The following is a 257755-nucleotide window of genomic DNA, read 5'->3' on the forward strand; positions in this document are numbered from 1 at the left end:
CGTGCCTTGGAACATCTTCTTCGATCCCCATGCGATAGATGTTAACCAAGATTCTCTCACCTCGTGTGGGGCAAATGAAGCCACGTCGGGACTAATAATCCAAATGTTAGTTTGTTACCACCATCTGTCACGTAGAACTTAATCCCAGCAAAGCGCCTTCCCCCATACTTTTGGGGAGACCCTGCGGTGGGTGTCCTACCCCCAGGCGCCAGGCATGCCCTTCCCTGCCCTGCCGTCTCACCCACGCAAAGCGTCCTCCTCTCCCCTATGCTCACTGGGGGGGGTCCCAGCACAGCGACCCTGTACCGCAGCATCTTATAGAGTATTCAGCAAACACTTCTTTTAGCTCTTAGTGACGGCCCTGCCCAGGAATCAGACAAGGACTCCACATGAGGGAGGGCCAAGGATAGATTCAGCCACCGTCACCACAGTGTGCCCAAGGCTGCTCCTTTCTCCCACACGGACACTTGGCCACTTGGTGAGCTCACGTGCTTGGCTCCTCGCAGCTCGTCAAGAGAGGCAGGCTCCCCGACCCCTGGGGGTCCCCGCAGCTCCCCAGACACGGCCAAATCCTAGTGCAGGCTCCAGCTTGCACCCTCCCGCTCTACAGATACGCAGGCTCAGAGGGTCAAATAACTTATCCTACGTCATGAGACCAGCAGGCGGCAGAGAGGAGAGCCAAACCAGAGCAAAGTCCAAATCCTGTGTTCTTTCTGATCCAAATCCCAGATCAAAGTGGCAGTGACACGTTGTTCTGACCCTGGCTCCATTCGGGAGGGCACGCTGTGCTGCTCACTGTTTGCTCTACAAGCTGTTCTCCTCCCCAGGGGCTTCAGGCTCTTTCTGCTTGTTTCTATTGGGAGTTACGGTTTAGGCATAAAAAATTGGGAATTTCAAGCCATTTCACCTTCCTTCCCATCCCCAGCTGCCCTCCCAACAGACCTACAATTTATCTAGCGATATTTGGCTCATGGTTAAAAGCACCATGGTGCTTATACAGATGACAGAACAAGCAAGTCTTGGCCACAGCTAAGGGCCACCTTAGCCAGTGTTAGTAGATCTGAGACAAACACAAATGCCTTGCCTCGGTTCCCAAAGCCCTAGAACCGGCCGCCCTACCCCTGCCCTCTGCTCCAGCCTAAAGGCCCTCACCCTGAGTTCTCTTCATTCTGTCCCCAGCTGTAGGCTGCTGTCCAGTGGGATGGGGTCTGTGCCCCCATGTACTCACCCCAACATAGCTGTCTGTCCCAGTCCATTCCAGTGACCTGACGTCTGCCCCTCTTCCTCATCAACTCTCCAGTTTCCAGTGGGGGCTCCCCAGCCTGGCCCCAGCCCTCTTGGCAGGGCCTTGACCTTCCATCTGGCCAAGCTCTCGTTAGGGAGCTAGATGCCCTCCTCCCCCTGCTGCTGCCAGGGGGCCTGCCAACACCTAACAAACCTTCTCCTCACCTCCAAAGTAAACGTCCCCAAGACTCTGGCTGGACCAGCTCCACTCTCCAGATGACAAAACTCTCTGGGGAGGAAGGGGATGCACACCAGCCAGTCTTGGCCTGAGCTGGCCACTTCCCAGGAACTCTGGAGTCAGGTGGCTGGCCACTGTCTTTTGTGGGCTCCTCATGCACCACCAGCCACGGTTCTCAGGTGCTCAGGTAACTGGGATGGTTTGGAGGAGCTGAGTCTGCAGCCTGGATTTCCTTAAAGTCCCTCTTTTATACCACATACCCCCACCTCACACTCCCTGTCCTTTCTTTCTTTTTCTCCATCGCACTTATCACCATTTTGACATAGTATGTGTCCCCATCCCCTCCTCTAGAAGTAAGCACCCTAAGATTTTGGTCTGATTTGCCTGAGCAGCATCTGGCCCACAGTTGGTGCTCAATAGCTACCTGTGAATGGATGACTGGAATGCGCCTGGCCTTGGCAGGCACCGCCAGAGCACACATACAGAGGTGCTGGGAAGACCAGGACCTCTCATTTCTCAGCTCTCAGAGCCCAGCTGCCTCAGGGCTGCCACAGAGGATTTCCAAACCTCCTCCATCTTAGCCAGGGCCCTTAAATGCCTACAAGTGCTTCCCATACTGCACTGGCACTGTGGGAGATGCAAAGCCTGCAGGTGACTTTACTTCCGTGAGCTCTGAGCCATCCACCCTGCTGATGAACAGACTGTTCCCTCCCGAGCTGCAGCCCGCCCACACTCCATAGCGAACTCTGTGTTACCTGCTCCCTCCTTGCCAGACACAGGCCTGTCTCACTACCTTCACATCCCCACTGCCCAGCACAGTGCAGAGAAGCCACAAAGGGTGTGACAAATGCCTGACGAATAAATGAATGTCTGCACTCTGCATGAGAAAGGCAGCCCCTACTGAGTTAATCATGTGACTCAAACGCCAGGGCATGATGAGTTTATTTCTCCTGATTGTGATTAATGATTTTTTTCCGAAGGGTTTTTCAATTCTGAGAGCTGTTTTATATATCATAAATTTTAAGTTATCCCTTATGGATTAATACTTTTTCAAAAAGACACAGCATAAATTTTGGAGTAAAATTGATGATTATGTTTCCTTTCCCTAGACTTAAATATCTCCTTTTACTTAGAGTTTATTTTTTAAAAACATTTTGTGGAGTATTTTATGATATTAAAAATAAAAGTCTGTGGAGAAAAGCTGAGGCTGCCTTTACTATCTCTCCTGGGATAATTAAACTTTTTATTTATTACAAAAAGCTTTTTTTTTTACAGGTAATAACTAATTCAGGTTCTCTTGGATTTAGGAGATGTGGATGTACTTTAAAAAGAGGAAATAATAAATAATACGTGGAGAAAAAGTAACACACATCCACAAGAGGAGAGACCAAACATTTTCTAAATGGAACTATTTATGGATTGCACTACGCTTTAAACCAGACTGTACATTTAGTTGATTATATTCCTCAAATTCAATAATTAAAATTAATGTAATCAGTGTGGTAGGAAAATCTAGGAGGAGAAAAATTCTGTTTTGATTTATGATTTTCAAATTAGTTATCTACACTAATGAATTTGCAGGTAAGTGCTGTGGTGCCAGTTCATTTCACACTATGGAGACACTCCACTCACCCCTGAGAGAGGTGGGACGGTGACCCCAGAAGGCAGCAGTGTGTCCTTCTGTCATGCCTGCCTGCCCAGCAACCACTACCCCACTTTCTGCTAACAGCATCCTGATTTTCCTCGGGGACCCCACTGTTTCCTCCCCACTCTCAGTTCATGAGGTTAGAAATAGTCATGTGCCCCAGGCTTGGCTTCTCAGGGACTGGTTCAGAGATGGATCCGTGAGTAAGCCTGGGCCCCTGACAACTAGACCTGGGACTGTTGCTGGCACTATTGAGAAAGACATGCGTTGCCCTTTGGGATTACTCATCTCGGAGCTGCTGCCCGAGAGTGAAGCCAACAGAGAGGAAAGCAGACGGGTGGCAAATGCAACTCACACTGCAACTTGGATGTATCAATAAAGTGTAATTTCTCTAGTTTACCCATAATCAATCTGACCCTCCACTGGTTAGTAGCGGGGGAAACTACTTTAAATCTTGGTGCAATCCAATAATTCCATTACCCACTTTGAGAGCATGCTCAGTTTCTCAGATGGCATCCCCCTTCTCTCGCTCCACCAATAAAGATGATGGTGTCTGGCTCACATTCACCAGTACACACCACAGTGACTGATCTGGTTGATAAAATACTCAAATATGCCTAAAGTCATTGGTAAATAGGTGCTACCCTGTGTTCCCTGAGCATCTCCCACTGACCCTTCCCTGAGACTTTTCCCCAAGCTCCCCACAATCCATCAACAAAAGGGTTAATGCTGAACACAGCAGGGATCTCCTCTCAGAGGCCAGTGCCTGGGCCTGTAAGGACTTTTAAATGTTGTGATCATCATCCCTGAGGGGTGTAACATGTGGAGGTAGAAAGGTGGCATGTGGCTTCTGTGTCCTCATGGTGTTGAGAGAAGGGGAACTCCTGCTTGTACTGGTCCTTGGGGATAGCTGCCGGGTGTCTGCCCATGTCAGGGCAATGTCCACTTTTTGCCTGTACAGCGTGTACTGCCAGCCTGTGATGTGGCAGTCTGCAGATGGCGAGCTTGTGGTCCATCCTCTAGTGTGAGGCAATGCTCCCACAGGTGCTCCCTGGCTGACGTAGGCTTTTCTCTGCTCTTCCAGGTACTTTTGACTGCTGGCCATGCCTTCCTATCTTTCCTGGTCTCGGGGGTCTACCAGGCACCCAGCCCCACTGAGTCATCTCACTACAGTGATCACAGACTTGCTGCTACATCTGGGTGGGGTCTAGGCTACATGGGGACCTCGCACAGCTCCGAAGGCCCACAGTGGCCTCCTCCCATCTGACCAACCCTAGGGTACCCAGGTTTGTCCTCTCGTAATTTTGGAGGGGCGGCAGAGGATAAGTTCCTCTCAAGCCTGTGGGTCATTATCACTTTTCCAACACAACAGTTCCTCATGGGCCTCTTGTCTTGTTCTGCAACTTTGGTCCTCCCACAATCTCCCCTTTCTCCCTGTCCAGACCTCCCATACATAAAACCCAAAGTTTCGTCTATAAAACCCAGTCCTCGATCTTCTAAAGAGGAAGGTGATGGAATGTAGAGGACCTGTTCTCAAGGCGAGAGCCGGGATTATATGGCTATTAATCTAACTCTACTTCAGAACGTTAGAGCTGAATGCTGCTTTTCCTTTCTCTCTGCATATCTTCTGGAAAGAATCTTCCTCTCTCCTGGGGCAGATGAATGGCTTGAATAGACTGAGTTCAAAAGAGAAACAAACTCAAGCAAAAGAGAAAAGTATATTGATAATTTCAAAACATTTTCCCTGTTATTCCTGACAACATCTTTTAAGCACCTGAAACCTAACCATGTCTAAAGCCAGCCTACCCAGTTTAGCAAACGGGAGGATTCCATTTTCAGTTTAGCTGGTTACAGCTGGGTTTCAGTCACTTGGTACCTGCAGTCCAGACTGACATGGTAATAACAGCATCTATGTCACATTATTTGTGTGGCATGGGGCACAGCTCCACACGCAGATGGGGCTGACTAAACGCATTTGACAGATTGCTGCCGCGGCTAGATCCTCACACGGATGACGCTCGTTTTGAAGGGCTCCCCAAGTCTATTCCTAAGCCTTGCAAGTGCATTCCTTCCTCTCACGTGGGAGAAGGAAAAGAACGAAGGAAGAGGAAACCTTCCTTTGGGTTATCTGGGGTCCGAATCCTCTCTCCCCCAATTCAGCCCTGTGGAGGAGGCACTGAGACCCCAGCCTGTTCCTCCCTGTCGATCCTTCCTGCTTCTCCTCACCCTGCAGGCAGGTTTCAGTTTCCCACAGTAAAGCAACAATGACGAAAGGCTCACACAGCCTCCCCAGCTGTGACTTCCCCTTCTCTGCCCCGCCAGCTGTCCTGAAGCCGTGGGCTGTGCCCATGGCCCCTGCCGCTCCTCTTCCGGGACCCGCTTCATTTGCTTCTAAGCCATTGTGACTTAGTTTCTGCTCTCATGACCCCACCGAAACTGGGGTCACACAAGTCATCAATGACTTCCTTAGGGTCAAATTCAAGGGGCACATTCCAGCACTCATGTGCTGGACATCTCTGTGACATTTCCCACTCCTGACCACTTCCTCACCCTCGAGAATCTCTTCATTTGGACGGCTTGATGCCACTTTTTTTTCTGGTTTTCTACCCAGTTTTCTGCCCCCTCCCCAGGATCCCTATTTGATCCTTAGACGCTGGTATCTGCCAGATTTCCGTTCTCCTCTGTCGCTTGCTCTTCTCATTCTGCCCAGTCTCTCTGAGCCATCTCAGCCCGCCCAGCTTCAGTGACCACCTCCACACTGACCATTCCCAATGGGCACCTTCAGGCCTCTCTCCTGCACTCGGCACCCATGTTCCAAGCCTCCTGGTCGTCTTCCCTGGAAGTCCCACGGGCACATACAAAATATGTTCAAACACACTATCTTCCTCTCAGACCAGTTGCTATTCTTCTACTCACTATCATAGTAAATGGTCTCACATCTGTGAAGCCGCACAAAGAAACTGGGAGTCCTCCTGGATCCTCTCTCCTTTCCCCTCTCCATGTGTACTGAGACAGAACCTTGCACCCGGCAGTATATAATCTATCCCCCAAAGCAGTATGTGTGAATGGATGAGTGAATCACGGGGACACAGAAAACCAGGGCTCTAAGGGAGTCTGAAACTTGATGTCATTTCACCTTTTATGGTTTTCACTGCTTCTTCATTAACATGAGGGAGTTGTCCCAAACGATCTTCAACTCTGATGATCTGTGATTCCAGACGACTCCAGTCTGATACCTTAGGCGCATACCCATCATGCCTTCTGAGCCACTTAACCTCGATGCTGCTCCGTCTTGCGCCTGTCCTGCCTAGGAAAAGAGGACAGCCGCCCGTGTGATAAACGGGACCTCAAACATAAATTACACCACCTTGCAGAACACATTTCACCCTGATAAAACGTCCTGAGGTACTCTGCAGCCACCGTGAGATGGGAGGGGAGGAAGCCGGGGGGTGAGGAGCTGCCAGAGGAAAGATAAACAGAGGCCATTTCCTCCTTTCCCTGTCGTGCCAGGCCATGTCACCCTGCATGAGTGTCCCGAGTGCTGCACACGGGAAAGTACCTTCCCTCTCCTTCTGCACGACTTGTGTCTGAAAATGAGTTCTGTGACTGTCTCACGAACGCCCACGCGCCTAGTACTTTCTATTTCTCAAAACAGCGCACGCGTGTTTCCTTGAGTGGCTTCCCCGCGCAGGCACTCTGCTGAGCAGCGTGCACCTTATCTCATTTAAGCCCCCACCCTGGCAGGCAGGTTCTATTTTTGTCTCATTTTGCAGACCAGGAAACTAGAGCTCAGAGAGGTTAACTGCCTCCCTGAGGCCATCTAGCTGGTAGTGTAGTCCTGCAAATCATCAAATCCACCCCAGCCAGGTCTGCCTCATTCTCTGCCCTAGTCAGGGTGGCCATGGTTACACTGCTTCTGATGCATTCGTGGTTATTCTTCGTACCACACATACATTTAGTACATAGTATCCAGGAGCTTGATAAGTGCTCACCAAAAGAGTGCCTAAACCATGCCAATAAGAGCTGGATCTGGTCCCAGCTGCCAGAATCCAGAAATGCAGCTTTGGGCATTTCCCATCGCTTCTTGGGACCTCAATTTCCTCCTCTGTAAATGGAGGCATGAAGCAGTGCCCTCCGAGGAGCCTATGCCTTGAGCATTCTGTGGCTCTCTTCCGATGGTTCAGCGTGCCCAGCGTGCTACCAGGAAAAGGCAAGGAGGGCCAGACCAACCCAACCCGGCTCGGTTCTCAAGGGGCAGTCCCTGGCCTCGCGGCTGACGCATGCGCCGTCGCCGGCCACCCCGCGCCCGAGCCCGGAGCAGACGCCCCCTCCGCGCATGCGCGTGCCCCGGGGCCGAAGGGCGGCAGCGGGTGCCCCCGCGACTTCCTGACCTGGCGGCGGGGACATCAGGGTCCCCCGCGGGGATGGGTGGTGCTCTCGGGAACGAGCGGTGCCCACGGGGGCGCCTGGCCCTCGTTGGGAACGGTCGGAGCCTCTCCCAAGGCCCCGGGAAAGCTGTGCCCGTGCGGGAGCGCGCTGGCCTTGCTGGGCGCCGAGGGTCGCCCCCCGGGGTCGGGGCCGCCGGCTCGGGAAGCCGGAGGATTTTCCTCTGTGGATCGGGGCGCCGATTCAGACAGACACTTCCGAGGGCGCCGAGGACGTTCATCCGACGCGGGGTGGGGACGGGAGGTGTGCGGCGCCGCCTGACAGTGTAAGCTGCTGGGGCAGCGGGCCCTGCGGGGAGGCCCTCCTTACTGCTCGGGGTCAAGCGCGGAACCCGGGCAGCTGTTCCCACTGGGGGTGGAACACCGAGTGCGCGCGCGCGGGAGGGGGTGACAGGAGAGGACGTGGGGACAGAGCACGTATAGCCTTTTCTCTGCTCATCCCGGGATTTTATTCCTCTTTCTGCTACGGAGTCCCTTCTCAGAACTTAAGAATGTTTTATTTTTTGGAAATCAGGGAAGGAAAAAGGATGCCTGTCAAGAAGTTTCCTAAATGGTGAAAATAGATGTGTCAGCATTCTGAATTTGTCCCTGTTGACCCCCTCAGTCCGTCCTCCCCTTGCATGCCATCGTTTGAATGTCCAAGTGAGAGGTTATGGATATGAGTTTTCTTTTCCCTCTTCGAGGAATATGGAATGGCCTCTAGGAGGTTGGATCAATGGGCTGGGGGAGACGGAAAGAGGAACCCTTATACCGACTGCCATTCAGATTGTCATTGTTAAGCGTATGACTTCATCCTGTTAGGACTTAAAGTCCCGCTTCTTCAAACAGTCATTTTTCAGCCCACAGTAAGTGCTGGGAAGGCAGAAAGTTGTCCAGAAAGGGTGATTGCTCTGAATTTTTAGCTGATCTGGGCCAGTCAGAGTCTGTTCCTGCTGTCCTCTGTCAGAATAAATGTGATGCCAAGGCCACCACTCCTAGGTGGTGTGATGTCGTAGACAGTGGCAAGCTGCTCGCGGGACCATTGCTGACATCACTCCATTTCAGATCACTCAGTTTACCTTGACTTCCTTTAACTTCATTTCATTTTCTTCCGTAGCCCTAAGAAGTCTGCAAAAGGATACTTGATAATAAGTGAAACAAAGCATGAAACGACCCCTAAAATTAAAGTGAGATTGTAGAGATTCATCATTTTAAAGGTTTACTTAGATGACTTTTTTGCAGTTTTTCGTTTGAAAATTATGGAGACAAAAAACAAAAACAAAACATACCCTTTACCAAGAGGAGAGGTTACCTGGAAAGGTCTTTGTTTAATCTGTCACTGATTCACCAGATCACAATATGGACATAAGGAGGGGATGTGTGGGGTGGGTGAGAAGGGGGAGCGTTTTGAATGTGCTTCATTCATAACTAAATGTCTGCAACAATGAGAAGAAAGTAATCTTTGCCTTCTGCAAAGGGAAGGTGGAGTTCAAAGTTTTGGAGAAGCATCCTACCCCAGAAGCCAGCACAGCCGCCTAGGTTCCAGCACAGCCGGGCTCTTAGACATTCCTCCACTCCTTCCATAGGCGAGTCAAAGTCTTATCAAGGAGACAATACAGTTTAGAGGCCCTTTCATAGCAGAAAGCCCCCAACCATTATCTGTATGCCAGTTCCTTCTTAGCCAAGTTTGAGGGGAGGCCCCAAAATTATCATTATTATTGTTTGTTTTCATGTATGTTTCTTTATTCTGTATTACTTTTTTGTTTGTTTGGTTTTTTGCTGGGAAAGATTCACCCTGAGCTAACATCTATTGCCAGTCTTCCTCGCTCTCTCATTTTTCTCCCCAAAGCCCCAGTACATAGTTGTACATTTTAGTTGTAAGTTCTTCTATTCTTCTATGTGAGCTGCTGCCACAGCATGGCAACTGACAGACAAGCGGTGTGGTTCTGCGCCCAGGAACCAGGCCCGGGCCGCTGAAACAGAGCTCACCAAACTTTAACCACGAGGCCATCAGGGCTGGCTCTATTCTGTTTTCCTTTTACAAGCATAGCAGAACTTTAAGTCCAAATGGATGCAGACCCTGAGAGCTTTCAAACCACCAAAAATACTGGGAGCAGAGCCATCCACACACATCCGAGGGGACAATTCTAGGTTAGTCCCCTCTCCTCCACTCCGACAGGTTTAATGCCCGTGCCACATGGTATACTTCAAATGTGGGCAGCTCACTCCTCTTGGCCACCTTTAGCAGCCTGTCACTCTGCGTCCATAGCAACTAAACCCACGTCTGAAAATCAGAAAACCAGGCTGCTGAAGATATTAGATCTCACAAGAGATCAGTATCAACAATCTGCCTTTGTGGATATTTTATCAGATATCACATTTATTTTTAAGAAAAGACACAAAATCTAAACCATCAAAGTAAAAAAATCAGTTTCTGTTTTGTAATACATATAGTACAGGAGAAAGGGTTCCCGGAAGTAGCAACTTAATTTGTATCTACTTTCAGCTAAATAATTACAGACTGCTTCCAGCCTGAATGAGCAGCGAGGCAGAGCCCCAGTCCTTGCTTCTTTTAGCAGCCTTCCCTCAGGACGAATGCTAGCTATTTTCAGTTGCATGTGGGAAAACCAAGGGTGCTGCCAAGCTGTGGCAAGTTGGCATTGCGTATGTGAGCTGTCAGCCGTCACACTTAGTTCCACTCAGATTCATTTCCAATTTTCAGTTGGCGTGTGACCTTTTCTTTGTTCAATTTGGGGTCCTGATCACTTCCTTTCTCTGCCTCCCTACCTTCCCACCTATCTCTACCCACACAGGCAGCTTTTGGCTGAATCCATCTAATAATAACAGCATGAGTGCCAAGTGGGTTGTATAAAATCCTTACGGAGAGACGTGAGATGAAGCACATTGTTCTTCCGGGCTCCGAGGGACCGGAGTGTACCCATCAACAAAAACAAACTAATATGCAGTGAAATTATACATCTCTGTCTATAATTTATCTAGAATGGGGTAATGTGCGATCGTTCCTTAAATAGCTCTGGTATATATGGTAGGCAGCCTCTAAAGCAGCCCCGATGATCACGCCCTGCTAGGATGTACAGCCTGTGTAAACCCCCTTTGCATGTGGGCTGGACCTAGTGACTCTCCTTAAACAAAGAGAACAGGACAACAGTGATGCGATGTCACTTCCGAGAATAAGTTACAAAAAGACTGTATCTTTCTCTCTTTCATTCTCTCTCTCTCTCTCTCATACTCTCTGTCTCCCAACTGCCACGTTGGTTGTGAGCTGCCCTATGGGGAGGCCTATGTGGAAAGAAACTGAGGTCTCCAGCCAGGAGCCAGTGAGGGCCGGAGACCAGCCATTAGCCACGTGAGCGAGCCTGGGGTGATCCTCCCTGAGTTGAACCTGGAGGTGACTGCACACCAGGCTGACACACTGATTGCAGCCTGTGAGACCCTGAGTCAGAGGACCACTAAGCTATGTCTGGATTACTGACCCACAAAAACCATGAGAGAATACATGTTTGTTGTTTTAAGCCCCTAAGTTTTGGGGTAATTTGTTATGCAGCAGTAGAAAGAATACTATACTAACAGGGAGTGACAAGCCTCCAGTGAGCCCCACCAGAGCCCTGTCTCCAGCCTCACCTCCTGCCACATGCACCCCATCACCCCTGGGGCCACATTTTGGCCACTCCTTACTCTTAGATATCTTTGTATGAGCTGTTTCTTCCGCCTGAAATGCCCAGCCTCCTCCTCTTCTCCAGATAAATTCCTGCTCACCCCTCAACACGCAGCTCAAATGTGCCCTCTGGGAGACCTTCCTAGCCCAGCCAGGCAGAGCTCCTGGCCCGGGCTTGGGGTCTCCCCAGCAGAGCGCTCTGCCTCTGCTCCACATCATGCCACGCGGCCTGATCACAGACCTGCTAGGCTGCAGCTCCTGCAAGGCAGGAGACCCTTCCTCGTCTTCCAGCCCCTGGTGCCCAGCACAGCACTGTGCTAAAACACCGTTCCTGGAATGGATCGGCGCAGTTTTGCAGAAGCAAGGATCTAGGCAGAAGAGGGCATCTGGTAGCTAGTTCCATTCCCAGCTGATGCAGGAGTCTGACGACAGCATCCCCCAAGCGTGTGATAGAGAAGTACTTGGAGTAATTGGACAGTGTTCGCCTGTTGAACTCTCAGTCAGCAGATCCAGCGCTATAGCCGCCTGCAGTGTTGTGAAGTGTCTTGATCTGGCTCCAGCCCCTCGCCCCTCAGGTAAGGTCATGGGAGCTTGGAAGTTGACAGTCCCGTAACCTGAGCTGTTATGATCATTTCAACCTGTGACCTCTGAGTTGAGATGTTCCAGGCATCACGGACATTCCTTCCCTGCATTTTCAGAGAAAGTTAGAAAGAAACCATGAAGGCATCTGTCGGGTCAAATGTGAAAGAGGGGAAGGCCATGTTCGCTTCTCAGGTGTGATCTGCCGTGAAGAGAGCTGCTCGCTGCCCCAGGCCGGTTCTTAGGAGATCATACAGTGTCGAGGACACGCAGGCCCCTCTGCTCCACACCAGGTCCTGACATTGGTCCCTCCTAAATAGAATCTTCCTCTTGCTCTCCTTCTTACTCTTCTCCTGGTCTTGAACTCATCTGTAACAGCTTCCTAACTGGTCTCATGGCATCCACAAGCCTTCCCAAGCTCTTCTCCACGGAGGGGCTGGAGCCTTCTTTCTGAAACGCACGCTCATTTGATCACGTTGCCTGTCCATTGGAACACTTCCTGGCTGCCTGTGCATGGTCTGTCCCGAGTCCAGCCTTGTTGTGCATGATATCCCCTCGCTGTCTCTGCTCTGGTCACCCTTGTGTCTTTCACAGCCTTGAAGACACCGGCACCGTCCCACTGCAGAGATGCACAGGACCCACTGGGCCTAGTTAGTCCTGTCATTCCTTCAGATTGCATTCCACTCGTCGTTTGCTCAGAGATGTCCCTGACATCCATCATTAAATCAGTCCCCTTCTTATATACTCAGGGTACCACATGTGGCAGTGTTATGTTAATCTGTGTGGGTATTTAATCAAGGTCGTCTCCTTCACTATTGTGTAAGTTCCATGTGGGCAGGACCATGTCTGTTTTTGCTGACATTGTATTCTTGGTACCCAGTATGACCCAGCAAAGAGTGGGCATTCAGTTAATATTTGTTGAGTGAATGAATGAATTCTAGGCACTATGGAAGGTACATGGAGGAAAAACAGAAATTCAGGAAGAGTGAGGGTTTAATGGAACTCAAAGCTGGGGCACTGGAAGATCATTTGAATGTACACCATCCTAAAGTAGGCTGTTGGAGTCTCCTTAGACTAATTACAGAATTTGCAGAGTGCACACCATTTATAGTTATCTGTAACTGCCGATCCCCCAGGCCACTGCAGCCTCAGGGAAAACCGAGGGCTCGAGTCAATTTGCGGAGGTCTTTCCTTCTGCCTTCCCACCGGTTCTACCCCATCCAGCCACAGCAGCTCTGCCTCCCTGGGGACTGCTGCCAGCTCTCCTCTGCAGAGGGGGGAGGGCTGAGTTGACTGCGGAGACCTCCCTGGCCCCCTTTCTCAGAGGGTCCCCATGTCTGCCTCCCTGCCACCCCAGCCCAGCCCTGCAGCCCTTTCCCGGGCACTATCAGCCAGTGACCCCCGCTTTCTGCTTAGGGGACCTGACGGCTCCTGGCTCTGGCTGCAGTCAGCCCTGCTGGGGCTTCAGTCCCCACGGGGGGGACTGGCTTTCCTCCCAGTGTGGACGCCTTATCAGCCAGCCTAGATGGAGCGATAATCCATTCCCTCCCCTCTCCCTTAGGTGATTCCCAGCCTTTCTTGATTGTCATCTCTCTCAGCAGTTTTGTGGCAGACAAGTCATTTTCTCTTGTTTGTTCAAGAACTTTACATCAAGGGGTCTAGGGCCTGCCAGTTGGTTTCATTCCCAATCCCTGTTTCTTCTAGGGCCCAGGGGGCCTGACAGGACTCATCCCACAGGCACTTACTGCAACAGAGAGAGACAGCAGGGTGCTCCTGACCGGGAGCTCGTCCCCTTGGGGTCTCCAGGGACCTTCGCCTCCCGGGGAGGTGTTTTGCTGTCAGGCCAGGGCTGAGAATCCATCTCCCTGCACTCATTTTTGCCAAGAGCCTGGAGTTTAGAACATTAGTCTGTTTTTCTTCCAGCTTTTGCTACACAGATGACAATATTATTACCCTCGGCTTTTAAAGTGCAAGTCTGTACACAGATGACAGAGTCCGGGAGGGCTCCTGAGTCATTTGAGATAATTACCTTTTTTTCTTTCTGGGTCTTCCGCATCTGTGAATCAGCCATGTGGAAGACGGAGTTTCGGAAAACTCCAGGGAGGCCTGAAGGGAGCAGAGCAGAGCGGGTGTCGGCGCGGCGGAAAGTCACGCGGCGCCCTGTGAGGGGCGCGTGGCGAGGTCCACAGGGCTGGGACCCTGGTCACCGCCGCCCGGGCGGGGAGGAACACGGCAGCACAGCCAGGGCGTTCGGGAGGCGGGTGGCGTCCAGGCACCCCGCGCCAGCCTCGTTGGTTTTCCCGAGTTAGGTGACCGAGGCCCTGCCGGGCCAGCCGAGTGGGGACAGGCCCCGCGCGCCCACGGCCCCACCGCGCGGCAGCTGCCGGCGGAGCTGCCCCTTCCCGGGCCCGCGAGCCCCTCCAGGCTCGGTCTCCTCTGCGTCTCGGGGCCCGGCCGGGGTAGGGCGCGGCAGGCTTCTGAGGAGGAAGGAACGGCTGTCGGGACGCAGGTACCATGGCACACTGGAGGCGCCTAGAGTGGGAACAGCTCAACAGTGCAGGCTCTGTTGGTTCCTTACAGTTTGCAGGACCCAAAGAAGGAGTGATTTGTCCTTTCTAGAAAAAGGTGTCTTGTGTGGGGCCTGCACAAGGGAAGGTGCTGTAAGTTGGGGATAAGCGCAGGCAGAGGTGGACCAAGGCCCTGGGAAAATGACGCAGGAAGTGGAGGTGTTCATCCTACGGCGACTCCAGAGCGTCCCAGGCAGAGCCCTGACTCTCCAGGAAATCGACAGACAGGGCCGGGGAGCGGGCCGGGGAGCCGGCGCTCAGGGAGCTGCAGAGCCCCCGGCGGACGGCCACGCGTCCCCACGACTGTCCGCTAGGGGGCAGGCGGCGGCAGGAGGAGAGCGCGGCGGCGGCACGTCGGTCCCCCGGCTCACATCAGCACCCTGGGCTGTTTGTATTACTCAGACAGCAAGGCCAGGCCTCTCTTCCTGCCTGTCCTGGCCTCTGTGGTTTTATATGGTGTGGCGTGTGACACCAGATACCGCGCGGCCATGGTAACCGAAGTACACAGCTTGGTGTGAATGTTAATAAAGTGGGAAAAAGGTGATCCCCGGTTTTCTTACTTGGCTCACCATTTGTGGTTTTCCTGTCCATGCCTCATATATCCTTATTGTCCCAAACAATCAAGATGTACCTGAATCCAGCGACTTTTTAAAATGACAAGATATATGGGGAAAATGTGCGCTGGTCTCGTGTTCACCCAGCCTTGAAAACAGCAGCTCATTTCCTCATGTGCGAGTTACCACTTCCCCTCCATGTCCCACCCAGTGCTCGCTGGTGTACCATCATTTCAGGGGAAAATTATTTTCCTGACAATTCCCACATGCCTTGAAAAGTCATTTCCTTCTGAGAAACTCCAGGTGATGGGAATTCTTAATTGGTTTAAATTTTTCCTAATCTTCAAGGATTGAATAAAAACAGCATGACTCCCTTCCTATACAGATGATCCTCCTATACAAATCATCGGGCCCATGGACACGGGCCTAAAATGAACTAGACTGAGCCTAAAGGAATAAACATTTTACCAGGCCAGACCACAGAAGTGAAACTCTTTGAGTAGAAATGAGAGTTGCTTCATACAAACTCTGACGGTTTGAAAGTAGAGTGCTCCTGTCTGCTGAGAAGGCCGGATTAGAAGCCCGTGGAGGCTTGATAACATTAACAGAAAGCTTAGTGTTCATGAAGTTAAAGACTCTTTAATGAATTGCATCTTTAATTGTAATGAGAACAAACCAACCATATTACGTGATTACAATGGGGAATGGTAAAACTGTCCTAAAAGAAATGGTTTTCCAGTGGAATCAGAATTCTTATGCAAACCTTTTCATGCTGCAGATTCTTTTGAATGCCACCCCTGATATCATCCCAATAGTAATCACAGCTGAGAAATATCTTTTAAAGCTACAGCATGATGTCCAGTTACTTTAATGGTTTGCAAAATGCTCTCAAGTGTTACCTAAAAATATGCATTTTCAATGATACCATAAATTAGATCACCTAAAATTATTAGATTTTCAATTAAAAACATAAACAGGTTTGGATGTATTTGGACACGGATGTTTCTGGAGTTTCCTGATTTCATTGTTTAAAGGTAGCCCATAAATAAGACAAAAAGTGCTGTGAAGGCATCTATCTGATTGAGTATTCAGGCTCACAAAGGAGGCAGTTACCTGGCCAGAGACCGGGAGTCAGCCCTTATTCATCTGAATTCCCCTTTGCATATTAACATAGCTTGACCTTGATTTTTTAGATGCAATGAAAGACATCGATGTAATCCGAATAAACCAGCCTTTCAAATACCCTGAGGAGTCTGGAATCAGAAACGACAGACTTGACAGGCGGACATAAGCTTGAAGGAGTAATCAACTCTCAAATAATTACAGTGGTTTTAAAATGGTGTCTTCCTTTCTTATTGAGCTACATTTTTGTCGTCTCTCTAGGGAACGTCTGTTTGCCCGATCCTTTGGAAAATGCCCACAGGCCAGCTCCTCCCTGCCCCCATGCCCCCAGCCCTTCAGCTTGTGAGTCTCCCCACTGACACCCCCACCAGGCCCTTGGTGCCTCCACGATGGCCTGTGTGGCCAGCGGCCGTCTCTGTTGCTAAAGTGACCTCCAACCTTTCTCTGAGGGCAGGGGCCTCTCTCCTCTTCCTGACAAAGCACTTTCAGTCAACTCTTGGATTTTTTCATGGTTGATTAAACTGTCTGTGTTTATCCAGGACCCTTCTCCTATTTCTGTGTCCGGCTGCTGACCTTTCTGTGGGTTCACTGTAGAGGAGAAAGTCACAGGGCAGTCCAGCTGACTGCTTGTTAGCAGCTCTGGTAAAGATTTGGAAGACCCTGGAAAATGGTGAGGCCGATGAAATGTTAGTATATCTTCAAAGCATGTGACTTTTCGCCTGGGTAGTTTTCTGAGTTGCTGTTACTGAGTGAGGCCAGAAGCACATGACAGAGAACACCACCAGACAGCTTGTGAGTTGTAACCGCTGGCAACCCCCTTGAACCTCACTGATGTTGATCGTCTCACCATTAAGCTCCACAGGGCTTCACACGGTCCGTGGTTCTCAGTAAGAGTAGGTGTGATCTTCCTGCTTGGGAATGGGAAGGAGATAGAAAATGAAGCACAGAGGGTTTTGTTGAGTGACCAAAAGACAAGCCAGGACAAATGTCTTAGCCACAACCCCCTTTACGGAGCTTCTTGTTAGCATAACAACTCACCACCCCCCAACCCTGGTCTGGGCCCTCAGGCAAGCTCAGCTCCCCACAGCGGCACCACATTCCAAGGCCCAGGTCAAATGCATCACTCCTTTCTCTGAACACTATAACATGTACTTGCTGTACTCTCAAAATGACATTTGTGTATTTTGCTTATCTGACTTGACTGCAGGCGCTGGGAGCCCGGGGACTGTGCCTTCTGCTTCTTTGCACGTCTGGAGGCACACAGTGCGTATTTTAGTGACAGTGTGGATATGTGGAGGTGCAGAGGGACGCCCTCCTCTCCTCAGGCCTTCTCTCACATTCCTTTAATGCCACCTTACTCACCTATGGTGACTTCATCCTCCCTCACTATTGCTCAGAATATACTCAGCTCCTGGCTTGTACCACTGGTATGGCGTTATAGTTCAGCTTTGTTATTTGTCCATCTCACCTTTATATCACTGCCTCGTCGTTGCTGTCTCTCTCTTAGTGTAAACCCTTAGGGGACTGAGGTTCCAATGAACTCCCCTTGCCTATCACTTGACAGTAACTCACAGAGCGGGTGGACACTTCCCAGACTTCAGATGACGATGCTCACGGTCAGAGAAGTGAATCATCAGAGCTGATCAGTGGTCCTCTTGAAACTGTTTCGTGGCCCGGGACTCTGTGTGTGTTCTTAGTCCCTGTCGTGCCCTCCTTCATCGTGACTCCTCCGAATATGTTGCGTTGGGTTTAGCTGTGAGTGACCTGGTGGGCGATCGGAGAATCCTTTTCTGAAGGCCAGGGCTCCCAACAGCAGCACTTGAACATTTGGGGCCGGAAAATTCTTTGCTGTGGGGCCTGTCATGTGTGTTGCAGGATGTTTGGCAGCATCCCTCATCCCTACCCCACCAGATACTGGTAGCATCCCCTGGTTGCAGCAACTGATGATGTCTCCAGACATTGTCACATGTCCCCTTTGGGAGGGGGGCAAACACGCTGGTTGGGAGACACTGCCCAAAGGGAAAATGGCCCAGCCAGAGGGAAGGGGATGGTAACCAGGGGGTTTGGTTTTTGTTTTTTTATTTATTTTTATTGTATTTATTTATTTTTGGTGAGTTAGACTGGCTCTGAGCTAACATCTGTTGCCAGTCCTCCTCTATGTTTTTTGTATGTGGGATGCCACCACAGCACGGCTTGATGGGCAGTGGAAAGGTCCATGCCCAGGGCTGGAACCACCAACCCTGCCACCCAAGCAGAGGGAGCCAACTTGCCCACTTGGCCACAGGCAGCCCTCTTTTTTTTAATGTAGCCAGCAGGATGTTCTGCCCTAGCTGGTTTGCAGAGAGGCTCCCAAAGGCATTTAAATTACACAGCACTTGACCTCCACTTTGCCCTTTTTTCCCCCTTAGGGCCATTTTTTTCACCATTGCCACTTGGCGGGGCTCTGCTTTCTGTGGCTTGGTCCCATCATGTTTTGGTAATCCCACTGGCTTTCAGAAAACTCCGAGGGGCACACGATGAACAGCTAGGAGAGGCAGCCGACTGGAGGCGCTGGTGAGGGCCTCCTCTTGTCCCGGGGCCGCGTGAGGACACTGGGCTTAGGGATCTGCTCTGCACTTTGCCCATCCAGGAACCAAATTTTTCTCTCTTCCCTGGGAAGTAATAAACCGTTGGGACAATAATTCACACAAACCGAACGCACCAGAAACTAGGCTACAAACCAGACTGTGGCAGGATTCTTCAAACTGCGCGGCTGCCGAGCTCCCGCCGGTTTCGGGCCGCAGGGCGGGCAGCACGAAACGTGGTCCAGCGAGCAGCAGGGCCCCGGCCCGCGGCTGCCTCCTCTCGGCCTCCGCGGCCAAGGGGATGACCCTGTGGGCTGCCGGGGAGTGGCCGAGGCTGGGGCCTGAGAGCAGGGTGAGAGCGGGAGGGGCCGCACAGTCTCTAGAAGCATCCGCAGCTGCCGCTTCATTTCAGAGGCGGTGTCGTGGGGCCGAGTGCCAGTCGCCCCTCCCGGGTGGACGCTTTTCCCGGGTCGCTCCGACTATCAGGGTGCTGGGCGACTGCAACAGCTGTGGCAGACGTGGGGTCAGGACGGAGGGCGTCGGACGAGCTCGAGAATCCCCTGCCGGCCGGGCGCATCCCCCGGGGACGGAGACGGCCCCGCAAAAGGCCATCCTTCCCGGAGGAGCGCCTTCTCGGTCGTCACGTGCTTACTCCGGGGCGCTCGCCGCGTGGGCTGACCCGAGTCTCCAGGGGGTGACCTGCGGCTTTCTGCGCATGGCTCTAGAAGCAGGTTTCTCCTGAGTGCACCTACAGCCTCAGGCGCCCTGAGCAGCACTCGGGCTTGTCACTTGGCCTCACCCTGTGAGACACTCCTTTGGAGCTGTCTTCTCCTCGACTGTAGTAGTTGAATGCTGATAGACATTTCTGCCACGTGGCCGGGGAATGGTTTTGTGAAGTTGGTATTTCTCCTAAAAGAGAGGCAGGGAAAAGAAAGGCACACTGTGGTCTCGTGTTTGCAACATGAAGGCAGAAAGCCGTGTCCTCCCCGGGCCGCCCCATCCTCGGGTGGAAAAGCAGCAGCTCAACCCGCTTTCCTGTCGGGAACCAAGTGGGGCAATAAGCTGACCACACTGCATTCTCATTCCCGTTGCCGGGCCTTTGTCAGAGTCCTGTGTCACTCTTGAGAATGTCATTTCTTAGGAAATAAAAGAACAGTGTGGCCATGGTTAGTGTTGCTGGTAAGTTCTATTACTTGAGGTACATTTACTGTAATAGGAAAATATATATCTGATAGGTGTGTTACAAAGCCTGTTCCTGCCACAACCGTCATCTTCAAACATCATGGCACTTGCACTTCAGAAGCCACCATGCCGGGGAAACGGGATGGACAGGGCTTGTATGATGCTGATCTCCTTTAAAAGGAGAGGATGAGAAAGCCGCGCGGTCCCACAAGGCTCTCTGCAGGGCTGCCTGCGTGCTGGCCTGTTTCGTTAGCTGATTTTGGTCAGAGCTGTTCCGTCTTTTTTCTGTGTGTTTAGTTTGCATGACTTCTTCTTCAGCCCTGTCTCAGGCTGGATTGGTCGCACTGACGTAGTTCAAATGTGCCTTTTCCTCCACAGGTGTCCCTGCATCTTGGGGCTGTCACACTTGGTGTGAACATCTTCTAAGGCCATGAAAAGATGTAGGGCAGGCGCGTGGCAGTGGGGTCTCAGATCCCTGGGATCAACATGGAGTGGCTGTCTGGATCACTAATTTTACACATAGATTTTGGGGAAATGTTGTTTTATATTAAATAGTGATGTAACAATGGACTTGAGTGCTCAATTTCCATGAATTTTAAAGATAATACACAATGCTTCAAAACATTTTATGCTAAGCAGATGCCATAAGCCACCTTCTCAGACTCCTGAAATGGGTAGTATTGTGGGTTGAATTGTGTTTCCCCAAATATGTTGAAGTCCTGACCCCTAGTACCTCAGAATGGGAACTTACTTGGAACTAGGGTCATTGCAGATGTAATTAGTTAAGTTTAGATGAGGTCATACGGGAGTAGGGTGGCCCCTAATCTGATATGACTGGTGTCCTTATAAAAAGGGGAAGTGTGGACACAGACACACACAGGGGAACATCATGTGAAGATGGAGGCAGGGATGGAGGCTACATGTCTACAAGCTTAGGAAAGTCCAAGATTGCCAGCAAACCACCGGAAGCTGGGGGCAAGGCCTCGTACAGATTCTTCCGCACAGCCTCGGAGGGAACCAGCCCTGCCGACGCATTGGTTTCAGACTTCTGGTTCCAGAGCTGTGAGACAACCCACTTCTGTTGTTGACACCACTCAGTTTGTGGTACTTTGTTACAGGAGCTTTGAGCAAACCTTATACCTTATTGGTCCCTTAAAAGAAAGCTAAGTGCTGGGTTAGAGGGGCGTTTATGACCCAGCGATCAGTGTTTCCTCTTGCTGGGGCGCTTCTCTGGCAGAGTTTGAGAAGCACTGCACTGTGTCATGGAAAGAGCTCAATTTTAGGGCCTGACAGACCCAGCTTTGGATTCTGGCAGGGTCACCTCCAAGCACTGTGGCCTTAGGCATAGATCCAAATGTTCCCTTATGAGGATTAAACGAGAGGCTGTGTGTAATAAGCCAAGCGTGGGACCTGGCGACCTGGGGGCTTCTCAGTAGATGCGACTCTTGATTCCTCTCTCCCTTCTGACCTTTCTGTTCTGAGAGGTCATTTTGTCTGAGGGAGGAGCTCAGGCCTGGAGAGGTAAGATGACTTGTCTTCAGTCACTCATGAACTGGTGCGAGGCTGGCTGTCAAACCCAGGCCACTCGACTCCACACCTGCACTGTGTTCCCCTCCATGTAGTCTTCCGGGGGCTCCCCCTCGTTATAGAAACTCTCTGCATATTCCACCAACTGTCGTAAAGGCGATGAGAGAGGTGAGCCTCCAGGCTCTGGATACTGTTTATGCCATCTAGCGAGACGCCCCTGCTGTGGAGGGTTCTTGCATTACCCAGAAAGCCTTCTTATCAGAAGAAATGCCTGTTTATTTATCGTTTGCTTTCCTCTTCTTTTTACATATTCTTAACATGTAATTGTTAGCATGAAGTAATTATTGCCACATGAAAAGGCTGTATTTTGTTCAAAAGTGTTTTGCAATGTTCATCACAGGAGGAAAGGTCTTGGGCCTTTTAAGAAGGAACCAATCAGAGTCCGAGGGCTGATCAAGGTTGCGACAACTACGGGGGCCTGGCCTGGTAAGAAGGCGTCGATAAGCAGGGGTTAGAGCAAATTAGTTGCTGGTGAGTAATTCCAGATGCAAAGTGGCCTGAGTTACCTCTTCCAGATAGAAGGAGGGTACCCGGGGGACATCAGCCTACAGATGGAGGAAGGCTGCCTAAGTTCTGATTCCGTGCTGATAAAGATCAAGGGCTGGAGCCAAGCCTGCCCAGGTCTTGCCCATCCCAGGAGGTCGGACAGCTGCAGGGCCCGCCCCCACCAGACCCCAGTGCACCTCTCTGCAGTGTTGCAAACAACTGCAGGGGGTTCAGGTTCCCCCTTCCACTCACTCTGAGGTCCCCCACCCCAGGTTAAGAGCCGTTACCTTCTACCTTATTGGCCCCTTAAAGAAAAGCCAAGAGCTAGGTTGAAAGGGCGTTTATGACTGACTTCTTTTCTGTTTAAGACTAGAGCTGACTTGAAAAAGAGCATATGTCCTGGCATGAAGAATAGTTCTTGGTATGGTAGGATTGGTGGGAGAAACCAAACAACAGGGTCTCCTGAATGAAAAGAACAGAGAGTCGGGAAGCCCTGGCAGGGTTCTCGGCTGCCTGCGGGTGGCGTGGGGCCCCTCGGCTCGGTGTCGGGTGAGCCCCGGGGAACCGGCGGTGCTGCCTGGAGAGCAGCAAGTGGGGGACGCCTCCATCTCAGCGCACCGTGTAAACTGGCAGAGAGCAGAGTGACAGTGATACACAAAAGAACCCCAGTGACAAAAACACCCAAACATTTATATTGTTTCGAATTTTGTTCTGAATTTTGAAATTTTAATACATTCTAATAAAAAATATTTCGTGAAAAAAGTGGGTCCTGCTCTATCCTATGTTTGAATTTTTATATCTAGCGGAAAGCCTAACCCAGAAGTTGCAAACCAGCCCACAAACATGTTATTTCGCTTGTTGGGTGTTAAGTTTTGTTTTGTTTGTTTTTTAATCAATTACCGGCATTTAAAACTAGACTTCCTACTAAAAAAAATTTAGCTTTCAGCTTCTCTTGGGGAAATAGAAACTGAATTACTGGCACAACTGGTTGGGATTTCCTGTTGCCCCCTGCTCCCACCCCTCGGCTGTCTGCTACCCCAGGCCAGCCACACCCAAGGCACCCCCATTTCCCTGGTGCCCCTTTCGCAGTACGAGGCCTGGAATTCCAAGTGCAATGCCTTGAAAGATCAGACCCATCAGGAAGGAGACAGCAAGTGCTTGATGGATGCTCAAACAGGGGCATCTGGTCTCCAGCCTTAGCTGGGTCTATGTGGACCAGACGTGGGTGCATCTGGTCTCCAGCCTTAGCTGGGTCTATGTGGACCAGACGTGGGTGCATGTAGCCCAGGTGGACAGGTTTCTTTCTTGTAAAATGAGCACAGGATTCTTTCGAGGATTAAATTAGATCGCATATTTAAACACCTCACAGGAGTCAACGCTTGGTAAATGGTAGCTCTGAGCCGGGGCATCCCAGACCGCTCAGGGCATCACAAAGATTCTGACAAATAATCTGTGGTTCAGACTTCAGAATTGATGGCCACAGTTGGACGTGCGGTTGCTCTAGCAGCCAAGTACCTTAGAAATCAGGCTGAGGAAGGTAGTGCCCCGTGAGACCACAGGTTCTGAGGACAAGGACGCAGGCCCCCTGCACTCGCACAAGAAGACCTGGAACCCAAGGTGCATACAGACCCTCGGCATAACACAGATGTCCTTTGCCTTCCATGCATCACTCCTCTGCCACCAGGAGTGTTAGAAAGCTCTGGGAAATGTGATGGGCCAGGAGATGTTTCTTTGTTTTAATAAGGCCACGCTAGCAGATCTGATGTGTACCTGGGCCTGCTCCAAAGAAACGTTAATCCGCATCGCGACAGCCCAGGGCTTTTGACCAAGTGCTCACTTCCAGTGCAAACACAAAATCAACCTGCTGCAGACAGCCAGTGGCGAGGAGCCTGAAAACTGCAAGGGGCCTGTGCTTCTCTAGGGTGGAAAGGAGTGGCAGCACGCACTGCTGTGACCCTGGTTAGCTTTATCTCTGAAGATATCGCCCATCCCTAGGAGCCAAGCCCGGGAATGATTGCACTGCTTTCTCTCCCTGCCAAGTGTTCCACCCTAGCCCTTTTTATAGGAAGTTGCCTTTCTTCTGAGCAGAAAAGGATTATCCCTGGGTCAAGCAAAAGATGAGTAAATGATTACTGGCTGCCATGAAAGGATCCCATAAAGCATTCATGTTGTCCCACAAAACGGATCTGGTTTTTACACGTCTGTCTTTTTCGTTCATTTCCTGCAGGTAGAAGGCTGCCAAAGTCCCTTAATGATGCCAGGGGTAAGGCTCACATTAGGAAATGGGTGGCCAAGGGTTTGGGATTTCCCCACACTGTTTCCTCCTCCATCTCATGACCTGACAGAAGCAGCTCTCTGAGTCACATATCGAATGGACTCGGGTGGAGGAAATATCCATTTACTATGATAAACTAGGGAGGTCCCTCAGAAAGAAAACCAGGGCTTTTTCCCGGGTGAGCCCTGCGTGGAGTGGGGCAAATGATGTGGCAATGAGTCCCACACTGGGGATTTTGAAATTGACAGGGAAATGCTGGGTCATCTAGGTTCAAGCTGTAACCAAGGTGGGGATTCTAAATCCTGCTTTTTAAGTGGAAGAGTTCTCAGGGAGCCTGGATTCAGGGAAGTCTCAGCTGGAGTTCTTGGTGGCCACAGGCAGTCAGGACCCCTGGGGAGGTCCCCTACTGCCCCCAACCAAGGGAAGTTGTCTGCTCCGCCGAGAGCCTGAATTTCCTAAAACGGCTCCAGTAGCCAAGGAATCCCCAGACAGACACCCTCTCCAGATGGACTTTGGCCTCTGACTGTTAACAGTCTCAACTCTTCCCCATGTCCGCTTCTAGATCTCACCGGCTTTGCTACCTTAACCAGTAGAGATGAGGATGCCCCACCCCCATAAGTCTTGAGCGTGGTTTCCTATTGCCCTTTAGCCTGCTTACACACACACACACACACACACACAGAAACACACACACCAAGATTATCCCCTTGATCTCTGGGCAGAAACTCTTGGACAATGGTTACTCTCCCCTCCCCAAATCTGGAGAACTGCACCCCTCGGCAAATGTGTCAATCAAAACCCTGCCATTTAATATAGGCTAGTCTCTGTCTGAAATGTGCAGAAATGTCATTGTCTCAAGTGAAATGGTGATCACCAGAGTTTATCTGTCCAGACTGGACAAAACTGAACCTGAGCGTTTTTTGACGTCTCTCCCATCCCTAGAATCTGTGAGTCTGGGATCCTTCCAAATATACACACTAAACATGAATTCTTCTAAAAAAAATTGTGGCTCGTGCAAAATTACTAATGACTGAACCAAGTATAGAATCTTAGTTCTGGCCCCAGGAGGAATTTTATAATTTACGTTTTAGGTGAAAACTCTTTTTTCCCATTAAATACTACATAAAAATGGCAGGATTCTCTACTGAATATTAATGTTACTACAGCAAACACAGGGGACACTGAAAATCTGAAACAAAAATACGTGGCCCATTATTTGAAATGTTGACGAAAATAATCCATAACCAATCTATAAATGAAAATTTGGATGAGTTTATTCTGAGCTAAAATGTGAGACCCATGGCCACAGGGCCTTTCTTCCCAAAGGAAGAAAGGGCACCAAAGAAGTGGGGTGCACAGAGTGGTTATATACCCCAAAGAGGATGCTTCACATAGGATTGAATTGTCCTTTTTACAATAGTTGCGGGACTGCTCTGTTGGCACAGTGATTGATGGACACAGCAGGTAGGTCTGCTGTCTCAGTGAACACAGTAGGGTGGCAGTTCTGTTGTCTCGAACTGGGTGGTCACAGGTGAGCTGGGTGGTCAAAGGTGAGCACAGTAGTCAGTTCCTAGCCTAAGGAAAGATGCTTATCCTTAAGGAAATGCCAATGTCGTGTGCCTTTATCTTAAGGCCATTTGTTCTTGCCATAGTAAATGTTTAAAGCAGATGTACAATGCATGCTCAATGGTCACGTCAGGCCCTTTTGGAAAAACAAAGTCAGGTCGAATTAGTTTTACACCAAATGGCTTCCTCATATACTCCAATATATACTATTGCTTGCCATTTCTATTTGTCACAAAGAATGCAACAAAAAGAAGAAAGTCTGCCTCCCGCTCCATGGGGACGCAGCCTGAAGCCTGGGGCCACCAGGAGCACAGCCCTCAGCTCCTCTCCCCCAACGGGGACCCCATCTCTGCTCAGCCTTCCCTGGGCCCTCAGGGCCTCCCCGCCCACTCTGCCTTCTGAATTTTCCTTGTCAAAGCCGCCCGCAGCGCAAATCGCCCCTTCAGCAGACTCCTCCCAGATGCCTGCCCTCCGTCTTGCCAGCAGAGTCGTCTTTCCCTCTCGGTCCCCAGGCCTCTGTAGGCTGGCACACTCTCGCCACCCTCTGACTTAGATTCCATTGTGTAGTTTGAATATGCATCGTCTTCACCACTGCATTTAAGCTCCAGAAGGCAGAGACGCCATTCTATCCATCGTCATTCCCCCATGGACACTTACACAGGTTAGACACATCTGATCCACTTTTATGAAGTTTAAGTGAATTGAAGATGGATGACAATGCCCGACTCCAGCTGTGTGTATATACCACAGGATACTTGGAATGTCGGATGAGCGTGGGAGAGACTTGGCTGATGTCATCAGGGTTTCTCAGCCTTGGCACTATTGACATTTAGGCTGGATCATTTTTTCTTGGGGGGAGGGCTGTCCTGCATATTGTAGGATGTTTAGCAGCATCCCTGGCCTCTATCCTCTAGTTGCCAGTAGCATTCACCCTTCTCCCAAGTTGTGACAAGCAAAAATATCTCCATACATTGTCAATGTCCCCTGGGGCAGAATTGGCCTCAGTTGAGAACCACAGATGTAGGTGCCTCCCGAGGGCGACCGAGAGGAAGCACAGATCCTACAGAGACTTACTCCTTACTTCCATGATCATCATTGTTTTATCACATCAGCATAAGGCTACTGATACCTTCTGGCCAAACGTTCTATCTGACGGGCTCTCACAGTGTTAGTCAAACACTGGAATTTTCTTAAACGGGGTGGGGAAAGAAAGAACTGGGTAAGGCCCATTCCCTGTGAAATACAAACATCTTTTTTTGAGGAGGCTGTAGTCTTGGAGATGGCACAAAAGCCACTAGGAGGAGCCTGGGGTCATTCCAGGAAGACCGAAAAGGGAAAAAACAACAACAACAAAAGCTGAAATGAAAGACATATTTTTCCTCAGCAGGTTGTGGGGGGCCATCATTGCTTAATGAATTAACACATACAAACCCAAGGAAGGTGTACACCTATTTTTGGCACAAGTCCTGGAGCTGTGGTGTGGATGGTTCAAACATTTCGTATGTGCAGGGAGCTGGCCCCCACGCATCCGTGCCCTGGCCCCGGGGCTGGGCCATCCATCAGCTCCGAGCAGCAGCCGTAGGCAGGCGGGTCCAGATGAAGCGAATTTGCTCAAACACGGCCAATGCATTGAAACGAACTCCCACTCTTGCTTTTCTTTGAAGCTGTTGCATTCCGTCATGTCAGGCAGCTGAGTCGGGCAATGCCCAAGTGGCCATAACAGACTCACGGACTCACTCACAGCTCACCTAGGGGAGCTGTGGGACTGTTTTTTTCCCTCATTGAGGCAGTAAAGATGGATTTTGAGGTGGCGAGTGAGGCATTACGCGTTCATGACTGCACAGCAACTCTCAGCTCACACACTGTGCACTGACGGTGGAAGCGGGACCCGTTATGTAAGGCGCTGGCTCAAGGCCCTTCCCTGCATGGCTCCTTTCTCATCACGTCATTCACCTGCCGAGAGGCTGAGGCCTGTGGCGTCGGGGGACTGCTGAGTAAAGGCCTGTGGTTTGGTGCAGAGCATCTCAGGCCGAGATCTGAGAAGGCCTGACCAGCTACTGAGATGTGGGAGCCTGCCTGCAATGGCAACAGCCACCTGGCCGCCCTCACATTTGATGTTCTGTGGGCTGCATTCAGATCTGCAGAGCCAGCTGGGAGCCTCTGATGAGAAAATTGAAGACTTAGGCAGCCAGCAGTTTGGTTATAGCCCACTCTCCTCTCTGACACCGGGAGAGAAACTCGCTCAAGTGCTGGCAAGAGATGAAATTGGACTCGCTAAGGCACTGTCTCATGAGAAGCCAAACATCATGACGGGGCAGTCTCTGCTCTGATGCACAGGCACTGACAGAAGAGGTAGTTCCCGTGCTGAGGTTGTACTTCAGAGGGCAAACCTGCGAAATTGGCATCAAAGGAGACATGGGACCTGGGCGACGAGACACAGCAACGCCCGCTCGGAGCAGCCTGGAGGGGTCTCTCTCTCTTCCACCCTCAGTTTTCCCACCTACAAGAAAATCACAACCCCTGTGGCAGCTGCAGTGCAGCGTGGGTGGAAGAACCAGCTTGGAGTCAATGGCTGGGCAGGTTTCAGGGGGACTGGGAGACCCTGAAACTGGCATGAGCATGCTGTCTCCATGTGTGGGTGTGCATCTTCCTGGGGGGGGAGGGTGGTAGCTTTACTGTATTCTCAAACAATATAGTTATTCTCAAAAGATTAAGAAGCATTGGTTTAGATGATATACAGGGTAAGCATCCCAAATTAAGATCTCGTCAGCAAAGATTTCTGAGGAGAAAGAGCTCGGAGGGGCACCTCCTATGTGTCAGGGCTGTGCCGGCACTGAGGAGGAGGCAAACAAGGTCCTTGGCCTCCTGGAGCGTATGACAGACTTGTGAACAGGAGACCGAAACAGTCCTAAGTTGAAAAGCAAAGGTAGCTGCAGGCCACGTGGACTGGAGGTCGTAAGTGTTTTAAGAGCCCTCAAAATTCGGAAGCAAAAATGGACTTGGGTGGCCAGGGTAGAGGACAAGATCAGACTGGGGAAGGCAGAGCAGGGCCTCAGCGGGGATGCCCCAGGGGGCCCGTGCGGCAGAGCCTGTAGGCCAGTGTAGACACTGTGAGGCGGGGACTGCTGAGCTGGACACGAGCCAGTTCCGGTGTGACAGTCCATCCCGGATGCCCCTCGGACGCTTGGCCTGCTCTGGTCTTGCAGCCTTTGCCCCCAGGTGGGCTGAGGGGCTCCCCTGGGAAGCCAGAGGGGAGGACAGAGCCGGCCAGGCCAGACAGACGCGTCCTCGGACCGGACCGGTGGCTCGCGGGTCCCGCAGGGAGCACTCGCGTCCAAACCTAACTCTCGATGGGCTGCGCAGGCGGGCGGCTCCCCACGGTCGGCTCCGCAAGTGCGCCTGGCGGGGCCCCCGGTGCCACAGCCAGCACTTAGTTACCCCAAAGCACACCGAGCGGACAGAGCGCTGGAAAAGGGGGGAGCTGGAAATAACGATATTTCACAAAAAAATACGTGAGTGTTCATCATGGTAAAATCAGAAGGTTGCTAATGCCTTTGCACTTAGCGTCTGGCGTGGCAGTTTCTCAATTCCGTGTGCGGCGGGGCCACTGTCCCCTTCCTGTGCCGCTGGCTTCCTCGGTCCTGCTCTGACCCGGGCCCACTCACTGGCCAGGCCCCCTCCACATTCAGCAAGCGTCCTCCGGCAAAAGGTGTCTCCCCTCCCCTCCAGGGCACTGGAAAGGCTTCCTAGGGAAATTTTGGGATCCTGCCATGGCCCTGTGGAAGTACGGATACAATAGTTTTTTCTAGAATGTGCTCTCGAAGGCAGAAGCGGACTCTGGTGACCAATGCAGGACGCTCACCCACACTGGGGCCCAACACCCACTTCCCAAGGAAGCAGTTGTTCACCTGCGGTCCCCATCACTGGGAGGGACTATTTCAACCAGCTGGATCTGCAGCTCCCTTGGATGCTACTCCCAGTGAAGTGAGCGAGATCCGGGCCAGGGCTGCCCATTTCTTTCCAGAAAGAGCGGGCCTGCTCTTCCCTGACCTGTTCTCCAGGCACTTCTTCTCCTTGATGACCCTCTCCCATCCTGTGACTTTTCAGGTCCCTCAAGGGCTAAGAGGCTTGTGTCACCTTTCTTCTGTCTCTGAAGTTTACCGGTCCCCTTTCTCGGCCATCACTGGCCTGGCTGAATGATGTGGGTATCTGAGGGGGATCCCAAGTACCAGCTGTACCTTCAGGGTCAATGGCCTTGTTGGTCCACCGGGTTGGGATGAGGAGTGACTGCTATCAGCTGATGGGAAAGACCAGGCTGGACGACACTGCCCTAAGGGAGCACCTCGCCTCCTAAAGTGACCCCACATCCTGGTGGAATTCAGCCTCCCCCTCAAACAAAGCTGGCAATGATACCTTTCGGCTTCTCTTTCCTCCCGCTCCCCCAGCACAGGCGGGGTCTCCAGCACAGCAGATGGCTGCGTGGGGCCTGGCTCTGGCCCACTGTCAAGACTCCTCAGGTCCACTTACTTGCTCCCTAGTCGCTTTTAGTCAGTCAAAGACCAGAGTTCCAGATGAAAAAGAAAGGTGGAGGGGAAGAGGCTAAAACTCAGTTCAAATTAAAGCAGCATTATTTATTTCAATTCGTTATTCATACTGACTTTCAGCATGGCGACTCGTACATTGTGGCTCATGTTAAGAGTTTCTCGTTCACTCTCATCAAACCCTCACAGTCTCTGGGCCTCTTTTCATTTCCAGAGAATCCTGCTTTGGTGAGGTGTGGCAGGATGGGGAGGCAGGGGCTCCGTGTAGTAAGTGAATTTGGGCTCAGGGATGAGCAAAGGTTAAGTGTTAGTATGCCTCCCCTGCCAGGTCACATGGTACAGAGAGAACTATTGGTCTGGGCCGGCTGTGGCCTGCCTGTCCCTGGCCAGAGGGCAGACTCCCAACCCTGGTAGCCAGTCAGATCCGCCTCCTGGGAATCTGAAATTTGAGCAAAGTCATCAAAAGACAGAAACAATTGCAGCTCATTGGTTATTCACAGCTGTGTGCCCAGGGGCCCTGGTGAGGGGCCTGTGTCTTAGACTCTTGACTCCATGTGCTTCCTGCCCTTGGAGTTCCCCAGTTCCTGTCCATTCATTCCCAGTTTCTGAGGCTGGTTTCTCAGCCATTAAGGAATCAGTGTTTTCCCAGTAAATTCCCCTTTGGTTTGGATTAGTCAGAGTCCGTTTCTGTTGCTTACCCCCCAGAGCCCTAGTCACAGCCACAGTGCAGCTGGGCTTCTGAGGGTCCCTTAAGTCACACTTGGCTTCGGAATGTTGCCCCACAGCTGTGCTAGAAGCCAGCGAAGTCTTTCCATCGCCCCTTACGGCAGCCATCCTTTCCTAGAATCCATCTCATCCGTGGCCAGGCCCATGCTGGACATTAGTTGATTATGGTTTATAACTTGCCTTTTGGTTTCTTTCAGTGTTTTAAAATTTAATTTCCGTTCCGACTGAGCCAAATCTCTCCACCCCTTACCTGGGGAACAGACTTGCTTCCCATATGGTAGCTGCTTGATGCTCCTCAGACACATTCTAGGAAATGCAGCCCGGGAGAGCATTTTTACAAACCAAACTGGAAAACTACAATCAAGGGCTTCTAAAATGTTCTTTCTTTCTGAACTAGTAATTCAACGAATTCAGGAATCTATTCTAAGAAGATTGTCAGAGAAGCATAAGGATGAGTAAGCATATTTATTACAATATTCTTCTTGAAGACATCCTAAATGTACAACAGCCAGGAAATGGGTAAGTAAACAATGGTCTGTCCATATGATGATATATGATACATCCATTCAGAAATCACAGTTTTGTAAAATGTGTAATACTGTGAGGTAAATTCTCACACCTTCTTGTGTACCAGGGGGAAACAAATAAAGCAGGACACAAAACTGTATGTGCAGGATAATCTCACTTTGTTTTATTCACATTGGGAAGGATGGCACCCACATGTTAGTGATGGGTCCCTTGATGGGGTGCTCTTGGGTGGGTTGGTAGGCTGTGAGCCCTCTGGGGCCAGGAACTATGTCGTACTTAAGGTTATAGCTCTAATTCCTAGCTCAGGTGCAGGCACGTGGCTTGTCGGGGAAATAATGAGGGAGTTTCTTTATATTTCTCCATAGTTTTCTTTTCTTTTAAATAATGAATGTACATTTCATGTAAAATCAGAAAAAAATATTTTAGGCAATAAAGCTTCAGTGCATGAGGTTTATTGAAATCCTATTCATGCTTCAGGGTCCTTGTAGCAGTTTTAAAACATAGCAACAAATATTTGATTTCTTCTTCCCTGGAGGGGGAGTCTGTGTCCCCTCCTTTTCAGTGAGACTGCTTCAACCCAGTGAGCACGGTGGAAATGGTGCTGTGTGACTTCTGAGGTTCGGTCATAAAAGGCTCTGCAGTTTCAGCCTCCTTTGCTAGGAGCATTTGCTATTGATGCCCTGGGCCATATCATAACAGGTTCACCACCCCGAGGCTGTCATGTTGGAGAGGCCACCTGGGGGCGCTCTGGTCGACGTTCCAGCTGAACCTGTCCTTCCTCCCAGGCGCCAGGCACATGAGTAAAGCAGCCATCTTGGAAAGGGATGCTTCCAGCCTCCTGTGGTTTGAGTCACTCCCAGCCAACTGGGGTCCAGACAGCGTGGAGCAGAGACAAGCTGCCCACATTGTGTCCCATCCAAATTCCTGACCCATAGATAACTTGAGCAGTATAAAGTGTTGATTGTTCTATGCCACTAAGTTTGGGGTGATTTGTTAGACAGTAGTAGATACCAAAACAGTCCTCCTGAAACTTCTCCCTCTTTTTTTTTTGAGGAAGATTAGCCAACATCTGCTGCCAATCCGCCTCTTGTTGCTGAGGAAAACTAGCCCTGAGCTAACATCCATGCCCATGTGCCTCTACTTTATATGTGGGATGCCTGCAACAGCATGGCTTGCCAAGTGGTGCCATGTCTGCACCCAGGATCCAAATCGGTGAACCCTGGGCTGCCGAAGCGGAATGTGCTAACTTACTGCTACGCTACCAGGCTGGCCCCTTTGCCCTCTTTTTGAAACCTTCCCTGATCCTTCCTGTCCTTCCCACAGCCCCAAACCCAAAATTTGAATTAGTCATTCTTGTCTCTAAAAGCCTTTTTATACCTATATCAGACTACTGACTCATCTTGTCTTTCTCCGGGGCATGATGAATTCCTTACCGGAAGCAACTCTGTGAGTCATTTTTGTGTTCTCAGAGCACCCAGCACAGTGTCCAGCACACTGAGTCTAACTGATGGTCCTTCTATTCCTTTTGCTATTAGTATAATGCACAGGAGAGATGGAAATTGACAGAGAAGCCAATTTGGTGTGGATGTCAGGCTTTCATGTAACTCTGGCTATCTGCATGCTTCTGGGCTGTAACTTATCACAGTGGGATGGCATTATACCTGTAAACCATCCCAGTGTCATGGTTTGCTTGGGCTGCCACAATAAAATACGATAGACTGTGGGGCTTACACAACAGAAATTTATTTTCTCAAAGTTCTGGAGGCTAGAAGTCCAAGATCAGGGTGTCAGCAGGTCTGGTTTCTCCTGAGGCCTCTCTCCTTCGTTTGCACACGGCAAGGCTTCTCATATACTCACATGGTCCTTCCTCTGTGTGAGCACATTGGTGGAGTCACCTCTTCATTTTACAAGGATATAAATCCTATTGGATTAGGGTCCCACCCTTATGGCCTCTTTAACGGCCCTGTCTCCAAATACTGTCACACGAGGGGTTCAACAAATGAGCTGGCGGTGGGTGTGTGGCCCAATTCAATCCGTAACACCGCAGAACACAGTGGATTCTCCGTTGTTGCTTATATTCTCTGTGTTGTAGATGTCAGTGAAGAGAAATCATGAACTCAGTGATGCAAATTCTCCCCATCAACACTCTCCTGGCTGTGAGTTCCAGGCATATGCTGCTCTTGCTCTCGTACCCCTTTAAGTAATGGCCTGCTTAGGTGACGGGTCTGTGACAACTTGCCCTTCTCCACCACCAATGACAGGATCTGACTTCATGTAGGTTTTGTTTGTTTGCTTGTTTTATGTTTGGTGCCCAAGGAACCCTCACACAAATCTTCTTCAGTATCCTTGTCAGCCACAAAACAGTGCTGATTGCAAAGTGATGCAGGACGACTTGCTGTGTGCAGTGGGCGTTCTGCCATCACAGCACCATCAATTTGCCGAAGCTGAAGAAAGAGCATCAATAAAAGGGCTTGGGAAGGGAGCTGCCAGAAACAATAAGAGGGTGCTCTCAGGATACTCAGGAAACACCAGGGGCTGGGGGACCAGCAATTCCTCTTTAGAATCTTTCTTCTCAAATTAGTTCCTAGCAATTTCCCTTTCTGTTAATCTCTGTTTTTATTGTTTTATATCATATTCCAAAAATGAGGAAGAGAGAAAGAAAGAAAGAGGGAGAGAGAGAGAACACAGTCCCCCACGGAGCGGCGTTGGATTTGAGACTCTTTTATGCCATATCTGTGAGCTGCAGGTGCTAGATAAGGCATGGAGCAAATGTTCGAGGTCACACAGTTGCCCTTTGCAACTCAAGTTATAGTGCACCTATCTTGCAATGCTTGCCCCTTGTTTTCAGCTGGTCTTTGTCACACTACCTTATTGTCAAACCAGCCCTCTCCTAGCCGTCCTTCTGCCTCACTTTCACCCCTTGAGGCAGGAGAAGGCTTCTCGCTCTGAGTCATGCTGTCACCCACGCTCCACGGGAATCTGCGGGCTCTCATTTTCACCTAATGTCGCATATTTGCACTGTTACCACCCTGCCTGCATGGACTGTTCTAATATTGAAAAGTTCTGTATGTGAAAATCAGTTCTGAAATAGATTTTATCTGCCAGTTGAAACTGGTAAGAATTTTGCTCCAATCTGTAAAACAGGCTTTATCCCTGATCAACACTATAAAGCCCTCAAGATTTTACCTTTCTTGAATTGTCTAAAGGTAGAAAGAGATTCAGTTTGCTAAGAGCCCTTGTTTTTGACACAAAGACAGATATCCACTCCTGTGCTGTGCTGCACAAAGCAACGATTCATTTTAAAAACCTCTCAGGACCATGAATTCTCCCGGTACGAAAAATGAGCCCAAGTCTTGCTTTCTTCATTAATTTTAGTATGTTCTTTCTCTGCTGCTTCACTTCAGAAAAGAGATATAATTACTATCTTTATGAGTCAGACGCATGGCCCAGCACCTGTTAGAAAGTTAAAAAATATTTTCCCCGCATCACGTTACCCACTGAGGCCCATTGTTTTCATGCAGTCGCTGGAGTTCACTCATTCGACAAAATGACTATGTTGGAGGTTTTAAAAGTCATAGTGAGAATGAAAAACAATGACTAGAGGCATTTCCAAATGCCAGTACCTTAAAGATAGCAACATGAACTTGCTAAACTCTGATTTCCATTCTTTTTAAATTGTTCATAGATGAATAAAGGAGAGTCTGTTTCTCCAGGCGACAAAGTTCCAGATGCAGGCAGCTCAGGGTTGTTTTCTTAAGACATACCCCAGGTAGTTACTTAGGCATTAGGTGTGGAATTCAGTCAGAGCTAACTGCGAAAGGAGATTCAATATGTTTGAATAGATTATTGACATAAAGATTAAAGAATAATTGTAAGTAAGTAAAACTGATGTCATGACATATAAACTATCCAGCTCAAGAAGGGGCAGGATGTGATTTAAAAATCTTTACACAGTCGATTTCTTGCCTAAATGCTGTATGAAGAGACAGAGGTCAAAACACTATTGTTCTGCAGGCGGCAGACGTAGCATTTGATCCCAAAGCCAGACACAAGACTGGGAGAGTGTCAGCCTCTCAGCTCTGCCTGGCTCTCCTGGCGGCTCCAGAGCTGTTTCTGTACAAGACTGACTTGACTTTGCCTTGAGTGAGCGCTGCCTGCTGCCCAGTCCCACGTCGTTTGGGTTCAGCGGGGAGAGTTGGTCTCACACGCACACCCAGCCCCCGTGCAGGTACCATCTCTAGGCTTTGCCTGCTCATGGGAGGGAGATCGCGGAGTGGAGAGGCAGACATGCCCTTGGCCAGTGGGGAGAGTAAGTGAAATGCAAAGAGTTTGGAAATGCCTCAGAAGTGAGGGATACTGACAGAAGTTTTTGTCCTTTTAATCTAGGCTGTCTTGATTAAAAGCTATTTTTTATATTCTTTTCCTTTTCCTGAAGCAATGAGTCAATACTGAATGAATTAGTGAAGAATTGGTTGAACAGGGAATATGTTATTTATCTCAATGAAATTTCTTATTTCATCAATTTCTTTGAAAATAATTATGAGTTCAATATTTTATTAATGACACAATCACTGGAGCTCCTGGGGTTCATTCAAATACGTCTTAGAGAACTCTTTAGGAGCAATCTTTAAGCCAACCCATGCTTTGTAGTCAAGCCCTGAGTTGTTATCCGCAGAAAAGCAAGGTTTTGGTCTTCCTCTCTAAAAATTTATACAGTAGTTAATACAAGAAATTAATTGGGCAAAGATATCCCTTAATTCAGTACCTCAGCCAAATGGTTGGCACAAAGAATTTAATAAATGTTTGTTGAATGAATAAATGAATAATGACACAAAGTGAAAAGGTGTGGACAATCATTTTACTTAAAAAATCAGCATTACTTTTCGAGGTTCATTTTAGATAGCAATGTTTGTTCTAATTTGCTAAGGACTAAAAATAACCAAAGAATCAAAATAAACAAAACAGATATCCTGGGGTTTTTCCAAACAGAACAATATATTCTACATTAAGCACTGCATTGATTGCTTCTCTCAGAAACAGATGACAAAGGGAATTTTCTAGCTTTGACTTCTTATATTAGAAAAAAAAGAGGAAGGTTTAAAATAATTATGCTAAGTTTGCCCTTTCATAAGCAGGAAAGGAAAGAAGAATTAAAAGGAAGGTTATAATAAAGTTAAAATTCAGGCGATCTGAGAAGTAGATACCAGCCTGATTTAGAAGCGTATGTGATTTATTGGGGGAATTTCCGATAAAAGGGAAAGGGAAGAGGGAGAGCGAGCAGGCAGAGGAAACCTTCAGACCACAGGGCAGGGCTGGCCCCTGTGACAGGAGCGGCAGCAGTAAGGAGCACTGAGTCATAGGACCTGCAGACTGTGGTACAGGTCTGAGCAGGTCTCAGCCAGCCCAACGAGAGTGCCCACTGAGAAGTCCTGCCCCGGCCAGAAATTACAACCACGCTAGGGCATTGCCTGGGGCCTTCCTGGAAGCACATGGCTTCAGCTTGGAAACCCAGGCAGCCCCTGCAGGCTCCCACAGCTGGAGGCTGTTGGTGAACCACACCCCTGGGGGCAGGTGCTTATGGAGATTTGCGTTGATGCCACGGTTTACTCCTCGTGCCACACGGATTTCTTCCTTTATACCTTTGGGGCATAGATCCACTATGGTTCCTGTGTTAGTTATCTATTGCCATGTAACAAATTACCCCCAAATTTAGCAGCTTAAAGAACATACATTATTATCTCCCACAGTTTCTAAAACCCAGGAACCCAGCAGTAGCTTAGCTGCCTGGTTCTGGCTCAGGGTCTCTCAGAGGTTGTAGTCAAGCTATTGGCCAGAGCTGGTGTCATCACAAGAACTACGGGGCTGAAGAATCTGCTTCCAGCCTCACATATGTGGTTGCTGGCTGGATGGCCTCAGTTTCTTGCTGACTGTTGGCCAAAGGCCTCTGTTCTTCACGCAGGCCTCTCTGAAAGCTGCCTACATGTACGCATGACAGTGGCAGCTGGCAAGTTGACAAGCGATGTGAGAAAGAGCAAGCAAGCAAGAGAGAGAGAGAGAGAGACTAAAACAGGAGACATAGTTTTTTATAACCTAATCTTGGAGGTTACACACCATCCCTTCCATCATATTCTATTGGTTGGTCACACAAGGTTGGTTACACAGACCAACCTTGATACACTGTGGGAGGGCCCCACACAAGGGTGTGACTATCAAGAGGCAGCGATTACTGGGGGATGTCTTGGAAGCTGGCTACCATAGTTCCCATGGACTTCGCTTCCTGATGGCAAACTTGGTACAGGGAATCCCAAGTGGCCTGGTGGCATCTCCAGCTTGTAATTCAATGAGACTGTTGACATGTCTTCAGTGAAAGCACATCCTCTATGGGGACGGGGATGTCTGACTCAGCAGAGCCCAGAGTTGTAGAAGCAGGAATGGTAAACTTAAGCCAGTGGGTCACCGGGGTGATGGTAATTGGGGTCCCTCCTGTTTCCATCCTTTGGCTCCCAGCCCTCTGTATTCTTCTGACACAGGGCTTTATAGAGGTCTTCAATTCAGTGCGTATACAGCATCCTGGAGGATGGCACCCCATCTCCAGAGAGGATTGCCTTTAGTCTGTTGAATCTAGAGTTGCTAAAAGATTTACTCAATGAAAACAACCAAAATATTAGAAAATATAACAAAGAAAACAGTTTTTTTTCCAATTATTTTATTGAAGTCATAATGGTTTATACCATTGTTTAATTTCAGGTGTATATTATTATTTATCAGTTTCTGTATAGACTGCATTGTGCTCACCACCAATAGTCTAATTTTTATCTGTCACCATACATATGTGCCTCTTTACCCCTTATGCCCACCCCCAACCCCCTTCCCCTCTGGTAACCACTGATCTGTTCTCTTTGTCTATGTATTTGTTTATCTTCCACATATGAGTAAAATCATACAGTGTTTGTTTGTCTCTGGCTTATTTCATTTAACATAATACCCTCAAGGTCCATCCATGTTGTTGTGAATGGCACGATTTTGTCTTTCTTATGGCTGAGTAGTATTCCATTGTATATATACTACCTCTTCTTTATCCAATCATCAGTCAGTGGGCACATGGGTTGCTTCCACATCTTGGCTATTGTGAATAATGCTGCAGTGAACATAGGGGTGCATAAGTCTCTTTGAATTGCTGATTTCAAGTTCTTTGGATAATAGCCAGTAGTGGGGTAGGTGGGTTGTATGGTACTTCTACTTTTAATATTTTGAGAAATTCCCATACTGTTTTCCATAGTAGCTGCATCAGTTTGCATTCTCACCTGCAGTGTATGAGGGTTCCTTTTTCTCCACATCCACTGCAAAATTTCTATTTTTTGTCTTGGTGATTATAGCTATTCTAACCAGTGTAAGGTGAGATCTCATTGTAGTTTTGATCTGCATTTCCCTGATAATTAGTGATGCTGAACATCTTTTCATGTGCCTGTTGACCATCTGTATATCTTCTTTGGAAAAATCTCTGTCTGTATCCTCTGCTCATTTTTTTTTATCAGGTTGTTTGCTTTTTTGTTGTTGAGTTGTGTGAGTTCTTTATATATTTTGGAGATTAACCCCTTGTCAGATATATGATTTGCAAATATTTTCTCTCAGTTGATGGATTGTCTTTTTGTTTTGTTCCTGGTTTCCTTTGCCTTGCAGAAGCTCCTTAGTCTGAGGAAGTCCCATTTGTTTATTTTTTCTTTTGTTTCCCTTGTCTGAGTAGACATGGTATTCAAAAAGATGCTGCTAAGACTGATGTCAAAGAGTGTCCCACCTATTATTTTCTTCTAGGAGTTTCTTCTAGCAGTCAGGTCTTTAATCCATTTTGAGTTAATTTTTGTGTATGGTGTAAGATAACGGTCTACTCTCCTTCTTTTGCATGTGGCTGTCCCATTTTCCCAACACCCTTATCGAAGAGACTTTCCTTCTCCACTGTATGTTCTTGGCTCCTTTGTCGAAGATTAGCTGTCCATAGATGTGTGGTTTTATTTCTAGGCTTTGAATTCTGTTCTATTGATCCGTGTGTCTGTTTTTGAGCTAGTACCATGCTGTTTTGATTATTATAGCTTTGTAGTATAATTTGAAGTCAGGGATTGTGATGCCTCCAGCTTTGTTATTTTATCTCAGGATTGCTTTGGCTATTTGGGGTCTTTTGTCCCATATAAATTCTAGGATTCTTTGTTCTATTTCCATGATGAATGTCATTGGGATTCTGATTGGGATTGCACTGAATCCGTAGATTGCTTTAGGTAATATGGATGTTTTAACTTTATTCTTCCAATCCATGAGCATCTTTCCATTTCTTTGTATCTTCTTCAATTTCTTTCAATAACGTCTTCTACCAAACATTCAAAGAAGATTTAATACCTATCCTTCTCAAACTATTCCAAAAAATTGAAGAAGACAGAACACTTCCTAACTCATTCTATGAGGCCAACATCACCCTGATATCAAAACCAGACAAGGACAACACAAAGAAGGAAAATTACAGGCCAGTATTGCTGATGAACCTAGATGCGAAAATCCTTAACAAAATACTGGCAAACCGAATACAGCAATACATCAAAAAGATCATACACCATGATCAAGTGGGATTTATTCCAGGGATACAGGGATGGTTCAACATCTGCAAATCATTGACTGACTACATTAACAAAATGAGGAATAAAAATCACATGATCATCTCAATAGATGCAGAGAAAGCATTTGACAAGATCCAACATCCATATATGATAAAAACTCTCAATCAAATGGGTATAGAAGGAAAGTACCACAAGATAATAAAGACCATATATGACAAACTCACAGCTAATATCATACTCAATGAGGAAAAACTGAATGCCATCCCTCTGAGAACAGGAACAAGACATGGTGCCCACTATCACCACTCTTATTCAACATAGTACTGGAGGTTTTGGCCAGAGCAATTAGGCAAGAAAAAGAAATAAAAGGTATCCAAATTGGAAAAGAAGAAGTGAAACTCTCTGTTTGCAGATGACATGATTCTCTATGTAGCAAACTCTAAAGAATCCATCAGATAACTATTAGAAATAATCAACAACTACAGCAAAGTTTCAGGGTACAAAATCAACATACAAAAACCAGTTACATTTCTATACTCTAATAATGAACTAACAGAAAGAAAACTCAGGACTACAATCCCATTTGCAATTGCAACAAAAAGAATAAAATATCTACGAATAAATTTAACCAAGGAGGTGAAAGACCGATACACTGAAAACGAGAAAACACTTTTAAAAGGGACCACCAAGAGGGCACAGAAGTAAGGCGTCTACAGAGATCAAAACAAGACAAAAGGAGCGGGCCCGACCTGGTGGCGCAGCAGTTAGATGCGCACTTTCCACTTCCGCAGCCCAGGGTTTGCCCGCCCAGATCCCGGGTGCGGACATGGCACCACTTGGCAAGCCATGCTGTGTTAGGCGTCCTACATATAAAGTAGAGGAAGATGGGCACGGATGTCAGCTCAGGGCCAGTCTTCCTGAGCAAAAAAAGGAGGATTGGCAGCAGATGTTAGCTCAAGGCTAATCTTCCTCAAAAAAAAAAAGGACAAAAGGATCAACTTAGGGAGAGGGAACCAAAGCCAGCTGTCTTAATGTTTCTTCCCAAACCTGGAAACCTTGAACTTTTTGATGGTAAAAGACAGGATATAAAGCCACGGGCCCAAACAAAAATGGAAATCTTATAGGAGACTCCCACATAAAGCTAGAATCTGAAAGGGCTTTACTTTTAATTAAGGGTAAGTAAAAAATAAACCGCAGAAGAGGACAGCAACAAATCTGATTCCATTCTATGCTGGGGAGAGTGGGAGGAAATCTCACTTGAGAATTTGTAACTACAGCCTGGCCTTCATGTGGCTTTTTGTATGAAATTACATCAGTTGTATCTGAAAAACTGAAAGAGGAGAAATTTAATTAAAGTGCTCCCAGAATGTTTGTATAATCAACGGACAGGAGCAAATGCAAATCTTCTCTGGAAGAATGCAATCTCAACCCAGGTCTCAAAGAATCCCTGCAAAGTTCCAAGGGACGCAAGCTCACATTAGAACACGCGCCGGCAAGCTCCGCCCTCCCCACCCGCGAGGACCAAAGCTCCTTGAGTGAGAACCAGCAGAAACAAAAGGCAGCAAAATCAGACCTGTAAAGACTACCAGACAGAAATAAAATAAGCATGTTTGATACAGTGAAGAAATAAAAGTTCGTGAGCAAGGAATAAGAGAGAGTTTTTTAAAAAACAAGAAAATTGAAGGAAAATTGAATAAAACTTTTAGAAATGAAAAACTGCTTTATGCAGAAATATTATGAAGGTCTGAGATGCAAGAAGAAATGGCGAGTAAAGAAATGGATAAATATGTTGGGTGAATCTAAATAAACATTGTCTACATAAAACAACAATAATGATGATGTCTAATTTGTAAGGTTAAACAAGATAGAATTCAAATACTGGTCAAAATATAATATAAATTGGAATGGGGTGAAAAACTGTAGTTAAAATATTCTAAGGTTCTTGCATTGTTTGGATGGAGCATCAGGAAATTAAGTAAGCATGTTAAAATGTCTAAGGTAACTCCTGAACATAAACATAGAGATAATTACTTCCAAGGGAGCAGAAGTACGGAGTGGGGAAGGAATAAGCAAAAGAAGAAAAGAAAAAAGAAAATCTATTCAGAAGGTGGCAAGAAAGGACAAAAAAAAAAAAAAAGAAAGAAAGAAAGAAAAGATAGAGAAATGGAAAGCACATAAGATGTAGAAATAAATCAAAGGAAGAAGAGCGAAGACAGAGCCTTAAGACCCTCTGCCGCCAAATGAAACATTGGGAGTTTGCACACACTCTGAAATGATGGGCATTAATTTCATACTGTTATTAACAAGGAAAACTGAGCATAAACGACCTTTGAGAATAGAAGGCTTTATTCCACAAAAGAAACTTTAACTTTTGAAGACTGTTTCTCAAAATTAGACTTTCATAGACCATTTTTAGGAGCACTCTCATGATTACTAAATTTAGAATGTGTTTTTATTCTTGTAAATTTTGGCCTTTGACTTCATCTGGAGAGTTTTTCGTGTGAACAGCTGTATCATTTGTTATTTTCTCTCCTTTTGTACCAGTCTTAATACTCCTTTTCCCCTTTGTATTTGGAAGGACCTGCTTTTTTAAGACTACAGCTAGGACACCATATTCTAGAAATAAATCAGAAAGCACAAGACCTAAAGACTTAATATAGAAAATGACACATTTTTAAAAAGGAATGCAAGGCCTCTAATATTCTGCTTCTGCAGGATCCTCAGTAGCTCCCTAGAGGGTACTTGTAAGATTCTATAGTAGATCTTTTCCGAGGTCTGTTTTTTGTTGCTTTTTCCTACATGCTACTTTCTTCCCTTTGTTCTATAATGCTTTCCCCACAGCTCTAAGCTGATTTCTTTCTTTCTTTTTTTTCTTGATTCCTCATCCTCAAATGAGGCTACTTCTTTATGTCAACAGACAGTACAGGTAGAGTTTGCTTGGGGTGAGGGTCATATCCTTCTCAGAAACACAACGGAGGGCAAGGTGGTGCGCCTGGTCCGCAGTCCAGTTTTCAGCTTACAGCGCCTGCTCCCAGCCCAGGCTTTGCCACTTATTAGCTGTGTGGCTTTGGACGAGTTGCTTAACCTCTTTATGCCTCAGTTTTCTCATCTGTAAAAGGAAGCTAAAAAATCTATCAACTTTCTGGGGTTCTTGGGAGGATTAAATGAAATGCTTTCAAAGCTCTTAGCATTGTGCGTTGCCCACGTAAACGACAGATGTCAACTGTCATCCTCCTTGTTACCACCAGTGTGCAGGCACGCGTCTCTGTCCCAGCCGCTCAGTCCCTCACACGCCTAGAGTAGATGCTCAGTATTATGAGTTGAATTATGTCCCTTAAGAGATAATGTGGAAGCCCTAAACCATGGTATCTGTGAATGTGATAATACTTGGAAATAGGGTCTTTGCAAATGTAACCAATTTAGGATGATATCATTAGGGTGAGCCCTAATCCAATATGACTGGTGTCCTTATAAGAAGTGAAGACCCAGACATGGATACACAGGAAATACCTTGTGATGATGGAGGCAGAGATGGGAGTGATGCATCTACAAGCTAAGGAACAGCAAGGATTGCTGGCAACACCAGAAGCTAAGAGAAAGGCATGGAAGAGATTCTTTCCTAGAGACTTCAGTGAGAGAATGGCCCTGCCAACCCCTTGATTTTGGACTACTAGCCTCCAGAAATGAAAGAGAATAAATATCTATTGTTATAAGCAATCTAGTTTGTGGTACTTTGTTAAGGCAGCCGTAAGAAACTAACATGCTCAGTGAGTAATTGCTGAATAACTAATGGATTGTTTCTACATGACCCCAGGGATAAATTCAGATGCAGTAGATGGAGCTTAGAGGGAGAAGATTCTTACTCTACATTAGGAAACACTTTTTTAGAGCCAAAGTAGTTCATAGGTGGGAGGATCACCTCAGAAGGTACTGAGTTCCCCTTTATGGCAAGGAATATAAACTTCTGCTGAATAAACACCTGATGGGGTTGTAGAAAGAAAATTCAAGCCATGGATAGTTGTTTAGACACTGTTCTAAAGCCGAACCGCTGCTGCGCTCGAGAGAATCCCACCCGCCAGGACCGAGCGGGCCGCCGCCCGCCGCCTCCCCCCCCCTCCCTCCCTCCTCCCCCCCCTCCTCCCCCCCTCCTCCCCCTCCCCCCTCCCTTCTCCCCCCGCCCCGCGCTCCCACCAGCTTCTTCCTTAGCCTGTTTGAGGTGCCGCCATCTCAGGATGTCGCATCAAAGCGGCCCGGGTGCCTGGAGCGCGCGGCCCCGGCGGCGCAGCGGCGGCCCAGGCTCTGGCTGTGACTTTGCAGCCTGTGTGCCCAGTGCATGATCTTTTCTTTCCGTCGCAGAGCTTTTCATGGGAAGTTGGAGGCGGCTTCCTCAGGCCTGTTAGCCAGATGCCCCCCCAGGTTACACCAGTCTCATTCCTGCTTTTAAACTGGGACGCAAGGTGAGGGCCTAGCTGGCGCCCGGGACACCGCCTTTCAGCGGCGAGCAGGGCTCCAGGCCTTTGGTGTGCGCGCCCTTTGGGCACCAAAGAAAGTCCCTCAGCGGAGACCCTGATCCTGACCTGAGCTGGCTGAGAGAGTGTGACAGCCCCAGTTTTACACACATCGAGATAAATCAGAAAATCTGAGGCTCAGCTGTCCTCCCAGGAGTGCTAAGACTAAATCCAAAGATGGCGGAGGAAAACTGCTAGACAGCAGCCTTCTGCTTCCACCGAACTTCCCCGCCTTTGTGAGGGAGCTGTGTACCGACAGCCCCGGCGCGACACGCGGAACGAGGTTTCTAGGGAACCTTAATGACTGAGTTTCAACAGCGTGTGAATACAGTTTCTTCATTAAAAGTTTAGCTACTTTTACACTAAGGAAGGCCGGATGGGACGTAAATAATAAAAATAAATGCACAGTTCATAAAGATCCTGTGGCCGAAATACGGTCAGGATGACACCCTCAGTCAGGTCACATGCCCTCAGACCCAGCTGGACGCGTACCTTCCTGCCTTTCCAACAGCCCTCCTTTTCCTGGACCGTGATGGGGGCGACGACACAACGATGTCGCGGGAACTCTGGGTATCGGGGTCCATTAAGGATTAAGTGCGCTATGAAGGTAGCATTAGAAACATTTAGGACATCAGTAACTCCAGTAAAAACGGGAATATAGACGCTACACACATATGCTGCTGAAATGCAGCATGACACTATGAAAGCAATAAATGTTCCACAAACATTTTCAAGGACCTTTAATACATAAGCCAAAGAGACTCTAAACTTGGTTGTGTATATAGAGACTATATCTGAGTCATGAACAATGACATCAAAATACGGAAAAATATCTCTTTCCATCTCTCCCTACCAATGTACTATGTCCAGGGCACGAATGGTAAAAAAAGTATAATCTGTTTTTCCCCAAGTTAATGAGTGATGTCCATGTCAAGAATTTGATGGCATTAACAATTATTGAGTCAGAGTTCCAACCATGCTAGTTACAAAGAATTTAAGCCCTCCCTGACCCCAGACTTGATCTTTATGGCTCACATTCCTCCTCTCCCCGTCTACTGCTGCCAGGGGCTGGAAATTGAAGGAGCACTTGCTTCTTGGTGACTGCCCCTCAGCCTCAGACTGCATAAGGTGGATGGGCGTGGTCCATTCTGGGACTCTGGGTAAGCGTGTTATAAAGAGTTCCATGGGGACATGGTCGCAGAGAACCACAAGGACACCACCAGTGCTGCACTCAGAAATATCCCTCTTCTGTCCTCTGGGGCCCAAGGCCAGAAGAAGGATGAGTGGCTCTCCCTGACACCCCGTCCCTCTGGTGGAGGCAGGCTGAGGGAGGGGAGCACAGCCTCTGTCTTGGATCTGAGGTCTGAGAGGCCAACTATCTGACCTGAGGTACCCTGCCTATAAATATGCCTGTTACAGTGTCATGCTAGAAATGTGATATTTTAGCTCACATTGGGGTTTTCTGAGTTCACATTCAAGGTAGACTGTAGTGATGGGAGTTAGACAATTTTGGACTAATGGTTCTCTTCCTCTAGGCTCTGGATTTGTCAAAGGACGCATCTGAGGGACAGCTTCGTGAAAGCAAGGCAAAGGAACATTAGTAGGGAGTGTTGACTGTTGAAAATGCCCCCTCCGGCAGGGCATTTAAATCCAGGCAGCCCTGTTCAGCTCTTCTTGGTATTCATCCCTAGGACTCATCATTAGCTGGAAAGAAAAGAAATTTTAAATAGCAAAGCCATACAGGTTAGTGTCACTAATTCTCTTAAATGTAATTAGAATGTTTTCTTAAACTACTGAAATTTTCAAGCTATACTAGATAAAAGTTCTAGGAGATCTTTCCATTTGGCACTTATTATTCAATGAAGTAGTTAAAACAATTCTTATCAGATACTGTTTGCAATGTTTGTTACAATACAGTAAAATCCTCATCTTATTTCATCTTAAAATGTTTAATATTTTCTATTTCCTATTAATAAAAGTAAATAAGACCCTACATACAGACGAATTATTTTTGACTGCATCTACCTTCTTTTTCATTAAACATAAAAGAAAACATTAGATAGGTTCATCTCATCAAGAAATGCAGTCAATAAAATTTCACTTTTATGCTTAATAATTATTTACCAAAATTTGTAATGTATTTATGTTGTTTTAAATGTCTACTAATCATAATTAATAATAACGGAGAATAGCTTTATAAAATTATGTATGTGTTTTTGTAGTAATTTAATATGATAGGAGTTCAATAAAAGGTTTACAGTCATAAAATATGTTAAAGTAACAGTTTTATCTTCAGGGGACATCGGCAACAGCATTGACTTACAGACTGGAGGGGGCACGTGGGCGGAGCCCTGGCCCAATCCCGCTCCCGAAGAGGCGGTGGACTCCGCCCCTGACCTCTGCTTTTCTCACCAAGCCCGGTGCTACCCTGAGCGCTGTGTACTCCTCGGAGCAACAAGAACATTCTAGTTTTGAGATCCTATGAGATCTCAGCTTCAACCTCAAACATTTTAAAAGTCTAATAATAGAGTATGGAAACGCGGCTGCCCTGGGTTTTAAGATATTCTGCTGTAAGTCAGTGTAAAGAAGCAGTTGCTTGAATCCTGGCAGTAACTTAAAATCCCTAGAAATTTAAGGTTCCAGATAGAAAATTACAACTATAGAACTCATTCACTTTAATTAATTTATTTATTTTTGGTGAGGAAGACTGTCCCTGAGCTAACATTTGTGCCAATTTTCTTCTACTTTATGTGAGATGCGGCCACAACGTGGCTTGATGAGTGGGGCTAGGATCTGAGCCCTCAAACCCTGGGCCGCCTAAGCGGAGCTGAACTTAACCACTACACCACAGGCCGGCCCCTCACTCACTTTAAGAAGACAGAATTCAGTAGGCATATCTTTGGATTAATGTGTTAGAGGCCATATTGAGCTCACCTGGGAGAAAGGTGGGTATATCTCACAGTGCAGCACAATGCAAAGCCAGACGCTCATATTTTTCAGAAAAAAATATATTCCCAGTGTTAGGTCTTATGAAAGCCTCCGTGTAAAAATGCTTCAATATTATAAATTACGTCTGTCTAATTCTTGGACTTGAATCATTATTATTTATGGGAATTATTAATAGTGATAACAAATAACCATACAAGCTAAATATCAGCACTAAGTATGTTAATAAAAGATACTCAAAACCTTTTTAACGGCAAATGAAATCAATCCTTTTCATTATTTTCTGAATTCAAAAATTGTAAAACGTGTGGCCACCCAGATGAGCCAGCCAGCCATGCTCACAGGCCAGTGAGCATCCTGCCTTGTTGTTAAATATAGATTCTGAAATTGAGAATCAGAATCAAATTCTCTTTCAATTAGTTAGTTCTACCTTTAAAATAAATTGATCGAGGTGTAATCCTGCAAGTAACAGTTTTATATTTAAGTGATTAAGAACTACTTTCAGGAAGAATAATGGTCTCTATTTCCTTCATAATTCTAATAAGTTATCTAAATAGTCTATGTTTCACAAGCCCCAAAAGACAACCAGCATTAGCAAACTTTCTTTGGTAATCAGATGTTCAAATATATACTGTTATGAAACTAAAATTTAAGATTATTGAGTGAGTCGCCAATAAGAAAAATGAAAGCATTTCTACTGGACTTTTTAAAAAATAATAAATCTCTAGTTCTTTGCGGGCTCAGAAACTTGGGTGAGGATTTATTTGTGAATATTGATTGACTATTGATTTCTTTAATTCGCCGGTTTTCTTGGAGAGTTACAGATTCACAATCAGCAGGTGAAGAAACAGGATTTGAGTGCATCTGGAGCCGAGGTGTTGAATGGGTCAGCGGCGTGGGGTCTCCGGGCACCACTGGTCTCAGCTGGGCCTAAGAGAACTGAGCACAGCAAGGCTGTTTCTGCTCAGCGCTAACGCAGAGCTGTCGGAGGTGGAAGACTCCAGGGCCAATGGCACCACTGAGAGCACTGATTCCCATACTTTAAGGTGTCCAAGAGTCACCTGAGAATCTCATGAAATTGGATTTCATTCGGTGGCTTTGGGTGTGAGGCCTGATATTCTGCATGTCTAACAAGCTCCCAGGAGACATTGATCCTGCTGGACCACTTGGAGTAGCACAAATTTAGAGCGCTGACACTGTTCTTCCGGTTTAGAGATGAGATGTGTGGCCAGGAGTTGGAGGCCCAGGCGCTCTCATCCAGTTGGCTGCTAAGCAGCTGTAAGAATGAAAAATTACGTAACCTCTAAGGGACCTATTATCTCCTTCCGTAAAATTACAGGGCTTGACCAGGCGATGTGTCAGTCTCTTCAGAACCATCACATTTAAGGATTTTAAGATAACTCTTATTTTTATTCTGGCTGCTGTCTTCTATATTTTCCCTCATAAACAGTTAGCAAAATTAGAAAGTTTTATTGCACTGTATTACTCCCAAAGTCACCATTGAGTTGTGCTTTGTGTTCTTTGCTTTCTATTTTTTTAACGGCAATTTCCACATTCTTCCCCCATAATACTTAGAACTATATATAAGATTTGTATTTTCCTTTAATTTTAAGGAGAATTCTTATGAATATTGAGTCTGTGGGGTTAGTTATCTGTTGCCCAAATGAGAATGTAGTTCCTATTATTTCACATATTTTAGAGAAGCGTAGTATTCTTAAATACAGGGCGACCCCCTAATTGGAGCCAATCTCATACACTGCACCTCTGCTAAGTGGCAATGGCTGGAAATGGTTTCAAAGTGCATTTAACAGGGAACGAATTCTTTCCCTTCTCTGAATAGCATCTGAGTCAGCTCCTTCCTGTTTATTCCCATGATCAACACTTTTATTCAGAACTTCATTAACTCTTATCTGGACTGCTGTACTAAACTACCCACTGATGTCCCACCTGCAGCCTTTCTACTCCATAATTATTCCAATACAGTCCTGCCAGAGCAATGGTCACAAATTTCAGCAAAGTACATGCCCTTTCCAGTCAAAGTCCTGCAATGGGCCCGTCTTCAACACCTTGCCATGGGGTCAGGTTTCCACTACTTGCCTTTACCATGGATTTTCCACACCTTTCATATCTGTGCCTCTGTTTATCCATCTCCTCTAACTTCTTCTATCTACCTTCTATAAAACCTTACTCATCCTTCAAGACCTATTGTAAATGCCAATTCTTACTTAAAGTGTAAGATTCTCCCAGCAAGAGGTTGAACTCATATAACACTTTGCTTTCGATCCTCTTCTCTACTCAGCACCTCCTGCCCTATGTTATAATTTCTGCACGTGCTTCCCCCTACCCTCTGCTCTACAGTTCTTGGCCGTTTGTGGTATGTCTGAATTATCTTTGGAGCTCTTCCAGTGCTTTTCCAGTATCTGTATCTGTATCTGTTAAAGAAATGAGCGGATGTATAATATAGCTTCAGAATTGTTCTGTGGATCAAGATGCTCAGAAACTGCGGAAGTTTAAAAATTATTTGGCTTCTCTATTAGTTATTTTTGGCAAATTACTTAATCTCTGTGATCCCGTATTCTCTCGTATATTTTGGGGGAGGGGATAAGGGATGTCTAGTAATTCTTTTTACTCAATGAATATATTTATAAAGCACTATGCTATATAAATGCTGGAGAAGAGGGGAATCTTGTCTTTCTGGATCAAGGTAAATCTTGTCATAGGATAAGTCTGTTTCAGATTCAATACTGTGTTAAGAAAATTTTATGTATGAATTTAGAATATACAAAGATGATATAATTTATATTTAAGACTCTAAAGATGCAATGCAATTACATTGGCTTCACAATTCATGACTACACAGGGTTAACATTTTCAAAAGGAAAAGTAGAATTTCTTCCTTAAGATACCATATACCCATTTTAGGAATTCTCCCACTATTGTCTGTCATGGTTTGGGGACCTTTAATGGTGTCCTGTGCAAGATACAGTGTACATTAATTATTTTCTTAAAAAATGAAAGTGAAAAGTAAAAATATCCATAATCATTATAGAATTTGTGAACTTTGGGCACATACCAAATTGATTTTCTGTGCTTCCTAAGATTCAACATGCTGGTTAGGAGTTTTCAGCTGCAGGGCATCAGCCTTTTAGGACGCTAGGTTGCTGTATCAACACAGTATTATAATAACCATAAGAACTTTAAAAGATGGAGTTTGAGAAAACTTGTTCCATAATAAAAAAAAAATTAGCTTTAATTGACCTGTCATATTACAAAAAATTTTTAGACTAATAGAACATTAAAATACCTTAGTCTTACGTAATTTTAAATATTAATTGAATTTCAGTTCCAGTCAATTCCACTACCAGAAAATATAACATTTAAGCAATTATGACTAAGCACAAATATAATAACTTAATTCAATAAGACTTTAAAAATTGCTTGAGAAATCTGTTAACTTTAGAGGAATTCTCCCATCTTTGTCCACCAATCCTAATTTAAGAAAAACAGGGTTATAATTCTCCAAAGAATGTTTCCTATAATATTCTTTTCTTTTGGCACCTATATATCCCTCCACTGAGTAATGGAAAGCACATGTCTATAGAGAAATTAAAACTAGTAGATACTACCCATTATACTCATTTGAGAGCCTTATTTTGTCATAATATTCACCACTTGCTTAACATTCGTGAGACTGTTTCATGCCAGGACTTAGTTCATCAGTGAGAAAATCAATGGAAGTTTGAACGTGTTCTTAACTCCCAGGTTACATACTCTCGCGATATTCTCTTTAAGTGTCTTTCTTCAAAGGATAGAAGCATATAGCTTAGACGGCACCATTCAGATGGTCTCGGTTGAAATGAATGTAAAGGTTGTCTCTCTGTTTATTCATGGAATTACCTCTTTGATTTACTGAGGAATATAACCCAGCCTTACTGCAGATCGTGATTCTGTTCTCAGAGTGATTATTTACAGAATGACTCAGTGCAAAGCAAGAGAGTAACAACAAACCGAAAAACCAGGTTTTGTGCTGACAGTCTTTACATCATGTTAGAAAAGCCTATGTGGGACTTTCTTCACAAATTTAAATATCTTCATAATTTAGGAAAATTATCCCCTTGGCTCCTGAAGAGAGAGCTGAAGCTGCAAGCCTGTGGAAAAGCATGTATAATCTGATAACACAGGCTATTGCCCAAAACATCCTCCTACGCTTTTACTAAAGCTCTCACTAGCTTTTGCCGTGTACCTTACGGCACGGGGACCTATCATTTAAACAGGCAGACTCCATGCGGTGGCCTCCAGAGTAGGGCGGGAGTGCTGCTGGCATTCCATGAGATGGTTTCAGGGGGTACACCAACTAACATTTTGTATTTTAATAAACACGTATTTATTTTAAAGTGTATTAGAAAAAAACACAACTAGCAAATTGAACTCACTCTATGGTTATTCTTCCTTGGGTCAAATTTTCTTTTTACATAAATTTAAGATTAAAAAGTGTGTGCAGGGGCCGGCTCCGTGGCCGAGTAGTTAAGTTTGCACGCTCCGCTATAGCAGCCCAGGGTTCGGATCCTGGGTGTGGACTTGGCACCCCTCGTCAGGCCACTTTGAGGCAGCGTCCCACATTCCACAACTAGAAGGATCTGCAACTAAGATATACAACTGTGTACAGGGTGGGTTTGGGGAGATAAAGCAGAAAAAAAAAAATGTGTGCATTTAAAGAAAATATTGCATATTTACAGTGTAAGTGCTTCTGACAAAAGTCATGACGGAAGCTGGGAAATCTTGAAGTGGAGAAGTGAGGTGGAAAGATTGGGATCAGGTCACAGTGGTCCTGGCTCTGGGTCTGTCACTAACTAGCTGTACCACCTTAACCAAGTCAGACCTCTTTGGGCATCTGTATGACTTATTCGTAAAGAGATTGTTGGGGTGACCGCTGAGGTCCACCCAGCACCATCACTCTGTGATGTCTGTTCTCTGGTCAAATGCTGTTGTAAGAAACACCAAGCTCTGTAACACAAAAGTAAGCATTCTCAGCCTTAACACAAGATGTGCTCACTTAAAACTTGCCAGGGAAATCAGAGGCCCTACTGTGGAACTCTTTGGAGATTAAAACACTCTATTGGTAGGTTAGACCAATCCTTTGAAAAACTGGAGAAAAGCTTGATTTTTCACTTTTTTTGCACATGGGAGGGATTCCAAGTGCCTTTGGATTCTCTCACCAACATGACAACTAACAGCAGAGAGCTGTACGTGCCGTATTTCTCACATGCTACTGTCATTCTCTCTGGGAGTGAGAAGCCTGATGTCCGCTATGCAGTCAGGTGAAGGACTTCAGCAGTCAGTCATGGAAGGGGGAAAAGAAAGCGAACACCAGCTTAAGATAAAGAATTGTGTTTTAAGAAACGGGAGGAGCATGAAGCTTAAGATAACCTAAAATAGCTGGTCCGGTCTCTGGTTTTAATTTTTCCCTCTGAAAGTAGAAAACACGTTATCCGGTTACCCATTTTCAGGGGTGATGGAATTTGCACCCCAAGTTAGCACTGTGTGCCCCTACTAAACGGTCTTGAATTCCTTCTTTGCCCAATGGCTTGGGAACACAAGTTCAAGTCAGAGTTCAAAACTGAGCACCAAAAAAGCATTTAATGCACAAAATCTCTACCAAGTAATATTTTCACAGCCAGGCTCTTTGTTGTCTAAAATAATCTCTGTAGTTGGAGAAGAGAAACACCCCTCCCTTGAAGTGGAGTTGCTGCCCCTTTTTCTAGATGGTCTCCGGCCTCGCAGGGAAGACCGGCTTCCTGAAGGTTAACCATCGTGGCTTCTGACCTAGGCTAAAAAGAAGGCAGATTAGCCAATCAGATTGTGAGTGAAAAAGAGAGGCTTTTGATGATGATGATGATGAACTCTGTGAATATCTGAACTAAGCATTTTGGAAATTATCAAATTAAAGACTAAAGTGCTTTTATTTTCTATTTGACATACTAATTACATCTATTTAAACTATTCAGCTCAACAAACAAATGAACAAACACCAACAAAACCAATACAATCTATTTTTTGTGGAAATACATCTGCTTGTACTGGTGCAAAAAAATGGGAAAGATGCTATGGGCGAAAATTTTTACCTGTGATCTCTAAAAGGGCGTTTTCACAGAGCACAGCTAAACACACAACACATAAATAGAGAAATCAGCCGTCCGGAGTACCAACAACTTCATTATCTGTTGTAATTTCAAAGTAGCTTTTCCTATTCTCTTGTTAAAACTATAGACATGCATTCTTGATGTGTGATAATATTTTGATCCTTGTCATCCTCAGTTGCAGTGAGCCTCCGGCACTCGGGGAAAGACCAGGCAGGCTGGTGGAGTTGCTGCTGACTTTGGATCAGTCACTACTGATTCAGTCTCCTCTGCAGAACAGCAGCCAGTCTTTGTCTGGTCTCGTTTACTGAAGATGCTCGGCCCCTGGGAGGATGTGGTTGGGGCAGAGTGGACAAACCTGAGCTACTGCCCCTCCGGGGCTGAGCTGAGGGTGGGGATGTGGTGGGTTTTGGCACTCCATGCAGGCTGGGGATTTTGACTCTTTTTTCAGAGTTCAGTCTTGCCAGGCTCCTCTCTCCGCAATTACTGCCCACCGCAGCAGAGGAGGTTAGGCTGCCCCGGCTGAGGGAACACGGTGACAACGGCAAGCTTCCACTGAGCTTCCTGAGCTCCAGCAGCTGTTCTCTGGCTTGACTCAAAGCCTCCGTCAGTTCAAAGCGTTCTTCACACTCTCTACGCACTGTTTCCTGAAGAAAAGTGTTCTGAAATGAGAAAAATGGGAAGAGGCATCCCTCGCTTTAAACAGTGTCCATGTGGATGGTTACTGGCACTATAACCTGAGAGCTGAGCCAGTAATCAGAGGTCTGTGCTCTCTGACGGTCGCGGTGGGTACTCTACCACATGGCACAGACAAGGCAAAAACGCAAAATCACTTGTGAAGCTGGAAAGAACTTTAAGAGGACGTTTGATTGAACCTTGCCGTTGGCAGAAGAGGAAACAAGAGCCAGCGTGACTCAGATGGTAGTGGTGGGCCTGGGGCTGGCTAACCCAGAGCATCTAGAGCCCACTTAGGGTTTCAGCTTCTCTGTGCCTTGTGTCTCTGACAGTATGTGCCACACGTGTAATATCTGATAGTTAATATCTGGAGTGTCATGAAGCATGTTATTTTATAATAAAGGTAAACTGCAATACGTATGACAAACAGATAAAACTGCCTGAGTTATAAAATTGAAAGAATAAAACATATACGTTATAGAATTTAAACAATAAAATCAGTCTGATGCTTCCTCAGGAGAGCTTATACTGATCATTTGCTGTCCCGTAAGATATATAAGAACAGCATCTTCTGCTTTCAGCTCCAGTCAGCAATCATTTATCAAGTTAGTGGAAGCTGTGGTGGATACAGTTCCTGCTCTGAAGAAGTTTGCAGCCTCATAAGTTTGAGCAGAGCCACTTTTTATGTCCCAAACAGAATTTGGAGCCAAGGGTGGAAGCTAAGGGATTTAAAAGAAGGGAGAATGTTTTAATAGCCAGAGCTGTCCAGAGGATACTCTGAGGTTGAATCTCACTTGACTGGGATATACTGGAGCAAATTTAAGCTTTAAATATATGACTGGACTGGAGATCATTAAGGCCCCTTCAAATTCTGAGACTCTAGATTTCTAGTTGAAGAGTTACCCATCTGTGGAACTCAGGAAAACATTTCAAGGCCCATGGTAAGAATTAGGTCTTGGAACTCGCCAACATCCTGACATTCATGTCTGCAGGATGTCAAAAAAGAGGTTGAAAAGTAAACAATTCATGGGGCCAGCCCGGTGACATAGTGGTTAAGTTCACGTACTCCACTTTGGTGGCCCAGGTTCACAGGTTTGGATCCTAGGCACAGGCTTACACCACTCATCAAGCCATGCTGTGGCAGAAACCCATATACAAAATAGAGGAAAATTGGCACAGATCTTAGGTCAGGGCCACTCTTCTTCAAGCAAAAAGAGGAACATCGGCAACAGATGTTAGCTCAGGGCCAACTTCCTCCCCCCACTCCCAAAAAGAAAAATAAACAATTCAAAATGGTATCCAAATAAGTGAACACAATTAAAATGATTGTGCTATAGGATTCTTCAACTAAAAATGAATTTCGATCAGGTTAGCTTATTTGTAAAAACAGCCAAGGCATTCCTAAGTGTGATTCTCAGTGGAAGGCAACCTCCGAACAGTTTACTGACTAATTGCTGTCAGTGGAACCAAATAACAAAGCATCAGGGAAAGGAGCATCTTCCTGTATCTGAGTTTCTTGTGATTATGTCAGAACTCTATTCAATTCCAAATTTGGTAATCAACAAGGAAGAATATGGAGCAATTCCAGATCAACAGTTGCACAGTAATTTTCCATAAAATCAGCAGCATGTCTGTGTCAGACAAAGCCTCATCATTTACATAGATTATTAATATACATACATGACCCATATAGCCACATATTTTTTTAAATCATGGGGGTTAGTTATTTGCTTCCAGTTATTTATTTATTTATTTATTTATTTGAGAAACAGGGGACCAAGGACAGTGTTTGTGGCTTTATTATCTGGTTCTCAAGCACCCTACCTGAAATACTTGTTGAAAGAGCAGGGGAGGGGGGCTAGAGAAGAAGAGTGACAAGGGGCTACGTTAGGTGTCATCTCAGCTCCATCTCCCAACAGCTATATTGGAAAGAAAGACGCTGAAGCTCAGCCCGGTTGTGTAACTTGCTGAGAGTAGCCCAGCTCCAAGGTGGTGGGGCCGGGCCTGCCTGCAGAGCCCTGCTTTGACCACCTCTGCAGCAAGCGTCTAATAATGACATCAAGCATGCAGCGGCCACTTCGGTCCAGGACACTGAAGCAATAAAAAACAGCAAGACATTTCCTCTAGTTTTGCCCAAGTTCTCTTAACTTAATCATCTAAACTTTCTTTTAAAAGGAAAAAACATCAATGCATTATGCTTCCTATCTACTAGTAGAATAAGCTGACAAATGTGTTGAAGTGATTAGATTTAAGAGGCTTTCAATAAATTAGTATAAAAATTCCCTTGATAATAAAGCTATGAGAAAGAGTTAATTTTATTTGAATATATAAAAGAAAAAATGGATAGCAGTTAACAATGAGGTCAATAAATTGGTGACATAAATAACAGGTGCACGAATATGGAAGGATAAAGTGATGGGTGATTTGATAAGAGCTCTCATTAAAAGAAAAATAAAATTCAATCCATTTACTAAAATTAAATTCAATTCTCAAAGGAAAGGAGTAGTACTCCACGGAAAACATCCATAAAGCAAGTCACTTAAAAGCTATTTCAACCAGGTGACACCCTACTAAAGGAGGACATGAGAAGGTGGAGTGAACCCAAAGATGTCCCTATACCAGTACAATGGAGCAAAGTGCTGCCAGCTCCAGACTGCACCTTGAAAGGGCCGCTCACCATCTTGGTGTGGGCCCACTGCTCTGGAACTCATCCCTCTTCAAGGCTATTAGCTTCCAGAGCAAAGGACTAATTCTCTTTCTTCTATTATTTCCCAAACCATGAGGACCTCTGAACTGAAGACAGGACCCAAAGTTGGGACTTCTATTTTTGTCTGTGCCACAAACACTCAAATGTCAGGTGAAGCTCTCAGTATCTGCATATCCTCTGCCACCATGACCTCCTCCTTTAAAATCGAGATTATAACTCAGTTTTGTACAGGCAGTTCAAACGTTATAATTTATTCAATCATGGAGTAAAAAAACAGAAATGGAAGACATCAAGTTTAGGGGTTGCTATTTCAGGATGGAGTGTGTGTGACAGGGCATGACAGGAACACATGTGGATGTGACTAGAGTCAGGAAGGCACATTAGCGGAAAATTCCATGGAATTTCCGTGGAAAAGAATCATTCACTCGTGGTTAGATTGTTTTCAGCAATTTAGGCAAAATGTTCGTTTTTTTGGAAGTTTGTGTTGTTGCAGAATTTTAATAGATGTTTTTATCGAACAACATGGAAAATGTGTACGATGGAATATGTTCAGTAAGATTGAAAATCATGGGCAAATGTGAGAATAATGAGTGAAGCCACAGCATTCTAAACGTTTTAGCCCTATGTCATCGCTGGCCCTGTTTTAGCATGGTAAAACAACGTCACTGGACTGCAGCTAAAGTGGAAGTCAAAATGGAAAGGGAGGTGGAGACGGGCAGTGGGGTTTGCCAGGCAAGGAGGGCAGTGAGAGAGGGTGGGGCACATCTTGGGATGACACATGGCTTTGGATGACTCAAGGGCAGACTGCACAAGGGGAGGAGAGACCAGGACCGAGGCAAGGAGGGGTGAGCAGTGTCAGATCAAGGACAACTTTGGTAACAGGCTAATACCAGAATTTTAACTTAATTCTGAGGGCCATATGGAGTCATTGAAAGGTTTATTTCAAGCAGGGGGCTGGCATGGTCAAATTTGCATTAAAGAAAGATTCCTTTGCCAACTGTGGAAAATGGCCCCGAGTAGGGCAAGATGGGAAGCAGGAAGGCCAGGAGGAGGCCAGAGTGTTCCCAGAGGAGACTCCTCCCCCGAGTGCCCTCTGGTTAGGGGCATCTAGGGAGGGAGAACCAGTGTTCCTTGAGCTCTACAGATTGGTGAAGAGTATATAGATGTGTCTGCAACATTTTCAGATGAAGGCCACTTTGAATGGGCTTAAAATATGGCTTAACTGCACTCCCACTGGGTAAGCAAATGTCAAAATGAAAATATAAATCAGTTCACCATCTGCTTGAAGCTTCTAATATTAAAAAATGGCCAATTTGCCCCACTCTTTGCAATGTAAGAGTGGCTTATTTTTATGTTTGTTTTCGTTTTTATCCTGAGAGACAGCTGGATTGCTTTCAATCCCAAAAACAGTGGAAGAAGCAAGAGAAGGGTTTGCTGGGTAGCTTGATCATCCCATTTGTGATGGCCATCAGCTGCATTTGGCATAAGTCGGGGGAGCGTGCCAGGAAAGCGGTCCTGAGTGAGGAATCAGCACAGGTGGCTGTATTTGTCCACGCTTTATACCCAGCGAGGTAGGAGCCGGGCATGGCACCATCGGATTACAGCTTCCACCCACCCAGACTAGGTGTGTCCCAGGGTGAAAGGGTGGCTGGCCAACTGGGTGGGGAGCTGAGGTGAAAGGAAACTGTGGAAGAGGTGTGGAAACCAGAAAGAGGAGTACGAGTGAGCAAAGGACATGCCCAAACTTCCGTTTAAGGCTCCTGTTCAACTGATCTGATCAGCTCAAAACACCGCAGGAAAACGGTGGAAAGGCAGGGATGAGAATCTGAATAAATTTCCGGGAAAGAAGTTAAGATGGATGTCAGGCAGGTTGTTCTTAAAATTGTATTTCTGTGCTTTCAAACATAATGGACCCCATGAGGTGACGGCGGCAGACACCCCAGAGCGGAAGAGGAGACAGGGCGACAGCCCTCCGACCTCTAGGCTTCAAAGGCTGGTTTGCAGATGGTGGAGGAAGAGCCCACAAAGACACAGTGTTCGGGAATTACTTTTCTAAGTCAATAATCTAACTTTAAGATTTAATTCATATTCATAAACACAACAAAAGCAATTTCTTCATATTTTTTCTCATTCTGTAGATTTTCTGGCAACTATACTCTGCGTCTCCAACATGTCAGACCACCCAGGCTGGATCTCCCTCTCCGCGGCCGGAGACTCTCCGTCTGAGCCCCCATTTGCCCCAAGCCCCAAGGCGAAGGTTCTTGGGTTGTCAGTTCAGCCATCCTCCCTGCCAGCCAGCCCTCGGAGTAGCCGCTGCCACTAAGAGCTTCTCTGAGCCCCTGCTCCCCGTGCAGACAGAGGTTAGAGAACTTCCACTGACCCCTTTCCTCTTTGAAAGAGACTCAGATAGTCTAATTTTATTCCGTCTCAAAGTTGAGAACCACTCCTTTGTTAATTTGGTTTCTCACAAAGGGAATCACCAGAGAAATGTATGCCATTTTCTATCAATTAAATATGCAAGTATAATAAATGCATAACCTAAAACTAAGCAAATTCTTGCAAAAAAGCTACTTGTGTTTGCAAACACCACATATTCCCAAAATTTAATCTTAGAGTTTACATAAATCCATCCTTGCCAGATTTATTAGTAATCTTTCCTAAATAAATTTTTTTCTTTTTTTAAAAAAATAGATTTTATATTTGGAAAATACTCAAAAACACCAAAAAGTTTTAAAGTCATCCACAATCCTAAAATTTTTAAAAAGTATGTAAGAAGTGAAGCCCCTGCCCTTCTCTTCCTCCCCTGAAATGATAATCACTGTAAATAGTTTGGGGAAAATTCTTCCTTTCTCCATATCATGTCTGTGTCTGTAACCCTACAAAGAAACATATGTACTCTCCTATTTTGTTTTTTAAACAAAAGCAGATCCAAGAAGCCAAGAGATGGTCAGGTGAACCAACAGAAACAGCTGCTGTAAAGAAAGTGAGTACATATCTACAATCCATTAGCCACAATTTTGACATCCCAAAAGCTCTGAAAAGAAACATCTGTGTAACTTACAGCCTTTGGTAATGAAACCTAGCTGGACTGATAATCCCATGTATTTCGCTCAGAAGGGCCATTCCTACGTTTCACTGCAGAAATATGAATGTCATTGCAGGGAGGGGCTGCCCTAGATATCCAGGGAGATACGCACTGTACTAACTTTCTAAAATTCAAAATAATTTGAATTCCAGAACCCATCCGAAACCAAAGTTTTTGTATAAGGGATTGCGGACCTGTGTAAGTTGCATGCTCCCCTCTTTGAATACGTTCTTTCCTTGCTGGCCTTCTCCTCTGGTTTTCCTCCTACCTCACTACATGTTCCTTCTCCGGCAGTATGGCTGGGTTGTTCTCCTCCCAGCCTCTGAAAGCCAGAGTGCCTGTTCTCAGCCCCCTTCTCTCTCACCTCCTCCCCTGGGTGGTCTCATTCAGTCCCAAGGCTTTAGTATCAGCTGCATGTGGATGTCTCCAAAATCAACGTCTCTAGTCAGTCTTCCCCATGAACATATGCTCGTCCAACACCTCTGTCTGGCTATCTGATAGACATATGAAGAGTAACATGTCCCAAATCAACTCTCCACCTTCCGCCCCAGTTGTATTCCTTTATAAGTGTTTCCCATCTTGGTAAATGGCACCTTGACTCACTCAGTTACTGAGATTCCAAACTTTGGAGTTTGGAGTTATCCTTGACCCCTCTTATGCTTTTACATTATCCAAGCCACCAGCGACTTCTGTGGCCTCCACCTGGAAAATATATGCCAAATCTGGGCACTTCTTACTTCCTTTACCACTATGACCTTCAAAGCTTTTCTAGGTCTTTTCAAGAGCCTTGTAATAGGTCTCCCCTCTTTTCTTCTCCCCAACTTCAACCTATTTTCCATACAGCATCTGAGTTATCCTCTAAAAATAAATCAGATCATGTCACTTCCTTGTTCAGAATTCCCATGTGGCTTTCCATCACACTTGGAAAACCATCCAAAGACCCTGCAGAGACTCCGCAACCTCCAACCTTGCTTTCGACCGCTGCTCTCCTTGCCCACTTGGCTCCAGCAAAGCTTGCTGACTTCCTTACGGTTTCTTGAAGGCTCCTTGCTACAGGGCCTTCACACTTCCCTCTGCCTGCAATGTTCTTTTCCTCACTTCGGGTCTGCTTGAATGTTGCCTCCTCAGAGAGGCCTCTGACCACCCCATCTAACACAGTATTTCTCCTTCAGAAAGTATCCCTTTACTCTACTTTACCTTTCTTCTTAGCATCTATTTAAAAAAATGCGTTTACATGTTAAATGAATGCGTCAACCACTGTAATGGGTGCACAGAGGTGCCTAAGCTGGCTCTGGGGTTTTGTGGGTTAATGGAGGAGCTCTCCTTTTATTCAGACTTGGAGAATAAATAGAAGTGTGTCAGGCACTTGTTACTAAAGTTTAAGCTAGAATCTACTTTGTCTTCATTCTTTCATTTCTCATAATCTTAAAAAGATCTCATTAAGGTTCACGTTCAGTTGCTTGTTTTACTTACAGCTTTCCTGGTTTTTCTTGTATAACCTTGTCCTTTATCCTTTCCTCTGTCACCTATCAGGTCCTTTTATGCTTTACTTTTTCCCATTATTTTGAATTATTTTTAAAAATTAAAGTAATATATTATACTTAGTTAAAAACTAAAATAATACTATTAAATTATAGTGAAAAAAGGCACCCCTTCACACTTTCAAGTCCTGCCTCCCAAGAACAACCATTTTCAGGTTTTAAAGCTGTTTCTCGTGATACTTCTCTGGATATTTCTAAATAATATCACCACACAGCTATCTCATGGTTTTCCTGCTTCGAAATCATTATCTACTGATTTCAGAGAACAGAATTAGCTTTCTATTGCAACTCCTAACAGGTGTTTCTCCTCTCCCCATGGGGAGATGTTTCTCCTCCCCTGGGAGAAGTTTCTATCACAATTTTCTTGGGAAATCTTCCCAATTTCTGTCACAATTTTTAGTCAAATCTATATTCTGCTGTATGGGATTATAGCATATAAACATTATGCACGCCTGAGCCATGCAGTGTGCTATGATTGCATTTCCTTCTTTGCACAGCGTCCTTCCAGAGGTAATTATTGTCCCATTATTTATCTGCTTAGGTACTTAGGTGTTGATTACTAATCTTTCACCAAAGCCAACTTACAGAAATGTCAATATCCTCTCCACATGTGATCTCTCAGTTTCTCTTTGTTCTTGGAGACATACTTCTAAAAACCCTCCAGTGTTTTCCTTAGCCCCGCCTGGTTGTTCTCTAAACCTGCTGTTCTGTGAGTTCCTGCTGTAATTGTTGGACTTCTTCCCGCCATCATCCTGGGGATTCCCTCCATCTCTCCCCCATGTTGGAACTCTTACTCCCTGATTCCTGTAGCTTTTCGTTTCTTAGTTTACTCCCTCATATATCCTCTAACAGCTTTCTGAGAAAGGCTGCAAGGGAAATATCATTTTTGAGAACTCTAATGTCTGAAAATATCCTTTTTTGACAGGATATGGAATTCTAGGTTGAAAATAATTTTCTTCCAGAATTTGGAAGCCATCGTCTTCTACTTTCTGCTGTTGCTGTTAAGAATTCTGATGCCATTTTGATTCCTGATTCTTTTTAAGTGACCTTTTTTCCCTGGAAACTTTTAAGTACTTATCTATATCCTTAAGGTATTGCCATTTCATAATAAAGTGCTTTGGTGAGGTCCCTTTGCCATCCATTATGCTGGGTGGACCCGTTCAATATAGCAATGGATGTCCTTCAGTTCTTGAAAATATTCTTGATTAGCTCCTGGATGGTTTCCTCCCTTCTCTGTTCTTTGTTCTCCGTTTCTGGAACTCCTATTAGTAGAGCATTAGATATCCTAGCTTGATCCTCTAATTTTCTTTTCTTCTCTCTCTCTCTTTGCTTTTTTCTTCTACTTTCTGAGAGATGTCTTCTTCTCTGTTATCTAACCCAAATATTGAGTATTTTACTTCAGCTTTCATATTTTAATATTCATTCTTGTTCTTTCTTCATAGCCTCCTGTTCAAGTTTCATGGATGCAATATCTTCTCTTTTTTCTCTGAAGATATTAATTATGCTCTTTCTTGAAGCTCACTTTTGCTGCCTGCATTGTTTTGTATCTTTTTCTTCTGAGTTCTTTTGTGCTTATCTGTTTGATCCTGGTTTCTGTCTTTCATATTAGAGGTCTTCCTAAAATGTTTGGTGATGTTTGGCTGTTAGTGTGTAAAAATGAGTCTCCAAGATGTTACTGGAAGCTCTGTGTGTCTAGGTGGGGGCTTATTGACTGGTATACTTCTCAGTGGGTAGACTGAACACGGATATTGCCATTTCATGGGGAGACCTCAATTGTTAGTATCCACACGTCTTTTCTTCTCCAAAGAGAGCTCTTCCAGTTTTCTGGCTATTCACATATAAGCATGGTTGTCTGTCTTCTGAGAAGTGAGCAGGTGATTTGGACTAGGACGTCTCATCCCTTTAATATATGGACTTCTGCTCTAGCCTCATCTCATTACTTTGCTGTCTCGTATCCTCAGGATCAAAGCCTCTCATGCTCAGTTTCTCTAGAGTGTAAACCTTTGGTATCATGCACGGATGGTGGATAGGGGCTGCTTGGGTGTTAGTGAGGGCATCTGAGGATCTACACGCTCCTTTTACAATCATTCAAACAGTGCTGTTTTCTCACGTGGAACAGCACTCTTCTCTCCCTCTTCAGAGGTACCTGGTGTCTCCAAATCCTGAGCTTTTCCCGTGTTGTGTCACACCGTTGGGTTTGCTCCTTTTAGGATTCCACCCCAGTCCTACAGGCATTAGACTTCAATAGCCTGTAGTCTACTAATTACCTCTCATCCATACTGTGCTTTCCATTTTCCAAAATTTGGTCCACATCTTTTTCATTTCACCCTTCCTCTCCTGTTCTCTTTTCCTTGTGAATTTATTCACTTTTTATTAATTTCCTTTCATTTTAGTGGTGTTTTGGGATGAAGCAGAGATAAACATATGTATTCAATTCTCCAGGTTTAACCAAGAGCATTCCTTTCTATTTTTAAACATCTTTCGTCTTCATCAGATGGCTACAGGAATTAGTAGAATTTAAAACGTCTGCTCCTTGTTTCCCTTATCTGTAGTCTTAAGACAACTAAAATCCTGAACTCTTTGTACTGGTTTTTCTTTGGTAGTTGTATGTGAATTTTTTTTCTTTTTTTAACTTACCACATTTTTCCTCTGGATCACAAGACCCCACACTGTCTTGAAAGGACTTACATGGAGCCAGGAGGAAGGAAAACTGGCAGCAAGAATCAGGTGATGTATTTTAACCTGGTTTTAAATGATAATACCTATTCTCTAACGTATTCTGTTTATTTTCTGAAGTCCTTTTTTTTCTTTAAATATTCCAGTTTTTTATGTGTGAGTCTTCGCTGTATGAAGAATTTTCAGGGGCCCCGTTTCGTATTTACATTTACCATACAGATTCGCTTTCCGTCCCTCTCTTCTTATCGCCCTGCACCTTTGTGCTCCACCTTCCTCAGCCCTGTGCGTCCGCAGACGCTCTCTAGCAGTCCTGCCGCGCAGGGTGCCTGTTTTGCCCTGTAGAGGCTATGGCTTCCCTCCCATCCTTAAGAACTTTCTTCATACAATTAAATACAAAGTCCCTCCATTCTCTGGCCTCCTGAAAGAGAGCAGGGCTTCCTACCCTTAATTAGCTTCCTTATTAGACCATTAATTTATTTTCATTCTAATGGGAATTTGTTCCCCATTTAAATGCAGCTTTATTTCTCCAGAACCTGAGAAATTTCAAGTGTCCGGAATGCACGATCAGAATAATAGAGCTTTTCACTTTACATGCTACAATCTCTATTCTTTCTGGCTCATAACTCCTCTCACTTTTATTGGCTCATTTCGTATTCTTGTAAGAATATTGTGGACTTCGGCGTGCTCAACCAGAGAAGCAGCCTTAATTATTTACTCCCACAGTTCAATTGTAATTATTTAACATCCAGTGGAGAATTCAGTCGTGTTCCCGCGCCAGCGGCTCCCCCCGCCCCCAACAGCTGAAGAAAGTCTGCCCTTTGTGTGTCCTGAGGTAACTGTGCTTCTGGAAGGATCCCTTTCTACTCCCTAGGAATGATCTGTGATCATTTATATACCAACCCAGTGTCTTGTATCTTTGAAAAGTCAGCATTTTTTAAAAAAATAAAACTTCATCTCTAAGTGGTTTCCTTTTACAACTAATGAGCAGGAAGAGCTCCAAATGCAGCTCCTTTAGTCTGATAAATACATTCATTCTTCACTTTTCATCTAGCTCCTTTTGCCAAAATTACCTCCAGAGGCCCTGAGGTTGGCAGTTCTAAAATGGCTGCCAGCGATTCCTTGTGCAATCCCGTTGCTTTGACTGGACTGGACTTACTGACTCATTTATAACGAATAGAATACAGTGGAAGCAGTGGGATGTCACTTCCAAGGTTCAGTTACAAAGACTGGCTTCTATCCCGTGCAGCTTCTCTTGCACTCTCTCATTCTCGCTCACTTGCTTGTTCTGCAGGAAGCCAGCTGCCAAGTCATACGGTGAGATCCCCATTGCAAGGAACTGAGGGAGGCCTCTCACCAATAGCCAGCAAGGTGCTGAGGCTCTTGTCCCAACAGCCTGTGAGGAGATCAATCCTGCTAACAACCAGAAAGTGAGCCTGGAAGCCAGTCCTCCTCCAGTGGTGCCTTTAGATGAAACTGCAGCCCCTACAGCCTGACACCCAGCTCATGAGAGGCCTGGAGCTGGAGGCACAGAGCCAAACCACCTTCAGACCTCTGACCCACAGAAACTGTGGGATCATAAATGTTTGTTGTTTGAAGCCACTGAATTTGAGGAGAATTTATTGTGTAGTAATGGATAACAATATAGGCCCTTAGGCCAATTTTTTAGCTTTTAGTCTATGCTTTTTATATGATAAATTTCTGTTTAGGTCATTTTCCTCTGATGTCAATTTAATTACTCAGATAAGATTTTCTTTCAATTCCTCTTTGAGAGTAGGGAATGGCCATCGTCAGTCTTGTTCATAATTGCATATCTAGTTCCTGGCACAGTGCCTGGTACCTGGACAGATGCTCAATACACAGATACTGGATTTGACTCTTCTGTCTTTTTCTACTTGTTCTAGTTTCTAAGTTACTCCTCACCTTCCACATTGCCATTTCTTTTGGGATTTAAGAGTGAGAAAACCTGCTGGTCTAGTTGTCTTGAGCTTTCTCTCCTTTAACTTGCGGTCCCTTCTCTAGAACGCCAACACTGCTGTCTCGTTTGAAGCAAATTTGCATCACCTTTCGCCTTCTCAGGGTTTCTCCAGTGGGGCCGAGTCTCCTGGCTGGGGAAGCAGCTCCCTTTATCAGGGAGGTTTTGCTTCTGTGTTCCATCATGAGACACTCAATCGTCTGACCCCCTGACCATCTGACGGACTGTGTAGTGTGTTTATTGTTATTTTAAGAGTAAAAAAAAATGAGGCTGGAGATATTGAGTGCTAAGCCTGAGGGTCGCTTTGAAATTTAGAAGCAGAATCGCTAGAACTCAGGTTTCCTGAACGAGGAAACACCGTACCATGTAGATTCCAATATGAATCTGGGCTCCACCATGTTGCGTGACCTTATGGAAGTTATTCAACCTTCTGGAGTCAGTTCCTCATTTGTCACATGGGAATAATTTCTACTTCATAGGGTTGTTTTAGGCAATATTCTTGATCCAGTATTCTGTCCATGCCCCATTTTAACTTCAATGTGTAACTTGTTTGCAACAGGTTCACTTCATAATTATAATGATGGCATAAACTTTTAATTTTGATTGATAGTTTAAGTATAGCAAGAATATGGTATATTTAATTGTTAATAATCAATATTGTTATCAGCACTTTCCTTTTATTCTTTTTTAAGATGCCAATGAAACCAACAAAAATATTACTTATTAACATTCAGAATCTTCCTTCATTTGCCTTTATTTGCTATACTGATATAAGCAGGATCAAATATTCTAATGTGACATAATGTTGGGGATTAGAGAAGGGATTCATTGCTCTACTGTCTGATATAACAAAGTACCATAGACCAGGTGGCTCAAACACTCAAACAAAATTTATTTCTCACCATTCTGGAGGCTGGGAAGTCCCAGATCAAGGTGCCAGCAGATTCAGTGTCTGGTGAGAGCTCTCTTCCTGATTCACAGACAACCATCTTTTTGTTGGGTCCTCACAGGGCAGAAGGCAGGAGGGAGCTCTCTGGGACCTCTTTCATAAAAGCACTAATCCTGTTCATGAGGGCTCCACCTTCAAGAACTAATCACCTACCAAAGGTCCCAGCTTCAAACTGAGGATTAGGTTTCAACACATGAATTTTGGAGGGGCACTAACATTCAGTCTATAGCATCCACTATTTCTAAACTTCTTAGCAGTTCAGAAATAAGACTTCATTAGAAAAAAAATTCAAATCAAAATAAGTCTACTTCACAGGAAACAACAAGTGTTGGAGAGAATGTGGAGAAAAGGGAACCCTCATACACTGCTGGTGGGAATGCAAATTGGTGCAGCCACTATGGAAAACAGTATGGAGATTCCTCAAAGAATTAAAAATAGAAACACCATATGATCCAGCTATTCCACTACTGGGTATTTATCCAAAGAACATGAAATCACTAATTCAAAAAGATACAGGCACCCCTGTGTTCGTCACAGCATTATTCACAATAGCCAAGACTTGGAAGCAACTAGAGTGCCCATCAATGGATGAATGGATAAAGAAGATGTGGTATATATATGCAATGGAATACTACTCAGTTGTAAAAAAGACAAAATCATGCCATTTGTGGCAACATGGATGGACACTGAGAGTGTTACACCAAGTGAAATAAGTCAGTCAGAGAAAGACAAAATACCGTATGATTTCATTCATATGTGGAAGATAAACAAACAAACAAACATATGGACAAGGAGAACAGATTAGTGGTTACCAGAGGGGAAGGGGGTGGGGGGAAGACAAAAGCAGTAAAGGGGCACAAATGTATGGTGATGGATAAAAACGAGACTATTGGTGGTGAATACAACACAGTCTATACAGAAGCTGAAATATAATGAAATACACCTGAAATTTACACAATGTTATAAGCCATTATGACCTCAACAAAAAAAATAAAATAAGTCTACTCCACTTTAAATAAAAACATTGCTGAAATAATCATGCATACATAAGAAAGAAGACCAACACATGTAAACTACCTTATAAGTTGAGGTTTACAGAAAGAGGAAGCCCTAAAGAAAAATTACATTTAAAGTATATTGTCCAAATATTTTTTGAACTTAAGCAGCAAGTGCTCTAAAAGTTTCTTTGGCAAAGATTTAATATTAAAAAAGTTAAGACATAAATATATAATGATTCCTAGTCTTAGAGGTTTTAAATGGTTATTTGCAACACAGTAGAACTGAGTGCACAGGAAACGTTAGAGATTATGAAGTTCAGTGTATTCATTTTACAGAAGAGGAGGCCAGGTCCAGAGAAGTTACATCACTGCCTAGTTAAGGACAGAGCCAGGCTGTGACCCCAGATCCCTGACTAACAGTCAAGCTGCCTTTCATGTTTTTGTTTGTTTGTTTATGTTTTGAAAGAACAGGCGCCCTCACACTGACTACAATGGTACCATCATCAGCTTCCTACCTCTTCCCGGGACTGGTTAAATTGCTGTATCAGTTGTGTTTGTGCCAGCATTACTCTTTCCAGTTCATCTGACTTCTGTTTCATTTCTTTCCTCAGGTCCTCTGAAACTGAATCATTACTGTCAATTTCCTTCTTCAAGCGAGATTCAAATTCTGCAACCAAATTTTTAAGGTTTTTGATTTCTTTCTCCTTTGACTCAGATTCTTCAGTGTATCGGATATGAGATTCATGGAGTTTTTCTTCAAGAGTGGCCACTTCCAGCCTTAGATCTCTAGTAGCACCTGCGATTAAGTCAGATATCTGTAAGAAAAATCTTATGTTAGTTTGTAGGCAATAGTCTCTAGGTAACCACAGAGTTCTTATGGTTTTAAGAGGCTTATTCTAAATAATCAGTGTACTCTTCTGATCAGATGAAAACAAATCCTATGACACATGTAGGCCTTAAGATATTCTTTTTAAAAATTAAGACTAAAACTTTTACTTTTACCACCTAAAATGAAATTGCACTAACCTCTTGGGCACCCTTGGAAATGTACAAATCTCTGTGACTGGACTGAGCTACCAAGGACAGCGCGCGTCTTCATCCAGTGCCTGTCTGGACTCTCTCTAAGATGGCTTTGGGACCTTGAAATAACTGATGTTTGGGGATGCAGGTGGGGAAGTAGCGTAGCCGTATTCTACTCAGACCATACCAGTAAGTCTTCTTTTGATGTATTTTTCTTCTTTCTTGAATATAATGACTGGCAGTACCTCAGATACTACGTTGTCTCTAGAGCAGCACTGTCCAGAACCTTCTGTGATGTCCAATATGGACATATTGAATATTGAAATATTCTGCGCTGCCCAATATAGTAGCCACTAGCCACATGTGGCTATTGACCGTGGTGTGTTGGTAAATGTTTACCAGTGGACTCACACACACAAAAAGCCAGGTTTGCATCTAATTTCCATGGTGTAAATTCTCTCACCATGGCCGATTCCAAGCTACAAAGGTGACCTCACCATGGCTAAGTTGGAAGAGATGTGCACAGTTGGCTCTCGCTTGCCAGTACTGGCTATTGAGCACTTGAAATGTGGCTAATGTGACTGAGGAATTGCAATTTTCATTTTACTTAGTTTTAATTAATGGAAATTTAAGTAGCCACATGTGGCTACCATATTAGTGCCTTTCTAGAGGATACCAGAATACTTTGAACATGTACTGCTTTTCCAGGTGGTACCTCTGGATAAACAGAGGAGAGAATAACTTGGAGAAGCTTCTCCTTATAGTCACGAAAGTCCTTAGAAGGAAGCAGAAAAGACTGCTTGTTTTCTTTCTCCTTGAAAAAACAAAACAACGAGCAGAAAACAACCAGGAATAGCAAAGCTGTTTCTGATGAAACATATCCTTATTATTTATGCTACAAATATTGTCATAGCATAAATGTTAGTACAAGGAGGAACCAGTCCACGAGAAATCTGGGAAACATTCATACACCAAAGTTCCAAGAATTCTGTGAACTATTACTTCAGAGTTACATATCCAAAATTTGTTTCAAATGTTAAATTTACATTAAGAACAACTTGTGTAAGAAATCTATTCACCATACTTAGTAATTTTATAAATTAAATTAATATTCTAGTATCTTCGATTAATTTGGGAAGGAAGAGAGCCACAGCTAGGTCTGAACGGTAATCTCTGTCCTAGAGGAGAGCTGACACTGAAACAGAGTGGGTTATCCTTGAGAGAGGAGGCCTACAGAACCGCAAATATGGTTTGAAGAAGATTAGCCCTGAGCTAACATCTACCGCCAATCCTCCTCTTTTTGCTGAGGAAGACTGGCCCTGAGCTACATCTGTGCCCATCTTCCCCTACTTCATATGTGGGATGCCTGCCACAGCATGGCTTGCCAAGCAGTATGTAGGTCTGCACCTGGGAGCCAAACTGGCAAACCTCGGGCTGCCGAAGCAGAATGTGTGAACTTAACCGCGGCACCACCAGGCCGGCCCCTATGTTTTGAATTTTTAAAAAGGGAATCAACATTTAAAAATCAGGAGAATTTACTTACAAAACCTGGACTTATGACTTCTCTTGAAAAAACGTAACCCCTAGCAAGTTCGGGGCTGCCTTTCAGCATCCCCCCTGCTAACGGGCCCTGAGCCGCTTGGGACTGCAACACCAATCACATAGTTGGCGGGGGCAGGAGGGGTAGCAGGAGCCAGGAAGCAAGAGGTCTGTCTGGGACAGAACCTGTCTAGGAAAGGAGGGACCTCGGGTGAGCCGAGGCCCCAAGCTCCCAGCACATTCTCCCTTGTCTCAACAGAACTTCACTTACAAAACGCAAAGTCAAAGACAAAATTATTAAGAATTTCAAGACAATATCTAAAGAGCATTAAACCTGAAGCGTGAGGCCTTTCTGAGTGTGGGGCCCTGTGATACTGCGCTTGTCATACACTCAGGGAGCTGGCCCTGCCTCTTGTTCACGGTGAACTACTGAAAAAGCTCTGCCATGTGCCCCGTACACCAAAGGAGAGCCCGTTACATCTCACCAGGCGCTTAATGTACACAGACTCTTAATGAGTTTATTCAAAATAGGCTGCCCCACTGTGGTTTTGGTTAATAGACATACATACGCACACACACGTATATATTCTTTGCTTAGGTCTTATAAAAACAGGGGAACCTTAACAAAACCTTAAGTTATGTTTAGGATACACTGTTTAAGAAATTCTGGAGGTGTGATTACGTTTAAAAAATATTTTATTCATTCAAAGATATTTAGAAATGAAAATATTTCCAACTGAAGGGGATAGGTTTTAGTTGGTAAAATTTTAATTATGTAAAACAACTCATTATCTTTTGATGGTGGATATTTGAAGTGTTGGAATATCTAACCACATTAATTATTAGTTATATAATTTATGGTATTTTAAAAATAAGTTGATTTTCATAGAAAAAAAAATCCATACATAGCTAGATTGTATGCTTGTATAATTTATCACAGTTACTCCTTCCGGAGAACAGCCAAACCATTCTACCCATGTGGTTACAACTAAGGCACAACGACCATGAGGAAAGCTACAGAGTAATCAATACATAGAGTTCTCAGCAGGAAATAACCAACATCTGTAGTTTCAGACGCATTAAGTAATGGCGCCCGCCATAACGACACACCTTTTTTTGCACTTCCTCTTGTTCTTTCTTATACTTTTGGACTATTTCTTGGTGTTTTTCCTTCTCAATATCAAGTTCCAGTTTAGCTTCTTCCTTAAAGAGAAGGGCTTGCTCCTCAAATTCAACTAAATGTCGGGCCCTTTCCTTGGCGAGTTCAGCTTCAATCTAGAAAACAGCGTTTAACACACACATAAAGCCATTTTACCTTAAAATAGGTAAATTAAGCTTATATTGAGACTCTAATATTTTTTAAAAATTCTAATTCCAATATTAGTTTTTTTAATTCCAATATTTAAAAAAATCTAACTTAAAACCTGGGCCAGAAAAATTGGCCTTGGGTCAAATATTTCTAGATGTTCTAAGATCTAAGACCTGTAAAATGAGTAGAAAAGTTAGGACAATATATTATGATAGTTTTCAGAAATACTAAAAGTTTAGGCTTCTGTACATTTATACTGTAAACTCAGTCCTTGCCAGCAACTCTATAAGAAAAAAAATTATTTTGAGGCCCTTGGACTAAGTTCTGCTGAAAACTCAGAGGGGATACAAAGTACAAATGTTCATTTTTTAAATGGTCCTTTCTCGATGGAGTCACAGATTATCATTTTAATGTGACTGAGGCCAGAAGTGACTGGAGGGAAACAGTCAGTGCTGCCTGCATCCATGTTTTGACTCGGATAGAATCATGGCGCTGGAAGGCGCCTTAGAAATCCCCTATTTAATTTCTCAAGCCTCCGTGAACTGCGGGAGGAATAAACGAGGGCTTTGCATTCAGAGTTGAGTTAAATCTTGGCTTGAATCCTGGCCCTGCCACTGTCTAGTTGTGTGATCTTAAGTTGTGACTGTCACCTCTCCTGGTGGGATTGTAACTATTCCCTTGGGGGTCATTATGAGGATTAAATGAGACGAAACGTCTGTGGAAACTCCAGCACGAGCAGGGATTCAACAGTCAGTGGAGATCACGTCTACACCTCGACCCTTCGGCTCCACCATGGAATCTGCCTCAAACGGTTGTCTTCTCTGTGCCTCACCACCACCGGGAACCTTAACTCACTCCTTCCCCAGCAGACGTTTCCAGTTTCAGACAGCGCTAAGCGTTAGGCAGTTTTTCCTTTAGTTGAGCCAACATCTCTGTCCATGTGGTTTTTAACCATTGATTTTGGCTCTGCCTGCTGGAGCGAGAGAGAGAAGGAATCTGTTTGTACTGGAGTCACTCAGGCCTGGCAGTCGTCTAGTGAGGTGAGAGAAGCCACCCCAGGGACAGGCTGGCCCTAGATTTACACCGTGCTGCGATTATAAATTTTAAGAGGGAGCAAATGCCGGATAACTCTGGAGAAGTGAAGTCAAACCTGACTTACTGCGACTCTGTGATCCAGGCCTCTAAGGGGAGAAGGAGAGAGGTCAACCTGAATTTCTCAGGGGAACACTGAAACAAGGGTACCAGGAAACAGAACGTTTGCAGGAAGCCCTTTAAATTAAATAAAATGCAGATAGAAGACTAGGCCTAGTGTAGGGTCAGCCGGGTTTATTGCCATGGGTGTAGGACTGAGCATCTGCCTCAAGGCAAAACAATTATGTTTATACTCACTGCAAGGAGTTATTTTGGCTCTCTCAAAATAAATTTCCGGATTGCTTGGGGAAAAGGGTACTAATGATCATTTAGGAGCATGACAGAATTGTTCAGATGTGGTGTCCTCGGGCTGCTAAAGACAAGGAAAGCCTCTGGGGCACTCAGAAAAAAGAACAGATGTTCTTCTGAATTTCAGGTACTTCTATCCACCTGCCTCCTGGTAGTCATCTAGTTGCTTCACAGGTGTCTGAAAAAACCATCTGAACCAGAAATCTTGATACAACCCCCTCTCCACCTGTTCTTCCCCAACCCCCCCCATCTCAGGACACAGCACCACCATCCATCTAGTTATCCAAGTCAGTAATTGGGGCATCATTTTCCACATCTCTCTCTTCCTTACCCTCCACCCCTAATCTAGCACCAAGTCCTGCTTGTTTGCCTCCAAAAGATGCCTTGAATCCATCCATTTCTCTACATCTCCACTTCCACCACCCTAGTTCTGGCTACCACCACCTCCTGACTGGCCTCCTTACTTTCCACTCCTGCCTCTCTCCAATCTGTGATCTGCACAGTAGTTTTCTTTACAAAACATAAATTGGATTCTTTTATTCTTTCTTAGTGGTTTCTCAATGAATTACTATAAAATTGAAATTCCAATACATGATCTTCTACTGGGCACCAGCAGCCCCCGTGGCACCTCTGTGTCAATCAACCAAGCAGCCCTTCCTTAGATGAACACAGCCGCGTGCCGAGCCCGGGCTTGGGGAGCAGAGCACAGGCTGGAGTCCAGCTCCCGTCTCTCCCTCGGCTTGTGCCATGATGCAGGGCAACCCGAGCACCGTCTGCGGCAGCCCTCGACTCCTCCCAGCTGACTTCCACCGCTTTCTCCATGTGGTCACTGTGCCCCAGCCACAGCGGAATGAAGTCAAGAATACACGAAATTAGGAAAACAAATGTAAACATTTGGGAAAACTGCAAAGAATAACCTTAAGAGTTAACAGCCCACAAGATACTTTGACACTATTTTTACAAAAACAACTAAACAAACATTTTTTGAGAAGCTCAAGAAAAATGTGCACCGAAGTACGATATCAAGTGTTTAAAAAAATTCCTCGTGTGGTCAATTGGTAGAGCCAAATAGTTATTTTAGGACAAGAAGACATCTTTCAAAATATGGACTGATTGCTCAAATTAAGAGAACAAGAATGTACACAAACTGGGTGGGACAGGACAAACTGTGAATTAGATGACAGAAGGACTCTAGAGGGACTTTTAAAGATTGAAGTTGTTTAATGAAGAGTGCCTGGATGAAGATGAAACAAAGGAAGCATTCAGGGAAGAGAAGCGGTGGCTGCCTGCTTGAAAGAGTAGAATGTTCTGTGCTACCTCCGTCAGGAAGCAGGAGATCTTCTTGCGCCTGGACTGGTCCTTGGAATGATCCATTGTAGGTAAAGAGAGAAAAAAAGGAAGGAATAGACGGAAGGTGGGCAAGAAAAGGCCTACAGATAGGAGGGAGGAGGGTACGGATTTGATTTTTAATTTGCACAACCTGAGAAAAAGAGGCAACGTGACGAACTTCAGGTGGGATTTCTAAACATTTAAGGAGTCGCATGGGCTGCCAAGAGCCACCTGAATGTGTTTGCAGCACAGAGATGACACTACTGGTTCCTTCATGATCTGAATAGTTTAAACAAAATGATGGGCCCACAAGCACAATGATTTGCTTAAGCCAGTATAGTATTTGTCATTGAGAAGATGAATTCATGCCAAATTGTCATGCTTATGTTTTTTACATGTTGATAGGAGCTGTTTGTTTAAAATGTCTTAGATGGCAGGACTTATGTTTATGCAAAATAAAGAATTTGGTGATGGTGCATATATAAAATATGAACTTCCTTATATAATAACCAATAACAGTTTTTATAATAAATGGGGAAATTCTGATTTCTACAAAAGAAAGCATGAATAATATATGAACTCAAGAGTTGCACAAAGTAAAATTAATTATCTGTGTACATATTCCAAGTTTTAATTCCCTTTGCTTCTTATTTATCACGTCCTGCTCTAGCTCACGCTTTCCCTCCTGGGTGAAGGCCTGCTGGTGAGTCCAGAGCATCCTGAGTATGTCCGTTTTAAATTCCTTTTGTATTTGTTGTTGAAATGCATAATTAGTGTTTTATAACATCTGTGTCTAATACTGATGTGCAAAATGCTATCATTTCACTAATTATTTTCCAAGTGAGGTGTTTTTTGTTAATTTTGATATCATTTTATAACTGTCTATGGAGCCAAACACCACGTTATAACATAATCACTTATTAGTTGGCAATCTCTTTAAAGCCAAGGGAATTTCAGATGACAAAGTAGAAATCAGATTATTTGTTTATATTTGATGTACATATATCATTTTTCAAACCATAGCTCCTAAAATTAAATTGTTATATTATTTTCCAAAAGTTAAAAGCAAATATTGGTTGAAAATTAATACTTCAGATTATTTCTGAGTTAACTACTGAATAAATATATTATAGAAATAGATGATTAAGTACACAGACTTTGTAATTAAAAAAAACAAACAATGCTAAGGAATCAGAATATGTATTGAAGTCCTGCCAAGAACCGTGTAAACTTACGACGGAAGGAAGGAATGTTCCCAGAGAACCTCATACCAGCCAGGATGGTATGTACAGGACACTTTCCATATATTCACTCACTTAATTCTTACAATAACCCTGGGAGAACATATCATTATTATTATTCCCACTGCCTCAATTACGAAGCAGGCTCAGAGAGGTTAAGCACCTTCACCAAGATCATAGAGCTCCGAGGTGGAGAAGGTGTGCACACTCGAGGTTTCTCGTGGGCGCCGTGGCTCGGTGCACAGCTGTCTCCCCACACATCTGCACAAACAGTGGTTAAGAGCAGGGACTTGGTATTTATTTAGTTTCAAACTATTTGGAGAGTTTGCCCGATAACTTCCTGTTAATGAATTCTAATTTAATTCCCTTGTGGTTACAGAAAATACTTCATATGACTTAAATCCTTTTAAATTTATTGAGACTTATTTATGCCCCAGAATATAATCTATTTTAGTAAATGTCCCATGTGCACTTGAGAAGAGTGGGTATTCTGCTGTTAAATGGAGATTTCTATAAATATCAATTGTCATGTTTGCTAATAGTGCCGTTCAACATATCTCTTAAAAATAAATTATATAGTATTTTCCATAGTATATATCCTTACTGATTTTCTGGACATTTTTCTACCAATTATTAAGAGAGAGCTCTTGATACCTCTGACTCTAATTATGGATTTGTCTATTTCTCCTTGCAGTTCTAGCAGTTTTTGCTTAATTTTTAACCTTTGTTATTAGGTGAATACATTGAGGGTCATTGCGTCCTCTCGGTGAACTGATCCCTTTAGTACTATCTGCTAGTAATATAGCTATTTTAACTTTCTTTTGATTAGTGTTGGCATATCTTTTCCACCCTTTACTTTTTAACCTTTTTGTTAAAATATTTCTTTATATTAAATTGCATTTCTTGTAGGCCACATATAGTAGAGTCTTGCATTTTTATCCAACACAACAATCTCCGTCTTTTAATGAGGACATTTAGACCAGGGCTTGGAAAACTTTGGCCCACAGACTAAATTCAGCCACGCCCACCCATTTACATATTGTCTATGGCTGCTTTTAAGCTACAGTGACAGAGAGTGGCTGCGACTCTTGTTGTCCCTCGACCCACAACTTTTGCTATGTCCCACAAACCAAAAATATTTACTGATTCTTTATATAAAAAGTTTGCTGACTTCTGGTTTAGACCACTTACACTTAATTTGATTACTGATATGATTAGCTTTAAATATATCTTGCTATGTGTTTTCTATTTGGCCTATCTCACCTTTTTCCTCTTTTTCTGTCTTCTTTTGGATTGAGTATTTTTTAACTTCAATTTTATCTCCTTTGCTGGCTTCTTAGCTCCCACTCTTTGTTTTTCTATTGTTTTGGTTGCTTTAGGGTTTATGGAATACATCTGTAACTCAATGCAGTCTATCCTCTAGTGATGTATCACTTCATGTATTGTATAAGAATCGCACAATAATATACCTCCATGTCTCCCATTATGCTATTGTTGTCATATCTTTTGTTACCACATGTTATAAATCTCATATTAGATTGTTAATTTTTTGTTTAAATAGTCAATTATTTTAAAGAAATTTAAATGATAAAAAACTCATATATTTATCCACATTATCATTTCTAGTGTTCTATATTCCTTTGTATAGATCCATATTTCCACCTGGTATAATTTTCCTTCCGACTAAAGGACTTCTTTGAACATTTCTTATAGTGTGAGTGTGCTGGTGATACATGTTTTCAGCTTTTTCATTTCTGAAAAATTCTTCATTTCACCCTCATATTTGACATTTTCACTTTGTATAGAATTCTAGGTAGGCAGCTCGCCCCGCTGCACCCAGCAGCTCCTCTCCCCCCACCATCATTCTTTCAGTATTTTCAGTTCCACTGTCTTCTTGCTTACGTTGTTCATGATGAAAAATCTGCTGTCATCTTTATCTTTATTCCTCTCTATATAACACGTCTTTTATTCTCTGGTTGCTTTTAAGATTTTCTTTTTATCACTATTTTTGAGCAATTGAATTACAATGTCTCTTCTTTGGTGTGTTTGAGGTTTGGTGAGCTCTTTGAATCTGTGGGTTTATAGTTTCCATTAAATTTTAAATTTTTTCAGCCATTATTCTTCAAATATTTTTTCCATCCCCTCTTCTCTCTCCTGTGCTTTGGGGATTCCAATTATACACATATTAGGCCACTCAAATTTGTCTCACAGCTCACTGATGCTCTTTGTTTCCTGTTTTGTTTCATTTGAATAGTTTCTATTGCTGTGTCTTCAAGTTCACTAAACTTTTCTTCTGGAATGTCTGATTTGCCATTAATCTCATCCAGTGTACTTTTCGCCTCAGACATTGTAGTTTTCATTTCTAGAAGTTCAGTTTAGATCTTTTTTACATTTTCCATATTTCTACTTAACATGGTCAATTTTTCCTCTAGTTTTTTTGACATACAGAATACAGTTATCATAACTGTTTTAATGTTCTTGTCTGCTAATTCTAACACCTGTGCCTTTCTGAGTCACTTTTTATTCATTGATTTTTCTTCTCATTATGAGTCCTATTTTCCTTTTTCTTTCCATGCATGGAAATTTTTGATTGGCTGCCAATTATTGTGATACCTTGTTAGATGCTGGATATTTTTGTATTCCTCTGAGTATTCTTAAACTCTGTTCTGGGATGCAGTTAAGTTTCTTGGAATCATCTTGATTGTTTTAGGTCTTTCTTTTCAAATGTCTAATACATTTTAAAATGTAGGAACTAATGCAGGTGTAATGCAGGACCAGATCAGCATTACGTTCAGGGCTAATTATTCCCTACTACTGATGCAAGACCTTTCTGAAAACACTGCCTAGTGCCCTGTGAATTGTAGATTTTCTAGTCTGGCTGGCAGGAAGAAGCATTATTACTGGCCTTGCATGAGTATTTGGTACTCTTCTCTCTAATCCTTTCAGGTGGATCTTTCCCTAGCTTTGGGTAGTTTCCCCACACATATGCACTGACGAAACATATACTTAATGAGGGCTCTTTGTAGATCTCCAGCGTTCTTTCTCTGTGCAGCTCTCTTTTGGGGACACTACCTTGTGAATTACAGCATCCTTGATCTCCCTGGACTCTCAGCAAGGTCTCCTCAGCTCAGAGAACCTGCCGACTCCACCTGGATTCCCACTCCCTGCTCCATGGCCTTAAATTTCTTTCAAAGCACTAAGTTACGGCAATCATAGGGCTCACCTTGTTTGTCTCCTATCTCTAAGAATCACTGTCCTTCAATTGCCTGATGTCCAGTGTCTTGAAACAATCATTTTCTATCTTTTCTCCAGTGTTTTAGTTGTTTCAGGAAGAAAAGTAAATCTAGTTCCTGTTAGTCCATCTGGGACAAATGTAGAAGTTTGGGACTTTGTATTTAGCTCCCATTTGTTTTTTCAGGTTTGTATCAGTTCTCATTTCCTGGCCATATAACTTTGGCAAATTACCTAACTTCTCTGAGCTTTATTTTTTTCCACGTGCAAATGGTAATAATAATGTTACAATGACTGACATTACATTTATGGAAAACATTCAGCACAGGGCCTGACATATAGTAAACACTCTAATAATGGAGACTATTTTTATTATCTAGATTAAGGGTTTAAATCAGTTGATATTTGCAGGCTATTCAATATCTAAAATTTTGTGATTTTATTAATTCAATTTTGAAAATTGCATGGCATAATTTAAAAAATTAGGGGCTGGGCCCGTGGCCGAGTGGTTAAGTTCATGCACTCATCTTTGGTGGCCCAGGGTTTCGCCAGTTCAAATCCTGGGCACAGACATGGCACTGCTCATCAAGCTATGCTGAGGTGGTGTCCCACATGCCACAACTAGAAGGACCCACAACTAAAAATACACAACTAGGGGGCTACTAAAAATACATGTACCAGGGAGCTTTGGGGAGAAAAAGGAAAAAATAAAATCTTTAAAAAAAAATTAAATCCTATCCTCAATATCCTTTTTAGCCATACACTTAGTATGCATAAATGAAAATTGGTATTTTGTAAATGACAGCTTTATTCCTGTCAAATTTTATTTTACAAGTTATCATTTTTTATTTCATTAATACATTACATTAAAGTACATTAGGAATTATTAGGCCATTTGGATCTTCCATTTTGAAGAAGAATTTGAGATTTCTTTTTTTTTTTTTTTGCCTCCCTTTAATGCTGGAATTGACTATTTCTTAAATTAAACTTTTCCCCCTGCATTTTCACTATCAATCCAGTTGCTCAGCTAGGAACTAAGGCTTTGTTTGTTTAATTATTGGTTTTTAAAGGCTCTATGTACTAATTAAAATGAGAACAATAGTACAATTCTAAAATGTTCCTAAATGTGATATCTTAGTAATAATCTAAGAAAATATTTGGTTGGAATTTTTTTATGGCACTACAAAGTGATAGCCAATAAATGACTATCACTTACTGTAAGCAGTCTGTCTATAGAAGATTTTTAATTACAAAATTTTAACTGAAAAGTAACAACACTGTGCATTTGGAATCAATTTTAAATGGTCAGCATGCACATTAATTTGCCTTCTTCACATCAAAGCAATACCTGAAATAAACAAAAATTCATGTCAATTAGTAAATATGCGGTTATTTTAAAATGTGCCATCCTTGTTGCATAGCAACTTTTAATTCTATTATGTGCTTTTTACATACTCTAAGATAATTAAGCAAGGCACAAATTGCCATCTACTTTTTTTGAATGTTAAAAGCATTTAGGTTATAAAGTTTATTCTAATATGTGTATTATATTTGTAAAGGGAACATTTCATTCCTACGCAAAGGCACAGTGACCCAAGAAACAGATGACAATGTCATATTAGTGATTCTCCTTTCTCATGAGAGGACTTTTAGGGAACTTTTTATTCATAGTCTCAATAACTAACACAGCCAAGACATAATTATCATTCCCTGGCTTTACTGGTCTGAATCCGTATTTACTGCTAAGCTAAATGATAAGATTTATTAACAAGAAGTCACGTCCTCTCAATAAAATGAAATGCCCATTTATATTATAGAAAATTATACACACCAAAATACATCTGTGATATAATTAATTTATTAGAAAGATAGCACAGTCTTAGTAAGAATTTAGAGAATTTTGCATAGGTTTATTTTCATCATCGACCTAACTTAACCACATAAAGCAAGAACATAACTGACTTTTATATGGTCAGATGCTAACGCTAACTTGTTCCACTTGCTGTGTTAGCACCTTTGGGACCGGGTACAGTGAGCAGCAGTACTAGAGAGGATCACGAATGCAGAGACGACTTCTCCAGTAGCTTGTGTCCGAAAGTCCTTCATGGGGTGTGACCGTGGAAATGAGGAACTTCTCTGCACAAGCTAAGGCAGAAAAGCCCACTCTGTCGGTCTATGAGGAGTTCAGAAGTTTGAGGGAACGAAAGGATCTGTGAATCTCTATCCACATTAATTCCATCAGTGAAATGTCTGAGTCGAAAGATGGGACATTTACAATATCTCTTCATATGTGTTGCCAAGCTGCTTTCCAAAAGGTTGCTGTAATTTCTAGTCGCTTAAAGAATAAGAATGAAAGACCGTCTCACCAGACTGTCACCACAGTGAAAGACCCACTATCAACTGGAGGAGCGAAAAATAATTTCTCATTGGTTGAAGTCACCTTTTGAATTGCTAGTTAGGTTGCTCATCTTCTTGTATTTTTAAACATGGATTGGTAAAGATGGGGGAAGTGAACAGGAGTAGACTAGCCAACTGAGTACCTGAGGCTAATAAAAATTAGAAAGAATTAAAGACATGTGGGCTTTCGAGAAGAAAGAAAAGAAAAAGCCCATGCTACAAAATGAAGCAAAATAAGAATGAGACACCTAGGGCAACTTCAGCCCACGTTCGCAAATTTTAATTGTTGGCCATATGGAACTGTTGTTACAGCAATCGTTTTTGTTCTAGCCTGAATGTGCTGTCACTGAGGAGCAAGGCAAGGAGGACCGATTCTTAGAGCGCCGGTACTGGCTGAGTATGGCCAACTGTGAGAAGATTGGAAATGAAAGCGACAAATTTAGAATTGACCTGAGCCAGCAACAATACTTCAAGGGTCTCAGTCTTGTGGATAGCAGAGTAGGGGTTCCAGGGGGAGATGTTAGTTTGAAGGTGGCCACCGCTTGTTGCTTGAGGTTACAAGCTATAGCGTCTGGTCACCAAGGAGAAGAATCTGATAACAACCAACAGGTCGTCAGCACTCTGTCAAGCAGTCTGAATTTCAGCAGCCAACTCTAGTTCTAGAGGCTAATTTACGACGTAAGCAGCAAACCAAGGCAGAAGGCTAGTGCTAGGGAGAGGTACCAGCTGGGGAAGAGGAAGAGTTGAGAAGGCTTCAGCTCAGTGTGCAGGATGAGGCCAGGGCTCCATCAGGGAGTAGCAGAAGTTTATGATAGAGAGACGATGTCTGCAGCCTCAGCGACTAGAGCTGTGAACAGCCTGAAGAGGCAGGGGCTAACGATTTCAGAAATATTACTTGTATTCTTTAAAATTAAGAAAGTAATACATATTCATTGTTGAAACTTTGAAAACTATGGAAAAGTCCAAAGACAAAAATCAATGCAATTTTTTTCATACTCTAAGAGAAAATATTTTCTTGTAAATAGTGAGCTAAATACTTATTCATTTTACTTTGCCAAAGTTCATAACTGAATGATTTTAAGTCACTTTTCATTCTCTTATATTATCTTCTTAAAAGCAGAGAAATTGTAAGAATGAATTCATATTCTCCTGTTTTTAAGGATGTGGTCAAATGTAGATTCTGTCACTTTATGGAAAAAGGTAAATATTTGAAAGTAAAAATTATACTTTTACATGAGAACTAAAGGTTATCTTAATCTTACAAGATTTCAAATTCTATCTTTTTATGTCCCATTATATTGTCTAATATTTTGGAAAAGACACACTTCATAAGCATATTTGGTCTAGGAAACTCCAGAAGGAATCAGAACTGTGCATAGAAGCAAACAAATATATCTGGAATAGTCCGGTAAATGGACAGAATTTTAAAAAAGCAAATAAGACACATGCTGATGAAACCCACATTATCGTTACCTTCTCCCTCCAGTTGTCATCATTCAGCAGCTTCTGTCTAAGAGTTTCCTGCAGCTGCTCGATGCTTTTCTGATGTGAAATCAGCATCAATTCCCTGAAAACCATAAATCAAACAAATGAGTCAAGACTCACCCCTGTTACTCTTCCTAAGTTGCAGTTCCTGGCTCAGAGAGTATACACTACTAGATACCTTTTTAACTGCTAACAGGAATTTACACACACTACACACAAGGTCAATATTTTCTCAGGCTTACATTTTGCTTAACAAATAATATTATTTTTGCATGAAATAGTAACAACATTTGTGGTGTCACAAATATGATAAAATGCTATTCATTGTGGTTCCAAAATTTATGACTAAATCCTAACGGTAGACAATATTTTGTTTCTTAAAAAGAAGAAAACATGTTGAGATACGCCATAAAATCAACGAGTGTTTGTGGTTCCTGCCAGATTTATTTTCCTTTTACTTATCTCAAATACTGATAGGAACAAACCAAATTAAGTGGAGGGTAATGTCTGAGATGTGATATAGTACAAAACATATTAGAACATTGAAAAGAAAACACAAAGAACATTTTAATCCACATCAATGGATCTTAAAGGTTAGTTTGTGACCCTCCGGGTAGAGGTATGTGAGGGAGACTTGAGAGAAATTTTCGCAGGGGCACTGAAATTAAGCCTTTTAATATCACAAGTAGTGGCAAAAGCACACTTGGTGATCAGGCTTCTTCTCCCTTCTATAATCCCCATGATCCTTCTTATCATCTATGTAGATGATTCTTCTCCATTGATTATCCCGCTGTCTAGTCTCTTTGTTTTACATCATTACCGTCTTTCTTTTAGCTCTGACCCCTTTTCTCAAACTTGCGACTTTCATTTATAACTGCCTGTTGGCCATCTCCATCCTAATGATTCATTAACACCAAAGATTCCACACCTGAAAAAACAAATTCACCATCAGCTTCTGCAATCTCGCCTTTCATTTTGACTTCTGAAAACCTTCAACAGTCAAAATCTTTGGGTCGAAATCCCGGAGTCATCTCTGACTCTCCCTTCTCTTTGTTCAACTACACTCATTCCGTAACAAGTTCTATATGTTCTGCTTCTTCCATGCACCTCAAACTATTGCCTCCCTTCGTTTCGCACTACCAACAACCTTGTTAAGGTTCTTGACTTTATCTCCCACCTACAGTATTGTAATAGACTCTTAACCTATCTCTTGATCTTTATTCTAGTCTCACTTATATAATATTATTAAACATTTTCTTTACCATAATAAAAACATTGCCTACATCTCTAGGCTAGAAATTTTTTTTTCTTTTGGTGAGGAAGATTAACCCTGAGCCAACACCCGTGCCAATCTTCCTCTGTTTTGTATGTGGGATGCCTCCACAGCGTGGCTGATGAGTGGAGCAGGTCCACACCAGGATCTGAACCAGCAAACCCAGGCCTTGGAAGCGGAGTGTGCGGAACTTTAACCATTTGGCCACAGGCTGACCTCTCTAGGCTAGAAAAATTTAAGGACACAAACATAAGGAGACACGTTTGACTTGGTAACCAGGATTATAAATATCATTTGAGGGAAATTGATTGAAAAAAACAAAACTCCTAGACTTCTCTTTCCAGAAGTGTGTGGGACTAGGTACCTTGACAATTTGCCTACTGAAAATAAGTAAAATTGTTTGTTTTACTTATTAAAAAAAATCTTAAAATTCACCAGTGAGCTGGCCAAAAAGTGAGGAAGATGCAGACAGCAAAACTGAAGTGAAAGGATAGAGAAAGAATGTCGGTGGAAAACTAGTGAAATCTAAACAAAGCCTGTAGGTTAGTTAATTGTATTATACCAATGTTAATTTCTCGGTTTTTACAGATGTGACATGGCTACGAAAAATGGGCCAAAGGGAAATACAGACTCTCTGTACTGTCTTTGTAACTTTTCTGTAAATATAAAATTATTCCAAACTAAAGGTTAAAAAAAATGAAGTGACAGGAAGAACCCCAATAATAAGTAGAACATTGAAGCCGACTCTCTCCTTGAAGGTACTTTCCAAATTGGATAAACTTGAGCTTTAACTTTCACAGCCATGAAGGGCCCAGGAGTCAGGAGGGAAAGGGAGAGTCCAAGAGGACACTCCCCTCATAGGGCTGCATCTCAAAGAGCTACACAGGCAGCATATGTGTGAAATTCACATCAGCAAGTGTAAAACACAAATGACATCTCCTCTCAAGGAATAAAAAGGAAACTGCCAGCTCTGGATTTCGTTGCCAAGTAGCGGGGGAAATGCAAATCTCCCACAAGAATTTGTAAACACAAACCAACCTTAACGCAGATTTGTATCCTGAATTCACACTACCTGGTGGTCCAAAAAGCTTCACGTTAAGAAGATATCTTCAAGCGGTGCTGGGGTAACCTGGCCTCCTGAGGCCTGACAGGAAAACACCAATATCTGGGGGAGAACCCTGTCTTCACCCTGAGACTCAAAGAATTCTCATGGATAAAGATTCAAGTCCTATGAGATGATAACTTAAAAAAATCACAAAACTATTTAAAAAAAAAAAAAGCACTAAGAGGAAGAATGAGCAGACACAGATGACAGGATAATCAAACTCACAAATTCTACAGTATTGAATTTTTAGTTATGGAATATAAAATAAGGCTGTTCACTGTGTTAGAAGAAATAAAATATTGATTTAAATGACTAATGAAATTTGAAAAAGAACCAAATCAAACTTGTAGAAATGAAAAATATAATAATTGAAATGAAAAAACTCAGCAAATTATTCACAGCTGAAAAATGAAGTAAGAAACTGAAAGGGAGATTCAAAGAAATTATACAGAGTGCAGTACAGGGAGTCAAAAATAAAGAAAATATAGAAGTTGATATATGGAGGACAGAGTGAAAATATCTAATATATATCTATTCATCCTTTCAGAAGCAAAGGAGAGAGAAAAGGGGAGGAAGCAATATTTGAGGAGAATATTCCAGATTGATGAGAAATACCAACTCACAAATCCAGGAAGCCCAATGGATTCCCAGCAAGATAAACAAAAGTAAATCTCACATCTGGGCACCTGGTAGTGAAAAGGAAGAACGTCAAAGTTAAAGAGATCTTAAAAGAAGCTGGAGGGAAAAAAACCAGATTATCTTTAAAGGAACCCAAACATATGGAAAGCTTATTCTCCAACAGAAACAAAGGAAGCCAAAGACAGCAAAGTAATATGTTCACAGTCCTATGAGAAAATAACCGTCAACCTAAAGTTGGGTATCCAGCAAATCTGTCTTTCAGAATGAGGCTGAAATAAAATATACTCAGATAAATAAAATCTGAGTGTTTACCACCAGCTGAAGGACCTTCACTAAAGGAGCCTCTAAAGAGTATGCTTTGCAGGAAGGAATATATTATCAGGAGGAAGGCCAGGCACGCAAGGAGGACTGGTGAGCAAAGCGGATGGCAAATGCACAGGCATGGAGGGCTTCTGGGGCGTGTGGTCAGGGCGGTGGTGTAGGGCTCCCTGTTCAGAAGGGGCCCTGTGCTTCCGGTTTAATGCTCTGCGATCACCCATCAAGAAATTCGTAATAATTTTGTCTTTGAATTTGTGTGTTTTTAACTGAGGTCTGATGGGACAATTGAGCATATGCAGGGGCTTGGAGCCTCAGCTCACACACAGTCCTACCTCCTGCCACCTTCCTGCCTCCCCATGCTGGTTCTCAAACCCGTGCTCCCTTGCCCTTGCCCAGCATCTGCTGCCGTCTTCTGCTTTGGGCAGGGGCCCAGGCCTGGGCACACGCTGAGTCGTGGGGTCCTGGGTGCCCATGAGAGCTTACACCCACCCGGTGAAATCCCCAAGCCCAAGGGAGTGTGACATCAAATAGCAAACATAAAGACGTCGTGACAAGTTGCGAGAGAGATACTGTGAAGGAAAGGAAAAATCCTCTTTCCAGTTTTTTCAACAAGGGGCCTCACATTTTCATTTTGCACTGGATCCTGAAAATTATGTAGCCAGCCTTACATGTAGGTAATAAACAAATTCATCTCTATAAAATAATAGTTTTGACTATGTGTAATAGTGGGGCTAACGAAAGGATAGAACTGGAACACTAGACAAAAATGTAGAATGTATGTTGGGATGGCAACTATTAGAGCTCAAGCATTCTTTGGTCCCTGCATTATTCAAAAGGAGTTTGAGGTATTACTTTTAGACTTCATCAAGTACGCATGGTAAAATTTAAAAGTAACAAACTAAAAGAATAGAAATAGAATATACCATTAGCGGAAAAATGCACTAAGAAAATAAATGAAACTCCAACAACCTCCTACTTCCAAAAAGCCCAAAAGGAGAATTTAGTGCAGAAAAAGAGGGAGAAATAGAAAGCTTAAAATAACAATCACAATAATGGTAAATAAACTAAAATCATGAGTTAAAAGAAAGAAACAGACGATAAAAGCAAACAAGCAAACCCTAGCTGTATGCTTTATAAGAGACATTCCTAAAACGTAAGGACATGGAAAGATTTCCTTTTTCTGGAAAAGATGTAACTGGGAAATATTAAAGAAAAGGAAATGTGTAACTATATTAATATTGGACAAAGTAGTCTTTAAGACAGAAATCATTATTCTGAGCTGATAATAATAGGTTAATTCACCATGAATATTCTAAATTTATATGCACCTATTAAAATAGCCTCAAAATATATAGAGCAAAACTTTATACAACTGTAAGAAGGTATTGTCAAATCCCCACTCCACATAGCTCCCTGAGTTACAGATAAGTCACCCTGACACCACCATACAAGGCCATGGAAGTGTACACTGCACAACTCCAGGTGTTACATGAATGGCCCTCCTGTAATGTGTAATGTAGCAACCTAGGGTCAAGCAGACAAATAACTCAGTAAATATATAGAGGATTCAACCAAAGTAAACAGTAAGTTTGATGTAAGGTACCCATATAGAATCCTGTAGCCAATTAGTGGAAAAATACACAATTATTTTCCAGCTCACGTGGAAATGACCACATACTAGACCGTAAAGTAAATTTCAAACAACTATTATACTATAAACCTGTATAGTCCAATATGGCAGCTACTAACCACATGTGGCTACTGAGCACTTCAAGTCTGACTAGCCCACACTAAGATGTGCTGTAAATGTGAAAAACATACCAGATTTGAAAACTTAGTACAAAAAAAATCTAAAATGACTGTGACGGTTACATATTTATATGATAATTTAGAAATACTGAGTTAAATAAAATACATTATTAAGATAGATGGTACCTGTTTATTTTTACTCTTCTAATGTAGCACTTAAAAAATTTAAAATTACACATGTGGCTTACATTATACTTCTACTGAACAGCACTATTATAGTCCGTATTTTCTGAAAACAAAGTGTCAGAGACAAAAGATATATAAAATATCTCCACATATTTGGAAATTTTAAAAATGTATTTTTGAATAACTCATGGGCCAAATAAAAATCGTAATTGATATTTTAAAATACTTAGAATTGAACAATAATGAAATTGCTACATATCAAAATTTATGGAAGATAGCTAAAGCAGAAAAGATAAATAAATTGTGGTATGCTTCAGAATAGAACACAGATGAAGCAATGAATGGTTCTCAGCTCCATGTAACATCGTGGACAAATCCCAGGGACATGATCTTGAGCACAAAGAACAAATCACAGAGTAGTACATATACTATAATTTTATTTCTATGAAGATAAAATATATGCAAAATCTAATATATTTTTTAGGAATACAAACGTACTTGGTAAAATTATAGAGAGAAGCAAAGGAACAACAGATGTTATCTGTAGGTTTCATAGATGCTCTTTATCATCTATGGAAGTTTCCTTCTATTCCTACTCTGCTGAGAAGCACAAAAGGCGGGCTGTCCATTCCCTTAGGGAAGGAGGCAATGCAGTGGAGTTGGGGAGAAGCACAAAGGGACTTCAAAGCTAATGGTAAGGTTCTTTTTCTAAACTGAGTGGTTGACACACAGATGTTCATTGCATTGTACTTTATACTTTACCCCTGTATGTCTACTCAATACTTATAAAAACCGTGAATGATACAGCCTAAGCACAGAATAGAATAGGTCTGTGGTAGAAAGAGAATCAAAGCGAAAGACCAAGGTGAAGGAACGGGCAGGGGAGTAGTAAGTCTCTCCTGAGAGGTGGGGCTCATTGCCCACTATGCACACTACAGACAAGGTGTGTCACTGAGCCCTGGAGACACAAAGGTGAATTAGGAAGGCAGAGCCCCTGTCCAAATGGTGCTTAAAACCCAGCAATATAAAAGGAAGATTTATCTTTTAAAGTGTGAGGTAGACCCAGCAGGTTCTGATGCTTGCTCAGCAGTCCGTAGGCTGGAGAAGAGGAGGTGAGGCAGAAGGAACAAAGAATGAGGACAGCAAACGTGGGGTTATATTAATAACCTCATTTGTGACTTTCCTCCAAATATTTGGCCATTCCTTTCTCCTTTGCAGATTCATCTTCCTCTACGTGTCAATCAAATGCTCGTGTTTCTCAGCACTCTGTTCTGGCATCTCTTTTTTTTTTTCTCTTTCTCTAGGTGATCCTTTCTACTCCTATGGTTAAAATGCAATCTAGATGCTGACAGCCCCCAAATGTTATCTCCAGCTCAGATCTGTTCTCTGAGTGTCTGACTCAAGTACCCAACCATCCACCTGGCTGTTCCATTTTTATATTTCAGAGACATCTTAAATTTAACATGTCTGTAATCTCAGATGATATCACAGTTTAGTTTTTGCCCATGTTATGTGTCATCTACTGCTCTGTTCCACATGTTTTTCTTTTTTTCCCAGGGGATAGCCCGAGGAACAACTCTTACCTGGAAATGCTGTTTTCGTGGCAGGTGGAAAAGAACAATCACCAAAGCATGGGCTCTGTTAAATCTGCTCAGAATTGATGCGCATCCCTTCACTCACATTTCAGTGGCAAGAACAAATCAAATGGCCAAGATTGATGTCAGTCAGGCGTGGAGAATATCGTCGTCTCCCTGGGAGGTGCACAGTAAGTTGCCTGGCACCAGGCAGAGTCCGTCACAACTCTGCAACCCCGCTGGAAGCCACTGGAAGGACCCCACCCTGGCGGTGGGGAACGCTCTTTCCTTAGACTGTGGTTCTTTCACCTGGGAGCAGTTTCTCAGACCAGTTTTCTCCAGAGCTCCTAGCTTTCCTCTCTGAGATGTACTTTCTTTTCCGTTGTCCAGCTTGGCCACATCAGAAGAGGGCATTAGAGATTTTGCCCTGTTGGGAGACAAACAGTTTCCTAAGCTTCTTTCCCATCCATAGAAGGTTTTGGAAGGGGAGACGGTTTCAAGAGGATTTTTTTAAAAAACAGATTTGGTAGGATATAATTTGACAAACAATAAACTGCATGTTTAAAGTATGTACTTGGATGAGTTTTGACATATGTATAAACCTGTGAAACCATCACTGCAATCAGAATAGTCAATGCATCTAACATCCCCCAAAGTTTCCTCATCCTTCTTTGTATCCTTCCCTCCTACCTGCTCAGCCCCAGGCAATTAATGGTTTGCTTTCTGTCACTATAGATTAGTTTGCATTTTCAGACTTCTATATAAAATTCTCTATATGTCATACAGTATACTCTTTTTTCATGTCTGGCATCTTTCAATCAGCATAATTCCTTTTAGATTCATCCACATTGTACTATCTATCAATAGTTCACTCATTTTATTCACTGAGTAGTATTTTATTTGTTTATCCCTTTATCCACAATTTGTTTATCCATTCAACTGTTGGTGGACATTGAGGTTCTTTCACAGGTTTTGGCTATTACAGATAAAGCTGCTCCAATATCTGTGTACAAGTTTTTGTATGGCTAGTCCCATTCACTTCTCTTGGGTAAATACCTATGAGTGAAACGGAGGGGTAACAAGGTAAGGGTATGTTTAACTTTTTAAGAAACTTCCAAACTGTTTTCCAAAGAAGTCGTAGTGTTTTCCATTCCAACCAGCAGAGTATGAGAGTTCCAGTTTCTCCACATCTTCACCAACGCTTGGTATGTCAGGCTTTTTAATTTTAGACATTCTAAAAGTGTGTAGTAGTTTCTCATTGTGGTTTTAATTTGCATTTCCCTAATGACCAAAGATCTTGCGCATCTTGTTAACATGCTTATCGGCTATTTGTCGATCTTCTTTGGTGAAGTATCTGTTCAAATCTTTTGCTCATTTGTTATTAGGGTGTTTATGGTCATATGACTGAGTTTCTAAAGTTCTTTATATATTCTGGAAACAATCTTTTATGAGATATGTATTTTGCAAATATATTATCCCAGTCTATGGCCTGTCTTTTCATTCTCTAAACAGTGTCTTTTAAAGAATGGAAGTTTTAATTTTGATGAAGTCCAATATACCAGGTTTTTTTACTTTTATGGATTGTACTTTTGGTGTTGAAGCTAAAAAATCTTTGCCTAACCCAAGGTCATAAAGATTTTTCTCCTAGAAGTTTTATAATTTTAGGTTTTATATTTAGATCTATGACCTATTTTAAATTAATTTATATATACATTTCACAGTATGAATCAAAGCCCATTTCTGCATATGGTTATACAATTGTTCCAGCATCAATGGTTACAAAAAACTATCTGTTCTCCAACAAACTACTTTGGCACTCATGTAGAAAATCAATTAACCATATATGTGTGCCTATTTTTGGATTCTCTGTTCTGTTCCATTGACCTATTTATCTTGAGACCCATATGACATTGTCTTGATTATTTGTAGCTTTACAATAAATCTTGAAATCAGGTAGTGACTGTGATTTTTTGACTACTCAAAGTTTTTTTCAAAGTTATTTTGGTTATTCTTGGTCCTTTGCATTTCTATACAACTTTTAAAATTAGCTTGTTAATTTCTACAAAAAAGACTGCTGGAGTTTTGCTTGTGATTGTATGGAATCTATAAATCAATTGGGGGAAAATTGTAATCTTAACAATGTTGAGTCTTCTGTTCCATGAACATTGTATATCTCTTCATTTATTTAGGTCCTCTTTAATTTCTCTCAGCAATGTTTTGTAGTTTTCAGTGTACAGGTCTTGCACATCCTTTGTCAGATTCATCCCTAAGTATTTCACGTGTTTGAAAATCTTTTTGTAAATATTACTTTTTAATTTCAATTGTTCTTTGCTAATACATAGAAATTAACCTGACTTTTGGATGTTGATCTTTTTTTCTGAAATCTTGCTAAACTCACTTATTAGTTCTAGTAACTTCTTTTGTAGATTCCATAGGGTTCTCTATATTAGTGAGCATGTTGTCTGTGAATAAAGAGTTTTATTTCTTCCTTTCCACTCTGATGCCTCTTATTTCCTTTTCTTGCCTGATTGCACTGACTAGAACCTCCAGCACAATGTTGAATTGAACTGTCGGCAGTGAATATTTTGTTCTTGATCCTGATCTTAGGAGGGGAGAATTACTCTTTCACTATTAAGTATGATGTTAACTGCTTTTTGCTTCTGTTGACATAGTCATATAGTTTTTCTTTTTTAGTTTAATATATTGAATAACATTGATTTATTTTTGAATGCTAAACCAACTTTGCACTCCTGAGGTAAATGCCACATATTCATGATTTATTTCCTTTTTATATGTTGCTGGATTCAATTTGTTAAAATTTTGTTTAGAATTTTGCATCCATGCTGATGAGTGATGTTGGTTTGTTAGTCTTCTTGTAATACTTTTGTCAGCTTTTGGTGTCCAGATAATACTAGCCTCATAAAACAAGTTAAGAACTATTCTTTCTTCTACAATTTTCTGGAGGAGTTGAAGTAGAATCAATATTATTTCTTCCTTAAACACGTGGTAAAATTCACCAATGAAAATTCTGGGCCTGAAGTTTCCTTTGTGGGAAAGTTTTCAGGTTATCTATGTCTCCTTTAGTGAACTTTGTTTGGTAGATAACGTTTCAAAAAATTTATCCATTTCATCAGTTGTCAAAATTAATGGTATAAAGTCATTCATAATATTCCTCTATTATTATATTGATATCTGTGGAATGTATAGTAATGTCAATTCTCTCATTTCTGATATTGGTGAATTCTGTCTTCTCTCTTTTTTTCCTGGTCAATCTGGCTTGAGGTTTATTAATTTTATTGATCCCCTCAAAGAAACCGATTTTTGTTTAGTTGATATTCTATATTGTTTTTCTGTTTTCTATGCCATTTATTTCTGCTCTGATCTTTATTATTTACTTTCTTCTGCTTATCTTGGGTTTCGTTTGTCTTCTTTTTCCAGTTTCTTAAGGTGGGAGACCTTTTCTCTTTGTCCACACAGACATTTATTGCTATAAATTTGTCCCCCCTCCTGAAGTTTTGCTTTAGTGACATCCCACAAATTTTGATGTTTTCATTTCCATTTAGTTCAAAATACTTTGTAATTTCCCTTTTGATGTTTTCTTTGACTCGTATCTCATTTAGAATTGTGTTATAGAGTTAACAAATATTGGAGGTATTTTCCAGATACTTTTCTGTTATTTATTTCTAAGTTAATTACATTGTGACCAGAGAACACACTTTGCATGATTTGAGTCCTTTTAAATTTCTTTGGTTTTGTTTCATAGCCTAATTATATGGTCTGTCTTGGTGAGCACCCTGTATGCCTTTGGGGAAAAAAATGTATATTCTGCTGTTGTTGGCTGCAATGTTGTATCAATGTCAATTAAGTTAAGTTAATTGGTTGTGAAGTTCAAGTCTTCTACAGCCTTACTAATTTTTCCATCTACTTGTTTTATCAATTATTGAGAGAGGGCTATTGAAGTCTCTAACAATAATTGTGAATTTGGCTACTTCTTCTTATAGTTCTATCAGTTTTTGTTTCCTGTATTTTTAAGCTGTTATAGATGCACAAACATTTAGGATTGTTATGTCCTTCTAGTGAATTGATCCATTTTTCTTTACGAAATGAATTTCTTTATTCTTGGTAATATTCTTTGTTCTAAAATCTACTTTGTCTGATATTAATAGACACATTCCGGCTTTCTTTTGATTGCTGTCAACATGGTTTATCTTTTTCCATTTTTTTACTTTTAACCTATTTGTGTCGTTACATTTAAAATACATTTCCTATAGGCAGTACATAGCTGAATCTTACTTTTTTATACCATCTGATAATCTCCACCTTTTAATTGGAATGTTTGGAAATTTACATTTAATTGAATTGTTGATGTGGTTAGGCTTAAATCGATTATCTTGCTATTTGTGTTCTACTTCTCTTATCTCTTATTTCCTTTTCCTTCTTTCTCTGCCTTCTTTTGGATTTTGCATATGTCTTATGATTCAACTTTATCTGCTTTATTGACTTATTAGCTGTGTCTCTTTGTTTAGTTTTATTTTAGTAGTTGCTATAGGGTTGATAATAATCATCTTTAACTTATTGCAATTGTGGTAGGCTGAATAATTGCCTTCAGAGATATCCATGTCCTAATCTTGAGTCTATAAATATGTTACCTTATATGGCAAAAGGGATTTTTGCAGATGTGATTAAGTTACGGATCTTGAGATGGGAGATTGCCTGCAACATCTGGATATGCCCTAGAGTAATTACCTCAGTCTTTATAAGAGAGAAGCAAGAGAGTTACTATGGGGACAGGTGATGACGTGACAACTGAAACAGAGATTAGATTCATGCTGCCAGGGCCCGAGCAATGCCAGCAGCCTCTGAAGGTTGGAAGAGGCAAGGAATGGGTTGTCCCCTGGAGCCTCCAGAAAGAACCAACTCTATTGGCAGCTTGATTTTAGTCCCTTAACATTCATCTGTACTTCTGACCTCCAGAGCTGTGAGATAATAAATTTTGTGTTGTTTTAAGCCACTAAGTTTGCAGTAACTTGTTATAGCAGCAATAGGAAACTAGTACAATGGTCTTCCTCCAAGTAATGTTACACAACTTCAGGTATAATATTAGAATCTTATAATAGCAAACCTGATCAAATAAGGGGCAGCAGTCAATGGAAATAAAGTAGCACTTAACCTGGTTTTCAAAAGGCCAGAATCATAAAATGGATGTGGCTGGCCACGTGCTTGTTAGACATGGCCAGACATCAGAGTCCTGGCAATGTGATCCATTTTATTTCTTAAGCCAAATTTCCTATTTGAAAAAAGGTCTTAAATTCCAATGAGCATTTCCAGATGTGTGCCTATACGTTAGAAGTTACCTTGACTATAAAATGGAAGGTACTGAAAATCTGAGATGCTCAAATTTCATTCTCCTTGGAGACAGTAATAATTTTGATACCATTAAAAATAGAATCCATTTCATATACATTCCTCTGATGGACCCAGTGCAAAACACCACTGTTACGTATCTTTTTAGAACAAAAACTATGAAAGTCTAGTAGATTATAGAAGCCAAAATATAGGAGGCCAAGGTTCAAACAATGTTAATGAAATGATAATTATTCACTGAATTTGCAAAGAATTATGACATTCCTTATGATACTTCCACGAAGTATAAGGTGTTTTGAGTGAAGTTAGAAAAATTATGGACTTGCATCTGTGATGGTAAATTTGCTTGATATTTACAGCTACAGAAATGAGAAGGACTTTCATATCTCTTCGATTCCTGCTGAGTCTCTGTTCCTGACTGTAAGAACTCTTAAATGCGATTCTTTCATGGGAGAAGGCAGAAAGAATCATTATACTCGATGTTACAAACGCTTACTATCCTTGATTAGCATGGAATGGGCATTGAGTGACGTATACAGAGATGATTAATACGTGTGAAAAAGACAGTCCTGATTCCAAAAATGAAAACCACAGTTATATATTACACCCACGGAAGAGCCTGCACATTGTTCAGAAATGCAAAACTGTCTGAAGACGTTGATACAGAAAAAACAATCTTGTGCTGAAAGAAACTGTGAAGCATCAACTTTGACTTAGTGAGCCTTTTTTGCTAGAAATGTAGAGGAATGACAAAAAATAAAACATTAACTGTTAGAGGTATAGTCCATATTTTTCCATGTTATAAAAAGCTGAAAATGTGTAGCCGTTTTTGAATATCATACAGACATCCAATTGCCTCTTCAGAACCAGTCTAGAGATATTCATTTAGAATTATAGGAAGCAATATGGATTTAGGTCCTAAATTTGGATTTTACTAAGAATCCAATAAAGAAGATTATCACTAGAATCCAGGAGTTTGAATTGTACTCCCAGCTCTGATTTTTGGCATGTCAGAAGTTCTCTGGGCCTGAGAGAAACACTTGGGAGCTTCTGAGTTTAAATCCTGTGATCAATGGTTTGACTGGGATTAAATTCATTCCCATCCATCCATCCATCCATCCAGCAAGTATTTATTGAGCCCTGCTCTGTGTCGGGCACTGTTTTAGTCTCTGCGGGTATAACGTTTTTTTCTTGCCATTCCTTGGAAATACACCAGTGCAGTTCCCTAAGTTTTGGAAGAAACAAATATCCTGCGTGGTAAATGACTATCTGAAGTGCCTTGACACATGAGAAGCAAAGCGGGTTGAAGCCCGTGCCCGCCTCGGGCTCCCTGCTGTGTGCCTGCTGCCTCCTTTTCTGACGTGCGAGGGAGGTGTGGCTGTCCGTGGGACTCTGCCCTGCAATTTCACCAGAGAGTTTGCAAAGAGAACGTTTTGGAGTTGGCATAATAGGCAAATTAGGATCTACTTGCAATCAAGAGTATTTATTTTTAAAACGTTAACTTTTAAATTCTTCTGCCAAAAAGAAAATGAGAATCTAATTTCTCATATACATGCAAAAATCTAGATTCCCTTAATTGTAGTTAAAACCGTAACTGCGAACAAATGTCAAACCATAATGCCAAACGACAGCTTTAAAGTCGGTTTCACGAGTCGTTCTTTTACAGGTGTCTTCACACTGTCAGTCAAAGAGATGGAGTAGATTTTGCCACCACTCCTGCCTCCACAAAAGCTGTAAGTCTGGGATATCAAAAGATGTTTGGCAAGCCTCTTGTTCTGACAGCTGTAGATGGGTAGGAAGTCAGAGAAAGAGCTGAGTCTTGGGAAAAAAAGCCTAACAAGGTTTGTTATTTTAGAATGATATTACTTAGACCATTTCATAATGCTTTAAGCGAACAAGAGAGCATCCAAATGGAATCACTCCACAGGCTAATCTACAAGTTTAAGAGTAAAGCAGATAATGTTGAATTCAACAGACACTTACCGAATATCCACATCACCAGCGCAGGGTATAAAAATTAATAAGATACGATGCTGTAAGAGGTTAGCAACCTAAGGAAAACTGAAAGAGAAGGAACTAATACTTTCTGAGCACCTACGACCTACCAGGCACAATACCAGACGCTTTACCATTCACAAGAAGATGGCGATTATTAACATGCCCCTTTTACAGACAAGGAAAATGACCCTGTAAGTGGTCAAGTAAGTTGTCCAAACTCGACCCTGGTCGCGCTGGGATTTGAACCTGTGTTTGCCTAACCCCAAAGTCCGCTTTTATATCCTGAGCCACATCACCACAAGGTGACAGAACCCTGAAAACACTGCTTCTGAATCCCTGTTTATATTCTACACTTCTCATTGCTTTTAGCCTGCATGAAAATATGACGAGCCTCATTAAAATAACTAAACACGAAGCTTCTCTTCTTCTAGAGTGTGTTGTGAAATGTTTTTACTCTATTTTCATTCTAAAGATACAGCTCCGCTTCTGCTTTTGCCAAGGCACCGGAGAGTAGAAAACAAAGTCAACATCTTATATCCATTGAGTGACTAGAAGAATCCGGAAAGAGTGGAGGGGTGGCTAAGAAAGGGAAGAGATGGGGACACAAAGAGGGCACTCTGGGTTTTTCTGCTCTTTGCAGGGCTAGGAGTCCCCTGAAGACTCAGTGTTACAACATGGTAGAGAAAGAGAAGTCACACTGAGAGAAGCTGACAAAACTGGGCCCTTCAAGACAAACGCTGAGGGAATTGTGCAAACTGTAGTGGAGGGAACATGGGTTATAAGGTTAGACACAATGGAGCTTGATTTCTGTCTTTGCCAATTATGTGACCCTGAGCAAGACATTTAGCGTCACTTGACCTATTTCCTCATGTGGAAAATGTGGAAAATGACACCTGCTTCCCAGGTGAGGGCCACAGCTCTGCGAGCCAATGGCTTTGGGCAAATTTGATATGGCTTTCTCTCTGGGTTTGCGAATTAAAAAAAGTGCTTCATCTGGGTGGGAGCTGACCTGGGAACACAGGGCTCGGTGAGGGGGCAGGGGGAATGACATATTTATGCAAGAGAAACGAGCCCCTTCCTCTGTGGCGAGTGGCAAGTGGCAGAGTCCAGGCCGGTTTTCAGGCCCCTCATACCTTCCACTGAGCACCACACAACGGCGCCCGCATCTTGCTCAGGGCAGCGTGAAGACAAGATCAGATCGTGTCCACAGAAGCGCTCAGAGGGCTCCCCAAGACTGAAACCCGTGGGCTGTGTGTGAGAGAGCTTGAGAGGGAGACAGGGGGAGAGATGAGAAAAGGAGGGAGGGGGAGAGAGCGCGCACGAGGAAGCAGGTGTGTTTAAGCGTGGGGTCATGTCATATACAGAAAACGGGAAACTCCATGGACCTCCTGAAATAATTTGCTAGACGTTGTGTATATTTTTCTGGGACGAGGCTTTAGAGCTTTCAAGCAAAAAAAAAAAAAAAAAAAAAAGAGCAGGAGGAGAGGACCAGGGAATTGACAACGCAGTTCGTTACGGGTGCGTGGGAGGGGGAATAAGACCCTTCTCTATAACCTAAAAGATGTGCTTCTGCGGAGACAGGGAGCAATTACATCAACCTCATTTAAGATAGATAATACGTACACAGTTACAGACATATAATATTTATTTCACAGAATAATTCAAACATAAGCAACTCGCACCTAACTTTCGTTACAACTAAACTTTTCCTCCCATGACGCGCTTCACTGATCTCATCATGTTATTGGCAGGTAAATCACTAAAACTATGTTTCTGTATTTTTCCTTGGAATTTACCAAGATGGGGCTAACACAGCTCTGAGGGTATGAGAGCGGTCTAAGCAGCTGAGGGTTTCGACAGGATTAGTGAAACTACATAGCGCGTGTGAATTTCGCCAAGCGTTAATGTGGGCAGTCTCCACGCCTAAACACATATGTCCTTATTAGGTGTATCTGTAAGGTGGTCATGGGGAATTCCAAACACATTTTACCGTAGAAATAATCTTTCATGGAAATGGCCTCAGGCCCGCAGACGAGCGCACAGAACCCCGGTAATCCACAGTCCGCCTGCAGCGCTGTTGCAAACACGCGGTTCTGGGAGTTCAGCCCTGGACAAAGACCTGGCAGCCCAGACGGGAGAGCGGAGGGCTCCCTTTACACAGAATTTAAATAACAGCCATACTTCGCTCTGGCGCTGTCCCCTGTGCCTCGGGCATTCCTCCCCATCCACAAAGGAGACCCCTCTCTCAGCCGCGGTGTGTCTGTGACCGAGCAGGCCAGAACTGCTCCGCCCCAGCAGCTGTGCCCCTCAAGGGTCTACTTTCTTCCTTGCGGAGGAGTCTCTTCTTCAAATGGAGCTTCCTCCATTGAGTGTGGGGCAGTCATGCATTACTAAATAGAGTTCTACTAAGGTATGAATTATTTCTTAGTTATTAACGCTTTTCCTGCTCCAAATTCAGAAGTTTTATTTTTTTTCTAGGATCAGTCAGTTCTGGCTTTTTTTTTTTTTTTTTGTGGAAGATTAGCCCTGAGCTAACATCTGCTGCTGCCAATCCTCCTCTTTTCGCTGAGGAAGACTGGCCCTGAGGTAACACCTGTGCCCATCTTCCTCTACTTTTATATGTGGGACGCCTGCCACAGCATGGCTTGAGAAGCCGTGCATAGGTCCACACCCGGGATCCGAACCAGTGAACTGGGGCTGCTGAAGCAGAGCTTGGGAACTTAACCACTGTGCCACCAGGCTGGCCCCCAGTTCTGGCTCTTTACATGTTCTTTTTCTCCTCTTCTGAAACTACATAGCTTCTAAATTGCATGTTTTTCATAACGGTCCCAATGGCAACTTCAGCAGGGGCTCTGGGTCGGAAAGGGCTAGGGAGCAGGGGCGGTGGATTTACAAAGCTCTCACTGTCACTGTGAGCACATGTGGTGGCCTGGTTGGTGGATCATTCTATGGCGGTGGTTTGAGATCTTGCTGTGTATCAAATTCCCGGAACCGCCCAGTCCTACTGAACAAGAATCTCTGCGGGTGACATCAAGGGTCTCTATTTTAGAACTTTCTCCTGAGCCCAGCTTCTTCTTTTGGAGGGGCTTTCACATCTCTAACTGCTTAGGGACACCTCTATGTAGAGGTCCCACTGGGGCTCTGAATCAAAGCTCAAGAGCAAACTTGCCCAACAGAGAGACAGTTAAGGAGGGAGACAAAGCAGAGTGAGGAAAGCCAGGTTCCGGCGTGAGCCTTAAAGAATGGCTGCTGCCAGGCCATCGTCGGGGGGAGGGTGGAAAACTGAAACAGAGAGGGAAGGGGCAGGATAGCAGGTTGCCCCTGCGGCCAAGGGAAGACAAGTGTCAGTGTCACCGAACAGTTAGCCCAGGAACACAAGGGTGGGTTTGGATATTTTGATTGTTTTTCCAAATTGTCCTGTTCCCTTCTGTTATGTTAAGGAGATGCCATCACCAGCCACCCTGAACCAGACCCAGCCTCACAAGAGCCACGCCTGTGACCTCTGCCTTGTTTTTAATGCGAAGATCTCTCCGGGAGGAGCTTGTTACTTTACTACCATCGCCTGCAGTGTGTGTGGAAGCATGTTTTCCACCTGAGCCTGCACAAGAGGATACTCATCTCTTCCTTTTGAATATTCATCCCCCATGCAAAATAAATGTCCCTGCTGCCCTTTGTCCAGGGAGCCGTGACTCTGGAAGTGATCCCTCATGGGCTCCTATTTGCTGCAAATACACTTTACTTTGTGAGACAACTACTTCTGGTGGAGAGTCTGACTTAACTCACCAGGAGGGAACCCACTTCAGTTTCGGTAACAGAAGTTTTAAGGCAGGTTTTGACGGTGATGTCAAAAGCTTCTGGAAGGTCATTATTCTTCAGGATGTCTTTTTAACTCGGCTTTCACATATCCCCTTGGGCTCAACATAGACTAAACCCTGGCTATTTTGCTGCCATCCACTTGGTACAGACGCTTAAATAACCCAGCAGAAACTGGCAGGTGGTAGGAGCTGAAGATTTTCATTTTTCTCTGTCTCTTAGGCTTAACTATATGTAAAATCCTTTGATTAATATCAAAACTGTAAATGACCTGACTTGCCACACTGCCCGTTGCCCCTTCTCCACCCAGCCGCAGAGTGGTCTTTCTGCAGTGTCACTCCTCTGCTTAAATCCTTTCAATGGTGTCTTTTCATTGCACTGAAAATAATACCCAAACCCTAAAGGCCTGTGAGGCTCTGTGTGAGTTGCCCTCACTCGTCTCCCTCACGCTTGCTCCTCGGGTCACTGCCATTTCCGAGAACTCACCAAGCTCCTTCTTTGCTTGTGAAGCTCTTCCCTGGCTCTTGGCCCGGTGACTTCTACTTGTCTCCCTTTATGCTTCATCTCGGAAGTCACTTTTATGACCACCCTTCCCTAATCAGGCATCCCTTCTGCAGTGTCTACCACACACCCCTCATCACAGTCTTTAACTATTCTAGTAAGTTCTCTACTCTGTGTCCCCAGGTACCTAGAAGCTGGCATGTAGAAAATGCTCAAAAAATAATTTGTTACCCAAAACAAATCACTCATTCACTCAACAAATATTTATTGAGTGGATACATGTGCCAGACTCTGAGGATACAACAGAGGACAAGTGGCCTAGGACAAAGAAAAAGGACAGTGCTGATGCCTAGGAGTAATCCTATGATAACATGATAACTTACTGGTCCATAAGCACATTTTTATTTTTATCATGTGAGAAACATCACGTCAGTAAATTTAGCGCCGCCAAAGGACTAAGAAACACCATGCCACTTGGACGGACTAATGTACAGAGAGCAAAAAAGGAACACGGGCAAGGACGCACGAGGAGAAGAGGGGAGAAGAGGAGGAAGAGGCGGTTCAGGGATCTGTGTATTCTCTGAAAACTGGAAATTCTCCTTCTCAGTCCACACTTAGAACAGAAGGTGAGATTAGACTCACTGCATTTCTAAAACACATCCATATCCAGGTGAGTATGCTACTTCAAAGCAATGCCCCAAGAAAGCTCTGTATTTATTCTAATGATGCTATTAATCCTCAAAACATTCACAAAACTGCCTTCTTCAAATTGAAGCTAAGATAATTTACTAAGCACAGAAAAAAAAAAGAAAACATTTTACTTTATTTTTGAGCCTAAATGGTATTTACCAGATTGATTTCCCATCATGTGCACTGGAACCTACTGAGATCGTTGTAAAAATCAAATTCATTCCTAAAGGACAAGCATTCATTATACTGAGGATATTCTAAAACATGTGCACTTAAGCCAATCCTCAGAAAAGAGTTCCAGAAACATTTGAACAGGAGGATCATTTCAATACCCATGAAAGAGATAGTGTTCATCTGGATAAACAAGTAAACCCACTTAATCTGACTTCATTGGAAATGGGTATTCTAGGTAACATAGGAATATAAGAATATTGCTCAGATAACCAAAGTTCTAAACAGAAGACTTTTAAAATTTTTATTTATTTCATAGTGCCCTAACACATATGATTCTGCACCTCTTGTATAGAGTATATAGCTGGTTTTAATCTTTCTGACTCAGGGACATCCCCATGGCCGTCAGTTATTAGCCCGTGTTATAAATATAAGGTTATTGACGTGTGTAGGGTTATTTGCCTCTATTACACATTGGGCTAAATTGCAATGCTTTTAAAGTTTTTGTTTGTATTTATAGTTTTTCCTCTCTTCTTCCACATGGTCAATCTTTCAGCTTCTTATTAGTAAGCCTTGCTCTTGCAAATTTCCTGCTTATAAAATTGCTGCTTCTAACATGCTGCAAGCTGAGCAACTGTATCACTGTGAAATGTCAGAGGTGGTGGCATGGAGTGAAGGGTCATGTAAGTACAAGGTCTTTGTGAGAAGCAGGTTATTGGTGTGGCAGAGCAAGGAAGAAATGGAGGGCGGCAGTCAGCCCTACAGCTGTTCATCTTAGTCAACCGAAGAGAAGTAAACATATATCACCCAGGATGGACCCGAGACAAGACTTGTTTCCCTGTGAACTAGACAGACTTCCTGTTAGCCTCGTGTAGACAGATATGGCCCAGGGCAGAGTGTTGATGAGAAGGCCTGAGACAGTGAACCTAACTGTAAGCTGCCTGCTACCCACTCCCATGGCCCCACTCCCAGACTCCTCCTCTGGGAGCAAATAGCTGCCCTTATAAAGAACTAAAAAAAGACGATAAATCTTCTAAATTAGGAGCATTCAAATGCTTATAAAATGAAAAGAATGAAATAAAAAATAAACTAAAAAATATATAAGAAGAATGAAAAACAAATAGCCCATTGCGCCTTCTGTGCACAGAGAATAATATACGACAAAAATTCTTGCCCTTATGGAACTTGTGTTCTTCTGGAATACAATAGTTATACCAATAAATGTAAATGGGATAATATCTTCTATTAAAGACTCCCACATATGATAAAAACCAATAAAAGAAAGACCCCAAATTTATGCTATATATCAGACATGCATTTAAAACAAAAGGACTCAGAAAGAATGAGTAAAGACATACTAGGCAAATGAAAACAAAAAGAAAGAAAGCAGGGATGAGATGTTAAGTATAGATACAGTTAAAGACAAATTAATGGAGCAAAAATATGCAGGAAGCCTAGACGAATATGCTTCTGAGTAGCCTGGACACCACCTCAATCCCAGAGGTATTGCTTTGGTGACAATCTTTGCTGGTGGTAAACCTTCAATAAGAGGTGTTAAATAACAAAGACAGAGGAAAAATAGAAGCCAATAAAGGGAAAAAGTGATATAAAAAGATGTTTTTCCATTGGAAAATGCTAGAATCTACCAATTATTGATCCAGGTGATATTGAGAGTCTAAGTACCACATACGGTCTTTTTGATTCTTTTCAATAAAAATCTAACGCCAAATGCACGTGAGCCCCATCTCTGGTTTCACTAACGCTGGAACTTTAAGCCAGTCATTTAGCCAATGTGGGCTTCAGTTTAATCACCTGTAACATGAGGTGCTGGGAGGCGATAACCTTTCAAGTGAAATATATCTTTAGTCCTGTGATTTCACTGTTATTAAAATATGTAGGACCTTGATATTTCAAATATATATTGCATATTGATTTAAACATAAAATATTGTTGGAAGAAATCATTCTTGCCTGCACCTTTCGCTTTTCAGTGTTGCCACCTGTTCCTTTGTCCGACTCAGAAGAGTTTTGGTTATCTCTAGTTCACTCTCTGCAAGGTTAATTCTTCTTTTCATGTCTTCTTCTTGCCTTTCTTTTGAAGTCAGTTCCTCCTGTAAAGTTTTGTATATTTGTTGACAAGCCACTAAAGAATCTTCTTTTTCTTTAAGCAATCTGGTGTGCCTAAAATGGAATAGAGAAAAAAACCCCACCAATATGCATTAGATACTATATTTTTATGTCTATCAAAGATATGTGAAAATCTCATTTGAAACCAAAGACTATAACCTTAACTTAAAAAAATTAAGAATGCTGAGAAAACGAATACTTCTATGATATTGAAATTTTTCCATCCAGAGAGAAGCAAAATTAATGAACAGCTTTAAGATATTATAAACTCAAATTAGTTATAGCATATGTAAATAATACAATAAGGAAAGCTAAGTACATTTTAAATAAAATGTTATTTAAAATATGGTATCAAATTCAATTACTAAAAATATTAATTAAAAAATTTGCAGTGTATACCGTGACTCAGAAATAACGGATTGAAACTTCAATTTTCTAAGTTCTCTTTGACTGTCATCAGCTTCATTAGATTTATTCCTAAAATGATACAAGAGGTTCAAATATTTTATTCCAAAATAAAGCATAACTGTTTTCCTTTTTGTAAAACATGTTTTCCCCTTATTACTTTTCTTATCTTTATATTCTGTTTGTGATTATATATGCAGATTTCCTTGAAATTATATGTAGCCAAAGGGTTTTTCTTTGCCAAAAAATAACCTAATCTGTTAGTACAACTATATGTGTTTTTCTATATCATTATTTTATTCATCCATAGAAAAGATTTCTTAGCATCTTCATATTATTATTTCTCTAAAGAAATAAACATTCAGACCACCTCTATAATAGCCAAGTAACCTCCTATCAGACTGATCTGCACTTAAGTAAAAAGCCTAAACTTGGGTAACATTTAAAAAAGAAAGAAAAGAAAAGAAAAACCGTTATGTGATGGCATTGGAAAGTGACCCAAGGCAGGAAGATTCTAGACGGAAGTTGACACTTGGAATGAGGTGACAGTATGGGGTCAGGTGTTTTGTTTGTTTGTTCTTAATTAATTTTAAACCTGAGAGCAGGCCTCAGTCTGCACTGCGCAGGGGAACTAAAAATCTGATAGAAAACTGGTAGAAAGCTCAAGTCGTTCTGGCCTGAAGAACGAGAGGACAGCATTTGGGGCAGCCTTGGCTGATGGAAAGCAAAGAGTGAACCCTGAATTGGAGAGAGCCAGAGAGGGAGGGAGCCCCAGATACTGCAGATAAACTCTGCCCACATGGCTGGCTGACCCCTGAACTGCATGTGCGCAGGCCAGACTCCATGCAGCCTGGTTACAGATAAAAGAACTGAACTGAAATTTGAGCTGTTGCCCTAGAGACAGTTTGCAGTTTGAAATCAATCAAATTAATTGCCTCCTTAAAGCAACACCACCACCATTGCCACCACCACCAGCATTTGGAGAAATATAACAGAATCCAGAATTTCTACAACATAACATTCACGATGTCCAGAATATAATAAAAATTATTTGACACAGGAAGCAATAGAAAAGCATGACCTATTCTCGAGAGAAAAGACAGTTAATGGGGACTGATTCTGAGATGACCCAGATATTGAAATTAAGCAGACAAGGATTGTTGAAGAAGCAGTTATACTTCTGCTCAAAGACATAAAAGAAAATCTACTCTAATTCGTGAAAAGATAATAAATCTCAGCAGAGAAATAGAAACCAATAAAAAGAACCAAATGAAAATTCTAAAAGTGAAATAAACATTTGTCTTCATCTTATATGATTGGGTTTTGTAACGATACTCAAAAAGTTAACATATTAAGGAAGATTAATATTCCAGTTTAAGTTGGTATAGATTGCTCATTAAAAAGTCATTATCTGAATGTACTTTAAAATAGCTTATAAGCTGTACAATGAAATATATTAGATTATCAGTGGATTTGCCTTACTTGCAGAATGACTTTAATTTCTAATAAATAATAATTTATTTGCATCATGAACATGAACAACATTCATTTATTTTTAAACCTTTTTTATTGTAAAATATGACAAAATTGTAAGCTACAGAAATTTGCATAAAACAATCATATAACAAACTGTTATACAGAGAAAATTCTTGTAATACCATCCAGGTCAAAAAATAAAACCTTACCAGCTACCTTAGAAGCTTCATGGCCCCGGTCCCAGTCACAACCAATGCCTTCCTCTACAAAATAACCATCCTCATGAATTTTATGGCAATCACTTTGATTTTCTTTGGAGTTTTATTACCCAAGTTTTATCCCTGAACACTATATTTTACTTTTAGCTTTGTAAAAAGTGTCTTTTAAAAACATGTTTCTTCCTTTATTATCCACTTTTGGTAAAACAGCTTTATTAAAGTACTGTATTGACATACAATAAACTGCACACAATTTGATACGTTTGACATATGTATAATTAGCCCATGAAACCATCACCAAAATCAAGTAGCACATGAGCATCCTGAGAGCCGAGACCTTGGTCTCTCATACCATTCTCATTCAAAGGAACCAGGAGTAGTGAGAGAAATGGCTGGTCCAAGGCTGGGACAGAGTAGGTAGACCTGAAACGTCTTGTTATGCCAAAAAAGCAAGGAAGTGCTTATAGAAGATGATGGAATCTTGTCCCAATACTGCAGGAGCCAGCTTGAAAGGCATCTCACTGGCTAAGCCTAGGACAATCTGTGTACCAAAATAATTAAGCACAATAATAAATTACAAACCATGGAAAAACATAAGAGTTCATGAGTCCATACCAATAATAAATAAGTCAATAAATAATGGGAGGAAGGGAGGCTCTTGCTTAAAACAGAATGCTGAGGGCTGACTAATGAATGAGGAGAGAGGGCTGGAGTGGGAAAAATCATCATTCAGCAATCATGGTGGTAAAGATTGGGTAAGGCAAAAGTCATGAATGGATCCTATACCTAGGGGAAAATTTTGATGAGAAGCAGAATATTTGCATGTAAAGTGTCTCTTACAGGCAGTTAACTAGCTGAAAGGGAACAAAACCCTCAGTAATAATACAGCAGAAAAGCTGAGCGATACCTTAACCAGGTGATCAAAATTAATATCACCAATGAGGGCAGATGATCATGTGCCTCCAGGTGTGATACTCTGAGAAGGGCACATCCCCACCTATGTGGTTTTCTGGCTCAGAGTATATGTAACCCAATCAAGAGAGAACAGCAGAACAATACAAAATGAAAAAAATTTATTTAAAAAAAGCATAAGAGGTTCCGCATTCTACAAAAATGTCAATATCACAAAAAGACAAAGACAGACTAGAAATAGTCTAGATTTAAAGAGGCTAAAGAGACATGCCAAGTAGGCTGACCCCATCTGGATCGTGTGCCAGAGGAGAAAACACTGTAAAGCCAACTAACAAAACTGGAATACAGATGGTAGATTAAAGTATCATATGTAAATTTATGACACTGATTACTGTGCTTATGTACATATCACTGTCCTGAGGAAAGGCAGGCTGAGTATATAAAGATCATGCTGTGTGTAACTTATCCTCAAATGAGTCAGGAAGAGACTCTGTGCATGCATGCATGGTGTGTGTGTGTGTGTGTGTGTGTGTGTGTCTGGAGAGAGAGAGAGAAGCAGAGAGAGGAGTAAGGAAGAAAGCAAATGAGTTAAAATGTTAATAATAGGTGAATCTGACTAAAGACTATTTGGATGCTCTTTGTACTATCATAATGTTTACAAATCTTTGTAAGTTTGAAAGTATTTCTAAATAAAACATTAAAAAAGAAGGAATAAGGCAAAGATTGACATGTCATTAGAAAAGTGGGCAGAGGCTCTGCTTGGGTGAGCCGTGGAGGAAAGACTAGAAAGGGTCAAATATTCAGGGGACAATTTTTCATCCATTAAACTAGTAATTTTCTTTTTTTTAGTTATAATACCCAGTATAAGCCAAAAAGTGGAGAAATGGATGTTTACAAACACTGTTGAGATTATAAATCAGTATAATCTTATTGGAGGGCAATGAGGCTTTATGCATTAAAGGCCTTAAAATTATGCAAGTTTGATTCTGGCAAAAATTATCCTAAGGAAAGAATTGTGTATAAGTAGCAAAATTTATCTATATGAATTTCAAAGTAACTTACTTATAAAAGTGAAAAATTTGCAAATTCTAAAAAATGAGTGATTAATAAATAAGTTATGGTTCATCCACAGATTGGGATATTACATAGCCATGTAATAATTATCTATACATGTATCTTGTAATGCTATCAGAAAATGTCCAGGATCTATCACGAAGTGAAAATATGTTAAGAAATATACATTACTGGAAAAACGGACTATAAGGATATATCAAAATATAACTATGATGTTCTTTTTTGTGTATTCATGTATTTTCTAAGTTTTATACATTTGCTTTGAAATCAAACAAAAATATTACTTTTAAAAATGCTTTGAGATTCAGCAGCCCCATCACAACTTTCACTCTGTGTTCAGACTCTCACACATACTTTTCCAAATCAAGAGGCAGGGACAGCAGAACTCCTTTTAGTGGTTATTTTACTAACTATGTGGACAATTAATCTTGGTTGCAATTTTTTAAAAGAAAGCCTGCTCCTTAGGGAGCCTACCATCCCGAGAACTCCCCTTGGCAGGGTCAGCTCCCACCCCGATGCCAGTTGCCCCGCTCTTTCTATGGTCTACCCTCCCTGCCCAACCTTATCTTCCCTTCATTAGAATGGAGGACTTGGAAGGAACAGAAAGGATGCCTACATCTCTTCAAACACCGCATTCCTTCTTTCACTCTCAGAAAATAGTGTTAATCCTTTCTCTTCAACCACTTTGAATAAGCCTTCAGAAAGGCCCCTGCTGCTTCTGCCAATCAAAGCAAAGGAAAGAAGATGAAATAATTGGATTTCCCCCCTAATTTGAAAGGCAAGGGTCCATACCATTCCACTGCTGTATATGAAATAGCCATTCTCAAACCACCTGCTTGATGTTTCCACTTTACTGTCGAAAAGACATCTCAAATCTAACAGATCAAAAGCATTGTTTTTTATTTCCCTCACCCCCATATCTATTTTTTTTTACAGATTTTCCCACTTCAATAAATGGCACCAATGCAATAATGACACTAATAGGTAACACCTTATCTGTCTCATGCTACCCTCAAAGCAGCCCTTATTCCTTGTTACAGTTGAGGAAACTGAGACCAGAGAGAGAAGCCCAGGGACCATCTCTCCTACCCAGCAGAGCTGGATTTGAAGCCCAGCAGTCTGGAGCTGAGGTCTAGGCCCCTAGTCACTGTCGTCTAGTGACTCTCAACTGTCTACCTTGATGTCTAAAAAGCCCAAACCCCATCCTTTCTTCTTTCCTTTCCCTTCCAGTCCCCTTCCTCCCCAGCCACGTCTACTCCATTAGTACCTCCTGTCTGATTGACCCCCGACATACATTTCTCTCCATCGCCGCACTATAGCCTTACATCAAGCCAGTCCCTTCTCACTTGCGTGAGTGCACAGCTTCCCACCTCATCTCCCCGATTGCTGCTGTACTCCCACTCCAGTCCATCCTCTGTGGAGCAGCCAGGCTGACCTTTCAGAACAAATCAAATCAGTTCACTCTCTTGCCAAAATCCTCCAATAGTTTCTCATTGCCCTCTGCATAAATCCAAAATCCTCAGTAGGTTCTGGACACGCTAGTGTATTAATTTCTTATTGCTACTGTAACAAATTACCACAAATTGTGGTTTAAAACAACACAAATCTATTCTCTTGTGGTTCTAAGGTAAAAAGTCCTAAAATCAAGATGCCATGAGGGCTGTGTTCCTTCTGGCAGCTCCAGGGAAGAATCTGTTTTCTTGCCTTTTCCAGCTTCTAGAGACCCTCTGCACTCCTTGGCTTGCGGCCCCTTCTTCCCTCTTCAAGTCATACCACCCCAACCTCTGCTTCCATCCTCACGTCCACTTTTGTGACTTCGACCCTCCTGCTTTCCTCTTACTGGGACCTTTGCGATTACATTAGGCCTGCTTGAATAATCCAAGATAATCTCCCCATCTCAAAGCCCTTAATTTAATCACATGTGCAAAGTCCTTTCTGCCATGTAGGTGACACACTCACAGCTCCCACAGATTAGGACGTGAAAATCTTTGGGAGCCGTTATTCTGTCTACCACTACTGGCCTTCTTCATCCTTCTCTAACCTGGAAAACTCACTCCCAGGAACTGAGGACCTCAACCTCGTCTCCCTGCTTCCAGGTGTGAGTGTGTTAGCAGTGCCACCTCCTCCTTGTCACTCAGAACTTAACTCAGGCCATCTGCTCAGGGATGCTGCTCTATCAAAAGCCTGCTTTACATTTCCGCAGCACTTACACCACCTGAAATTATCTAAACAGCTCTAGGAGCTGTCAGTCTGGTTCCTCCAATATCTAGTGCCTGCATCCCCAGTCACGGCACAAGGCCGCTCCATAAGCATCTGCACTGCATGGATGAGTGAAGTAAATTATCCTGTTCCATCTAGGGTCATGTGAAAAGTGGATCAAGCTCTGACACTGGAATGCCACCAAGCCACCTGCTTGCCAGGCAAAAGTTCTCATGAATGGCCAGGGAGATAAGAAGAAAATCAGGAGAACATTATATCTCAGCAGGCAAGGCTGGAGGCAGTCTGTCCCCAGACAGATTGGTCAGCCGTGTCGGATGTTGCTGAGAGGTCGAGAGCTTACACAGCAGTGATTTATGATGGTCACAGGCTGACTGTGGCTCAAACTATTAGTTAAATGGTGGGGGGCGGGGGGGGGGACCGCTAATAAAATTAAATTGTAAGTAGATTATAAAGGTCCCTAAGTTCCAAAATGTATTTTATATAACCACTTTAAACATATTCATTAGTAATTCACAAATTATAAATCATTTCAAGTGATTTTTGTTCTTTTTATTATATACATGACAATAAAGACATTCACACTGTAAGCTATTTAAGCAATAATAAGTATACAGAGTAAATGAGTCTCTACACCCCTCCCTCTTCCAGAGGGAGCTGTTGTAATCCTACCAGTTGTTTATTCAATGCATTTAAATCCATATAGATCTGTGTACATTCATATGTATTTTTAACATGAATGGAACCATTTTTCTGATCATATTTTTAATCTCTCAAATTCCTAACAGCTTCTTTTTCACAACAGCTTTTTCTTCTTTTATAGTTACAATCCTGGACACACTTTGGAGGATACCTTAACTTTTAAAATTGATCTCACTTCTTCTGCTTGCTGTTTGACAGTTTCCTTGGCTGTCACGTCTTCCTGTGTGAGTTCAGAGGCATTTTGGGGGAAGGGGCCACAGGAGGTTCTTCTCGCACACCTGGTCATCTTCGGCTGGGTGTTCCTCCTCAGCCTGAAGAGTCTTTGTTTACTTGTCTGCTCTGCTGTTTCTTTCTGCCCTAGGTTGTTTTGGAAGGTTGTGATGAAGGCGCGGGGTATGGTGGGGGCACTGGAGGTTTGTCTTGGGGAGTGGGGACCCCTGCCTCTGCTGGAGTTCAGCAGCTGCCAGGCTCCCTGGCTCCAGTCCTCGTACTCCTTGCTCTATTCTGGGTGTGGATGCCTTGCCACCGCGGCTTCACGCAAGGGCCTGTTGATCCAGGGGCCTTGGGGAGGGGCCAGCGCCTTCCTTGTTCCCAGTGTGATTCCACAGAGTGGGCGTCGCTGGACCACTTGCACCAGAATCACGTGAGGAGGGCGCTAAAAATGCACATTGCTTGGAGCCACCGCACACCCAAATGTAAAACCAGAAGATCTGTGGGAATGGAGCCCAGAAAGTGATGTTGGGGTTGGGTCTGTGGGGAGCTCAGGCTGTAGCACCGTTTCAGTAAGCTCTCCAGGATCCTTCTGCAGACTGGAGTCTGAGAACCACCATTCTGACCACTTGTCAGATCGCACTCCCTGCTCTTTGTGTTACCCGACTCCAAGAGAGGTCTTGCCTGTCACACACCCGCCACACAAGTGATTTTCCTCTAATTTATTTCTGCGTAACGTTCACACTTTCTATTATCCTTCCTGTGCATTCTCTTTCAGGAATTCCTAAAAATTTCTCACCATCTATAGCAGTCTTTCTTGTTATTCTTATTTATCTATGTTTATCCTGATATAAATATGAATGTATTATATATAAAAAATATATGTAATATATATGAAAGTAGATTTCTAAGCTATATATATATTTAAAAGTAATAAAGTTGCATTTTATAACATCCATATTTTTTATTACTTCAGGAAGGTCTTCTCTAAATTGATCTAGATATTATACACAAATAAAATTTGTAGAAAATCTCATCGTTAACTTCTCAGAGCATCATTGCCACTCTACCTGTCCAGGATAGCGTGCTGGTTACCTTCTAGACACGCACTGCAGCTTCCTTTCCAGCCGTGAGGTCGCTGTTGCCACCTGTTCTCGGGACAAATCCTGCTGGGTCTGCGCTGACTGTGGCAGTCCCGTTCCCCTTGCCACTGGTTCATCTGGGAGGGGGTGTGTAAAGAGCTCTAGCCAAAGAGCTGTAAGGAGAGGGCTGTCTGGTGGCTTCTGGGAAGTTTTTTTCTCACATCTAAGGAGACACCAGAAAAACAGGCCCTTCCTCCCTCCGGGATGGTTCCCATTGGCTGTGGTACCTGGAGCTGCAGCCACCCCTGATTACAAGGGACTCAGCCTGGGGTGAAGTCGAGCTGAGGGCAGCAGGGCGAGACAGAAGGAACTCAAGATGCCCTGTGACACTGTGAGCCCCGGATCCGCGAAGCCTGAAACCACTCTACCTCTGTTTCTCGGAGCTCAATGCATCCTAAAGGATAAAATCTCTGTTTCCAAATACATAGCAAGTTCCTATAAACTGTGGAAAATATTTTCCCACCAACCTTAGGGAAAAAGGAACCTCAGGTTTATCTGTTTAAAAACTGCCCACCCCCCTTAAGTAAAAATCCACAAAATTTATATCCAAGCATTTACAAATCTTTAAACAAAAGAATTATCTCAAGTTGGATAGGTGAAATTCTCTATCCTCCAACCTCCACAAAGGGGGAGGATTAAAAATTTAAAGAAACCTGATTTCATAGCACCTTCCAATATCTGGAAGTTCAAAAAGGTTTGGGTATATATAGTAAATCTACAATTTATTAACAAATTTATGTCGAAATATTTTAGTGAATTATTTTGACTTCAAACTTAATTTATAATGAAACAATGGCCAAGTAACAAATTTGGTTTTAACCTACAAATGAAATAGCACTTGCATACTACTGGGCACCTCCTGAGCTCTGACCCTAAAGCCAGCCTACTCAACTTGGTCCCAGCAGTGAGGGCGGGCAGATGCAGCAGAGGTGGGAGAGCTCCGTACAGGCAGCACTGAGAAACGTCGCCAGCAGTTGGGGCCATGTAAGTGGTTCTACCCGCCATAGCTCAAATTTTCTAAAAGTGAATACTCTGCCCATTTTCCACCTTTCAGAAGTGCTTATACAGGCAGGAAGCACCAGTTCTATACACTGAAACAGCAGCGTCAGCATCTGTGCAAGTGTATAGCGATTCCCTCCAGGTGATCCACTTGACGGGCTTGAGTGAGGTGGTATATTCTCCCTCCAACTCCAGTCTACTCTGACTCTCATCATTTCTCAGCACTTATACTATAAATTATGTTAAAAATATAATTACCAAAAGCACCACAAAGGCAGCCTCCTTGTATATACAGAGGATTCTGTGCAAACTTATTCACTAAAACTCAATTCATGTCACAGCCACTGCGTGTTATTCCTTTTCCTCAGTGTGCATATTTCTGTATGTAGCTTCTCTCCTAACCTGCCAGGGCTCCACTCCACATGCTGAGTCTTGGCACGTCCACACATTCCCTTTTAGCTGAGTCGGGGGTCAGCTACCTCCCAGTCTTGGACTGCCCTCCTCACTTCCTGAGCTCCAAGAGGCTGAAGTTGCCAGGGAGCTGTGGTTGATTAGGCTGCTTTCCACATGAGACATCTGCACGGCCGAAGCCCTCCTTGATGTCATTAGAGGGTGGGGAACGGTGAGTTCTCTCTGGTTGTTGCCATCTTGTTTCTCTTTGTCATATTTCTTCTCACCCAGAAAGTCACTTCCTGCACCCAGTGAGTCATTCAAGGTCCCCCTCACTCATTCCCTCAACCCCAGCTGTCATACACTGACAGATGAACTATTGTATTTACTGTGCTATTAACCACAGTGTTATACAGCACCAATATTTCACTTTTCTTGTATTTCAAAAACAATTTATTTTAAACATCTTATTTTTCCTCCCCAAAGCCAACCAGTACATAGTTGCGTATTTTTAGTTGTGGGTCCTTCTAGTTGCGGAATGTGGGACGCCACCTCAACATGGCTTGATGAGCAGAGCCATGTCCGCACCCAGGATCTGAACTGGGGAAACTCTGGGCCACCGAAGCAGAGCCCGTGAACTTAACTACTCAGCCACGGGGCCGGCCCCTCGAAAACAAATTATTTTGCTACAAGTAATCCAAGTATACAGTAATTTGATAGGACATTTTCGGAACTTGTTCTTCCTTATGTTGTTGACAATTTTACTAAACACGTTCTTAGGAGTACGTCCATGGTCAACACAAAATTTGGTTGGTAGGCATTCTAAATATTTATATTTCTAATGAGGTTCAGCCTTCTAAAATATAGCAACTGAAAACCAGAGCTACCAGATTGTATACCGTAGAATAAAAGAATTTACTTGCTTTTCGAAGATTATGTAAATTCTATTTTAGTGCAATAATTATGGATGTACTATATCCTGTAAAGTAATTTTTTAAATTTCTGAAATAAATTATTTTTAAAAGAAATAATCCTCTGGATATTTTACAAGGGCACTTTATCATTTTTTCCCAATATTTTCTTTCTCACTTATATAAAGCATAAGTACTCCGGCATTTCGAAGATACTCAACTATCTTTTTGAACCTAAAACTGTAATTTTAAGAAACGACTTCAAAGTTGTTTCTTCTGGACAGATAGTAAAGAGAAAACAATAAGAGAAGAAGTTCAGAGAATATTTCACATTAAGTTACACATTTGAACAACCAGGAAAAGCTTTAATACACGGACAGGTAAGTTTCTTACTGAGGGAAAGAAACATTTCATATATTTAAAAATATTTACAGGTCCTTCAACATACAATCTAGTCCAGAAAAGCAGCCGAGAAAAGCAGCAGAGACCTCACCCGCACCTCTGAATCGCTGCCCGAGAGCCGCAGGGAACACAGGGGTCTTTCCAAATTCTTACAGCTTGGTTAATGTTCATTGTCTTACATGAGCTTTTCTTTGTAGCTGTCCATCTCGGTCGCTGCCTTCTGAAGCTTTAGCCCAAGTGCCTCTACTTGACACTGTAAATCTGAAATGACACAATGCATTCATCTGATTAAACATTTTAAGTGACCAGATATTTTCATAGGGTAAACGACATTCTTTTAGAGTCGCCGTTTATTCCACATTGCCTGGATGACCATATGCAGCACGTCCCTACTTTGAAACCCCATGGAATTAATGGGTTTTGATGGACCTAATTTATTAGCCTCTTTCTGCCCCCAACATCATGCTAATTTTTAAACAGCTAATAGGTTAAATTTTGCTAATGTTTTCCAAGGAAATTTATGTAGCGGACACGTAAGAATTTCTGATGCGGCTCCCTTCTGAAAGACCTGACTGCCTGCGTTAGCTCTGGCGGCCTGGAGCTGAGAAGCATGGCTGAGGCCTCTGGTGGAACTGAAATAGACAAACCACGTACAAGGCTCCCAGGAAAGAACTTGTTAACTCTGGGTAGCTCCTAATAGGCATTTTAATAACTTTCAAAGCTAACAAAATACAAGTAGGAAATCGGCTTCATAGAGTCCCGAACTGGGGAATTCAAGCAGTGTTTGCGGAAGATTGTTCGAGCAGACATGTCTGACGTGTGTGTAGGTACAGAACTGAAACTAAAGCAGAAGAACAAGTGGCCTAGACGGTGTGCGTCCCGCTGCCAGCTTGTGTGTGGGAACTGTGATCTGAACTCAGCCCCAAGGACAGCGCTTGGCGGCACTCTTTTTGGAAATACGGTGGAAATCAAACTTACACAGATGGACCAACTGGTTTCTATGGAGAAAACAACTTAAAACACTGAAATTATAATATTTCTATGTTACATCTGCTCAGGTGTTTTAATATATTTTTAACAGTAAAGTTTAAAATCTTTAATCATCCATTAAAAATACATAAAATTTCTCTCTATATCTTCAATCTGCCTTCTTAACTTTGTTTTACGAAGAAGAGCCAGTTCCTTAAATCAGAAAATAAATTCACTCTACACAAATGTTTTAATTAGAATTTACCAGATATTTGTACAAAACTTTATGTTCACCCAGTGCCTTCACATACATTATTTAACTTTATTCCTCAAATTGCCATGTGGGTGCTATTAGCCCCTTTTTTCAGATGAGGCAAAAATGAGATCCTGTCTGATTCTCTTGCCTGGTATCAGAACGAGCAAATGCATGAGCCGGAGGTCAGACTGACTGAAGATTTTACACTTGGCTGAGGGGCTGAGAGGACAGCCCCTCAAAATAAGATTCAACATGGACTGACTTACTTGATAGATAATATTTGTGGGGTACATCTTTTCAGTTTATCAAGTGATATTATTAAATGAGAGAAAAGATAAAGTAACATCCGCATAGAGAATTAGTTTTTGAGCATAACCTTTTGAAGCAAGGCACTCTCTTGTGAAAGCGGCATAATGTGTGGCTCTGTTAAGTGCACGTGGGCTTGCGGAGGGGTTCTGTTCACACAGGCACAGCTACAACACCTCCCCCAGCCCCTGAAGAGCACAGGGGTCAGGAAGCAGATGTTTGATGACAGTGCACCACATCCAGGCACCGTGCAGAGTGCCTCCTCCCATAGCATTTCATCACAGTCACAACTACTACAAAAAACACATACGCGTTTTATTTTTACCAGTGAAGAATCTAAGGATCAGAGGAATCAACTACCTTCAAAGGTCACACAGCTAGTTAGAAGTAAGTCCGTGATTCAAAGTCAGGCTGCCTGCTCCTGAAGTCCTGTCTCTCTAAGTCTCTTACATGGACGCTCAGAATAGCAAAGTTACAAGGGGCTGTGACATTTATGCGTGAAAGTGTGGTCAGTGTGCCCATAGATCTGCTTAGCATATCCAGAATCTTTAAAGAGGTATACCTAAGGCAAATGAAAAGTATTATTTCTACTACATAAAATATGTAATAAATTAGTAGTGTAACTCCAAGAGGTGGTTTAGATTGTAATTTTTGAAAGTTTAAAAATTAATATATTTTAAACTTTTTTTTTTCCTGCTTTATCTCCCCAAATCCCCCAGGTACATAGTTGTATATCTTAGTTGTAGGTCCTTCTAGTTGTGACAAGTGGGACGCCACCTCAACGTGGCCTGATGAGCGGTGCCATGTCTGCGCCCATCATCCGAACCAGTGAAACTTGGGCTGCTGCAGCGGAGCGCACAAACTTAACCACTCCGTCACAGGGCCGGCCCCAATATATTTTAATTAATGAAAGATATTAAGACAAATATGTTATCATTGTGACTGACTTTATGAAACTGACATGAAAGAAAACAATTATGCCTTCCTGTTAAATGTCCCTCAGTGCTTTTGTCAGGATATAATGTCAAACTAGATGAAGCATGGGTCTCAGCCATGTAATAAACTTTATGCTATTACTTCTAAATGTAGATATTGTTAAGAGGAGAACTGATTACCTTAAAAATAAACTCCAAAGAATTGGTACTTGGTATGTGAATTTTATCCAATTAATTCTCAGTTACCTGATAATTAGTAGAATAGTAGACAGTAAAAATGGCAGCTAATTCAAAACCCATTTTTATGGTATTGAAAAGTATTCTTAGGCTCATATTTGAATACACTTGTGCATCAAAGTTCCTTTACTAGGTTTAAAGGAAAATAAACTACATAATCATGACCCAACTCCAGAAAGGAAAAGCTATGATACTCTCCAGCATTCTTCTCTCTACATGCCCACAGAGTCTGCCTTCCTCCCTATTTCAGGATAACCACAGATAGCTCAGTCTTTAATTCACGGTACTCGATGGGTAGAGAAGCCACTTTCTTCAGATTATTTGCTACATATTTACAGCATCTCCGAGTAAAAACAGGAAAAGCAATTAAATTTTATACTTTAAAACACAGAAATCGGGGGTGGGGGCCAGCCTGGTGGCACAGCGGTTAAGTTCGCACGTTCCACTTCGGCAGCCCGGAGTTTGCTGGTTTGGATCCCGGGTGCAGACACGGCACTGCTTGGCAAGCCATGCTGTGGCAGGCGTCCCACATATAAAGTAAAGGAAGATGGGCACGGATGTCAGCTCAGGGCCAGTCTTCCTCAGCAAAAAGAGGAGGATTGGCAGCAGATGTTAGCTCAGGGCTAATCTTCCCCAATAAATAAATAAATAAATACAACACAGAAATCTCTGTCGGCTGTCATGAGAAGTAAATAGAAACAGAAAATATAAGTAATGTCTACAAAGAAATCATTTTATATAAGCAGAGAAGACACCACATAGAACTGAGAAAAAATGATTCATTATGAATAATCCATAATGTAAACAGCCCACCAGAGTATAATTAGGAGTCAATTAATATAGTGTCATGGCTGGTTTTTGTTTTTGTTTTTTTTTTTTTTTACTTTTGGTTATATTTTCTCTAATAAAGAAGGGCTAAGAATTATTTAAAACACATAGGATGTATCTTTACTGTTCTGAGCAAGGCACAAGCAGCCTCCTGGTTTCTTGCTGCTCCGGTAGACAGACCAGTAGGGTCCTTTTGCTTTGGAAGCAGAGGGCCCAGTTCCTGTCCTTAATAAGTAAAGGGGCACAGTCGGGAGGAGCAGCAGAGAAGAACCACCTGCCCAAGACAGCTCCTTCAGTTCCTGCGGCAAGGAGTTCTTAAACAAGTGTATTGTTCCGTGCAGTCCTTCTCTATCGTGAAAACATTCAACTTCAATTTTCGGTCATTCCACATAACATAGGCTTATAAGGCAAAGCCCTGCATGCCTACAAAAAGCAAAGAAGCACTGGCTTTACACAGCACGCAGACGTAAGGCGGAACCCCTCAAACAATCCAAAACGACAGCAGCAAATTCCACCACGACGCGACTGCGTTCTTTGCAGATATTAAATAAGAAGCAAATGACTTTAAATGAACAAGACACAAAAGAGCTCTTAGCCTCTTTCACGTGAAGCCAGCTGCTTGCTGGGGGCATTACACAGGCATTAGATTTGGGTCAATGAGTCATTTAGGAGAATCCTGTTATTCCAAAAGGTTTCTAGAAACTACATATACAAAAGGTATTCCTAGTTAACTATTTTATAGAAGGACATAAAACTTTAGAGTCACTTGGAGGGTATATTAAGTTAGCATAATGTTTGAGAAAACAATAAATAAAATCTTCGTAGTGGAAAGATACTTACAGCCTATAACTTTCTGGATAAATAACACCAAAAACATTAAAAATCTGGTTCAAAGTGCCCTGTGGAGGAAAACGATTCCAGGTTCAAGTAACGGAATGGAAGAACAAGCAGGAGATTCGGCCCCCAGAGGTCCCGGTGCACAGGCATTTTTTTTTTCATGAGAAGTTGAGCTGTATGTATTTTTAAGTGGTGGAGATAATTGAAGAATAGGAAGACAAAAGCTGGCCACTCTTTTAGTGCACTGCCCAGACCAGCCAGCTCGGGGGTGCTCTCCGGCCGGACTGCCTGGTTTCAGAGCCGGCTCGGCTTCTGCCAGCTGTGCGGCTTCAGGCGCTTCAGTTTCCTTACATATAAAACGGCTACTCCAGCAGAGGGTTGTTCTCAGGATTAAGTGACTTGACGCATGTAAAGAGGAGAACGGTGCCAGGCCCACCACGAGCACCATGAACAGCGAGCTGTGATCATGGGTGGTGGTCGTAAGGCACCCCAGCTTCTGCCCTGAATCTCATCACTTCCCACCTCAAGGACAACGTTCTTGCAGTTGGGCCTGGTTATCACACCAGCGGGTATGAGGAAGAGCAAAAAGGGAAGATTTAACCGTGTGATTCTCAATAACAATCTACAGAGTAACGATGGCAAAGTGTTAAAACTTGTTAAATGTGGGTGATGGTTTTCACACACATTTGTTATATTTTCTCTGTATTTTTCTGTGTCTGACGTATTTTATAGATATATTCTTTAGAGAGGGGTCCATGTTCTGCACTGAGGAGTCTAATCAACCCAGTTGTGTGTGTCCATGGCACAAAAGGAAACAAGGAGCAGAGAACTTGGCGGGGGTGGGAGATGTGGTTAAAACAGTCATTAAAGACGACGCATTCGATTCTGTGAAGAGAGAGCGGCGAGATCCAACTGTCGCTGGAGGCGGATATGGTAACAAGCAGGGCTGTTGATTTAGTTTTAGTTTTAAGGTACTGCATTTGGGAATGATCCATTCTAGAGGGCACCCATGCGCTTGAATTTAATGTGTGCCTTCTACTGGTTCTTACATGTGAAAAAGTAGTAATTCTTGTAGGTGTTTAAAAAACTACATAAATGTTAAGCTGTAAATCTCATTTTAATTCTTACTTTTTCACTACAGATTCTGTTTTTGAGACCTATCCCTGTAGCTATAATAAGTATGATTCATTCCTTTCTGACTGCTAGGTAATACTTAATCGTGTGCACAAACCACATTCTACTGATCTAGTCCTATAGTGATGGGACCTAGGCTGCATGCAACTTTGTGTCACCACAAATAATCCTGCAATAAAAGCCTCTTACCCCTCATCTTGAACACCAAGAGGGGAGTTTTCTGCAGGATGGCCCCAGAGCAAGCTCTTAAGGTCATAGGCCTACACGTACTTAAATAATGCCAAATGGTTCCCAGAAGGGAGGCACCAGCTTACACTCCCACCTCACTGAACGAAGGTTCCTGCTTTCCTAATACTTACTAGAAAGAGCTGTTTAAAAATTTTTGCTAGTCCATAGGGTACAAAGTAGTGTCTTGTTCTTGGATTAATTTGCAGTTCTCTGCTTACTATTGATGCTGTCATCTCATTTAATGCTTGTGAGTCATCCATGTTTCCCTTTCTATGACTTGGCCCTCCACCCCCACCTCTTCTATTCACTCTAATCTAGGTTTCTTCTTCACTCCTCCACAGAAATAGCTCTTTTCAAGGGTACAAATGACCTTCTATATTGGCAATTCCAAAATTTACTTCTCTAATTCATACTTTCAGCAGCATTTGACACAATTGTTTACTTCCTCTTTGAAACGCTCGTCTAGTTTCCATTACACCGTACTCTCTGTCTCCTCCTACCTTGTTGGCTATGGCTTCTCAGTCTCTGTTGTGGTTCTCAGTCTTAGGTTCACTAAATGTTAGGAAGCACCAGGGGTCAGTCCTGAACCCTTTCTCTACCTGCATTTTCTCCCTAGCTGATCTCAGCTAGTCTCATGGCTTAAATAGTGTTTATATATGGGTGTCTTTCATCATCATCATCATCTTAGCTAATAAATGTTGATAGTTGCCAGGCACTATATTCTAAATGCATTATGCTCATTTAATCTTCACAATGTGAACTAACTAGAATGTAACTTCCATGAGAGCAAGAACCTTATCTGTAATATTCAGTGTCTGAGACATGGAAGGTGCTCAGAAAGTAATTGTTGAAAGAATGAATGAAATTTTGTAGACATTAGAAAAAAGAATGCCAGCAAATAAATGTTTAAAATTATGTACCAGAGATTAAAATGCATGAAACAGAAAGAGTTGTACAGTTTTCACTGATAATACCTAATAGGTATTGTGGCATTAAAATGCAACTTTCTTATAAGTATGTTATGTTATTTCAATAGACACTTGTTGAGCATCCATTCTGTTATAGGTATCATCCATGCTAGCTGGATTCAGCGTGTAAATATCAATAAAATATATTCCCTTGTCCTTAGAGAAATTATAAACAAGTACCTCATTTTGCCTTCATGAATGATAAATCATGTTTTAGATAACAAATCACTAACTCCTTTAAACTGAAATCTGTCTTATTTTCCCACCATTCTAAATGATTTTGTTGAGTTAGGTGGTTAGTTAGTTAATTACGTGGCTGAGATCGCGAGGTTTCTGATCAGATGTAACTGATGCGAATGAGCATCATCAGTAGCTACACTTAGGGACCATTTGTGTGTATATATTATTGTATCACAGTTTGATGAGCTTAGCCCTTTACAAAGGTAATATCTCACTTACATTTTTAAAACGAGCATTAACAGAGGAAACTTTTGCAGATGTAATATATACCAATAATAGAAGAAAGTTCTTTAACGAGTATTCAACTATATCCATTGCAAATTAGCATATTTTTAACTTTAGCAAACATTTTACAAAGCTCAGATGGTGAATACAGCCACTTGAAAAATTCATTTCATTTTAGGGTTTATATTTCAGAGGTTTGATTGAAATCTATTTTGAAACAAGTATTCTCGAAGTACATTAACATTTTCTGCATAATGCCAGAAGGGACTGAAATGACATTGGGAGATTTTTATAAATCAGATGCTAGAACAGGTGTGGATATACAGCTAAAAAGTTGCAATTCAGTCCAGATGTAGTTATATTAAAACCAGAAAATTATTCAGCTGTGTGTATGTGAATGGAGGAAAGTGGTAGGGCTGGATTAAATCAAGCTAAGCAGATATCAGAGATTTAAAATTTGGAAATAAATTATATTCTAATAGGATCAAGAATTTAATTCAGAATGCCAAAAAACCAAAAAAATGCTTCTAAACCTCCACTGTGGTTTTTTATTCTGAACTTTGAACCAACGCAATATAACATGAAGATAATTGTAATTTATAGGGGCTTAAAAATATTACAAATTATGGATGGATAAGATAGGCAGAGTTAAATTCTTTCTTTTCTTCTTCTTCTTCTTTTTTTTTGGTGAGGAAGATTGGCCCTGAGCTAACATCTGTTGTCAATCTTCCTCTTTTTGCTTGAGGAAGATTGTCACTGAGCTAACATCTGTGCCAAACTTCCTCTATTTTGTATGTGGGACGCCACCACAGCATGGCTTGATGAGCAGTGTGTAGGTCCACACTGGGGATTTGAACCAGCAAACCCCAGGCTACTGGAGTGGAGTATGCAAACTTAACCACTACGCCCCTGGGCCAGCCCCTATTTTTTTTTATCCTGGTTAAATCTTCTCAACTGGCAAAATGAAGATAATACTTTGTCTATCTCATAGGAGCAATCCTGATAGATTTAGAGACTTTTGAATACTTTAGAAAGTACTTTATTTTCTGATGAATTTGTACAAATAAATAAATTTGCATAATTAAAAACTGAAAAATACTAGTAATATAAATGGACAGCCTAGAGTGAACTAAGTAGGAAGGGACAGAATATTAGCTAAAAACATTTATGGGATAAAAAGGAAAAAGATAGGGTTAAAAATAAAGTAAAGGAATAAGTGGAAGATAGAGAAGTTTAGATCTAAAAATATTTAAGACATTTTCAAATAGAGTCACACAAGCATACAGACATCAACTTTAATGAACCGGTGTGTTTTACAATCAGAATGCCTACAGAGGTTTCCGTATGCAGCACTAATGCTACGCAAAACTGAGAAAGTGATGGAGTGCGTCATCGGCCACACAGAGCACTGATTCTCCTTTCCGCATCCTTTCTCCTCGCTGTCTTGGGATGGCAGTAAAATAGGCAAAGGGAAAGAATTTCTTCCAAAGAGTGCTTTCATGCTACAAAACCACTTTGTGCTAATTGCATTTAAAAAATTCTACCACACAATTGTATAATTTAAAAGTAGCAAGCAAAAAAACCAAAAACACTTTATAATTTTAATACTGAAGAGATCTGAAGCCAACACTCACAGATATGTGAAAAGATTTAGCTATGGGGATGTTTATCACAATATTATTTTAACAGAAAAAAAATGAAAACAGTTGTCCAAAAATAGGGTACGATTAAATAAATGATGATTCATCCAAAATCAGAATATTTTTGACACAGACAGATTTCATAATAGAGGAAATGGAGGGGAGATTATAAAACTCTGTTATTCCACTCTTATAAAAATATATATATTCAAAACAGAAAGTCTGAGAGGATACACACCAAACGTTTATAAGTCTACGTGAATGTTGGCATTTCCTAATCAATAGTGAACGTGGCTTATTTTGGTAATAGCAAACAAAAGAGTCATATTACACTAGCCTAACAGTAAACTATGCTAACATACCCATACCCATCTTATAGCCCATTTCATAACCTATGGTTATGGTTTATGTAACCCATCACCAGCTGTCTACTGTCCTCGGGACCTGTTCCGCCTTCTCCTTATGGAAACTTGAGTTTAATCCAGGACTGGAAGTGGCCTGGTACGGTAGCTCTCTCTGAAGTATAAATTAATGGTAACAATATTTATGCTTTGATGCTCACGGGCAGTGGAGTTCAAGGGTTAAGAGCCCAAGTGTTGGCAGCACAGTTCTGGACTCAGGTTCCAATTCTAATGATGAGCAGCTGTGTAGCTTTGAGCAAATGACTTAAATTCCTCTAAACTTCAGTAATCGCATTTTGAAACTAGAGATAATAGAAGTGCTTAACCCAGGACGGTGATAATAAGGGGGTACACTGTGGCTGCTGCATTGTGCCAGTCATGTGGTTAGTGCTTCCGGAATGTTTGCTGTTAGAGTGTACAAGGAGAGCTGCCTGAATTCATAGGAATTACTCTTTTTTTTTAATGATGTAAGGACAGTCAATGCTTAGCTAGCGGGAAAGAGACGCGGGTAAGAGGTGAGAGACTTTGGACGTGGGGTAGAGGGGATAGGTCATTTATTTCTCATTCAGATAGTGTCACTGTTCCTCATGCCCCTGGCCCCTAACCGTGGATGATCTGCAAATGTCTATCAGCAGCAGGTGTGTCGTGTGCCTGCGTGAGTCCACGTGCGGAGAGTGCCTGGCTGTGTCCATACAGGTGTTAGGGACAGGGCAGATGAGAGCTCCTTCCCCTCACCGCTTGGCTGGAGTTGCCCTGAGGATGCAGCATGCTTAGTGTAGAAGCCACGTATGACATAGATCTGTCCCTGATCAAGCCTAGCCTTCACCATAAAGCGCCTAAAATTGCTGAATGACCAGATTAATTGGTGATTGGTGACCGAATGGGCAGAAGAAAACTTAGGTAAGGGCAGAGGGGAGGCGACTGCAGTCAAATTAGGCCGCTAGAATAGAATGTGAGAGAGAAAGAATGGGGTAAATCTTTCTGAGAGAGATGGATTTAGAAAATGAGGCAATGCACAGAGTCCACAGAATTAAAAAAAAAAAAAGATGGCTAAAATTTACCCTAAGGTCCTGAGGGGGATGGTACAGAGAAAGAAAAGTCAGAGAAAATGGCAGGCTAAGATCTAGCCTTTAAAGAGGAAAACCATGCTGGAGGAGAATGAGGAGAGGAGAAGGTTGCAATGGCACTGGTGAAAAATGAGTAGAGAACAAACCAGAATTACAGCATATTAAAGGTGAGAAAGGAGTCTTAGAGAAGAGACATCCATCCTAAGGAGCAGATGCCTAAGATCATTGTAGAAAATTCGAAGATTCAAACATTTGTAAGATGAACACAATACGTAAAATAGGGATAATCTTTATAGGAAAGCTCAAAGTTGGGAGCAAATGAAAAAGCAAGGAAACAAAGATAATCTTACAAGACTCCAGTGATCAAAGACCAAGTGGCTTCTACTTTATTAGACTGCATATTCCAATGGTGACCTGGTTCTATAAAAGAAATCTCTGGGTTCTGGTTAAGACTATCTGGCTTGCAACGTGTCTAGAAGCCCTAGGAAAATCATGTATTTTTGTGTTCCCGTTTTGGGTATAGAAGCAGCCCATAGTGTCCCATTATCAAGCTGCCCTCTTTTAAGGACTGTTGGATTTAGTATAATCGAGGACCACTGCAAGACTTCTTGGGTTTTTTTGTAAAATCAGCACTTCTCCTCTTTTACTGGAAGCCAAGATTACATTATTCCTTCTGGAGTTCAAGGTTTCAAAAGGAATCATAAAGGCTGGTCAATTCACCACAGAGAGCTCCCTCTGAAAATTGTGCCCTGCAGGCAAGGCCCCACTGGGATGCTGTTCAGGGACTCTTCCATCTGCCATACTGTGGATGACTCCCAAACTAATCGTAGCCACTCCCTTCTTGAGTAAGCTGTTCTAAGAGCAGCCGAACTACTGTTACAACCAACCAAGGCTGACTGCAAGGTAAGTTACTGGAGGGAAATGGACCTTTGGGCAAACAGGAAGTAAAATTTATAGTTTTCCTTTGTTAGTAAAGGAGTATTTAAGGAAATTCTAATACTTTTATCCTAAATGTAATCATTTGGCTTGCTATTACACCAGGAAAATCAATTTACAATGCAGTTTATTATTTAAATTTTTTTTTAATTTTTGTTTTATTTTTTGTTTTTTTCAATCGCAGTACTTTGGTTTATAACATTACATAAATTTTGAGTGTATATCATTATATTTTGATTTCTGTGTAGATTACATCGTGTTCACCACCCAAAGACTAATTCCAATCCATCACCACACACATGAGCCATCACCCCTTTCACCCTCCTCCCTTCCCCCTTCCCCTCAGGTAATCACCAATTCAATCTCTGACTCTGTGTGTTTGTTGTTGTTTTTATCTTCTATTTATGAGTGAGATCATACAGTATTTGACTTTCTCCCTCTGACTTATTTCACTTAGCATAATACCCTTCAAGTTCCATCCATGTTGTCACAAATGGCCAGATTTCATCTTTTTTAATTGCTGAGTAGTATTCCATTGTGTGTATATACCACGTCTTCTTTCTCCATTCATCCTTTGATGGGCGCCTAGGTTGCTTCCAAGTCTTGGCTATTGTGAATAATGCTGCAATGAACATAGGGGTGCATGTATCTTTATGCATTTATGTTTTCATGATGTTTGGATAAATACCCAGCAGTGGAATATCTGGATCATATGGTAGCTCTATTCTTAATTTTTTGAGGAATCTCCATACTGTTTTCCATAGTGGCTACATCAGTTTGCATTCCCACCAGCAGTGTATGAGGGTTCCCTTCTCTCCACATCCTCTCCAACACTTATTGCCTGTCTTGCTAATTATAGCTATTTTGACAGGAGTGAGGTGATATCTTATTGTAGTTTTGATTTGCATTTCCCTGATAGTTAGTGATGTTAAACATGTTTTCATGTGCCTGTTTGCCATCTGTATATCTTCTTTGGAGAAATGTCTATTCAGATCTCTGGCCCATTTTTTAACTGGGTTGTTAGTTTTTTTGTTGTTGAGATGTATGAGTTCTTTGTATATTTTGGATATTTATTCCTTATCAGATATATGGTTTGCAAATATCTTCTCCCAATTGTTAGGCTGTGTTTTCGTTTTGTCGATGGTTTCCTTTGCTGTGCAGAAGACTTTTAGTTTGATGTAGTCCTATTTGCTTATTTTTTCTATTGTTTCTCCTGCCCAGTCAGACATGATACTTGAAAATATGCTACTAAGACCGATGTCGAAGAGAGTACTGCCTATGTTTTCTACTAGAAGTTTCATGGTTTCAGGTCTTACATTAAAGTCTTTAATCCATTTTGAGTTGGTTTTTGTGTATGGTGTAAGATAATGGTCTGCTTTCCTTCTCTTGCATGTGGCTGTCCAGTTTTCCCAATGCCATCATTGAAGAGACTTTCCTTTCTCCATTGAATGTTCTTGGCTGCTTTGTTAAAAATTAGCTGTCCATAGATGTATGGGTTTATTTCTTGGCTTTCAATTCTATTCCATTGACCTGTGTGTCTGTTTTTGTGCCAGTACCACGCTGATTTGATTACTATAGCTTTGTAGTATATTTTGAAGTCAGGAAGTGTGATACCTCCAGCTTTGTTCTTTTTTCTTGGGATTCCTTTTGCTATTCAGAGTCTTTTGTCGTTCCATATAAATTTTAGGATTCTTTTTTCTATTTCTGTGAAAAATGTTATTGGAACTTTGATAGGGATTGCATTGAATCTCTAGATTGCTAAAATGTATGGACATTTTAACTATGTTAATTCTTCCAATCCAAGAGCACAGAATATCTTTCTATTTCCTTGTGTCTTCTTCAAATTCCTTCAACGACATTTTATGGTTTTCAGTGCAGGCGTTTCACCTCTTTGGTTAAATTTATTCCTAGATATTTTACCCTTTTTGTTGCAATTGTAAATGGGATTGTATTCTTAATTTCTCTTTCTGCAACTTTGTTGTTAGTGTATAGAATTGCAACTGATTTTTGTATGTTGATTTTGTATCCTGCAACTTGGCCATATACATTCATTATCTCTAAAAGTTTTTTGGTGGATTCTTTAGGGTTTTCTATATATAAAATCATGCTATCTGTAAATCATGACAGTTTCACTTCTTCTTTTCCAATTTGCATCCCCTTTATTCCTTTTTCTTGCCTGATTGCTCTGGCTAGGACTTCCAATACTATGTTAAATAAGAGTGGTGAAAGTGGACATCCTTGTCTGGTTCCCGTTCTGAGAGGGATAGCTTTCAGTTTTTCTCCATTAAGAATAATATTAGCTGTGGGTTTGTCATATCTGGCCTTTATTATGTTGAGGTACTTTCCTCCTATGCCCCTTTTTTTCAGAGTTCTTATCATAAATGGATACTATATCTTGTTAAATGCTTTCTCTGCATCTATTGAGATGATCATGTGATTTTTATTTTTCGTTTTGTTAATGCAGTGTATCGTTGATTGATTTGTGGATGTTGAACCATCCCTGCATCCCTGGAATAAATCCTCTCGATCATGGTGTATGATCTTTTTAAGGCATTGTTGTATTCGTTTTGCTAGTATTTTGTTGAGGATTTTTGCATTGATGTTCATGAGTGATATTGGCCTGTAATTTTCTTTTTTTGTGTTGTCTTTGACTAGTTTTGGTATCAGGGTAATGTCAGCTTCATACAATAAGTTAGGAAGCTTCCCCTCCTCTTCAATTTTTTTGGACAAGTTTGAGAAGGATAGGTGTTAAGTCTTTGAATGTGTGGTAGAATTCACCAGGGAAGCCATCTGGTCCTGAACTTTTATTTTTTGGGAGGTTTTTGATTCCTGTTTTGATCTCCTTACTGGTGCTTGGTCTATTCAAATTCTCTGTTTTTTCTTGCTTCAGTTTTGGAAGGTTGTACGATTCTAAGAATTTATCTATTTCTTCTGGATTATCCAGTTTGTTGCTTTATAGCTTTTCATAGTATTCTCTTATAATCTTTTGTATTTCTGAAGTGTCCATTGTAACTTCTCTTCTTTCATTTCTGATTTTTATTTATTTGAGCCTTCTCTCTTTTTTTCTTGGTGAGTCTAGCTAAAGGTTTTTCAATTTTGTTTATCTTTTCAAAGAACCAGTGCTTTGTTTCATTGATTTTTCCTATTGTTTTTTAGTCTCTACTTCATTTATTTCTGCTCTGATTTTTACTATTTCCTTCCTTCTACTGATTTTGGGCTTTGTTTGTGCCTATTTTTCCAGTTCCTTTAGGTGCACTGTTAGATTGTTTGTTTCAGATTTTTCCTGTTGAGGTAGGCCTGTACTGCTGTAAACTTCCCTCTTAGAACCACTTTTGCTGTATCCCATAAATTTTGGCTTGTCGTATTTTCAATTTCATTTCTGTCCAGGTATTTTTTTATTTCTCCTTTGATTTCTTCATTGACCAAATCGTTGTTCAGTAGCATTTTGTTTAAGCTCCACATATTTATGGCTTTTCTGATTTTCTTCCTGTAGTTGATTTCTAGTTGTGGTCAGAAAAGATGCTTGGTATTATTTCAGTCTTCTTAAATTTATTGAGACTTGTTTTGCGGACTAACATGTGATCTATCCTGGAGAATGTTCCATGTGCATTTGAGAAGAATGTGTCTTTTGTGGTTTGGGGATGGAATGTTCTGTATATATCTACTAAGTCCATCTGGTCTACTGTGTCATTTAAGGCCAATGTTTCCTTATTGATCTTCTGTTTGGGTGATCTAACCATTGGTGTAAGTGGAGTGTTAAAGTCCCCTACTATTATTGTGTTACTGCCTATTTCTCCTTTCATGTCTCTCAATAATTGCTTTATATATTTAGGCGCTCCTATGTTGGGTGCATAGATATTTACAATTGTTATAGCCTCTTGTTGGATTGTTCCCTTTATCATTATGTAGTGCCCTTCTTTGTCTCTTGTTACAGGTTTTGTTTTAAAGTCTATTTTGTCTGATATAAGTATTGCTACCCCAGCTTTCTTTTCATCGCCATTTGCATGGAGTATCTTTTTCCATACCTTCACTTTCAGTTTGTGAGTGTCTTTAAATCTGAAGTGTGTCTCTTGTATGCAGCATATATATGGGCCTTGTTTTTTATCCAGACACCCCATGCCTTTTGATTGGAGTATTTAGTCCATTGACACTTAAAGTAGCTATTGATAAATATGTACTTATATTGCCATTTTGTTACTTTTTTCTGGGTGTTTTGGCAGTTCTTCTCTGTTCCTTTCTTCTTCTTTTGCTTTCTTCCCTTGTGGTTTGATAGCTTTCTTTAGTATTATTTTTGAGTTCCTTTCTTTTAATTTTTTGTGTATTTATTATAGGTTCCTTGTTTGTGATTACCATGAGATTCATACATAATAACCTGCATATCTAGCAATCTATGTTAACTTGATGGTCTCTTTAGTTTGACCTCTCAGTAAAGGCTCTACTCTTTTACTCCCCTTCTCCCACATTTTATGTTTTTGATATTATATCTAACCTATTTTTTTGTGTGCATGTGTATCTGTTACCCAATTATCATGGAAATAGATAATTATAGTACTTTCATATTTTGACCTTCATATTAGCTATATTTTTATAGTTCTTTATGTGTTCCTACAATTTATCTTGTTAATTCTCCTAATGCTCCAAGGTAGGTAAGGAAGGCTATCAAATCCCCATTTTACACATAAAGTAAATGAGTCAAGGAAATTAATAGCTTATCCAAAAGGTCTGTAAAAAGGCATAAACGGGCCAGAAAGCAGAAGTATGTGACTCCTGCATCGGTATTTTTTTCAACTGAACCATATCACTCATTTTGATTTTTTTTTCACTTAATAGAGAAGCTACTAATTAAAGAATGCAGTACTTATGCTTGCTGCAACATGAATAAAATTCAAAATCATTATGCTAAGTCACAGAACTGAGACACGAAAGATCACATGTTGAATAGCTTTATTTATATGAAATGTCCAGAATAGGCAAATCTATAGAGAAAGGAAATTAATGACTGGTGAAGGAGGGGCAGAAGGGTAAGGGGAGTGACTGTTAATGACCATGAAGTTTCTTTTTGGGGTGCTAGAAATACTCTAAAATTAGATCATGGTGATAGTCATACAATTCTGTAAATACTGTAAAAACAGTGAATTGTACACTTATGATGTGTGAACTTTATGACATTTAAATTATTTCTCAATAAGGCTATTTTTTAAAAATTCAATTAGGATGTTAAAGTATTATATGCAAAGTAATTTCATTAAAATATTTGTGTATTATTTATCATACCAAAGAGCTTCCTAAAAGAAAAAAAATCAAAAAGGGCTTTCACTTGGAATAAATGTGAAAGTTGGTCAAATAAATTTTAGGAAGGACATTAAAGTTGAAGTAATGTATCTCAACTCTGTCTTCCAATATTTGTGACTGCTGACAAAAAGTAAAGGACACTTTATTCTACCAGGTGGAAGGAAAATCATTTAAGTAGACTGATTTGTGGGTCACAATGACCTCTGAGAGTATTATCAATTGAGATAAATTTGTGCATTTTGGAAGTAATATTCGTATGAGCTAAACATGAAATTATAAAACTTATGTAAATAAGCCTTTAAAAGAGAACCAATAATTTAGTCTTCAAAATTTCATTTTATGTGTTTACTTTCTTATGAAATAGATGAAATTTTGGCATTAAGAGTTAGGCTGCTATTTACAGCCTATGATTCACTCTTAAACCACTCTTAAACTATATGGACCAGAATTTTCATATGTATTTAAATTCTTGAGCATCTATATTTCAAAAGGTAAATAAAGGGAACACATGGGAAAAACAAAGTTAAAAGTTTTCATGTAGAAAAGCAGTGATCATAAATACTATACTATACTTGAATGAAAGTTGAAATTGTTCAATGGTGATTTAAAAGAAAAAGTACCAAAATGTAAACATAGGAACATTCATGTAACTTTGAAAACAAGCAAAAGACATGAGAATTAGAATCAGAATTACAGGGTATTAGTGCCTGAAGAGGCCTCCAAAGCCTTAGGCCAACCCGTTCATCACCTAGGTGTGGACATACTCATCAGGGCTACCTGGCTAATGTCAGGAGGGTCATCATCTTTTGACTCTTGGCCTAGCATGTTTCAATTAATACCACCTTGGTGAGGAATGTGGGGTGGTGGGCATAGGCTGGAAGACACAACAGAGGGATAGTTATGCAGTTTAAAATGGAGAAAGATCAGTTTATTCTAAAAGTGAATTCTAAAAGTATGAGATACGGGCATATAAAATATTAGAACAACTTTTAAAATGTATTTATAAGGAAACACAACAATGATACAGTATTTAGCAAAGGTTTAAAAATTCAGGGTATAAAGAAATATATTTCATGTTAGTTAAAAAAGTATAACATGTTAATACATTTATTAAGAGAGAGAAACTAAGAGAGAATAAGAAACAACTAAGAGCATGGACCAGGCCACAGCATAGAAGTTCAAGAGAGATGTATTAAGAGATTGCAGGATACAGGAGAACAGATGGTACAGTGCTTGAATGCTCTGAAAAAAAAGGGGTGGAGCAGAAGGGGGGGCAGAGAACAAGGCCAGGAAAACAGAGGGAAGATGTTCAACTGGTGCCAGAAAGGAAGCCTTGTTGTGATGCTCACTGCTCAAAGCCAGCTCTGCAACCACGGAGATGTCAGTAAAATGGCTCGTAGGAAGGGGTATAAACAATGCAAAATGCTTAGAACTGGATTCCAGATTATAAACTATAATAAGCTATTTACAAAACTCATATTAAAAAGTAAATTTAAATACTTTCTATTGTATTCTTTTAATAAATAATTATATTTCTTTTTTTTGTTGAGGAAGATTTGCCCTGAGCTAACATCTGTGGCAAATCTTCCTCTATTTTGTATGTGGGCCGCCACAGCATGGCCACTGACCAGTGGTATAGATCTGCACCCAGGAACTGAACCTGGGCCACCCAAGCGGACTGCACCGAACTTAACCACTAGGCCACTGGGGCTGGCCCAAAATAATTATATTTCTTAAAAACAAGACACAGAGTTAAAATATGAGTGGTATACCACTCTGCCCTTATTTTAATTTTCCCAAAGAAAATCTAAAATGCTACGCTCATTATGTTAACCCAATGATTTATCTGGGAGAAGATATTCACTCTGATGTACAGGTTTTTCCCTTTTCTAATGGTTGTCATGATTTCTGAAAAGACGTTAGTAAGCTGGAAAATCTATAGATGATGATTATCAAAGTAATAGAAAATCTTAAGCATGTTAATTGGTTAGTAATAGAAAAATTAGGCCTGCATTTAAAAGAAAGTAGACTAAGAAGTAAGATTGTTGAATTTCATGAAAATTATGAAAGTAAATGTCATAAGACGGTAGAGAAAGTAAACCTAAACAAAATAATTTGAATGACAACGAAATTGGAGCTAGAGAAATTTATAGAACATTCTTGATATAGAAGACCAAAAAAAATCTGTAAGAATGGCTAAAGTTAAGAGAGCAGGCGCATACAACTAGAGTGGAGCTGGGAGGTCAGAAGTCCTGTGAAGACCCGTGAAAAAATGGAGAACACTTGTACGCCAGGAGTCAAAATGCAGACTGAGCTAGTCGGCTGGCATGACATAGATGCCCAATAAATACTTGCTGAGAAAATGAAGTCAATCCCAGGACATGGTCCGCCCAGCGCCAACAGATGGGAACAGATGAGTCGCGGTAAGAGGCTGGTGAATAGGTTGGATAGTGGGCAAAGATAAAATCAGATTATAACAAGCAGAAAAGAGGTAGTGCGAGGAGGGGAGCAGAGGGGCTTGCCTGGACGAGTAGAGGTGGGAAGACCTGCGAAAGTCCCCCACGGACTCCAGAAGGGAGAAGAAAGTCTGCCAAGTTTGGGATCCGACACTGCCAAGACCTGGAACTTTGCTGTCTTTCCTGCACTTGCAGATCTCCGGCTTTCCCAAACCACTGCAATCACTTTTGTAAAATGCATTGGAAACAATACTTTGGTGCAATCAGTTCACCAGGGTATTTGTGGATAAAGCAAGAGATACATTTATGAACATTTTTCTAAATGTTCTGACAATTTCCATACTGAGACCCTGGTATGGGAATAAGATTGTCGTGGGGTAAAAAAACTAAAACAAAACCCAGCGCCCTTCATGAAGAGGTTTACAGGAAGTAGTCCTTATCATTATCAGTTGAGAGTATCTTTAAAGATCCGTCCGCTCTGACCTCCCAATGTTAAACGGTTCCAAACAAGACACGAAGACAAGACAACGCATGTAACACACAGCCTTTTAAGACGGTTTCTTTCTCTAACTCAGTCTGAGCGTTACCTGTGGAGTGAATCTATTCAACACCAGCAGCAAAAATAAAACCCTAATTTAGTCTTGAAATTCTGTGCCACTTTGCTCTGCACTTAGGCTGTCCGTCTAAACGAGTGTGTATTGCGTCTGTAACTACACAGCCTCCACGGGAAAACTGAACAGAAGTGTCCTCAGCTGCACTTCGATTTGAATATAGACTGTACCTAACGAAGGTGAGGCCTTAATGATTATAAAAAGTGTGGCTAATTAGTATATTGTTTTAGTGAGCTTTTTAATTGTAGGAGGTGGAATGTGAGCTAAATCTTGGAAGATGTGTAGAGTCTTTGAAGAAAGTTTGTTTATTGTTAAAATAACATTAGAAGAAATTTAAAAAAGGGAAAAAAGTCACTCATATTTCCCTCAACCTAAAATTTATTTTCAGATCTTCATGTGCCTTCTGGTTTCAATTCGTAAATATACCTACTTTGACATAATTGTAATTATAACGTACATACAATTTTGTGGATTCTTTTTCCTATGTAATATTATAATTATAGCATTTTCCCATGTAGACACCCAGTGTTCATCTTGCCATTTTTAAAGTCTGAATAATGTTCCAAGTGATGGTGTATGATAATCAATTACCCATTTCATTAGTGTTGGGGATAAATTATTTCTAATCGTTCACTATTAAAAAGATGATCTTTGCATATAATTTTCTTCTTCTGAAGTTTCCTAAGCATGAATTTTCCAGGAGATCACTTGATCACAAACACTTCTATGGGTTAGAAAATACAATAACAATTTTTATCATGAAATGAAAGGAAACTATATTATTAAAGACTGTACTAATTTAAAAGGAGGTAAATGTTTTATTTTTATTTAGTTATTGGTAATTACACATTTTGTGCTTGTTTATTATATTTCCTGTGTTAGTTGTCTGTTTTCTGTTTTTCAACCATTTGCCTGCTTGGGGTCTTGGAGTTTTCTCATACAGTGGAGTAAATTCTATATATGGTATCGATAGTAACCCTTTGCATACCATATATGATACAAATATATTTTTCCATCTTCTATTTTAGGTTGTTTGGCAGTTTTTGAAATCAGAGATTTTATATTTTTTATAGGCAAAATCTGTTAATCTCACCCTTTGCAATTTTTTAAAATGCTGCTTTCTTCCTCTATGATTTGGATAAGTTCTGTATCTTTTTTTGGTGCTAATTTTTCTTGTTATTTTTTCTTACTTAATTTGAGATTTATTTTGGTGTATTTCCTTTATTTGGTTTTAGTTATCCTTATACCACTTATTACCCAATTTTTCTTTTTCCCATTTGCTAATGATCCTTATATTAAAACTTGAGACTTCTTCTGGATTTGCTCTTCTGTTCTAAAAATATGCATTGCCACTTTCATAGCCGCAACACACTCCCATAATAACATCTTCTAAATGTGCTAGGGCTACGTGGCCAAACATGGTTCTTACTTTCCACAATATTTTTTAAAAATACTTTTCCTAAGATCTGACCCAAGAACAACTGACACCTAGCAGTGGTAGCAGAGGATCCACTCCGACGCCACCCGGCGTTCTGCCAGAGGTGGAGGCAAGGGCCCAGGCGGTGTCCAGTGTTTCAGGGACACTGCGGCTGCACCCACTCCCAGCGGCTCTTGGGGCAGGATTTTGGCTGTTTCTGGCAGCCTAATTTCACTGGGTTCCTAATCATTTTCTGGGCCTGGTTCTTCCATCTTCTCACCTTCCTTTCAGAGATTCTGAATAGTCAGTTTCTGCTACTTGCAACTAAGAAACCTCACTAATGCACTTCTTTTAAATTAAGCCATTTCCAATTTTTTACTATGCTACAGTGTAAACATCCTTTTTCCTACTTTCCTTATGATTTTTTCAGCTAGTAGCAAATATGCCTCATCATAGGAACCACCTGGAGCACTTATTAGTGAGTCTCAGAACGCTGGAGACACTCAGTATGTCTGAACGGATGTACGAGAATGCTCACGTTCAATAGGTTCCTTTATTACCCCCCGCATGCATCTCCACAATCCCAGATGTTCCTGTGGTCAGGCAATTTTGGAAAACACTGCCCCAGCTTTAATTCCTAGAAGACTTCCCAGGTCAATGGTCTATTTTTGTAAAGGGGGGGGGGGACCTCTTATTTTATTTTTTTAAGGAAAAAGAGTTCAGTGTTTTCCTGTGCCTTTTTGGAATTGACAGAAATAACCCTAACACAGTCTTTGACCCGACAAAGACCCGGGTTTGCATCTCAGCTGTGTGACCATGGACTACTTCTCTCTGTCGGACAGGGAAAGTAAAACCTTCCACATCGGGACAGCGCAAGGGTTAGGTGAGGGAAAACCAGCCCAGTGCTCAGTGCCGGTCAAGTGACTGGCAGAGGGAGGGTTCACGGTTACGGAAAACGTCTTCCCTTTCTTCTCTTCTTGTCTTTATTCCCATACATCACTTTTTTCAAAAATGGAAAGGTTATGACTTAACCTTAACTACCTCTTACATGCAATATAAGATATCATGTTCTCTAATGTTTTACTGTTCTTCTAACAAACTAAAATATTCAAGTAAACTGCTTATCTTATAAGCCAGACTAAAAGGACTACATAAAAGAGAGACAGAATAATAACCTTTGATTTGGGGGAAAAACTGCATTTTGGGGAAAGTTATTGAAATAAGTGTGAAATGAATATTTCAGCAAATCTGTCCAAAGTTTGCCCTCCTCTCTTAAGTCTAAAAGAAACAGCATGGCATATTCAGAGTTTTATTTTATTTATAACTTTGTTTATTTGGTTTTATAAATAGATAATACATTCAAATTCTTCAAAATATTTTTAAAAATCAGTACACAGTTGAAAATTATTAGATTGATATTCATAATATAAACAGACCTATAATATTTCTTTCTGTTCATATCTTTGTCTGATTTTGGTAACAAGGCTACCTTGAACTTGTAAGATCCTTGAAAGTTGGTCGAACTTGCTTGTAAAACAGTCTGGCCTTTTCTTTGTAAGAAGACATTGCTTCAATTTCTTTAATAGTTATAGGACTATTTAAATTTTTTTAGTAAGTCTTAATAAAACATTTTTTCTAATAATATGTCCATTTCATCTAATATTTCAAAGTTGTTGGCATTGGTTGTTGACAGCATCCACTTTTATTTATTTTTTTACTCTTTATCTGTAGTCATTGCCCCTCTTTCATTTCTTATATTTTTCATTTGTGTCTTCTCTCTTCTTCTGATCAAACTTGCCAGAGGTTTGCCTATTTTGTTGGTTTAAAAAATGCAGTGTTTTGTTTTGTTGATCTTCTTTATCACATCTTTGTTTTCTGTTTCACTGACTGCTGTCTTATTTTTATTATATTTTTTCTCCTGTGTTCTTTGAGTTTACTCTTTCCTTCTTATGAAAGTATTTAAAGCTATGAATCTCCCTCAAAGTGCCACTCTGGTTGCACCCCACAAGTTCTGATATACAGAGTTTTTAATATGATTCAAATTGTAGATATTTTACATTCATTATAATATCTGCGCAAATGAAAAACCCCAGTGTGTTTTTGTCAACTTGTGAATGATACGAGGATGCCACTATCACTTTCTATTCAACATCGCACATGAAGCCCTAGCTAGTAGATACTGTCCTGAACCAGGGATTATGAGCGATCCAACTGGAATGCTCCTTAGGTCCAAAGAGAAAAAACAAGATACAGAGAAATCTAACACACTTCCAGGTAAAAGAATGAGCTGCCTTTCGAGGAAAAACAATCAGAGCTGCAACAGGCTTGTCCTTTGCAACACTGAAAGCAGAAGGCAAAGCGTTAGCACCTACAGCTTCTGTGAGAAAAGAACCAGAAATCCTACACCCAGCTGGGATCCCGTTACAGCCACCACGCTGAGAAGGACATTTTATTTTACATTTCTAAGGAACATTTACAAAACTTGATCATGTACTCAACATACAAAAAGAAAACAAATTCAAAGAGGTATTATTATAAGTCACATTATTTAATCAGAATATCCCCAAGTTAAATAAATAATAAAAAAGTAACTCTCTCCCAAATCAATTAACTACTCATAAATTAAGAAATATACTCCTAGATAACCTTTTGACCAAAGAAAAAAGTGAGAAATTACAGAGTATTTAGATAATATTGAAAAGGAGAATAATTCATATTCAAAGTTATGAGCCACAGAGAAAGTTTTACTCAAAGCAAAATTTATACCCTTAAATGCCTTTATTATTAAACAAAAAAGATGAGAAATAAAAGAACTAAGTCTTCCCTTCAGAAGTCTGAAAAATAAAAACAAAAAACGAAAAGAAATGAGGAAGAGGAAATTAATAAATACAGAACTGAAAAGTAATGTTATGAAAAATAAAAGTAATAGAAAGCATAAAAAAATACAAAAGCTAGTTCTTTGAAAAGACCAAAAAAATAAGAAATAAACAAAGACCTTGCAAGCCCTAAAGGATAAAACAAAAATAGGTAAGAAGTTTTCTAATTCAAAAATTAGATATCAGGTATAATCACAGAAAAAGAAGATATTTAAAAAATAAGAGTATTATATGCCATAATATGGGTACAAATTTTAAATCTTAGAGAAAAATGAGTGATTTCCTGTCAAAATATAAATAATCAAAACTGATCTGAGAAAAATTGAAAATTTAAATAGTCAAATTACCACAGAGAACTCTGGAAATATTAAATAACTACCATTGAAAGAGGCACCGGAATCAGAAGAGTTTCATAATTGAATTTTACCTAATCATACTGGGTTCACAGTCAAGTTTTATCTAATTTTTAAAAAACAGATAATCCAATGTTATTAAATCTGTTTATGGGGGGCTGGCCCAGTGGCGCAGTGGTTAAGTTCGCACGTTAAGCTTCTCGGCGGCCTGGGCTTTGCCGGTTCGGATCCTGGGTGTGGACATGGCACCGCCTGGCAAAAGCCATACTGTGGCAGGTGACCCACATATAAAGTAGAGGAAGATGGGTATGGATGCATGTTAGCTCAGGGCCAGTCTTCCTCAGCAAAAAGAGGAGGATTGGCAGTAGTTAGCTCAGGGCTAATCTTCCTCAAAAACAAACAAACAAGAACAAAAAAAAAACCTGTTTATTTATGAAGTTCACTTAATTTTAACAAAAAATTCTAATAAAATTAGTGTCCTCTAATAAAGGAAAATTTATAGACCAATCTAACTTATATACTGAAATGATATATAAAATAATAAATGATGTTGGGTTTATCTCATGAGAGCAAAGGTGCTTCAGTGTCAGGAAACTTAGTAACATTAATCCATCTCACCAGTTGGTTAAAGGAGAAAAAACATGCTATTATATCAATAGATGCTGAATAGGCATTTAACAAATCCAAAAGCATTTCTAATAAGACATCTAAGTAAAATTGGAATAGAAGAAAAATATTTAATTAAAAATAAAGAATATTTACTAAAAACCAAACATCAAATATAATTCCAAGTGGCAAAACACCAAATGATTTCAATTACAATTAGGAGGCAGACATGGATGCTCACTGTCACCATTATCTTTAACACAGTCTCAGAGGTTCAAAGGAATTTAATAAGACATGAACAACACAAGAAAACAAAATAGTAGATATAAACATTGGAAAAGAATAAGTGAACTCATTTTGGGGCATGTTGGGGCTGATGATATAACTGTATAACCAGAAAATCCAAGAGACACCAATAAAAAGCTACAAAATTAATATGAGAATTTTATAAAGTTGATGGATATAAGATAAATATATAAAAATCAACAGCATTTCTCTATCCTATCAACAAATACCAACAAGTGGAAATATAGAAAATAGTCCATTAACAGCAGATGCAAAATGATACTCATAAATTTTAAAAGAATGGCAACGAAACATACTTTTAAAAAACTACAAAATCATATTAAAGATATAAAACAGCATTTAGAGAAATGAAAAGATATACCATATTCTTGAATGAGAAGACTTATATAATATTAAGAAGACTTCATATCACTAAAAATGTCAACTCTCCAAAAACTAGTATATAAATATAATGCAATCCCAATTAGAATCCCTGTTGGGATTAGAATTGAATGAAATTATGTTAACGCTTATGTGGAAGAGTAACTGCCTGTGAATATGTAAGATAAGTATAAAGACTGGAGGAGAAAAACTTTACTATGTGTCTATCAGAGCCTTTGGATTAGAGGTAAATAAATGATCTTAAAGTTCGAATCAAAGAGTAACTGCCTCCAGGGGCCGGCCTGGTGGTAGAGTGGTTAGGTTTGTGTGCTCTGCTTCAGCGACCCGAGATTCACGGGTTCAGATCCCAGGCTCGGACCCACACACTGCTCATCAAGCCATGCTGCAGCGGTGTAACACATACAAAATAGAGGAAGATAGGCGTGAATGTTAGCTCAGGGACAACCTTCCTCAAACAAAAGAGGAGGATTGGCAATGGATGTTATCTCAGGGCGACTCTTCCTCACCAAAATAAATAAGTAAGTAAACTGCCTCCAAATATATATTTAAAAAGTAAGCACAGTGGAGAGAGAAAAACTTACCATGTTTATGGTAATAGCATATTAGCATATTTATGAAAATATGCTACTAAGTCACTATATTTAAATGAATATGATATTAATGGTCCCTCAAGTAAATCAGTGGAACAGGAGAGACAATATAGTAATAGATGCTAGCATATATAAAATTTTAACATATGACAGATAGTAGTTCTAATTAGTGGAATAGGATGGATTATTTAATAAATAATACTGATATAATTGGCTATCCACTGGAAAAGAATAAAACTGGACCCCCATATCTCACCCTATATAAAAAATAAATCCATATGTATTGTTAAATGAAAGAAAACTCAGGAGACTCTATGTACAATCTAGGAATGGAAGAGACTGCTTTAACCAGGACTAACTAGAAACAATAAAAGATAGTAACTTGATCACAGCAAAATGAAAACCTTTGATATGGTGAAGTTTACCATAAAAAGTCAACAGACAAATTATACGTTAGAAAAACATTGAATACAGAAGATAATTACTATACTGTATAAACTGCTCTTAAAAATTATCAAGGAAAATTCCAACAGTGCAACAGAAAAATGGCAAAATCTATGAATAGGTACTCACAGAAGAGAAAATTAAAATATCTGATTTTTAAATTTACATATGACCTTATGTTGCCTCCAAGTTCATGTGATGGCTCCTGTCTTCTCTTCCAATGCCAGTTTCTCTCCAGACTCCCCTAGTCTGTGGTATGTTCCCATCATTCAAGGCTCCCAAGCCGAGAGGCTCAGAGCCCTCTGTGACTTCCTTCTCTCCTTGGCTGCTCAGCATGTGTTCACCTCCCTAGGCCTGGTAGTCCCCGACCCCTGACTCTACCTCAGCCTTGCCATTGTGGCCACGGAGAGGGCCAAGGAGACAGAGTGGGAGGGGCACGAGCCTTGGAGTGCCACCAGGCTTGCTTTCACTCCCTGCCATCTACCAGCTACGTGGGAACAGGCATGTCCTTTCTCGGCCTTGATTTTCTCCTCTCTGATGGGATAATTATACCTGCTTTTCAAGGTCACTGTGAGAACTGACAGAAGGAATTTATACACAGTGCCGGCATGGTGTCTAGTACATATTAGGACCTAAAAAATGTCAGCTCCCTTCCCTACTTGAGTTCCTTACAATTAGTCTAGGGTCTGGGTTACCAGCAAAGATATTTTCTAAATGGCTACTTGGCTCCGATTGCCTGACATTTGGAACCCTTCCACTTGTTGCTAATAGCCTAATTTTGCTAAAACACTGCTTGTGTTATATCATTCTTCTGATTACCAATTTTCCATGACTCCTTACTGCCTTTAGGAAAAAGTGCAGACTCCACAGCCTTCTTGCCAAGACACTCATTCCTCTGAGGGAGAAATGAAAAAACTTTGCCCAAGGTGCCCAAAACACAGTCTTTAATCTTTTCATTTGGGAAAATGAAGGCATGCCTACAAATTTGGATTCACCTTATATAACAGCGTATGCCATGTTTTCCTTCATTACTCTAAACCACCATCCACTGAGGTAATAATATACTCAAGTAAATTCAACTTTGTTTGCCTGAAATTTTACTTTGTGCTTGAAACGTGTGTAGTACATTCATTTAAATCTTTCCACTCAAAATGATGGAATAGGAAGGGATGAGAGCAAGCACTGATCACAGACATGTTATTGACATAGTTACTAATAATTAGGCATATATGTAACACAAATAATTGAAACAAGATTTTGTTGTGATTATAAGAGAAATAAAAATTTAGACATTTCTTTATCATGGCTAGTTGCTAACAATGGCAAGAAATAATTCTCTTTTACCCAGGACTTGTTTTTCCAGGTCATGGCATCTGCTTTGCAAGTTCACTTCCTGCTGTGTGGACGTCTGAATCTGCTGAGACCTCAGGATGGCTGCATCTGACAATACTTTCAGATTTTTCATTTCTTCTTCAAGGCATACCTTATTTCTCTGGCACAGTGTCAAACTTTTATTTAGTATCTCTATTTCTGTAAAGAAAATACAAAGTTTACAAATAGACAAGACTGAATCATAAAACATTTTCTCCAAAAAATGATTATTTTCTCTCAGAAAATTAACACTTAAAAGCCAGGATGAGGGGCTGGCCCCGTGGCCAAGTGGTTAAGTTCGTGCGCTCCGCTGCAAGCGGCCCAGTGTTTCGTTGGTTCGAATCCTGGGCCCGGACATGGCACTGCTCATCAAACCACGCTGAGGCAGCGTCCCACATGCCACAACTAGAAGGACCCACGACGAAGAATATATAACTATGTACTGGGGGGCTTTGGGGAGAAAAAGGAAAAAATAAAATCTTTAAAAAAAAAATAAAAAGCCAGGATGACCTTTCTCAGAGTTTAATGACACCTGACAGCTAACCAGAAGGTTAACTTTAAATTTAGTAGTTATTCTGGAAAACAAAGAAGAAAAAGGATTTTACTGCTAAACAGTGCATGAAACATTTTAGTAGTTTTTTTAGCCTTTAAATTGTATTTAATGGCAAATCGGCCTGCTTTTTAAATATTTACATAAATGAATAACATAATATCTGTGTAATGTTCTGGGTTTTATTGAAATTAAACTGTTTTCTTGGCAACGTGATTGATAAAGTCAGTTTAAATGTGCTAGCATGAGCTGGTCGGGCGCATTTCTAGGAGAGTAACTAGGATATGTGCTACACAAATTACGAAGAGAAGTGGTAGGGATGGAGAGGAATAAAAGGATGCAGTGTCTAAAACTAACAAATTTATGGGGAGAAAGTATTAGTTAATATATCTTAATGATTCTAAAAATACTCTGCCTCCTCAAAATGAGGCCAGAATTTCATCATAATAATCATTTGTCATTGTTCACTTAGATTAAGTTTAATAAAAATATGCCTCCACAGCATTATGTTGATTTAGATACACTAATCTGTATAATTTCCTGAGAAATGCATGGCACACATCATCCTTCAAAATGATCATTATCAAGCTCTCCCTTCATCAGTCTTGTTAGCACTGTTGCCTTAAACCACTATGAAAATATAAAGACACATACAATAATGATAAAATACTATAAAATTGGTACAACCACAATTAACGGAATTGATGAGGATGTGATCTATGAAAAAATCTAGACAGTCTGCTTTTCCAGAGAGTTCACTTGGCATTCCCTTCCTTGGTTAGCTCATCCTGGGCCATGTGAGGGGTTTAGCATGTGATTGGGTGTCAAAGGAAGTCGTCTCGGTTGATTGGTCTTGGAGCCACCACAGTAGAAAGAGCAGTCACATGGGCCAGTGAAGACCAGAAGCAGAGATCCATAGACATGGCAGTAGAGGTGATCCGGGCGGTAAATGGTTACAGGAGAAGAAAAGCACCATGCTAGAACAAAGCCCAGGGAACAGGGCAGGCCTTGAGGGATGGCGACTAGTAGGATCAAGAATGTGGTCCCCGGAGAGAAAGCAAAATGTCTTTCCGTGGGTAGAAAGTACGTCTGGAAAACACGCGACATTTAAGACAGACCTAAGGCATGAGCCCAAGGTGTCTGGCACCTTCTTCACTTTCAATTCCTGCTCAAAATGGAAAAGCTGGGCAAATAATTTTATTTTATTTATATTTTTATCCATTTGGCAGGGACCAAATAAGTGGAGTTCTACTATATTCTAATGATTACTTTATATGGGAATTTTTTTCCTAGGAATAGCCATATGCTTCTAAAAACTTGTCGATATGCACCCATTTGTGTGCGGTAAACTGTTAACACACTAGTACATAACATTTTTAAAGAATGTAGTTAAAACAAATAAGGAGGCTCCAGTTTTACTTCAGGCAAAAAGTCTTCCTGGGTATTTTTATATCCATAAAGGTGGCTTCTTATGCTGAATAAACGGTATCATACCCTAACCATATCCATCTATGTTTAAGTCAGAATGACACTGCAGAGGAGCACACACGCGCTGTCACCTGTTTTGTCATTTGCCAGAGTGATGCTGCTTGGGTTAGCAGGCTGACTCTGTTGGTGTACACTACTAGCTGTCTCTAAAATAACTACTCATGTCAACATGACTTTCTATCTGACATCAAAAGAATAAGAATCTGCAAAACAAATTCATTTGTGAAATATGTTCTAACACATGGAAAAGTACAGCAAGATTTCAAAACTAACAGGGGCTACAATGTTTCTAACATGAAATTAGGAGAGAAAACTCAACAGACATGAATTCACTCACCTTCGGGAACCTACACAGGCCTGTACCTATGGCATCCTGGTCAAACATTCAATCCCACCTTTGTCATTAATAAACTTCCTATGTGTCAGTCCTGTGTCCCAATTTGGGGTTCAGAAGTTATGACCTCTACCAGGTCAACCTATTCCAGTCATTGTACTCACCATGCGCTTGCCCTGTTTCAGCAGCGCCCCATGAGAAAGTCCTCTAACCTCACACCCGGCCTGCCGCGGCTCAGATGCTACTTCTGCCTGGAAGTCTTTTGTGGCCCAATCTAGAAGTGACCTTGATCCTCCTGGAACTCGCACCAATTTACACCATTTCTCTGGCACTAATCATATGTATACATAGGATCTACTATTGAGCTGTAAGTCATTTTAGGTGACAGGTAATGTCTTACTCATTTTTCATTCCCCCCATAATTTCTGCCATGCCATCCTCACATTAACAGGGGCTCAATAAATACCCACTAAATGAGTAAAGGCATGACTGAGCGAAGCTTTGAAAGAGTTTCTAATATACCACTAGCTGAAGCTCCTGAATATGTGTCTATCTTACCTCACCCTTCACTTCAGAGGCAAGCATTTTGAGCCCCAGATAATTTAATTTCAGACTAGGTAAGGCAGTAAAAACACACATCCGAAAGAAGATGAGCAAATAGGACTACCATATCCTTCACCTCATCAATTTTACGAAAAATGTGAACTACATATCTAAGCCTAATTCAGGACATGAATTTTAAAGATTTTATTTTTTTTCCTTTTTCTCCCCAAAGCCCCCCAGCACATAGTTGTATATTCTTCGTTGTGGGTCCTTCTAGTTGTGGCATGTGGGACCCGCCTCAGCATGATTTGATGAGCAGTGCCATGTCCGCGCCCAGGATTTGGGCCAACGAAACACTGGGCCGCCTGCAGCGGAGCGCGCGAACCTAACCACTTGGCCACAGGGCCAGCCCCCAGGACATGAATTTTAAAAGTTTAAGAGCTGTTCAGTCAATAGTTATTTTGAGAGTGGAAGCAAATTGATTCTACACTTGTTACCATATTCTGCCTTGGTAAAAAATTTTTTTTCTGAAATTTCTTTTATTAAAATAGGTATGGGGGGGCCGGCCCACTGGCTCAGTGGTTAAGTGTTCACATTCCGCTTTGGCGGCCCGGGGTTCGCCAGTTCAGATCCCGGGTGCAGACATGGCACTGCTTGGCATGCCGTGCTGAGGCAGGCATCCCACATATAAAGTAGAGGAAGATGGGCACGATGTTAGTTCAGGGCCAGTCTTCCTCAGCAAAAGGAGGAAGACTGGCGGCAGATGTTAGCTCAGGGCTAATCTTCCTCAACAAAAAGAAAAAGCTATGGTCTGGTTTAAGAATACCTAATCTATGAACATTTAAACTTAAAAATATTGATTACATAAAGTGATATCCACTCATTTGAAGAGTAGGAAATATTTCACTCATATCTGCTATTCGATATTCAGCATAATTTGTTAGCGAGAAAATATTAAACAATGCCTTTTTCTGGGAATGTTGTTTCTGTTTTGGACTTTGATTTTAAAAACTAAATTAAGGGGCCAGCCCGGTGGCATAGTGGTTAAGTTCGCATGCTCCCCTTTGGTGACCCAGGGTTTGCCAGTTCGGATCCTGGGTGCAGACCTATACACCACTCATCAAGCCATGCTGTGGCAGCACCCCACATACAAAGTAGAGGATGATTGGCACAGATCTGAGCTCAGGGCCAATCTTCCTCACCAAAAAAACCAAAAGAACTGACCTTAAATTAATTTCAACATGCAAATCTTTTAAAGTATCTTAGTAATGCTGTGCAATGTGTATGGGATTTACTATATTAGTCTGCTAGGACTATCATAACAAAGTACCACAGAGTGGGTGGTTTAACCAACAGAAATTTATTTCCTCACAGTTCTAAAAGCTAGAAGTCTGACATCAAGCTGTCAGCTGGGCTGGTTTCTTCTGAGGGCCGTGAGGGACGAATCTATTCCAGGCCTCTCTCCTTGGCTCGTAGGTGGCTGTCCTCTCCCTGTGTCTTCACATCATCTTCCCTCTATATGTGTCTGTTTCCAAATTTCCTCTTCTTATAGGAACACCAGTCATCTTGCATTAGAGCCCACCCACTTAAATTTAATTATTTCTTTAAGGACCCTACCTCCAAATACAGGTATATTCTGAGATACTGCGGGTTAGGACTTCAACATACGAATTTTTGGAGACACAACTTGGCTGATGATACTATATTTTAAAATCTTTATTGGCAGGGCTGGCCCCGTGGCCGAGTGGCTAAGTTCGCGTGCTCCGCTGTAGGCGGCCCAGTGTTTCGTTGGTTCGAATCCCGGGCGTGGACATGGCACTGCTCATCTAAACCACGCTGAGGCAGCGTCCCACATGCCACAACTAGAAGGACCCACAATGAAGAATATACAACTATGTACTGGGGGTCTTTGGGGAGAAAAAGGAAAAAAATAAAATCTTTAAAAAAAAATCTTTATTGGCATTACATTGTGATTATAAATATGTAAAAATAGATGAGCATGTGGAGAACTAGAACATAAAGTGAAAAAATGAAAACAATTGTGTTAGGATAGAGCAATTAAGAGTTTATCTTACTTCTTATAAAAATGTTTCAAGTTTTGTTTTACACCAACCCTTCAATTGAAGAACTATGCCATGCAGAATCAACTCACGCCATAAGGATATATCCATACAGATCACAAATAAAAGCTGGTATTTTTTTAAAAGTATTTGTTGTTTAAAATATTTATAATATTGTCAAAGTTTATAGCTAATATATGCTTTTAGCTTTTAGAATAAGTGTTATATAATTTTCTAGCTAATGCAAGTATAATTACTAGTATTAATCCTATACAATCAATTTCTTGGCCTTGATAAGATTTTCCTGTTGTTTTTTTTCCTGTCAGTTTACTCAAATGAACTTAAAATTGTATTAGATCATTACGTTTTTAGGAAACTTCTATAGCCTTATTGCCAAGGCATGCTGATGTTACAGTGTATGACTGTAAATTCACATGACTTTACAGTTTTATTACAATAATACAAAAAAATCCCAAAGACTAAATTTATTATTTAATGAAGGGATCATAAAACACTAGATTTCTTAAAAACTTTTTATTTTGAAATACTTACAGATTTACAAGAAGTTGCCAAGAAATGTATAGGGAGGTCTGACGCCACCTCCACTCCCCTTCCCCCATGCTGACATTTTGTATGATGACAGGATACTATCAAAACCAGAAAGTTAACATCGGTACACCCCCCAGAGCTAATTCAGATTTCACCTCATTTATGTACGTGTTCATGTGTTGTGTGTGTGTGTGTTTGTGGGTAGTTCTACGCAATTTTATCATGTGTGTAGCTTTGTGTAACTACCAACACAATCAAAATACAGGACTGTTCTATCACCACAAAGCTGCCTTCCTCTACTCCTTTACAGACACATCTACTCCTAACCGCACCATCCCTGACCCTGGAAACCACTAATCTGCTCCTCATCTCTATATTTTATTGCAAGAGTGCTACGTAAACAGATTCATATAGTATTAACCTTTTGAGACTGGCTTTTCTGACTCACGTAGTTCCTTTCAGCATGCACTAATTGGTTCCCTGTTATTGTTGAGTAGTATTCCATGGTATGGATATAACACAGCTTGTCCTTCATCCACGGAAGAACATTTGGGCTGTTTCCACTTTTGGCTATTATGAATAAACCCGCTATGAACATTTATGTATAGGTTTTTGCATGAACATAGGTTTTCATTTCTCTGGGATAAATGTCCAAGAGTGCAATTACTGGGTCATGTGGTAAGGGCACCTTTGGTGTTAAAGGAAACTGCAAAATTATTTTCTAGAATGGCTGCACCAACTTCCATTCCTACCAGCAATGCTGGGTGATCGAGTTTCTCCAATCCTTGTCGACACTGGTATGTTCAATTAAAATTTTAGACATTCTAATAGATGTGTAGTAGTATTTCATTATGGTTATATTTGCATTTCCCTAATTGGCTAAAGATGTTGAAAATTTTTCGTGTGTTTACTTGCCATCTATATATCCTCTTTGGTGAAGTCTCTGCTCATACATTTAGCCTATCTTCTAATTAAACTTTTTCTTTAAATGTAGAGTTTTGCGAGTTTCTTTTTATATATATTCTACATACAAGTCCTTTGTTTGATATGTGGTTTGCAAATATTTTCTCCCAGTCTGTAACTCATCTGTTTATCCCCTTAACAGGATCTTTCACAGAAAAAAGTTCTTAATTTTGTTGAGGTCCTATTCGTCAATTTTCTATTTTATGTATCATGCTCTTAGTTCAAGCCTGAGAATCCTAGGTCCCAAAGATTTTCTAGTTTCATGTTTTACATTTAGGTCTGTGGTCCATTTTGAGTTAATTTTTTGTATAAGGTGTGAGGTTTAGGTGAAGGTTCATGTTTTTAAAAAAAATTTTGCCTGTGCATATCCAATTACTCCAGCACTATTTGTTGAAAAGGCTAGGATATTCTTCCTCCATTGAATTTCTTGTGTATCTTTGTCAAAAATCCATTGGGCATATTTATGTGGGTCTCTCTGTCTCTCTTTATATAATTTTTTTTAATTTAAAACAAAAATACATATATATTTAGAGTAAAAGTAAAGGGTATTAATTTTGTTCCCTTATTTAGGGCTAAAAGCCCACCACAATGAAGACTTCCACGGGATAAATGAGAATTTAACACAACAGAAGGAACATGGACTTTAAAATAAAAAAGAATAAAATAATAAGAACATCTTGACTCCTTACAGTGCTAGGCACAATGTAGAGTGTGAGAGCGTGTGTCTGTGCGCGCATGCGCATACTTCCTCATTTTACCAATAAGGACTCAGAGGCGGAAGTTTCTTTCTAAGTAGTAGAGGCAGGAAGTGAACTTTGGCGCTCTGGCTCGAGAACCCTGCTCTTAGGATTCCTCCACATCTGTAAGTATTTAAGAATTGAAGCCCACAACACAGAGGCCAGTGCAGGCTGGCACAGACACACTGGCTGTGTGCCCTCCTCCAGGCCTGGCAGTCAGGTCTATAAAACGGCAAAGCTATCAAGGATCCCACATTCCCCTCCAGATTCTGCCTGATTTCTGCCTCAAGTTCTAATTACTGACTATGAGTAGAACTGGTTTAATAAACGTAAGTAAAGGCTGAATTAAATAGTCAAGACAACAAACTAGAAATAAGAAACATTAACAAGTTAAGCTTAAGAGAGTAACTGTTGAAAGTATTCTTCAACTATAATTCACATTAAGTCCTTATAATTTTTGCAAATACCAAATAAATTCAAATACAATTATAATATTTTAAAAGTTTTTAAAAGTGTGAAAAAGTTCATTTCACTATTTATACCAGCATTGTCCAACAAAAATATAATGCAAGCCATATCTACGCTTTCAAATTTTCTAGTAGCCACATTAAAAATGTAAAAAGAAATAGGTAAAATTACTTTTAATAGTGTATTTTATTTAACTCCACATATCGAAAATCTCACCATTCAACAAGAGCCTAGAGTCACATTTAAAGTGCTCAACAGCCGCGTGCCGTGGGTGGCTGCCATATTGGACAGCACAGGTCAATAGGTTTCCTGGGCTTTCGGCCATCCTTTTGTAACGATGTGATAGCTCCTCAAGCTTTTCAATACCTTTAAAAGCATTACACAATTTATCTTCTCTGAATTTAAATTTAAGACATAGAGTACTTACTTAAAATTCTATGTTGTAAAATTGGCATGTTTATATATTTACTAGAACTGCAGCTAAATTTCAAGTGTGTTCAAATTGATCAAAGAAACTGCAAAAAAGGCAAGCATCAGCACCTGTGGAGTACTGCACAGACTGGGGTTTGACTGCACTGATGACACTGAGTAAGGAGAAAGTTTTTAAAAAGAAGCAAAGATTCCCCACAATAATATATCCCCATCTGCTGTGTTCACTAAGCTCTTGCTTGGGAATTGAATATACTGTCCTAGTGCAGGTATCTCCATCTCTGAGCGTCTGCAATCACCACTGCGCAACTTCTAAATGAAGCTCCCGCTCCGCGGTGACAGTGACGTGATTTACTATAACGGGAAGTGTTAAAGTCAAGGGTTGAAAACTAACTCCTGTCTCCTCATGCTAGATAAAATGTAAAATGTGCTATTACTTAGAAACGAAAAACAAAATGGGCATACACCTTGACTCTTAAATTCTACTTTTAGGAATTAACTATGTTAAAGAAAAAATGAGACAAGATCACAGAAATGCACATGTAAAACTGTTCACTGAAGGCTTATTTATGAAAGTAGGAACTATGATCAACCTAAACGTCCACGAATAAAAACTAGTTAAATCAGTTAAGATACATTCCTATGAGACTCTATGTCAACATAGTTTTACACAGTTAGTTGGTGTAACTATATTTCCATGATATACTGAGTGTATATAACTATGCACAGAAAAAAATGGTTAGAAACTTCTACGTCAAAATGTTAATAGCGGACATCTCCATTTAATGAGACTGCAGACAACGTTCACTTCCTCCTTTGCTCTTTTTCTGACATTGAGGCTGTTTTATGTTTACGGCCATAAAAATCCCTAAGGGCATTTAAATTTGTGGTAAAAAAAGAATTATTAAGTTTTTGCATTTGCCTTCTTATAAGTTTGATAAACAACTTTCAAACTGGTTTTAAAAACCAGATTAAGAATTTTACTACTGATGGTAACCCACGGCTTCTAGGCAAGTGTTGCTCATAACCAAGGCCCTTCCTGTGTCCTTACTCCCTCTCCCCAGATTACAGAAGTAATACTTGAACATTACCAAAAATGTTCAGAAAATACTCAGAGGTTTAAAAAAGGAACACAAAGATTATCAGTAATCTCAGTATTAAAATTTTGTTGTACTTTGACTTCCATTTCCATTCCACAGTGGTCACTGAGCACCCACTATGTCACACACACAACTGTCTTAAAACACTAAGAATACAGATTGAGCAAAGCAGGAAAATTCCTGTCCTTGTGGAGATTACAGTCGAGTAAAAGGAGATGTCAGTCAACACATAAATCAGTTAACGGATAAGAATATTTCTGACAGTGATAAATGTTATTAAAAATAGAACAGATACATTTTTATTTTGTTGAACTTTTCTCAAGTAATTATTTCTGAAATGGCTTCAAGATTATAAAATGTGTGAATGTTTACAGGTACAAAAATGTCTGTATTTGACCTTATACTTGAATTCTAGTTTATCTTGCATAGAATAATAATTTTGAAAATCATTTCCTGTTGAACATTTGAAGACTTTACTACACTATAAAGAATAATTTGCAAAAGACAAGTGAAACTTCTTGAGTCTAAATAATGATTGATAACGTGGGAGTAAAGCTTAAAGAAACTGTTATTTTTAAAAGGAGAAGGGGCTAAAATTCTAGATGCTTTCAAAAAATATGTAAAATATAGAATACAGGGATGTGTCATCAAAAAAAAATAGAACAGAAAAATAGGATAAGTAAAGACTCCTTTAACTAGGGTGGTCAGCAAAGGGCTCTCTGAGGAGGTGACATTTGCACTGAGACAATCACAGAAAGGGCAGAAACTTGTGCTGGGAGACTCTTAGCCAATTTCCCCTTGGTTAACCTAAAGTTTCTCTCTCTGTCCATGTATCACACAGTCATGGCCACAGTCACACTCAGTGAGAATAAAGTGAGTGAGGTTTCTGAGGGACGAGTATTATTCCTTGATGCAGACGGGCTGTCAGTGCCTCCTTGCTTTTTCTGTCTCTGCCTGTGATCATGACCTATTGCAGTCTATGTGTTCTTATGTGGCTGACTTAAACTAACAATCCTAAAGTGGACAATTGGCTTAAAAGATTCCCAAAAAGAAATCATGGATTAGAGAAGATACTAAAAGCAACATAAATGAAAACAATAACTTGCAGAGCTGATGCTGCTTCTATTCTGGTATGACAGAGCTACCATTACTGACATTATGGGGTAAATATTCCATAAGAAGATGTGACAAGACACTGAAAAATGAGAAAATTATCAAGAAGACTATTTGAAACATAGATTAACATCATCTACACATCCCATTAAAATGGCTAAAATTAAAAAGACTGACAATACAAAGTGTTGACAAGGATGTGGAGCAACTAGAACTCTCATATGTTGCTGGTAGGAATTTGAAAGGAACAAGCACTTTAGAAAAATACTGAGTAGTTTCTTAAAAAGTTAAACATACTCTACCATGTGACCCAGCCATTCTACTCCTAGGTATTTATCAGAAAGACATAAAAGCATATATCCATAAAAAGATATACATGAATGTTCAAATAATCAAAATAATGAATGAAATAGAGTATATTTATATGATGAAAGACAATTCTGTAAAGCAAATCTATATTATAACTGTAGCAGACACTGTCAGGGCCATGTCTATATCCCTTTGACCTTTCAGCATTCTTCTACTGACTTCCAGCTGTCCCAGAATCTGCATCTCTGTGCTGGAAGAATCTTTTCCCAGGAAATGCAGACAGCAGCCTGCCCACCAAATGGCAGGTTAGAAGCGCCAAGGAATCCACACTGCCTGGGAACAGCCCTCAACCAATGACTCAGGAGTTGATGCCCAGCTCCCTCACTCTCAGAGTGGGGAATTCAAACCATTTCTCAGAGTTTCCTCACCATATGAAGCTCCAGTTGCCCACTGCAATAGTGCAAGCTTTGTTAGCTGCCTTTCCTCCCTATATCCAGGTTACTTTCACTTCCCAAATAAACTATCTGCACTTATATCTTTGATTCAGTGTCTGCTTCTGGAAGAAATAAGACACTTAACACATATGTAATATTTTATTTTTATTAACATCAATCTCAAAAACATCACTGACTAAAAAAAGCAAGTTCAAAGTATACCTACAAGTATGAAACCATCTGTGTAAAATTTAAAATCTTATGTAAAAATAATTAATATAATTCATGTTATACTATTCATCTGTATTTGTCTAAATTTAATTCTTAAAATTAGTTAAAAAGGATATTGTTATACACAGGAGCCAGCCTGGTGGCATAGTGGTTAAGTTTGTGCACCCTGCTTTGGTGGCCTGGGGTTCACCAATTTGGATCCTGGGTGCAGACCTACACAATGCTCATCAGGCCATGCTGTGGAGGCAGACCACATAGAACAATTAGAATGACCCACAACTAGGATATGCAACTATGTACTGTGGCTTTGGGGAGGGGAAAAAAAAGAGAAGATTGGCAACAGATGCTAGCTCAGGGCCAATCTTCCATAAAAAAAGAACACACAAATCTCAAATGTATCATTAGATGTTTTGCTAAATGCATCCACTGTGTAACCCAAACTCCTGTCAAAATAGCTCTACCATCACCACAGAGAGTGCTCCACACCCCTTTTCCAGTGAAGCCTCCCTCCAAGGTAAGTACTGATTTTTTCCCACAATACGTTAGTTTTCCCTATTCTAGAACATCATATAAATGGAATCATGCAGTATGTATTATTTGCATAAGTCTACTTTCATACACGTATACATAATAAAGTATAAGCAATTTTATACTTTGTAACATAAAACAGTTTTATGTTTCATAATAAACAAGGCAGCATATTTTTTGTGTTTATCCAAGTTACTGCATCATCTTCAGTTCTTTCTATATTCCATTGTTTCTTCGGTTCCTTTTTTTGATAATCCATTCTATTGATGTACTTCTGGGCTTTTTCCAGCTGAAGGCTATTTTGAATAAAGTTGCTGAATATTCTTATACATGTATTTTTGTGGACATATGTTTTCACTTTTTTTGGGGGGACAAATTCCAAAGAGAAGAATTTCAGAGCCATCAGATAGATGTACCTTTAGTTTTATTAAAAACCATCAGATCTTTTTTCAAAGTAGCTATAGCATTTTATACTCTCACCAGTTTGTATGAGAGTTTCAGTGGCTCTCCTTCCTCACCAACATTTGATGTTGTCAATCTTTTTCATTTTAACCAATCTGGTGGGCATGTACTGGTGTCTCACTGTGGTATCAATTTGCATTTCCCTTATAACTGATAATGTTGAGCATGTTTTCATGTCCTTACTGGCCATTTGTATATCTTTCCTTATAAAGGGTTTGTTCCAATCTTTTGGCCATTTTGATTGGACTGTTTGTCCTTTTACTATTGACTTGTAGGTGTTCTTTATGTAACCTGGACAGCAGACCTTTGTCACATGTTTTTTGAATATTTTTGCTGTCTATGGCTAACCTATTCACTTTTTTTAGTGGCATCTTTTGATGAGCAGTTTTTAATTTTGATGAAGTCTAATTTGTCAATTTTTGTGCTTTTGTAGTTCTTACTTCTGTGTCCTATTCAAGAAATCCTCATTTACTACCAATTAATGAAGATATTTTCCTATGTTTCTTCTTTTATAGTTTGTTTTAATATTTAGCTCTATGATTTACCTTGAATTAATTTTTATGTATGATGTGACGCAGGAGTTGAGGTATATTTTCCCATTTTGGTATTCAGTTGTTCCAGCACAATTTATTCAAAGACTTTCTTTTTTCCATTGGATTGTTTTGGTGCCTTTGTCAAAAGTGAAATGACCAGGGGCTGGCCCTGTGGTGTAGTGGTTAAGTTCACATGCTTTGCTTTGGTGGCCTGGGGTTCGCCGGTTAGGATCCTGGACGCAGACCTACACACCACTCATCAAGCCATGCTGCGGCAGCATTCCATGTAGAAGAACTAGAATGACCTACAACTAGGATATACAACTATGTACTAGGGCTTTGGGGAGAAAAAAAAAGAGAACATTGAAAGCAAAACGATCATATAAATAGGGGTCATTTACCAGGCTCGTTTGTTCCATTGATCTATTGTTGATCCCTATGCCAGTCATACACTGATTTGATTACTGGGACTTTATACTAAGTCTTAGAGTCGGGTAATGTTAATTCTCCATTGACTGAATACTTTTTAAAGAGTTACTTTTAAATTTGTTTATTAGTTTTTTTAGTTAGATCTTTCCGTATTTATCATTTAGTGGTTTCTCTAGGAATTATATATCCTTAATTTTTTAGTCAACACAGAATGCATACTGCACCACATCACATAGAAAACAAAGAAAGTGCAACCATATGGATCTATTTACCCCTTCCCTCTGTCCTTTATGCTCTAGTTTTCATATGTTAAATCAACATGCTTTATAAATCCACAATATTAAAATTCTTACTTTAAATGAGTATGAAATTGTTAAAAATTCAAAGGAAAAAAGAGTCTTTCATATTTACCCATATTTATCATTTATGGTGCATTTTAATCCTTCCTAAGAACCCTGAGGCTCTGTTCATTTTTTTTTTATATTTATCTCTCTTCTTCAACTTGAATAATTTCTATTGATCTATCATAAAGTTCACTGGCTTTAAATACAGATACTGTATTTTTCAATTCTTGAATTTCCAATTTTTAATAGTTTCTTGCTGGGGTTTTCTATCTTTTCATTCATTATTAGCTTATTTTCCTTTATGTTGTTGAACAGAGCTAACAGCTGATTTGAAATTCTGGTCAGGTAATTATGTAATCTGGATCAACTCAGGGTTAGTCTCTATTGACTGTCTAGTCTTTGAGCATGCGCCATTTTCCTGTTTCTTCTCAGATTAAGTAATTTGGGGTTGGATCCTGAACATCATGGATGTTACATTATGGAGATTCTGGTTTCTGTTATATTCCTCTAAAGTATTGATCTTTTTGGTATTGTTTTGTTTTAACAAGCAGTTAACTTGGCTGAACTCCACTGTACAATCTGCCTCCTCTGGGGTAGACAGCAGGTGACATCAATCGCTGTAGCCTCAGGTGGGCTGCTGAGAGTCTTCCCTGTGCACATGTATTTCAGGGATAAGCCAGAGATTTGGGGAGGATTTACATGCAAAGTTTGAGCTCTCCTTTTCTGACTCTCTGGGATATCCTCTTTTCTGGGATATCCTCTCAATTCTTAGAGGTGGGAGCTGCCTTGATCTCTGCCTTCTAGTTTTCAAGTCAAAAAGACTACAGATTTCTATCAGAGTTTTAGCTTCCCTTCATGGAACAGATTGTACCCTGACCTCAATCTAACAGTTTTAAATTAAAAAAAAATCAAGGAATTCACCCCGGGCCGTTCACTTCTTTCAATAAAAAAATTTTCACTTTTTTTAAAATCAGTTTTAGGCTCATAGCAAAATTAAGCAGAAAGTACAGAGAAGTCACATATACCTCTTGTCTCCACACATGCATGGCCTCCCCCACCATCAACATCTTGCACCAGAGTGGTATATTTGTTATAATCAATGAACCCACATTGACACATCATTATCACCCCAAATCCATAGTTTACATCAGGATTCATTCTTGGTGTTGTACATTCTATGGATTTGACAAATGTATAAAGACACATATCCACCATTATAGTATCAGACAAGATAGTTTCACTGCTCTCAAAATCCTCCATGCTCCACCTGCTCATTCTTCCTACCCACCTTAGCAACCACTGCTTTACAATTTCCATAGATTGATCTCTTCCAGAATGTCATGGAGTTGGAATCAGACAGCATGTACCCTTTTCAGATTGGCTTTTTTCAATTAGTAATATGCCTTCTTTCAATTTTTGACAGTCCCTCCATTATGTGCTTGGTTTTGGTCACTCTCCAGTGTTGTTAGATAGTTATTTTGTCCAGAATTTATAGTTGTTATTTGGAGGAAGTCTGATCTAAAGTGAGTTACTCAGCCATTAACAGAGGAAAAAGTTTAAAAATACAAATGGGTACATTTAACAGAAATAAGCAGACTTCTGGCCACAGCTCAAGATAGATATATCAGAGCTGACATTAGATCAGCCTATAATTATTGAATTTCAGGGTTAGACTAGATCTTAATGGCCATCTAGTCTACCAACCAATAACAGGTTTAAAAGTTAATCATAATTCCTATCACATAAGATAAAATATCATTATTTCATTACTTATGGTATACCATTTACCAAAAAAAATTACAATTATGTTCTAAATATATGTTACAAACCTGTCAAGGCTGTTTCACTTATGGATTTAATTTGTAGAAAAAGTTCTCCTTTCAGTGAAGTCCAGTTTTGAAAATTATCATATACTTCATTTTTAATACTGGTTAGCTCCCTTTTAGTAAAAGTAAGTAATGAAAGAGTCTTAGTCCAGAAATAGTTGTACTCCACCAATCTTCCACTGTCAAGCAGTAAAAAAAAAAAAATCAGAATTTTTAAAAATAGCAAGAAAAATAACAAATATTTCTTTGAAAAAAATGCTTTCTTTGAAAAATGGTTTTAGAAAGACCATAAATCTACTGTCGAAATGGAGACAATTTTGAAAGAGAAAGGAGGTTCTATTTATATTACGCTGAGACAACAGATATAAACAGCATATCCCGGAAGCCTGAGGTAGGTGGTCACTCCAACTCATTTCGATTGTGTTATTATTTTAACTAGAGAGAAAGATAGCTATTTTCATACACATTTATTCCATTAATATTTTAAAATTAATTTTAACAGCAAATATTTAGTGAAGAAAATTAGGTCAAGAGTGAGTTTGTCCCAGAGTCTACATGAGAATCTCAGATCTTAGGCAGCCCCTCCTGCCTGCCCCTGCTCCTCCTGCAGGGTCAAACCTGGGCCGGTAAGAAACAAAACCTGTTAAGGTGACTGATCCGGTGCTTTTGTTTCATCAATGCCACAGCTCAAACTAATCACATATTTTTTGTCATCTCAATGACTTTTAATACTTCAGATGTCCTGGCTATAATTTACCTAATAACCAAGCAAGATACAGCCACAGATTCAGGAGTTATCAGCAAAAAGATGATGATAAAGCCATGGAAGTTAATTATTTGGTTAATATTAATCTCCCTCATGGAAGAAGGTAGTTGTCAGCATTTATGGCCTCAAATAAAGGCTGAACAGAGTCCATGGTATCTGGTATTAAGGGGGCCTTTTGTGATCTCAGAGAGAGGCATGACGTAGGGAAGGACCGAGCAGTAAAGCAGAAATGAGAAAATAGCCAGTTATGTGGTACCAGCAATCAAGAACCTTGACTGAGGTAGCAGGGAGAGAAAGAGGAAGATGCAGAGTAGAATGGTTTGTTAGGATGGGAGACAACTGAGTGTGCACACAGCTGAGCAGACAGTACGAGGACAGTCACAGAGGCTAAAAACACACACAACATATGTGATCATTTCTTGTGCAAAGTCCTAGAAAGGACAGATGTAAAACCGAGGCTGAAAGATTAGTCTTCACCAGGGAGAAGAGTAGCATCATTCTGTGTGGTAATTAAGGTCCACCTGAGTGACCAGAAGCCAGGGGATGCCTTAATCAGCATGCAGATCTGGGAGCTAAGAGAGATGCTGATTTCAAAGGGCAAAGAAAGAGTCCAAATAGATCACTAAAGCAAGAGGGCCAACAGTGAGGATGGGAAGTCTGAATGTGCAGCCTGGAAGTGGTAAGACAGGGAGACAACAGCTATGAACCAAGTCAAGGTTAAGGGGCCGGCTGATGGGCCCAGTCTAAGGCTGCTCGGAGCACCGCATGTACATGGGGGTCAGGGCCTCGAGGGATATTTAACAGAAGAAAGGCTGGGTGTGGATGCAGGGGCCTCTGGAAGGAGAAAGGCAAGAAACAGAAAACTCAAGCTTGACAGTTAAGAGCAGATCCACGTTTTGTGGGGCCTAAATCTTAGGTGATTGGTGATGGGTGCGGGAGGGCTTTCTTAAATAAAAAAAAATGACAACTGCAAAATTAGGTTTAAACGTGTGCAATTATTTATAGAATGAGAAAAATCATTACAAATAAAAATTTAAAGGTTGATGAATTCCATCAATATCACAAAATACAGGAAGACAATACAACTTTTTAATGAGTGACAGCTCTATAATACTTTTTTGCCTGCAATTTTTGGCTGCCTGCTCTACGAACACCTCTTCATCTGAGAACCATTTTATAATAATACCTTATATGCAGAGAAGGAAAGATTATACAGCCTTTCAGCCAGCATGGCCATGAGTTTTTCATTATCGATAACATAGAAAGATTCTTTCAGCTTCATAGCTCGTTATTGGTAATGCCATGGACATATTAAGCATTGTCAAATTTGAAAAAATCCTTATCAAATTTTTTTCATATATGAGCATAAGATTTTTGGCATTTCACGTTTTCTTGAAAAATGACTAATCTTAAATTGTCTTTGAAATGATAAAATTCATGAATCAGTTTATCTAACATGTCCTTGAAGTGGTATAATATGATTTTTATGTTATATTTATTAGTAGTTTTTGTCAAATCAGCAAGCAACTTAAATCTTTCTCCAATGTATTTAAATAATTAACTCCTCTTCACTGAATGGATTATGAAATAATCCAAGGGCTTTTATTAAAAATGTCTCTCTCTTGATATAATCTGAAAAAAATTGTTACAATTTGTTTCTTTATGCCAGAATAATTTCTATTGCTTAAATTGATCATCCTTATTGCTTTTATTCCATTTTTTAAAAAAATTCATATACATCCAAATTTTTAGTCTGTAATGTCTTGCTTGAGTTATTGAAGCATTCTAAAATGTCTTTCCAAGTGGCAGTTATAATGCTGTCTTCTCAACTCAGCTTTCCCTTACTCAGATTCCCCGAATGTCTGTGACTACTGCAAAAGCATACCAATATCAGAAGTGTGAGAGAGGGGAAATCAGGGTGGAAAGAGACAGAAGTTTTAACCAATTACAATTAAACCATCTTACTTTTGCCAGGGCCCTCCCAGAACCTTGGAAGGGGGTCCTGAGTGAGGGGTTCTGAAACTCAAGCATGATTTGATTCACAGTAAATCTGCCTGTGTTGATAACCTTAACTTTCTCTGTGAAATTAAGGCAAGAGGCACAGCTTCTGAGAGATCAGAGGCATAGGGGAGTCTAAGCAGAATAGTGAGGACTTAGAACAGTTTCGGAGGAACTGAGGGACTGGTGCTTACCAACCTGCAAGAGGTATGAAGAGGGTTTTAAGGGTAAATACAACCAAATGAGCAGAGGCAAAAGGAGGTGGAGTATTGGTAAAGTCCTCTATGCAGAAATATCCTCTTAGGTAGAAACACGCTCTATGTAGAAACTCCTAAAGAATACACAAACACACACACACACAAATACTAGAACTAATAAATGGGTTCATCAACGTCACAGGATCCATACACAAAAACCAATTTTATGTCTGAATACTAGCAATGACCAATCCTCAAAATAAAATTAAGAAAACAATCCCACTCATAATAACATCAAAAAGAATACTTAGAAATAAATGTAATAAAAGTTCAAGACTTGTACACTAAAACCAAAACACTTCTGAGGGAACACAGATTGAAAGATTCAATATTTTTAAAATGGCAATTCTCCCCAAATTGATCTATAGAGTCAATGCTATAACTATCAAAATGCTAGCAAGCAATTTGGCAGAAATTGTCAAGCTGATCCTAAAATTCATACAAAAGTGCAAGGGACCCAGAATGGCCAAAACAATCTTGAAAACAAAGAAATTTGGAGGACTTGCATTTCTTGATTTCAAGATTTACTACAAACTACAGTATTCAAAAGAGTGTGGTACTGACATAAGAACAGACATATAGATTAATGGAATAGGATAGAGAATCCAGAAATAATTCCCTACGTTCAGGGTGAATTGACTTCAGCTAAAGGCACCAAGGCAATTCCATAGAGAAGGAATCATTTTTTAACAAATGGTGCTAGAACAACTGGACATCTACATGAAAAAAGATGAATTTAGATTCTTACCTCATGTCCTTCACAAAAGTTAATTCAAAATGTATCATAGACCTAAATGTAAGAGCTAAAACTATAAAACTTTTAGAAGAAATTACAGGAGAAAATCCTTGTGACTCCTGGTTAGGTAGAGTTCTTAAATACATTATCAAAAGCACAAACCATAAAATAAAACATTGATAAATTGCACTTCACTAAAAATAACAACTTCCATTCTTCAAGACACCACTAAGAAAATGAAAAGACAAGCCACAGACTGAGAGAGAATATTTGCAAATCATGCTTCAACTAAAGGACTTGTACCCAGAACATAGAAAGAACTCTTATAATCCTATGATAAGAAAACAAACCAACGAAAATTAGGCAAAATATTTTAATAGCTATTTCACCAAATAACCAAGCAAATGGAGATACTTAACATCATTAGTCATTTGGGAAACACAAATCAAAGCCACAATGAGATACCATTTCACACCCAATAGAAGGGCTACAATGAAAAGGACAAACAGTAGGAAGTATTGGCAAGAACACAGAGAAACTAGAATCCTCATTCCTTGTAGAAATGTAAAATGGTGCAGCCATTTTGTAAAATAGTTTGGCAGTTTCTTAAATATAAATTTACCATAGGATTCAGTAATTCCACACTTATCTACTCAAAAGAAATTAAACATAGATCCACACAAAGATTTGTACATGAACGTTGATAGCAGCATTATTCATAAGTGCCAAAAGTGGAAACAATCCAAACATCCATCAACTGGTAAATGTATAATAAAATGTGGTGTATCATACAATGGAATACTATTCAGCCACAAAAAGGAACAAAGAACTGATGCATGATACAACACGGATGAACTTCCAAAACAAAAGTGAGCAAAGTCAGATGCAAAAGACCACATTTTGTATGATTCCATATATCTGCAATGTCCAGAAAAACACAGATCTACAGAAACAAAAAGAAAATTAGTGGTTGCTTAGGACTGGTGGTGCGATTTACTGCAAAGGGCATGAGGATCTTTTTGCGGTGACTCAAATATTCTAAGCTTCGATGTGTTAAAGGCTGCACAACTCAGCAGGTTTACTAAAAATCATTACATTGCCCACTTAAAATGGGTGGATTTTGTAGTATGTAATTACATCTCAATAAAGCTGCTTAAAAAAAGATGTGAGGTGGGGCCGGCCCGGTGGCGCAGTGGTTAAGTTCACATGTTCCACTTCGGTGGCCCAGGGTTTGCTGGTTCGGATCCCAGGTGAGGACATGGCATCACTTGGCACATCATGCTGTGGTAGGTGTCCCATATAGAAAGTAGAGGAAGGTGGGCATGGATGTTAGCTCAGGGCCAGTCTTCCTCAGCAAAAAGAGGAGGATTGGCAGCAGATGTTAGCTCAGGGCTAATCTTCCTCAAAAAAAAAAAAAAAAGATGTGAGGTGATAAACTATGGGATCAAGGCTAGAAAACAAAGTAAAGCCAGAAAATGATTGGGAAAATCAGAATCAATACTGGAAGCATTAAGGAAACTGAAGAGCTGAAGCGAAAGTGAGAGAGCCGGGAGGAGAGACCTGAGGAGCTGGCATCAAAAGCTTCAGAGATGATCGAGTCTGGATTAACAACTAAGAAAAATTAAAGGAGAAGTACTTTATATTTCAAACAATTTCTGAAAGGTTCACAACAGCAATCCTATAAAAGTAAACAATACTAAAGTATTTCAAGTATGGCTGTATTTGAAACACTGGATTTATACACAACTTTATATGAAGTGAAGTATACCTATATTCCACACTGTGTTTAGTGTCTATTTCTGCAGGTCTTCTAAAGTCAATTCCCATTCTGGAAAGACACTTTCTTCTGAACAGCAGACGAGCTGAGCAGTGAGGCATGCCACACCTGCTCCTGACCCCTCCCTTGCAAGAGACAGGCTGGGGCCATGTCAGGGCAAACAGAGAACACTTTCCCGGAGGAAGGGGACTGAGCCCAATGCAGTTAAACAAATGAGGGAACAATCTAGAAAGAGCAACGTGACTCAAAGTCCATGTTCACTGAGCTACCGAAAGTTCCTTTTGAGCTCCAGAGATAGAGATGACGACATCTGGGTAGTGAAAGCTCTGCTTCTTCTCTTTACCACTTGAAGAGAAATTATAACAAACTCCTTTTCTTTACCTACAGCAATCATTAAGTTTTATGTTCTAGTAGATAATTGTAAAATAATAAGACAGTCTAAAATCAGCTTTTAGCAATGCAACAAAATCTCTGAACTCTCCAACCTTTGGGTTGATTTTATTTCAAGACTGTCTTTTCCTATGCAATGCATCTACTAGCGAGAGCATGACTACAACCAGCAATTATTTTTATTTATCCATCACAAACTTTTATTTATTCCAAAATTGTTTTTAGTAACTGCTATTTTTTATATAAATCAGATCCCAGACTCCCAATTTTTGATCTTTTAGCTAAAAATAAACAAAAATCACAGATCTATTGAAAATATTTGAAAAAATAATCAATAAAAGTGTAATGCAAAATGATGACAAAATTAGAACATTGACTAAAAATAATATTTAAATATGTATATCTAAGTTTCTTCAAGAATTTAAAATACTATGAGTCACATGCCAAATGTGAATAATGCAGATTGACTCTACCAGTCCACACTATCCTGAAGCAGTGTTAATTACTTAACCTAGTCCTGGTCTAACTTTTAGCATTTAATCAATCCTGCCATCTGTGATGACATTCATGAATTAAAAAATGGGACTTCCTTAGCAGATCCGCGCCAAAGCTATTGCAGGAGCCAATACTGACCACTGATGGTCCCGACTAAAATGCAGGGTTGGGGTCACCTAGGTGGTATCCTGTTAGTTCAATACCAAATTTCCAGGAAAAAGTGGAGAATATTTCTGGTGACAAAAATTGTCATCTGTTTTGTGAGCAGACTCATTCATTCATTCAAAAATTGTATACTGAGCATCAGTTATGTGCAAGGCATTAATGAAAGGTAGATGGCCAGCAGGTTAGCATCAGAGAGCCTACAAAAAATTATTAGCCCAGATAATTTTTTTAACAGAAGAACGTTTTCAGTAATAACTAGTAGATTGGAAAAAAAATAACCTAACACTCAAAATATCCACTCAGCATATTCCTTTAGTCACCCTGAACCTGTGTCTCTTTGTAATGTTCACTTAGCTCCCTTTTCTAAAAACTAAGTTACTTGGAAAAGAATCATTGTTTCTGATATTCTCAATATATTCAACTCCAGTTTTAGAAAAGAAAATACACTTCCTAGTTTCTTTAGAAAATCGGGTTTTACCTTTATGTATTATCAATCCTACGAAGATTATATTAACACCACTTATGTTGGAGATTTCTAAATGTAAGAGGTCTAAGAGAAAGTTTCCCTATTCCATTACTTTTCACGTCACTGGACCATTGGTCAGGGGATCAAATACACCAAGAAATACTGGTCAAGAGGAAAATGAATTACTGTGCTTTAATTCCCAATGTCACTGCAAAATAAGAACAAGGTGCTTGCCTGGTTTAAACTTTATTGATATAACTATTCAGTGGAAATATTGGGTAAAAAAAAATAAGTGGGGGTGCTCACTTCGGCAGCACATATACTAAAATTGGAATGATACAGAGAAGATTAGCATGGCCCCTGCGCAAGGATGACACGCAAATTCGTGAAGCGTTCCATATTTTTCTGGGGAGAGTTCCAGCGACCCAGCTCCATAGCCTAGGGGGAAACCCTACAGGCTCACAGCAGCCTCAGGGAAAGCCTCTGCACAGCACCAGTAGAAAGCACCCAGCCGGCAGCCACAAGGCTGGAAGACCCCGGGACAAAAGCAGCATAGCTAGGTGAACTAACCACAGACTGTAGAAGATGCCAATAGCTCTCCTGCAACCCATAGTGGACAAGTGAGATTTTGTGGGTGCTGACAGCAATGGAGCGACAAATATAAGTGATCCCACCCCTGGCCGCTGCAAAAGCCCATAACACTGTTGCAGACCCCAAGGAGGGAGCACATCTAGGTGGGCTGCAACAGTAGGCACCAGCAGCCTGAAGCCCCCCTGTGACGGCCCCCATGGCAGAGGAGGGAATCCAAAGGACCGCTGTGACTACGAGGACGGGCCCAGGCCCAGTTAGCAACTGCGGACAGGGTTCCTGGTTGGTGCAGTATAAACAGCTGCTCCCCCACCGCAGCAGCTGAAACAAGTGAAAGGAGCAACTAAACTCTATCTCCATGCGGAGGCACAAATCAACAACATCAAGCAATATGAAAAAATACATTAAATCTCCAGAACAGAAAGAAAATAACAAATACACAGAAAACAATCCCAAAGAAAATGAGATATATAACCTAAATGATGATGACTTCAAAACAGCCATCATTAAAATACTCAATGAGTTAAGAGAGAATTCTGACCGACAACTCAACGAGTTCAGGAGCTATGTCACAAAAGAGTTTGATATGATAAAGAAGAACCAAACAGAAATATTGGAAATGAAGAACACAATAGAGGAGATTAAGAAAAATCTAGATGCTCTGAACAGTAGGGCCGATAATATGGAGGAAAGAATTAGCAATTTGGAAGATGGCAATATAGAATTGCTGCAGGCAGAGGAGGAGAGAGAAGCAAGACTAAAAAGAAATGAAGAAACTCTCCGAGAATTATCAGACACAATTAGGAGAGGCAATGTAAGGATTATAGGTATACCAGAGGGAGAAGAGAAGGAGAAAGGGGCAGAAAGCCTATTCAAAGAAATCATGGCTGAGAACTTCCCAAATCTGGTGAGAGAGATGGATCTTCAGGTTTCAGAAGCCAATAGATCTCCAAACTTTATCAATGCAAGAAGACCAACTCCACGGCATATAGTAGTGAAGCTAGCAAAAGTCAACGACAAGGAGAAAATACTAAGAACAGCCAGGCAAAAGAAACTAACCTACAAAGGAACCCCCATCAGGCTATCAGCAGATTTCTCAGCAGAAACTTTACAGGCTAGAAGAGAGTGGAATGATATATTCAAAAATCTGAAGGACAAAAATCTACAGCCGAGAATTCTCTACCCAGCGAAAATATCCTTCAAATACGATGGAGAAATAAAAACTTTCCCAGATAAACAAAAATTAAGGGAGTTCATTGCCACAAAACCTCCTCTTCAGGAAATCCTCAGGAAAACCCTCATTCCTGAAAAATCCAAAAAAGGAAAGGGGCTACAAAACCAAGAGCAGAGGAGATAAGTAGAAGGACAACAACAGAGAGTAGCAGCTCTTCATCAGAACAGATTAAACCATGGGATGAGAAACAAAGGAAATTGAAGAAAACCAGAAAACAAGACACAAAATGGTAGTGGTAGGCCCCCACATCTCAATAATCACTCTAAATGTAAATGGATTGAACTCCCCAATCAAAAGACACAGAGTGGCAGGATGGATCAAAGAACAAGATCCAACAATATGCTGCCTCCAGGAAACACACCTCAGCCCCAAAGACAAACACAGACTCAGAGTGAAGGGATGGAGAACAATACTCCAAGCTAATAATGAACAAAAGAAAGCAGGTGTCGCTATACTAATATCAGACAAGGTAGATTTCAAAGCAAAACAGATAAAGAAAGACAAAGAGGGACAGTATATAATGATAAAAGGGACTCTCCACCAAGAAGACATAACACTTATAAATATATACGCACCCAACACAGGAGCACCAAAATTTGTAAAGCAACTCTTAATAGAACTAAAAGAAGACATCAACAGCAATACAATAATAGTAGGGGACCTAAACACACCATTAACACCAATGGACAGAACATCCAGACAGAAAATCAACAAGGAAATAATAGAATTAAATGAAAAATTAGACCAGATGGACTTAATAGATATATATAGAACACTTCATCCAAAAACAGCAGGTTACACATTCTTCTCAAGTGTACATGGAACATTCTCAAGGATTGACCATATTTTGGGAACCAAAGCAAACATCAATAAATACAAGAGAGTTGAAATAATATCAAGCATCTTTTCTGATCATAATGATATTAAACTAGAAATCAACTACAAGAAAAAAGCAGAGAAAGGTGCAAAAATGTGGAGACTAAACAACACGCTTCTGAACAAACAATGGATCATTGAAGAAATTAAAGAAGAAATCAAATTTTATCTGGAGACAAATGAAAATGAGAACACGACATACCAAATCATTTGGGATGCAGCAAAAGCAGTCCTAAGAGGGAAATTCATCGCAATACAGGCTCACCTCACTAAACAAGAAAAAGCTCACATAAGCAACCTCAAACGACACCTAACAGAACTAGAAAAAGAAGAACAAACAAAGCCCAGAGTCAGTAGAAGGAGGGAAATAATAAAAATAAGAGCAGAAATAAACGATATTGAAACAAAAAAGACAATAGAAAGGATCAATGAAACAAAGAGTTGGTTCTTCGAAAGAATTAACAAAATTGACAAACCCCTAGCCAGACTCACCAAGAAAAGAAGAGAGAAATCGCAAATTAATAAAATTAGGAATGAGAGAGGAGAAATCACAACAGATACCAATGAAATACAAGAGATCATAAGAGAATACTATGAAAAACTATATGCCAACAAATTGAACAACCTGGAAGAAATGGACAAATTCCTAGACTCCTACAATCTCCCCAAACTGAATCAGGAAGAAATGGAGAATCTGAATAGGCCAATCACAAGTAAGGAAATAGAAACGGTAATCAAAAACCTCCCCAAAAATAAGAGTCCAGGACCAGACGGCTTCTCTGGAGAATTCTACCAAACATTCAAAGAAGACTTAATACCTATTCTCCTCAAACTGTTCCAGAAAATTGAGAAAGATGGAGTACTCCCTAACACATTCTATGAAGCCAACATCACCCTGATCCCCAAACCTGACAAGGACAACACAAAGAAGGAGAACTACAGGCCGATATCACTGACGAACATAGATGCAAAAATCCTCAACAAAATTTTGGCAAACCGAATACAGCAATACATCAAAAAGATTATACACCATGATCAAGTGGGATTTAAACCAGGGACACAGGGATGGTTCAACATCCGCAAGTCAATCAACGTGATACACTAGATCAACAAAATGAAAAACAAAAACCACATGATCATCTCAATAGATGCAGAGAAAGCATTCGACAAGATCCAACACCCATTTATGATAAAAACCCTCAATAAAATGGGTATAGAAGGAAAGTACCTCAACATAATAAAGGCCATATATGACAGACCCACAGCCAACATCATACTCAATGGACAAAAACTGAAAGCCATCCCTCTGAGGACAGGAACAAGACAAGGGTGCCCACTTTCACCACTCCTATTCAACATAGTACTGGAGGTGCTGGCCAGAGCAATTTGGCAGGAAAAAGAAATAAAAGGAATCCAAATAGGTAACAAAGAAGTAAAACTCTCGCTGTTTGCAGACGACATGATCTTATATATAGAAAACCCCAAAGAATCCATAGAAAAACTATTAGAAATAATCAACAACTACAGCAAAGTAGCAGGGTATAAAATTAACGTGCATAAATCAGTAGCATTTCTATACACTAACAATAAACTAACAGAAAAAGAACTCAAGAACTCAATCCCATTCACAATCGCAACGAAAAGAATAAAATACCTTGGGATAAACTTAACCAAGGAAGTGAAGGATCTATACAATGAAAACTACAAGACTTTCTTGAAAGAAATTGACGATGACATAAAGAGATGGAAAGACATTCCATGCACATGGATTGAAAAAATAAACATAGTTAAAATGTCCATACTACCTAAAACAATATACAGATTCAATGCTATCCCAATCAGAATCCCAAGAACATTCTTCACAGAAATTGAACAAACAATCCTAAAATTCATATGGGGCAAAAAAGACCGCGAATTGCTAAAGCAATCCTGAGCAAGAAAAACAAAGCCGGCAGAATCACAATCCCCGATTTCAAAACATACTACAAAGCTACAGTGATCAAAACAGCATGGTACTGGTACAAAAACAGGTCCACAGATCAATGGAACAGAATTGAAAGCCCAGAGATAAAACCACACATCTATGGACAGCTAATCTTTGACAAAGGAGCAGAGGGCCTACAATGGAGAAAAGAAAGTCTCTTCAACAAATGGTGCTGGGAAAACTGGACAGCCACATGCAAAAGATTGAAAATTGACCATTCTTTTTCACCACACACCAAAATAAACTCAAAATGGATCAAAGACCTAAAGATTAGGCCTGAGACAATAAGTCTTTTGGAAGAGAATATAGGCAGTACACTCTTTGACATCAGTTTCAAAAGAATCTTTTCGGACACTATAACTCCTCAGTTGAGGGAAACAATAGAAAGAATAAACAAATGGGACTTCATCAGACTAAAGAGCTTCTTCAAGGCAAGGGAAAACAGGAGTGAAACAAAAAACCAGCTCACTAATTGGGAAAAAATATTTACAAGCCACTTATCCGACAAAGGGTTAATCTCCATAATATACAAAGAACTCACACTGCTTAACAACAAAAAAACAAACAACCCGATCAAAAAATGGGCAGAGGACATGAACAGACATTTCTCAAAAGAAGATATGAATATGGCCAATAGACACATGAAAAGATGTTCATCATCGCTAATCATCAGGGAAATGCAAATCAAAACTACACTAAGATATCACCTTACACCCGTTAGACTGGCAAAAACATCCAAAACCAAGAGCGACAAATGTTGGAGAGGTTGTGGAGAAAAAGGAACCCTCATACACTGTTGGTGGGAATGCAAACTGGTACAGCCACTATGGAAAACAGTATGGAGATTTCTCAAAAAGTTAAAAATAGAAATACCCTATGACCCAGCCATCCCATTACTGGGTATCTATCCTAAGAACCTGATATCAGAAATCTCAAGAGTCCGTTGCACCCCTATGTTCATCGCAGCATTATTTACAATAGCCAAGACGTGGAACCAGCCTACATGCCCAGAAACTGATGATTGGATAAAGAAGATGTGGTATATATACACAATGGAATACTACTCAGCCATAAAAAAAGACAAAATTGGCCCATTCACAACAACGTGGATGGACCTCGAGGGTATTATGTTAAGCGAAATAAGCCAGTCAGAGAAAGACGAACTCTATATGACTCCACTCATAGGTGGAAGTTAGTATATTGATAAGGAGATCAGATCGGTGGTTACCAGGGAAAAGGGGGGGTGGGGGGAGGGCACAAAGGGGGAAGTGGTGTACCCACAACATGACTAACAAAAATGTACAACTGAAATATCACAAGGTTGTAATCTATCATAACATTAATAAAAAAAATAAAAATAAAAATAAAAAAAAAATAAGTGGGGGGTGGCCAGGTGGCAGAGTGGTTAAGTTTGTATACTCTGCTTCAGTGGCCCAGGGTTCGAGGGTTCAGATCCTGGGCGTGGACATACATACTGCTCATCAGGCCATGCTGTGGCAGCATCCCACATACAAAGTAGAGGAAGAGTGGCAACAGATGTTAGCTCAGGGTCAATCTTCCTCACCAAAAAAAAAAAAAAAAAGCGAAGTTATTTCCATCTTTTTCAACCACACTGAATATAGAAACTACATTACTAAATTTATTAATCTCATTTGAGCTTTATTCAGTCTTTGATTATTCACTTATTTTCCCCTGGTCTCTTTAATATGTAGAGAGTCTACTAAAATAACAGATCTCCCTTTGACTAAATATGATACTCTTAAGCTGTGCAGAAGCAGAAGTTAAACATCTTAAGCCTGACTTAGTAAAAAAATCAAACACATAATTCTGTATTCTAGAGTTGCTGTATAATTTCACAAAATGGAGGTGAAATGTTTCACTGTATGTATGTTTCTTGAAGGTAAGAGGATACAAGACAACGTGAAGAAAGACTGAAACCTCCATCATTTTAACATGCTTTTTTTGTAAGCTTTTTTTTGGTGAGGAAGATTGGCTCTGAGCTAACATCTGTTGCCAATCTCCCTCTTTTTTCTTCTCCCCAAAGACTCAAGACATAGTTCTATATCCTAGTTCTAAGTCCTTCCAGTTCTTCTATGTGGGATGCCACCACAGCACAGCCTGACTAGTACAAGTGGTGTTAGGTCTGCGCCCAGGATCCAAACTGGCGAACCCCAGGCCACCGAAGGAAAGCAGGCAAACTTAACCACTATGCCACTGGGCCAGGCCCCTAAAGTGCTCTTAACAAAATCATGTTGTTTATATAAAGCACTGTTTTAAATATCACAACCATCATTTTAAAGTACTCTTAATAAAGATTAATTATATATTCTTTGGTACAACAACTTATGTTTCTTACTTCCCTGATTATTCTCACCCAGTTCTGGTAACATAGTAGGCAGTGATAAATATTCCTCTATTGATTAACTCTAAAGGATGGAAAAGATATAAAATCCTGGGGTATTCTCTCTTTTTCATGTAGTGGTTGGCTACTGTTTTGTCCGCCCAGTATAACACCCTTCCTTCTGGGAATCATCAACCCTTTATAAAGGAATCGTTTCTCTCCACCCACTCTTACGCATGAGTGCCACAGAAGTTTCCGTGTTCCATGAGCCAATCCCACGGGCTAAGTGGACAAAACAACTGCCCCAAACTGAGTCAATCAGAGCTCTTCTCTAGGATTTTTCCTTGGGACTCAAGAAGTCAGCAGGCAGTCCCTCTCAGGGGGTAGTGGATGTAAGAAGTAAAACGTAGGCATTGTGGGCAACCACTTTTCCTTTTAAGCAGAGAAAGTAGATCTGCAGTTAAGAGAACAAAGCCAACACATGCAAAGAAAAGTAGAGATGAAAGACAAAAAGAAAATCTTCGGGGTGGTCCCGTCCTTTGTTCAGGTTATTCCCGAGGCCTAGTGTCACGGGCTCTTCCATGATTCAATTTTTTCCTTAAAATGTGTAATCTATTAAACACTTTTTGCCTAAACTAGTTCAAGCTAGGTTTTAGTCACTTACAACCAAGAGTCCTAACTAACAGTGTATGGCCCAGGATCTATCACATAGTGAAACTTAACTTCTAAGATGTTAGTCTGAAGACTGAATGCTTTCTACCAACCCTTAAGAATGGAGAACGCACAGTTAAATAAGCAAATAACAATAGTCAATCTAGAAAAAAATATTGAGTAAAAAGCTGAAAAAAAATGTGTATCACTAAAATTCAGAGAAATGGAAATTGAAACAATAATATTTAATCTAATAAATTAACAAAGATTTAACAAAAATAAGTATTTCCAATACTGGCAAATTACAATGAAACAGCATTATCTTACATCACTTGTGGAAGGATAGATCTTTATAGACTGTTTTTGTAATGCATTTTGAAACTATGCATTAAGAAGCTTAAAAATACTCATATGCTTTGACCCAGGAATTCCACTACTGGGATCTAGCCTAAGGAAATAGATCTTAATACAAAAAACTTTTTTGTTTGCTTTGGCTTTGAAGAAAGCTAATCAGCACAATAATTTGCAGTAGCAAAAAAAAAAAAAAAATCTGAGAGTAACACAAATGTTCAGTAAGGAAATAGTTAACTGATTTATTCAATGCAATATTAGTCATTAAAAACAATTTTACAGAGGGTATATAATAACAGAGAAATGCTTACATTATGGAGTTAGATTTTTACAAGTCAGGATATCAAACTGCATAGTTAAATGTTTTTAAAACGATATATATACAAAATAATTCAGGCATTTCTTTGACTATGAAAGTGTTTACAATATAAGCTGGATATCATTCAGTAGGTTAACCAGGAATAAGATTTGCATTCTGAAGACTGCTGTTTGCAAAAAGTGGACCTCTACAGATAATAGCACCCTGAGTGATGGGACAAAAGCTGCTGTTCCCGAAATACAGGAAGGCACAGCTACTCTGTGTAAGGGGCGGGCTGTGCAATGGGCCTTGCCTCCTTTCTTTACTGCTAGTGGCTATGACATGCATAACAATCTCTAGAACTCCAATTTTAGTGCAATCTTACATGCTGTTCAGGATGTCCTCAGTGATACTGAGGTATATGTTTGTCCCTTAGCTAAACTACATTTATTTAAAAACAACAACAATAACAAAAACACATAGATACAGAGATTAGATTGGTGGTTACCAGAATGGACGGGAGAGGGAGGAGGGCGAAAGAGGTGACTGGGCCGTGTGTCTGGCGATGGATGGTAACTAGTCTTTGGGTGGTGAACATGACGTATGTTCTACAGAGAAATCAAAATATAATGATGTACACCTGAAATTTATATACTGTTATAAACCAATTGTTACCTCAATTTTAAAAAACCACATTTATTTTTTTTACCTTGCAATAGTAAAACATTTTTTTAAATATTTAAAACTTCTATTAAAATTCTTATAGAAAAAATAACTTACTTTGGTTGTGAAACTCTCAGCTTATAAATATTTTTCTCATTGAAATATACTTTAAAAATCTGATTTTCTTAGGTTCTTTGGGTAATATAATGAAAACATTTTAAAAGAAGAGACTGAATCCAAAAAGTTATCAGTTATCTTAGGAAGTAACATTAAGGGCAATCTTTTTCATCTACTTTCTCCTTCCCAAATATTCCATAGTGTGCACAGTAAAAATAAGAGACAATTTCTCTTAAAGAAAAGGTAATAAATCAGCAAAAAATTTATAAATTAATGTTGGAAACAATAAAAGAAAGAGTGCATCTGAAACACAATATGATAGTCCATTTACTAAATGCTCCAAAATATCATTAGATTATATTAGTTGTTTTAAACACTAGTCTACACATCTGTTTTTCTTTGAAAAGTTTCAAGAGAGCAATATGTGAGCTTCTAGAAATAACACATAGAACCGTAAAATGTCCAAAGAACCATTAAAATTCGAGGTTTCCTTTTCTCCTCATTTTTAGGTTTGAAGAAATAGTAACTTTTGGTTCAACAAAAGAAGAGAGTATGTGACAGGTCACTTCAGGTCACTATTTTTACCTTCTGATAAAACTGTAATTACACTAGGGAGAAAAAACAAAAATAAAAATCATTCAGTTGAAGTATGTATTACACGCCCAGTATGTGCATGATCCACATCAGGCACCATTAAAGTTTCAGAAATAGAGGAATGGTACCCCTCCTCAAGTGACTCATGGTTAGATGTGGGAGAGAGTAAAAGAGAAGACAGTTACATTACAGTGCAAAAAGATGGTAAAGGAAGAAGGCGGAAGAGAGGAGGCAGAGAGGCAAGGAACCAGCTCTCTTTGTGTGTCCTGGAGAACAGGAAGAACTTTCCGATTAGAGAAGTCTCTGACTGCATCATAAGCGTTGCAGAAAGCAGGCAAGGAGGGAGGGAAAGGAAGAGAGGGAGGAGGTTGCCCAGGCATAATGGAGGGAGGAAAAGAAAATTTGCTAGAAAGACTTTTATTTTCTTCTCAAAATATTTAATAATCAGGGAAAAAATGAGTTATTATGGTTATGTCCAAATCAAAGATCATTCAAAGAGTTTCATTAATACTGCAGTGACATTTAAAAATGCCCAAAGAATCTTTTCAATGCATTACATGATCTTCATTTCACCATTCAAAGAGAATAAGGAAAAGAAATGTAGTATTTGTTTAAAATTCAACCTATTGCTTGCTATACTCTGAGGAAATAAATTTATGAAATATTCTTCAACTACAAATTATTAAATCACATAAAAATATAATAGTCAAAATATTCTTGCAGTTAAGAAACCTATTTTACTTTTGGTCAATTTTTCTGCTGGCAGTGTTTTACTAACTCAAATCCTATAACCTTAAACTGAGAGTTTCCTCATGGCAATGCCACTAGGAAATGTAATGTGACTTTCTTAGATCATCAAATAATGGTAGTGTGGTCTCAAATTAATTTTCAGCAGATGCTCATAAGGTTCAACAGAAAACACCTCAGTGATGGGGGAGGCTGGGAACATCATTAGACTAGTTTCCTTGTAAAGGGTTCAGTGACAAACAGCCCCCAGAGGCGACCTGGCAGGGAGACTTGCCTGGGTTCTGCTGTGTCGCAGACTTACATTGGCCTCATATAGAAACTGGTCCCTGAACATGTTTTATTTGACTTGCAGAGTGTTTTGTTTTGTTTTGTTTCAATGAGCACCAACATTTAAAATTTGAGAGATTTCACATACAGATCCAGATTCTCTGACTTTTAAAAAAATCAGGTAATTCAGAAACAATGGGCCCACATTCCCCCAAAAACAATCTCCTGGAGCGGCTGCCTCATTTAATGGGCATGCATTTTTCCGTTTACCATTGTTCACACCCAGCCTGTTTCACTCACTTATTCTGGATACCTGCCTCATTCCAGAGGCCTTTGAATTTGCCATTCCACCTAATTCTACAATTTGCTAGCTGGATTTTAGATGCTTTTATAACCCATTTAAAGCCCATCTGAATGAGCTTTTGGCTACCTCAAATATTTTTTCTCTGAAAATTATGAAAGGTGGTTGCCTGCCATTCATTTGAGGAATTCTTTAAAGTAAATGAATTCTACTTTTATTTTGCATAATAAAGAATATATATATATACTTATATATACCTGTTCTGTATGTGTGTACGTTACACATAAAGAGACAGACAGAGACAGAAAGAGAGAGAGAAGGGTAAAACCATAGAGAAAAATCTGAATTTATACTGACAGTTACCAAGATACTAAAACTTAAAGACCAGGAGAAACCATGACTATTTGCCCCAAAATTGCAGTGGTTCCTTAGCTGAAATATTAGCTGATATCTACCCTACTGACAGCAACTTGTCTCTCACATGGGTGGCACGAACAGGCCTTTTTCATCCCCTTTCCCATTAAACAACAAACACATAACAGCAGCAGCAACAAACGGCCCAGAACCAAGTATGCAAAAGGCCCAATGCCACAGGCTTTCCAGATGCTTTCTCATTTAAACCTTTTGGGGAGTCCCAGCTCCAGCTTCTCCATTTCCTTTTGGTTCCAATCAAAGGTTTTTGCCTGATTTTTAGCAGTTTCTTTGCCATGTGAAATGTTTTATTAGCCTTTATTTTAATGTCAAAGTGTGTTCTACAGTAAGCCCCCACCACACCCCAAAAGTGGTTTCATAGTAAACTAAGATTGGAAATAACAGGTCTCTTTAGTGTAAGACTTCTCAGAGCTTTTATTATGCTAACGTGGAAAGTGAATCACCAAGAAAAGATACACCTGGAGTACGTTCCGAACTTAAAATTTGACCATGGAATACTTCTTCAATGATATTTCGTAGGAATTCCTTGAAACATACTTTGAGGAGCAATGCTCTATTTTTAGTATTAATTTAATAATCATTCTATGTGATTACTCGTATTTAAAGTGGTGTTCATTTCAATAGAGTATCAGAAAGTATCAGCAAAACGAGGAAAGTCAAGCAGATAGCAGGTACTCCCAACAAGAACAGAGCTTCCTCTTTTCCTAGTGAGTCCTGCAGAGGCTCTATCCGGCCACATGAGCTGTCCCCTTCAGGACTCCTGTCCAGGATGGAGTCGGCCTCATCAAAGACTTCCTTCTCCTACACACTATTTCAGGGGTTGTCTCAGACTCTGCCCGACAAACATTCTTGATCATCAGACTCGTTTCCGGGCCCTGACCTTTACTTCCACCTCTGAGTTCACCCTTGGTCCACTACTTTCAGCTTGGAAGACTGTTGTGCAAGCCAATGTGTCTGATCCTGTTCCAAACATGGAACAGGCAATTGGGGTATGTTCACTACCCAAAAACCAATTTTCCACCCTACATCTACATAGTTTCTTTAACCATGGAGAAGATTGACAGTATCACATCTAAAGATGCTGTTCCTATCATCTTGGTGAAGTTGAATGTTAATATTTTTCTTGTTAAAGATCAGTAATACCAACCCAAAAGATATGTGAAGCGAGCTAATGAACAGTGTTTTCTCATACCCACAACTCGTCACGTTGCCAAATCCACAAGGTCTGACCTATCTGATCTTCAGATATTTGCCAAGTAGCCCACACCATGGACTTCAAGAGCGATAGATAAAAATTTACAGTCAGGAAAGGCCTTCCCAATGCCATTCCTCCACCATGGTCTTGAAGACAGAAAATACATTATTTATTTCAGATTTCTCCACTCTCCAAAATATAGAACCTGAAACTCCCTAGACAGCAAAGGCATAATTGGAACTCCAAAGCCCCTCAATAACAGATTCTCCTATATTTCCTGCACTTGCCAGGCTCAGTATCCCACAAAGGGCCGTACTGAGAAACAGAAGCCAGTTAAGTTAAAAGTTTTTGGATGGTTCCTTCACTGCAAACAGGAAGCTATCATCAGTAGGCCTGAGGCACTTCAAACAAGCTGACCAAACCAGGCTAAATCTTGGAAATAACTCTCTCCACTCACAGTCTCATCTGAGTTAGGCATTTCTTCCTTCATCTAAGAACTTCAGTTAATTCGGAAGACTGGCTAGTCAGTCACCCAGCACTCAAGTGCTATCACAGCAGGCGCGCAGAGGATTTCATGTGAGCACAGAGAACTCAGTCAAGGAAGCCGAAAGGGAAGAGTGAGTTAGGGTCAACGTGGAGCAGAGAAGGGCACAACAAACAAGGGATTCCAGAAGGGCACTAGCCAAAGCACAGAAGCTTGACAGACGATGGCGTATCCTTGTTAATTCTAGTAGTTCACGTGGAGTGACGAGAACTGAAGGCAAACTGAAGATCATGTGAGGCATGTTATGGAGTTTGCACTTTCCCCTCAGTGCTATGGGCCCCTGGAGGATTTGAAGGAGGAATCAGATTTGCATTTTAGAAAGATTGCTCTACCAGAAATCACCTAAGAAACTTGCCCTGAAACTTAGGCCCAGGAATATTTGTTTCACTGAGACCTGCCCCTCCTACGACTGTGTCCTCCCATTGAGTCCTCTCCTTCAGAATCTTGTTTCGTCAATAAAGCCCGACCTGTAGACGCTCTCATTGACTGATAACATCAACCAGCGCTGATTCCACCTTAGAGCCACTGCCATATGATTTCCCCGCTTAGAGACTCGACCTCCTGCCCTCACGCCCTTCTCTTTCTCCTCTTCTCTCTCTTGATTGTTACGACCAATTCTGACTTTAGGCCTGAGTTCAACAGCCCTGTACAATTCTCTGCACCAATTCGTTCTTGTTGCTGATGTTTTTCACACTCCATTAATAAATAGGCCTATGTCTTGGTTTCTTGTAATCTTGTCTTCTATTGGTAACCCCACGTAAGACTAGATCCTTATTACTCTCTTTCCAGGCCAGGACCACAGTCTTGCAATTCAGCTTCTCTAATTGTCACTAATTGAGGGATTAGACTTTTGGACTCTCCAACATGAGCCCTGCTATCTATTATGGCAACTTATTAGTTATTAGTACTTTGCCTTGAACTTCTCTTGTTAACTACTTATCCGGACACATCAACCCTCTTGGAGATTCGAGGCGTGTCGGGGAGGGTAGTAGTGGAGGACGGCACCTTTATAGCACATAAGGCTGAGGCCGTTTTCCTCAGCACCTGGCCTAGCCAATGGATGGGTGTAATTCCAGCTCCCAGCCCCTTCTAGTAAACTGCGCACTTGTCAAAAGACATGGAGCCATGCTCACTGAGTTCAAGGAGGTGGCAAGCACAATTTACTGTAACTGTTCTCTCAGACGATAACCTGGCCCCCAGACTGATCCTCACCGACACCTAATCTTATCTTGCACACCGTAAAACAATCACCTCTGCTTCTCCTGTACTAACCCTTTAAGCCTGTCCTTCCCTGATCCAGATTCAAAAGATTTCATAAATTCTTCTATTCTTGGAAACTAGATGTATTGAGCTTGCCCTGTAGTTTTAACAATTTATTGAATACGGAATCATGTAAACCCCAAAGGCAAATGGATATACCTTTTTCTTACCCATAAGTAATCTTGGATTGTATTTCTCAAAATTAAAATTGTCCTGGAGTCTGACAGTCTAAACAAACACAAAGATGCTTATCTAGATTCCCATAAATACTTCAGCTTTGGTAAAAAGAAACACTGCTTTGAGAAAATAACTGCCCACGAGCAAGGCTGCTGCCACTTCTCTCATCCGTCCTTCTGTGGAAGTAATGTTAGAAGAGCATTACTTTGGGCTAGGCTGGTAATGCTGATCTCAAAACAGCACAGAGACGCCTCAGAGCAAATATAATATGATATTACAATTTGATTGATTTCAAATATACTAACAGGGAATTTCTGATAGTTGAAACAAAAGGTTGGGCTGAAGTTTGTTTGCATTATTTATAATGGAAATATTAATATAATAACTGCTTACAAACATCAGAAAAAATACTTCAGTATGAACTATTTATATTTAGAAATAGTTACAAAGTATAACATTAAGTTTGGGATTTATTAAAGCAAATCCATAAAGTCTTAAATCATACAATGCTTTATTGTCCTGCTTTTATTAATAATATGTACTTGAATGAATTAAACAGAGCATTGATAAAAAATCCTATCATTTAGATATTTACTACTTTAGATTGCTCTGGCAAACGATGCTAAATTGTGAGGTCATACAGGATATACTGAGTCAATTACATCATAACTTCTCAGATTTCATTTCTCTTCATTTTGGCATTTAAATAAATGAGTTTGTTCAGCATGCTACTTTATATATTGGCATTTTACTGATGTTAAAATGTTTACTTTTCAAAATCATATTTTCCTACAGTTAAGAAAACTTTTATAACAATGACAACAATAACAAAAATAATAATGAACTCTACTGAGCATTTACCAAGCGCCAGACACTGCTTAGTAATGCCATGAGCTATCTAACGTCACAGCACTCCTCTGAGGGAGCTCCAGTATCAGCCTGTGACAGCTAAGGGGACGGAAGGCAGAGAGGGAGCAGGCTGAGAGCGGCCACACAAGCAGCAAGCGAGCGGCCTGGGAGTCGAACCTGAGCAGCCCGGCTCTTACGTGCTCAAGTGCAGCTGATTATATTTTGCTCTGATTTTGTAGTTTTGATACTTCTTTGCATATCATTTTAGAAGATGGATTCTTATTTGCATATTATACTTTGAATTCTGCCTTGATTAAACTGATACTTAATAGGGATTGACAGGAATTGAGGAGTAGGGAATGGCTTTACCCAGAAAGGGAAGTGAGCAGCAGCTAAAAACCACAAATGTTACGCACGTGAAAAAAGGTTAAGCAGAAGATTAACTTTATACATATTCCCAAATACATGCTTTTTAAATCCCCTCGCAAAACCCAGGGGTTCACAGAGGGAAAGAGTTCAGTGGTAATTCTCACGAACCTTTGTTTTCACGGGCATAAAACATTTTCAGCATCAACCCAGTCAGCCTGTCTCTTGGCACGGTAAGGATGTGGCACGCTGCTCCTTTTCTCCTGAGAGAGAAATCAAACGCTTGCCAGAGCACTTAATATTCCAGCTTCCACAGCAAATTGCTTTCATCCCTTTCTCCGGCCTCCAAAATGACTTCGGATTTGGGCAAAAGAGAGAAAGACATGGGAGGGAAGAAGCCCAAGGGGGTTGTTGGTGTTGCTATTTTTTTCCACTGCGACAAACAAAACACGCTTATAATTACGTGAAATAATATTTTTTTAGTATAATTTTTGCTACCAGCCCTAAAAGCTCTCGAGTTGTAGTCTTCCCTCCCACAACAGCACAGACCACCAGGCCAATATTATAGTGTAAATGAGATTAAATGACTGCTTCTAAGTCAGTGACAATTTGGGGTTTTACTTCAATAGCCAACTTTTTTTTCCTTTAAAAGAGGATAGGAGATGGAGAAAATTGGAACGTATTCTTCTAGAGATGAAGATATGAGTGAATAAAACATCTAGCCAAAGAAAACAAGATTAACAAAGAAGTCTATGATGTAGGATTTACAAGAAAATGAAACTTTCCTTTTCAGAAAAAACAGCTATAAAACATGTTATGTTAAAGTTAATTTTTCAAAGGCATAAACATAATATGTTTTTCAGTTCACATTCTAATTAATTTTTCATTAAGTTAAAAAAAGGAAAAAAGACAGGCTTGTGTTTGGAATGTGATGCTGATGAGAAAGACCTAAAAACACCGGACAAAGGCTGACAGAAGTACAAAGGTGACATATATTCCAAGAAAATGCTGCTTTCAACAGACACCACTTAAAAAATAAAGACAGGCTAAAAGCAAGAGGTTGAAGAAAGAGAAAAACTTAAGAACATGGCACATTTAATTAGGTACCCCTCTCCTCAGACTAGCAGCTCCCCAGTTCTGCTGGACATTCTAACTAGGCATTTTCAATTCTTTTGTTTCTCTCTCTGTGCCTCTCCAAAATCTTCTGGCTTAACATCAGAAGATAGCTATTCATTTCACAAAATTATTTATTTTGCAAAAACAAAGTTTTTACAAAAGGATAAGGAAAACTTAAATCACAGATCTATGCATGGCTCAGCGAGTGTTGTAGATTTGGCATTAGTTCTCTTACTTGGCAATGTCGTACTTCCAGTCTAAGCTTGAGTCTGAGATAGATTCTGCTGTTAAGATTGGTCATAAATAACACCATGTCTCCCAACTGTACATTTGCTTTTTACCAGAAGTGCTGACCAACTGCTATGTTTTACTCTTTTGTCCCTTCCCGACCCCACTCCTCTCCCCACTCCTAACTCTCCTACCTTCTTTGACCATCTGTTATGCAATCACATTCAGTTGGATAGTTGCATTACACATAGTGAAAAGCTACATGAACTGAGACCACATATTAGACAGAATTACACACTGAAAATGAAGACATTCTATCCAATCCCTGATTATATCATTATGTTCACTGTCATCACAATTTTATTTGTATGTTAAAGATAGAATATGGACTGAACAACTCTCTTGAGTCTGTCAAAATAATAACAAAATGATGCAAAATATATACAAATAAATATTCAAATGTCTTTCTCAAGATAAACCATCTGGAAAAAATTAGAAAATGATGAGTCATTCATGAACAAATAAATGAATATGTTAACCTAAATCTTTATCTATGGATTTTTTCCAAATGGCAGGTGGCAGGGCAGGATTACCCTGATCCCAGCACGTTAACACAACAATTACATCCCATGTTAAATTTTTAAAATTTCTCATAGCTAAAAATGCTCCTAAATTAGATGAACAATAGGGTTAAAACTCATATGATCAATTGAATTGCTGTTTGATTGCTCTCCCCTGAGCAATTACCGGGGGACTTTCATCAACACACCAATAAAGCAGAATGTATAAACTAATCATTCAAATATTTTTCATCAGAGAATTTAGAATTCAAAGCTACCATTGTGATGGCCACACAAAACAATTAAAAAACAATCCATAATATTTATGAATGCATATTTCTAAATATGAAGACTTGTTCCCTGAAAAAAATCAATCTATTATTTTACTAAAGTAAAATTTGTGAAAAAAAATTCTCTGTGAAAGTAAATGCGATTTTCTTGTACCTTTATCTCATGTACAGTACTCTTTTGAACCAAAGGGTCCTGAAGGGAAAAAGAGCTTTAAAAAATGTTTGTTAAACACATCTACATAACTATTGACACACAAAAATCGTATAATTATTGCAAAGTGAAATTTTTTTTTTCCTCCTCTGAGCCTTGATTAACTAAAAGCTAATGCCACATTTAAATATGCATTCCTCTTCTTCCTAGCGACCTTGCCACACCCCATCCCCAACTTGGGGGAGGAAAATGTCAAAAATAATTTTCCATTTTTCCTCTCTCTCTGTTTCTCTGCTCCCCTTTCCGAGCTCAGGCACAGACTTCCTACATGGTGCCTGCTGGCTGGCAGCAGGTGAGATATATCCCTCCTCCTTTGAGGGCAGACGATGACAAAACCCAGGAGCAATCATACACAGTCAAGAAAACTCAATATAAAACCTCATGTCCATCAACAAAAAGTGGGATATAAATTGTAGGAAATTATTATGAGTCAATATTTTAAATTATATGTGTATGATATGCTTCCCAATGTGTCACTGACATTCATCTGAAACCATGCAGAAGCAAAGCAAGAATATCTCTCACAGCTCTCTAAGCATTCATCTGGGTACAAGTATTAGAGGATTCAGCATGAGTGAGATTGCCCGCGGAGAACAGAAACTGAAATGCCAGGAGGCATATTAAAAGCCAGTGTACATGATGCATTTCATGGCAGACAGCCATCTATAGACCTACATGCATTTACCGTTAATAGAAAACAGAGGTGGCAGCAAGAGATATACTGTTCCATTTCTCCTTTCTTGACATGGCTATCATTTATAATAAATACACAAATGCATAAGCTTGAGTACCTTCCAGGAGGTGTGCAAACATTCCTATGTTATATACAGTGGTAAAATCAAAATGAAATGTAATATGAAAATCTTGGCTTCATAGTTCCTTTCACATGTTTCAATCACTCAGCAAATTAGCAAACACCTACCATGCACCCACCACTAAGTGCTAGGTCCTGTGGGTAACACAAAGAAGATAAAGACAGTTACTGTTCTTGAAGATTTTGACATATTAAAAAGATAAGATCATGGGGCTGGCCCCGTGGCCGAGTGGTTAAGTTCGCGCTCTCCGCTGCAGGCGGCCCAGTGTTTCGTTGGTTCGAATCCTGGGCGCGGACATGGCACTGCTCAGCAGACCACGCTGAGGCAGCGTCCCACATGCCACAACTAGAAAGGACCCACAACGAAGAATATACAACTATGTACCGGGGGGGCTTTGGGGAGAAAAAGGGGAAAAAAATAAATAAAATCTTTAAAAAAAAAGATAAGATCAAAAAAATGCAAAATAAGATAGAACATGCTCAACTGCTAAAAGGTTTGTTTAAAAATATAAATGCTGGGGCCGGCGCGGTGGCGCAGTGGTGAAGTGTGCACGTTCTGCTTTGGTGGCCAGGGGTTCACCGGTTCAGATACCAGGTGCGGACATGGCACCGCTTGGAAAGCCATGCTGTGGTAGGCGTCCCACATATAAAGGAGAGGAAGATGGGCATGGATGTTAGCTCAGGGCCACGCTTCCTCAGCAAAAAGAAGAGGACTGGCAGTAGATGTTAGCTCAGGGCTAATCTTCCTCAAAAAGAAAAAAAGGTAAGTGCTATACGATATCTAAAGGAGATCTTATGGGCTGGAGTAACTGGAGGTAACATCATAAAAAAGGATTTTTTTTTTTTTTTTTTGAGGACTATTAGCCCTGAGCTAACTCCTGCCAGCCCTCCTCTTTTTTGCTGAGGAAGCCTGGCCCGGAGCCAACATCCATGCCCATCCTCCTCTCCTTTATACGTGGGACACCTACCACAGCATGGCGTGCCAAGCGGTGCCATGTCCGCACCCGGGATCTGACTGGCGAACCCCGGGCCGCCGAGAAGCAGAACGTGCAAACTTAACCGCTGCGCCACTGGGCGGCCCAAAAAGAAGGATATTGAAGACTCAAAATAATTTAACCACAAAGAAAGAAATGAAATGTGCAGATTATTTTGGCTGGGGAAAAAATGTGTGCAAATACATTGAAATGAAAATGGCCTCAGAGAAAATGTCTTCAAATCTATATCAAAATTAGAGACTTTTAAAACACAGATAAATGAGTTCTTTTCTTAAATTTAGTCGTAAGTCCTAGGAGAGTTCCAGTTTAAGCTCACTGTTGAAGAATAATTATAGAGGGTAGGAAAACCTGAGCTGTAAGTGACAAATTGCTGGAGGTTCACTGTGAACCACGCTGAGAGTTAAAAACTCTGGAGGGAGCCAATCCTAGCACAGCCTCCACAACATTGTGAGGTTTACCTCTATCACTTGACCAGGTTCCCTTAATAAATGTTAAAGAAAAACCTCCTTGTGATCCCAGCGGGGTGAGGGGAAACGAACACCCAGAGGACTCTGTTCTTCTTAACAAGGCCTGCACTCAGGGGAGACTAGTTAACCACAGCCTAACCTGCTGGGATATCATCAGAGCCTAGCTGGCCTGGCAAAGGGAAATATCCAACTCCAGCCCACTCTAGCCATCCTGTCCACCTAAGGGCTGGGGAGAGGGGAGGGCAGGGCCAGCGATGAGAAACCATTAATCATAGCACTGTAAATCGCCTCCCCTCCCCATCACACCTCACCACAACATTACTAAAGGCCTTTTGACAACAGTTCCTTTCACCTGGAACAGCATATCCAACTATCAATAAAAAATTACAAGACATACCAAAGCCAAAAAACATAATTTGAAAAGACAGAGCAAGCATCAGCATCAGATATGGCAAGGATATTGGAATTCTCAGACTGTGAATTTAAAACAAATATGATTAATATTCTAAGGGCTCTAATGGACAAAGTAGACAGCATGTAAGAACAGGCGGGTACTATAAGCAGAGAGATGGAAATCCTAAGAAAGAACCAAAAAGAAATGCTAGAAATCAAAAACACTGTAACAGAAATAAAGAATGCCTTTGATGGGCTTATTAGTAGATGACATGGCTGAGGAAAGGATCTCTGAGCTCGAGGATATATCAATAGAATCCTTGAAACCTAAAGAAGCAAAGAGAACTATGACAGAAAAAAAACCCAGAAGAGAATATCCAAGTATTGTTAGACAACGACAGAATGTATAACATATGCATACTAGGAATACTGGAAGAAGAGAGAAGGAACAAAAGAAATATTTGAAATAATAATGACTGAGAATTACCCCCAAATTAACATCAGACACCAAAGCATGGACCAGAAACCTCCGAGAATACCAAGCATGACAAATGCAAAAAAAAAACAAAAACAAAAAAACACACTTAGGCATATCATCTCGAAATTACAAAAAGTTAAAGATAAAGAAAAAATCCTGAAAGAAGCCAGAAGGCAAAACCACCTCTCTATGCAGAAACAAAGATAAGAATTACATCTGACTTCTCCTCAGAAACCACGCAAGCAGGAAGAGAGTAGAGTGAAATATTCAAAGTGTTGAGAGAAAAAACCCACCAACCTAGAATTCTGTATGCTGTGAAATTATTGTTCAAAAATAAAGGAAAAATAAAGACTTTCTCAGACAGACAAATATTGAGGGGATTTGCTGCCAGTAGATCTGCCTTGCAAGAAATATTAAGGAAGTTCTTTAGAGAGAAGGAAAATAATATAGGCCAGAAACTTGAATCTACATAAAAGACAGGAAGAGCATCAAAGAAGGAATAAGTGAAGGTAAAAAAAAAACTTTTATTTTTCTCATTCTTGATTGATCTAACAGACAGCTTGTTCAAAGTGATAACAGCAACAATATATTTGATTATGTGTGCTTATGTATATATCTTGTGAGTATATATATGCTTAGGTATGTTTACATATAAATGAAATGAATGACAGCAATGATACAAGGGATAAGAGGAAAGAATCAGGATTAGTTTTTGATTGTAAGGTATGCACAATACTACCCATAAAATGATGTGGTGTTTTTTGAAAGTGAACTTGGATTAGCTGTAATGTATAGTGCAAATTCTAGGGCAATAACTACAAATAAATGGAAAAAAAAAGAAGTATAACATATGTTAAGAAAAGAGAAAACAGAATCATATAAAATACTCAAAACTACAAAAGACAGAAAAAGAGTGGAAGACAAAAATAAGAACAAAGACCAAGAGCAGTAAATAGAGAGCAGTAATAAATATAGTGGATATGAATCCAACTATATCAATAATCACTTAGAATGTCACATATCTAAGTACACCAAATAAAAGACAAAGATTATCAGAGTGAACCACAAAGTACAAATGAACTATATGTTGTCTGCAAGAAACCTACTTTAAATATAAAGACATATAGAATAAAAGTAAGTGGATGGAAAAAATATACCATTTTGATTAGCTAACACTAATCAAAAGAAAGCAGGAGTAGCTATATTAATTTCAGACAGAGTTGAGTTCAAAGCAAGAAAAGTTATCAGGGATATAGAAGGGAATTACATAATGATGAAGGGGTCAATTCTCCAAGAAGACGTAACTCTTAAAACGTATGTGCTAACAACAGAGTACCAAACTACCTAAGGCAAAAACTTATAGAACTGTAAGGAGAAATAGATGCATACACTATTACAGTTGGAGACTTCAACACCTCTCTATCAGAAATGGACAGATCCAGTAGGGAGAAAATCAGTAAGGATGTAGTTGAACTCAACAACACCATCACAACTGATATAACTGAAGTCTGTAGACTATTTCATTCAACAAGAGCAGAATACATATTCTTCTCAAGCTCACATGCAAACACTTCTAAATAACACATAGTTCAAAGAAGAAATCTCAAAAGAAATTTAAGAATATTTTGAACTAAATGAAAATAAAAACATATCTTTTCAAAATTTGTGGGATGCAGCAAAAGCAGTGTTTAGAGGGAAATTGACTGTATTGCATGCATACATTAGAAAAGAAGAAAGATCCAAAAATCAATAATCTAAGCTTCTAATTTAAAATACAAAAAAAAAGAGTAAATTAAATCCAAAGTAAGCAGAAGAAAAGAAGTAAGAATTAGAGCAGAAATCATAAGATTGAAAACAGGAAATCAATTGAGAAAATCAACAAAATCAAAAGCTATTTCTTTGAAAAAAGTCAATAAAATCTATAAGTCTCTAATGAGGCTAACTAAGGAAAAAAAAAAGAGGACACAAATTACTAATACCAGAAATGAAAGAGGAGATATTGCTACAGATACCATGAACAATAAAAGGATAATAAAGGAATATTATGAACAACTCTATCTCACAAATCTGATAACCTAGATAAAATGGACCAATTCCTTGAAAAAACTGTCAAAACTCACACAAGAATAAACAGACATTCTGAATAGGACTATACCTATTAAAGAAATTGCATCAATAATTAATAACCTTCCAAAACAGAAAGGACCAAAAACAGATGGGTTCACTGGTGAATCCTAACAAACATTTAAGTAACAAATTACACCAGTGTTCTACAATCTCTTTCACTGGGTAAAAGTAGAAGGAATATTTCCTAATTCATTCAATGAGGCCAGCATTACCCTAATACCAAAACCAGAAAAAGACATTACAAGAAAAGAAAACTATAGATAAATATTTCTCATGAACATAGATGCAAAAATCCTCAACAAAATACTAGCATGTTGAATCCAAACACAGTTTTAAATGATTTACATACCACAACTAAGTGGGATTTATCTCAATTACGCAAGGCTGGTTCAACATTTGAAAATCAATTAATGTAATTCATCAGATCAACAGACTCAAAAAGAAAAATTACATGATCATATCAATAAATGCAGAAAAAGCATCTGACAAAATCCAACATCCAATGATAATAAAAACTCACAGTAAACTGGGAATAGAGGGGAACTTTCTCAACTTGATAAAGACTATCTACAAAAAAAAATAACTAACATAAAACCTATAACTAACTAAGAAAACCTATAACTTAATGATGAGAAACCAAAGCTTCCCTGCTAAGATCAGGTACAAGGCAAGGATGTTCCCTCTCACTGATCCTTTTCAACATCATACTGAAGTCCTTGCTAATGCAATAAGGCAAGAAATGGGAAAAAAAAGTATACAGATTGGGAAGGAAGACATGAAACTGTCTTTGTTCTCAGATGATATCATTGTCTGTGTAGACAATCCAAAAGATTCAACAAAAACCTTCTGAAACTAATAAGCAGTTACAGCAAGGCTGAAGGATACAAAGTTAATATACAAAAGCAAATCACTTTCCTATATACCAGGAAAGAATACGGGGAATTTGAAATTAAAAAACACATTACCATTTACCTCAGCAGCTCACCAAAATGAAATATTTTGGTATAAATCAAGCAAAATATGTACAAGACCTATATGAGGAAAACTACAAAACTCTGATGAAAGAAATCAAAGAGCTGAATAAAATGAGAGATATTCCATGTTCATGGTAAGAAAGACTCAATATTGTTAAGATGTCAGTTTTTCCCAACTTAACCTGTAGATTCAATTCAATGCCAATCAAAATCGTACAAGTTATTTAATGGATATCAATAAACTGATTCTGAAGTTTATGTGAAGATGTAAAAGTTCTAGGATAGCCAACTCAATACTGAAGAAAGAACAAAATTGGAGGACTAATGCTACTTGACTTTAAGAATTACTATGAGACTACAGTAATCAAGATAGGGTGGTATCGGTGAAAGAACAGGCAAGAGATTAATGGAACAGATAGAGTCCAAAAGTACTCACGTAAATTTGGTCAACTGACCTTTGACAAAGGAGCAAAGGCAGTCTCTTTAACACCTGGTGCTGGGACAGCAAGACACTCACATGCGAAAAAAAGAAAAAAGGAAAAATCCTAGGCACAGACCTATACCTTTCACAAAAATTAATTAAAAATGGATCACAGACCTAAATGTAAAATGCAAAACTATAAAACTCCTAGACGATAACAGGAGAAAACGTAGATGACCTTGAGTATAGTGATGCCTTTTTAGATACACCACCAAAAACATGATCCATGAAAGAAATAATTGATAATCTAGACTTCCTTAAAATTAAAAGCTTCTGCTCTGTGAAAGACGATACCAAGAGAATTAGAAGAAAAACCACAGACTGGGAGAAAATATTTGCAAAACACACATTTGGTAATGGATTGTTATCCAAAACATACAAAGAACTCTTAAAACTCAATGATAGAAAACAAACAACCCAATTAAAAAATGCACGAAAGACATAACAGACAACTCACCAAAGAAGATATACCAATGGCAGATAAGCACATGAAAAGATGCTCCATGTCATTAAGGAAATGCAAATTAAAACAACAATGAGATACCACTACACACCTAGTAGAATGGCCAGAATCCAGAACACTGACAACAGCAAATGCTGGTGAGGATGTATGACAGAAACTGTCATAGATTGCTGGTAGGAATGCAAAAAGTACAGCTGCTTTGAAATAGAGTCTGGTGGCTTCCTACAAACTAAATACACTCTTACCATATGACCCAGCAATCATGCTCCTTGGTACCCACACATGGATATTTGTAGCAGCTTTATTCATAATTGCCAAAACTTGGAAGCAACTAACATGTCCTTCAGTAGGTAAATAGATAAACTGTGGTACATCCAGACAACGGAATATTATTAAGCACTAAAATGAAATGAGCTATCAAGCCATGAAAAGACAGAGGAAGTTTAAATGCCAAAGCCAATCTGATTCCAACTAAATGACATTCTGGAAACAATATGGAGACAATAAAAAGATGAGTGTTTGCCATGGCAGAGAGGGGATGAACAGACAGAGCACAGAGGATTTTTAAGGCAGTGTAACTATTTTGTATGATAGAACAGATGGGCACCTTTGTCCAAACCGACAGAAAACAACACCAAGAGGGAACTCCAATGTGAACTATGGACTTTGGGTGATTATGATGAGTCAACGTAGATTCATCCTTAGTAAAAATGTACAGTTCTGGTGGGGGATGTTGATAATGGGGCAGACTATGCATGTGTGGGGACAAGAAAGATATGGGAAATCTTGGTACCTCTCTCTTAATTTTGTTGTAAATTTAAAACTGCTCTAAAAAAATAAAGTCTAAAAAATGACTAATTATTGATGACACCCCCTTTTACTCGCAAAAAGTTCTCAGTTTGGACTATAAATTTTATGATCATCTTACTTATAATGTCTTATCTCAGCAGAGAATTATACTACTTGACATCCTTTCATTTAATAAAGATCGTTAGCCTTTAAACACCATTGAGAAGAACATTTGCCAAGATATATCCTTGATTCTGACTTTTGTAAGACATTTAGTTTTCTAAATTATCTGGGATGTACCACAGTTTCATCCAAATGCTTATGAGTCTCTTTAAATTGTGAAAGTCGAGAAGCTCCCCTCTTAGGGGATTTCAATTATCAGAATCCAAATTAAACCTGTAACTCAGAGCCCTCTCTAATGAAATAACATCTTCAATGAACATCATCATCAGTAAACATTTGTTGGGCATCTCCTACATGCAGGACAGTGGTCAGGGTGGGGGAGGGGTGATACAAAAAATGTAAGATATGGTCTTGATATCTCCAGCAGTTTATAAGCTAGTGGTTGCTATCCATTCATCCATCAATCCATCACAAACAGCACATGCTAGGTACCAAATAAGTGATGTAGGCAGTAAGTTTGTCTAAGGGATTGCATCTGGTTACATATTACAGAAATCAAACTATGGTATATTAAGCATAAAGTGGTTAATTGTTCTCACATAACAAGAAGTCTATAGAGAGGCATTTCAAGGACAGAAGAAGGGCACCCAAGATATCATCAATGACCCAGTCTCCTTCTATCTTAGAATGTCATGTTCAGCCTCACAGTAATCTTGCCATTGCAAGAAGGCTGATCTGCCTCCAGTCTGTCCTCTGAATTTCATGTAGGAAGAATAAGAAGGAAGCAACAAAGGGAGGAGTAGCGCAAAATTTCCCACAGCTCCCCAGCAGATTTTCACTTACATCTGATTTGATAGAACCTTCACAGAAAGTCACCCTTAATTGCAAGTGAGGCTGAAAGAGCGAGTGTTCGGCCTTTTCAGCACCTACAGAGAAAGGTCAGCTTTACTGCTTACAAGAATCAGAAAGCAGAGAATTTCTCAAAAGTAGGAAGCCATCATACACTTTTCATATCTTCTCATAAATTAATCAGTTCAACAAATATTTTGGAGCACTGTGATGTGCCAGACACTGCATTAGCTGCTGAAGATAGATAAAGCAAAAAATAAGACTGGTTTTCATGGAATGCACATTATAGCCAGGAATGCAAATATTAAACAAATAATTGTAAGTATGAAGAACACTATGAAATGGAAAACAAAGAATGTCATAGAACCCCATCAGGGGTCGGGGAATATCTTCGTGAGAATCCAGCATTTTAGCTAAGACGTGCAAAAGGAAGAAGAGAAAAGATGGCGGAACGGGGAAGAGGCCCCAGCAGTAGGTACCGTACACTCAAAGGGTCAGAGTTGAAAGGATGGCACATTTTAGGAACTGAAAAAAATGTCTAAGGTGACTGGAACAAAGAGAGTGAGGCTTGGGGGATAGTCAAAGGTCAGAGATCATACAGAGTTTCAAACCATAAAGAGGATTCTGGACTTTATTCTAAGGACAATGCAATCCTGTGGCAGGTAAAGCAGTGGAGTGTAATGGTCAGATATGTATTTTGACACAATTACTTGGGTGGCAGAGTAAAGGATGGATTAGAAATGGGCAGCAGGTAATGTAGGGGGATTATTGTAGATGTCTAAACAGAGAAGGACCAGGATGGTGGCTGTCTAGATTGAGAAATACATGGAAAGATTCAGGAGGAAGGTGATAAAATAGGAAGAATCAAGGATGCTGCCCAAGATTGATGATAATCATAATTATAGTGTTATATAAGGAATTCATACATTTTATTAAATTTACATTTATATAAACCTCAAAACAACCCTATTTAATACTCAGAATAACCCTGTGATGTAGGTAGTATTACTACTCCCATTTTACAGACTACGAAACGGAGACAAAGAGTATTTAAAGTAATTTGCCCAAGTCCGCACCACTAATGACTTGTGGAGCCAAGATTCAAACCCAGGCAGACTACAGAATGCAGACTTTCAACACTACCTTAGTACTGCATAGTGCTGATGGGGGTAACGTTGCTTGAAGTTAAGAACACAAGAGTAACAGGTCTGGAAGGAGGATGACCTGTCACCCTGGGGCATTGTTGAAGCCTATGATGCAGCCAGATGGAGATGCTGAATGGAGAGCTGAATAGATCAGATGGAGTTCAGAGGATAAGTGAGAAGTGAAAGTGGAGATTCACAAGCCTACAACAAGACAGAGTAACTAAGCCTTGGGATTGGGTAAGATCAAACTGAAGAGAGAATGTAGAATGAAAATAGAAGAGATCTGCAGAGCCCTGAAGCTCCAGTATTTAGAGCAGGAAGAAGCGGAGAGCCCAGGAAAGAAGAAAGAGAAGCATCAGGTATCATGAGAGGCCACACAACAACCAGAATATGAGATCACAGAAGCAATACAAGAGTATTTTGGGGTAGAAGGGGTAAAATACTGTGCCGATGCTGCTGCTAAGAAGTCAAGAACAATAAAGAACTAGCATATTTTTTAGATTTTGTAACATGGAAGTAATCTACTGACCTGAATTTTGTGTGTGTGTGTGTGCTAACACTGGTTTATAACATTACATAAATTTCAGGTGTATGCCATTAGATTTCACTTTCTGCATAGAGTACATCATGTTCACCACCCAAAGACTAATTACAATCCATCACCATACAAATGTGCCTAACCACCTCTTTTGCCCTCCTCCCTCCCTCCTTCCCCTCTGGTAACCACCAATCCAATCTCTGTCTCTACGTGATTGTTTGTTGTTGTTTTTACCCATTATTTGTGAATGGGCTCATATGGTATTTGACTTTCTCTCTCTGATTTATTTCACTTAGCATAACACCCTTAAGGTTCATCCATGATGTCACAAATGGACAGATTTCATCCTTTTTAATTGCTGAGTAGTATTCTATTCTGTATATATATCACATCTTTTCTATCCATTCATCCCTTGATGGGCACCTAGGTAGCTTCCAAGTCTTTGCTATTGTGAATAATGCTGTGATGAACATAGGGGTGCATGCATTTTCAAGCATTCGTGTTTTCATGATCTTTGGATAAATACCCAGCAGTGGAATAGCTGGAGCATATGGTAGTTCTGTTCATTTTTTAAGGAATCTCCATACTGTCTTCAATAGTGGCTGCACCAGTTTGCATACTTGCCAGTAGAGTATGAGAGTTCCCTTTTCTCCACACCCTCTCCAACACTTGCTACTTACTGTCTCGTTAATTATAGCCATTCTGATGGGCGTGAGTTGATATCTCATTGTAGTTTTGATTTGTATTTCCCTGGTAGTTAGTGATGTTGAACATCTTTCAATGTGCCTGTTGGCCATCTGTGTATCTTCTTTAGAGAACTGTCTGTTCAGATCTCTGGCCCATTTTTTAATTGGGTTATTAGTTTTTGTTGTTGTTGAGATGTATCAGGTCTTTATATATTTTAGACATTAACCCCTTCCCAGATATACGGTTTGCAAATATCCTCTCCCAAATGTTAGGTTGTCTTTTCATTTTGTTGATGGTTTCCTTTGCTGTGCAGAAGGTTTTTAGTTTGATGCAGTCCCATTCGTCTATTTTTTCTATTGTTCCCTTGCCCAGTCAGACACGGTACATGAAAATATGCTGCTAAGACTAATGTTGAAGAGTATACTGCCTATGTTTTCTTCTAGAAGTTTCAAGGTTTCAGGTCTTACATTCAAGTCTTTAATCCATTTTGAGTTGATTTTTGTCTGTAGTGAAAGATAAATGGTTTGCTTTCATTCTTTTGCATGTGGCTGTCCAGTTTTCCCAATGCCATTATTGAAGAGAGTTTCCTTTCTCCACTGAATGTTCTTGGCTGCTTTGTTAAAAATGAGCTGTCCATAGATGTGTGCGGTTATTTATGGGTTCTCAGTTCTTTCCATTGATCTGTGTGTCTCTGTGCCAGTACCATGCTGTTTTGGTTACTATAGCTTTGTAGCATATTTTGAAGTCAGGGAGTGTGATATCTCCAGGTTTGTTCTTTTTTCTCAAGATTTCTTCGGCTATTCAGTGTCTTTTGTTGTTCCACATAAATTTAGGATTTTTTGTTCTATTTCTGTGAAAAATGTCATTGTAACTTTGATAGGGATTGCAATGAATCTATAGATTGCTTTAGGAAGTATGGACATTTTAACTATGTTAATTTTTCCAATCCAAGAGCACAGAATATCTTTCCATTTCTTTGTGTCTTTTTCAATTTCTTTCAACAATGTTTTATAGTTTTCAGTGTACAGATCTTTCACCTCTTGGTTATGTTTATTCCTAGGTATTTTATTCTTTTTGTTGCAATTGTAAATGGATTGTATTCTCAATTTCTCTTTCTGCTACTTTGTTGTTAGTGTATAGAATTGGAACTGATTTTTGTATGTTGATTTTGTGTGCTGCAACATTACAGTATTCACTTATTATTTCTAAAAGCTTTCTGGTGGATTCTTTATAGTGTTTTCTCCCTATAAAATCATGTCATCTGCAAATAGCGACAGTTTCACTTCTTCCTTTCCAATTTGGATCCCTTTTATTTCTTTTTCTTGCCTGACTGCTCTGGCTAGGACTTCCAACGCTACATTAAATAAGAGTGGTGAAAGTGGACATTCTTGTCTGGTTTCCCTACTTAAGAGAGACAGCTTTCAGTCTTTCTCCACTGAGAATGATATTAGCTGTGGGTTTGTCCTATATGGCCCTTATTATGTTGAGGTGCTTTCCTTCTATGCCTTTTTTTCAGAGTTCTTATCATAAATGGATGCTGTATCTTGTCAAATGCTTTCTCTGCATCTATTGAGATGATCATGTGATTTTTAGTCTTCATTTTGTTAATGTGGTGAATCACATTGATTGATTTGCAGATGTTGAACCATCCTTGTATCCCTGTAATAAATCCCACTTGATCATGGTGGATGATCTTTTTAGTGTATTGTTGTATTCAATTTGCTAGTATTTTGTTGAAGATTTTTACATCAATGTTCATCAGTGATATTGGCCTGTAAATTAATTTTTTTGTGTTTTCCTTGTTTGGTTTTGGTATCAGGATAATGTTGGCTTCGTAGAAAGAGTTAGGAAGTTCCCCTTCATCTTCAACTTTTTCGTAAGAGTTTGTGAAGTATAGATATTAAGTCTTTTTTGAATGTGTGGTAGAATTCACCAGGGAAGCCATCGGGTCCTGAACTTTTATTTTTTGGGAGGTTTTTCATAACTGTTTTGATCTCCTTACTGGTGATTGGTCTATTCAAATTCTCTCTTTCTTCTTGATTCAGTTTTGGAAGGTTGTATGATTCCAATAATTTATCTATTTCTTCTAGAGTATCCAATTTGTTGCTGTATTGCTTTCCATAGTATTCTCTTATAATCTTTTGTATTTCTGAAGTGTCCATTGTAACTTCTCCTCTTTCATTTCTGATTTTATGAGCCTTCTCTCTTTTTTTCTTGGTGAGTCTAGCTAAAGGTTTTTCAATTTTATCTTTTCAAAGAACCAGCTCTTCGTTTCATTGATTTTTTCTATTTTTTTAAGTCTCCACTTCATTTATTTCTGCTCTGATTTTTATTATTTCCTTCCTTCTACTGATTTTGGGCTTTTTTTGTTCTTCTTTTTCCAGTTCCTTTAGGTGCAATGTTAGATTGTTTATTTCAGATTTTTCTTGTCTGTTGAGGCAGGCCTGTACTGCTGTAAACTTTCCTCTTAGAACCACTTTTGCTGTATCCCATACATTTTGGCATGTTGTATTTTCAATTTCATTTCTGTCTAGGTATTTTTTTATTTCTCCTTTGATTTCTTCTTTGACCCAATCATTGTTCAGTAGCATTTTGTTCAATCTCCACATATTTGTGGCTTTTCCAATTTTCTTCCTGTAGTTGATTTCTAGTTTCATACCACTGTGGTCAGAAAAGATGCTTTCAATCTTCTTAAATTTATTGAGACTTGTGTTGTGGCCTAATATGTGATTTATCCTGGAGGATGTTCCATGTGCATTTGAGAAGAATGTGTCTTCTGTGGTTTTGGGATGGAATATTCTGTATATATTTACTAAGTCCATCTGGTCTAATGTGTCATTTAAGGCCAATGTTTCCTTATTGATATTCTGTTTGGATGATCTATCCATTGGTGTAAGTGGAGTGTTAAAGTCCCCTACTATTATTGTGTTACTGCCTATTTCTCCTTTGATGTCTGTTAATAATTCCTTTATGTATTTAGAATACATGCATAGATATTTACAAGTGTTATATCCTCTTGTTGGATTGTTCCCTTTATCATTAGTGCCTTTATCATAATACCCTTCTTTGTCTCCTGTAACAGTTTTTGTTTTAAAGTCTATTTTGTCTGTTATAAGTCTTGATACCCCTGCTTTCTTTTCTTTGCCATTTGCATGGAGTATCTTTTTCCATCCCTTCAGTTTCAGTTTGTGAGTCTCTTTAGGTTTGAAGTGTGTGTCTTGTATGCAGCATACATATGGGTCTTGTTTTTTCATCCAATCAGTTACTCTGTGCCTTTCAATTGGAGCATTTAGTCCATTGACATTTAAAGTAGCTATTCCTAAGAATGTACTTACTGACTTTTTTTCTGGGTGTTTTAGTTCTTCTTCTCTGTTCCTTTCTTTTTCTCTTGCTCTCATCCTTTGAGGTTTGATGGCTTTCTTTAGTATTATGTTTGGGTTCCTTTCTCTTAATTTTTTGTGTATTTATTATAGGTTTCTGGTTTGTGATTACCATGAGGTTCATATATAATAACCTATGTATATAGCAATCTATTTTACGTTGATGGTCTCTTTAGTTTGACCTCTTGCTAAAAGCTCTACTTTTTTTACTCCCTTCGTCCTACATTTTATGTGTTTGATATCATATCTAACCTCTTTTTTCATGCACGTGTATCTGTTACCCTTTTATCATGGAAACAGATGATTTCAGTACTTTTGTCTTTTGACCTTCATATTAGCTTCATAGGTGGTTGATCTTCTACCTTTACTGTATATTTTCCCTTACCAGTGATTTTATTGCTTTTCTTTTGCTTTTCATAATTTTCTTATTGCTATTTGTGGTCTTCTCTTTTCCACCTAAAAAGTCCCTTTAGCATTTCTTGGTTTCTTGGTGATAAACTTCTTTAGGTTTTGCTTGTCTGGGAAACCCTTTATCTCTCCTTCCATTCTGAATGATAACCTTGCTGGGTAGAGTATCCTTGGCTGTACATTTTTTCCTTTCAGCACTTTAAATATATTGTGCCACTCCCTTATAGCCTGTCAGGTTTCTGCTGAGAAGTCCACTGATAGCCTTATGGGGTTTCCTTTGTATGTAATTTGCCTTTCTCTTGCAGCTTTCAGGATTCTCTCTTTATGTTTAATTCTTGGCATTTTAATTATAATGTGTCCTCGTGTGGGCCTCTTTGGGTTTATCTTGTTTGGTGCTCTTTGTTTCCTATACCTGGATGTTGGTTTCCTTCCTTAGGTTAGTAAAGTTTTCAGCTATTATTTCTTCAAATAGATTCTCTGCCCCTTTGTCTCTCTCTTCTCCTTCTGGGACACCTATAATACGGATGTTAGTGTGCCTGATGTCCTACCAGAGGTCCCTTTGATTGTCCTTGTTATTTTAAATTATTTTTTCTTTTATCTGTTCAGCTTTGGTGATTTCCTCTTGTCTTTTGTCCACCTTGTTGATCCATTCTTCTGTATCATCTACTCTGTTACTGAGTCCCTCTAGTGTATTTTTCATTTCTAGTATTGTATTCTTCATTTCTGATTGGTTCTTTTTTTATATTTTCCAATTCTTTGTTGACAATCTTACTGAGTTCATCCATTCTTCTCCCAAGATTGGTGAGCATCCTTATGACTCAGTTTGTACTCTTTGTCAGGTAGATTGTTTATCTCTGTTTCATTTTGTTCTTTTTCTGGAGTTTTGCCCTGTTCCATTACTTGGAATGTATTCCTCTACCTCCTCATTTTGCTTCTTTCTCTGTGCTTATATCTATGTCTTACGTGGGCCAGCTACATCTCCTTATCTTGGAGAGGTAGCCTTATGTATGACATGCCTTATGAGACCCAGCAGTGTGCTTCCCTCTCATCACTACTTCCAAATGTTCAAGTAGTGTCCCCTGTATGGGCTACATGTGTCCTTCTGTTGTGGCAGGGCTGCTCTTGCTGCAGGTGCCTGGGGAGGATAGGCTGTCCCCCTTGCCAGCTGCTTGTAATGCTCAGCTGTGTGTGTCTGCTATGGTCCCTTCAGTCACTTTATCAGGTGTGGGGAGCCCCAACACTGTTGGCTGCAAGGTCTAATAGCACATTCCTGTTGCAGTTTTTCTGTTAAGTCAGTATGCCCCTCATGTGGCTGGTTGCTAGGGTAAAAGGCTTAAAATTGCTGTTGACCTCTGGCCTGCAAGGTTATTGTCAGCTCTCTCAGGATTGCAGCTGAGTGAAGCTGATCCCAGGCATAGGAGCACCCAATTGTTTTAGGCTTTGGAGGGTGGTTCCGATTCCCTATGTGGCCTAGGGTTGTTCCTGGCCAGCTGTGAAGCACCACAGCTCGAAGGTGGCTTTTCTCTCTCCAGAAAGGATTTTCTGCCTCTTCCACCTTGGTCAACACTGTCCCTTGTTGCAAGGCTTCTTTTTATCCAGTTTTCAGTTCTCTCCCAAGGGTAATTGTTCTAAAAGAGTTGTAAATTTGTTGTGTCTGTGGGAGGAGGTGAGTTCAGAGTCCACCTATACCACCACCTTGACACTGTCTCCCCCTGGTGACCTGAATTAGAATATTTTCTTTGAAAAGATGCTGAGTGAAGCCAGACTACAGTGAGCTGAGGCATGTGTGGAAGTGAGAAAATGGAGATAGTAACCCTAGACAATTTACTTGATACACTAGCATGAAAAGGAAGAGGGAGCTAAGGCAGCAGCTGGAAGAAGCCTCAAACTGAGTGAAGGTCTCATTTGTTTATTTGGAGAGTCCCAAGGAAATGCTGTTGGAAAGGAAGAAGTTTGTAGAGGAAGAGAAGAATACTTTAGAAAGGAAATAATGGGTAGTATCAGGTTCTTGGCAGCTAGGGTACCAGTACAAACAGTGTGGTTAGTTGGAGTCATCCATATTATGGGTTTTCCAGACTGATGTGATGGAAAGATAATGAGACAAGGGACTTTAAGATACTGTCCAAAGAATGGTTGACATCACAGACCTTGGAAGCTAAACTGGACAGAAAAAAGGTGATAACAGAAAGAGACAGAGAGAAGGCAGAGGCATCAATAGACTTCAGGCCTCAATGAAACTGATCAAGTTGAAAGGTGAGTAGACTATAAACAAAGATTGGATACCCGAATCAGTAATTTCAAGTGTGGAGCCACCTTTCCACCTTGGCTGATGGAAAGAATTTTCTATTATCAACCTATCTTCGGTTTACTTTAAAATAAGGCTAGTAATATATGAAGATTTCTTGTTGAGTTCATCACAGTGTTTCCAGGGACAGCCACCCTAACACTTCTGCAAACTCAGTCAATCCCTGTCTCTCGCTAATACGGAAGGACTTTTTGTACAACTGGGTTTCTTCAGTCCAACAAGACAAGGCTCAAGATCTGATGTGCCGTGCCCCTGCAGAACAGTTCTCCAATGACAGTGTCTTCATGCCATAGCTTGCCATAGCCATATTTGTTTGGTTTCTTCAACTAATCCAAATAGTGATATTATAGAAAAGACAAAGAATTTAATCAGCTGTGTGAGCACTGTTATTTAATCTTTTTGTTTGCTTATCCATCTATAAAATGGATATAACAAGTGTTGATCAAACCTCACTCAATGAGTTAATTCATTTTTCTCCAATTTGAAACTGTTCCCATTTAGAATATGTAAGTAATACATAAAGAATCTGAGAAGAAATCAAATTGCACACTGTTTTTGAAGATGCATTAATTCAAACTGGCGACAAAGAAAAATCATTCTTTTTCTAAGCTAAGTTAATATGATCTGGCTTGTTTGTTCAGACCTGGTGGTAAGTGCAGCAGTAAGGAGGTGGGTGGAGAGATGAGGATTGAGAGAAAGCTGAGCGAACGGCAAAGTGTGGCTGCATTTGTTAGAATAGTTTTGTTGCCTCCTCCGTGAAGAGAAGCATTAGAGGGGCAGCCGCCAATCACCTGTTAGGACTGGTTTCAGATGCGCAAACAGTGCAGGCTCTCACTGGGACCTAACTGGCCTCCTGAATGATCTCCCGTAGACCTCTTGGAGATTTCTTCTAGAGCTAAGTCAGCCTTGTTTAAATAAACAAACTAAATAAATACACAAATAAAACCCACATCCACAACGCCTACTCCACTCCTACTCCTTCAAAGAGGCTATGAGTGCAGAAAGCCCTGAAGCTCAGGTAAAAGGGTTTGTTTGCAAGGAAGCTGCACTTAACCGTTGACCCTAGGAGTGGACATATTTGGTTTCTTGGGTTTTGTCCAACACCTCCCTCCTTTCTTCCCCCTATGTTGTTAATTTTATTATGTCCTTTTAAAATACCTTATGTCATTCTTGGAAAGAAGGAAGGGTATACTAAATAAAAATAACAATTCTCAATTTATGCTTTCTAAAAAATCTCTACTCCACTGAGCAGAAACACAGGGTGTGGACCTAATCAAAGTTGGGCTAGCCATTTTAAAACCCCAAGTAAACTGAAATTAATTGTTGTGGTAGAGCTGAGATTGGGATATTTCTTAGACCCAAGAACTTCCCCTGTGATTTTAGGCAATGTTTAGATATCCAAGGTAGGTGGGACGGTGATGACATCTATAAGGAAACACCATATGCTACTAACCTGATTTCACAGCCATGGGAAGAAACAAAAAGGGGTGAGGGAAGTAAAACATGGCCGAATTACTGCCACGCACAGAGTAATGTGTACCCCATCCTGTGAAGTAGCTGCTTCTCTGACAATTTTATACATGAAGAAAAAAAGGTACAAAACGACTGCGAAGTCATGGGTCTAGGTAACAGCAGAGCCTCTCCCATTTATACCATATTAGACACTGCCTCCCTTCATTCTTGCTTATAATTCCCACGAGGATTTAGTCCAACAAAAACTGTATTTTATGTTATAATGATAAATAGCTAATTTTAAGTAAGGGAAATTCAAGGGGAAAAGGTAAATAGAAAGAATGCTGAACGTCTGGGACTGAAACACTACAATGCTGATTAAAAAGCTTGGGGGGAAAAGGCCTCCTTTAAAAAGACAAGGCAGAAAAATGGACCTTATTTTGGTAAGCATGCTGCTATAGCAACAACATAATGATACACAGAAGGGCTTTTAAAGTTATACTAGTAATAAAAGATATACATGTCTACATAGGTCTATCAATGTTGCTGAATAAATATCCATCTTCATAACCTTGCCAGATCTGGTAACGAGGAAACTCGTGCAAACATAATTTATACCAAGAGTAAAAACACCTGTCAACTTCTATTCACTGTTTGCACATGTCCACAGAGAGAAGGAATAAAAGAAAACAGTATGCTCTATACCTCAGGACTTTGGTCTGGAAAACAATCTAGTGTTGGTGTGGAAGAAAAATGAAAATATAATAAAAGGATCACCTGGTCTTAGAACTACACAGTGTGAATAGAACTTGTTTAGGTTTCTCAAAGTTTAAGTAATGCATAGTGCAAATATCAATATAATAAATTCATATCTATACTAAGAAAAACATGATATAAACTTCTAGGTTAAAATGATTTGTTAACAGCTCTGTGTCCACTGGAGCCATTTTTAAGTGGCCAGAAAAAGAATAAACGCTTTTCCAAATGGTACCCAGCCCTGGTTTCCTGCTTTCCTCATGTGCATATGCCCAATCAAACTCCCGTCGGTAACAGCTCTTATTTCCCTGCAGGCATTCTCACTCCACCCCAAAAGAGAGAAATCAGAATCTTGGGAAAGGGGTGAGGATTTGAGAAAGCACCAGAGATTTGAAATTATTCCCTAGGGAGGATGCCCCACTTATTCTATAAAATCTTGATTATTCAAAATTCAGTTGTCCCCAACATTTTTAACATGTATGCCTCTCAACACTTCTTCCATAAACACCAGAGAGAACTGCGATGTAGAAAAAGCAGAGCCTGGACAAAGAAGCACACAGAAGACAAGATCTTTGAAAAGGGAGCTCCTGATGTATTTCTTTTCTTGGGATACTATTTTTCTTCCTCTCATGTAACTACAGTAAGCATGCACACGTTATTTTCTGGAGGAAAATGCAGTGGTCCAGTAAGGCAGCCTTGCTAGTGGCTTCTTCCTTGTAAAAGAACCTGATATTATTGCAGGAAGCAATAAGCAACTGCCTGTAGTCAGTCCGCAGATTCCCCTGCAGTTGTGGGAAAGCTTTTGATCTCCTAACACAGGCATTTCCTCTGACTGCTTCGCCCTTCATATTCCTGCCTAGAAATGAACATGATGTCTGGCAGTGCAGAAGCCATCACGAGACCATGAGAAGACCAGCATGAGGCTGAAAGTCTACCCACTGGGAAAGACAGAATGAGAGACGGAAAGTGGCTAGGTCTCTGGTGACACTGTTGAGCTGCGTATACTCCATCTTCTTGACTCAAGAAACAAATAAACCCTTGTTCACTTAAGCCACTTGCTGTAGAATGCATTCACAAATGATATAACTGGTCTATGTGGGAGGCAAGTTTGGCAGAGGGACATAAGGACTAAGTTGTTTTCTCCATCACCCTCTGCTCTAGCTAGGAACACCTATTTCCTCCAACACTCTTCATCTATAAACTCAGAGACACTCTCTGTATTAATCCGATCCAAAACTATGGACTCAGTCTGGCTCTCTGAACCTTTGGCAGCAATGAGTCTGAACAAAGCAGTCCAAGTTGGTAGTAGTAAGCACTCCACTCTCCTTCTACTCCTGGTGTCAGTGAGGCCCAGTGGGGAACTAAACCTCCACACCCAACTGGAAGCAAAGAGACCAAGTGAAGCAGTAGAAAACAGGCCTAGTGGCACTCCTATTCCTGCTCCCCATCCATATCCTAGGTCAGACGGTCTCAGAGAGGAGCCTCAGTCCTACCCAGCATCAGTGAGGTAGGGCAAGGTGGTGTGAGGCAGAGTAGGCAACACTCTGTTTCATAAAAACTCTTTTAAAAGCAATTAAAAGTTCTCTTGAAACAAAATAAAAAATAGAAATTTTCAACAAAGAAATAGAAGTCACAAAAAAAAAGAACCAAATAGAAATTATAGAACTAAAAAATATAGTAACTAAAAAAAAACCTCACTGGATGGGCTCAATAGCAGAGTATAATGACAGAAGACAGAATCAGTGAACTTTAGGCTAGATCTAGATAATTCCCCCAATCTGAACAACAGAGAGAAGGTAGACAAAAAATAATAATAATAATTAACAGAGTCTCAGGGACCTGTGGGACAATAAGAAAAGAGCTAACGATCAGAGTGTGAGAAGGAGAAGAGAGAGAAAAAGTAGGACTAAATAATATTCAAGGAAATAATGGCTGCAAGCTTCCTAAATATGGCAAGAGATATAAACCTGCAGATTCAACAAGGTGTAGGAAAGATCTTATTCTATCCAAATAGAAGAAACCCAAAAAAGTCCATGCCAAGACACATCATAATCAAACCACACACCGTGATAAGTCATGTATCTATATTGCAATAACTAGAGCAACCACTAATAAACCTATACAAAACAACACACTTAAAATCACTATAATAAACCAACATAATCCTAAAAATGTTCAAAAAACCAAGAAGGTAAGAAAAGAGAAATGGAGGAAAGAGAACCAGAGGAAACAAAGTGAACACAAATAATAAAATGGCATACTTAAACACTAACATATCAATAATTACTTTAAATGTAAATGGTCTAAATACATCAATTAAAAGAGACAGGCAGGATGGATTTAAAAAATCATGATTCAACAATATGCTGTCTAAAAGACTCACTTCAAATTCAATAACATAGGTTGGTTGAGAGTAAAAGAATGAAAAAATAAATATACCATGTAAGCAGTTTTGTTAAAAAAAAAAAAAGTAGTAGTTTTTTTTTTTTAACATCAGATAACAAAGATTTCAGAGCAAAGAAAATTACTACAGACAAAGAAGGATATTATATAATGATAAAAGGATCAGTCCACCAGGAATACATAAGAATCCTAAATGTGTTCACACAAAACAAACTACAAACAGCTACAAAATACGTAACGCAAAAATTATAGAACTCAAAGAGAAACAGGCAAGTCCACAATCAGAGTTGAGGACTTTCAGCACTCCACTCTTAGCAAGTGATAGATTCATTAGACAGAAAATCAGCCAGGAAATGAAAGAACTCAACAAAACCATCAACTACTAGGTTTTAATTGCCATATATAGAAAACTCCACCCAACAACAGCATTATACACATTTTTTTTCAAGTACCCATGGAACAGTCACAAAGGCAGAGCATATTCTGGGCCATAAAACAAATTTCAACAAATTTTTAAAAGTAGAAATCACACAGAGTATGTTCTCTGACCATAATCGAATCAAACTAGAAATCAGTAGCAGAAAGATACAAGGATAATCTACAAACACTGGAAACTAAACACACCCTTCTAAATAATCCATATATCAAAGAGGACATCTCAAAGGAAATTTAAACGATAAATTTAAACGTATAATTTTTCAAATTATACATACACATGCACTAAATGCTTTCATTAGGAAAGAGGGAAGGCCTCAAATAAATAATCTAAGTTTCTACTTCAAGAAGGTAGAAAAAGAAGAGCAAAATAAACCCAAAGCAAGCAGAAGAAAAGAAATATCAAAAATAAGAGCAGAGATCCTGTAACCATTAAAGAATAGTAAGGCAATACTATAAACATTATCCTCAAAAATTTGACATCTTGGAATAGAATTGTTTGAAAGCCACAAACTACCAAAACTCAACCAAGATGAAATAGATAACTTGAGTAATCTTATAACCATTAAGGACATGGAATTTGTGATTAAAATGCTACCTAAAAAGGGGCCAGCTCCGTGGCCAAGTGGTTAAGTTCACGTGCTCCATTTTGGCAGCCTGCGGTTTCGCTGGTTTGGATCCTGGGCATGGACCTATGCACCACTCATCAAGCCATGCTGAGGCGGTGTCCCATATAGCACAAGCAGAGGCACTCACAACTAGAATATACAACTATGTAGTGGGGGGCTTTGGAGAGAAGAAGAAGGAAAAAAAGAAGATTGGCAACGGGTTGTTAGCTCAGGTGCCAATCTTTAAAAAGAAAAAAAAAAGCTACCAGAAAAGAAACCTCCGGGCCCAGAGGGTTTCACTGGAGAATTCTACTAGACATTTAAAAGTGAATTAACACCAATTTTACACAATCTCTTCAGAAAATAAGAGGGACAACTTCTCAACTCCTTTTATAGGATAGTATGAACATAATACCAACGCCAAAGACATTACAAAAAAAGAAGCTACATACCAATATCCCAATAATTTAGACACAAAGACCCTCAACAAGATATTAGTAAATCAAATCCAGCACATGTATACACTATACCATGATGAAGTGGGATTTACTCTAGGTGTGCAAGAGCTGGTTCAGTATTTTAAAATTAATCAATATATTCCATCACAGCCATAGGATTAAAGAGAAAAATCAAATGATCATATCAAAGGACACAGAGAAAACATTGTAAAAAATCCAACGTTCATTCATAATAAGAGCTCTTAGCAAACTAAGAAGAGAAAGGAACTTCCTCAACTTGATACAGAGCATCTACAAAAAACCTACAGCTGACATCACACTTAACGCAGTGAAAGACTGAATGCTTTCCCTCTAGATCAGGAAGAAGGCAAGGACGTACACTCTCACCACATTTACTCAACATATCACTGGAAGTTCTACTCACTGTAACAAGGCAAGAAAAAGAACTAAAATGGATATAGATAGTAAAGAAGCAAGTAACTGTCAATATTTGCAGATGCCATGATTGTCTGCATTTCTGTATACTAACAACGAACACATGGAAACTGAAATGAAAAACATAGTACCATAGAGCCAGCCCTGACAGTCTAGTGGTTAAGTTTGGCACTCTCACTGCTTCAGTGGCCCAGGTTCGTTTCCCAGTCAGGGAACCACACCACCAAGCTGTCAGTTGCCATGGCAACTGTGGCGGCAGCTCACATAGAAGATCTAGAAGCACTTACAACTAGAATACAGAACCACAGACTGGGACTTTAGGAGGAGAGAGAAAAAAAAGGAAGATTGGCAACAGATATTAGCTCAGGGCAAATCTTCCCCCGCCAAAAAACCAAAAACACACACACACACACTCAAGAAAACATAATACCATTTACAATCACTCCAAAGAAAATGAAATACTCAAGTATAAATTAACAAAATATGTACAAGATCTGTATGCTGATAATTAGAAAATGCTGAAAGAAGAAATCAAAGAAGACCTAAATAAGTGGAGAGATACACTATGTTCACGAATGGTAAGATTCAACATAATAAAAATGTCAATTCTCCCCAAACTGTTGCACAGGTTAATGCAATTCTTATCAAAATCTGAGCAAGATGTTTTGTAGACATAAGCTTCTCGCAAATGTTAAATGGAAAGGTAAACGAACTAGAACAACTTAAACAATCTTAAAAAAGGAAAATAAAATAGGAGAAATCACTCCACCTTTAATATGAAGCTACAGTCATCAAAACTGTGTGGTATTGGCAGGAGAACAGACACACAGATAAATGGAACAGAAAGGAGAACCCTGAAACAAACCAACACAATGTGTCCAACTAATCTTTGACAAATGTGCAAAAGCAACGCAAGGGAGGAAAGGTAAACTTTTCAACAAATGGTGCAGGAGAAATTGGACATCTATTGTAAAAAGTGAACCTCAACCTAAGGCTCACACCTTACAAAAAATTTAACACAAAATGAATCATGGTCTTAAATGTAAAACTTAAAACTTTTAGGAAAAAACACAGGGGGAAATCTTCAGGATCTATGGCTAGGCAAAGAGTTCTTAATCTTGACCAAAGCATGATCTAGACAAAAAAACAGATTATAAATTGAATCTCATTAACACTAAAAACTTTTGCTCTGCAAAAGAACTTATGAAGAGGATAAAAAGACTGGGAGAAAATATATACAAACTACATGTCCAGAAAAGGACTAGTATCTAGAGTACATAAAGAATTCTCAAAACCACAGTTAAAAAATCAACATTCCAATTAGAAAATGAGCAAAAGATATAAACAGACATTTCACCAAAGAGAATATACAGATAGCACATAAGCACACTGTCGAGGACTGAACGTGCCCCTCCAAAACTCCTATGCTAAAGCCCCAACCCCCAATGAGACTACATTTGAGACAGGGCCTTGAGGGAAGTAATTAAGGTTAAATGGCATCATGAGGGTGCGAACCTAACCCACCAGCATTCGCGTCCATCGGAGAAGAGGAGGAGACATCAGAGAGCTCTCTCCCTGCACACACACAGAGAAGAGGCCTTGTGGAGTCACAGAGAGTCGGCAGCCATGCACCAGCCAGGAAGACAGGGCTCGTCAGAAACCCAACCTGGCAGTAACTAGATCTTGGACTTCTGGCCACCAAAACTGGGAAAATAAATTTCTGTTGTCCAAGCCGCTCAGTTTGTGGCATTTTGTTATGGTAGCCCTCGTGGATGGATACCCACGTGAAAAGATGTTCAACATCATTAGCTGTTAGGGAAATGCAAATCAAAACCACAATGAGGCACCACTACACACCTATCAGAATGGCTCAAACAAAAAATAGTGACAATATCAAATGCTGTTGAGGACGAGGGAAAACTGGATGACTCATATATTACTGGTGAAATGTAAAATGGTACAGCCACACTGGAACACTATTTGGAAGTTTCTTACAAAATCAAACATGTAACTTCCATACAATCCAGCAATTGTACTCTGGGCATTTATCCCAGAGAAATGAAAACTCACATTTACACAAAAATCTGTATATATTCATAGCAGCTTCATATGTAAAAGCAAAAAACTGAAAAAAACCAACATGCCCTTCTCTGAATGGTTAAATGTGAACGATTAAGCAGAATGTGGTACATCCATACCATATAATACTATTCATCAATAAGAAGGAATGAACTATTAATATACACAACAACTTGGATGCATCTCCAGAGAATTATGCTGAGTGAAAAGCCTATCCCCAAAGACTCATATTGTGTGATTCCATTTATATTACATTCTTCAAAGGATAAAATTATAGAAATGGTGGTTGCCGGGGGTCATGAACGGAAAAGGGGGAAGGGTGGTTGTGGCTATAAAAGGGCAATATGAGGAATTTTGTGGTGATGGAATTGTTCTGTATCTTGACTGTCAATGTCAATATCCTGATTGATATTTTACTATAGTTGTAAAAGCTGTTACTATTGGGGGAAACTGGGTAAAAAGTACACAGGATCTCTATTATTTCTTACACGGCATGTTAATCTATAATTATCTCAAAGTTAAAGTTTAATGTAAAAAATCCATTCAATCCTAAACACAAATATTTCTGACCGATAAGCTGCCATTATAGTTCTTCAATTCTCTGAAATAAACACCCAGCTATAATCAATGTGCTCCTCTGTGATGATTGTGAAAGGTATAATTTGCTACATATCATTCTGGTCATCTGGTGAGTATCATAAGCTGAAACTAATAGCTTCAATAAGCTTAGATCAACAGATAACCCTAGTAGCTACAATAATGACATATTTGGCTATGCAGAATCAATCTGGCTACACAGAATTTCCTCTGGCTACTCAAATAAAGTCCTTTCCAGAGGAACTCTGAAGTAGACCTCCCAGAGAGGGCCCCAAAGATATTTCTGCCGCAATGTCAAGTTGGCAGCTCAACACTAGACTATGACAGACACCTGAGGAATTGACTTAGGAGTAATAGCGTTAACTAATTATAACCAGAAAGTCAAAGTTAGAAAAAAAGCTATTCCAAACTCATACTTTTTTTTAAGTCTTAGGCATTCATAGTTGTCTGCTTATTTCCTTTGTCCTTTGTCCACCATGTTCTGCTCTTCCTCTTGGGGTATCTATACCTTCATTCAGATTTCATCAGTCTTAATGAGTCCAGTTATGAACATTTACAGCGCATGAAAAAAATTTTTTAAAGAAGTATTAACTCACTTTTCAAAATGTTAGAATAAAACACCTGGTTTCCAGTCTAAGGAGCTTAGAAGTCACCACCTTATCCTAACAACAAATAAAAAGATGAACAAACTGAAAAATCAACAACTCTTCTTAGATCTGTCAGAGAAGTGAGGTCACAGAGTAAACCACTGCCCCCAAACTGAACAGACGAAGGTGGATACAGAGAATCACAACTTCTCAGCGCAGAAACCCACAAGAGAAACCTCCAGGCAACCAACGCCAATCTAGGAAAACCCAAATTGTAACTGACAAATGGCTAGAGGCTCACTGCGGACAAGTGTGAGAGATAAAACCTCCAAGGGGACCCAGTCATAGTGGGGGACCCCACACTGTTGGAAGTTTTACCTCCAGGAGCCCTACCAGGTCCTCGGAGTGAATATATGAGAAAAATCCACTTGCACTTCCACCAGGGGGAGGGGAAAAGTAAATAATTTATTTTGAACTATGCCAGAGCTTTTGATTCTGTTTAACAAGGCCTGCCCTCAGGAGAGGTTCTTTTACCGGAGCCTAACCCTGGGGTTCTATCAGAGCCTAACGAACTTGGCAAAGAGAAATGCCCAACTCCAGCCCACTCCAGATATCCTGTCCCACCTAAGGGTGAGGGTGGGGGGTGGAGGGTCTGGCACCTGAGAAACACCTGTGAAGGGCACAGTCCAGAGGCATGGGCTCACTACAAGACTGAGACCTAATCCGACGACTGCAGAACACTCTGCCCACCCCCTACCACATTACACAGGCCTACTTATGGCAGTTTCTTCTACCCAGTACATCATGTCCACCTTGTGACAAAAAATTACAAGGCAGCCTAAAAGGCAAAAAACACAGTCTGAACAGATTGAACAAGCATCAGAACCAGAGTCTGACACGGCAAGAATGTTGGAATTATTGGACCAGCAAGTTTTTAAAACCTATGATTAAAATGAAAAGGGTTTTAAAGAGAAAAGTAGACAACATGCAAAAATAGATGAACAATGTAAGCACAGAGATGGAACTTCTAAGACAGTATCAAAGAGAAATGCTAGAGATCCAAAACACTATAACAGAAATGAAGAAAGTCTTTGACTGGCTCATTAGGAGACTAGACATCGCCGAGGAAAAGATCTCTGAGCTTGAGGATATGACAAGAGAACTGAAAAGCTTTTAAAACTGAAAAGCAAAGAGAAAAAAAAATAAGAGAATATGAAAGAACTTTGGGACAACTATAAAAGGTGTAATGGGCCAGCCCTGATGGCCTAGTGGTTAAAGTTTAGTGCACAGCACTTTGGCAGCCTAGGTTCAGTTCCCAGGTGCAGAACCACACCACTCATCTGTCAGTGGCCATGCTATGGATGCAGCTTATATTAAAAAAAAAAGGGGGGGTGGGAAGACTGGCAACAGATGTAAGCTCAAGGCAAATCTTCCCCAGCAAAAAAAAAAAAAAGGTGTAACATGTTCATAACAGAAATACCAGAAGGAGAAGAAAGAGAGAAAGGAAAATAAGAATGTGAAACAATGACTAAGAATTTTCTCCAAATTAATGTCAGACACCAAACCACAGATCCCAAGAACTTCAGAGAACACCAAGTAGGATACATGCCCCATAAAAACACACTCAGGCATATCATCTCCAAACTACAAAAAACCAAGGATAAAGAAAAAATTCTGAAAGAAGTCAGAAGATAAAAACACCTTACCTATAGAGGAACAAAGATGAGACTTATATCCAACTCCTCTTCAGAAATCATGCAAGCAAGAAAACAGTGGAGTGAAATATTTAAAGGTTGAGAGAGAAAAAATACACCAGCCTAGAATTCTGTACCCTGAGAAATTATTCCTCCAAGGTGAAAGAGAAATAAGACTTTCTCAGACAAACAAAAATTAAGGGAATTTGTTGCTAGATCTGCTTTGCAAGAAATTTTACAAGAAGTTCTTCAGAAAGAAGGAAAAGAATGTATGACAGAAACTGAGATCAACATAAAGGAAGAGCATCAGAGAAGGAATAAGTAAGGTAAAATAAACACTTCTGCTTTCCTCATTCTTAATTAGTCTAACAGACTATAACAAGTGAGAATATCTATATTAGTTTCAGAGAAGACTTCGGAGCAAGGAAAATTATTAGGGATAAAGAGAGGTATTACATAATGATAAAGGGGGTCAATACTCCAAGAAAATATAATAATCCTTAACAACAGAGCCTCAAAATACGTGAGGCAAAAGCTCATAAAACTGCAAGGACAAATAGATGAATCCATTACTACAGCTGGAGACGTTAACACTCTTTTATCAAAAATGGATAGATCCAGCAGGCAGAAAATCAGTAAGGACACAGTTGAACTTAACAGCATTATCAATTAACTGATATAATTGGCATCTATGGACTATTTACTATGGATGTTGTTACATCCAATGACAGCAGAATATACATTCTTCTCAAGCTCACATAAAACATTCAGCAAGATAGACCACATTCTGGGCCATAAAATACATCTTAACAAATTTAAAAGAACAAAAATCATAAAATTTCTGAGCACAGACCACAATGAAATTAAACTAGAAATCAAACAGAAAGAACTGGGAAATCCCAAAATACTTGGGGATCAAACAATACACTTCTGAATAACATATGGGTCAAAAAAGAAATTGCAAGAGAAATTTAAAAATACTCTGAACCAAATGAAAATGAAAATACAACTTATTGAAATTTGTGGGATGCAACAAAAGCAATGCTTAGAAGGAAATTTATAGCATTGAACACATTTATTAGAAAAGAGTAAATATCTAAAATCCATACCCTAAGCTTCCACTCTAGGAAACGAGAAAAAGAAGAGCAAGTTGATTCCAAAATAAGCAGAAGAAAAGAATTAATAAGAATTAGAGCAGAAATCAATGAAATTGAAATGCAAATCAATGGAGAAAAATTTTAAAAACCTAAAGATAGTTCTTTGAAAAGATCAACAAAATTGATAATCTTCAAGCAAACTAACAAAGAAAAAGAGAGAAGACACAAATTGCTAGCATCAGAAATGAAGAGGAGACATCACTAGAGATTCCATGAATATTAAAAGGACAATAAAGGAATACTACAAATAACTCTATGCCCACAAATGTGATAACCTAGATGAAATAAACCAATTCCTTGAAAGAAATGCAAAAACACACAAGAATACACAGACGATCTGAACAGAATTATATCTATTAAAGAAAGTGTATCAATAATTAATAAACTTCCCAAAACAGAAAGCACCAGGCCCAGATGGGTTCACTGGTAAATTCTACCAAACACTTAAGGAAAAAATTACACCAATTCTCAATTCCAGAAGATAGAAGCAAAGAAAACATTTCCCAAGTCATTTGATGAGGCCAGCATTACCCTAATACCAAAATCAGACAAAGACATTAGGAGAAAAGAAAACTACAGATCAATAGCTTTCACGGACATAGATGCGAAAATCTTCAACAAAATATTAGCAAATGAAATCCAAAAATATATAAAAAGAATTATACACCACAACCAAATGAGATTAATTGCAGGTATGCAAAGCTGATTCAACACTCAAAAATCAATTAATGTAATCTATTGCATCAACAGGCTAACGAAGAAACATCACATGATCACATCGACAGACGCAGAAAAAACATTTGACAAAATCCAATATCCATTCATGATATAAACTCTCAGCAAAGTACGAACAGAGAGGAACTTCCTCAACTTTACAAAGAACATTTACAAAAAACCGACAGCTAAAATCATACTTAATAGTGAGAAATTTGAAGCTTTCCTGCTAAGATCAAGAACAAGACAAGGACGCCCCTTCTCACTACTGCTATTTAACATCATACTGGAAGTCCCAGCCAATGCAGTGAAAAGATGCTAATGCAAGCTAAGACAAGAAAAGGAAATAAAAGGTATATAGATTGGGAAGGAAGAATTAAAACTGTCTTTGTTCACAGATGACATGATTGCCTGAGCTGAAAATCTGAAAGAATCAACAAAAAAACTCTTAGAACTAGTAAGCAAGGTTGCAAGATACAAGGATAATACACAAAAGTCAACAACTTTCCCATATACCTTGAACACGAAATTTGAAATTAAAAATACATTACTATTTACTTTACTACCCCCCCAAAATGAAGTACTTAGGTATAATCCTAACAAACTCTAACAAAATATGTGCAAGCTCTATATGAGGAAAACTATAAAACTCGGTTGAACGAAACAAAAAACTAAATAAATGGAGAGATATTCTGTGTTTGTCGATAGGAAGACTCAATATTGTCAAGATATCAATTCTTCCCAACTAGATCCACAGATTTAACTCAGTCCCAGTCAAAACCCCAGCAAGCGATTTTGTGGCTGTGGATAAACAGACTCTGAAGTTCACGTGGAGAGGCAGAGGACCCAGAAAACCCACCTCCATATTGAAGGAGATGAACCAAGTTGTGGGACTGATGCTACCTGACTTCAAGACTTACTATAAAGCCACAATAATCAAGACGGTGTGGTACTGGTAAAAGAAAAGACAAAGAGATTAATGAAACAGAATAGAGAGTCTAGAAATAGACCTGCATAAATAAAATTAAAGACAGTCTCTTTAACACATGTGCTGAAACAACTAGAAGACATCCACGTCCGAAAGAAAAAAGAAAGAAAAAGGAATCTAGATACAGATCTTACACCTTTCACAAAAATTAACTCAAATGGATCATACACTTAAATGTAAAATGCAAAACTATAAAACTCCTAAAAGGTAAACAGGAGAAAACTTAGATGACCTTGGGTATGTTGATGACTGTTTAGATGCAACACCAAAGACAAGATTCATGAAAGAAATAATTGATAAGCTGGACTCCATTAAATTTAAAAACTTCTGCTCTGCAAAAGAGAATTTCAAGAGAACTGGAAGACATGTGACAGACTGGGAGAAAATATTTGCAAAAAACACATCTGACAAGGTCAGCCCCCTGGCCGAGTGGTTAAGTTGGTGTGTTCCACTTTGGCGGCCCAGGGTTTCACCAGTTCAGATCCTGGGCACAGACATGGCACTGCGCATCAGACCATGCTGAGGTGGTATCCCACACAGCACAACCAGAAGGATCTACAACTAGAATCTACGACTATGTACTAAAGGGCTTTGGGGAGAAGAAGAAGAAGGAAAAACAAAAGAAGAAGACGACTGGCAACAGATGTTAGATACAGATGTTAGCTCAGGTGCCAATCTTTAAAAAAAAACACATCTGACAAAGGACTGTTATCCAAAATACACAAAAAAACTCTTAAAATTCAACAATAAGAAAAAATCTTATTTTAAAGTGGTCAAAAGACCTGAACAAACACCTCAGCAAAAAGATATACAGATAGAAAGCATATGAAAAGCTGTTCAACATCATATGTCTCAGAGAAATTAAAACGAGATAACCACTACACACACACTTACTAGAATGTCCCAAATCCAAAACACCAACCCCACCAAATGCTGGTGAGGATATAGTAAAAGGAACTCTCATTCACTGCTGCTGGGAGTGCAAAGTGACAGAGCCGTGGTGGAAGACAGTTTGGTGGTTTGTTCCAAAATTATACATACTCTGACCATGTGACCCAGAAACCACACTCTCTGGTATTTACCCAAAGGAGATGAAAATGTATGTCCACACGAAAAACTGCACGTGGATATTTATGGCAGCTGTATTCATAACTGCCCAAATTTGGAAGCAACCAAAACACCCTTCAGTAGGTGATTGATAAATAAACACCCAGAAAATCGAATATTATTCAGTACTAAAAAGAAAGAGCTATCAAGCCATGAGAAGACATGAAGGAAACTTAAATGCAAATTACTAGGTGAAAAAAGCCAATCAGAAAAGCCTACATAACACATGATTCCAACTAGATGACATTCTAGAAAAGGCAAAACTATAGAGGCAGCAAACAGATCAGTGGTTGCCAGCCCTTAGAGGGGAAGGAGGGATGAATAGGCAGAACACAGAGGATTTTTAGGTTAGTGTAACTATTCTGTATGATACTACAATGGTGGATACACGGCATTATACACTTATCAAAACCCATAGAATGTACAACATCAAGAGAGAACTCTAACGCAAACTACAGATTTGGGGTGATAATGATGTATCAAATGTAAGTTCATTGATTGTAACAAACGTGTCACTGTGGTGTGGGATGTAGATTGTGGTGGAAGTTGTAGGTGTGTAGGGGCAGAGGGTATTTGGGAACTCTCTGTACCTTGCACTAGTTTTTGCTGTGAACTGAAAACTGCTCTAAAAATTAAAGTTTATTAATTTTTTTAAAAAGTCAGCATAAAGCATTTGTGAAGTGTAATGATACAAAATGTAATTTTAAAAATCAAGTGTTATGGGGTCAGCCACGTGGTGCAGCGGTTAAGTTCACACGTTCTGCTTTGGTGGCCCAGGGTTCGCCGGTTTGGATCCCGGGTGTGGACATGGCAGCACTTGGCAAGCCATGCTGTGGTAGGAGTCCCACATATAAAGTGGAGGAAGATGGGCACGGATGTTAGCTCAAGCCCAGTCTGAGTGAAGGGTGAAGGGATGGAAGACAATACTCCAAGCTAATAATGAACAAAAGAAAGCAGGTGTTGCCATACTTATATCAGACAAAGTAGACTTCAAAGCAAAACAGATAAAGAAAGACAAAGGGGGCAGTACATAATGATAAAAGGGACACTCCACCAATATGCACCCAACACAGGAACACCAAAATTTGTAAAGAAACTATTAACAAAACTAAAAGGAGACATCAACAACAATACAATAATAGTAGGGGACCTCAACACCCCATTAATACCAATGGATAGATCATCCAGAAAGAAAATCAACAAGGAAATTATAAAATTAAATGAAAAATTAGAGCAAATGGCCTTAATAGATATATATAGAACACCTCATCCAAAAACAGCAGGTTACACATTCTTCTGAAGTGCGCATGGAACATTCTCAAGGATAGACCATATCTTGGGAATCAAAGCAAGCATCAATAAGTTCAAGAGGGTCGAAATAATATCGAGCATCTTTTCAGATCATAATGCTATGAAACTAGAAATCAACTACAAGAATAAAGCTGGGAAAGGGGAAAAAATGTGGAGACTAAACAACATGCTACTGAACAAACAATGGATTATTGAAGAAATTAAAGAAGAAATCAAATATTATCTGGAGACAAATGAAAATGAAAACACACCATACCAACTTATTTGGGATGCAGCAAAGGCAGTCCTAAGAGGGAAATTCATTGCAACACAGGCTCACCTCAATAAGCAAGAAAAATCTTACATAAACAATCTCAAACGACACCTAACAGAATTAGAAAAAGAAGAACAAACAAAGCCCAAAGTCAGTCGAAGGAGGGAAATAATAAAAATTAGAGCAGAAATAAACAATATTGAAACAAAAAAGACAGTAGAAAGGATCAATGAAACGAAGAGTTGGCTCTTCGAAAAAATTAACAAAATCGATAAACCCTTAGCCAGACTCACTAAGAAAAAAAGAGAGAAGTCTCAAATAAATAAAATTAGAAATGAGAGAGGAGAAATCACAACAGACACAGAAATACAAAGGATCCTAAGAGAATACTATGAAAAACTATATGCCAACAAATTGAACAACCTAGAAGAAATGGATAAATTCCTAGACTCTTATAACCTCCCCAAACTGAATAAGGAAGAAATAGAGAATCTGAATAGACCAATCACAAGTAAAGAAACAGAAACAGTAATCAAAAACCTCCCCAAAAATAAGAGTCCAGGACCAGACGGCTTCTCTGGAGAATTCTACCATTCAAAGAAGATTTAATATCTATCCCTCTCAAACTATTCCATAAAATAGAGGAAGATGGAGCACTCCCTAATACATTCTATGAAGCCAACATCACCCTGATCCCCAAACCTGACAAGGACAACACAAAGAAGGAAAATTACAGGCCAATATCACTGATGAACATAGATGCAAAAATCCTCAACAAAATTTTGGCAAACTGAAGACAGCAATACATCAAAAAGATTATACACCATGATCAAGTGGGATTTATACCAGGGACACAGGGATGGTTCAACATCTGCAAGTCAATCAACGTGATTCACTACACTAACAAAATGAGAAACAAAAACCACATGATCATCTCAATGGACGCAGAGAAAGCATTCAACAAGACCCAACATCCATTTATGATAAAAACCCTCAATAAAGTAGGTATAGAAGGAAAGTACCTCAACATAATAAAGGCCATATATGACAAACCCACAGCCAACATCATACTCAACAGACAAAAACTGAAACCCTTCCCTCTCAGAACAGGAACAAGACAAGGGTGCCCACTTTCACCACTCTTATTCAACATACTACTGGAGGTGTTGGCCAGAGCAATTCGGCAGGAAAAAGAAATAAAAGGAATCCAAATAGGCAACAAAGAAGTAAAACTCTCGCTGTTTGCAGATGACATGATCTTATATATAGAAAACCCCAAAGAATCCATAGGAAAACTATTAGAAACAATCAACAGCTACAGCAAAGTTGCAGGGTATAAAATCAACATACATAAATCAGTACCATTTCTATACGCTAACAATGAACTAACAGAAAAAGATCTCAAGAACTCAATCCCATTCACAATCGCAACAAAAAGAATAAAATACCTTGGGATAAATTTAACCAAGGAAGTGAAAGATCTATACAACGAAAACTACAAGACTTTCTTGAAAGAAATCGATGACGACATAAAGAGATGGAAAGACATTCCATACACATGGATTGGAAGAATAAACATAGTTAAAATGTCCATACTACCTAAAGCAATCTACAGATTCAACACTATCCCAATCAGAATCCCAATGACATTCTTTACATAAATTGAACAAAGAATCCTAAAATTCATATGGGGCAAAAAAGACCCCAAATTGCTAAAGCAATCCTGAGAAAGAAGAACAAAGCCGGAGGCATCACAATCCCTGACTTCAAAACATACTATAAAGCTACAGTAATCAAAACAGCATGGTACTGGTACAAAAACAGGTGAACAGATCAATGGAACAGAATTGAAAGCCCAGAAATAAAACCACACACCTATGGACAGCTAATCTTCGACAAAGGAGCTGAGGCCTACAATGGAGAAAAGAAAGTCTCTTCAACAAATGGTGCTGAGAAAACTGGACAGCCACATGTAAAAGAATGAAAATCGACCATTCTTTTTCACCATTCACTAAAATAAACTCAAAATGGATCAAAGACCTAAAGATTAGGCCTGAAACAATAAGTCTTCTAGAAGAGAATACAGGCAGTACACTCTTTGACTTCAAAAGAATCAGTTTCAAAAGAATCTTTTCAGACACCATAACCCCTCAGATGAGGGAAACAATATAAAGAATAAACAAATGGGACTTCATCTGACTAAAGAGCTTCTTCAAGGCAAGGGAAAACAGGATTGAAACAAAAAAACAGCCCACTAATTGGGAAAAAATATTTACAAGTTACTTGTCTGACAAAGGGTTAATCTCCATAATATATAAAGAACTCACACAGCTCAACAACAAAAAAATCAAACAACCCAATCACAAAATGGGCAGGTGACATGAACAGATATTTCTCCAAAGAAGATATACGGATGGCCAATAGACACATGAAAAGATGCTCATCATCACTAATCATCAGGGAAATGCAAATCAAAACTATACTAAGATATCACCTTACACCTGTTAGAATGGCAAAAATATCCAAAACCAAGAGTAACAAATGTTGCAGAGGCTGTGGAGAAAAAGGAACCCTCATACACTGTTGGTAGGAATGCCACCTGGGCAGCCACTATGGAAAACAGCATGGAGATTTCTCAAAAAGTTAAAAATAGAAATACCTTATGACTCAGCCATCCCACTACTGGGTATCTATCCTAAGAACCTGAAATCAGCAATTCCAAAAGTCCCATGCACCCCTATGTTCATCGCAGCATTATTCACAACAGCCAAGTCATGGAACCAACCTAAGTGCCCAGCAAATGATGATTGGATAAAGAAGATATGGTATATATATATATATATATATATATATATATATACACAATGGAATACTACTCAGCCATGAAAAAGGACAGGGCCCTCCCATTCACAACAACATGGATAGACCTTGAGGGTATTATGTTGAGTGAAATACGCCACACAGAGAAAGATGAACTCTGTATGACTCCACTCATAGGTGGTAGTTAACATATAGACAAAGACAACTGATTGGTGTTTACCAGGGGAAAGAGGGGATAGGGGGAGGGCACTAGGGGTGAAGTGGTGTACCTACAACATGACTAATAATGATGTACAACTGTAATTTCACAAGGTTGTTAACTATCATAATCTTAATAAAAAAAAATCAAGTGTTAGAAAAATTGAAGAATATTCTATATTAAAACATATGTAATCCAAAAAGATAGGTCCTATATATCCCATCAACTTAACATCAAAATAGAGAGAAACTGACAAATCCACATTTATTTTGGAAGACTTTAATATTCCTTTATGATTTGCCGAATGAAATAGACAAAAATAAGTAAAAATACTTAGAATTTTAATAGCACAATTAACCAGTGTATTTAATGGCTCTATTAAAAAGTTACATTCCTAAAATAAAGCATATGCATCCTTTTCAAGCAGCTATGGAGTATTTCCAAAAACTCTTTATTAATCTCTCAATAAGTTTTTCTAAGTAAGTCACATTCTCCATATTATGATGTCCATAAAAACAGACATAAATAAAAAGATAGTCAAAAAATAACTATCCACTTAGAAACTTAAAAGTGTTCTTCCAAGACGTTCTTAGATTAAAAAGAAAATAAAAATTGAACTTCCACCTTATTTAAAAGTAAATGAAAATAAAACACTATTATGAAAATGTTTTTTGTTGCCAAAGCTTGTTATCACAGGAAAACTCGGTACCTTTAAATGTACTTACTAGAAAGAGACTGAAAACAAATTAACCAAGCCTTCGATGAAGTAACTAGTAAGAAAACTAGACATTTCTAAAAGGATAATAAATAAATAAATATAAATAAGAATGTAAATTAATAAAATAGAAAAGAAACAGATTTGATCAATTAAGCTAAAATCTGGTTCTTAGAAAAGGTCAATAAAATAGACAAATCTGTTTACTTTCCTACAAAAAAAAGTTTTCTCTCTCCTCTCTTTATCTTGTCTCTCTCTCTCAATCAAACACAAACACTTAACCCAAAAAAAGAGAAAGGTGGTCATAACAGATACAGAGGAAAACTTTTAAATAAGAGGATCCTACATATTACTAAGTAACAAGAAATTTGAAATGCTAGTAAAATGCTTGATCTTCTAGGAAAATATCAATTTCCAAAATTGACTCAAGGAGAGGTAAAATCCATAAACAAGCCAATAATTATAGAGGAAGCATAATGGACTTCAAGTTACTCAAGAAAACTACAAGACACGCTTTTCATGAAGGAGATCTTCCAAAGCTGCGAGGAACAGGCAACTCGTGTGTTATTCACAACGCCTGGTGCACACCGAATATGGAGGACTGCACTATTTTTCAGATGCTGGTGTAAGCCAGTCTTTACGCTATAAAAGAAGAAAACTACAGGCCAACCTCACTGGTGAACATAGATGCAAAAATCTATGCAAAACATTAACAAATTAATCCAGAAAACTATTAAAAGAACAATATTCTTCATAAATTATTTCACACATAACTAGTAATATGAGCAATTACTTCAATGGTACAAGAAAAACATTTTATTTTAATAATTACATATTTATTTTTTATCTTCTATTTATGGTAAGTGATATGGTTTTCCCACTTACTATTCTCATAGAAAATTTCCTTTAAATATATATATATTTAAGGGTATTTATGGAAAACTGGTACACAGTGCTCATAGTCGTGGAGAAGAAGAAAGAAAGCAAATACATAAAATTTAGGGAAGCCTGAAATACACACCACAATCAAAATGGCTTTATACCAAAAATGCAAGTATAGCTTCATATTAGAAAATCTTTTAGTATTATTTACTACATTAACAGATTAAAGGAAAAAAATCATATGATCATTCCAATAGAAGATGGAAAAGCATTTACGTATTAAAATTCAATAACCATTCCTGGTTAAAAAATAAACCTTAAAGGTCTAGAAATAAAAAGGGGAATTCCTTTAACTGACAAAAGGCATCTTTAAGTAACTTATAGCAAACATCCTATTTAATACAGAAACACACCAGATGGGTTCAGATTAAATCAGAAATAAGACAAAGATGCCCTCTACAAGTTTGCAATTCAATACTGTTCTAAGGTCCAACCCATGTTGATGAGATAAAAAGAAGGGGGGAAGGATAACTATTAGAAACAAAGCAGGAAGAGTTACTGTCTGCATATAATGTGACTTTTATATGTGTGGGTGTGTGTGTATACATATAATGAATATATAATATATTCAAGAAAATCAACCAGAAAACAAATACAAATAACAAAAGAATTCAGTAAAGGAGCTGGAGATAAAATCAATATACAAAAATCAATACCATTCAGGAAAATTTAAAAACGTAATGAAGAAAAAGATCCCATTCCCAACAGCAACCAAAATTATATGTCTAGGAATTAAACTAACATGAAAAGGTGAGAAAAGTATAAAACTTCACTGAGGGATTTAAAGAAGACCTATACAAATGGGGGGGAAAATACCATGTTCCATGATAAGAAGATTCAAAATTATAAAGATGTCAAATTGCTCTAGAAAGTAAATGCTGCTCCAATCTAAATCATAATATAAAATGTTTTACGAAATCTGATAAACTGATTCTAAAGTTCATCCAGAAGAGGAAATATGATAGAAAAGCCAGGAGAACCTATAGAGCAAAACAAATACTTGCCCTATAAACTATGAAAACATATACAGCTACAGTAGTCAAAGTGTGGTGCTGACCCATTCCTGTACGTAGAATATCTGTATCCCCCCAAACTCCTCAATTGAAACCTATTCCTCAGTGTGATGGTGTTTGGAGGCAGGGTTTTGGGGGGACTAAGTCATAGGGATGGAGCTCTTGTGAATGGCATTGGTGTCCTTACAAAAGAAACCCAAGACAGCTCCCTTGCCTCTCCCACCCTTCGAGGACACAGCAAGAAGACGGCCGCCTGTGCAGGAAAGGGGCTCTCACTAGACACCAAACGTTACAGCACACTCATCTTGGACTTCCCAGCCTCCAGAACCGTGAGAAATAAATACTCCATGTTGTTTATGAGATACCCTGTCTATGGTACTTTGTTATAACTGCTCAAAGGGACTAAGACATCCATTGATAGACAATAGATCAATAGCATACAACAAGAGTCCAGAAATAGACTAGAACAGAAATTAATAGGTTGTATTTCAAATCAAGGGAGAAAGCATGGAGGGGTTTAATGAATGATATTGGGACAATAAGCCATACATTCAGAAAACAACAACAAAAAACATGAAATTATAAATCTATCTCACAAAAATTAATTATAAATAGATTAAAAAGCTAACTAAAACAACAATACTATAAAAGTTTTAAACATATGATGTTTCTTCAACTTCTCTGAAATGACACTAGTGTTAACCAGAGTAAGTTTCTATCATTTGCAGCTAAAAGAACTTGACACAAAACCCTGACCAGAATTTGGCATAGGATATTAAAAAAAATTGATACAGAAAAAATACCATAAATAAAAAGATAACCATGAGAAAATATTAGCAATATATACAAAGTATAATGTCCATATTATATTAAAAACTTCTATAAATAAACAACCCAGTAAAAATTTGTACAACATATATGAACAGGTAATTAATAGAGGAAGAAATAAAAATGTCTAATAAACATGAAAAAATGTTCAACCTCATTAGCAATAAAGAAAAAATTTAAATAACAATGAAATAATCTTTTTTACTCAAGAAAAAAGTGAAAATTTGAGAAAAATTAAGAAGACTCCAATATTAACAATTTGTAGGAAGATGGCCACTTTATAAACTATTTGCCAAATACAAATTAATGCTATCTTCTCAAGGACAATTTGGTATAATATCCATCAAAATTTTAAATTGGCATTTCATTTCTTCTAGCAATTTCACTTCTAGGAATTTATCCTATGGAAAATATATGTACACAAGAACATAAATATAAATACTATAGGTAATAATAAACATTGGAAATAATCTAAATGTTGAAAAAAGAAATGCTTAAGTAAATTATGGCATATTCTTAGTAAGGAAAATGTCGCAGCAGTTAAGAACAGGGTAGATCTATACATATTAACGAGGAACAATTTCCAACATATATATAGTTAAGTGGCAAAAGTCACAGAATGATGTGTTTAATGTATTGCTTATGTTAAAAACTAGTCTATTGGGGCTGGCCTGGTGGTGCAGCAGTTAAGTTTGCACGTTCCACTTCGGGAGCACAGGGTTTGCCTGTTCGGATCCCGGGTGTGGACCTATGCACAGCTTGTCAAGCCATGCTGTGGCACGCGTCCCACATAAAATAGAGGAAGATGGGCACAGATGTTAGCTCAGGGCTAATCTGCCTCAAAAAAAAAAAACAAAAAAAAACCTAGTCTATGAAAAGATAAAGATTTTTAAAAATTATATAACTTATATATAATACATGACATACATTAAAAAAAAATCTTCAGTAAAGGTAAAGGCACAATGAAGGATCTAGAAAGATATACACCAAACCATTAAAAGTGGTTTTATCTTCAGTAAGAAGAAAGCAATCAGCAGGATGAAAAGAGACCCACTGCCTTTTCTTCTATATACTTCTTTTATTTAATGTGTTTATGTATTACTTATATAATACAATATTTTATTAAAGAAAGTAAAGTGTGAATAATACCAAGCAAAAGAATCTCTGACAGGCAAAAACCCTCCAAATTTAAAATTTTAAACTGAATACTTCAAATTTTTTATTTTTCCACTCAAATATTATGAGATACTTTATTATTCAGATTTGAAATTCAAGAAACTATAACAAAGTTTTTTTGGTAAAAGACTAAAAAGTATCAGGCCCAAGTGGCATTTAATGTAATTATAAAAATTTGTAATAAAATTTGATACAAGTACTTAACCCTAAGAGATTTAAGAAAGTTTCTCTTTTTACAAAGACATGATATTCATTAAATGCTTTAATTCAAAGTTTATTAACATCAGCTGTTGATATTTTAAATGAAGAAATAAATATTCATTCACAGGAAAGAGGAAAAGCCATAAAATACCAGCAGAACCCCTTCTGTAGAAGTGTCTATAAGCTCACTGAAATGTCTTTAGGCAGACTAAATTGCTAATTAGATTTGACAGTATTAGAAACCTATTCCATAATTTTACTCCAATTTCAGTGATTTAGAATCATGTATCAATTTAAATGTTTTGGGATCCTTTTCAAAACATGAAAACCTCATTCTAAAAATCTAAATATTCAAGGCCACTTAAAAACAAATGTTAGGGGGCTGGCCCCGTGGCCAAGTAGTTAAGTTTGCGCACTCCGCTGCAGGCGGCCCAGTGTTTCGTTGGTTTGAATCCTGGGCATGGACATGGCACTGCTCATCAAACCACGCTGAGGCAGCGTCCCACATGCCACAACTAGGAGGACCCACAACGAAGAATATACAACTATGTACTGGGGGGCCTTGGGGAGAAAAAGGAAAACAAGAAAATCTTTAAAAAAAAAAAAACCACAAATGTTACGATTAAAAACTACCAAAATTCACCTGATTTTTATAGACAAGTCTTCCTAATGGTAAAATAAAGATACATATCTGGGGAAAAATAAAACTTAACCCATCTCAACTTATAATTATGAAATTAATTGGTGTCTAATTATTCAGAAAGTAAATATATGTCTCAAAGGAATGGTCAAACTAAAATTAATAATTATATTTAGTAATTATCAATAGTTAATGAACAAACTCAATGTATAAAAGTGTAAATTATCTCTAATATAGAGAAATTCTCAAAAAACATTCAAAGTCTATTTATTTTCTGTACTTTTCTTCCAAATTAAATAAATGACAGAAAAGAATAACATACCCCAACCTTTCTGTTTTGGATTCATTGTCAATTTTGTACTGTTCAAAATCTTGGCTAAGAAACTGTAGCTTTTCCTGAAGTTTCTTTTCACGTTCCACACTTCCTTGATAAAATTTCATCTCTTTTTCCATCGCTTTCACTTTTTCTTCCATAGCCTTAAACTCATGGAGAATTAGATAGCTGACTCCACAGTACTTACAAACTTTTTCTTCAGGGGACATCTAGAAGATAGAACATACATTTACTGAAATGATATTTTTTAAGTTCTAAAAAACAGAGTTCAACTGAAGATGCAACCATACTGTCAAATGAAGTAAATGTATATTGTACAATGCTATGGAGTAACAGTCATGACATTACCTACATCTGAATAAAATTTTAAAAACTGGCACAATATTGACAATGACACAAAATTTTAGAATTAGAAAAGGGTCTTTCAGAGTAATTATTTCTCCATAGTATCTCTAAGGAAGATTGACTTTTGAAATATTTTCCATAAAATAAAACTAAAAATGACAAAAACATCTTTACAATTCTAGAGTTCTTCATGAAGTGAGAAGAAATGCTGGCCTTTCACTGCCAACTGCACTGTGATCCTGGAAATGCCTCTTGGCTTTTTCAGATCTTATTTTCCTCATTTATAAAATTACAGCTTTGGACCAAATGAACTCTAAATTCCTGTTCAGTTTTAACATATTAAGATTTTTACAGAATTTAACATTCTGTCAGAAAACTACAAATAGGAAAAACACTTTGAACCTAATCTCTTCTCCCTAAATCGGTTCTTTTCCCCCAGGGAGGCATGGTTACACCCATTTTATTGATAGGGAAGTGGAGACTATTGAAGTTAAATAACCAGCCCCTAGACGGAGAAGTTGGCCTGAAACCCAGGTCAATAGAAAACCAGTACCTACGCCTGTAGCCGATAACCACCCGGGATTTATCCACCACGTGTATGTCAGCTAAATCCTCGTGCTTCCTTCGGATCAAATATTCATATATCTCTGGCCTGCATAGAGGCAGTGAAAAATGGAATTTTAGCAAAGTCAAGAGAGAGGTAATTCTTTTTTCTGTCTCAAGTATATAAATATTCCTCAAGAAGCTTCCACTTGTCTTGAAGAAAGACAGCTTCATTACATACTTGCTCCAGGGTGCTAAAATGAAAGCAACACTTGGATTATTCCGGAGTACTTACTCTTAATGCAACCTCCCTTAAGACTCTATAAGCTGCTCTCGTAACTAAGAGTGATGCCACCATATCTCCTACCAATGGCATCACACAAGAGTCAGTTGAAACAAACTAATAATACATTTTTGGACAGTAAGATTTTGCTCATTTAAACTTCAATAATAAAAATTTCAAATTAAAAACCATAAAAATACTATGGGATACAGATGAATGACAACATCAATCATCTAAATGCCACTGATACCAAATTTATAGATTTATAAAACCAGAGATTTGAAAGAAATCATAAAGATACCTAGCTCAAACTCTGGATAGGTTCATTGAGTCTGTTCCATCCTAGATAAATTGCTATCAGACTCTATTTCAACATCCCAAATGATGGGAAACTACTTTGAAAAACAGCCTGTTCTACCTTCTGATGGTTTTGTCTATCAAGAAGTTGTTTTTCAGGGCCAGCCCAGTGGCGCAGCAGTGAAGTTCACACATTCCGCTTCCGCGGCCTGGGTCTCATCGGTTTGGGTCCCAGGTGTGGACATGGCACCGCTGGGCAAGCCACGTTATGGTAGGTGTCCCACATATAAAGTAGAGGAAGGTGGGCATGGATGTTAGCTCAGGGCCAGTCTTCCTCAGCAAAAAAAGAGGAAGATTGGCAGCAGATGTTAGCTCAGGGATAATCTTCCTCAAAAAAAAAAAAAATGAAAGAAATTGTTTCTCATGCTGACTCCTAATCTGCGTCCCTGGAGCATCCACTGATCCTAGATCTCCTAAGAACCATGGGGAACAACCCCAAGACTCCCCCTAATATTTGAAGACAGCTCTCAGGAAACTCCATATCTTCTCTTCTCCAGGTCAACACTTCCAAAGCCTTCAGCTCTTTCCCATGTGACATAGCTTCAAATTTCTTCCTCATGTTAGATCATTTTCTCTGACTTGTTTCAGCATTCTCCATCTGTTTCAAAGCATGGTGCCAGTACTGAATACTTCAGTGTGGTTGGTTGGTTCTCACCAAAACAGAGTAAGAGAGGACTCAAACTCCCCTCATTCTAATATCTCACTGGAAATATCATTAGTAATATCTTCTAATGCAACCTTAGATCACAATAGTCTTTTGTGTTTTTAACAATTACATATTGCTATCATATACTTTAATTGGCATTTATATTAAATAAAGCCCCTATCTAAAGAAATGTCACAGTGCAAAACTATTTGTCATTACACTGAATATACCAATCCATTCCTTCTCACCTATGTCCCCTTTTTTAGAGAATCCACCTTCCACAGTTCTGGCTGCTCTGTTTGGTAATGTAACTAAACCATGCCTCCTCCACCCATCCACCATAGCCTTGGCTGATGATGACTAGACATCAGACCCAGAAGAACCAAGCCCTAAACTGGGATGAGCCAACTAGGCCTGTAAGTGTTAAAGACCTGGGCATTTAGGACACCTTTAGGGCAGCCAAAACGGAGAACGGTCATGTGCAAGGTATACAGTAAGCCACCTTACTGGAATGAGAGGGAAAAACGGGCAGACACACAGGGGGAAAATAAGACAAAGACACTGTGGATTCAGAGTAAGAGAGAAGAAAATGGAACCAGTCACTGCCATACCCAACGACCTTCCCGCTCCTCACTTCAGTCCCTCTTGAGATCTAGGTGCCCTACTTGCCCTTTAGGATCCCTGCCCCACCTTCCTCCACTATCCTCTTTTCCTCCTTAAGCTACCTATTCCTTGAAACCAAGAACCCCCATCCTTTTATGTGAGCATTTGGTTTTTCATATCCAAGTGCAGAATTATAAATGTAAATAAATAAATAATATATATTTTTATAAATATACACACATATATAAATCTTAGATTCATATATATATATATATATGAAGATATGTATGTCTTAGACTCAGCCTTTAGTTATTGACTTTGGTATCTAGGAAATTCTAAGCTTTCTGTCTTTTTCAAAATTGATCCTTGTAAGTTGTTTTATCCATCTAATTCATTGATTAAAAATGTTGAATATGACAAAGTTGAGGATAGAACGCCATAGCCTGTCTTATCTCCTTGGTTGATACCAATCTGTTACTCAGTACATTTCAGGTACAACCCTTCAACTGGCTTATTAACCTACCCAATTATCTTTATAACCAGCCTATATTTATTCCTATTATCTTCAGGAATATTATGAGAAATTTTGCCCAAGGCCCTTATAAAGTCCATACATACATTCTATGCCTACTGCAGCTCCTGGATCTAGTAACTACACGAATGGAATGGCAAGGCCCACCTCTAGTTCTCTCAATGAACATAAAATTGGCCCAAGGGTTACTGTTTTCTCTAATATATTCTCACAAATCACCCTTTAATATTACATTCTAGAATCTTGTCTCGGATTGATATTAAGTTCACTATCTATAATCCCTGGTCACTTTACGTGGAATGGCATTTGCACATCGTGTCCTCAAAGATCACCAATGGTAGCTGTGCAATCCCACTCAAAGGTACCATCAGTCCTCAGAAATATAATTCACCCAGGCCAAGACCCTGAGCTAATTCAGAGCAGACGGGTATTTTCTGACAATCCCTCTGCCCACTGTGAGTTTCAGTTCCTTCTCACCAATGTGAAAATTGTATTGCTTACTCCAAGGCACTTTCATCCTTAACCTTTTGCCTGTTAATCACAGTTCCTGCTCTGCTCCTGGTAAAGAGCCCCATCCTGGTTCTAAAGAAAATTCTTGCTGGGTGGAGCTTATTTGCAGCCTGATGTACAAAACAGGAGTGGTATAAACTTTACAGTTGTAAAAGCCGTTACAATGTTATTCCACCATAGCAATCATTGAGGGCGGGGGAGTGAAAGTAGAAATAACTGAAGTAATAGATTTCATAGAACAAGTCTTCTAAAGTTCAGCAAAGAAAGCCAAAACACGCCATTCATTATGACCTTGGAAACAAGACAACCAAATTATAAAATAAAAGGTCCACAAGAGTAGTCTCCAGACTTCGCCTAGTACAACCTGAGTCACTGGCGACCTGTGTTAAATAAGTTTACTGAGCAAAAGTTTTCAATGCTGTTAAATTGTAAATAGCTTTCTGTAAGTAAAACTGCAACAGAAAAAATTTAATAACCCTTTCAAATTCTCAGTGTCTGCATGGGCTAATTACTTAGGACATTTCTGTGAAACTTGAAAAGATACAAAATACTATAATTATGTTCCCAAATGAAGTAAGTAAAAGTTGTCTGTTTTTTGTGAAATGTAATTTGTGCTTCATTCTGAGGACCTGGCTCATTTTGTAAGGAAGTAAGGACAAGCTGTCATCTTGGGCAAAAGGGCTGTCGTTAGTCATTAGCAGGGCAATTGCCGTCTGCAGGATGTACTTTGGACGAGGCATCAACAAATGCAGAAACATTTAAAAATACATTATAACCCAAACTTCTCAAATGCAGTGTTTGTACTTTTTAAATTATAGTTATTTAATATAAAAATGATGCAAATTTTTTAAAAGATTAAATTAGGCTTCGGATCATTCCAAAGCTCTTATCTGTGCTTCAACGGGACAGGCACTCAGTCACCTCCGACAGCCCCATGGAGGCGCTCTCTGCTCCTTTCTGCCCCCACCCATCTGATGATTCCTGTGCTTGGATAAGGAGCAAGAAACAGAAAAACCACTAGACAAAGGTAAGAGTGACAGCAGTACAAAATGCTAACCCTTCTAAGAGGCTTTGCTTTAAAAAAAGATGACTTTACTCAAAACAATGAGTGTCTAACTAGTGAATTTCATTCAGATCAGGAGAAAACTTTGAGCCAGGACCTTTCCTCACTAATAAGTCAATTCACTACGCTACCAATAAAGAGCACCTACAAAAATCCCTACACCTACATCATACTTTGTTTTAAGGTATGTGTGCTTTCTTTTTTGTTTTTGGTGAGGAAGATTGGCCCTGAGCTAACATCTGTGGCCAATCTTCCTCTTTTTTTTTCTCCCCAAAGCCCCAGTATATAGGTGTATATCCTAGTTGTAAGTCATTCTAGTTCTTCTATGTGGGATGCTGCCACCACATGGCTCAAGGAGCAGCGTGTAGGTCCGTGCCCAGGATCCAAACTGGCAAACTCTCGGCCGCTGAAGTGCAGTGCACAAAATTAACCACTCAGCCCTGAGGCCGGCCCCCTACATTATTCTTAACGGTGAAAAATTGAGTGCTTTTGACCCTAAGATCAGGAACAAAGCAAGGATATCTTCTCTCTCTGCTCTTATTCAACATACTGCTGAAAGTCCTAGCAAAAGCAATAAGGCAAGAAGAGGAAATAAATGACATACATATCAGCAAGGAAGACATAAAACTATCCCGATTTGAGATGATATGATTGTCTACATAGAAAATCCCAAGGAATCTACAATAAAACTCCTAGAACTAAGAAGTTCAGCAAGGTTGCTGATTCAAGATAAACAGACAGAAACCAGCGTATTTCTACACACAGCTAGTGAACACATGGCAATGAAATTACAAATGCAATTCCAATCACAATTGTTCAAACAAATGAGACAGGTGTAAATCAAATGAAACATGCAGAGCACTTGTATGCTGAAAACTACAAAATGCTGCTGAAAAATAAAGTAGATCTAAATAAATGGAGAGACATACTGTGTTTCTGGGTTGGAAGACTAAAATATTAAAGATATCAATTTTCCTCAAGTTTATATATAGGCTTAATGTAATTCTTATCAAAATTCTAGCAAGATGTTTTTTAGATATAGACAAGATTGTTCTCAAATTTATACAGAAAGGCAAAGGAACTAGAAGAGCTAAAAGAATCTTGAGAAAGAAGAATAAAGTGGGAGGAATGATTTTACCTGATTTCAAGACATACTGTAACGCTACAGCAATCAAGACTGTGTGGTATTGGCAGAAGGACAGAGAGAGATCAATGGAACAGAGGACAGAACTCAGAAATTGATATACATAAATATGCCAAACTGATTTTTGTCAAAGGAGCAAAATCAATGAAAGAAAGATAGCCTTTTCCACAAATGGTGCTGGACAACTGGATAACCATAGGTTAAAAAGGGAAAAGAACCTCGATCTACACCTCACACCCCATACAAAATTAATTCAAAATGGATCATAGACTTATAAAACATAAAGGTAGGATTTTTTGAGAAAATAACCTAGGAGAAAAATTTCAGGATCTAAGCTAGGCTGATTTCACACACTTGATACCAGAAGCAAGATCCATAAACGGAAAACTGATAACCTGGATTTCATCAAAATGTAAAACTTTTGCTCTGCAAAAGACCCTAGGAAGAGGCTGAAAAGACAAGCTACAGACTGAAAAAAAGCGTTTGCAAACCACACATCTGACAAAGCACTGGTATCTAGATCATATGAAGAACTCTCAAAACAACGGTAAAAAAATCCAATTAGAAAAGTCAAAAGACATGAAGAAACATTTCACCTAAGAGGACATACAGATGCCAAATAAGCACATGAAAAGATATTCAACACCATCAGGCACCAGGAGATTGCAAATTAAAACCACAATGAGATATCACTGCACGCCTATGAGACAAGCCAAAATAAAAACTAATGACAACATTAAATGCTGGTAAAGACGCAGAGAAACTGGATCACTCGCACATTGCTGGGGAGAAGGTAAAGTGCTGCAGCCCTCTGGAAAGTTTGGCACCGTCTTAAAAAACTAAATATGCAACTACCACACAACCTAGCAACTGCACTCTTGGGCATTTATCCCAGGAAAATGAAAACATATGTTCACATAAAAACCTATACACGAATGTTTGTAGCAGCTTTATACATAATAGCCAAAAACTGGAAAAAACTCAGATGTTCTTCAATAGGTTAAACAAACTGTAGTACATTCATACCATGGAATACTACTCAGCAATAAAAAGGAATAAACTATCAATATATTCAATAACCTGAATAAAGCTCCAGAGAACTACGGTGAGTGACAAAACTAATCCCAAAAGGTTACATATTGCTTGACTCCATTTATGTAACATTCTTGAAATGAAAAAACTATTGGAGACCAGATGAATGGTTGCCAAGGGTCATGAATGGGGCGGTGGGTGGGGGAAGGGGGAGGCTGAGGTGAATGACGCTATAACAGGGCACGGCAGGAACCCTTGTTGTGGCAGAACTGTACTATATCTTGACTGTATCAATGTCAACATCCTGGGTGCAGTATTATAGTAGAATTTCAGCAGATGCTACCACTGGGGAAAGCTAGGGGAAGGGTACGTGGGATTTCTTGGTATCTATCATTTCTTGCAACTGCATGTAAATCTACAATGATCTCAAAATAAGAAGTTTATTTTATTTACTTTTTAAAGATTGGCACCTGAGCTAACATCTGTTGCCAATCTTCTTTTTTTTCCTTCTTCTCCCCAAAGCCCCCCAGTACATAGCTGCATATTCTACTTGTAGGTCCTTCTGGTTGTGCTGTGTGGACACCACCTCACCATGGCTTGATGGGCAGTGCTAGGATCCAAAGTGGCGAAACCCTGGGTCGTCCTGGGTCGTTGATGCAGAGCACACGAACTTAACCACTCAGCCGTAGGTCAGAACCCAGAAGTTTAATTTAAAAATTATTTTTTTAAAAAAATCAATCTGGGACTAAAGTCTCAGAAATTAATCCATAAAGAAATTTTATTGAGCAATTTCAAGAAACGTTGGCTTCGTACATAAATTATACATGACACGCTCATATCATCTAAATACGCTTCCGAAGTCTGTTTCCTCCAATACCTATTTTTCCACTGGGGAACCTCACCTCAGTAAACTCTATGACCTCCTATGGCCAGCTAGGAAAAGTATTTTGGACTACAAAGTGACAAACGCAGACTTTTCAAGATTCCTAGTAATATTTTTTTTAAAAACTTCTTCCTAATGAATTTCTTGGGTAATAATATTAAGTGATTGGTCTCCCCAAAAATTACACAGCTTCTTCTTTCTTGCATCGTTAGGTTTTAAAACTGCAATTGCTTAAAAACGTTACACACACCCCCGCACCCACACACACACACTACGTCTTCTCTAGGATGCTAGTGCTAACATTTCCATGACCATTTGCTCTTTCTTTTCCTCTACTTTAACTCAACACAAAATCTGACCCTGGCCACAGTGGCCCAAAATGACCTGGAAAATTAAGTTTATTTTTTCTGGCAATGACAACTTGTGCTTGGAAATATAAAACTGTTATTCTGAATAAATTTCAAAGTTCCAAAGTACTAAAATTACTTTGCTGAAACAGGACAAAATGAGCTGTTACTGCTGGGGAAAGGGATTGTTATCCCAGAAAGAACACCATGCTCTTCAGCCCTTGCACTGCCGCTTCTGTTTTGTAAAATAAACAACTCCGGTCTCTTTATTTTAGTTTGTGTCCTGTGGTAATAAATATCTCCTGAAGCTAAAATCCTATTACAAGCGATCATTTTGTCACCATTTACAAAAACAAGAGATCAGTTTTACTTTTGCAAAATAACTGATTTTTCCACTAGTTTGTTGCAGTGTTTTGACTTCTGCGTATGTTCCCTAGCAAAAACAGCAAGAAGAAAGCTGCTCATTGTTTTTTTCTAAAAGAGGACCCCATATGTCTCTAAAACGGGTTGACATTCAGGAGGGGAAGAGATATAGAATTATTACTTTGCTGATCTGTAAGTGTTGTTTTAGTTTTAAATTTTGGCAATAAAATCCTAAACACAGAACTGTACTATCATTACAAGCGCATTCTGCTTTCAGAATGCTGGATGAAAATTCTAGCAAAGCTGTTGCTTATTGGAGGTCAGAGACAGGTAGGAGGCAGCTCAGTCTAGAGAGAGAGCAGACTTAGGGACACGGTCTGAGTACCTACAGAAGCACACTGTAGAGTCTAGCAGCAGACAAAGGGGAGGAGCGTGGTCTTGCTGTCCAGCCCATGGGCCTGTTGTACATTTTCTGCCACTTGGGCAGATGGAAGTCTGACATGGATTTTATGCTCAGTCAGAAATTGTGATAAAAAGCCAAAAGATCTAGGAATGGGAGTGAAAAGATTATCTCATCCTTTCTTCCCTAAGATTCCTAAGAAGATGAGACCTAGGGCAGAAGATTTAACAATCTTAGCCTTCTGATTAGGCAACGATTCTCTGACTATAGCTTATTATCATCAGCATTCTTCCCCACACTTTCCCTTTGGTGCCATCTCGCCCACCACCTTTACTTTTTCTTGCAATTCTTTCTACTATTACCTATTTTGCTATTAATAGTACAGTGTACTACAGTCATTTCCACATTCTTTATCACATTATCTATCATGTAATTTATCAACCATCCCATTTCCATATCACACGGCAAAAGTACGGAAAGAAATAAAGAGGAAAGGCTCCCCTTCCCTTCTCTTCCTTGCTTTCTACACTAACTGCCTGGCCTACACACAGAAGAAAAAAGGAAACACAACATGGGTTTCTCTAGAAAGAAGAGCCAGCATAGAAACTAATGAAAAGTTAGAAGAAGAAGAAGAAGAAAAAAGCCTTTGAAAGACCTCTCTGTCACTATACACTGATCCATCCCCCTCATGTCCTTTTTTATCCAATAAAGAAATGGAGCACAATTTCCAAGCCATTATGAAAAAAAAAAAGATTTGTTTTCTTCATCTTAATAATGAAATGGTTCTAATCTGAAATACTTCTATTGCCATTATAAGCTATCTATCTATCTAACACGATTCTGTATAGAATGATGTCTGCAAGCTGACTAAATAGATATACTGCCTGATCACTAGGCAACTCCAAGTTTACATCGGGGACAATCTAGAAGAATCAAACACAGGTAAGAAGTTATGGAAAACAAGTAACTGACTTGTTCTCAGACTGTGCTGTAACAGGCTGCGGGATGCACGTAGCACGTACACATTTTGGTTGTTTTATAATCAAGTACCCAGAACAGTGTCTGGCACGTAACAGACACTCAATAAATATTTGCTGTATAAATGTATATACCGTGGGTCTGAGCAAGTGCACAGCTGCACTTTACATCTAAACATTTGGCAGGACGAGGGCTGCAGGCCGCACCAGCCTCTCCTGGCTTCCCCGCTTCTCTGCAGTGTATGGACAGCTGCCTGACACTCCTGCTTTGAGAATATAACTGTACATTTATGAAATGCTTGGTTTTAGCCTTTTTAAACAATTTACTTATAAAGTACCTTAAACATGAGAAAAAACATTCTACAACTCTCATAAAAACCTTGTCAAGATACATACATACTCTTTCATGTATTCAAAACATTTACATTGTTAAACATTCTCTAAGTTGGCCAGCTTTTTCTCACCAGTGAACTTCTGTTCCCTTGGCCTAGGATGCTCTGTTCCCTGGGTGTCTACAGAAACACTCACCCTTCAAGGGCCAATTCCAGTTCTATCTCATGCATAAAGCTCCTCCACTGACCATCCGAATACTCAGGGATTCCTCTCCTTACCTTCTCCATTCTCAGAGAAAAGACCATCTCATATGACATTTAAATCACACACTGTTTTTCAGAGTTATTTTTTCATGCCACAATACATTCTCTTCCCTACAGAGGTTTGGGGTCTGAAGTAAGAGGAGTGTCTTGCAGATGGTTTTCTTCTTCTAATCTCCACCACATGAGGCTAGTATATGAAAGGAACTCAGGTGAGGGAGAGAAGGAGGATGCTCCATGTCTTCAGACACAGACAAGCACCACTTCTCAGGTAAGCAGAGCACAGCAGAGCTCTCTCTGTGCTTACCATCTCTTACGCCTAACTTAAAAAGTAAAGCGAATTGAACCCAATGGTTTCTTTCTGGTAACTGAACTTCCCTCCAGTTCCTACTAGGTTGCAGTTTACATAAATTTGAAGAATATACAGTAACAGTAAGCATCAAGTTCAATCAATGGCATGATTAATGCTAATAGGCAGCCCAAAAGAAGACGCACAGAGGATAAAAGCATATCTGAGAGTTGACTGAAATATTTAATTAAAAAGTAACAGATTGGTGGTTAGTAAGAGTTGACTGTAGATATAGTGAAGAGCCTAAATGACTAATGATAGCTAAGGTTTGAGGTTTTAATTCACAGTTTTTCAATCAGTTTCAAAGAGATTTTATTTTTAAGATTGGCACCTGAGCTAACATCTGTTGCCAATCATTTTTTTTTCCTTCTTCTTCTCCCCAAAGCCTCCCAGGACATAGTTGTATATTCTAGTTGTAGGTCCTTCTGGTTGTGCTGTGTGGGACGCCGCATCAACATGGTCTGATAAGCAGTGCCACATCTGTGCCCAGGATCCAAACCAGAGAAACCCTGTGCTGCCAAAGTGGAGGGCGTGAACTTAACCACTCGCCATAGGGCCGGCCCCTCAAAGAAGTATTTTTTAAATTACACTGTTAACAGTGTAAGCATTGCCAAACTAAACACAGGAGAAACGTTTCGCCTGCAGACAGATATGAACTAACAGGAAGCAGAGCAGCATAGAAACTGTGAAGAATTGCTTGTTAACCAGATTAAATGAGTGGATATATGTGAAAGGGCTCAAAACAGTGCCTGGTGCACAGTAAGTGGCAAGAATTAAGGTGAAATTGAAACAGACTCCTACAGAGAGAGAGACTTGAAAATTTACATCACATAAAGTTACAAACTAACTGTAATTTCTGTAGTGATTTACTACTAATTATTTGTTTTGCAATTACAGAATAAGGATGACTGAAAATTCTAAACAGACCCATTTATTTCAGTTTAAAAAAAAGTTTTTTTCTGAAAAGCTGCTAGAAAAATACGTAAATATAATATTTGGACATTTCCTGGGGCCCTCTTCTCATAAGTGCTACACAAACACCTGGTCAATACTGTGCTGGAATGATTATATCTGTCTTCTTTCATGGGTCAAACCCTCTTTGCACTGAATTGAATTCTACAGTTCTAACCATTATGATTATTCTCTTCCCAGCTCCACCAACCCACTGCAGATCCCCTGACCAAAATAAATACAAAACCTCTGAATTTACTCCCCCAGGTTTTAGAGGGGTCTGTTAAGATCCTGCTAATGTTTTGCTGTAGTAACACAATATAGTATCATACCTTTTGGATTTCTTCGGGTAATGCATGCATGGGAATGTGACGATCCATAATTTCCCCAAATATACTGAGGGAGCTCTGGAGTAAAATAATCTAAAAACATTGATGGAAATAGTCAGAACTGAAGTAATTTGAAGAAAATTCAAATTAAAAGATATAAAATCCTGGGAATACTTGGGGATGAATAGTGATAACTCTTTCAACAAATGCTTGTTTCATCAACTCAATGTTAAGGTACACCTGGAATTTTCTCAGCTGTTAGGCCAACAGAACAGGAAGGATGCACAGAGAGAGACCACTGACTTAGAAATGATATTTCCTTTCTTCAGAACTTTACAGTCTAATTGTAATTTCTATAGTGGTTTACTACTAATGATTTGTTTTGCAAATACGGAATAAAGATCACTTAAAATTTTAAACACCCATTTATTTCAATTATTTTAAAAAGACAAGTTTTTCTGAAAAGCGTCTAGAAAAATTTTAGTTAAGCAGAGAAGGAAAACAATTGTGACATGAATGTTAGTTTAAATGATGAACTACAGAAAAAAATATTTAGTTATCAGATTAAATATGATATGCAGGCACTGAACGAAAGAGTTGTCACGGCCTGAGAAGCCAAGCATCAATTTTACCTAAGACGGATATTTACATAACTTTTATGCAGATATTTCACTTTTAATAGATTTTCATTTTCTGATAAAACACTTCAATATAAAACTCTATCACTACTTTCATAAAACCACACAAGATGAATAGAGGAGCACTTGGAATTCTTTTTGTTTTTTTAACTCTTTCCCAAACATGAGAAAGAACAGACAGCCCAGCTTCATGGGTGAGAGTCATTTATATATATCTAAGGAGCAAGGGGTGAAAGGCAGGCAGCAGAGTAAGATGACACAGGCAGAGTTCCACAGCAAGGAGAAGGCCTGGGGGCCACAAACAATCTAGGAGTTCAGGAAGGAAAAATGCCTTATCTTTCTGATGGGAGTGGGGAATTAGTGAAGGCTTCCTGAGGTTGTTTACTTCTGATCAGGGCAGGATTTTGACAAAGAGAGCCTCGAGAGGCATAGAGCTGTATCCAAAACGGCAACCTCAGCCTTGGCAAGGTGGCAGGGAAACTGTAGTTGACAAAAATTCCTGTAGTGGCAGTATGTTTTTCAATTGTGCAACCACTGGTGGAAGAGAGGGTTCCCCATCTTGTTAGCACAGTGCCTCTTGTTTTAACGAGCTGATGTTTAAAACAAATAACTAATGAGCTGTCTTCCCATATAAACATAACACAGTGTGGTGTGTGTGTGTTCGGTAGAGTTAACTAGCACAGTTAACACAGGCCCACACGGTCAAGTACATAATAACCTGCTGTTTGGCAGACTGTCATGGTGATGTGGCAAGAGCTCATTATTCACAGAAGGCTCATTATTCTCATTTCTGCCATTTTACAATGGACTCACCATCAGTAAAATAAGATAGCATCATCTTAATTAAACCCTATTGGGAGTAGAATTTTTCCTAAATTACCAACTAAATCTCCTTTTAAAATTGCATCCATAAAATTACTTGGGAGCATGGACCTAGTGGCAATATAAACAAGGCACCAGCAGAGGAGTTTTTATTTACTATCTTCACTGTCTATAAACCTATTCCAACTTATGGCCTTACTATACCAAAGAGGAAGAACTGGCAGGTTCCGATTATTGAGGAAAAATTAAAAATAAAATATCCTGCCAACCCAGAAAAATCTCTCCACAATGCAGAAAGAAAATAGTTTTATTATAGAATAAGCATTTAACTTGATTGTGATGCACATTACAGCCAATTGGCTAATGAGATTACAAAGAAAGAGATCCCAGTCTTTATACAGCCAAGCAGATACAATCTATTACATATATTTTCTCAAGATAATTGGCAACTTGTTCTCAACACAGCTTGCTATACACTCACGGTTCGTTTTAAATTCACCTGGTAATCTAAGTAGCCATTTGTGCTAGCTAATTGCGTTTGTTCTAAAGAATACATAGCTCAAAGACAAAGCACTTGGCTATTGGAAGTGAGGCGCTTAGGCTCAACCTCCAGTGATATGGAGAGACGGGCGCTATCTTCCTTGCCGTTCGCATTTTAAAGAAATGGCTCTCAGGTCCTCCAGGAAATACATTCTAGGTCTTTTAAAAGATTTGCATACATATCAAAGGAATAGGGGAAGCATTCACAAGGATGAGCTTTCTCAAGAAAGGGCGGGGAAAGATCTCTTTCCCTTTTGGCAACAGGAAAAAAGTTAATTTTTAATTTCCCTTATATTACTTTCCGTGTTTTATCAAATGAGTCTCTTTTCTTCTGTCACATTACCACGTGTACAGCGCCCTTCGGCAGGAGGTGTCGTGACAAGTGGCAGCAGCTGAGCAGGTATTTGTGAACCTGCTAACAGCATCACGAGGACGAGGTGTGAGAAACACAGGCACGTCCCTGATTGTTAACTTCCGATGCCCTTCCGCACACCAGAGTCACGCCGGGCCACTCACTCACGCTCGGCGCCCAGGCCCTTCCGAGAACAGCGGCCCTGGCGTGAGTCACCCACGGCCAGCCGGTCAGGGTCAGGGGAGCGCGGAAGCGCACGTCCTCAGGCTTTCCGGAAGCGGCAGGATCTTCCAGATGGAAGCCAACTGCACGGCCAGACAGAACTGCCGGGAGGGTTTTCAAAGCTGCCCCCCTCTAATCCGTCCCCTTGGGACCCGCGGGGCAGGAGGAGGCAGGGTGCGGGGTGCCCGAGCCGCGCGCTCCGGGAAGAGGAGGGCGCCGGGCCGCGCGCGCTCGGGGACGGGCAGGGGCGCGGCGCCGGCTCAGCTGTCCGGACCTCTCGCCTCCGCGCCGCCACCGCGCCTCGGGGGACCGGGTCATCCGGGGCCCACGGAAGCCATTCACTGTCTCACCTAGGCTTCGACTCCGCCGGGGGCGAAACGGCTTCCCCGGTCTCCCGGGAGACCATGCCGCACGTCGGCCTGACGTCAGGGCGCAGTGACGTCACAGCCCACGCCACTCGCTGACGCGGAAGCCGGACCCCCGACCTGGCTCGCCTGGCCGAAGCGGAAAAGCTTGTGGCGGGGATCGGAGGGAAGGGTGCGTCTTACGCGGGGTGCTGGGAGACGGGGGAATGGGCACGGAGGCGAGGCGGGGAGGGCGTGCTGGAGTCGTGGTAGCGACTGCTGGGTGTAGGGAGACGTCCCCAGGCCTGCGGCGGGTGGGAGGGAAATGCTGCCTGGGGTGGAGGCCCAAGTCCGTCTACCGTCTGTACTGGCTGTAGGCCAGTGTGCCGCACGCAGCAGTGGGCAGTTACTCTTCTTGAGCGCGAAGAGGAGAGATGCCGGTAGGGGAGCTCTGCTCTCGGTCATTCCAGCCAGGGCAAATTAATTGGGAAGGCGTTGGTAAAATTTTCATTCTAGTCCAAAAGTAGTCAAGATGGAGGACTTAGTTAAAAAAGTACCTTGAGATAGCTTGTCCACAATTTGTTTATTTATAGAAGGCTTCCAACCCTTACACATGACTAGCTTTCCTTCATTCATAAAGCAGATATTTATTGATGACGTACTACGCCACAAGCACTGCATCCCAAGGTGGGTGATGCTTTGTGACTACCCCAGGCAGGGGCAGCCATTGGTATGATTTGCAAGTGACTCATTCATAGCCCAGATATCTCCTTTTTGAGGATTATGTGAGGTCGAAAATGCAGCTCTTCCAAGGAACAAAACATTTCACAGCTCACTAGCAAGGAAAGAGAACTGCTACTATTGAATGAAGTAAGGTTAAGTAAATACAAAGGAAATTAATTTAAACCTGTAGAATAAAGAAGTGATGGATTGATGCAGAGCAGTGCTGGAACACAGTCAAACTGCTGGTTGATAGCTATTAATGAAAATGACAGCATGAGTACTGAACACCTAAAAGCTTTGTTCCTCAAAGCACTAAAAGCTTTGGGGATAGCTGTACCCTGTGCACTTAACCTAACTGATAGTTTTGCCCCAATGCCTACCAGCAACTTTCTGTTTCCACCCCCTCAAAGAGTGCATTTTTCTTCATCTGGAAAGATAAACGATTAGAGGAATGGACAGAGGCTTAAGGGTTGCAGAGGACAGCCAATGAAGTAGTCAAGTACAGTGTTTTTAGTGAGAAGTGCAAAGTTTTCAGGGCTGTTCATCCTCAGCATGTTTCTTTGAGGGACAACGAAGGTAGAACTGTTCTCATTTTTATAACAATATAGGACACAAAAAACCAGTTCATCCAGATCCATTGAGTGCTTTATCTGGAACAGGAATTGCACACCTAAAGCAAGATCACTCTGTTCTGAGGCTAGTTTGGCTAATAATATGATTATTAGCAATAATAATATTTACTGAGTACTTTATATGATAAGGAAACACTTTAAGGATAGGAGAAGATCCAGCTGAAAGGCTGTAATTCATTTTGTGGTTTAATCTCATCTATGCTATTCATCTCTACATTGGCCTTGAGACCAATTTTCCTTCCACTGTAAATGTCCCTTAGACCTGCACTGTCCAAGAAGATAGCCACATGTGACTATTTAATTATAATGAAATAAAATTTAAAATTCCATTCCTGTATTGCACTGGCCACATTTCAAGCGCTCAGTAGTCACCTGTCGCTACCGCATAAGACAGCACATATATATGTAACACCTTCAGCATCGAAGAAAGTTCTATTGAATAGTGGAAGGCCCAGTAAGAATCTCAAGGATAAAGAGAGGTGATAAATTATGAAGAACAGCCTTTGTTAAACAGTAGCAGTGAAAAGTGTTATTTCTGAATACCACAGCAACAGATGAAGAGTTGTGACAGTGTGTTACAAAATAGGTTTAAAATAAAACAAAAGTGATCCGGTCAGCCTCTCCCCAGTGTTGGTGTATGTTTTTTGTTGGTTCTGTGTTGGTCTCAGTCTCTCCCTCTTTCTCTCCATCTAAGTTTCTTTCCTTGTCCTTTTTGTTTTTCCATTCCTTTTCCCCACCCTGTTATTGGCCATACTGGAACTGAAGGAGAATTTGAAATATTCCCATTGGACACATCGCATAAAGTTTTGTGTTATCCTATTCTTAAATTTTAAATCAGCTAAGTTTCGCTTTTTACTGTGACTCTTAAAAATAATCCAGTGATAACTAAATTAAATTCTTTTTACCTTCTTCTGTGACCCTTTATTCTTCTTTTTTCCCCTGTGTGTCAATGACCCCTGGAAGAAAAAGAAACTCTCTAGTTTTGGGAGTAGAGTCTCTGTAAAGTGGCTAACCTAGGGCTTTCCACTCTGTCCGCAGACCTTTGTGTTCACATTTATGAGGACACAGTGTCTGTGCTTTTGCTTCTGTTACAAATTTACCTAAGATATTTATCCAGCAGGACATTGTCATTCATCCCATTCATTTTGGTAAATAGCAGTATGCCCACTCCCCTCTTCCCTTTCTTCCCCCACTAAAGGCGAGTGGGAGAATAGGTACTTGGCAAGTCTGATAAAAACATCAGGAAGTCTACCCAAGATTGCTAATTTCAAAGTGAACCCAGGACACTACAAAGGGAGCGTGGCAAAATCTCAGTTAGCGCAATTTTATCTTTATCCTGTGAACCAGAACACAGGACAACATTATCCCTGCAGAGGTCTGAATAACGAGATTGCAGACAGGGCCCCCCAGGTTGGAAGCAACCACAGATTTCACTGGTATTTCTGGGTTCCATCCAATGCAAGTACAGAATTTTGAAAAAGCTAATATTTATTGGGTTCTATTTGCCAGGGACTTCATACAGAATGTTTCATTTATTGACCCTTCCAGTCATAACTCAGTCAGATCCTACTTGCTATTTACTTTCACCCAAAGATGGAAGTGGCAAGGGCACGGCTGAGCACATGAGCACTGTGTGTGCTTGGACTGAATGTGAGTGTAAGCAGAAGCACCTGGGCCTCACGTAGTGCATCAGCTGATTCTGCCAGCCAGCCTGTGCCCATGGGGCATCAGCCTACTATGGATTAGTAACATACGTAAATACCCCAAAAGTATTGAATTCTGGAAACTTAACTTTGTCTTAGACTGACTTTCTTCATAACTTTTCCCATACAGCTTCCAGTCTTTTCAAAAGCAGGTCAGCTACAAGTGACCATTTGCTTTGTTGTACTTAGCCCAACACATTTTATTCCTACCAAGATGTGGATTGTATTTTCTTTCCTAATACTGTTTTTTTTTAAACTGCTATCAGCATTTATAGTTTCAGACTCCTTTGCAAAGCTGCTTTGTATATTTTGAACCCCAGATAACTCCGGTCTGGAGGTGGCTTTGACCCCAAAATACTATTTGTGGGTTTATGCTCCGTATATTTTTGAATCCGTCACATGTGCAGTGTAAACTTGAGCACCTAATAAAATGAAGGTCATAATGTTTAAATAGCATTTCTCTACAAGTTCAAATGTGTTGTCATCTGTGCAGGAATAAATAGTGTACTGAATTCTTTTTAGTCCCAAGAATATTATTCTTGAACAAAATTCCCTGCGAGGCAAGTCAGGCCTTTAAATGATAAACATCTACTCTCAAATATTAAAAGGAAGTCAAGCACTACAGTGAAACCTTTGATGATTGTAAATGTATTCTTTTGTGGCCTGTTCACTACTGATAAGAGCTTCACTCAAAAATGTACTATGTGCCAAATAGAGTTTAATATTTGTTACATGAATATATTTAAAAACACAAGAAGAATAAAGTTCTAATGGCACAAACTTAAAACTCTTGTAAGGAATTTGATGCTCAAAAATATGGCACTGATAGTTCTTTAAGAGATTAATCTGTAATGTAAATTATCCATATTCCTTTTATTAAACTCTTACCATGCCATATCTAGCCTTTAATAAGCACTTAATAAATGCTAATGAATCTAAAAACTGAAAATGTATAACTGCCTTATGCATTTAAAAGATAACTGTAGAATTTGTTTGCTTGTTTAATGAAATGATTACTTCTTTATTTCTGAGATATCCACAGGACTCTGATGAAGCATCTAAGAGTCTAACTCACGTTTGTTTTGATAAGTGGCAGAAGTGATTTCATTCTGCCTTTATGGAGATGAAGTTCATGTTTCTCTACCTATAATTTTAGGTAGCTATGGAATTTATAGGATATAGATTATAGCAATTTTCCTGTCATTTTGTTATATCTCTTAATAGAATGTTTTAATGTCATTAAATGAGTTGTAAAACATCTTAAAGATATTTTCTTATGACCTATGGATAAAATGTATCAAATATTACGACCAGGTCTATCAACAGATGAAAAAGATTAAAATAATTATGGTAGCCCTGGTTTGCAAGGGTGTAGAGCAACTAGCACGCTTAAACATTGCTTTTAGGGTCCAAAATTAGTACATTTATTATGTTTTAAACACCTAGAAATGTTCAAAACTATTGCAGTGGACACCTGATCCCCCTTCTTCCTTTTGTTCAGGAATGCAGACCTCTTCACCCTCCCTCCCTCTATCTCCAAGCACATGCGAATCAGCCCACCTCAGGGAATGAGCTCAGACAGGTCACTTCTCCCAGCTCCTTCCCCTGTACCAGTGATTTAAATCCGGAACTGGCCTATGACCCAATTCTGACCAAACAGGCTCTAAGAGAAGGTTGCTGGAAGCTTCTGGGAAAGTTCATTCTTATTAGCACGTCTTTAGTGTTCATCACACTCTTGTTTGTAATGTTTAAAAACTGGAAATACCAAAATGTGAAATATCGATTTATCAAACAAGACTGTGCAGCTGTTAGAAATGATGATGCAGTTCTTTGGTGAGTAATGTCCCAATGGATCGTTATGTGAAAAAAAGTAAGTTAAAAATAGTATTATAAATCCAAAAAAAATTGTATTTAAATAGCATTCTAAGTATACATTTTGTTAATTACTTCTACCAATGTATATTTCAGTAGTCAGGATACCAGAGTACCTCAGAATCAACAGAGGAGCTGAAGAACCAAGCTTCAAGGAAGCAGGAAACAGGACTGCCTTGAGAACTTCACATGTGGATTCTGGAACTCTAAGAAGTCATGCAGAGTCTCAGCCCTTTGAATCTACTGCTTAATGAAAGCTGGTTCCGTTCTCCTTTCCAGTCCCTGCACATAGCAGGGCAGTGGTGGCCGACCGGTCAGGGGACGAGACGCTTCGGTTCCCAACCTCCAGTTAGAAAAATGCCAGAAATGACTGGCACACCTGGAGTTACACGGCAATCCCTTGACCAAGTTCCTGAAGCCAGGAGGAGTCAGGTACAGGCCTCCTGACCAAGTGTGGGGACCAAGTGGGCAGGCCAGACGCGATGACCCCTCCCTTTCTAATCGCACGTCTAGAGGAGTAGAAGCAGACGCAGACTCTGAGGAGGGGCCGCTCTGTCCCAGGAGAAAGGAGGAGCGCTGGGCATGCAGAACAAACGTGCCTACGTACGCTTAGGGGAGAAGCTGAGTTCGCTGGGAGAACATTTTAAAATTAAACAGTGAACCTTGCCCCCTTTCCACATGCGCTAAGTTGAGAGGCGAGTTTATGGTCGGCATCCCACCCCGGGAGATTCCGCCTCTTCTGTAACGGTGTGTTACTTGTATGGCAAAAATAAGCGTTTGTGTGTGTAACTAGGCACCATAGGCCTAAGGGTAATAATAATAGGGAAATAAATAAGAGCAGAGATCCACCAAATCGAAATTTAAATAAATAGAAAATAAGCTAATGTGGAATTTTGTGAGCTTTCAGTTGAGTGTTCAACTGTCTTGATGTTAATATTTTTGTTTTGCCCTCCAAACTTGATCTAGCTAAAGATCTACAATCATTTGAATTATATAAATAGATATCAGCGAAAAACACTTTTTGCTCACACGATCTTGAGAAGGAACTTCGATTACGGCGTCCTATAATGTCAGTTACCTTTTTTTTTAATGCCCTTGGGACTCTTGAGTCACCAGATAAAAGAGGTAAAAGACGTTAGACTCGCCGGTTAGTACGCAGGGAACTCGGGCACCTCTGATTTTAAAATAAAACCCCGGAAAGAACGCTTCTGGGAGGAATGCCAGCAGGCACAGAATCCCCACCGCCGTTAAGCTCCGAGCCGTGGACGCAGCGCGCGCCCGGGCCGCCCGGGTGTGACCGCTCGTGGGCGCGCGGCTCCAGCTCCTGCCGCCCAGCCCGGCCGCGCCGTCCTCGCCAGCGTCCCGAGCGCCGGAGCCGCCGTGTCCTCCGCCGTGAACTCCGCCGCCCCAAACCCTAGCGTGACGCCCCGCCTTCCGCACCTGCGCCTCCGCCCCCAGCGGCGGCCGGGGAGGGCCGCCCGCGGCACGAAGTGCGTGCGGCCGCCGGGCGCCCGGTCACGCAAGCCGGCGGCCCCTCCCCGCCCCCCCATCCCCCGCGCTCGCCCGGGCCTTCCTGGCGGCCCGGATCCGCCTCGCGTGCCGAGCCCGCCGCCTAATCCCCCGAGGAATCCCGGGCGCCGCCCCGCCCCCGCGCCCCCGGTGATGTCCTCGTTTTAACCGAAGAGTTAAGTCTCCGCGGCTGCAAAGCAGCGCCTCGGGCGGCGGGGCGCGGGGCGCGGCGAGGAAGTGGTCCCGCCCCGGCCGCCCGCCGGCCCTCTCAGCGGCCTGCGCGCTGGCTCGCGTCGCCCGGCAGTGCGCGGACGGGGTGCGGAGCCCGGCGACTGAGCCCGCGGAGGACGGGCCGGCGCGGGGAGGTGCGGGGGCGGCGGCGTCGCAGGCTGAGCCGAGGCGCCTCTCCCGCCGGGCCGCGTGCCGGCGAGGCCGTGCGTGCGAGCCGCGGAGGGGAGCCCCCCCCCACGGCGGGAAGGCCGCCAGCACGCAGCCTCTGCCCGGCGGCCGCGGACGGGAGCGCTGGCCTGTCCCCGCGCGGCGGGCGGGGGGCGCGCCCCGACAGCCCCTGTGAATCCGGGCCCGACCCTGCGCCCGCGACGCGGCCGTCCACAAACCGCTGGAACACGGAACTCCACGGTCATGAAAGTGTGCGTTTCATTTGTTTATATTACTTCGTTTCACAGACCGTGCACGTGGCTTGCAGATGCGTACACGAAACTGAATTTGTACAGTCAAGACTGGAGGCGTGGGTTGGCAAGAGGAATAACTGAATTCAGTAAGAGAGTCAGAGTACAAATAGTAAGATTACTTAAAAGGACAAATGAACTGAAAAAGAAAAATTCAGTCCGTGACACGAGGAAGCCATTACATTCATCTTTTCATGGTCTTGAACATCTTGTACCAACTCAACTATAATACACGGCAGAAGCTTCTAATTAGACACGGAAAACGCAAATATTTAGCTGTACCAAGCAAACGTCAGAAAACTAAGCCTTATGTTGTAGGCACATGATTAACATCTGTAACACGAGAGAGAAGTCTGTCTTTAAGTATTTTGTATTTCAGTCAGTTCCGTAGCGTACATGTGACTCACTGGTAGGTGTGTCACTCTGAAACAATTAGGATTAATCATCATGTGCAGGAAAATCTCTGTTCTGAATTTTAAATATTCGTTATGAGAATTTTTTTTAGGAAAAGTAATGTTCATATGCTGTGAGTTCAGTAAGGAAATTGGTACTTGAGTCAAAGTGCCTAGCAAACTGCATCAAATGAGTATTTTGAATGAAGGAAGGAAGGAGCGAGTGAATGAATATGTAGGCAGTCCTCGCTGATGGTTAGAGCTGCGAACTAGTGTCATGAGTGAGTAATGCCAGGCCTGCCACTGACTCATGTGTGATCCTGGCACGATGAAAATAATGCTTACCGCCTACCCACTTCCCCAGAGGTGTGGGGAGGACTATTCCTTACTCTCCAAAGACACTTTGAGATCTTTGGGGGAAGATGATATATTCAATTACTATAAATAATACACCACTGTTATGACAATCCATAGATAAAATTACAAAAGTATAACATAATGTTTAAATGCAAGTGTGCTACCAAATTTTTTTCATTTAGCCTATCAAGTACTGAAATACAGCGTGGAAGGCTGCATCCTTATGTAAAAGATTTGGCTTATAGATGCTTCATTGTCAGCTGACAAATATTTCATGATGCACAATGAAAGTTTTAAATATTCAGTATTTGAGTAGTATTTGTGCTGATATTTTATCAGAGAGCTGAGACCTCTGGCATGTGAAATGCCTGGGAGAAAACTAATTTTTGATGACTCTTCCTAATTTGATCTGTGGAATCTCAAAGGCGAGAGATCTTCTTGGTGTAATTTCCTGTTGCTCGAGGAGTGAAAGTCTAGGATTAGAGATTTACTCAATCAGCATGTGAGGGGACCTACTGTATGTCAGGCATTGTTCTAGGTGTCGAGGATAGAGCAGTGAACAGACAAAACTGACTCATTACTTAAGGTTTAAGTGGTTTTGGTCTCTAAATGCAGATATCTTTTGGAATTGTAGTGCATTACAAACATCTTTGTGTAAAGGAAAAACCCCTTCCTGGTCTCAGTTTTTAGCCGAAATCCTTCCAGAGGGAAAGGAAAATTCACCATGTGGTTTTAACTTGAAGCAGAAGGCAGATACCATCCTCAGTCAGTCTCTTCTATTTAGAAAGCATTAAGACAAAACCACACAATGCTGTCTGTTTTCCATCCGTCTCCTTATCAGAGTTGCCTTCATCATTCTTAATGCCCTCTGCTATCATTTTCAGGCTATGCACGCCGTTTTTGCCAGGGTGCCATACACTTGTGCTGTTTGTTGACTGCAGAATGGTGCCTGGCTGGGGAGGTGGGTAGGCATTGAACTCCAGCCCCTCGCTTCACTTGCTAAGACATGTGCCTTGCATCCACCTGAGGAAGGGGTGTCTTTTTCTAATTTGAACAAGGCATCATAGAGCCACCATGGCTCCCTCTCTTCTCAGAGTTCTCAGCAGCCAGCTCCCATGTGCCCCTGGATATGTATTTCCCTGTTGTTTTTAATAGCATTGCTGTCTTACGAGTCGTAATACGGAGAACATTGCAGGGTCGGGAGAAGCCAAGGCTGAAGGAGAAGTGAAACAACCCCTGTCATCTTCCAAGACGTCCAATTAATATCTTAGCTAAATGAAGACCTGCCAAGGCATGGTGCTGTGTGAAACGTTATGCAGCAAAAAGAAAGCACAGACAGGGCCAGTCCCATGGCCAAGTGGTGAAGTTCGCGTGCTCCGCTGCGGCGGCCCAGGGTTTCGAGCGTTCGGATCCTGGACGCGGACATGGCACTGCTTGTCAGGCCACGCTGAGGCAGCGTCCCACATGCCACAACTAGAAGGACCTGCAACTAAGATATACAACAATGTACCGGGGGGATTTGGGGAGATAAAGCAGGAAAAAAAAAAAAGGAAGCACTGACTGAGCAACAACCCGCCTTCTCAATTTTAGCAGACTTGGAAGATTGTCAGCTCACAACAGGTTGCCTCAGTATTGCACTGCAACTGGAGAACATGAGACAGTGTGGCTCAACCTTTGGGGTGAGCTCATTTGTAGGATTTGATAGCAGATGATTTGATGTAGGATATATGTCCTGCTGAACTCTGGGAACGGCCTTATGTATTAAAGTGTCTTCCTTTTCCCGTTGCTAACTTCTCTGTGGTCTGTTGATGTTGCATCAGGTTGCAAACAATGAGTGGCAGAGACTGCAGTGTCAGGACATAGTGACCTGATTAGTCCAAGCTCATGCAGGGGAGATGTGCAGACAGATGAGCCCCAACAGGACCTGAAGAAGCATGTGGTTTTGAAATCCTGGGTGGATGGGCCACGCCCTGTGTACACCTTAAATCTCCTGGTGCTCTGGAGGTATAATTATTGCTCAACAACTCCGGGGATGGGATTAATTAGATCTTTGTCTGATTTAACTATAATAAAATGAAGAGTTTAAATGTAACTTATTAAAATGTGCGCGTGTGCGTAATATAAATATAAAAAACTTGGAATTAATATAAGAGCATAAAAATGATCCAACTGCATTAACACTTTTTAAAATATAGTCTCTTTCTGACAATAGTTAAGTAGTCAGTTTTGTAGCTTAATATATAGGCCTAAAGCAAATGAAACATATCAAGGAATATGATTACTCGGCACTACACAATTTATCATTTCACTTATCAAGTAGAGATTCTTATGGTATTTCTTAATGATTATCTACAAAAGCCTTTAGAGTGTATTGCTTTCCATTTTATGCAGTTTAAAGGTGGGGAAACAGAGATTAAGTTAAATATTCCATAAACCCTATACCTATAAGAATTAAAGCAATTGTGCAACTTTACATGTAGAAGACACTTGGTAAATATGTAAACTGATTATTCCCCACCTTGAGACAATAAACATAGCATGCAATAGATTGTTTCCTGTGTGAGGACAGAGACTGCTGCTTGTCGATATTTGCATTGCTAGTACCACCCAATAAATGAGGATGAGTGAATGAATCAATTAATGAACGGGTATGAGAGAGCCCATAAGAACCAACCTCCAGGCACTCCACTCTAATCCCAAGGCTCTCCCAGTTTCTGTCTTGCTCAGTGCCCTCCCAGATTGTTGATGCCTTACGTGAGCAATCAGGAAAAAGGAAGCAATCCAGATGGGAGGCTAGCTGTGGTCAGATGCCTCTGAAATGAAAAAAGTACTTGCAGATGTTTCCACAAGTGGAGGAGTGGGGCTGAGTCTAGGCCACAGGAAACAGCTTCCACACCTTGGGGCTAGTACAATAAAGGTATCATCACTCACCGGCACAGAGGTCGGCGGGGAACTTGAAAAGGCGCTCTGCGGTGGAATGCTGCATGCATGCAGACTTGCCTCAGGAATGCACAAGTGATCGGGACCAGTAAAGAAACTGTGATTGGTGAGAATAGCAATAAGGATCATGGTTATCTGGGAATCAAATCCTTCAATCACTTTAGACAGGACTAATGAAACTGGAAGAAACCATCATTGATTTTGAGAGTCTCCTTCTAAATTAGTTGGCCTTTGGCTTTTGGAGGGCAAAGTTCAAATTCCAGTTCCTGTCTGACAGGAAAATAAGTCAGACACAAAGTAGACAGATAGGCTTCTAGACTCCACAGTGAAACGGCAGGGCATAAAGGAGAGCTGAGTCTTGAGGAACCTTTGTTGTTAGAGATGCGGAATTCCTTCACCGACTGTGGTATTTTTCACTGCGCCTTTTGAGTCTGTTCACTTTAGATTTATGATATTTGCCTTTGTTGGCAAATCTGTTCAAATGTGAATAAGAAATGTTCTATTTTCTAATGAAAAAGTCCTAAATTCTCCTATGGTCTGTGCATGCCCTCTTCCGGAGCACATTAGCTTTCTAGCTGCATAGTGGACAATGGAGCGCGTGATTCTAAGGACCAATTGCTTAACAAGATAAGAAGACACAAGGCACCTTAAAAAGTGTTCAGAACTGGGCTCAGCCGTTTACTAGCTTTGTGCCCTGGTCATATTACTCTCAGCCCATTTCCTTGTCTCTAAGGCGGCAACGATTGGAGAATGGTTTTGTTTTTGGCTCAGTGGGCGAGGAGGAGATTATTTTCTAAAGCAGTTATCTGAATGCTTGGCAACATTGGATTCCATAAACTCCTAATGTTTAAGGTGAAAATCCCTGATAGTAGCATAGCTCTGGACAATTAACTAATCAAGATAAGCTTTTTACCATCTCAAAATGAAAGTTTTTAAAAAAAACTATAAGGAATGGACGACAATGCTGGCACTATTACTAAAATTAACCAGGATCTTTGGGGGGTAGAGAAAAATTAACCCCGACACTGTTAGTGAATTATAAATAGGTGGTTATTCTAAGTGAATTGCCCTGTCTGAATATTGGAATTCACTATACAAAGACTAGATGCCGATGCTGGCAGCAAATCCTTTTGCCGGTTTTTAAAACCAAAAAAACCACAGAGGTGTATCAGCTGTACTGAGCCTCCCTAACTATTATAGAGTCAGATCACTAGAGCAAAGAAGAAATTTAAATGTCATCAAGGTCAAATTCCTCATTTTATGGATGAGGAAGGAAACAGAGAGGATAATTAATTTATTCAAAAACAGTTGTTGTTATTATTGCTGTCATTATGATGATGGTGATGATGATTACAGGTGCTGTGGAAGGCACCTGTCTGGGTTCTGGGGATTCAGCAGTGAACAAGACAGATGTGGTCTCTTGCCCCGAATCACGGAGTTAATGGAGGCGCTGGAACCAGAAATGAGTCTGCAGATTTCTGATTGAAAGAGCTTCCCTTCCTCAAGTCCTGACTGTAGAGCAGCCCCGAGGTGTCTCAGCTACATTAAGTCATGTGATCGTCACTGACTTAGAGCAGGTGGAGCCCGTCTTCCCGCTCCTGAGGTCTCCATCCGTGGAGGGAGCTCCAGTAACGTCATAATCCTGGCTCTTCCTCCTGCCTTATTTGCTCTGCCCAAGGGGAGCTAAAGTGACCTCTGAGTTTGGAAGCAGTAAGAGCATGTGAGTAGCCCAGGCCCTTTCCTGCTCTTTCCTTAGGACTGAGCTGCCAGAAGGGAACGTTGGCTCTTCTGCTCTTCCAGGCCCAAAGATGAACAAGGCAGAAGGAGGCCTCTTCAGGTCTTGTAAGTAGGGAGACTAGTCTCGTACTGGGGTTTTCAATGGGGAAGCCCAATTTCCCACAGATATCAGCTTTCTCATCAATAAGATCTCTGTGTATATGAGTGCAAAAGAGAAGCACTTCAAAAAAATTAAAAAGTAAGCAAGTGTGTCCTATCATACTTGAACCATCAAAACCAAGTTCTATCCACTGTGCTTACCTGTGCCTCACATTCTGACCTCACCTGCCACGGCATCCAGGCAATAAGGTCTTACAATAACATTGACATGACCTTCTGGGGTCATATGCCCGAGTGGCACAACAGCCGGGACCTATTGCAGATGGCACAGAAAATTAACATCACAGCTTCTAAACAGATTTGGCCCAATTTCTAAAACTGTGAAGGATAGCTGTTGGGCTTTTTGGGAGACAAAATGATAAAATGAAAAGAACATGGGATTTGTAGAATTAGAAGACCAGATTCGAGTCTGCCCTGAGTAAGTCTCTCTGACTCTGAACCTGTTTTTCCTCTAAATGACAGCACAGTTTGCCTTACCGAGCTCACATGGTTGTTTGAGGCCCCAAGAGGATAATGGACGTGCAAGTGCTTGGTAAACTCTAAAGGGCTATAAAAATGTTAGTTTTACAGGTTTAAGGGCAATCCTGTAATAATACTTCTCATTTTTGCTATGCATTTGAAGCTTGACTTTGTACGCAGGTGGGTGTATAGCTAGGTGGTTGATGTTGCATAGTTAGCAGCCTAGATGCTTACCAGTTAAAGGCCAAGAACCTGTCTACCCACTAAGCTCTCCCCTCTCCAAACCAATATTACTTACTTACTTTCTTAATTAATTAAAGTGAAAAAAAAACACCTCTCTCCCATTGCTATCTACGTTTCTAGCATTAGTCGTTTGCATTAAGCAATGCCTCTGTCAATGACTTCCTTGGAATTTTGAGCAGGTTTGTAAAATACTTGCCCAATAGGAAGCAGCAGCAGTACCCTTAAGAACTGAGTCAAGCTGGGGAAGGATAAAAGAAAGGCTGAAGGCAGGTAGACAGCCAGAAGAGTCTGGGCTAAGTTCCAATCAACAGCTCTGATGAGAAAACTGAGGGAGCAGAAGCCACTAGGAGCAAGAGAACATTGTTTCAAAGTGGCACCTTTTCCACAAACTGTTTTAAGACTCTCTGCCTCTGGTGACTCGACCGTATCTCATCCTGAAAGTCAGAAGAAATGCATTCCAGTCTGCCTCTGGGACCATCCAGCTGCATGACCTGGGGTCTGTAATTTTGCCTCCCTGGGTCTCATTTTCCTTATCTGTAAAGTGAAAGATTGGGACAAATGTTATCTAAAGCCATTGACAAATATTCTATAATTCTAGCAAATATCCCATGAATTTCCTCCCTTTCAACATTTCAATCTTATCTTCCCTCAGGGAAGAAATTATCTTAGATATGTCCCAAGAGGTAGGTGTGTGCATAGAGCCCAATGGCACAGTTCTATCAGAAGGTCGCAGTCCAGAGAGAAGCATTTCATAAAAAGAAAAACAGTAATTAAGCAACTGCACACTATCATACGTGAACCATTTCTCTTATAAGCAGAGACTTCCCCAAGAAGTTTGAATATAATTGTATTCAAACATGTTCACAGTTCAGTTAAAAAACTATTGAACCTTACAAATTGTACTTGAAATATTAAAGAATACATACCAGCATTTAAAGCAGGCCACCAGCCTAAAAACATACAGGCTTCTTAACAATCGCTTTAAGTCAGTAAGAGAACATAAATAAAATATTACATTAATTGTCAAATCCTCAAAACAATACATTTTTCTGCTAAGTGTAGAGGACAGACCCTCCATGTTTGTCTGCATGGTGATAATTCTGTTTACTGCATAAGTGGGTTTAAGCAATAACAGAAAGAGCTCAACTATATGACCCAGGGCACTGAAAACAATTTGGGGAGGAGGATTCACTGATTTAGTGTTAATCATTATGGGAATCTGGTGGAATCAAAGGCATTCCTGTGTCTGTCATGTACTTTAATAAGCTATTAATAACTTTGACATCTATTCAATTAAATTCCACTCTCAGAACCAACAAAGAGATAGTAATACTGTTGTCATTTTTCTCTTTCACGTAGATGCCCTATCCCAATCACTTTTTTTTTT

General features: G+C 40.3%; 1 protein-coding gene and 1 non-coding gene across 2 annotated transcripts; one reads left to right on the forward strand and one right to left on the reverse strand.

Annotated features, from left to right (window-relative positions):
- Positions 1-53613: 53613 nt before the first annotated feature.
- Positions 53614-243068, reverse strand: LEKR1 (leucine, glutamate and lysine rich 1). The gene is made up of 12 exons (XM_046659844.1): positions 242960-243068; positions 240039-240128; positions 227774-227994; positions 159181-159356; positions 143721-143906; positions 116017-116098; positions 105179-105256; positions 104630-104833; positions 83261-83354; positions 71951-72115; positions 68797-69096; positions 53614-54340 (listed from the first exon to the last, which is right to left on the reverse strand). Exons 2-12 carry the CDS (start codon positions 240084-240086, stop codon positions 53930-53932), a joined length of 1965 nt encoding a protein of 654 aa, XP_046515800.1. The 5' UTR covers positions 240087-240128; positions 242960-243068; the 3' UTR covers positions 53614-53929.
- LOC124238760 (U6 spliceosomal RNA) lies at positions 166526-166632 on the forward strand. Its single transcript, XR_006888366.1, has one exon. It is a non-coding gene; the product is annotated as a U6 spliceosomal RNA (small nuclear RNA).
- Positions 243069-257755: the final 14687 nt, after the last annotated feature.

This window comes from Equus quagga, chromosome 4 (genome assembly GCF_021613505.1).
Source record: "Equus quagga isolate Etosha38 chromosome 4, UCLA_HA_Equagga_1.0, whole genome shotgun sequence".
NCBI classification, from domain to species: Eukaryota; Metazoa; Chordata; class Mammalia; order Perissodactyla; family Equidae; genus Equus; species Equus quagga.

Excerpts from the sequence above, each read along its gene's own strand:
- LEKR1 (XM_046659844.1), bottom strand. The coding sequence starts at position 240,086 with ATGGATCGTCACATTCCCATGCATGCATTACCCGAAGAAATCCAAAAG. Across the intron at positions 227,995-240,038 it reads TACCCGAAGAAATCCAAAAG|ATGTCCCCTGAAGAAAAAGT; the intron begins GTATGATACTAT and ends TCTATCTTCTAG. Across the intron at positions 116,099-143,720 it reads CCTGGAAAAACAAGTCCTGG|ATTTACAGTGTCAAGTAGAG; the intron begins GTAAAAGAGAAT and ends GTGTCATTTCAG.